General features: G+C 44.3%; 9 protein-coding genes and 1 pseudogene across 19 annotated transcripts; 6 read left to right on the forward strand and 4 right to left on the reverse strand.

Annotated features, from left to right (window-relative positions):
- Positions 1-85,106: 85,106 nt before the first annotated feature.
- LOC139551888 (uncharacterized) lies at positions 85,107-88,675 on the forward strand (annotated as a pseudogene).
- Positions 88,676-90,138: 1,463 nt separating this feature from the next.
- On the reverse strand, positions 90,139-113,411 carry LOC139552708 (serine/threonine-protein kinase 26-like). 2 transcript variants are annotated; one of them, XM_071364712.1, is made up of 11 exons: positions 112,946-113,411; positions 109,949-110,179; positions 94,276-94,332; positions 94,085-94,193; positions 93,555-93,712; positions 93,028-93,213; positions 92,768-92,916; positions 92,450-92,546; positions 92,306-92,368; positions 92,082-92,215; positions 90,139-91,789 (listed from the first exon to the last, which is right to left on the reverse strand). In XM_071364712.1, the coding sequence occupies exons 1-11, from the start codon at positions 112,994-112,996 to the stop codon at positions 91,774-91,776; spliced, it is 1,251 nt and encodes a 416-aa protein (XP_071220813.1). In that variant the 5' UTR covers positions 112,997-113,411; the 3' UTR covers positions 90,139-91,773. The 2 variants fall into 2 exon arrangements, with proteins under 2 accessions (XP_071220813.1, XP_071220814.1); XM_071364713.1 differs by having other exon boundaries at positions 91,442-91,643; positions 112,946-113,144.
- Positions 113,412-113,606: 195 nt separating this feature from the next.
- LOC139552706 (mitogen-activated protein kinase kinase kinase kinase 2-like) lies at positions 113,607-144,465 on the reverse strand. The gene is made up of 32 exons (XM_071364711.1): positions 144,249-144,465; positions 142,510-142,567; positions 141,881-141,971; positions 141,196-141,260; positions 140,798-140,853; positions 139,303-139,350; positions 139,045-139,087; positions 138,837-138,909; positions 138,616-138,747; positions 138,389-138,451; positions 138,200-138,281; positions 137,935-138,045; positions 137,700-137,778; positions 135,515-135,573; positions 135,359-135,405; positions 135,222-135,260; positions 134,972-135,005; positions 134,667-134,880; positions 134,395-134,501; positions 134,254-134,295; positions 123,560-123,644; positions 123,387-123,466; positions 123,227-123,287; positions 123,024-123,144; positions 122,343-122,401; positions 122,123-122,226; positions 115,626-115,800; positions 115,409-115,477; positions 115,158-115,244; positions 114,858-114,928; positions 114,701-114,756; positions 113,607-114,585 (listed from the first exon to the last, which is right to left on the reverse strand). The coding sequence occupies exons 1-32, from the start codon at positions 144,339-144,341 to the stop codon at positions 114,498-114,500; spliced, it is 2,592 nt and encodes an 863-aa protein (XP_071220812.1). The 5' UTR covers positions 144,342-144,465; the 3' UTR covers positions 113,607-114,497.
- Positions 144,466-144,941: 476 nt separating this feature from the next.
- On the forward strand, positions 144,942-161,653 carry LOC139552709 (reticulon-3-like). 2 transcript variants are annotated; one of them, XM_071364714.1, is made up of 7 exons: positions 144,942-145,261; positions 157,158-157,365; positions 157,502-157,640; positions 158,331-158,400; positions 160,082-160,128; positions 160,207-160,265; positions 160,525-161,653. In XM_071364714.1, the coding sequence occupies exons 1-7, from the start codon at positions 145,183-145,185 to the stop codon at positions 160,571-160,573; spliced, it is 651 nt and encodes a 216-aa protein (XP_071220815.1). In that variant the 5' UTR covers positions 144,942-145,182; the 3' UTR covers positions 160,574-161,653. The 2 variants fall into 2 exon arrangements, with proteins under 2 accessions (XP_071220815.1, XP_071220816.1); XM_071364715.1 differs by lacking the exon at positions 144,942-145,261 and adding an exon at positions 146,293-146,420.
- A 2,035-nt stretch (positions 161,654-163,688) lies between these two features.
- On the forward strand, positions 163,689-174,183 carry oatx (organic anion transporter X). The gene is made up of 10 exons (XM_071364717.1): positions 163,689-164,562; positions 164,831-164,934; positions 165,722-165,876; positions 166,369-166,537; positions 166,693-166,816; positions 167,125-167,240; positions 167,363-167,577; positions 167,715-167,823; positions 173,153-173,359; positions 173,436-174,183. Exons 1-10 carry the CDS (start codon positions 164,143-164,145, stop codon positions 173,551-173,553), a joined length of 1,737 nt encoding a protein of 578 aa, XP_071220818.1. The 5' UTR covers positions 163,689-164,142; the 3' UTR covers positions 173,554-174,183.
- Positions 174,184-174,446: 263 nt separating this feature from the next.
- LOC139552712 (arf-GAP with Rho-GAP domain, ANK repeat and PH domain-containing protein 1-like) lies at positions 174,447-197,693 on the forward strand. Of its 2 annotated transcripts, none has more exons than XM_071364726.1 (24): positions 174,447-174,614; positions 179,047-179,173; positions 179,265-179,308; positions 179,791-180,565; positions 180,746-180,847; positions 181,569-181,700; positions 181,854-181,914; positions 182,062-182,182; positions 182,281-182,441; positions 182,559-182,665; positions 182,904-183,103; positions 183,181-183,266; positions 184,774-184,956; positions 186,048-186,222; positions 186,518-186,586; positions 186,825-186,948; positions 187,071-187,170; positions 187,354-187,549; positions 187,678-187,723; positions 187,862-188,037; positions 188,168-188,377; positions 193,731-193,836; positions 193,932-194,079; positions 194,187-197,693. In XM_071364726.1, exons 2-24 carry the CDS (start codon positions 179,070-179,072, stop codon positions 194,238-194,240), a joined length of 3,480 nt encoding a protein of 1,159 aa, XP_071220827.1. In that variant the 5' UTR covers positions 174,447-174,614; positions 179,047-179,069; the 3' UTR covers positions 194,241-197,693. The 2 variants fall into 2 exon arrangements, with proteins under 2 accessions (XP_071220827.1, XP_071220826.1); XM_071364725.1 differs by having other exon boundaries at positions 179,070-179,173.
- Positions 197,694-197,731: 38 nt separating this feature from the next.
- Positions 197,732-208,360, reverse strand: ik (IK cytokine). Its single transcript, XM_071364727.1, has 19 exons — positions 208,079-208,360; positions 207,476-207,542; positions 207,138-207,236; positions 206,936-206,995; positions 206,629-206,796; positions 206,416-206,530; positions 205,693-205,763; positions 205,517-205,563; positions 205,253-205,416; positions 205,053-205,164; positions 204,890-204,938; positions 204,556-204,779; positions 204,361-204,436; positions 204,139-204,222; positions 203,959-204,016; positions 203,748-203,836; positions 203,463-203,571; positions 201,390-201,424; positions 197,732-197,947 (listed from the first exon to the last, which is right to left on the reverse strand). The coding sequence occupies exons 1-19, from the start codon at positions 208,107-208,109 to the stop codon at positions 197,920-197,922; spliced, it is 1,686 nt and encodes a 561-aa protein (XP_071220828.1). The 5' UTR covers positions 208,110-208,360; the 3' UTR covers positions 197,732-197,919.
- Positions 208,361-208,364: 4 nt separating this feature from the next.
- On the forward strand, positions 208,365-209,795 carry ndufa2 (NADH:ubiquinone oxidoreductase subunit A2). Its single transcript, XM_071364728.1, has 3 exons — positions 208,365-208,503; positions 209,098-209,204; positions 209,316-209,795. Exons 1-3 carry the CDS (start codon positions 208,400-208,402, stop codon positions 209,399-209,401), a joined length of 297 nt encoding a protein of 98 aa, XP_071220829.1. The 5' UTR covers positions 208,365-208,399; the 3' UTR covers positions 209,402-209,795.
- LOC139552711 (nucleolar and coiled-body phosphoprotein 1-like) lies at positions 209,790-224,991 on the reverse strand. Of its 7 annotated transcripts, XM_071364719.1 has the most exons (25): positions 224,732-224,989; positions 224,133-224,188; positions 223,677-223,792; positions 222,713-222,810; positions 222,305-222,433; positions 222,081-222,191; positions 221,877-221,999; positions 221,547-221,732; positions 220,900-221,040; positions 220,621-220,812; positions 219,505-219,693; positions 219,198-219,368; positions 218,941-219,078; positions 218,633-218,839; positions 218,266-218,511; positions 218,072-218,164; positions 214,749-214,856; positions 213,950-214,046; positions 213,628-213,822; positions 213,178-213,263; positions 212,757-213,021; positions 211,037-211,525; positions 210,846-210,946; positions 210,669-210,714; positions 209,790-210,585 (listed from the first exon to the last, which is right to left on the reverse strand). In XM_071364719.1, exons 1-24 carry the CDS (start codon positions 224,846-224,848, stop codon positions 210,688-210,690), a joined length of 3,681 nt encoding a protein of 1,226 aa, XP_071220820.1. In that variant the 5' UTR covers positions 224,849-224,989; the 3' UTR covers positions 209,790-210,585; positions 210,669-210,687. The 7 variants fall into 7 exon arrangements, with proteins under 7 accessions (XP_071220820.1, XP_071220823.1, XP_071220821.1 ...); XM_071364722.1 differs by lacking the exon at positions 210,669-210,714 and having other exon boundaries at positions 212,802-213,021; positions 224,732-224,991; XM_071364720.1 differs by lacking the exon at positions 210,669-210,714 and having other exon boundaries at positions 214,758-214,856; positions 224,732-224,990.
- A 4,070-nt stretch (positions 224,992-229,061) lies between these two features.
- Positions 229,062-242,292, forward strand: arsib (arylsulfatase family, member Ib). Of its 2 annotated transcripts, XM_071364731.1 has the most exons (3): positions 229,705-229,810; positions 230,844-231,052; positions 238,704-242,292. In XM_071364731.1, exons 2-3 carry the CDS (start codon positions 230,976-230,978, stop codon positions 240,115-240,117), a joined length of 1,491 nt encoding a protein of 496 aa, XP_071220832.1. In that variant the 5' UTR covers positions 229,705-229,810; positions 230,844-230,975; the 3' UTR covers positions 240,118-242,292. The 2 variants fall into 2 exon arrangements, with proteins under 2 accessions (XP_071220831.1, XP_071220832.1); XM_071364730.1 differs by lacking the exon at positions 230,844-231,052 and having other exon boundaries at positions 229,062-229,810.
- Positions 242,293-263,549: the final 21,257 nt, after the last annotated feature.

Raw genomic sequence — 263,549 nt, forward strand, 5'->3', positions numbered from 1 at the left:
TATGTTTGAGCTGATAGTGCAGGGGGCACTGCTCACAGTGGGCTTCCTACTAGGACAAAACGTCTCAGTGCTAACAGTATAACTCAGGTTCATCAGCACATGATTACTGATGACAATAGCTGTAGGATTGACAGATGCATTCATTCAGTTAAAGGAACATAAATTAGGTTACTTACATTATGACTGCCAACGCCCTGGGACAACGTACATTTGCAGCAGCACTACGACAACTAAGCGTCACAATGGTCGGGATTAACTGATAGCTCATTGTCTCAAAGCAGCCTTGAAATGCCAGACAGGATCCAGGATCCAAGATGAGAAGCAACTAAAGATAGTGAAATTTCTACAGCACCATGCCTGTGTAACAGTTTAACTTTAGACCGTCCCCTCGCCCCGACACGGGCGCGAACCAGGGACCCTCTGCACACATCAACAACAGTCACCCACGAAGCATCGTTACCCATCGCTCCACAAAGGCCGCGGCCCTTGCAGAGCAAGGGGAACCACTACTTCAAGGTCTCAAAGCGAGTGACGTAACCGCTTGAAACGCTATTAGCGCGCACCACCGCTAACTAGCTAGCCATTTCACATCCGTTACACCTGCTCAGCTCAAACAATATGCTGCTGCCCCAATTGTTGTACAGTACTTGAGACAAGTATGTTGTCTGGGTCTGGGATGCGTGTGGTCCCGACGTGACCATGCTATCCAATCCCTAGACAGCAGGGACACATATAATTAAATAGGCAAAAACCTGAACATCCCTCGTCTGTCACAAAGGTTGAATAAAACGATATTTTAACTTACCAATTGTCCGTGGAGTTGGTTCTTATATAGGGTGGAATTTGAGACAAAATATCCAAAGGAACGTATTATAAAACAGACTTTCCAAACATGGCTCTGTTGTAGACCCACTTCCTCTTTCCACTTTTATTTTGACATCAGGAAAGCAGTGAAGAAGTGGGTCTCCCACACACTAATCTCGGTTAACCCAGAACTAAAGTCTTCCGTAATGGGTCAGATGCTTGATTAAGTTCTGGGTCCATACGTGTTAAGACAAGAGATAGAATGAGGATCGGAACAGGAACGAAGAACTTCACTCTTTCTCTTTGCAAGGTATGGGCAAGTCTATGGGCCAAATGTCCCCACCCCTTTCCGAAATTCCGTAAAATCGTGATTTGTTCAATTACCAGTGATGAAAAACCCAAGCACGGGAACTAATTTTGCTTGTTATCTCACGCATCCTGTTGTATCGTGACAGACCAATGGTACCATCTATGTTTACCTACTCTGTCCACAAGAGATTAACAAAATACCAACATTTGGAAAGTCTGTTTAATAATATGTTCCTTCTGATATTTTGTCTCAAACACCAACGCTATATATGAACCAAACCCATGGAGAAAGTTCAAATATAATTTTATTCAGCATTTGTGACAGACAAGGGATGTTTAAGTTTTCGACTATGTAATAATATGTAGCTCTGCTGTCCAGGGATTGGATAGCATGGTTACGTCGGGTCTGGGATGCACGATGCATCTCAAGCTTTTGTGATAAGCAAGTGTAATTTAAAAAATGTATCATTCAAAACCATGCCTCACTTGAATGAAAAAATGACCATGAAAGATGATCTCTAATACTGTAGAATTAAACAATGGTTTCAGAAGTACCCTCAAGCCTGGTTCTTTTAGAAGGACCCTCAAGCCTCAAGCCTGGTTCTTTTAGAAGGACCCTCAAGCCTCAAGCCTGGTTCTTTTAGAAGGACCCTCAAGCCTCAAGCCTGGTTCTTTTAGAAGGACCCTCAAGCCTCAAGCCTGGTTCTTTTAGAAGGACCCTCAAGCCTCAAGCCTGGTTCTTTTAGAAGGACCCTCAAGCCTCAAGCCTGGTTCTTTTAGAAGGACCCTCAAGCCTCAAGCCTGGTTCTTTTAGAAGGACCCTCAAGCCTGGTTCTTTTAGAAGGACCCTCAAGCCTCAAGCCTGGTTCTTTTAGAAGGACCCTCAAGCCTGGTTCTTTTAGAAGGACCCTCAAGCCTCAAGCCTGGTTCTTTTAGAAGGACCCTCAAGCCTCAAGCCTGGTTCTTTTAGAAGGACCCTCAAGCCTCAAGCCTGGTTCTTTTAGAAGGACCCTCAAGCCTCAAGCCTGGTTCTTTTAGAAGGACCCTCAAGCCTCAAGCCTGGTTCTTTTAGAAGGACCCTCAAGCCTCAAGCCTGGTTCTTTTAGAAGGACCCTCAAGCCTCAAGCCTGGTTCTTTTTGAACTGCAGGGCTTTTAGAAGGACCCTCAAGCCTCAAGATTGGTTATTTTTTAACAGCAGGGCTTTTAGAAACCACTTAAAATCATAAAAGGCCACCAATGATAATGAATCCAAATGACCAAACTAATTCACTTGTGTAACTAAATGTATGCCAGGTGCAGCTTATATCATCAGGTTATTTGGTCCTTTCAATGCACACTAAACAAGGAAATCGACACGGTGTGTGCCCTCATTTAAACTTAATTTAAAGGGAAATTACAACCCTCATATGAACTATTTTAAATGCATCTTCCTCTTTCGAAACAACAGTCAATCCTTCATTACTTTTACAACCAGAACATCACTCAACAAGCAATCAGCCCGAGCCACTGATTTTTACAGCATACATTAACAGCACTGCAGGCTAAGCAGCAGTCAAGCACCGGATATTTGTGGAGATTACCTCTGTCAAAGCCCAAAGAAACATACAACTCATTCTGGCTGACTTGGTGAAGGGTCTAAAGAAAGAAAAGTATGAAGGTAATGATTTGACGCTGAAAAAAATTTCAGATTTGAATCTGAGTCCAGTCAACTTTTGTTCCTCGGCAGAAACGGATCATCTATGGAGAATCTGATGACAGTTTACATTCATACTCTGCCAGCAACATTAGTGATGCCAGCTGTTGGCAAATGTGGCCAGTGTGGTATACCATCTACAGTAGTAAACAAGGAGAATTTTGCACGGTTGCACCTATAGGTCACTTTTCATTGAACTGTTCATTACATTTGGTTGGCAGTCATGTGAATGGTTTGTGTCCAGAGTGGGTGGTTGATGAAACGGTGGAGCATGTGCTGCTGTCCTGTTGATAGTTTGTTGAAGAGAGGGAAAGATGGATGTGTAGGGATATTAGAGAGGGTTGCGAAGGTTAGTAGGGTATTTGGGGGATGGGGAGGGTTTGTTGGAAGTTAGTAGGGCTCTTTCTTATTGTTTTAGTAGTACAGGATTAGGAAGGAGGAGTTACGTTTTTGTGTTTGTTTTCATTTGTTTCTAATGTAATATGTAAACCGTGATTGACCACACACTCCAGCACAGTAAGTGGCGGTACGTACTGTTTGCGGAACGCCATTATAACGATGAAGAAGAAGAAGAGGCAGCAGCAGCAGAAGAAGAAGAAGACGAAGAAGAAGAATAATACCTTGTTTAGGAATACATCTACTTGGGCAAATAGTTTTTAGAACATCTGATTACATGGCAAGAATATGTAACATCTATTAGTATGACAGGATCTAGGCCCATTAATAGGGAAACAGTCAGGAGGCTGATGTAGGTTTGCTTGTTAGAAACAGGATAACAGTAAACACAATACACAAAAGGCTTCTTAGATCTTACTTCCACAATAAGAAAAGTGCTACCGTTCTTTCACAGACTTTACTAGTTGACTTTACAACTGACCAAAAGCACTGACAAACAATTTCAGGAATGACAGTTGGCCACTGCATTTACAAATAAACAGTTAAAGAAATGTAAATACAATATGTACTAAAAGACAATCACCTTAAATGTGGAATCCTTAAATTCAAACAATAACAAAGGGTCACCCTGCCTGTGTTTTGGTAAGAAGCTGAGGGATGGGCCTGGAGAAATGTGAGGGCAATGGAACATTTTACAGAAACACATTTACTTGAAGAACACTGCAAGGTTGGTAAAAGAATGACAGTTTGTGCGGTTCTGTTTCCAAACGTTGCATCTGCACTTCAAGTAAATGTGTTCTTGTAACATTTCCTGTGGAAATTGTTAAAAGTAGTCCTTGTACATAGAGTTGTACAATAACAACTATATAGCTCAGTGGTAAAAACACGAAACACACACAGCCTTCAGGGACACATGTTCTCATCTGTGCTGCTTTTATACATTGTACATGTTCCCAGGGTCCACTGGGAAACATGGACCAAACTAAGGCTGAATGCCAATGCGATAGTGATGGGCACTGATGGCAGGTAACATGGTTAGTATACCACTGAGGTGTTTCTCAATGCTGATGCATTGTCTCAGTTATGTTATCACCTAAAATCTCTCATCTCCTGCAGTATTAGGGGCTATTGGATGTAACTAGCTATATGTAACCCTGATAGAAACACCATCCCTTCGTCATCATTCTGTTATTTACTGTACGTTTGTCCCATGTGTAACTCTGTGTTGTTGTTTATGTTACACTGCTTTGCTTTATCTTGGCCAGGTCGCAGATGTAAATGAGAACTTGTTCTCAACTGGCATACCTGGTTAAATAAAGGTGAATAAATAAATAAATAAATAAATCATATTTTATTGGTCACATACACATGGTTAGCAGATGTTAATGTGAGTGTAGCGAGAAGCACAAGCATTTCACTACACTCACATTAACATCTGCTAACCATGTGTATGTGACCAATAAAATGTGATTTGATTTGATGATGAAGGGACGGTGTTTCTATTAGTTTACATTTCGCTAGTTACATCTTTACTAATATGATATTAATCATGTTTATGTTGATAAAATACATGGGATTCCTTTTACTTAATCAGGGTGTGTGTGTGTGTGTGTGATTTGTTGTTTAATGAGATTTGAGGCAAAGACCTCATGAGAGACTTTCCGTCTCATCTCCTGTCACATGATATCGTGCGCATATTGCTCAACATGGCTGCTGACAACCTACCATCCGAATTGTTATCATATTCGAGACAGATGAGAAACTATTATTGTTTTGCCAGTGGTGTGTACTTTCAATCATTTTCTTGAGAACGGTGCAGCTGAAATTGGAGATGGTTCAAGAATCTTGTCTTTCGTCCAGAAGGGCTGCTAGCATTAGCTAGCGGTAGTTGTTGACGTTAGCATAATGTTAGCTAGCTTGCTTGCTAACATATTAGTAGGGCATATCTAACAACGTGTACCATTTGAATATAAAACTAACGACAACAATTCATATAATTTTCTAAACGCGTAATATTTGTTTTACAACGTTTGGCTCACCATTTCGACATGGATAGCTAGCAAGATAGTGGCATGATCATCAGAATATTGATGTCAACAGGTGGAGGCTGGTGGGAGGAGATATAGGAGAACGGACCCAATGTGATGGCTGTAATGGAATAAATGGAATGGTATCAAACATATTAAAACCACATGTTTGACTCCATAGCCATTATAATCAGCCCATCCTCCTATAGCTCCTCCCACCAGCCTCCACGGATGTCAACATCTAATGTTAGATAGCTATCAGCTTTCATTATGAATTATCGCTATCATGTCCCTGTTTGATTGGAAGATGGGTAGCTAACTAACCCAAACAACCAACAGTTGCACATGGCACACAAGGTAAACACAGCCAAATAGCTAGCTAGCATTAAAGGCAAAGGCCACCCTCAGTTCAGAGAAGCATGCAGTGTCATTGTATTGCCAGCCTAGGCTACTGTTGGGTAGCGAAATGTAAAACTTATTTTAGCCAATTAAATGAACAACTGTCTGTCCAACCCCCACGTAGATGATCTAATCTACTTGTTAGAAATCCTAGCAAGACAATACAGGATAAGACATTTAATATTTCATTATCAGGTTCGTCAGAATATGAATTGTTTGAACTCATTTTCAGCCACAGATGAGTCTAATCAATGTGATGCCATCATACACAAAACATATGACCGTTTTGATGCCTATTGCTATAATTCAACACGATGATTGATTGTGTACAAATTGAATATCTCTGGCCCACTTCTGGTTTTGCTGGTGCAAAACTTTAAGCCAGCTGGTCCCCAGACTGTGGGTGACAAGACTGCACTGATGACCCAGTCTATTTCAGTGCAGGCAGTGTTCTGTGTCAAGGTTGGTCAGACAAGTGTGTTTTCCAGGTTCCCCAGCCTCTGCACACAAACCTAAGACAAACAATGTCTGTGGACAGGGAACAGTTGTTCATGAATATCATGGCCCCCTAATGACATGGTTTTTCCATCTGCTGGCCCTTTACCTGTGTGAGGCAGGGTGTTCCTGTTGGTTGCACCCCGTCAGTATCCAATTCACACACACCTCACGTACACCGTGGGTTGGCGCAGAGTGGCGCAGGGGACCTCAGGTCTGCGTGGATAATTCTCTGTTGGACATCTGTACATTTGGTGTCTGAAAGTTTCTTAAATGGAGTCAACTGTTGTGTTGCTGTCCTAATTCTCCTCTTTACAAATATTTGGCCCGTTTGTTTTTGCTGTTGTAATTGTCAACATTTTACCTATATATTTTTTTAATCAACATAGCATCCCTGGGCCATTGCTTCTCTTTTGTCCAGTCGTTAGTTTAATGTGAAATGGTATCATCAGAGGCAAATCGATTGTGTTCACGTTCCTGAGACAGCAGTGACTGAGATGCACAATTTACTTCCGATCTCACAGTGGAACTGGTCTTGTGCAGAGTCTTAATAGATATGCAATAAACCAAACAGGGCCGGTAACTCGCTGAGCCGTTCCCTGCTGTTGTGTTAATGTAACTATCCATCTTGGTGGGACCTCCACAGTCACTGCCAGGAAGGGCGTCCATTAGCAGGACATGTGATTGTGGAACAAAGCCAACAATCACCATCTTTACTAGTTGACACATCTCTGACTTGCACTTAGACTTCTTGCTTATTCGTCAGGTTTAAAAAACAAATTGTCTAGTGACACAACACAAAACAAAATGGCGTCACTGGTTTATCGTCACCTTGCATTGTATGCTGCTTGTAAAAAATTATATGGGTAGACTGGGTGAGAAAGAAAGACTATAAACTTTGAAGACCTCATAGTTAGACGAAATAGAATGGACCAAAGTTCATTTTAATCTGAATGTCCTAGAATCAGCAGCAACACTGACATACTGCTGAATAGGCTACGTCTGTACATTCGGGCCGGGACGATACCAGTATCGCGATACTCGTTAGCTAGTATCACAGCAAGGAAACAAAACACGTATATGATTTAACTTCTTTAGGGAAAGAGTGCTTATGTTAGAAACCAAATGTGTCGTCATCCAGAGTCACATTTATGTATTTTACAAGCTGTAGCACACAATATTTTACATACAGCAAAAGAGTTGTAGTGAGACTGCGTCGCGTTTAAATTTTTGCCATGGAAAAAATATCACGATACTGGTATCGTCCTGCCTCTACTGTACATTAATTTGCTTCTATATGGATGACATCACTATGATCAGTGAATTAATAGTTTTTTCTCACACTTCTTCTCATCTCTTCTATGTATCAAATCAAAACAATCTCTAAGGCTGCGTTTATACAGGCAACCTAATTCTAATCTTTTGCCCAATTATAGACAAAAGATCTGATCTGATTGGTCAAAAGTTAAATTACTGTAGTGGCACACTCAGAATTTGGCTGCCCGTGTAAATGCAGCCATAATGGCAACTAGGCTATGCCCTCAGATTGACTCCATTCCTGGACTATTCATTAAAAATGCGTAGCTTAATCTCTGTATGGCCACAGATGTGGTTCTGTGACTGACCTACGCGATAGCCTATAGGCCTAACCTGCGTGTGTGTACGTCTGTGTGCATCAGTGACAGAGGGACGAGGATGTACGGGGATGGTGTTACTGTTGACTGAAGTGCCTTCCCATGTTGCTCCCTGTTTGCTGCCAGCCTCTTCTGCCTTCCCAAGCTCTCTCAGCCAGACTATAAATAACACGTCAAATGACTTTCAAGGTGGAGAGAGAGAGAGAATCCATTTTGGAATGTTCTCTGAAATGAAGAGTGATTTATGATTTCATACAATTCCTGCTGAAAGCATTTCTGGCTTTGCTCGGTCATCAAAGTCCTGCCGGCCAGATCTATTATTTATGAGGTCTGTCTCTGTGTAATCAGTGCTTTGAGGCGGTTAGGTAATGTTTGTCTTTAGCAAATATGATGTGGGAAAAAATCTATACCAGACACGATAAATGGCATTAAAAGATGGCATCTGAGAATATTTACACTTTTTAAAGACACCTCAAGAATGGCCTGGTGGGTAGAGATGTACAACCATGTTGTTTTCCCCCACAGGGCACTTCATTGAGAAAGAGTTGGTTTTCTAGCTGTGTCCACTTTTCTTGTTCTCTTTGCTGTTGCAACATTGATAGGGGTGGCCACTGGATAGCTTTACTCCATGTTCGTGCATCGTCTTAGGCGATGCAACCACAGCCTACAGCTGTGTAAGTCTTCTGTAGTCTATAGGCCTAATGTAGAAATGGTGATAGTGATTGGACCGTGTAGGCTATGTGGAAGGTGTGCATAGGACAGTGTAAACCTCTGGCTTTCTGTTGGGGCTGGGAGATGCTCTCTGTTAAACAGTGTAAACCTCTGGCTTTCTGTTGGGGCTGGGAGATGCTCTCTGTTAAACAGTGTAAACCTCTGGCTTTCTGTTGGGGCTGGGAGATGCTCTCTGTTAAACAGTGTAAACCTCTGGCTTTCTGTTGGGGCTGGGAGATGCTCTCTGTTAAACAGTGTAAACCTCTGGCTTTCTGTTGGGGCTGGGAGATGCTCTCACAGGGAGAGGTGAGGAAGTGGTGCCATGTACTTGAGAATAAATCACTTTCCCATTGTGTGTGTGAGATGGGACGGTGCAAGGCCAGATGAGGAGGAAGAGGGATGGAGAGACCAGGCTGTCTTAGTGGCCTAATGGGGTTGTTTTCTGGGCTCTATCTGTGGCACTGCCTCTCAATCTCGCTTACCTAGCCCCTCTCTCTGGCTGCGTTTACACAGGCAGCCCAATTCAGATCTTTTTTCCCAATTATTGGCAGAAGATCTGATCTGATTGGCCAAAAGACCATTTTGTGGAAAACTATCAGAATTAGGCTGCCTGTGTAAACGCAGTCTCTGTGGCCAGACTTCTTCTGCCTCTGACTGGACATTTCACTTTTTGTCATCTCCAGGGAATAGAAACCTCTTTCACTTGTTTAGATGGACACCAGGTGGATGTTTCCTTGGTGTGCTCCTCATCAGAGGCTACTGCTTTCTCCCCCAGGGGGGAAAACGTAGTGCTATTCAAATGGAACTCATTTTATTTTAACCTTGTTCAACTGTCAACTTCAAATGGCCTAAGAGTATCATTCTAGACATTTATCTTCCATTGACAATAGAATAAGCAATACACTCAAAGAAATACTCATCACTAGTACCTGAATGAGCAGGTGCCGTTAAAACAGTGTGCTGCTTGTCAATGAGTTCAGGTTGAATTGGAAAGCATTACTCAAATTGAATAAACCATGCCATTCAGACAACAACCACATGGAGATAATGGATTGAAGAGTTGAATCTTGGGTCTGACAATGGGTCTACTGTCTCTGTTCATTTCCAGGCTTCTCTGAGTCTGTCATTTCAATTGCCTGCTCCCGTTTTGGAAAGAGGGTCTTGCATGTTGACTGGTGAGTCTGAGGGGGTGAGAGAACTGGGTGGGAGTGAAGGGGTGAGCGAGCTGGGAAGGGGTGAGGGAGCTGGGTAAGAGTGAGTCTGAGAGGGCGAGGGAGCTGGGAAGAGGTGAGGAAGCTTGGTAAGGGTGTGTCTGGGGGGGTGAGGGAGCTGGGAAGGGGTGAGGGAGCTGGGTAAGGGTTAGTCTGATGGGGTGAGAGAACTGGGTAAGGGTGAGTCTGAGGGGGTGAGGGAGCTGGGTAAGGGTGAAGGTGTGAGGGAGCTCGGTTAGGGTGAGTCCGAGGAAGCTGGGTCAGGGTGATTCTGAGGGGGTGAGAGAGCTGGGTCAGGGTGAGTCTGAGGGGGTGAGGAAGCTGGGTCGGGGTGAGTCTGAGGGGGTGAGGGAGCTGTGTTAGGTTATATTGGATTGCACTGGGGAGAGATGGTGCTCTGGTTAGGGGTTCATTCTGTGTGATAATGAATTTAGATACAAAATCCAAATAGCCTAAGCCAGGGCTCTCCAACCCTGTTCCTGGAGAGCTACCCTCCTGTAGTAGGTTTTAACTCCAACCCTGTTCCTGGAGAGCTACCCTCCTGTAGTAGGTTTTAACTCCAACCCTGTTCCTGGAGAGCTACCCTCCTGTAGGTTTTAACTCCAACCCTGTTCCTGGAGAGCTACCCTCCTGTAGTAGGTTTTAACTCCAACCCTGTTCCCGGATAGCTACTGTCCTGTAGGTTTTAACTCCAACCCTGTTCCTGGAGAGCTACCATCCTGTAGTAGGTTTTAACTCCAACCCTGTTCCTGGAGAGCTACCCTCCTGTAGTAGGTTTTAACTCCAACCCTGTTCCTGGATAGCTACCCTCCTGTAGGTTTTAACTCCAACCCCAGTTGTAACTAACCTGATTCAGCTTTTCAACCAGCTAATTATTAGAATCAGGTGTGCTAGAATAGTGTACTGCGTACTGGTGTTAATATTCTGTATACTTGTTCATTAAAATAGATTTCTTGATAAGTTAAATGTGCATGATTGTGTACAAGGTGTGAAAAATGACATGATCCCAATTCCTTCAATGCTCAATCCTACAGGAGAAAGTACTATGCTGGAAACTGGGCCAGTTTCAAATTCAGTGGACTGCTGTCCTGGATCGTGGAGTACAAAGTGAGTCTAGCTGTGTTCGTTCCTCTAGATGTAGCCCATCCTCACAAAGCATTACATGATCTCATTTAACCAATGTGACTAATTGGAGGTGTGAATATGTAATGGTCCGTCTGCTTTGACCTTTCACAAAACAATGTGTTAACGGTGATTGTCCTGAGGGTTATTGTGAGAGACTTTGTCATAAGGATGTGTGTCTGTGTCTGTGCATGTGTCTGTGCGTGTGTGCGTGTGCAAGTGTGTGTGCGTGTGTGTGTGTGTGTCTGCAAGTGTGTGTCTGTGCAAGAGTGTGTGTGTGTGTGTGTGTCTGTGTGTCTGTGTGTCTGTGTGTCTGTGTTAGTGTGTGTGTGTGTGCGTGCGTGCACACTTTATTGTTCTGTTATAATCTCCACCCGGCACAGCCAGAAGAGGACTGGCCACCCCTCATAGCCTGGTTCCTCTCTAGGTTTCTTCCTAGGTTTTGGCCTTTCTAGGGAGTTTTTCCTAGCCACCGTGCTTCTACACCTGCATTGCTTGCTGTTTGGGGTTTTAGGCTGGGTTCCTGTACAGCACTTTGAGATATCAGCTGATGTAAGAAGGGCTATATAAATACATTTGATTAGATTTGATTTGATTTGCTATATTGTGTGTCCGCTTGGATGTCACTTTGTCTGTAGCCTGTCTCCTGTTGTCAGCAGTTATGACTGTTGTCAGCAGGCAGGCCAGAGTTATGACTGTTGTCAGCAGGCAGGCCAGAGTTATGACTGTTGTCAGCAGGCAGGCCATAGTTATGACTGTTGTCAGCAGGCAGGCCATAGTTATGACTGTTGTCAGCAGGCAGGCCAGAGTTATGACTGTTGTCAGCAGGCAGGCCATAGTTATGAGGCTGTGCAGGAGGACTGGGAAGAGAAGCTGGAGGAGGGAGAGGAGGCCCTGGCCCTGAGCTCTGTGGTCTATCTCTAACCTACAGCTGTTCTGCTACGCCAGGTAGGTACCACTGAAGCTACGTGACAGGTCAACACACACACACGGGACAAACCTCTACCCTGCCTTTACTCTTTTCGTGTCATTTTCCATCAATCTCTTAGATGAGGGCTTCATTTAGAATAGAGGACTATAGAAATCTCCACCTACGGGAATTAGCCTACACAGCACTGTCAACAGCCATTCTAGTTGTGTCCACCACTACAAACCTGTTTAATGTCCTCATAACCAGCTGTGTGTTGTGTGGGCAGTGAAGAGCCTGAGGAGGTGAAGGAACTCCATCACTGAAGCTTGGTCCCTCCCTCAAACCCCAGACTCAGAGGGGGAGGTAGAGAGGTGTCTGGTAGAGAACAGCTCTGTGGAGGAGGAAAAGCCAGTGATGGTCAGTGATGAGGCATCTCCAGCCCCTGACCTGATGCTGGTGCAGAACAGACCCAACAGGAGGGAGAGGTGGCCCCCAGGCAGAACAGACCCAACAGGAGGGAGAGGTGGCCCCCAGGCAGAACAGACCCAACAGGAGGGAGAGGTGGCCCCCAGGCAGAAAACAGACCCAACAGGAAGGAGAGGTGGCCCCCAGGCAGAACAGACCCAACAGGAGGGAGAGGTGGCCCCCAGGCAGAACAGACCCAACAGGAGGGAGAGGTGGCCCCCAGGCAGAACAGACCCAACAGGAAGGAGAGGTGGCCCCCAGGCAGAACAGACCCAACAGGAGGGAGAGGTGGCCCCCAGGCAGAACAGACCCAACAGGAAGGAGAGGTGGCCCCCAGGCAGAACAGACCCAACAGGAGGGAGAGGTGGCCCCCAGGTAGAACAGACCCAACAGGAGGGAGAGGTGGCCCCCAGGCAGAACAGACCCAACAGGAGGGAGAGGTGGCACCCCAGACAGAGGAGACCCAGGGGGGGGGGGGACAGGAGCAGGCCAGCCCCTCTCCAGCTGAGAGCCAACCAGAGCCCAAGAAAAATATCACCTATACTAAGATCGTTAAGGAGGGACGGAGGTTCAACTTTGACCTCATGTCTAAGGTTGGTACGGTATATGGAGGTGTGAAACATTTATGATTCAATGACGGCGTGACTTGTGTGCAATGCTCCAAACTAACTGTGTAACTGTATTTTTCTGTGTAACCTAATGTTTGATTGACTGTAAGGCCACACTATTTTAAATAATACAGCGAGTATACACCGTGGCCAGTGTATTAGGTACACCCCCCCGTTCACCAAAATGGTGCGTTCCTACAGACGGTGAGTCATGTGGCCATGGCTTGCTATATAAAGCAGGCAGACAGGTATCGAGGCATTCAGTTACTGTTTGATTGAACATTAGAATGGGCCAAACGAGTGACCTAAGTGACTTTGAGCGTGGTATGATCGTCGGTGCCAGGCGCACCGGTTCCAGTATCTCAGAAACGGACGGCATCCTGGGCTTTTCACACACAACAGTGTTTAGGGTTTACAGAGAATGGTGTGACAAACAAAAACCATCCAGTCAGCGCCAGTCCTCTGGGGGACAACAGCTCCTTGATGAGAGGTGGAAGGACAACAGCTCCTTGATGAGAGGTGGAAGGACAACAGCTACTTGATGAGAGGTGGAAGGACAACAGCTCCTTGATGAGAGGTGGAAGGACAACAGCTCCTTGATGAGAGGTGGAAGGACAACAGCTCCTTGATGAGAGGTGGAAGGACAACAGCTCCTTGATGAGAGGTGGAAGGACAACAGCTCCTTGATGAGAGGTGGAAGGACAACAGCTCCTTGATGAGAGGTGGAAGGACAACAGCTCCTTGATGAGAGGTGGAAGGACAACAGCTCCTTGATGAGAGGTGGAAGGACAACAGCTCCTTGATGAGAGGTGGAAGGACAACAGCTCCTTGATGAGAGGTGGAAGGACAACAGCTCCTTGATGAGAGGTGGAAGGACAACAGCTCCTTGATGAGAGGTGGAAAGACAACAGCTCCTTGATGAGAGGTGGAAGGACAACAGCTCCTTGATGAGAGGTGGAAGGACAACAGCTCCTTGATGAGAGGTGGAAGGACAACAGCAAGAATCATGCAAGCTAACAGGCGGGCCACAAACAGGCAAATAACGGCGCAGTACCACAGTGGTGTGCAGAATGGCATCTCAGAACACACAACTAGTCGACCCCTGTCACGGTTGGGCTATTGCAGCAGACGACCACACCGGGTTCCACTCCTATCAGCTAAAAACAAGAAGTGGCTCCAGTGGGCAGGCGATCACCAACACTTGACAATTGAGAAGTGGAAAAACATTGCCTGGTCTGACGAATCCCGGTTCCTGTTGCATCATGCTGATGGCAGAGTCAGGATTTGGCATCAGCAGCAGGAATCCATGGCCCCATCCTGCCTGGTGTCAACGGTACAGGCTGGTGGCGATGGTGTACTGATGTGGGGAATGTTTTCCTGGCACACGTTAAGTCCCTTGAAACCAATTGAGCAACGTTTCCATGCCCCATAGAATTCAGATTGTTCCAGGGGCACTATTGTGACCGTCCCCAGCTCATGTTCTCTCGTGGCTCATTGGTGGACCTCCTCATCAAGTCCAACGTCAGCCGATATGCAGAGTTTAAAACTTTTTAGAGATAGGAGGCAGCATTTTCACTTTGGATGAATAGCGTGCGCAGAGTGAACTGCCTCCTACTCTGTTCCATATGCAAATATATGCATATTATTATTACTATTGGATAGAAAACACTCTGACGTTTCTAAAACTGTTTGAATGATGTCTGTGAGTATAACAGAACTCATATGGCAGGCAAAAACCTGAGAAAAAATCCAAACAGGAAGTGGGAATTCTGAGGCTGGTCGATTTTCAACTCATCGCCTATTGAAATCCCGGTGGGATATGGATCTGTTTGCACTTCTTACGGCTTCCACTAGATGTCAACAGTCTGTAGAACGTTGAATGTAGCTTCTACTGTGATGTTGAGCCAGATGGGAGCTGTTTGAGTCAGTGGTCTGGCAGAGAGCCACGTCCTGGTCACGCGCATTCAACATGATATCAACTTGCATTCCATTACTTCTATAGACACAAAGGAATTCTCCGGTTGGAACATTATTGAATATTTATGATAACAACATCCTAAAGATTGATTCTATACTTAGTTTGACAAGTTTATTCGACCTGTAATATAACTTTTTGAAGTTTTCGTCTGAACTTCGCCTGGACCTGCACGAGCGTTTGGATATGTGTACTAAACGTGCTAACAAAAGTAGCTACTTGGACATAAGTAATGGACATTATCGAACAAAACAACAATTTATTGTGGAACTAGGATTCCTGTGAGTGCATTCTGATGAAGATCATCAAAGGTTAGGGAATATTTATAATGTAATTTCGTATTTCTGTTGACTCCAACATGGCGGAGTTTCTATCTGAGCGCCGTCTCAGATTATTGCATGGTTTGCTTTTTCCGGAAAGTTTTTTTGAAATCTGACACAGCGGTTGCATTAAGAACAAGTGTATCTTTAATTCTATGTGAAACATGTATCTTTCATCAAAGTTTATGATTAGTATTTCTGTTATTTGATGTGGCTCTCTGCAATTTCTCCGGATATTTTGGAGGCATTTCTGAACATGGCGCAAATGTAAACTGAGATTTTTGGATATAAATATGCACATTATCGAACAAAACATACATGTATTGTGTAAGATGATGTCCTATGAGTGTCATCTGATAAAGATCATCAAAGGTTCGTGATTAATTTTATCTCTATTTCTGCTTTTTGTGACTCCTATGGGTTGGGAAAATGGCTGTGTGTTTTTTGGACTTGGCGGTGATCAAACATAATCATATGTTGTGTTTTCGCTGTAAAGCATTTTTTAAATCGGAGAAGATGGGTAGATTAACAAGATGTTTATCTTTCATTTGCTGTATTGGACTTGTTAATGTGTGAAAGTTACATATTTCAAAAAATATGAATTTCCCACGCTGCCTTTTCAGCGGAATGTTGTCGAGGGGTTCCGCTAGCGGAACGTGTGTCCTAGAAAGGTTAAAAACGTCACCCGCATCCTCACCTACCGCAACAGGAAAGTGGATCAGGTAGAGTGCACAACACACACACAGATGTTGAGCTGAGATACAAGATCTAACAGATTTCATTGACTTTCTGATTACTGTCAGATTAATGCTGTTGCACAAACAGCTTTCATCTCTGAAGAGAATATACACATGTTGTTCAGTAATGTCTCTACATTTCATTCATTGAGTGGTGGTTATGAACATCGGTTTTTAATTTGAGTACTTCAATCACTCTGCTCAAGATAGCTGTCCCATATTTGACCACACTCACTTGTCCCTGTCTGCCCCGTCACCCCTGTCATCCCCGTCACCCCCGTCCCCGCCCTGCTTTTTCATTTTCACACACCCTCACCATTCCATTCCCACTCATCCCCATTCTCTCTCTCTCTTTCTCTCTCACTCTTTCTCCCCCTATTTCTCTATCTTGTGCTCTTTCTCCCTCTGTCTCCTTTCTCCCTCTCTCTCCTTTCTCCCCCTCTCCCATTTATCTCCCCCCTCTCTCTCCTTTCTCGCACTCTCTCTCTCTCTCTCCTTTCTCCCTCCCCCTCTATCTCCCCCTTTCTCCCATTTCTCTCTCTCCCCCCCTTTCTCTCTCTACTCCTCTCTCTCCTTTCTCCCTCTCTCTCCTTTCTCACTCTCCTTTCTATCTCTCCTCCTCCCTCTCCCTCACTCTCTCTCTCTCCTCCTTTCTCTCTCCTTCTCCCTCCCTCTCTCTCTCTCTCTCACTCTCTTCTCCCTCTCTCCCTCTCTCTCCTCTCTCTCTCTCTCTCTCTCTCTCTCTCTCTCTCTCTCTCTCTCAATTCAATTCAATTCAATTCAATTGACTTTATTGACATGGCAAGTTATTATTACTTACATTGTCAAAGTATACATATCGAAAAATTTCAATAAAATATATATGTATATATATACACAAAATATATATATATTTATATATAAATAAATGGTGGGACTAACAGCAATAATAATAGTAGTAGTGGACATGGGATTACCATTAATAACAGCTACAACAACAATATTAATCAGAACAACAATACATTAAAGCAACAGTAGTAGACCAGTGTCAACATGACTGAGAAGGCACATGACCTGGTACGAAAGACAAAACAAAACTAAGCTAAATGGGAAATATTATCAACATTACTTTGCATTTTTCACTGGCTGTCCCTCAGGCTGTGGCAGGAGGACACATATTTGGCTGCCAAAACTGCACATTTTGGCTTTTCACCCAACAAATATTTGAATTTTTCTTCATCTTTTATAGTTTCAAATTCTTTGTATTGAATTATAATTTTGGGAAAGAAATATGCTCTTAGGTCTGAGTATTTGTCACAGTGTAGTAGGAAATGCACTTCTGTCTCTACCTCTCCCCTGGAGCAGAGTGAGCACAGCCTGTCCTCTCTGGGCAGCCAGGTTTGTCTGTGACGACCGGTCTCTATAGCCAGACTGTGCTCACTGAGTCTGTACCTAGTCAATGTTTTCCTCAGTTTTCTATCAGTCACAGTGGTCAGATAGTCTGCCACCATGTACTGTCTGTTTAGAGCCAAATAGCATTGAAGTTTACTTTGATTTTTTGTGGTGTCTTTCCAATAGGTTATATATTTTTCTTTTTGTTTTGTGATGATTTGGTTGGGCCAGATTTTCTGAGGGCTGTCCCAAGGCTCTATGGGGTTGGTTTGGGTTGGTGAACTGAGCCTCAGAACCAGCTGGCTGAGGGGACTCTTCTCTGGTTTCATCTCTTGACATTGTAGAGCTGTGTGATGGAATGTTTTAGGGTCACTTGTTTTTAGATGGTTGTAAAATTTGATGGCTCTTTTTTCTATTCGAATGAGGAGGGGATATTGGCCCAATTCTGCCCTACATGCGTTATTTGGAGTTTTTCTTTGTACTTGCAATACAGTCTTGCAAAACTCTGCATGCAATACTTCAATTGGATGTTTGTCCCATTTAGTAAATTCATTATTAGAGAGTGGACCCCATACTTCACTGCCATATAGAGCAATTGGTTCTATAACTGATTGAAAAATTTTGAGCCAGATTCTAATTGGAATTTCAATTTTGATGTTCCTTTTAATGGCATAGAATGCTCTTCTTGCTTTGTCTCTCAGCTCATTCACAGCCATGTGAAAGCTACCTGTGTTGCTGATATTTAGTCCTAGATATGTGTAGTTTTTGGTGTGTTCTAATAGAACTGTGTCCAAATAGAATTTATATTTGTCATCCTTATTTCCGGACCTTTTTTGGAATATCATTATATTTGTTTTTTTTAGGTTAACGGTCAGAGCCCAAGTCTGACAGAACCTGTGAAGATGATCTAGGTGTTGCTGTAACCCCTCTTTAGTGGGAGACAGCAGCACCAGGTCATCTGCGTACAGCAGACACTTGATTTCAGTGTTGTGTAGGGTGATACCAGGTGCTGTCGATTCTTCTAATGTTTTTGCCAATTCATTCATGTAGATGTTAAATAATGTTGGACTTATTGGGCAGCCCTGTTTCACTCCCCGCCCCTGAGAGAAGAAGTCTGTTTGCTTGTTGCCAATTTTAACCGCACATTTGTTTTTAGTGTACATTGATTTAATAAAATCATATGTTTTCCCTCCAATACCACTTTCTATTAGTTTATAAAAAAGACCTTCGTGCCAAATTGAATCAAATGCTTTCTTGAAATCTACAAAACACGAGTAGATTTTGCCTTTGTTTTGGTTAACTTGTTTATCAATTAGAGTGTGGAGGGTGTAAATGTGGTCTGTTGTACGATAATTTTTTAGAAATCCAATCTGGCTTCTGCTCAGGACGTTGTGTTCGTCAAGGAAATGTTGTAGTCTGCTATTTATAATACTGCAGAGAATTTTCCCCAAGTTGCTGTTAACGCATATTCCTCTGTAATTATTTGGGTCAAATTTGTCTCCATTTTTATAGATTGGTGTGATCAGTCCCTGGTTCCAAATATCGGGGAAAATACCTGCAGTGAGGATAATGTTGAAGAGTTTGAGTATAGCCAATTTGAATTTGTGGTCTGTATATTTGATCATTTCATTTAAAATCCCATCAGCACCACAGGCCTTTTTGGGTTGGAGATTGCATATTTTTTCCAATAATTCTTCTTCTGTAATTGGGGTATCCACAGGATTCTGATAGTCTTTGACTGCTAATTCAAGGATTTGTAATTTTTCTTGTATATCTTTTTGTTCTGGGCTCTTTGTTATATTGTTGTAGAGGTTTGCAAAGTGATTTCTCCACATATCCCCATTTTGGATAGCCAACTCCTCATGATGAGGTTTGTTTAATTTATTCCAATTCTCCCAGAAGTGGTTTGATTCTATGGATTCCTCAATTCCATCCAGCTGATTTCTAATGTGCTGTTCCTTTTTTGTTCTAAGGGTGCGTTTGTATTGCTTCAGTGTTTCCCCATATTGAAGGCGTATATTTTTGTTGTCTGGTTCTCTGTGTTTTTGATTAGATATATTTCTCAATGACTTTCTTAGATTTTTGCAATCATTATCAAACCATTTTTCATTATCTGTTATTTTTGGTTTGCTCTTATGCTTCTTTAGATTAGCCAAGGAGGCTAATTTGTCAAATATAAAGTTTATGTTCCTAACGGCCAAATTTACACCTTCATTGCTGAAGGAGAATGTTAAGGCTAAAAAGTTGTCCAGGAGAGATTGTATTTTTTGGCTACTAATTGCTTTTTGGTAGATGTCTGTACTGTTTGCACTCCATCTATAGGCTTGTTTAGTACCATGTAATTTATTGGGCCATGATGCTTCATGGTTGGGTTCTGCTCTTCTCAGATACACTGTGATTTTACTGTGGTCTGAGAGAGGTGTTAGTGGGCTGACTGTGAAGGCTCTGAGAGACTCTGGGTTTAGGTCGGTGAGGAAGTAGTCTACGGTGCTGCTGCCAAGGGATGAGCTGTAGGTGTACCTACCAAAAGAGTCTCCTCTCAGCCTGCCATTGACTATGTACAGACCCAGTGTTCGACAGAGCCTCAGGAGCTGTAATCCATTTTTGTTTTTCACTTTGTCATAGTTGTTTCTGTGGGGGTATGTGGGGAGGGAAAGGTTATTGCTTCCTGGTAGGTGTTTATCCCCATGACTGTTAATAGTGTCTTGTTCTTCTGCTATTCTAGCATTCAGGTCTCCACAGACCAGTACGTTGCCTTGGGCCTGAAAGTGACTAATCTCTCCCTCTAGAATGGAGAAGCTCTCTTCATTGAAGTAGGGTGACTCTGAGGGGGGAATGTATGTGGCACAGAGGAAGACGTTTTTATCTGTCAAGATAGCCTCCTTGTTGATTTTTAACCAGATAAAGAATTCTCCTGTTTTGATCAATTCGATTGAATTAATTAGTTCAGATTTATACCATATTAGCATTCCCCCTGAGTCTCTGCCCTGTTTGATTCCTTTTAATTTAGTGGATGGTATGATTATCTCCCTATAACCTAGTGGACAGCCAGTGGAAACATCACCTCTGCACCATGTTTCCTGTAGTACTACAATATCAACATCATCAATTTCTTTCAGGAAGTCTGGGTTTCTGCTCTTTAGCCCAAAAGCAGAGGACTTCAATCCTTGTATATTCCAACATGCAACGTAAAAAGACTTCATAACTTTTTTTTCTCTTTTCTTTACCTTTCAAAATGAGACAAACACTCACAATCCAAGAAGAACCATTAAAATAGGATTTTTCAATTAAAGTAAACTCTTATTTTGCAAATGTGATTTGTTTATCATTTAAGATAGAATTTGTGTCATGCCACTTGGGTGGATGTAGTGTGAGAATGGTGGAGTTCTTGTGCTCATCTTACCATGACCCTCGGCCCATCACATGTGAGCATAGTAGACTCAGCATTTGTTTAATGTCACTCATTTGGTTGGTGGGGGCTGAGCCAGTTGCTCCTCTCACAGCCTGTGCGTAGCTCTGCCTGCTGGGCTGTGGCTCCTCCAGGTGTGGGTCTGCGGTGGGGAGGAGGGGGGTGGTAGGCCTCATCTGGGTGGCTCTGAAGCTGGGCTGGGGTGGTCTGTGCTGCGCTGGCTGTGGTGGGCATTGAGGTTGGTGGTGCTGTGGTCGTGGCTGGGGGGTCCAGGGTGCTGGTCCGGGATGTTGTCTCGGTGATCTCGGCGGGGTGGAGATTGCTCCGCTGTTCCTGGGTGGAGAGGTCGGGCTGCGGTTTAGAGCGACGTCCTTGAGAGTCTTGGCAAGGATGGGGACTGTCTCCCTGTACAGGTGAACATGGTCATAGAGACAGTCCAGATCGAGGGTGGGATGGTGGGCCAGGTGTACATTGGGTCGCAGGGCACAGTCCCGGGATAGGCTGGCATTTATTCTTTGGATTGTGGCAGGGTGGAAGTCCCTCCTCTGTAGAAGGGTTGACACTATGATTCTTGAGTTGGGGAAGATTGCGGAGGCCTTCTCAATCACTCCCCGTAGTGAAGTCGCCACCCTCTCCTGCTGAGCACGCAGGTCGTTGCTTCCGGTATGTATGATTATGTGGCTTGGCGACCCGAGATGGTTCTTATCAAGCAGCTCCATGGCACTTTGCGTTGTTGGGCACCACACCTTTCTCGTTTTGTGTCTAGGGAAAAGTTTCTTCTCCTGAACATACTTCCCATTTGAGTCCATTAACAGGACGATGTCAGCCAGTGTTTCTTCTGGACTGGGGGGGGCAGAGGGGGGGCTGGTGGGTGTTGGAGCTGGGGTGTGGCTGGTCTGTGTGGGTGCCACTGTCAGTGGGAGGCTGTTCTGTGGGTTGGGGAGGAGGGGTGCAGCAGCCAGGGCTGGGGAAGTCTGGCTGGTTGAGCTGGGCTCCTCTGCTGTGTGAGGGCAGGTCATAGGGTGGTGATCTATCTGCTCCTGCAGCCTGTCCTCTGCTCTCTTTCTCTCCTGCAGCTCCTCTCTTAGTGCGGTCAGCTCCTTATTGCTGCTCTGCCTGTCTTTTTGGAGCTCTCTCACCTCCTTTGTTAGATCAGCCAGCTCTCTCTTGAGTCCGTCTCTCTCTTGCTGAACCTCTTTCAGCTGTGTTGCAAAGCTGCTGTCCTGCTCTGTCCTCACCTTGGTTAGGAGCTCCTCTAAGGTGTGGTTGTCTGGTTGCTGTTTGCTCACGCTCTCCCTGAGCAGGACCACCTCCCCCTCCAGTTTGGTGAACTCATCCCTCATGGCAGCCATGGTGGTGAGGAGTGCCTGAGCCTGCTCTGCACTGAGGGGGTCGCTCTCCTCCTGGGGCGTGTCCTCCACTATGGTGGAAAGAGAGGTGCTGGATGTGCCTTTTTGGGTGGGGAGGGTAGGGGTGAGGGTGGAGTTTGTGTTGTGGGAGGGCATGTCACTGGTGGTGTCCTTCTCTCTCTCCGCTCTCTCCTTAATGGTCTGAAAGTCTGTTTCAAACAGCCTGATGTTACCTTGCACCATGACAGTCCCAGTCTTGTAGAGGTTGATTGTTATCATGGTGCTGTCAGGGTCGTCTGTCTCTTTGATTTTCAGCTTCCACCCATTACAGATTCCCTCTTTCTTTATGCATGGGTAGTGAGAGCAGACTGCTGAGCGCCATGCATTTGGCTGGTCAGTGAGGAAGATGAGATTACTCACGTCACCGTTTTTGTAGAGGTCTGCAAAAAGGGTTTCTGGCCTCTTCTCTAGTAGTTTCTGTTTGAAAGCTTTCCTCATTGTGTCATTTTTGACCTTTTTTGGGTAGAGAATGGATTCTGCGCTGAGGGGGAGTGGGGACATGGTGTCTGTGCGCTCTGCTACTACCGCTACTGCTGCGCTGTTCTGCTGCCCCGTTGCCATGGCAACCGATTTGTTCGTCTGCTGTTCGCGCTACTTTCAAAAAAACAGCAAAAATAGTGAAAAATCCTCACACAAAAGACTGAAGATATGTTTACAGTTAGTCCGTGCTCCTTTTTGGTTTACTCACTCAGTTTGGTCGTTTGATGTAGTTGTATTAACTGACCTTGCTAGTTTTGTTCTAGCTCGTTTCTTATGGCTAGCTTGTTAGTCTGCTGGCTGGGTCTTTGTTGTGTAGCTAGCTAGCTAGACTCAAAACTTCTTAACTTGAGGCGCCAAGTTACTTTTTTTTCTATTCTGAATGTATAGAGTTGTTGTTCATCACTTCTTGTCTGGAATTCTTCTTCGATTAGAGTGTTTATCTCATTCTAAAAACCAAAAAAAATCAAATATATCAGGAGCTCATGTTGAGCATGACTCTCTCTCTCTCTCTCTCTCTCTCTCTCTCTCTCTCCTTTCTCTCCTTTCTCTCCCTCTCCTGCAGGTGCCCTGTTCCCGGGCTGGTGTGTTTGGCAGCAAGCAGCTGACGATGGTGGAGAAGAGGATGCTGATGAAGTTCCTCACTTTCTGTCTGGACTTTGAGCAGCAACCAGAGGAGTACCAGTCCTCTACCACCAGTCCTCTACCACCAGTCCTCTACCACCAGTCCAAAACCACCAGTCCTCTACCACCAGTCCTCTACCACCAGTCCAAAACCACCAGTCCTCTACCACCAGTCCAAAACCACCAGTCCAAAACCACCAGTCCTCTACCACCAGTCCAAAACCACCAGTCCTCTACCACCAGTCCACCAGTCCTCTACCACCAGTCCTCTACTCCCAGTCCTCTACCACCAGTCCTCTACCAAACAGTCCTCTACCCCCAGTCCAAAACCACCAGTCCAAAACCACCAGTCCTCTACCACCAGTCCACCAGTCCTCTACCACCAGTCCTCTACTCCCAGTCCTCTACCACCAGTCCTCTACCAAACAGTCCTCTACCCCCAGTCCTCTACCCCCAGTCCTCTACCCCCAGTCCTCTACCACCAGTCCTCTACCACCAGTCCTCTACCACCAGTCCAAAACCACCAGTCCTCTACCACCAGTCCTCTACCACCAGTCCAAAACCACCAGTCCTCTACCACCAGTCCAAAACCACCAGTCCAAAACCACCAGTCCTCTACCACCAGTCCAAAACCACCAGTCCTCTACCACCAGTCCACCAGTCCTCTACCACCAGTCCTCTACTCCCAGTCCTCTACCACCAGTCCTCTACCAAACAGTCCTCTACCCCCAGTCCTCTACCCCCAGTCCTCTACCCCCAGTCCTCTACCACCAGTCCTCTACCACCAGTCCTCTACCACCAGTCCTCTACCCCCAGTCCTCTACCACCAGTCCTCTACCCCCAGTCCTCTACCACCAGTCCTCTACCACCAGTCCTCTACCCCCAGTCCTCTACCACCAGTCCTTTCTCTCCCTATGCCAGTCCTCTACCACCAGTCCTCTACCCCCAGTCCTCTACCACCAGTCCTCTATCCCCAGTCCTCTACCACCAGTCCTCTACCACCAGTCCTCTATCCCCAGTCCTCTACCCCCAGTCCTCTACCACCAGTCCTCTACCACCAGTCCTCTACCACCAGTCCTCTACCACCAGTCCTTTCTCTCCCTGTGCCAGTCCTCTATCCAAAGTCCTCTACCCCCAGTCCTCTACCACCAGTCCTCTACCCCCAGTCCTCTACCACCAGTCCTTTCTCTCCCTGTCCCAGTCCTCTACCCCAGTCCTCTACCAGCAGTCCTCTTTCTCCCTGTCCCAGTCCTGCTATCCCCCCAGTCCTCCCTCTCCAGCCCTCTCTCTCTCTCGATCCTATCCTCTACCCCAACCTTCTACCCCCAGTCCTGTCTCTCCAGTCCTCTTTCTATCCCAGTCTTCTACACCCAGTCCTCTCTCTGTCTATCCCTGTCCTCTATCCCTCACTCTTTTACCTTGTCTCCCCTGGTATTCCCTGCTCTCCTCTCTCTCTCCAGATTTCTCTCCAGTGGTATTCCCTGCTCTCCTCTCTCTCTCCAGACTTCTCTCCAGTGGTATTCCCTGCTCTCCTCTCTCTCCAGACTTCTCTCCAGTGGTATTCCCTGCTCTCCTCTCTCTCCAGACTTCTCTCCAGTGGTATTCCCTGCTCTCCTCTCTCTCCAGACTTCTCTCCAGTGGTATTCCCTGCTCTCCTCTCTCTCTCCAGACTTCTCTCCAGTGGTATTCCCTGCTCTCCTCACTCTCTCCAGACTTCTCTCCAGTGGTATTCCCTGCTCTCCTCTCTCTCTCCAGACTTCTCTCCAGTGGTATTCCCTGCTCTCCTCTCTCTCTCCAGACTTCTCTCCAGTGGTATTCCCTGCTCTCCTCTCTCTCTCCAGACTTCTCTCCAGTGGTATTCCCTGCTCTCCTCTCTCTCTCCAGGCTTCTCTCCAGTGGTATTCCCTGCTCTCCTCTCTCTCTCCAGACTTCTCTCCAGTGGTATTCCCTGCTCTCCTCTCTCTCCAGACTTCTGTCCAGTGGTATTCCCTGCTCTCCTCTCTCTCCAGACTTCTCTCCAGTGGTATTCCCTGCTTTCCTCTCTCTCCAGACTTCTCTCCAGTGGTATTCCCTGCTCTCCTCTCTCTCTCCAGACTTCTCTCCAGTGGTATTCCCTGCTCTCCTCTCTCTCTCCAGACTTCTCTCCAGTGGTATTCCCTGCTCACCTCTCTCTCCAAACTTCTCTCCAGTGGTATTCCCTGCTCTCCTCTCTCTCTCCAGGCTTCTCTCCAGTGGTATTCCCTGCTAACCTCTCTCTCCAGACTTCTCTCCAGTGGTATTCCCTGCTCACCTCTCTCTCCAGACTTCTCTCCAGTGGTATTCCCTGCTCACCTCTCTCTCCAGACTTCTCTCCAGTGGTATTCCCTGCTCTCCTCTCTCTCTCCAGACTTCTCTCCAGTGGTATTCCCTGCTCTCCTCTCTCTCTCCAGACTTCTCTCCAGTGTTATTCCCTGCTCTCCTCTCTCTCTCCAGACTTCTCTCCAGTGGTATTCCCTGCTCTCCTCTCTCTCCAGACTTCTCTCCAGTGGTATTCCCTGCTCTCCTCTCTCTCTCCAGACTTCTCTCCAGTGGTATTCCCTGCTCACCTCTCTCTCCAGACTTCTCTCCAGTGGTATTCCCTGCTCACCTCTCTCTCCAGACTTCTCAGAGCTTCTCCTTCTGGGACATCCTACAGACCAAGAAGCTGACAGAGAACCTGCAGCATCTCTTCCTGTACTCCATCGCCATGGTGACCCCGGAGGTCTGCACGGGGGAGGGCCTGAGAGCAACGCAGCACTTCCTGTGTTGTCTGGGGCATTACAGCAACACGCCCTTCCTGTTCCCCCTCTACGGCCTGTGGGACATTCCTCAGTGCTTCTGCAGGTCAGTGGTTCCTTATGTCTGTGCTAAAGGTCCATTGCAGACGAATATACACTGACATAGACTGACCGGGTGAATCCAGGTTAAAGCTATGATCCCTTATTGATGTCACTTGTTAAATCCACTTCAATCAGTGTATATGACAAAAGATTTAAGTGCCTTTGAACTGGGTGTGTCAAGAACTGTAACACTGCTGGAATTTTCACGCTCAACAGTTTTCCATGTGTATCAAGAAAGGTCCACCACCCAAAGGACATCCAGTCAACTTTACACAACTGTGGGAAGCATTGGAGTCAACATGGGTCAGCATCCCTGTAGAATACTGTGTACACCTTGTAGAGTCCGTGCCCCCCATTTAACCTTTATATAAGAATTGAGTCTGTTCTGAGAGCAAAAGGGGCTATAACTCAATATTAGGAAGGTGTTCCTAATGTTTTGTACACTCAGTGTATATACAGTGCATTCGGAAAGTATTCAGGCCCCTTGACTTTTTCAACATTTTGTTGCGTTACAGCCTTGTTCTAAATGTATTAAATCATTTTTTTTCTTCATCAATCTACACATAAGACCCCATAATGACAAAGCAAAAACTGGTTTTAGAAATTTAGCTAATAAAAAAATAATAACAATAAATAAATATGACATTTACATAAGTATTCAGACCCTTTACTCAGTACTTTGTTGAAGCACCTTTGACAGCGATTACAGCCTTGAGTCTTCTTGGGTATGATGCTACAAGCTTGGCACACCTGTATTTGGGGAGTTTCTCACATTCTTCTCTGCATATCCTCTCAAGCTGTCAGGTTGGATGGGGAGTGTTCCTGCACAGCTTTTTTCAGGTCTCTCCAGAGATGTTCGATCGGGTTCAAGTCCGGGCTCTGGCTGGGCCACTCAAGGACATTCAGAGACTTGTCTCAAAGCCACTCCTGCGTTGTCATGGGAAACAGTGTTTAAACCCTTTACAATGAAGATCTGTGAAGTTATTTTGATTTTTCCGAATTATCTTTGAAAGACAGGGTCCTGAAAAAGGGACGTTTCTGTTCTTGCTGAGTTTATATATCTCAATCAAATAATTTATGGGTTACAATTAAGAACCTTACTGTGATTGTTTTTATTTGAAATGGTCAAAGATTGGTGAAGGATGGGGGGAGAGAGAGTGAGATGAAGGGAGATAGAGAGAGAGAGAGAGAGAGAGAGAGAGAGAGAGAGAGAGAGAGAGAGAGAGAGAGAGAGAGAGAGAGCAATTGTATGGGGGGAGAGAGAGGGCTAGAGGATGGGGGAGAGAGAGAGTGAGAGGATGAGAGAGAGAGAAAGCAATTGTATGGGGGGAGAGAGAGGGCTAGAGGATGGGGGAGAGAGAGAGTGAGAGGATGAGAGAGAGAGAGAGAGAGAGAGAGAGAGAGAGAGAGAGAGAGAGAGAGAGAGAGAGAGAGAGAGAGAGAGAGAGAGAGAGAGAGAGAGAGAGAGAGAGAGAGGAAGGGGGGGAGAGAGTGAGAGGATGAGAGAGAGAGAAAGAGAGAGAGAGAGAGGAGGGGGGAGAGAGACAGAGAGAGAGAGAGGATGGTAATACTACTGCAGGGGATAATGGCTCACAGCCAGACAATGCGAGAACAACTCCCCAAAGGCAGTGGATGCAGCTGGATATAGCCTTTTACACTTGCCCCGGGGTTGTGCATATGACTTTGGCTGCCTGCCTGCGTTTCCATTCTCTGACTGGGATATATCTACACCATGGAGGTGTCATGCGCTGAGTTGCATATATGACAGAGTTGTTTTCTACGGCGGAGCAGCCTGGAGATAGGTCATGTTCTATTGAACACGCTGTGCTGTCCAAGTCAGTGCCATGAAACCGATATACACTATATATAGAAAAGTATATGGACACCCCTTCAAATTAGTGGAGTCGGCTATTTCAGCCACACCCATTGCTGACCAGAGTATACAATTGAGCACATAGCTTTTCAATCGCCATAGACAAACATTGCCAGTAGAATGATCTTACTGAAGATCTCAGTGACTTTCAACCTGGTACCGTCATAGGATGCCGCCTTTCCAACGAGTCAGTTCGTCAAATTTCTGCCTTGTTAGAGCTGCCCCCAATCAACTGTAAGTGCTGTTATTGTGAAGTGGAAATGTCTTGGAGCAACAACGGCTCAGCCGTGAAGTGGTAGGCCACACAAGCTCACAGAACGGGACCGACGAGTGCTGAAGCGCGCAGCGTGTAAAAACCGTCTGTCATCGGTTGCAACACTCACTACCGAGTTCCAAACTGCATCAGGAAGCTACTTAAGCACAATAACTGCTCATCAAGAGCTTCATGAAATGGGTTTCCATGGCCGAGCAGCCGCACACAAGCCTAAGGTCGCATGCTCAATGCCAAGCGTCAGGCGGAGTGCTGTTAAGCTCGCCGCCATTGGAACCTGGAGCAGTGGAAATGCATTCTCAGAAGGGATGAATCACTCTTCCCCGGTCCCACGGACAAATCTGGGTTTGGCGGATGCCAGGAAAACGCTACCTGCCCGAATGCATAATGCAAACTGTAAAGTTTGGTGGAGGACGAATAATGGTTTGGGGCTGTTTTTCATGGTTCGGGGTAGGCCCCTTAGTTCCAGTTAAGGTAAATCTTAACGCTACAGCATACAATGACATACCTGATAATTCTGTGCTTCCAACTTTGTGGCAACAGTTTGGGGAAGGCCCTTTCCTGTTTCAGCATGACAATGCCTCCGTGCACAAAGCGAGGTCCATACAGGAATGGTTTGTCGAGATCGGTGTGGAATAACTTAACTGGCCTGCACAGAGCCTTGACCTCAACCCCATCGAACACCTTTAGGACAAATTGGAACGCCGACTGTGAGCCAGGCCTAATCGCCCAACATCAGTGCCCGACCTCACTAATGCTCTTGTGGCTGAATCAAAGCAAGTCCCCGCAGCAATGTTCCAACATCTAGTGGAAAGCCTTCCCAGAAGAGTGGAGGCTGTTATAGCAGCAAAGGGGGGACTAACTCCATATTAATGCCCATGATTTTGGAATGAGATGTTTGACAAGCAGGTGTCCATATACTTTTGGCCATGTAGGGTATCTGGGATGCAATCAATTTGCATCCAACTAAATTCATCCTAGAGAATGGCTGCACACCTCACATTTCAGGTGCGTATTAACAGACGTATACCACGGGTATGACAAAACATGTATTTTTACTGCTCTAATTACGTTGGTAACCAGTTTATAATAGCAATAAAGCTCTGGGGTTTGTGGTATATGGCCAATATACCACGGCTAAGGGCTGTATCTTGGCACTCTGCGTTGCGTCGTGCATAAGAACAGCCCTTAGCCGTGGTATATTAGCCATATACCACAGCCCATCGTACCTTATTGCTTAATTGTATTATAATAAACTATTCAGAAAAAAAGGATTTGCTATAATGATGTAGTAATTAATAGAAAGTGATGAATACATATTAAGAGTCTCCAAATGGAGCCTTAACGTCTTCCTCCTCATCTGTTTTTACCTTTGGGGGTAGATGTAGAGACATAAGTCTAATATGTAGGATACAGAGGTTGGATTAATCTTCTACCTGACTTTTAGAATTTGAATAAAGCTCCTCTGCTTGAGGCTCAGTCATTTGCATATTTGATTCCCACTCCTTCCTCTAATCTCCTTCTCTGACGTTCAGATAAGCAAGGTAAAGAGACGACACATGATCACACCTGTCTGTCACCATCTCTCTCTCGCTCTCTGGTGTTTTCCCATTCTGAATTTCCATGTCTTTATTTTGTTCTACCGGTGATGAAAAGGAATTGAGCTATTACTTTAATCTCCCTAGTTTTATATCTTAGATTAAAAACATCACAATGTCTCACCTTGACTTCAAACCTTGACTCTAGTCAGAAGGTCAGTTTTTTCTCAATGTCTCCTCCCAAATAGTGGAGGTAATTAAGGTTACAATAGTAGAAATGGAAGGAAGAAGAAAATGTTGGAGGTAGAGTGAGAGAGAAGAAACAAAAAATAGGTAGCGAGTCAGATGGAGAGGGAGAAAAAAATCTGAGCTAGAGAGTGGTGTTTGGAGGAGGGATCATCCATCAATGTGATACCTGCTTGCAGGTGATGGATGGATAGATGGCTGTGCAAACTCAATAATTCTCACTCTCTCAGGTTATTCACAGATCAGCGAGCAGCACTGCTAATAAAGTGATGAAATGCTTTTGTGTCCTCGCCTGGATTATTCCTCAAGTTTTGACAGGGAAGACTTTTTAATTTCTAAATAACCTTTGGCGCTTTGACTGCCGTAGTCCATATTCTGCCTATGCCCCTCGTACCGTTCCATGACTTGGGGATAGACCGTTATTCATTTACCCTGAAAAAGCATTTGGCCGTGACACGTTTTGATTTGCATGCAGCATTGCCACGCTCCAATCAGACAGCAGGCAGAATGAAACCGATTGAGAGGATGGGGAAAAGCATTAATTAATACAGATGATTGTTTGTCGAGCATTCTGTTTTTTTCTACTCATGGAGCAATAAACATAATTTAACCAACAGGATTTAATTATGTGCAGAAGGCCTCACCATGCGGCATGGCTCTTTGTTTTTCTTTTAATTATTGGCCAATCATTAGCCCCCCACTCTGACACCCAGCTCCCCAGATTACAGCAGAATTTGCCGGCAATGATCTTGACAGGTAAGCGGTCTGTGTACACATCGTAATTTAGTTTGTTTAGCGTGTTCTTGACATGGTGAGGATTTATTGTCCACAAACCCTCTGAAATCCTCCCAGGACCTTCTAAAACGTCCCACCTGTTTCTCCTTCTTGGAGGTGGAGAGAGAAAGCATGCATCTACAGAACCTGCAGCTTCTGTTCCACCAGGCTTTATAAGGGTTCAGTCAGGTCTTCAGTTCAACAGCCTTTTTAAGGGTCAGGGCTTAGTTCAACACTCTTAAAGGGTTGAGTCAGGGCTTAGTTCAACACTCTTAAAGGGTTGAGTCAGGGCTTAGTTCAATACTCTTAAAGAGTTGAGTCAGGGCTTAGTTCAACACTCTTAAAGGGTTGAGTCAGGGCTTAGTGCAACACTCTTAAAGTGTTGAGTCAGGGCTTAGTTCAACACTGGAACAATTACAGAGTTTCAGGAGAGTTTTAGGAGACTCAGTCAAGAGTTGTTTAAGAGGATGTTGTGCAAAAGTGAGCTTGAACCACATGGTATTTCTAAGCAGTGCTCCTCAATACATACACTTTAGACTTATCTCTAGACTGTAATGTAACAATCCATCTCTAGTGTTCCTCCATGTGAGGATGAAGAATGCACAACACCTGCTGTTCCTCCAGGCTTGTCAAAGCTCAAGCGAAACCTCCCAGACCTAACTGTCATGACTGAAACTGAGATGAGAATCTAGCAAACACGGCAGCATTCAGTACTTGGAGGTGGACACGTCCTGTGTAAACTTATAAATACATGCCCTGCCATCATCATAAGGCATGGGATTGAGTTGTCAAGAAAATTGTGTCTGGCAGCCTTTAAGGGACTCTCTGTTTTATTTATTTCTGCCTTGCTATCGCTAGAGCCTGCAGCTTATTTCTGCTTCTTGTTACATTACCTTTTAATTACAGAAATAACTAGTTGGAGGCAGTTGTTTTGTAAGAGGGGGGAGAGGAGGGTTGTCGAAGATTTATTTGGGATGTGACCTTCTCCACACTAGCTGCAGCTGTAATCAGTGGAATTAATAGCATAATCAAATTATACACAAACTCATAAATCATCGCCGAGCGCGCTGTCACGGAGTTCGGCTATTAATGGCCCCTATTGTTTTGCCACCGTATTAAAAAATCACGTCCCCTGATTCCCGCCTTGATAGGAACTGAAATGCCATTTAGAGGCTATAAAGACCGGGGGCTCAGAGGGGATTTTCACAACTGTTAATTTAGCAGCGATGCGGAGTGATGTCGCAGGAGCCAAAGGGGGGCGAGTGAGGGCCGGCCGCGCTTCAGCTGCGCTTTTTCAGCCGGAGGATGGCATCATTGGGACAGACAGCGGCCAGTTAATTAGAGTAATATCAGCTTAAACGTCTGTCAGTTAGGGTTAATGACATCAAAAGGGGTTCCCTGTCGTCTGAATGGGGTTCTGTAGAGGACATGACATGGGCCTGGATGATTGTCTGTGAGTTCTATTCTCTTTACTCTCTCTATGCGTTATTAAGATGCCGTGTCTGGTAATTAAACTAAAGGGGGCAGGTACAAACCGGTGGGGTCTGTGAGGTAGGCATGTCTGGGTCCCTCCTCTCCATTCCTCCCGCGGTTTCTCTAGACCTGCTCTCTCTCCAGTCTCTCAGATGGCAGAGCTCCTTGAAACCCCAGCCATCTCTGGCCGTTATTCACTCTGTTTTCAAAGAGCCCGTGCCAGGCTCATAGACCTGTTCTGTCTGTGTTATGCAGCTGTGTCTGCGTGGGAGCTTGGCTTAACCTGGCTAAACCCATGTATCCTTGAGTTTTGAAAAGTTGAACTTAACCAGGAAGCACAAATACAATGTTTTATAGTGATTGTAACCACATGAAGTGATTCCACTTTTTCTTTGAGGGAGATTTTTTTAAATTAGTATTTTGCAGTGAATTCATGTATGTTTATCTACACTGACTAGCCACTATCTAAACTCCCTTCTCTCTCCTCTGTGTACTGTTCTCAGTGCTGTTTTTGGAGGAATCTACTGTCTTCGCCACTCAGTTCGGTGTCTGGTTCTGGACAAGGCGTCCGGCAAGTGAGTATTCCATTGAGAATTTATCGTACACAGGGACATGGGTACACACACACACACGCACACAGACACAGACACACGCACACAGACACACACACACAGACACACACACAGACACACAGACACACATTCTCCCCCTCCTCCACAATAAAGAGGTGTGATAATGAAGCAGTAGAAGATATGGTTTGTGTTCAGGACTGAGATAACAAAAAGCTGCCCTGTTCTCTTCCTGCCCTCTAATCAGGAATCAACCTCAATTAGAAGTCATTTGTGTACGTGGTCTTCCAAAACAAGGAAAGAAGAGGGGGTCCAGAATATAGATACGAAAATTAATTTTCTGGGAGAAGGGAGCTCCAACCCCCCTGAAGCAGCCAAGCTCGGAAGACAAATCACGGGGCCTGCCACTTGGGCTGGCGCTGAGTGATGCTGCTTTTTCCTCCTGGCCTTACCTTCACTAATTGATTTTCATCTGAAGACAAAAAAGCCCTCTGTTACTGCCTCTTAAAAAATGAGAGTTCATCTCCAGTCTCCCTTGATTAATCTGCGCTGATAATGTGAGTCAGGCCCTACTAGAAAGCCCTTTAATGAGTTTCAAAGGTAGATTGTTGTCATAAACTAGGTTAGATTAGTTTTTTGGGAGGGCTCGATATTGAGATTCTTTCATCTTGGTGGTGGGTGACCCTAGGGGCCAGGAGTCTTGTGGTGGAACAGCAGTGTACTGATGAGTAGTACTGTATGCACTCTCTCTCTCTCTCTCTCTCTCTCTCTCTCTCTCTCTCTCTCTCTCTCTCTCTCTCTCTCTCTCTCTCTCTCTCTCTCTCTCTCTCTCTCTCTCTCTCTCTCTCTCTCTCTCTCTCTCTCTCTCTCTCTCTCTCTCTCTCTCTCTCTCTCTCTCTCTCTACTCTCTCTCTCTACTCTCTCTCTCTCTCTCTCTCTCTCTCTCTCTCTCTCTCTCTCTCTCTACTCTCTCTCTCTACTCTCTCTCTCTCTCTCTCTCTCTCTCTCTCTCAATTCAATTCAATTCAATTCAATTCAAGGGGCTTTATTGGCATGGGAAACGTGTTAACATTGCCAAAGCAAGTGAGGTAGATAATACACAAAAGTGAAATAAACAATACAAATTAACAGTAAACATTACACATACAGAAGTTTCAAAACAAGAAAGACATTACAAATGTCATATTATATATAGTGTTGTAACAATGTACAAATGGTTAAAGCACACAAGTTAAAATAAATAAGCATAAATATGGGTTGTATTTACAATGGTGTTTGTTCTTCACTGGTTGCCCTTTTCTTGTGGCAACAGGTCACAAATCTTGCTGCTGTGATGGCACACTGTGGAATTTCACCCAGTAGATATGGGAGTTTATCAAAATTGGATTTGTTTTCAAATTCTTTGTGGATCTGTGTAATCTGAGGGAAATATGTCTCTCTAATATGGTCATACATTGGGCAGGAGGTTAGGAAGTGCAGCTCAGTTTCCACCTCATTTTGTGGGCAGTGAGCACATAGCCTGTCTTCTCTTGAGAGCCATGTCTGCCTACGGCGGCCTTTCTCAATAGCAAGGCTATGCTCACTGAGTCTGTACATAGTCAAAGCTTTCCTTAAGTTTGGGTCAGTCACAGTGGTCAGGTATTCTGCCACTGTGTACTCTCTGTTTAGGGCCAAATAGCATTCTAGTTTGCTCTGTTTTTTTGTTAATTCTTTCCAATGTGTCAAGTAATTATCTTTTTGTTTTCTCATGATTTGGTTGGGTCTAATTGTGCTGTTTTCCTGGGGCTCTGTGGGGTGTGTTTGTGTTTGTGAACAGAGCCCTAGGACCAGCTTGCTTAGGGGACTCTTCTCCAGGTTCATCTCTCTGTAGGTGATGGCTTTGTTATGGAAGGTTTGGGAATCGCTTCCTTTTAGGTGGTTGTAGAATTTAACGGCTCTTTTCTGGATTTTGATAATTAGTGGGTATCGGCCTAATTCTGCTCTGCATGCATTATTTGGTGTTCTACGTTGTACACGGAGGATATTTTTGCAGAATTCTGCATGCAGAGTCTCAATTTGGTGTTTGTCCCATTTTGTGAAATCTTGGTTGGTGAGCGGACCCCAGACCTCACAACCATAAAGGGCAATGGGCTCTATGACTGATTCAAGTATTTTTAGCCAGATCCTAATTGGTATGTTGAAATTTATGTTCCTTTTGATGGCATAGAATGCCCTTCTTGCCTTGTCTCTCAGATCGTTCACAGCTCTGTGGAAGCTACCTGTGGTGCTGATGTTTAGGCCGAGGTATGTATAGTTTTTTTTTGTGTGCTCTAGGGCAACGGTGTCTAGATGGAATTTGTGGTCCTGGCGACTGGACCTTTTTTGGAACACCATTATTTTGGTCTTACTGAGATTTACTGTCAGGGCCCAGGTCTGACAGAATCTGTGCAGAAGATCTAGGTGCTGCTGTAGGCCCTCCTTGGTTGGTGACAGAAGCACCAGATCATCAGCAAACAGTAGACATTTGACTTCGGATTCTAGTAGGGTGAGACCGGGTGCTGCAGACTGTTCTAGTGCCCGCGCCAATTCGTTGATATATATGTTGAAGAGGGTGGGGCTTAAGCTGCATCCCTGTCTCACCCCACGACCCTGTGAGAAGAAATGTGTGTGTTTTTTGCCAATTTTAACCGCACACTTGTTGTTTGTGTACATGGATTTTATAATGTCGTATGTTTTACCCCCAACACCACTTTCCATCAATTTGTATAGCAGACCCTCATGCCAAATTGAGTCGAAGGCTTTTTTGAAATCAACAAAGCATGAGAAGACTTTGCCTTTGTTTTGGTTTGTTTGGTTGTCAATTAGGGTGTGTAGGGTGAATACATGGTCTGTTGTATGGTAATTTGGTAAAAAGCCAATTTGACATTTGCTCAGTACATTGTTTTCATTGAGGAAATGTACGAGTCTGCTGTTAATGATAATGCAGAGTATTTTCCCAAGGTTACTGTTGACGCATATTCCACGGTAGTTATTGGGGTCAAATTTGTCTCCACTTTTGTGGATTGGGGTGATCAGTCCTTGGTTCCAAATATTGGGGAAGATGCCAGAGCTAAGGACGATGTTAAAGAGTTTTAATATAGCCAATTGGAATTTGTTGTCTGTATATTTGATCATTTCATTAAGGATACCATCAACACCACAGGCCTTTTTGGGTTGGAGGGTTTTTATTTTGTCCTGTAACTCATTCAAGGTAATTGGAGAGTCCAGTGGGTTCTGGTAGTCTTTAATAGTTGATTCTAGGATTTGTATTTGATCATGTATATGTTTTTGCTCTTTATTCTTTGTTATAGAGCCAAAAAGATTGGAGAAGTGGTTTACCCATACATCTCCATTTTGGATAGATAATTCTTCGTGTTGTTGTTTGTTTAGTGTTTTCCAATTTTCCCAGAATTGGTTAGAGTCTATGGATTCTTCAATTACATTGAGCTGATTTCTGACGTGCTGTTCCTTCTTTTTCCGTAGTGTATTTCTGTATTGTTTTAGTGATTCACCATAGTGAAGGCGTAGACTCAGGTTTTCCGGGTCTCTATGTTTTTGGTTGGACAGGTTTCTCAATTTCTTTCTTAGATTTTTGCATTCTTTATCAAACCATTTGTCATTGTTGTTCATTTTCTTCGGTTTTCTATTTGAGATTTTTAGATTTGACACAGACACTGACTCAACTGTCCAGACGTTTCACTCTGACAGTCCCTCCTCTCTCTGACTTCTCCTGTCACTATCTATCCCTTGGTGTTAATGCACTTTGATCATAGTCTAATTCCACTAGGTACAAACGGGTTAAATCAAGGTTTGATGATGTGGAAAATGCATTGGATTTGAAAAGTAACCAACATAATCTGTTGTTTTGAGGGTACATTTTTAACCATAGGATTATGTCATCACGGTAACCAATTTTCAACAGACAAACCTTGTATAAATTACGTTGAATTTGTACTTTGAATCAACGTCAGATCTTCAACGTAATATCCACTATAAGAAAAAACTATAGGCTGGGCAGCACCTCCTACTGGAGAGTTGATCTATCTACAGCTGTCCTGTCCAGGGTTTTATCCAAGCCTAGCTTTAATATCATTCACTGTGTCACGTTCTGACCATAGTTCTTGTGTGTTTTACTTGTTTTAGTGTTGGTCAGGACGTGAGCTGGGTGGGCATTCTATGTTGTGTGTCTAGTTTGTCCATTTCTATGTATGCCTGATATGGTTCTCAATCAGAGGCAGGTGTTTGTCATTGTCTCTGATTGGGAACCATATTTAGGTGGCTTGTTTTGTGTTGGGGTTTGTGGGTGGTTGTTTCCTGTCTTTGTGTTCATTTCACCAGAGAGGACTGTTTCGGTTTGCCACATTTGTTATTTTGTATTTGTAAGTGTTCACAGTTATTCGTCTTAATTAAATCATGTTGAGCACAAATGACGCTGCGTCTTGGTCCGATCCCTGCTACACCACCTCTTCAGACGAAGAGGAGGAAGGCTGCCGTTACACACTGAATATATAACCAATGTGCTATCGTGAGAATGATTGTTGAGAAATCTTCACAATATAGAATCACTGTTGCTAAAGAAGTCATTCCAAAGGGTAGGTTAAACAGAGCAAATTAAATGTTACCAAATGTTATCAATCACACAGTATATAATCAATTATGGTATTTAGGCCTATATACAATAGCATTTGGAAGTCATCAACAGCTATTGTTTAAATTCAACTAAAAATAAACAGTACATATACTGTAGGCCTGCGGTTTCAAGCTTCAGTTGATTTCTAATGGAATCTACAAGTCAATAATAAATGTTGGATTCACGTTTCCAACTCGACCAAAAATCTAAGTTAAAGAATAATGAAACATCTAATCAAACTATTTAAAGTGCATTTAAGGTTTGATTTTATTTAGTCCTATTCTTTAAGTTAGATTTTTGGTTGAAATGGAGACGTGAATCGAACATATAAATAATTAATTTGTAGACAAACTGGAGTTAAAGCCAGCGTCAGTGGTACAGATGGAGCTATACAAGCAGAAGAAACATCTCCTTCAAATGTTGATATTTGGCTGCGTTAACAACCAAACACAATTCAATATCACTTTTGCAATACGGAAAATTGATCACTTGCACCATGTAATGCACCAGCATTGATCACTTGCACCATGTACTTTAATGTAATCTCAACTACAATCCAGGACATTTGGTTGTGCTATTAGATGCAGTACAGTGATAACACATTAAGTTGTTAAATAAATAAACAAAATACCTGACATTGTATCCCATTGGAATTTTGTTGTGCTTTAAGATGGTTGAAAGCATAGTAATAACACATTGGGAATTCAACAAACTATTGTCTGTTTTTTTGAGTGGGTGAAAATAGGTTGGAATCTCATTGATCAACAAATCTACCAAATATGACCCAATTCTCCACATTGAAATGACATAGTGTGCCCAGTGGGATGGTACTTATCATAGCCATCTCAACTGGAACTGAGTAGATGTAGTAAATAAACAACAGAGGGAGAACTTGACTACTTGTGACTGTAATGTAGGTCATGGCTGGAGTTAGTTTGGTTCACTACTCTGCCACAGTAAAGAGTTCCTTCCGGTTGAGATGTTGATCAAAGTCAGAACTATGCATGGCTGTGTACAAGGCTGTGTACAAGGCTGTGTACAAGGCTGTGTACAAGGCTGTGTACAAGGCTGTGACCCTGATTGCTATGGATAGGATCTGCATGTTTATGAACACTTTATAGTTATGATAAATAAAGCCTGCCCGGCTGTGGCCTTCTGGGTAGGGGGACAGTAATCATTAGAGCTACCATTAGTGGTTAGTTTGAGGTTTATTCCCAGATTATGTCTACAGGTGTGTAGATGACAGAGGATATAGATTAGTGTTGAAGCACATCCATTCACATTATCCACCCATCATTTCTACTTCTTCTATATAAACTGGGTGGTTCGAGCCCTGAATGCTGATTGGCTGAAAGCCGTGGTATGTTGGCCATATACCACACCCCCTCAGGCCTTATTGCTATTATATAACGCTTGTGAAGGTACTTCCAGAGTGTGCAGTATTTCTGTTTAAAAACCAGCGATCCCGTCTCCTATATCCCATATCTCACTCCATTGGTTTAGGATTGATTTGAACTGCCAGCCCCCACTGCCAAGCCCTCTCCTACTAAATACATCTTCAATTACATAAACAGTCCATCCTGCAGTCAATCTCTCCGAGGCGTGGACTATTCGGAGGGGTGTGGTTTGGAGTGGGGTGGGAGAGGGCGTTTTGGAGTGCAGCTTGACTTCTCCTTTATTGTGAAAGTCCATTTCAAGGATGTCACCCCAAGCCCATTCGTTTGGATAATGAGCCCTATAAAGCACATTTATAACTCTTGACATAACAAGCAGAGAGATTCCCCACCGTTTCCCCTCTGTCTGAGACGAACAAGGCAGGAAGGTCACACTGCTGCTGCTGCTCAGAGAGGTCTGGGGGTGCAGAGAGGACTTGGGGCTCAGAGAGGACTGGTGGCACAGAGAGGACTGGAGGCTCTGAAAGCACTGGGGGCTCAGGGAAGACTGGTGGCACAGAGAGGACTTGGTGCTCAGAGAGGACTAGGGGCGCAGAGTGGACTGGGGCACAGAGAAGACGGTGGCTCAGAGAGGACTGGGGTCACAGAGAGGACTAGGGGCGCAGAGGGGACTGGGGGCGCAGAGAGGACTGGGGGCTCAGGAAGACTGGGGGCACAGAGAGGACTAGGGGCGCAGAGGGGACTGGGGGCGCAGAGAGGACTGGGGGCTCAGGAAGACTGGGGGCACAGAGAGGACTGGGGGTGCAGAGAGGACTGGGGGCTCAGGAAGACTGGGGGCGCAGAGAGGACTGGAGGTGCAGAAAGGACTGGGGGCTCAGGAAGACTGGGGGCGCAGAGAGGACTGGGGGTGCAGAGGGGACTGGGGCACAGAGAGGACGGTGGCTCAGAGAGGACTGGGGGCTCAGGGAGGACTGGGGGCTCAGGAAGGACTGGGGTCACAGAGAGGACTAGGGGCGCAGAGGGGACTGGGGGCGCAGAGAGGACTGGGTGCTCAGGAAGACTGGGGGCACAGAGAGGACTAGGGGCGCAGAGAGGACTGGGGGTGCAGAGAGTACTGGGGGTGCAGAGAGGACTGGGGCACAGAGAGGACGGTGGCTCAGAGAGGACTGGGGGCTCAGGGAGGACAGAGGGCTCAGAGAGCCTCTACCCCCCCCCCCCCCCCCCCCCAGTTAACTCAGATGGCACCAATCTGGCTAATTGTGTGGGTTCTGTTTAGTGCTGGCATTGTTTTGGTAATAAAAGAGAAGGCATCCAGTTCTGGATTTTCTTATAAAGATGAATGAATCGGCCCAGGCCATTTGGATTTGTGTTTTGACGTTGGTGCATTGAGAAGCTGCCAAAACAATACTTCTCTTTTGTGCTGGACTATAGACTGTAATGTTCTTAGGCATAGATGTCAACTCCCTTTCCTGACGGAGGTCGTTATTTAAGCCTGTGTCATGAATCATACATACAGCTAAGTTTCGTAGGTGTTTGTTATAACAATGATGTTTTTATTAAGCAGTACCACTTTTTAATTGTATGTGTTTTTCAATGGATGTAAATGAAAACAGCAGCAACATATTTTCACTAGGCCTTCATTCACTTTTTCCTTGTTCCAGGTGCAAAACTGTGATTGACACTCATGGCCAGAGAATCAGTTGCAGTCACTTTGTGGTGGAGGATGAGGACATCGGGGCAGACCAGAGGAAGAACACCTATTCCAGGTGAGATTGGCTTCCAGTACTCCTCCTCATCACCTTCCCTTCATAGTCATTGATACTGCTCTCACTCACTGTTTCAGGCTTCATTTAGTGAGAACAGTGCATAGCCTACATAGAGGTGACATTTCTCCTTGGAGTCAACTTGAGAGGAGGGTCTCAGTGCCGATAAGAGGGATCTTTTCTCAGGTCTTTATGTTGTGGGACAGTTTCAGTGGCGTCATGGTGAAAGGGCTGATTATCCCAGACACACTCCACAGACCCGGCTGCAGGTGACTGGGCTCTGCTCTGCTCTGCCCACCACACCGCTCCTGCCTGTCTGCCTGCCTGCCTCCGTCAATGGTGCCCTTGACATTTACACCACTGACCCCAATTAGAGCATGACTAATGCTCTTAAAGACAGCAGCGCAGAATGACAGGCCCGGCTGGCCAGAACCAACCCAGCCACTGTTCTGTTGAAGCATGGCCCAGACTGGACTGTCTCACAGCCAAAATCTACCACAACAAAGAACAGAGAACAGAGAAAAAAGGAAAACAATGCAGTAATAATCTAATATTGGTGCTGCTGTTTTTCTTATGTCCTCCCTCCCCTTTCCTCTCTTTCATGCATCTTCTCATTTCACAGGCAGATATCCAGAGCGGTTCTCGTCAGTTCTGCCGTTGGATTCTGACAAGCAGGTAGTGAGTGTACTCTTCCTCTCCATATAGCTCATCCCCTGTTCCTCTCCATACGGCTCATCCCCTGTTCCTCTCCATACGGCTCATCCTCTGTTCTGTCCCATACGGCTCATCCCCTGTTCTGTCCCATACGGCTCATCCCCTGTTCCTCTCCATACGGCTCATCCCCTGGTCCTCTCCATATGGCTCATCCCCTGTTCTGTCCCATACGGCTCATCCCCTGTTCTGTCCCATACGGCTCATCCCCTGTTCTGTCCCATACGGATCATCCCCTGTTCCTCTCCATACGACTCATCCCCTGTTCCTCTCCATACGGCTCATCCCCTGTTCCTCTCCATACGGCTCATCCTCTGTTCTGTCCCATACGTCTCATCCTCTGTTCCTCTCCATACGGCTCATCCCCTGTTCCTCTCCATACGGCTCATCCTCTGTTCTGTCCCATACGTCTCATCCTCTGTTCCTCTCCATATGGCTCATCCCCTGTTCTGTCCCATACGGCTCATCCCCTGTTCTGTCCCATACGGATCATCCCCTGTTCCTCTCCATACGACTCATCCTCTGTTCCTCTCCATACGGCTCATCCCCTGTTCCTCTCCATACGGCTCATCCTCTGTTCTGTCCCATACGGCTCATCCCCTGTTCCTCTCCATACGGCTCATTCCCTGTTCCTCTCCATACGACTCATCCCCTGTTCCTCTCCATACGGCTCATCCCCTGTTCCTCTCCATACGACTCATCCCCTGTTCCTCTCCATACGTCTCATCCCCTGTTCCTCTCCATACGGCTCATCCCCTGTTCTGTCCCATACGGCTCATCCCCTGTTCCTCTCCATACGGCTCATCCTCTGTTCCTCTCCATACGGCTCATCCTCTGTTCCTCTCCATACGGCTCATCCTCTGTTCCTCTCCATACGGCTCATCCCCTGTTCCTCTCCAAACGTCTCATCCCCTGTTCCTCTCCATACGACTCATCCCCTGTTCTGTCCCATACGGCTCATCCCCTGTTCCTCTCCATAAGTCTCATCCCCTGTTCCTCTCCATACGACTCATCCCCTGTTCTGTCCCATACGGCTCATCCCCTGTTCTGTCCCATACGGCTCATCCCCTGTTCCTCTCCATACGGTTCATCCTCTGTTCCTCTCCATACGGCTCATCCCCTGTTCGGTCCCATACGGCTCATCCCTGTTCCTCTCCATAAGTCTCATCCCCTGTTCCTCTCCATACGACTCATCCCCTGTTCTGTCCCATACGGCTCATCCCCTGTTCTGTCCCATACGGCTCATCCCCTGTTCCTCTCCATACGGCTCATCCCCTGTTCCTCTCCATACGGCTCATCCCCTGTTCCTCTCCATACGGTTCATCCTCTGTTCCTCTCCATACGGCTCATCCCCTGTTCGGTCCCATACGGCTCATCCCTGTTCTGTCCCATAAGTCTCATCCCCTGTTCTGTCCCATGAGGCTCATCCCCGGTTCCTCTCCATACGGCTCATCCCCTGTTCCTCTCCATAAGGCTCATCCCCTGTTCCTCTCCATAAGTCTCATCCCTTGTTCCTCTCCATACGGCTCATCCCCTGTTCCTCTCCATAAGTCTCATCCCCTGTTCCTCTCCATAAGGCTCATCCCCTGTTCCTCTCCATACGGCTCATCCCCTGTCCCTCTCCATACGGATCATCCCCTGTTCCTCTCCATACGGCTCATCCCCTGTCCCTCTCCATACGGATCATCCCCTGTTCCTCTCCATACGTCTCATCCCCTGTTCCTCTCCATATGACTCATCCCCTGTTCCTCTCCATACGGCTCATCCCCTGTTCCTCACCATACGGCTCATCCCCTGTTCCTCTCCATACGGCTCATCCCCTGTTCCTCACCATACGGCTCATCCCCTGTTCCTCACCATACAGTGAGACTTTATGACATATTCAAAGGGCACACACATACATTTAAATTCAGATATCCAGTGTGGTTTAGCGGTATTCCTGCCAGGTCTGCACTTTAGCTACTCGTGTTGTTTTGCATTACATTCTATTCTATGCTCTATCACATTTGTATAGATTCTTGGTCCGCGTCCAAGAACAACAAAACATCCGAGCTGATTTGAGAGATCATTACAGTAGTCCTGACATGCAGCTGTCTACCATGGAGATTTAAAATCCATTGTGAAAAAACTAACCAGTTCAATGAAAGCTCCCTAATGCTGTTTGTTGTGACTGGTTTGGAATTTGATGAAATAATCTTACCGGCTGGAGAATGGGAATTGACATGCTAGCATTAGGTACGCTAATTTGAGTGCCAGTCTTCAATATGAATATGAAAAACATGGAATAATGGTTTAGAACACGCTGCTGGAACTCTGATCAATCCAATTCCCTAAAGTGTCTGCATAAAGAACATTTATCCATAGAATTTTCATCCCTCTTCGTGACACAAGTTTGGTTTCCCGGCTGAAATCCGTCTTTGAATATCACTCAGAAAGAAGACAGGGAAACCGTGTGTAATTTCTGCTCATTAGGTAGGAGGGAGAAGATGAAATTCATTTCTGTGTCTTGACACAGTGTGGAAATGGAATATTACATGACCGTGTGACAAAACGGAATTAAATATTCACTCTCTTTTTAATTAGCTGTTGGATGGTCCTGTGGAATGACAGTGTGGACCCAGGCAGATACAAAGGGAGATTGGCCCTGCTCTCCCTCTGTCCCCTGCTCTCTCCCAACATGGGATACACTGACTTTGCTTCCTTAAATTTGTCCACTTGATTAAAAAGGAGTGATCTCACTTCGGACTCAGCCAGAAGGACATTATAATAACATCCAGGGGATTCATATAAAAGGATTACAGGGATCCATTACTTAGATCTGAAGTTTGGTAATAGGATTTAGGATTGTCTGGCAGACTTCATCAGGTCTACGTGTGTAGGTGCTGTACTTCTCTCTGTCCGCCTGTCTGACTGTGACGAACTACCTGTCTATCAAACTACCCGTCTGTCTGACTGTCTGTCAAATGACCTGTCTGTCTGTCTGCCTGTCTGTCAAACTACCTGTCTGTCTGACTATCTGTCAAACTACCTGTCTGTCTGACTGTCTGTCAAATGACCTGTCTGTCTGACACTCTGTCAAACTACCTGTCTGTCTGTCTGTCTGTCTGTCTGTCTAACTAATTGTCTGACTGTCTAACTACCTGTCTGACTGTCTTACTACATAGCTGTCTGACGGACTGTCTAACTACCTGTCTGTCTGACTCTCTGTCTGACTGTCTGTCTTACTACCTGTCTGTCTGTCTAACTACCTGTCTGTCTGACTGTCTGTCTGTCAAGCTACCTGTCTAACTACATGTCTGTCTAACTACCTGTCTGTTGAACTACCTGTCTATCTGTCAGTCTTTCTAACTACCTGTCTGTCAAACTACATGGCTGTCTGACTGTCTGCCAAACTACCTGTCTGTCTGAGTGTCTGTCGAACTAATTGTCTGACTGTTTGTCTAACTACCTGTCTGTCAAACTATCTGTCTGTCTGACTGTCTGTCAAACTACCTGTCTGTCTGACTGTCTGTCAAACTACCTGTCTGTCTGGCTGTCTGTCTAACTACCGGTCTGTCTGACTAACTACCGTTTTGTCTGACTGCCTGCCTGTCTGTCAAACTATCTGTCTGTCTGTCTGTCTGTCTGTCTGTCTGTCTGTCTGTCTGTCTGTCTGTCTGTCTGTCTGTCTGTCTGTCTGTCTGTCTGTCTGTCAAACTACCTGTCTGCCTGCCTGCCTGCCTGCCTGCCTGCCTGTCTGTCTGTCTGTCTGTCTGTCTGTCTGTCTGTCTGTCTGTCTGTCTGTCTGTCTGTCTAACTACATGGTCTGTCTGACTGTCTGTCTAACTACCTGTCTGTCTGTCTGTCTGTATAACTACCTGTCTGTCTGTCTGTCTGTCTGTCTGTCTGTCTGTCTGTCTGTCTGTCTGTCTGTCTGTCTGTCTGTCTGTCTGTCTGTCTGTCTGTCTGACTGTCTGACTGTCTGTCTAACTACCTGTCTGTCTGAGTGTCTCTCTAACTACCTGTCTGTCTGTCTGTCTAACTGCCTGTCTGTCTGTATGTCTGTCTAACTGCCTGTCTGTCTGTCTGTCTAACTGCCTGCCTGCCTGACTGTCTGTCTAAATACCTGTCTGTCGGTCTGTCTAACTTGCTGTCTGTCTGCAGAACTTCTTGTCTTGTCTGTCTGTCTGTGTACTTTAGATCTCCCTGGTCACTGTGCCTCCCGTGGAGCCTGGCGGTCCAGTGGTGCCCCTCAGAGATCTGCTCTTCTACCATGACCTGCATGCCAGGCACCTGTGAGTCCAGCTGCACCTCGCCACCCACCGCCCAGGACAGGGGATAAGACGGAAGGAGAGCGGGGGTGAGGGGGTGGAAGTGGTATTAGACAGAGCCATTTACATAGAGGGCCGTTGTTTTAGAAATGTAATTCCACGATGCTTAGACGAGGCAGTGTTTCTGGCCGACCAGGTGACATCAGGGTTGTAAGGCAGACTAGAATTAATGGAAAAAATAAGACAGAAAACCAAGATTGAGGGAAGTAGGTCGGGTGAGTGAATGATAGTGTTCCTGAACCTTCCATCTCCTGTGTGTTTGTAGGGTTTTGGGTCAAACAATATATCCCCATTTTCCATTTGAATTGTGGCAACAGTGGCGACAGTGATGATGATGATTATATCGCTAACCGTATAGTTATTTATGAGTGTTATTGTTTTTAGCAATCCTGGTATTATTTCCCAGTCAGTCATCATACTTAGATAGATGAGCTATGGTGACGTCTGTCCAGTGGCCATCTCCATGGGGCTGGGGGGGGGACTCCTCAGAACTCCTCCACTCCCTCACTCTGGGGAATTTGTGCGTGTGGTGTGTGTGTGTGTGATGGATAGCTGGAGCGTCCCTTAAGTAATGTAGTTCTACCTGAGTGGATCAGTTGCAATCATGAGATGATGATGAGCTTGACAGGCGTGCGATACACACACATACACACACACACACACACACACACACACAAAAGGAGAGGGACATATTTAATTAATCTGCATTGAACAATGCTTGCAGAGTTTACAGTTTACAGATTATCCATTTATACTGATGAATATATACCAGACCAATTTCATCTCCAAGATGGCGTAGCAGTGCAGACGTGTTTTTGTTCGTCCTCTCGTGTACTTTTGTATCTTTTGTATTTTTTTGTATATATTTCAAGTTTATTTTCAATCTCTTTTCCATTTTAAATTAAACATACCTTCCTTTAACTTGCCTCACCCAATGTGAGGAAGCTAGCCATCAGGAGCTAACCAGCTAATTAGCTATTTAGTCATTGTTAGCCACTGCTAGCGGCCTTTACCTTCTGCACAGACACAAACCCTTTTTTTTAGCCTGGATAATACTTGCCGGCCTACCAATATCGGACTGTTTTTCCACTACAACGCCGGATTCCTGCCGTAACCCCTGGACCATTACACCTGATCTTCACAGCTAGCTAGCTGCCACCGAGTGACCCAGCGCTGCAGCTAGCCTTGAGCCAGGCCCACCTCCCGGCCTACTCAGTGTTCACCCGGACTCCACCCAAACACGGCTAGAATCCACTACTCCACCGGTTCCTTGCCGCTGCTACTGAGTGGCTATAGTGGATAATGCCCCTGCCCCAAAGCTAGCACCAGTTAGCCGCGAGCCAGGAGCATCTCCCGGCTAGCAAAATAAATTACTACAACAACAATACCTCTCTCGCCATCTGGCTTGGACCCCTTGTCGACACAGCGCCCCGTCGTACCACCTCAACTGGTCTGCAGACGAATACTCCATCAGCTGTGCCTGCAACCGGCCTCTGTCGGACGTCGGAGCAGACGCTTCTACTAGCCCCGGCCTGCTAACTTTAAACGCTGTGTCTCCTGCGTGCCAGCGTAGTAACGAACACCCCGCGGCTTCCCTGCTCCATCTATTGCTGTTCACTGGACCCTATGATCACTTGGCTAGATAGCTGATGCCTGCTGGACTGTTCATTAAGCACGGTACTCCATTCTGTTTATTTTTGTTTATCTGTCAGCCCCAGCCGTGAACTCAGGCCCTGTGTGTAGCTAACCGACCCTCTTTGCCCATTCATCGCCATTTTACCAGTTGTTGTTGTCTTAACTGATTAGCTGTTGTTGTCTTACCCGTTGTTGTCTTAGCTAGCTCTCCCAATCAACACATGTGGCTGCTTTACGCCTCGCTTTATGTCTCTCTCAAATGTCAATATGCCCTGTTTACTGTTGTTTAGGATAGTTATCATTGTTTTGTTGAGATTTCCATACCCAACTACAACATTTTCCGCCAAGATAGAACTGCCAAAGGGGGAGGAGTTGGAATCTACTGCAGAGATAGCCTGCAAAGTTCTGTCATACTTTCCAGGTCTATGCCCAAACAGTTTGAATTTCTAATTTTAAAAATTAATCTCTCCAGAAATAAGTCTCTCACTATTGCCGCCTGTTATAGACCCCCCTCAGTTCCCAGCTGTGCCCTGGACACCATATGTGAATTGATTGCCCCCCATCTATCTTCAGAGTTCGTTCTGTTAGGTGACCTAAACTGGGATGTGCTTAACACCCTGGCAGTCCTACAATCTAAGCTAGATGCCCTCAATTTCACACAAATCATCAAGGAACCCACCAGGTACAACCCTAAATCTGTAAATATGGGCACCCTCATAGATATTATCCTGACCAACTTGCCCTCCAAATACACCTCTGCTGTTTTCAATCAGGATCTCAGCGATCACTGCCTTATTGCCTGCATCCGCTATGGGTCCGCGGTCAAACGCCCACCCCAAACGCTCCCTAAAACACTTTTGTGAGCAGGCCTTTCTAATCGACCTGGCCCGGGTATCCTGGAAGGATATTGACCTCATCCCGTCAGTCGAGGATGCCTGGTCGTTCTTTAAAAGAAACTTCCTGGATCACGTGACCCCTGAACGAGATGGCCGCATGAACTAGGAGCTCCGCACAAGTAGTTTCCAATTCCTAATCTTACCTCCACTTCAAGTTTAAACTCATTTAGCTTTAGTCAAAAAGTCATGGCGGCTACAAAAGGCGACACTACAGGTGACATTTTTACCCGGACTCGAGCACTAGCGACGGAAAAAGCCTCCAAGAAGCAGCTAGCTTCAGAAAAAGCTAGCGCCATTAGCCAGGAGCAAGAGGACCCGTTCCCCCCCGAGGCCCAACGAAGGCCAACCTCGCACTCTGTCGAAGACATCTTTTCTGAGCTGAGATCCCAACGTACAGAACTCAACACTAAACTAGATGCCATTAACGCTCAGCTCAGTGCGATAGGGGGCAAGGTGACAATCCTGGAAAATGCTTTGCCTGACATAAACAACAAGATAACCATAAACGCGGGGCGCCTGGACGAGGCAGAGGGGCGAATCCTATCCACGGAAAACTTATTGACAGACGCCATGGAAACAATAGCATATGCTAAAAAAAAAATAGAGCAGCTGGAAGAGAAAACAGAGGACCTGGAAAACAGGGGGCGAAGGAATAATTGTGTTCTATTAAATCTGGGCGAAAAAGAAGAGGGAAACATGCCACTGATCCGCTACCTGCAAGACAAACTTCCCGAGTGGCTCCACCTGTCCACCGACAGACCCATAGAACTCGAGAGAGCTCACCGAGCACTGAGGCCCCCACCAGCAGCCAGACAACCACCGCGCCCAATCACCATACGTTTCTTGAGATTCACCGACAAGGAACGAGTCCTAGAGGCGGCGAAAACCAACACCATTACAGTGCGAAACGCCAAACTCACCTTACTCCAGGACCTGTCAGCTGGAATACGCCGAAAGCGCCGAGAGTTTGACGAGGTGAAGAAATGCTCCATTGACCGAGGCATCTTTAGGGGATTCAAATACCCAAACGAGCTCAGGATTCTTCACCAAGGAGCCCTGCGACACTTCAAAACTCCCGAAGAGGCAAAACGTTTTTTGAAAGACAACCCCGGTCAATGAGAAATGGACCAATGACTAAATGCGATTACTATTATTACTAAAGGAGGTAAGACAACATATAGCCGATATCCAAAGACCCACCCGCCCTGCTAAATGTCATTATAGCCGTCTAATCTATATTTATGTTCCTTTAGCTGAGAGGGATAGGCTCCATATTATAACCTAGGCCTACTATATGTAGGCTGGGCTATTGATTTTATTTTCTCCCATTTTTAATGTGGTCTGGACGGGGGCTACGTTGTCATTTACCCAATGCGGGGCGGAGAGGATGAGGCATTTCTTTGGTGGGGAGGGGGAGACGTTGTGCGTTGCTAACTGTTCCCGGTTTTTTGTTGTTGTTGTTGTTGGAACACAGAATTGTGACTGAGCGGGGAGGTAATAGATCCAACGGGATATGTCGAGTTGTTTGGGAACTCGGCTGGGGTGTTCAGAGACTGTTATTTTATGTAAACCATTTATTTTCCTTTTATGTGAACGCAGCTGTAACTACTATCCACCTTTACCCAGAGATGACTTGCACTAAAGTTCGATTACTGTTCGATGACGATGACTAGTACCTTAAATCTATTGACATGGAACTGCCATGGTCTAGGTCATGCAATAAAACGGAAAAAGATACTATGTGCTCTAAAAAAGGAAAAAGCAGACATCGCGCTATTGCAAGAGACACACCTCTGTGATGCTGAACATGCCAAACTCCGCAGAGCTTGGGTGGGACAGGTGTATTTCTCATCTTTCAAATCCAACAGTAGAGGCACAGCCATACTTATCCATAAGAATGTTCCATTCATAATTGACAAAAACATATCTGATCCGGAGGGGAGATTTATTTTGATAACTGGGTCACTGTATGGGCAACCAATTACTCTCTTAAACATATACGCCCCTAACACAGATACTCCTGCTTTTATGTCGAAAATGATAACCCTGTTCAATGAGCATTGTGTTTCCTTTGGCGTGTTGGCCGGAGATTTTAATTGTACCCTGAACCCAACCCTAGACAAATCATCTCAAGTCCCCACCACAAATCCTAGATCTGCAAAGATGTTGAACTCTCTTACTAAAGAGATGGGACTGATAGATATCTGAAGAGAGACTAATAGCTCATCTATGGACTATACATACTACTCTAATGTCCATAACACCTACTCCCGTATAGATTACATTTTTATCCCAAAGAGTTTCATAAATTCAGCCACGTGTAGAATCGGACCCATAGCGCTTTCGGATCACGCCTTTGTCCACCTCCGCTTTGACCTCTGCAAAAACATCCCGAGGTCAAAGAGCTGGAAATTCAACACCTCCATGCTATCAAACGAAGCATTCCATACATTGGTAACTACATGGATAGACAACTACACACAAGACAACAAAGATTCTCCTGTTTCTCCGGCCACAATGTGGGACGCTGCTAAAGCCACACTAAGAGGTCATCTAATTGCATATGCTTCCTCTAAGAAAAAAGCAATGGAAGCACACAGGCTAGATCTGGAGAGGGAGCTGGAACGCTGTGAAAAAGTACATAAACAATCCACAGACAGCACCTCCTGGAGTCAACTTAAAGCAGCCAAAGCCAAACTGAATTTGGACTATACTCGGGAGATTAAAAAAAAAGTTTTCTTTACTAAACAGAAATACCATGAGTATAGCAATAGGCCTAGTAGATTGCTTGCTTATCAATTAAAAAAAGAGCAGTCAGAGCGTACAATTATGGCTATCCGAACAGCAGAGGACGAGGTCACATATGACCCAAAAAAGATAAATTTAACTTTTCATGATTTTTACTGCAAACTATATACCTCTGAGAGAAAACACACGGAAGCAGAACTCCACTCCTTCCTAGAGGGAATCTCGCTACCTAAACTATCAGAGACTGACCAAGAAGATCTCAACTCCCCCTTCACTCCTGAGGAGATCCTGGAGGCAATTACCTCCATGCCACCTAACAAGTCCCCAGGCCCAGATGGATTCCCCAGAGAGTTCTACAAAGCTTTTTGGCCCCAGCTTAGCCCTATTTTCATGCCAATGCTGGAGGATTTTTGCAAAAACGGAGTTCTCCCAGACTCAATGCGCACAGCTCGCATTACAGTGTTGCTCAAAAAAGACAAGGACCCCCTATCCTGCTCCTCCTTCCGGCCCATAAGCTTGTTGGATTTCGACTACAAAATAATTACCAAATTGCTGGCCAAAAGACTAAACACTCTTCTTCCCAAAATAATAAAAGCGGACCAAACTGGATTTATTAGAGACAGATACTCTTCTGATAACATTCGCCGTCTTTTTGATATTATTGATCAAGTAAACGCACAGAAGACCCCTGTCCTGCTGGCTTCACTGGATGCTGAGAAGGCGTTCGACAGGATGGAGTGGAGCTTTTTGTTCTCAGTCTTAGAAAAGTTCAATATGGGCCCAAACTTTATTAAATGGATCAAATCACTATACTCTCATCCAAATGCCATGGTGACTACTAACGGACTGAACTCTGACAGATTCCCTTTGGGACGGGGCACAAGACAAGGGTGCTCGCTATCCCCCCTGCTCTACTTGTTGGGGGCGGAGCCTCTGGCAGAGTTGATAAGGAGCAATCCAAGTATTACAGGTGTTCCTGCAGGCGGCCTGCAGCACAAGATTTCGCTTTACGCGGATGATGTCTTGCTCTACATATCCAACCCTGAGAAATCCCTTCCTCCCATTTTAGACACAATTGCTCAGTATGGCACGTTTTCAGGTTATAAGATAAATTTTAACAAATCCACTGTCTGCCCTCTCAATATTACACTCACCAGTTCTATGAAGACACTATGCCCATTCCAATGGAAGACACAGGGGTTTCAATACCTTGGGATATTCATAACACCAGATCTGAATAGGCTTTTCAAGGAGAATTATCTTCCACTCCTGGATCGAATCAAAAACAACCTCCAAACCTGGATCTCCCTCCCAATTAGCTTAGTAGGAAGAATTAATGTAATCCGTATGAACATCCTCCCTAGACTGAACTATTTATTTCAGATGCTCCCATGCTATCTCCCAGCTTCCTTTTTCAAAACAATTAACCAAAGCATCACCAAATTTATATGGGGCAATAAAAAACCTAGGATCAAGCTCTCCACTCTATCGAAACCTGAATCTAAGGGCGGTCTTGCCCTTCCCTCCCTTCAATTGTACTACTGGTCTGCCCAAATCCGCAACATGCTAACATGGATCACAAACAGACAAGAGTCAACGTGGATCCAGATAGAAGCCCAATCCTGTGGTTCATTGCCACTAAGCTCAACTATATTCATTAATAACTTTAGTGAAGTGGGCAACATAGCCAAAACATTTGTGATTTACAGCACCCTACTAGCGTGGAGGGACTGTAAGAAATACCTGGGCATCTCCTCCCAAATATGCTCTCACTCGCCTATAGTAGGCAACCCAGACTTGCCAAAATCCCTGAGGGATGCCAACTTTAATCTTTGGCATACTCTAGGAATCAGGACCTTTTCAGACCTATTTCATCAGAAGACCACTACACTGAAATCCTTTCAAGAGCTCTGCAGTGAATTCAATGTGCCAAGATCCCATTTTTTAAAATATCTTCAAATTAGACATGTCATCTCCTCATTTACTTCCAAGAGGAGGTTTAGAACTCAGTTGAAACCCTTCTTGTCACAGCACAATCCATTAAAGGCAAAATATCCTATATCTATAGACTCCTTTCTGAGAAAGAAGGCTCCTCCTTTACTCCTTTGAAAATAATCTGGGAAAAGGACCTTGGTCTGACTATCAGTGATGAGTTATGGGCGAAGGTTTGCGACAGGGTATACTGCTCCTCTACTAATGTAAAAATGAAAGAATCGAATTACAAATTTTTGTACAAATTTTATTACACTCCCTTGAGACTCCATAAAATGAAAACAGACATTTCTCCTAACTGTAAAAGATGTACCTCTGAAAGTGGAACCTATATGCATGTATTTTGGAGCTCTAGAGAGATTGCCAGATTTTGGCAATCTATACATACTGCTGCACAGAAAATACTAGATGTACAGTTTGATATGACCCCGTGTCTCTATCTTCTTAATGCCCAGCAGGACTTTGTTCTTGATCCTGACAGAGAAAATTTGCTCATGACCATTACATACTTTGCTAAGAAATGTATCCTTCTATTGTGGGCCTCTAGTACCTCTCCTACATTTAAAATGTGGATTGACCAGATTGTTGACTTTCTCCCTCTTGAAAAGCTCACTTATGACCTCCACAAGAGACAGCCCAAGTTTGATAGACTCTGGTCTCCACTACTCCACTATATCTCAAATTGGACAGAGTGAATGGGGGGATCGGGGAGGTGAGCAGATGCGTGTTGTGTAAGGTGCTGTAAAATCTAAAAACTAATCATTGGCTCGTCATCTCAGCTAAGGCTGGAAATAGCAAATAAGAACCTTGATAGTGCTGCTGCAAGTTCTACATTTTAAATTTTGTTATAATTATTATTTGTGTGTATGTGTGTATGTATGTATATGTAGGTATGTATATATGTATATATATATATATATATATATATATAACATTTTTTTATTTTTTATTATTATTATTTTATTTTTATTTTAAGTCTGTCACATCTGTGAATGTGGAATGTGTTTGGTTGGTTGTTTGAAAACTTAATAAAACTTTAAATAAAAAATAAAAAAAAGAAACTTCCTCACCATCTTAAATAAGCATGCCCCTTTCAAAAAATGTAGAACTAAGAACAGATATAGCCCTTGGTTCACTCCAGACCTGACTGCCTTTGACCAGCACAAAAACATCCTGTGGCGGACTGCAATAGCATCAAATAGTCCCTGTGATATGCAACTGTTCAGGGAAGTCAGGAACCAATACACGCAGTCAGTCAGGAAAGCAAAGGACAGCTTTTTCAAACAGAAATTTGCATCCTGTAGCTCTAACTCCAAAAAGTTTTGGGACACAAAGCTGCCCACTGCACTGAGGCTAGGTAACACAGTCACCACCGATAAATCCATGATAATCGAAAATTTCAATAAGCATTTCTCTACGGCTGGCCATGCTTTCCTCCTGGCTACCCCAACCCCGGCCAACAGCTCCGCCCTCCCCGCAGCTACTTGCCCGATCCTCCCCAGCTTCTCCTTCCCCCAAATCCAGATAGCTGATGTTCTGAAAGAGCTGCAAAACCTGGACCCGTACAAATCAGCTGGGCTAGACAATCTGGACCCTCTCTTTCTAAAACTATCCGCCGCCATTGTTGCAACCCCTATTACCAGTCTGCTCAACCTATCTTTCGTGTCGTCCGAGATCCCTAAAGATTGTAAAGCTGGTCATCCTCCTCTTCAAAGGGGGTGACACTAGACCCAAATTGCTATAGACCTATATCCATCCTGCCCTACCTCTCTAAAGTCTTCGAAGCCTAGTTAATAAACAGATCACTGACCATTTTGAATCCCACCGTACCTTCTCCGCTGTGCAATCCGGTTTCCGAGCTGGTCACTGGTGCACCTCAGCTACGCTCAAGGTACTAAACGATATCATAACCGCCATCGATAAAAGACAGTACTGTGCCGCTGTCTTCATCGACCTGGCCAAGGCTTTCGACTCCGTCAATCACCGTATTCTTATCGGCAGACTCAATAGCCTTGGTTTCTCAAATGACTGCCTCGCCTGGTTCACCAACTACTTTGCAGACAGAGTTCAGTGTGTTAAATTGGAGGGCCTGTTGTAAGTTTGGAGGCGTGAGTGAAGGGGGCATTGGCAGTCTCTATGAGGGTACCACAGAGTTCAATTCTCGGACCGACTCTTTTCTCTGTATATATCAATGATGTCGCTCTTGCTGCGGGTGATTCCCTGATCCACCTCTATGCAGACGACACCATTCTGTATACATCTGGCCCTTCTTTGGACACTGTGTTATCTAACCTCCAAACGAGCTTCAATGCCATACAACACTCCTTCCGTGGCCTCCAACTGCTCTTAAACGCTACTAAAACCAAATGCATGCTTTTCAAACGTTCACTGCCTGCACCCGCCGGACTAGCGTCACTACCCTGGACGGTTCTGAGCTAGAATATGTGGACAACTACAAATACATAGGTGTCTGGCTAGACTGTTAACTCTACTTCCAGACTCATTTTAAACATCTCCAATCCAAAATCAAATCTAGAATCGGCTTTCTATTTCGCAACAATGCCCCCTTCACTCACGCCTCCAAACTTACCCTAGTAAAACTGACTATCCTACCGATCCACGACTTCGGCAATGTCATCTCCAAAATAGCTTCCAATACTCTACTCAACAAACTGGATGCAGTCTATCCCAGTGCAATCTGTTTTGTTACCAAAGCCCCTTATACCACCCACCACTGCGACCTGTATGCCCTTGTTGGCTGGCCCTCGCTACATATTCGTCGCCAGACCCACTGGCTCCAGGTCATCTATAAGTCTATGCTAGGTAAAGCTCCGCCTTATCTCAGCTCACTGGTCACAATAACAACACCCACCCACAGCACACGCTCCAGCAGGTATATCTCACTGGTCATCCCCAAAGCCAACACCTCCTTTGGCCGAATTTCCTTCCAGTTCTCTGCTGCCAATGACTGGAACGAATTGCAAAAATTGCTGAAGCTGGAGACTTATATTTCCCTCACTAACTTTAAACATCAGCTATCTGAGCAGCTAACCGATCGCTGCAGCTGTACATAGTCCATCTGTAAATAACCCACCCAATCTACCTACCTCATCCCCATACTGTTTTTATTTACTTTCTGCTCTTTTGCACACCAGTATCTCTACTTGCACATCATCATCTGCTCATTATTCACTCCAGTGTTCATCTGCTAAAATGTCATTACTTCGCTACCAAGGCCTATTTATTGCCTACCTCCTCATGCCATTTGCACACACTGTATATAGACTTTCTTGTGTTATTGAATGTACGCTTGTTTATTCCATGTGTAACTCTGTGTTGTTGTTTGTGTCGCACTGCTTTGCTTTGTCTTGGCCAGGTCGCAGTTGTAAATGAGAACTTGTTCTCAACTTGCTTACCTGGTTAAATGAAGGTGAAATAATATTTTTTTTTTTTTTAATCTGAGTGTCTTCCTCAATGGCACCTTGGCTTCCTAGGATTTGAACTAGCAACCCTATGGGAACAATGGGGTTGTGCAATTTCAAATAGAACATTGGCCACGAAATGAGCTGTCTTAACAGTAAAGAGTTCTCTCCCTGGGTACTTTAAAACTGAAAAGCCTGTAGACAGCACATATGCACAAGATACTCCAACACCTTCAGTCATTTTCCACAGAATAAGCATCAAGTGTCTTAGTCGACAGCCCTGCTGTACAACAGAGTGGTGTCTTTCCTCCAGACAGAGTGGTGTCTTTCCTCCAGACAGAGTGGTGTCTTTCCTCCAGACAGAGTGGTGTCTTTCCTCCAGACAGAGTGGTGTCTTTCCTCCAGACAGAGGAGTGTCTGTCCTCCAGACAGAGGAGTGTCTTTCCTCCAGACAGAGTGGTGTCTTTCCTCCAGACAGAGGAGTGTCTTTCCTCCAGACAGAGTGGTGTCTGTCCTCCAGACAGAGTGGTGTCTTTCCTCCAGACAGAGTGGTGTCTTTCCTCCTGACAGAGTGGTGTCTTTCCTCCTGACAGAGTACTGTCTGTCCTCCAGACAGAGTGGTGTCTTTCCTCCTGACAGAGTACTGTCTGTCCTCCAGACAGAGTGGTGTCTTTCCTCCCGACAGAGTGGTGTCTTTCCTCCAGACAGAGTGGTGTCTTTCCTCCAGACAGAGGAGTGTCTGTCCTCCAGACAGAGTGGTGTCTTTCCTCCAGACAGAGGAGTGTCTGTCCTCCAGACAGAGTGGTGTCTTTCCTCCAGACAGAGTGGTGTCTTTCCTCCAGACAGAGGAGTGTCTGTCCTCCAGACAGAGTGGTGTCTTTCCTCCAGACAGAGGAGTGTCTGTCCTCCAGACAGAGTGGTGTCTTTCCTCCAGACAGAGGAGTGTCTTTCCTCCAGACAGAGGAGTGTCTGTCCTCCCCATAGTGTCTGTCCTCCAGACAGAGGAGTGTCTGTCCTCCAGACAGAGGAGTGTCTGTCCTCCAGACAGAGTGGTGTCTTTCCTCCCGATAGAATAGTGTCTGTCCTCCAGACAGAGGAGTGTCTGTCCTCCAGACAGAGTGGTGTCTTTCCTCCCGATAGAATAGTGTCTGTCCTCCAGACAGAGGAGTGTCTGTCCTCCAGACAGAGTGGTGTCTTTCCTCCAGACAGAGGAGTGTCTGTCCTCCAGACAGAGTGGTGTCTTTCCTCCAGACAGAGGAGTGTCTGTCCTCCAGACAGAGGAGTGTCTGTCCTCCAGACAGAGGAGTGTCTTTCCTCCAGACAGAGGAGTGTCTGTCCTCCAGACAGAGGAGTGTCTGTCCTCCAGACAGAGGAGTGTCTGTCCTCCAGACAGAGTGGTGTCTTTCCTCCAGACAGAGGAGTGTCTGTCCTCCAGACAGAGTGGTGTCTTTCCTCCAGACAGAGGAGTGTCTGTCCTCCAGACAGAGTGGTGTCTTTCCTCCAGACAGAGGAGTGTCTGTCCTCCAGACAGAGGAGTGTCTGTCCTCCAGACAGAGGAGTGTCTTTCCTCCAGACAGAGGAGTGTCTGTCCTCCAGACAGAGGAGTGTCTGTCCTCCAGACAGAGTGGTGTCTTTCCTCCAGACAGAGGAGTGTCTGTCCTCCAGACAGAGTGGTGTCTTTCCTCCAGACAGAGGAGTGTCTGTCCTCCAGAAAGAGGAGTGTCTGTCCTCCAGACAGAGGAGTGTCTTTCCTCCAGACAGAGGAGTGTCTGTCCTCCAGACAGAGGAGTGTCTGTCCTCCAGACAGAGGAGTGTCTGTCCTCCAGACAGAGGAGTGTCTGTCCTCCAGACAGAGGAGTGTCTGTCCTCCAGACAGAGGAGTGTCTGTCCTCCAGACAGAGGAGTGTCTGTCCTCCAGACAGAGGAGTGTCTGTCCTCCAGACAGAGGAGTGTCTGTCCTCCAGACAGAGGAGTGTCTGTCCTCCAGACAGAGGAGAGTCTGTCCTCCCAATAGAATAGTGTCTGTCCTCCAGACAGAGTAGTGTCTGTCCTCTAGACAGAGCAGTGTCTGTCCTCCCGATAGAGTAGTGTCTGTCCTCCCGACAGAGTAGTGTCTGTCTTCCCAACAGAGTAGTGTCTGTCCTCTAGACAGAGCAGTGTCTGTCCTCCCGATAGAGTAGTGTCTGTCCTCCCGACAGAGTAGTGTCTGTCTTCCCAACAGAGTAGTGTCTGTCCTCCCGACAGAGTAGTGTCTGTCCTCATGATAGAGTAGTGTCTGTCCTCCAGACAGAGTAGTGTCTGTCCTCCCGACAGAGTAGTGTCTGTCCTCCCGATAGAGTAGTGTCTGTCCTCCCGACAGAGTAGTGTCTGTCCTCCAGACAGAGTAGTGTCTGTCCTCTAGACAGAGTAGTGTCTGTCCTCATGATAGAGTAGTGTCTGTCCTCCCGGTAGAGTAGTGTATGTCTTCCAGACAGAGTAGTGTCTGTCCTCCCGATAGAGTAGAGTCTGTCCTCCCGATAGAGTAGTGTCTGTCATCCCGGTAGAGTAGTGCCTGTACTCCCGATAGTGTCTGTCATCCCGGTAGAGTAGTGCCTGTACTCCCGATAGTGTCTGTCCTCCAAACAGAGTAGTGTCTGTCCTCCCGACAGAGTACTGTCTGTCCTCCCCATAGTGTCTGTCCTCCAAACAGAGTAGTGTCTGTCCTCCAGACAGAGTAGTGTCTGTCCTCCCGATAGAGTAGTGTCTGTCCTCCCTACAGAGTAGTGTCTGTCCTCTCGACAGAGTAGTGTCTGTCCTCCCGATAGAGTAGTGTCTGTCCTCCCGACAGAGTAGTGTCTGTCCTCCCGATAGAGTAGTGTCTGTCCTCCTGACAGAGTACTGTCTGTCCTCTCGACAGAGTAGTGTCTGTCCTCTAAACAGAGTAGTGTCTGTCCTCCAAACAGAGTAGTGTCTGTCATCCCGGTAGAGTAGTGTCTGTCCTCCTGACAGAGTAGTGTCTGTCCTCCCGATAGTGTCTGTCCTCCAAACAGAGTAGTGTCTGTCCTCCCGATAGAGTAGTGTCTGTCCTCCAAACAGAGTAGTGTCTGTCCTCCCGATAGAGTAGTGTCTGTCCTCCAGATTTAGTAGTGTCTGTCCTCCCAGTAGAGTAGTGTCTGTCCTCCCGACAGAGTAGTGTCTGTCCTCCTGACAGAGTACTGTCTGTCCTCTCGACAGAGTAGTGTCTGTCCTCTAGACAGAGTAGTGTCTGTCCTCCAAACAGAGTAGTGTCTGTCATCCCGGTAGAGTAGTGTCTGTCCTCCTGACAGAGTAGTGTCTGTCCTCCCGATAGTGTCTGTCCTCCAAACAGAGTAGTGTCTGTCCTCCCGATAGAGTAGTGTCTGTCCTCCAAACAGAGTAGTGTCTGTCCTCCCGATAGAGTAGTGTCTGTCCTCCAGATTTAGTAGTGTCTGTCCTCCCAGTAGAGTAGTGTCTGTCCTCCCGACAGAGTAGTGTCTGTCCTCCCGACAGAGTAGTGTCTGTCCTCCAGACAGAGTAGTGTCTGTCCTCCAGACAGAGTAGTGTCTGTCCTCCCGATAGAGTAGTGTCTGTCCTCTAGACAGAGTAGTGTCTGTTCTCCCGATAGAGTAGTGTCTGTTCTCCCGATAGAGTAGTATCTGTCCTCCCGACAGAGTAGTGTCTGTCATCTCGACAGAGCAGTGTCTGTCCTACCGATAGAATAGTGTCTGTCCTCCAAACAGAGTAGTGTCTGTCTTCCCGATATAGTGTCTGTCCTCTCGACAGAGTTGTGTCTGTCTTCCCGATAGAATAGTGTCCGTCCTCCCGACAGAGTAGTGTCTGTCCTCCAGATTTAGTAGTGTCTGTCCTCCCAGTAGAGTAGTGTCTGTCCTCCAGACAGAGTAGTGTCTGTCCTCCAGATAGAGTAGTATCTGTCCTCCCGATAGAGCAGTGTCTGTCCTCCCGATAGAGTAGTGTTGTCCTCCCGACAGAGTAGTGTCTGTCCTCCCGACAGAGTAGTGTCTGTCCTCCCAATAGAATAGTGTCTGTCCTCACGACAGAGTAGTGTCTGTCCTCCCGACAGAGTAGTGTCTGTCCTCCCAATAGAATAGTGTCTGTCCTCCCGATAGAGTAGTGTCTGTCCTCTAGACAGAGCAGAATCTGTCCTCCCGATAGAGTAGTGTCTGTCCTCCCGACAGAGTAGTGTCTGTCCTCCCGACAGAGCAGAATCTGTCCTCCCAATAGAATAGTGTCTGTCCTCCCGATAGAGTAGTGTCTGTCCTCTAGACAGAGTAGTGTCTGTCCTCCCAACAGAGTAGTGTCTGTCCTCCCAACAGAGTAGTGTCTGTCCTCTAGACAGAGTAGTGTCTGTCCTCCCGACAGAGTGGTGTCTTTCCTCCCGATAGAGTAGTGTTGTCCTCCCGACAGAGTAGTGTCTGTCCTCCCGATAGTGTAGTGTCTGTCCTCCCGATAGAATAGTGTCTGTCCTCCCGACAGAGTAGTGTCTGTCCTCTAGACAGAGTAGTGTCTGTCCTCCCGATAGAATAGTGTCTGTCCTCCCGACAGAGTAGTGTCTGTTGTCCCGACAGAGTGGTGTCTGTCCTCCCGACAGAGTAGTGTCTGTCCTCTAGACAGAGTAGTGTCTGTTGTCCCGACAGAGTAGTGTCTGTCCTCCCGACAGAGTAGTGTCTGTCCTCCCGATAGAATAGTGCCTGTCCTCCCGACAGAGTAGTGTCTGTCCTCTAGACAGAGTAGTGTCTGTCCTCTAGACAGAGTAGTGTCTGTCCTCCCGATAGAATAGTGTCTGTCCTCCCGATAGAATAGTGTCTGTCCTCCCGACAGAGTAGTGTCTGTCCTCTAGACAGAGTAGTGTCTGTCCTCTAGACAGAGTAGTGTCTGTCCTCCCGATAGTGTAGTGTCTGTTGTCCCGACAGAGTGGTGTCTGTCCTCCCGACAGAGTAGTGTCTGTCCTCCCGACAGAGTAGTGTCTGTCCTCCCGATAGAATAGTGTCTGTCCTCCCGACAGAGTAGTGTCCCAGTGTGAGGAGAGCTGCATCTTGGAGCACTGATGTTCCCTATGTCCATGGACCCTATGGCAATGACGCACAGCGTATCCCACTGGGGAGGACCTGTATCTGCCACCTCCCCTCCCAGGCCAGCACGGGACAGTTAGGAGCTATCGGGTTCCCTTTGAATCCTCACACCTGCCACCATTAACATGGTGTTCAGAGTACCGCCCTCCAGGAGGGGAGCTGAACCCCCTCTGAGGTCCAACATCATGCATCCAGAGCCCAGCTCCCTCCAACCCACCCTCTCTGGCCACTTCTCATGGAATAGTCCCTGCCATGCTGCGGAGGAGAAACCCTCATCGGCAGTGTGTTAAGGAACAGGTTGTTAGGAAACTGACTGTGGAGGGTAATTAGACAATGTTCCATCTCTTTAGGGAAGGTTCGTCTCACTCTCTACAGGACAGATGGAAAATGGGCTGATGTAGTCATGGAGAACATTTGCTAATGAGGAGAAGATGATATTCTGCTTGGCTAATAACACAGGGTTGTATGTGTGTGTACATGCACCTGACGTGTTCCTCCTGCTCTGCCTCTGCCCAAGAAGACTTGGCTCCTGTGGTGTCCAGGCTGTTCTACACAGCACCTAGTCCTGGAGAGGAACCTACGGAAGGTACACTAGGAAACTCTCATCTGACCCCCCTTTTCACCGTCAAATATCTAACCTTACCTCTCTCTTGATTGATTTCCATATCATCACCTTCACTGTCAATACTTGATACAAAATAATGTGCGTTTTTAAGTACCTCATAATATCCTTTCTTAAAGAAGAGAGATCTGGCTGGTATGTAGTTGGCTGAGGCTGCACTGACATTTATCGGGGTTGCATGGAGACATTATCAGTAATAACAATGATTGATATTGATGGCTGCATGCCAGACTGGCATCAGGCTGTTGTCCCATTGATTCCCATTACCTTCTGTCAGGCTCTGCTTGGTTCCTTGATAGTAAGTTAGCACATGACCTCAGATGGAACCTCCTTATTACAAGAAATGATGGAAATACTGTTTCAACATGTCTCTGTGGAGATGTTTTAGCTATATCCTTAAGGGTTCATTCCTTGTTGTGAAGATGCTGTTATGCAGGTGAATGAGGACCCAAAAGCGACGTAATAGAAACAGAGTCTTTATTCCAGTATCAAACAAACAATGATTCTCCTGGATATATCAAAGGTAAATCCAAAACAGGAAACTGAAATCCTCTCGTCAGTAGAGAGGAACGACAGGAGACGCGACCACAGACTGCAGGTCGCTTCAGGAAGGCACAGGCCGTAGCTGACATAGACACCTGCTCACACGCAGCATCTGAAGAAGGCAAAAACACGACAGGGCGGAACAAGGACACAGGAACAGCAAACATCAAACAAGAATCCGACAAGGACAGAAGCGGAAAACAGAGGGAGAAATAGGGACTCTAATCAGAGGGCAAAATAGGGGACAGGTGTGAAAGAGTAAATGAGGTCGTAAGGAGAATGAGAAACAGCTGGGAGCAGGAACGGAACGATAGAGAGAGAGAGCGGGAGAGGGAGAGAGGGAGGAGGAGAGAGAGAGAGAGAAAGAGGAAAAGAACCTAATAAGACCAGCAGAGGGAAGCACAGGGACAAGACATGATGATCAAAGACAAAACATGACAGTACCCCCCCACTCACCGAGCGCCTCCTGGCGCACTCGAGGAGGAACCCTGGCGGCAACGAAGGAAATCATCAATCAACGAACGGTCCAGCACGTCCCGAGATGGAACCCAACTCCTCTCCTCAGGACCGTAACCCTCCCAATCCACTAAGTACTGGTGACCACGTCCCCGAGAACGCATGTCCATGATCTTCCGTACCTTGTAAATAGGAGCGCCCTCGACAAGGACGGGGGGGGGGGAGGGAAGACGAACGGGGGCGCGAAGAAAAGGCTTGACACAAGAGACATGGAAGACAGGGTGGACGCGACGAAGATGTCGCGGAAGAAGCAGTCGCACAGCGACAGGATTGACGACCTGAGAGACACGGAACGGACCAATGAACCGCGGAGTCAACTTGCGAGAAGCTGTCGTAAGGGGAAGGTTACGAGTGGAAAGCCACACTCTCTGACCGCAACAATACCTAGGACTCTTAATCCTACGTTTATTGGCGGCTCTCACAGTCTGCGCCCTGTAACGGCAAAGTGCAGACCTGACCCTCCTCCAGGTGCGCTCACAACGTTGGACAAAAGCCTGAGCGGAGGGAACGCTGGACTCGGCGAGCTGGGACGAGAACAGAGGAGGCTGGTACCCAAGACTACTCTGAAACGGAGATAGCCCGGTAGCAGACGAAGGAAGCGAGTTGTGAGCGTACTCAGCCCAGGGGAGCTGTTCTGCCCAAGACGCAGGGTTTCGAAACGAAAGGCTGCGTAATATGCGACCAATCGACTGATTGGCCCTTTCTGCTTGACCGTTAGACTGGGGATGAAACCCGGAAGAGAGACTGACGGAAGCACCAATCAAACGACAGAACTCCCTCCAAAACTGTGACGTGAATTGCGGACCTCTGTCTGAAACGGCGTCTAACGGGAGGCCATGAATTCTGAACACATTCTCAATGATGATTTGTGCCGTCTCCTTAGCGGAAGGAAGCTTAGCGAGGGGAATGAAATGTGCCGCCTTAGAGAACCTATCGATAACCGTAAGAATCACAGTCTTCCCCGCAGACGAAGGCAGACCGGTAATAAAGTCTAAGGCGATGTGAGACCATGGTCGAGAAGGAATGGGAAGCGGTCTGAGACGACCGGCAGGAGGAGAGTTACCTGACTTAGTCTGCGCGCAGTCCGAACAAGCAGCCACGAAACGGCGCGTGTCCCGCTCCTGAGTAGGCCACCAAAACCGCTGGCGAATAGAAGCAAGCGTACCCCGAACGCCGGGGTGGCCAGCTAACTTGGCAGAGTGAGCCCACTGAAGAACAGCCAGACGAGTAGAGACAGGAACGAACAGAAGGTTACTAGGACAAGCGCGCGGCGACGCAGTGTGAGTGAGTGCTTGCTTTACCTGTCTCTCAATTCCCCAGACAGTCAACCCGACAACACGCCCTTCAGGGAGAATCCCCTCGGGGTCGGTAGAAGCCACAGAAGAACTAAAGAGACGGGATAAGGCATCAGGCTTGGTGTTCTTATTTCCCGGACGATAGGAAATCACGAACTCGAAACGAGCGAAAAACAACGCCCAACGAGCTTGACGTGCATTAAGTCGTTTGGCAGAACGGATGTACTCAAGGTTCTTATGGTCAGTCCAAACGACAAAAGGGACGGTCGCCCCCTCCAACCACTGTCGCCATTCGCCTATGGCTAAGCGGATGGCGAGCAGTTCGCGGTTACCCACATCATAGTTGCGTTCCGATGGCGACAGGCGATGAGAAAAGTAAGCGCAAGGATGGACCTTATCGTCAGACTGGAAGCGCTGAGACAGAATGGCTCCCACGCCCACCTCTGAAGCGTCAACCTCGACAATGAATTGTTTAGTGACGTCAGGAGTAACAAGGATAGGGGCGGATGTAAAACGCTTCTTGAGGAGATCAAAAGCTCCCTGGGCGGAACCGGACCACTTAAAGCAAGTCTTGACAGAAGTCAGAGCTGTGAGAGGGGCAGCCACTTGACCGAAATTACGAATGAAACGCCGATAGAAATTAGCGAAACCGAGAAAGCGCTGCAACTCGACACGTGACTTAGGAACGGGCCAATCGCTGACAGCCTGGACCTTAGCGGGATCCATCTGAATGCCTTCAGCGGAAATAACAGAACCGAGAAATGTGACAGAGGAGACATGAAAGGCGCACTTCTCAGCCTTCACGTAGAGACAATTCTCTAAAAGGCGCTGGAGTACACGTCGAACGTGCTGAACATGAATCTCGAGTGACGGTGAAAAAATCAGGATATCGTCAAGGTAAACGAAAACAAAAATGTTCAGCATGTCTCTCAGTACATCATTAACTAATGCCTGAAAGACAGCTGGAGCATTAGCGAGACCGAACGGCAGAACCCGGTATTCAAAATGCCCTAACGGAGTGTTAAACGCCGTTTTCCACTCGTCCCCCTCTCTGATGCGTACGAGATGGTAAGCGTTACGAAGGTCCAACTTAGTAAAGCACCTGGCTCCCTGCAAAATCTCGAAGGCTGACGACATAAGGGGAAGCGGATAACGATTCTTAACCGTTATGTCATTCAGCCCTCGATAATCCACGCAGGGGCGCAGAGTACCGTCCTTCTTCTTAACAAAGAAAAACCCCGCTCCGGCGGGAGAGGAAGAAGGCACCACGGTACCGGCGTCGAGAGAAACAGACAGATAATCCTCGAGAGCCTTACGTTCGGGAGCCGACAGAGAGTATAGTCTACCCCGAGGGGGAGTGGTCCCCGGAAGGAGATCAATACAACAATCATACGACCGGTGAGGAGGAAGGGAGCTGGCTCTGGACCGACTGAAGACCGTGCGCAGATCATGATATTCCTCCGGCACTCCTGTCAAATCACCAGGTTCCTCCTGAGTAGAGGGGACAGAAGACACAGGAGGGATAGCAGACATTAAACACTTCACATGACAAGAAACGTTCCAGGATAGGATAGAATTGCTAGACCAATTAATAGAAGGATTATGACATACTAGCCAGGGATGACCCAAAACAACAGGTGTAAAAGGTGAACGAAAAATCAAAAAGGAAATGGTCTCACTGTGGTTACCAGATACTGTGAGGGTTAAAGGTAGTGTCTCACATCTGATACTGGGGAGAAGACTACCATCTAAGGCGAACATGGGCGTGGGCTTCCCTAACTGTCTGAGAGGAATGTCATGTTTCCGAGCCCATGCTTCGTCCATAAAACAACCCTCAGCCCCAGAGTCTATCAAGGCACTGCAGGAAGCAGCCGAACCGGTCCAGCGTAGATGGACCGACAAGGTAGTACAGGATCTTGATGGAGAGACCTGAGTAGTAGCGCTCACCAGTAGCCCTCCGCTTACTGATGAGCTCTGGCTTTTACTGGACATGACATGACAAAATGTCCAGCAGAACCGCAATAGAGGCAAAGGCGGTTGGTGATTCTCCGTTCCCTCTCCTTAGTCGAGATGCGAATACCTCCCAGCTGCATGGGCTCAGTCTCTGAGCCGGTGGGAGGAGATGGTTGAGATGCGGAGAGGGGAAACACCGTTAACGCGAGCTCTCTTCCACGAGCTCGGTGACGAAGATCTACCCGTCGTTCTATGCGGATGGCGAGTGCAATCAAAGAGTCCACGCTGGAAGGAACCTCCCGGGAGAGAATCTCATCCTTAACCTCAGCGTGGAGTCCCTCCAGAAAACGAGCGAGCAACGCCGGCTCGTTCCAGTCACTGGATGCAGCAAGAGTGCGAAACTCTATAGAGTAATCCGTTATGGATCGATCACCTTGACATAGGGAAGCCAGGGCCCTGGAAGCCTCCTTCCCAAAAACTGAACGATCAAAAACCCGTATCATCTCCTCTTTAAAGTTCTGATAAACGTTAGAACACTCAGCCCTTGCCTCCCAGATAGCTGTGCCCCACTCCCGAGCCCGACCAGTAAGGAGTGATATGACGTAAGCGATCCGAGCTCTCTCTCTTGAGTATGTGTTGGGCTGGAGAGAGAACACAATATCACACTGGGTGAGAAAGGAGCGACACTCAGTGGGCTGCCCAGAGTAACATGGTGGGTTCTTAACCCTAGGTTCCGGAGACTCGGAAGACCAGGAAGTAGCTGGTGGCACGAGACGAAGACTCTGAAACTGTCCTGAGAGATCGGAGACCTGAGCGGACAGGGTCTCAACGGCATGACGAGCAGCAGACAATTCCTGCTCGTGTCTGCCGAGCATTGCTCCCTGGATCTCGACGGCAGTGTTGCGAGAATCCGTAGTCGCTGGGTCCATTCTTGGTCGGATTCTTCTGTTATGCAGGTGAATGAGGACCCAAAAGCGACGTAATAGAAACAGAGTCTTTATTCCAGTATCAAACAAACAATGATTCTCCTGGTTATATCAAAGGTAAATCCAAAACAGGAAACTGAAATCCTCTCGTCAGTAGAGAGGAACGACAGGAGACGCGACCACAGACTGCAGGTCGCTTCAGGAAGGCACAGGCCGTAGCTGACATAGACACCTGCTCACACGCAGCATCTGAAGAAGGCAAAAACACGACAGGGCGGAACAAGGACACAGGAACAGCAAACATCAAACAAGAATCCGACAAGGACAGAAGCGGAAAACAGAGGGAGAAATAGGGACTCTAATCAGAGGGCAAAATAGGGGACAGGTGTGAAAGAGTAAATGAGGTCGTAAGGAGAATGAGAAACAGCTGGGAGCAGGAACGGAACGATAGAGAGAGAGAGCGGGAGAGGGAGAGAGGGAGGAGGAGAGAGAGAGAGAGAAAGAGGAAAAGAACCTAATAAGACCAGCAGAGGGAAGCACAGGGACAAGACATGATGATCAAAGACAAAACATGACAGATGCATTGTTTTGGTCAACGTTGTCATTTTTTCCCCCCTAGCTTTTGGACCAGTTTAATTTCACCTACAGAACAGAGCAGAGCAGAACAGAAGGGTAAAAGTCCACATGCCACATCCATACAAGGAATTTGGTTCCAATGAGACACAATATTTCTTTAGCAAGACATTATATGGAAATCTGTAACGTTTGATTAGCTCCATTTAGCCTGCACTCAAAATGTATGTTTCCATCACCTCATGGGGAACCCATTTGCTTCTAGAACCCATACATTTTGCCATATTGAATGTGTTTTGCTATTTTGGATTTGAAACCTTTAATGTCTAAATGCAGCTATATCTAATATATTGGAGTAGTCAGTTGTTTTACTGAGGCAGGGATCTCTTTGGCAGGTTAAGGCTTTTCTCAAGCCAGAGGCAGCTCCATTCGGACCCAAACCAACACAGAGGTCCACAATCGCCTCTTGAAGCCATTTCATTGTTTTACTACTGTTTCTTTCCAGCTGTGAGACGTCATCATGAAAGTGACAGACATGATTGAGATCCCTCTCATTTTCTCCTCTTTCTCTTTCCCCCACCACAACTATTTTTCTGTCTCATCGTCTCTCTCCATCTTTCTCTGATATATCTCTTTCCCCCACCACAACTCTTTCTGTTCCCCTTTTCTTTTTTCTCTTTCACCCCATCTCTGTTACTCTGTGTGTGCGTGTGCGTGTGTGTGTGTGTGTGTGTGTGTGTGTGTGTGTGTGTGTGTGTGTGTGTGTGTGTGTGTGTGTGTGTGTGTGTGTGTGTGTGTGTGTGTGTGTGTGTGTGTGTGTGTGTGTGTGTGTGTGTGTGTGTGTGTGTGTGTGTGTGTGTGTTGGTAGGCGAGGTGGTCAGGTAGTAGGCCAGCGCAGTGTAGTGTGGGGCCGTGCTCTGTGACGCCACCCTTTTTATCACAGGAAGGGGGTAGTAGTATTTTAATTAAAATGTCAGGACAAATACTGTGAGAGTTATTGAGGATGAATCACTAGATAAGGAGAGCAGTGGGCCAGAACAGGTCAAAGAGACAAAGTCACCTGGCTGACTGGCTGAAGGCTCTTCATTCATCCACTGGGTAGGAGATGTGGTGGGGGATTGGAAAGGGACAGGGGGCTCAGCAGAGGCTCTGGAGGGGTTGAGGGTGCTAGGCGTTAGGGGCTGGAGCAGTCAGTGGAAGGTCCACATATACACTACCGGTCAAAAGTTTTAGAACACCTACTCATTCAAGGGTTTTTCTTTATTTTTACTATTTTATACATTGTAGAATAATAGTGAAGTCATCAAAACATTGAAAAAACACATATGGAGTCATGTAGTAACCAAAAAAGTGTTAGCCTCTCTTGGGTACGTGAGACGTTAGCCTCCCACCTCTTCAACAGCCAGTGAAACTGCTGGGCGCCGAATTCAAATACAGAAATACTCATTATAAAAATTCAGAAAACAAAACATATTTTACATAGGTTTAAAGATTAACTTCTTGTGAATCCAACCACGGTGTCAGATTTTTAAAATGCTTTACGGCGAAAGCATACCTTACGATTATTTAAGAACATAGCCCAGCAGACAAATCATTACAAACAGTAACCAGCCAAGTAGAAGAGTTACACAAGTCAGAAATAGAGATAAAATTAATCCCTTACCTTTGATGATCTTCATATGGGTGCACTCAGCAGACATTCATTTACTCAATAAATGTTTATTTTGTTCGATAAAGTCTCTTTATATCCAAAAACCTCAGTTTTGTTCGTACGTTTTCTTCAGTAATCCACAGGCTCAAACGCAGTCAAAACAGGCAGACAAAAAATCCAAATTGTATCCGTAAAGTTCATAGAAACATGTCAAACGATGTTTATATTCAATCCTCAGGTTGTTTTTAGCCTAAATAATCGATAATATTTCAATCGGACAATAACGTCGTCAATATAAAATGTTAACAAGAAAGGCACTCTCTCGGGCGAGCGCATGAAAAAGCTCTGTGACACTTTAGGGTCCACTCATTCAGACTGCTCTTACATCCTCATTTTTCAGAATACAAGCCTGAAACAATTTCTAAAGACTATTGACATCTAGTGGAAGGCATAGGAACTGCAATTTGAGTCCTAAGTCAATGGATACTGTAATGGCATTGAATAGAAAACTACAAAACCAAAAAGAAAACTACTTCCCGAATGGATTTTTCTCAGGTTTTCGCCTGCCAAATCAGTTCTGTTATACTCACAGACTATTTTAACAGTTTTGGAAACTTTAGAGTGTTTTCCATCCAAATCTACCAGTTATATGCATATCATATCTTCTGGGCCCGAGAAGCAGGAAGTTTAATTTGGGCATGCTTTTCATCCAAAATTCCAAATGCTGCCCCCTACCCTAGAGAAGTTAAACAAATCAAAATATATTTTATATTTGAGATTCTTCAAATAGCCACTCTTTGCCTTGATGACAGCTTTGCACACTTTTGGCATTGTCTCAACCATATTCCCCTGGAATGCTTTTCCAACATTCTTGAAGGAGTTCCCACATAAGCTGAGAACTTTTCTGCTTTTCCTTCACTCTGCGGTCTGACTCATCCCAAACCATCTCAATTGGATTGAGGGCAGGATTGTGGAGACCAGGTCATCTGATGCAGCACTCCATCACTCTCCTTCTTGGTCAAATAACCCTTACACAGCCTCGAGGTGTGTTGGGTCATTGTCCTGTTGAAAAATAAATGATAGTCCCACTAAGCCCAAACCAGATGGGATGGTGTATCGCTGCAGAGTGCTGTGGTAGCCATGATGGTTAAGTTCTAAATAAATCACAGACAGTGTCACCAACAAAGCACCCCCACACCATCACACCTCCTCCTCCATGCTTTACGGTGGGAAATCCACATGCGGAGATCATCCATTCACCCACCTCACGTCTCACAAAGGCACGTCGGTTGGAACCAAAATCTCCAATTTGGACTCCAGACCATCGGTCTAATGTCCATTGCTCGTGTTTATTGGCCCAAGCAAGTATTTTCTTCTTATTGGCGTCCTTTAGTAGTGGTTTCTTTGCAGAAATTCGACCATATAGGCCTGATTCACACTGTCTCTGAACAGTTGATGTTGAGACGTGTCTGTTACTTTGTGAACTCTGTGAAGCATTTATTTGAGCTGCAATTTCTGAGGCTGGTAACTCTAATTAACTTATTTTCTGCAGCAGAGGTAACTCTGGGTCTTCCATTCCTGTGGCGGTCCTCATGAGAGCGCTTGATGGTTTTTGAGACTGCACTTGAAGAAATCTTCAAAGTTCTTGAAATGTTCCGTATTGACTGACCTTCATGTCTTAAAGTAATGATGGACTGTCGTTTCTCTTTGCAAAACTGTCATCAAGGTAAGGGGTGGCTATCTGAAGAATCTCAAATATTAAATATTTTTTGATTTGTTTAACACTTTTTTGATTACTATATGATTCCATACGTGTTATTTCATAGATTTTATGTATTTTGGACTTTCAAGAAGCAAAGTGGTACTTGCTACATCATCATGATGATGGTGATGATGATAATGATCATGTAAAAAGTCATATGATTCTTGAATAATTTATGTTATAAATGCCTCATGAGCTTAGTTCAACTGTCGTACCCCATCAGAACCCAAAATATAACCTTGTTTCACTGCAATGTTTGTAAACAAAAAAAATGGAAACAAACACTGTTTAGCCTCAAAACATGGTTAGAACTATAATTTTGATATCATGGATGGTCTGTCCTTGCATCCATATCGCTGTCTGAGTTTGAGTGGTTACATTTCTCTTGCTTTTTAACCGAAAAGGGTGGGGAGTGCGATTTGTTATTGTTTCAACTCCTGATTGCCACTTTAAGAATGATTGCCAGAAGAGAGTGTTGGTGTGTAGATGTGTGTTGTGGTGTAGGGTGGCAGGCCGCCCAGGCAGAGAGCTGGCTGATATTTGGGGTTGTGGAGCTAGAAGGCACAGATCAATGCTAATCTGACGTTTCTCACATCTGTGATGGGGCTGTGCATGTGTGTGTGTGTGTGCGCGTGTGTGAGTGAAAAACTAGGCAATGATGTCTAACAAGGTGTGTATCTGGTCAGGTGTGTGTTGGTGTGTATCTGGTCAGTAGTGTGTTGGTGTGTGTTGGTGTGTATTTGGTCAGGTGTGTGTTGGTGTGTATTTGGTCAGGTGTGTGTTGGTGTGTATCTGGTCAGTAGTGTGTTGGTGTGTATCTGATCAGTAGTGTGTTGGTGTGTATCTGGTCAGGTGTGTGTTGGTGTGTATTTGGTCAGGTGTGTGTTGGTGTGTATCTGGTCAGGTGTGTGTTGGTGTGTATCTGATCAGTAGTGTGTTGGTGTGTATCTGGTCAGGTGTGTGTTGGTGTGTATCTGTTCAGGTGTGTGTTGGTGTGTATTTGGTCAGGTGTGTGTTGGTGTGTATTTGGTTAGTAGTGTGTTGGTGTGTATCTGGTTAGTAGTGTGTTGGTGTGTATCTGGTCAGGTGTGTGTTGGTGTGTATCTGGTCAGGTGTGTGTTGGTGTGTATCTGGTTAGTAGTGTGTTGGTGTGTATCTGGTCAGGTGTGTGTTGGTGTGTATTTGGTCAGGTGTGTGTTGGTGTATATCTGGTCAGTAGTGTGTTGGTGTGTACCTGGTTAGTAGTGTGTTGGTGTGTATTTGGTCAGGTGTGTGTTGGTGTGTATTTGGTCAGGTGTGTGTTGGTGTGTATCTGGTCAAGTGTGTGTTGGTGTGTATCTGGTCAGTAGTGTGTTGGTGTGTATCTGGTTAGTAGTGTGTTGGTGTGTATCTGGTTAGTAGTGTGTTGGTGTGTATTTGGTCAGGTGTGTGTTGGTGTGTATTTGGTCAGGTGTGTGTTGGTGTGTATCTGGTTAGTAGTGTGTTGGTGTGTATTTGGTCAGGTGTGTGTTGGTGTGTATTTGGTCAGGTGTGTGTTGGTGTGTATCTGGTCAGGTGTGTGTTGGTGTGTATCTGGTCAGTAGTGTGTTGGTGTGTATCTGGTTAGTAGTGTGTTGGTGTGTATCTGGTTAGTAGTGTGTTGGTGTGTATTTGGTCAGGTGTGTGTTGGTGTGTATTTGGTCAGGTGTGTGTTGGTGTGTATCTGGTTAGTAGTGTGTTGGTGTGTATTTGGTCAGGTGTGTGTTGCTGTGTATCTGGTCAGTAGTGTGTTGGTGTGTATCTGGTCAGGTGTGTGTTGGTGTGTATTTGGTCAGTAGTGTGTTGGTGTGTATCTGGTTAGTAGTGTGTTGGTGTGTATTTGGTCAGGTGTGTGTTGGTGTGTATCTGGTCAGTAGTGTGTTGGTGTGTATCTGGTCAGTAGTGTGTTGGTGTGTATCTGGTCAGGTGTGTGTTGCTGTGTATCTGGTCAGTAGTGTGTTGGTGTGTATCTGGTCAGGTGTGTGTTGGTGTGTATTTGGTCAGTAGTGTGTTGGTGTGTATCTGGTTAGTAGTGTGTTGGTGTGTATTTGGTCAGGTGTGTGTTGGTGTGTATCTGGTCAGTAGTGTGTTGGTGTGTATCTGGTCAGGTGTGTGTTGGTGTGTATTTGGTCACGTGTGTGTTGGTGTGTATTTGGTCAGGTGTGTGTTGGTGTGTATCTGGTCAAGAGTGTGTTGGTGTGTATCTGGTCAGGTGTGTTGGTGTGTATTTGGTCAGGTGTGTGTTGGTGTGTATCTGGTCAGTAGTGTGTTGGTGTGTATCTGGTCAGTAGTGTGTTGGTGTGTATCTGGTCAGGTGTGTGTTGGTGTGTATCTGGTCAGGAGTGTGTTGGTGTGTATCTGGTCAGGTGTGTTGGTGTGTATTTGGTCAGGTGTGTGTTGGTGTGTATCTGGTCAGTAGTGTGTTGGTGTGTATCTGGTCAGGTGTGTGTTGGTGTGTATCTGGTCAGGTGTGTGTTGGTGTGTATCTGGTCAGGTGTGTGTTGGTGTGTATCTGGTTAGTAGTGTGTTGGTGTGTATCTGGTCAGGTGTGTGTTGGTGTGTATCTGGTCAGGTGTGTGTTGGTGTGTATCTGGTCAGGTGTGTGTTGGTGTGTATGTGGTCAGTAGTGTGTTGGTGTGTATCTGGTCAGGTGTGTGTTGGTGTGTATCTGGTCAGTAGTGTGTTGGTGTGTATCTGGTCAGTAGTGTGTTGGTGTGTATCTGGTCAGTAGTGTGTTGGTGTGTATCTGGTCAGTAGTGTGTTGGTGTGTATCTGGTCAGGTGTGTGTTGGTGTGTATCTGGTTAGTAGTGTGTTGGTGTGTATCTGGTCAGGTGTGTGTTGGTGTGTATCTGGTCAGGTGTGTGTATTTGGTCAGGTGTGTGCATGTGTATGCGTGGACAGACAGAGGGGTGAAGGGGACAGTGTATTTTGAAGTTGGGAGATCTTTTGAAGCGACATCACGTTGATGGTACCACACCTCTGCTACTCTCCTATTGAACTAAATCACTCTGCTACCCACGGCAGGAAAATAACACCTATTATAATTGTTTGACATTTTGGTAATGCCAAACTGACATTTCAGACTGACACCTTTTTCTCTCTCTTTCTTTGGGTACCTTTTTTTGGATCCCAGGCTTTTTAAAGGGTAATGATATATATTGACGGTTTTACACTCTGAAAACGTGCAGCCTTCTGACAGCTCCAAATCATCCTCTCTTGTTTTTTTCGACCGCTTTAAGTCTCACTCACGGCCCGATCAAAGAGTGTCAAGGAACACTTTCCGTGTGCCTTGTCGGCAAACCAAAAGTCACCCCATTTACAGAAATCATAGTTCCTTACAAATAAGCTGTGTTGAAAGGAATCTGTGAAGTTCCTTTTCTCTCCTCCCACACTGACAAAAATATTCTTACAAAACAAAATTGACACAATTATGGCTGAGTATTTCTACACGAAAATATGAATTGCATTAATGATTAATTATTGTTTGGTAGCTCACTGTCACAGATACCATGCTGTCTCGTACTTCAGGGTTTTGTTTCAATGGCAGACAAGAGCTGCATATGTATAGCAGTAATATACACTACAACGCCTTCTAGGAAGGCTTTCCACTAGAGGTTGGAACATTGCTGCTGGGACTCGCTTCCAATGCAGTCACAAGAGCATTAGTGTGGTGGGCACATATGTTGGGCGATTAGGCTTGGCTTGCAGTCGGGGTTCCAATTCATCCAAAAGGTGTTCGATGGGGTTGAGGTCAGGGGTCTGTGCAGGCCAGTCAAGTTCTTCTACACCGATCTCGACAAACCATTTCTATATGGATCTCGCTTTGTGCACGGGGGAATTGTCATGCTGAAACAGGAAAGGACCTTCCCCAAACTGTTGCCACAAAGTTGGAAGCACAGAATCGTCTAGAGTGTCATTGTATGCTGTAGCATTAAGATTTCCCTTCATTGGAACTAAGGGGCCTAGCCCGAAACATGAAAAAAAGCCCCAGACCATTATTTCTCCTCCACCAAACTTTACAGCTAGCACTATGCATTCAGGCAGGTAGCATTTTGGCGTCCTCAAAACCCAGAGTTGTTTGTCAGACTGCCAGGTGGTGAAGCGTGATTCATCACTACAGAGAACGCGTTTCAGTTACTGACTGTTACTTTTGATTTTGACCCGCCCTTTGTTCAGGGACACATTATTCCATTTCTGTTAGTCACATCTGTGGAACTTGTTCAGTTTATGTCCCAGTTGTTGAATCTTGTTATGTTCATACAAATATTTACACATGTTAAGTTTGCTGAAAATAAACACAGTTGACAGTGAGAGGACGTTTCTTTTTTTGCTAAGTTTAGAAACATAATTGAATATTGTACATAATAAACTCAGCAAAAAAAAGAAACGTCCTCTCACTGTCAACTGCGTTTATTTTCAGCAAACTTAACATGTGTAAATATTTGTATGAACATAACAAGATTATTCTTTTTTTAATACATTTGCAAAAGTTTCTAAAAATCGGTTTTCGCTTTGTCATTATGGGGTATTGTGTGTAGATTGCTGAGGATTTGTATTTATTCAATCCATTTTAGAATAAGGCTGTGATGTAACAAAAAGTCAAGGGGTCTAAATACTTTCCGAAGGCACTTTATATATATACATCCAGTGTCTGTGTTCTTTTGCCCATCTTAATCTTTTCTTTTTATTGGCCAGTCTGAGATATGGCTTTTTCTTTGCAACTCTGCCTAGAAGGCCAGCATCCCGGAGTCGCCTCTTCACTGTTGATGCTGAGACTGGTGTTTTGCGGGTACTATTTAATGAAGCTGCCAGTTGAGGACTTGTGAGGTGTCTGTTTCTTAAACTAGACACTCTAATGGACTTGTCCTCTTGCTCAGTTGTGCACCAGGGCCTCCCACTCCTCTTTCTATTCTGGTTAGAGACAGTTTGTGCTGTTCTGTGAAGGGAGTAGTACACAGCGTTGTACGAGATCTTCAGTTTCTTGCCAATTTCTCGCATGGAATCGCCTTCATTTCTCAGAACAAGAATAGACTGACGAGTTTCAGAAGAAAGTTCTTTGTTTCTGGCCATTTTGAGCCTGTAATCGAACTCACAAATGCTGATGCTCCAGATCTCAACTAGTCATAAAGAAGGCCAGTTTTATTGCTTCTTTAATCAGAACAACAGTTTTCAGCTGTGCTAACATAATTGCTAAAGGGTTTTCTAATGATCAATTAGCCTTTTAAAATGATAAACTTAGCTAACACAACGTGCCATTGGAACACAGGAGTGATGGTTGCTGATAATGGGCCTCTGTACGCCTATGCCGATATTCCATTCAAAATCTGCAGTTTCCAGCTACAATAGTCATTTACAACATTAACAATGTCTGCACTGTATTTCTGATCAATTTGATGTTATTTTAATGGACATAAAATGTGATATTCTTTCAAAAACAAGGACATTTCTAAGTGAGCCCAACATTTTGAACGGTAGTGTATATGTGTGTGTATATATGTATAAAAATATGTAGATAGATACCTACTGTCTGTACATTGGCATGCACAGCATATGAATGGAGTCTGAGCAGTATATAGGTAGAAGACTACTGTATTGCTCCTCTCACCTGAGGTTGGTGTAAAGCTTCCAATGAGTGGGGGAAGGCTGTTTCAGCTCTGCTTTGGGGATATGATTGGTTTTAATGGGTTCGGCCCCCTTTTCTTGACGTGTCTTTTATTTATATTTGTCCCAGTTTTGCCATCTGCTACTCATGACATCTATTGCAGCAGCCTGTTCTTTGTAAAAGCCATTGCATTATGATAAATGTGTGTATATATGGTGAAGTGACTGAAGAAATCATTGCCTTGTACTTTTTGCACTGTCGTGGATGTTGGTTTAGTTTGAGTTTTGCTCAGCCAGAGTGTCTGATGCTGTTTTGTTTCTCTCGTGTATATGTCTGGAATGGTTTTGGGAGTGTTTAGGGATTACAGTAACGCTTACAGGAATCATGAGGCACCTCATCCTCAATTTGAACCCCTCCCAAAACACTGGGACAGGGATAGCCTCGCAATTCAACCTGTATGTTTTTTTTTTACAAGCTCTGCTGTGCATCAAAAACCCATGTCTGTTTTTAATATGTTTTAGTATTCTAACTCTGTTCTCTCATATTTTGTGTTGCTGTCACTATCTTTTTAGTAAGGTTGACAACATTAATGTGCTACTGGAAAAGTTCTGTTTTTATTTTACAATGTAATTTACATTGAAATTGGAGATGAGTTTCCAACCGAAGAGGAAGAGGAGAATTCACCGAACAGAAGCAGCCGCAGCAGAGAGAAAGCTCCAATGACACGCTCTGTGGCGTCGACAGGTGTGAATCAATTTCCATTGGAAAAATCAGATACAACTGTCACAATGTGTGGTGACAGCAGCTGTCGGCAGGGCACAGCACAGTCTCACATTAGCAAGGTGTTCCTGCTTCCAGAACAAACAAAGCTCCCAGTTTACCTGGAAAGAAAGGGAGGTGAGAACCAAGGGTTTGATGACATTTGTTTTGCGGTGGTGTGACGGAACAGATGGCTCATTACGCCTGTGAATGCACAGTCTCTCCTCGCTCTGCTCACAGGGCTTTGTTTTGCCATAATTTGATCTCCGCTCTGTTGAGAGTATTTACAGATTGAAGGGGGATGAATTACTATAAAACACATGGCTGGGTCATTAAGAGCTGGCAAGGATACTCTTATTGGAGGAGAGAATAAAACTCAACCACTTCATGGAGGGGTATCAAGCTACATATATACAGTAGTGGTATTTTTCCCATGGTAGATGTTCTGTTATGGTTAGTTTAGTGTCGCATACAGTACCAGTCGAAGGTTTGGACACACCTACTCATTTTTACTACTTGCACACGCTTGGCATTCTCTCAACCAGCTTCACCTGGATTGCTTTTCCAACAGTCTTGAAAGAGTTCCCACATATGCTGAGCATTTGTTGGCTACTTTTCCTTCACTCTGCGATCCAACTCATTCCAAAACATCTCAATTGGATTGAGGTCGGATGGTTGTGGAGGCCAGGTCATCTGATGCAGCACTCCATCACTCTCCTTCATGGTCAAATAGCCCTTACACAGTCTGGAGGTGTGTTGGGTCATTGTCCCGTTGGGGAAAAAATTATAGTCTTCCTTTCCTGTGGTGGTCCTCATGAGAGCCAGTTTCATCATAGCTCTTGATTGTTTTTGCGACCCCGCTTGAAGAAGCGTTCAAAGTTCTTGAAATGTTCCTGATTGACTGACCTTCATGTCTTAAAGTAATAAGATGGACTGTCGTTTCTCTTTGCTTATTTGAGCTGTTTTTGCCATAATATGGACTTGGTCTTTTACCAAATTGTCACGCCCTGACCTTAGAGATCCTTTTTCTGTCTCTATTTGGTTTGGTCAGGGTGTGATTTGGGGTGGGTATTCTATGTTCTTTCGTTCTATTATTTGTATTTCTATGTTTTGGCCGGGTAGGGTTCTCAATCAGGGACAGCTGTCTGTCGTTGTCTCTGATTGAGAACCATACTTATTGAGCCCTTTGTCCCACCTGTCTTTGTGGGAAGTTGTCTTTGTTTGTTGGCACTATAGCCTTTAGCTTCACGTTTTTTTGGATTGTTTATTGTTTTTGTCGGCATCATATAAATAAAGTAATATGTACGCTCACCACACTGCACCTTGGTCCTCTTCATTCAACGGCCGTGACACAAATAGGGCTATCTTCTCTATGCCACCCCTACCTTGTCACAACACATCTGATTGGCTCGAATACATTAAGAAGGAAAGAAATTCCACAAATTAACTTTTAACAAGGCACACCTGTTAATTGTAATGCATTCCATTTGACTACCTCATGAATCTGGTTAAGATAATGCCAAGAGTGTGCAAAACTGTCATCAAGGCAAAGTGTGGCTACTTTGAAGAATCGCAAATATAAAATATTTGTTTAGCATTTCTGTGATTACTACATGATTCCATTTGTGTTATTTCATAGTTTTGATGTCTTCACTATTTTTCTACACTGTAGAAAAAAGTAAAAATAAAGAAAAACCCTTGAATGAGTAGGTGTGTCCAAACTTTTGACTGGTACTGTATATCTGACTATTCCTGAAGACTATTCATGGCTGTTGTGCTGTATGTCTGGGCCTGAAGGCACCACTGTCTCAGTAACATCAACAAGCACTCTGCACTGCCAGACCCTCATCAGTTCGGCCAGTCACAGACCTTTTAGAACGTCAAATCAAACTGACATATCCTTCCACTTCAATATCGCCTGTATTTCTTGGATATTTTCTTTATTTAGTGTCACTTACCATTTAGTGTTTGTTGAATCATTGTTCTTGTTTTTTTAATTTTTCTCCACTGTGACCCAGTTTAAGCTTATTGCCAATGGTATCATTGGAAATCCATGTTCTGCATGGAGAGTCATGACATTAAAATGCAAAAGGGTAAAGAGAGCTACAGGCTAGACACCTAGTGGGTGATTTGACTCAACTAGCGGGGCAGATTTGACTCACCTAGCGGGACAGATTTGACTCACCTAGCGGGGCAGATTTGACTCACCTAGCGGGGCAGATTTGACTCATCTAGCGGGGTAGATTTGACTCACCTAGCGGGCAGATTTGACTCACCTAGCAGGCAGATTTGACTCACCTAGCGGGGCAGATTTGACTCACCTAGCGGGGCAGATTTGACTCACCTAGCGGGGCAGATTTGACTCACCTAGCGGGGTAGATTTGACTCACCTAGCGGGGCAGATTTGACTCACCTAGCGGGGCAGATTTCACTCACCTAGCGGGGCGGATTTGACTCACCTAGCGGGGCGGATTTGACTCACCTAGCGGGCAGATTTGACTCACCTAGCGGGGCAGATTTGACTCACCTAGCGGGGCAGATTTGACTCACCTAGCGGGGCAGATTTGACTCACCTAGCGGGGCAGATTTCACTCACCTAGCAGGGAAGATTTCACTCACCTAGCGGGGCAGATTTCACTCACCTAGCGGGGCAGATTTCACTCACCTAGCGGGGCAGATTTCACTCACCTAGCGGGGCAGATTTCACACACTTTGTGGGGGTCAGATTCGCAGACTGCAGAGTGTGTGAGCTCGTATATGCACAGTAGATGCTTGTTATAGTCAAGGTTTTTCTGTAGATTTCTTCAGAGATGATCTCATTTACTTCAGGCATCCATTTCAGTTGACTTCAGTATAAGAGTTCCCTAGTAATTCAAACATTGTAAACTTGTTGCAAACATAGTCATTACTGAACACTGAAATCAGTGAAATTACTAGATAAAAGCCCTGTACAGTAAGTAATTAATTATCTTTCAATGGCTTATTTATATTGACCGATATGGTTCGATCAAGTGAATGATCTCATTTGAAATATTAAACATCCTTGGCCATTCTGCCTATGGAAAAATACAACAGGTTATATGCTACTTTCCAATAAAACTTTGTATAGAAGAGATGATAGCCCTTTCCAGCTCACTATCATAAGTGAAGCTGGCAGTCATGTTGCATGCACTTGGTGACATCTAGTGGCAGTCCACAGTACTGGTTCTCTATTTTGAGGATTTTACCAGTGACCTCCTGACCTTGCATGCCTCAGCAATCACACCATGTGTGTGTGTGTGTGCACAAACACGTTTAACGTGTGCCACCCGTTTCAACAGACCACAACTCGCGTGACTCTTTCCTTGGATCCCTTTAACCCGTGTAGCATTCTATTTGGAGCTATAGCTGGAGATGTTAGTGGGAAAGGCTGTCATCCAAGGATAGAAAGGATGGTACCCCTCTTCACAGTGGCTTTTACAAGATGTTACCTGGACTTTAGTGAGGATGTATCATTGAGGAGATGATGAAATCCACAGAAGAGAAAAAGGTTGGTAACACATTTTGTTGAATAGCTTGAGGGGAGTCCAAAACGTTTCCATGATTCCATCCAACTTACATTTAAGTTATTCAGTCATATTTTGACACAACACAAACATACTTTTATAATCTATTCTCCTTGACAAAGTGTTTGTAAGAGGGGCCGGACTTTGAACATTTTAGCAGTTCTGCTATTTTGTGTCAATGTGTGGACATGAGCTGAACTGAACTCCAGCCAGAATGATCATTGTGCTCAAAAAACAAAGAGTACATTCAAACTGCAGGTCATCTTCTTGGATGGCAGTGATAAGAGATTTGATCGGGTGATTGTGGAGGCCACGTCATCTGATGCAGCACTCCATCACTCTCCTTCATGGTCAAATAGCCCTTACACAGCCTGGAGATGTGTTGGGTCATTGTCTTGTTGAAAAACAAATGATAGTCCCACTAAGCCCAAACCAAATGGGATGGTGTATCGATGCAGAATGCTGTGGTAGCCATGATGGTTAAGTGTGCCTTGAATTGTAAATAAATCACAGACAGTGTCACCAGCAAAGCATCCCCACACCATCACACCATCTCCTCCATGCTTCACAGTGGGAACCGCACATGCGGAGATCACCTAGTCTGCATCTCACAAAGACACGGCGGTTGGAACCAAAAATCTCACATTTGGACTCATCAGACCAAAGGGCAGAATTCACCAGTCTAATGTCCATTGCTCATGTTTCTTGGCCCAAGCAAGCCTCTTCTTATTATTGGTGTCCTTTAGTAGTGGTTCCTTTGCAGCAATTCAACCATGAAGGCCTGATTCACGCAGTCTCCTATGAATAGTTGATGTTGAGATGTGTCTGTTACTTGAACTCTGTGAAGCATTTATTTGGGCTGCAATTTCTGAGGCTGGTAACTCTAATGAACTTATCCTCTGCAGCAGAGGTAGCTTTGGGTCTTCCATTCCTGTAGTGGTCCTCATGAGTGCCAGTTTCAACATAGCGCTTGTTGGTTTTTGAGACTGCACTTGAAGAAACATTCAGAATTCTTGAAATGTTCCTGATTGACTGACCTTTATGTCTTAAAGTAATGATGGACTGTCGTTTCTCTTTGCTTATTTGAGCTGTTCTTGCCATAATATGGACTTGCTATTTTACCAAATAGTGCTATCTTCTTGTGGACTTCAATGAACAACACATCAGCTGTATGTGACCAGGTGAAAAAACCTTTCCAAGCCAAACCCATGTCATAACCGCTACACACAGCCTACATCGTTGTCCCCATATTAGCTACAGTAACATCATAGTCAGCATAGCTAATAGAACTAACGTGTTAGTAAACCCGCTACAATCATGCAGTAACGTTACAGTGTACAGTCAGTAAGCAGTTTAGCACTTAGACTGGCAATAACTTACCTTTACTTGGAAGAATTCCAGTGTTGTGTTGGATAGTCATAGCCAGCTAGCTAACATAGCATCCCTCTGTTTGAGCAGGGTGTTTGAGTAGGCTAAACTAGCTAGCTGCATTTGCTAGCTAAGTAAGTGAAACTGGAGAAGAAAAAAAATGGACGGAAGCTAGCTGTCTTCCGGCTACACCATGGTGCTACCCTACTGTGTGCTGTTCAGGCTACTGTAGACCATTAGAAAACAGGGTATTGTAATCAATTATTTGGAGACGTGAATATATTTAGTATAGTTTTATCTAAACATGATAACTTTTTAAAAATGTTTTACAATTTAAAAAAAATGAAATTCACTGAGGAGGATGTTCCTCCCCTCTGAGGAGTCTCCACTGATTTACACATACAGTTTACCAAAAGGCAGTAATTGGGACTTTATGTATTTGTAAATCTAAATGCCTCAGCTTATTGTAAACACAAGTATATTCAGATGTTATCATTCTTGTTATAATTAAATGGGTTAGTCTTACTCCCACTGTATTCTGTTGGCAATTAATCTGCCTCCTTTTTAAGACCCCATTATCCGTGTTGACCACATGCAGTAGTTCTCCTTTCAAGCCATTGGGCATTTTGTGCATCTATGTGACGAGTGAAGGGACAATAAGTGAAAAAAAAAAAAAGAGGATGAGGCCTATAGAGGGACGAGAATGACTGCAGTGCTGCTTAGAGGAGACAGGGGTTTGAAGTATAGAATGACTGCAGGCCTGCTTAGAGAAGACAGGTGTTTGAAGTATAGAATGACTGCAGGCCTGCTTAGAGGAGACAGGTGTTTGAAGTATAGAATGACTGCAGGCCTGCTTAGAGGAGACAGGGGTTTGAAGTATAGAATGACTGCAGGGCTGCTTAGAGGAGACAGGAGTTTGAAGTATAGAATGACTGCAGGGCTGCTTAGAGGAGACAGGGGTTTGAAGTATAGAATGACTGCAGGCCTGCTTAGAGGAGACAGGGGTTTGAAGTATAGAATGACTGCAGGGCTGCTTAGAGGAGACAGGGGTTTGAAGTATTAGAGGGTAGTTACCATCCTTGTTAGTTGGGTACATCTGGTTATATTCTAACATGCTGATTTATTTCCTCAGATATGACCCGTATTATATCTCTCTCTGTGTGTGTGTGGCCAGCCCTCACGTAAGGACACGGTAGAGCTAGCCCTGGCCAGCCTTGATGGGTGTAAGGCCTTCTGGAAGACGTGGGTAAAGAGCCATGCCTTCTTCCATCTCTCTGAGGAGCCCAAGTCCTGACACAAGACCCTCCTCTACAGTAAAGGCTCCTGCATTAGACACAGGTCAGCACTACATACATAGGTACGGGGGAATTCACTCATTTGTCAAGAGGGATCTGTGCAACGATTTTACCGTTTACTCAGTTTGATAACACTGTGCTACCTCTTTCTCTAGTGGTAGGACCCAGAAACAACTGTTGGACTGTGTCAGGAGAGGAAGAACCTGCCTTTTGAAACGTGACAACACTTATTGGTGCGGTTTCCCCAAACACAGAGTAAGCCTAGTCCTGGACTAAAAGGCAAGCTGAATGGAGAATCTCCACTGAAAATGCTTTTTAGTCCAGAGAAACAATTCTTAATCAATTCTTAGACCTACTGTGAAATAAATCTTTACATTGCTTGAATACGGTTAAGTAAAGCAATAACCAAACCCTTTTAAACATCTACGTTCCAGGAAGTTGTACACGTCCCACTATGACAACAGGCAGCGCAGGTCTTCTTCACCTGCCGTCCTCACTGATGTCTCCAAACAGGTACCTTCTCACAGCCAAACAAGTACAATAGGAGATTTCCTGTGAGCCAATTCCAATGGCTCACTTCTGCATTTTTCTGGTCAGTTTGTTTTGATAACGCAAGTTTGTAGTATGAGGTAAGGTTGCAGTATGACCACATATCCTAAGGCATACAATATGGAGATGAACAATGTCTGCACTGTCATCATTGTTGACACTGCATGCCAGACATACGGGAGCCTACAGTAACACGTGTTTCCCAGGTGTATGAACCGACCTCTTTCCCCATGATGCGGCCGGGCACACCTCCTCCTCTGGGGCCAAGTCAGGACCCACAGCGCTACAGGGGCCCAAGTGGGTCAATTGAAAGTGTGGGTTCACAGCTCCTTTCCAGATGTGTTGGTCATTACTGAGACATGGTTAAGAAAATTGAGAAGAGCGTGGGGCCTAGGATCGAGTCTTGGGGTACACCCTTGGTGACAGGCAGTGGCTGAGACAGCAGATGTTCTGATTTTATACACTGCACTCTTTAAGAAAGGTAGTTAGCAAACCAGGCCAAAGACTCCTCAGAGACACCAATACTCTTTAGCCGGCCCACAAGAATGGAATGGTCTACCGTATCAAAAGCTTTGGCCAAGTCAATAAAAATAGCAGGACAACATTTCTTAGATCAAGGGCAATGGTGACATCATTGAGGACCTTTAAGGTTGCAGTGACACATCCATAACCTGAGCGGAAACCAGTTGATTATTGACAAGTTTTACCAACACTTTGGATAAACAGGGCAAAATAGAAATAGGTCTATAACAGTTAGGATCAGCATGATCTCCCCCTTTAAATAAAGAACGAACCGTGGCTGCTTTACAAGCAATGGGAACCTCCCCAGAAAGGAGAGACAGGTTAAAAAGGTAAGATATAGGCTTGGCGATGATAGGGGCAGCAACCTTAAAGAAGAAAGGGTCTAAACCATCTCACTCAGATGTTTTTTGGGGGGCAAGTTTCAGGAGCTCCTTCAGCACCTCAGACTCAGTGACCGCCTGCAGGGAGAAACTTTGTAGCGGGGCAGGGGAAAAAGAGGGAGGAGCATCGGGGCTAGTCACATTAGAAGGGGTTGGACATGAGGAAATGTTGGACGGGCAAGGAGGCATGTCTGAGTCAAATAGGAATCCTGACTTAATGAAGTGGTGATTAAAAAGCTCAGCCATGTGTTTCTTGTCAGTAACAACCACATCATCAACTTTAAGGGGACATGTGCAGCTGTGAGGAGAGTGTTTATTCTCCAGGTCTTTAACCATTTTCCAGAACTTCTTGGGGTTAGACCCACAGAGAGAGAACTGCTCCTTAAAGTAACTAACTTTGGCCTTCCGGATAGCCTGAGTGCACTTATTTCTCATTTGCCTGAACGATAGCCAGTCAGCCTGAGTATGCGTGTGCCGAGCCTTTCGCCAAATGCAATTCTTGAGGTGGAGTAACTCTGCAAGATCCCGGTCGAACCAGGGGCTGAACCTGTTTTTAATTCTCATTTTCTTTATGGGAGCGTGTTTTAACAAATCACTGAAAATATCAAAAAAGAATGTCCAAGCATCTTCGACAGAGGGGATCAAGCTGATTGTCTACCAATTTACAGAGGCCAGTTCATGAAGGAAAGCTTGCTCATTATAGGTTTTTAGCAAGTGTCTATGACAAATCAGGAGAGGTTGTTTCACTGAGCAGCCATTACGAACACAGGCTGTAAAACAGTGATCACTAACGTCATTACAGAAAACACCAGACTGATACCTATCAGGATTATTTGTGAGGATAACATCGAGGAATTGATGGAAAAAATTATGTAAAAATGTATCACTAGCCACTTTAAACAATGCCACTTAATATAATGTTTACATACCCTACATTACTCATCTCATATGTATATACTGTACTGTATATCCTCTACTGCATCTTGCCATCTTTATGTAATACATGTATCACTAGCCACTTTAAACTATGCCACTTTATGTTTACATACCCTACATTACTCATCTCATATGTATAGACTGTACACTATACCATCTATTGCATCTTGCCTATGCCGTTCTGTACCATCACTCATTCATATATCTTTATGTACATATTCTTTATCCCTTACACTTGTGTGTATAAGGTAGTAGTTGTGGAATTGTTAGGTTAGATTACTTGTTGGTTATTACTGCATTGTCGGAACTAGAAGCACAAGCATTTCGCTACACTCGCATTAACATCTGCTAACCATGTGTATGTGACAAATAAAATTTGATTTGAGGAGAGTAGCCTTTTCTGGGTGTTTGGAGTCATACCTTGTGGGATTGGTAATAATCTGAGAAAGATTTAGGGAGTCCCATTTGCTGTAGGATTTGGTCAGGTGGTTTAAGCATGTCCCAGTTCAGGTCACCTAGCAGGACAAATTCAGACTTAGTGTAAGGGACCAGGAGAGAGCTTAGGGCAGGTAGGGTACAGGCCGGTGCTGATGGAGGACAATAAAACCCAGCAACAATCAACGAAGAGCTATTTGAAAGTGTAATGCTTAAAACCAGCAAATCAAATTGGGGACAGACTTGGTGGAGACAACCAAGCACTGAAGGTGATCCTTGGTAGATTGCCACTCCCCCACCTTTGGAAGATCTGTCTTGCCGAAGAAGGTTATAACCAGAAAGGCTCATCACTGCATTCTATACTCTTCTGTAAACTGGTCATCTCTGTATACCCGTCGCAAGACCAATTAGTTGATGCTTATTTATAAAACCCTCTAAGGCCTCACTCCCCCCTATCTGAGATATCTATTGCAGCCCTCATCCTCCACATACAACACCCAGTCTCATTCTGTTCAAGGTCCCCAAAGCACACACATCCCTGGGTTGCACGTCTTTTCAGTTCACTGCAGCTAGAGACTGGAACGAGCTGCAACAAACACTCAAACTGGACAGTTTTATCTCAATCTCTTTTATATATATATATATTTTTTTTTAAATACATTTTATCCCCTTTTCTCCCCAATTTTCGTGGTATCCAATCGCTAGTAATTACTATCTTGTCTCATCGCTACAACTCCCGTACGGGCTTGGGAGAGACGAAGGTCGAAAGCCATGCGTCCTCCGAAGCACAACCCAACCAAGCCGCACTGCTTCTTAGCACAGCGCGCCTCCAACCCGGAAGCCAGCCGCACCAATGTGTCGGAGGAAACACCGTGCACTCGCCACCCTCGGTTAACGCACTCTGCGCCCAGCCCGCCACAGGAGTCGCTGGAGCGAATCTTTATTCAAAGATTCAATCATGGACACTCTACTTACAGTTGTGGCTGCTTTGTGTGATGTATTGTTGTCTCTACCTTCTGGCCCTTTGTGCTGTTGTCTGCGCCCAAGAATGTTTGTACCATGTTGTGTTGCTGCCATGCTGTTGTTGTCGTAGGTCTCTCTTTATGTAGTGTTGTGTTGTCTCTCTTGTCGTGATGTGTTTTGTCCTATATTTTAATTTAAAACATTTTTATTTTTAATCCCAGCCCCCATCCCCGCAGGAGGCCTTTTGCCTTTTGGTAGGCCGTCATTGTAAATAAGAATTTGTTAACTGACATGCCTAGTAAAAAATAAAAAATAACTCCGGCCCAGACAGAGCTTCATCCGCAGCAGCAATGTGGCTGAGGGGCATCAGAGGGGACGACTTATAGCCAACACACAGCAGCTGGTCCTGCTTTACCCATGCCTGGAGCTGCACCCCGTCAAGCCCCTCTGCCCAGGCCTACATGTCCGGCTGCTCCTCTTTCTCCTTGGACTACTCTCCAGCCCCACTCCCTCGGTCCTGCTACGCCGCCCGGCCCGCTCTGCATGTCACCCTCCTGGACGACTTCATCGACTGCTCCAGTTTTTCCAGCCCGTCCTCGTTGACTCCCTGTCTGAGGCACCAGCACCATCGCTACAACGGGCCTCCGCTGCTTCCAGGCCTGGCCATTGCTCCGGGGCTGTTTGCTGCCACTCTGGCTGGTCGGAGGGAGTTTGACAGAGAAGAGACGGCAGCCCACTTCAGTGATGACTCCAGCAACGAGACAGGCCTGCCCAAGTGCTCCTGGAGCCAGTCTGATATGAAGGTCCTCCGGCCCTCCACCAGCAGAGTTCCACCCTTTAGGTCACTACCCCCACCTATCCCGACACGTGCCTGCACACCCACCACACCTCCCTTTTACCTGGTCCTCCATGGCTGAGCAGCCCACCTCCTTATGTGCGCTGGGAGCAGGACAGGGAGTGGAGAGTTCCGCCTCAGTAACTCCAACATTGTGTTCCCATACTACTGCCCAGGCCTGGGGAATCTGGTGCTCTCCGGCTCAGATGTGTATTTCATCTGGTAGTCTGCAGCTGGACGAGGAAGACTCCTTCAACTTAAGCGACCCTGAAGGCATTGCAGCTACAAAGCTGCCATGAGCCAATCAGAGCATCAGTACTCTAATTGGAACAACCCCCTTGTTATCCCTAGGCAACGTGTTTTTCTTCATAATATCCAATTGGCAGTTGGGGGGGGCATGTGGCCACAATGGGAGGTCTTGACCCATTAAATCTAAGGGTTTTTGTGAGTTGTTCTAACAGGCTGTGAACGTTGTGGTCACATCTGAAGATGACATGAAAGACACTCCAAACTGAAGGACGCCTTGAAGAAACCCTGTCAGACATAACATTTTGGGGAAAAGAATTGACATGAACAAATGGTATAATTTGCAACAATTCCATGTTGTAGCACATAGGATGAGGAGTACTGGGATGAAAGCTAAATAGCTCTGCTTCCCTGACTCTCACCATCTCAGCACAGGATTTGGATAGCCCCTGTACAGGTCTAACCTCACCAACAGCCTGTTATGGAATCAAACTGTTGGAATAATTCCTGAGAGTTTCCGCATAGACGTTGGTTCCAAAAACTGCAAGGATTGTGGAAGAAAAAATGACTTATTTTTGTGAATTACTTAGCTGCACAGGAAAAGTGTACTGTCTACAGATACAAATGTGAATACTAGACTTGTCCACCATAGCTGTTGAATGTCAAAGACATTGATGCAACAGCATGGGATATTAGGTGAGGACATCTCCAATAAGAATCCTTATTGTAAACAGACATAGTACATGTACCACATCAAAATAAATAAAAAATAAACGAATGATTTCTCACAACCCACGTCCAAATTACTGGCAAGCTTGCTTAAACCCGTTGGCGCGCGTTGGAGCTAAAAAAAAATAAAAATACAAAAACGACATACATGAAGTCCCGAAGCATCCCACTGTTGTGGTTATATTACTTGTAGATATTTCCTCAGCGAAGGAAAGCAGTTCCGTGCAGGTGTCCTCAAGATCCACAGCTATCAATGCAGACAGTACTCCTTAGCAGCAACAGATATCCCATGGAAACAAGTCTTTAATCTTCCACAAGCAATTCTCTCCAAGTCTCGCACGATGCTAGGCTAACTTCGAGCTGTCAAATACATCCACGATGTGAGACAGTAGCTTCAGTCTCTACGAAGTCTTTAACAAAATAATACTCTCCTATACAATAAAATCACTATTACCCTTCAAAACTCAGATATGGGTTTTGTTCTATTTTTAGTCTTCTTTCATAGTTTTCTTCACCAACACTGATATCTCTCCATCTTTCTTCAACTTCTCTTTCCCAGGCATCCTGTTAAGCTGTGGCCAATGGGAGAGTTGACCTGGTTAACAAACTACCTTATAGGTCAAAACTTAAAATCAACCTATTCACATGTACATTAAATAAATATTTATTCAAAAGAAATGCATTAACGACATTACAATTCAGGAGCAATTCGATCACCTTTTAAATCTAAAACCAATTAATTATAACAATTAAACTTACTTGGTTTTAACAAGGGTATTACATCAATAAAACACAGGAATTCATAATTTAAATATTTATTTTTTAAGACCAAACCAAAATGAATTTAACGATTGAAGCAAAGACTATCCAATATATACATTTGACAGCTTCCTGTAAAGCTAAGTCAACACGGTTTCCATTATAAAGTTAAGATACAGAAATATATAAACAAAACAAAAAAATCGTAGTTTTGCCATCTGCATGTCATTTGAGGAAATATAAAAATATGCAATGATCAAATACCTTATTGCTTTTAAAAACTTGAAACACTCTGGCAAAATGTATTATTACCATTTAATGCATTTGATGATACATGACCACAATTAAATAGAGAATATCACTGCAATTCTTAAGTTTAAATAGAGAATATCACTACAATTCTTAAGTTTTAGGCACTGTTGGATGTTAAAGTTGGCATACTTCCACCAAAAGGGGCAGTGTCATCACCACACCAAAGATGGCACCCTTTTGTATGCATTTGAGCTTGGCTGATAAAATTCCCAATAAAGTCTTTATTTGGGATTTGTTCAAAGATACACGACTCCCTAGTAGAGTACTCAAGGACTCATACCAATGTTTCAAACATTACACGTCCACAATACCGACATTGCCATTTCACTTGAGCACTCGTCAAGTATTATTTGGTAGAGGGAGAGTATATTGTCTTTAAGACAGAAAAGTACCCCGTCTCCCTTGAGATCTAGTCTGAAACAGGGAAATAACTAGCAAGCATATTTAGAAAAAGCTCCACCCCCTTCAAAGTGTGTGCAGTGCATATTTCCTTCAGAAGCAGATCTCCGAAGGTACCAATAGGATTGCCCCTTACAGAGCTAAGATCCCATAAGATAGATATGATTTGTATCTTTTGGAATGAGAGGGCGTGATACATTTTTTGCGCAGCAAAGTCCTCCACCTATTTCCTATACAATCTTTCCCCAATGCCCAAACAAGTGACCCCTTTCCAAATTGTCACAAACAGAAGATTTGATTCTATGGACATTCACTGGTATGAGTCTTTCCTCAACACCATGGCTTGCTCTCAGCAGAGAGGTACTGAACTCCTGTGGTTTGACTAGATATGCAGTTCTCCAAACAGCAGGTTTCTAAATGCTACAAGTGACATGATGAAGATGGTAAGCCAGACATCAGAAACAAGTGCAGTACACTGAACATCTAAAATATAGCTACTTAAACATCTTTAGTAGCAGTAAAAAATACATTCAAATATCTTTAAGTAGCTATGTCTTATACTCAGCAGAAGATTGATGTTGCAACCTTAGAGTTTTTCTTTTTGTCTCAGACGTAAAATAGTACAAAACTAAAATACTATTGACTACCATAACAGTAACAGGCTCTGCTTTGGGCACTAGCTTGAGCCTACTTTTAAAGGGATTAAATAAAATAGCATAACAAAACATATTTCAACAAATATACATTTAAAAAATATCCTTTTGGTTATAAGATCAGTGAGTGTGCACAGCAGGAGTCCTCCCTCTTTCCCTGCATCCATTGGTCCTGGGGGAGCTGATCAGAGGAGAGGCATGGAGGATGATGGGAAAAGGAATGGGGGATGATGGGAAAAGGCATAGAGGCTGATGATGCACTCTGGAGGCGTGGTCCTCATCAAGCGTCTAAACCTGCCCTCCACATGCCACTAACTGACAGACAATCTGATGGGAAAGTTCACAGGAAGAACACAGTTGAAGGCCACCTGCTCCAAGTTATAACATGTCATCTCCACAGCTCCCAACCACTCCTAGTCTATGGCACTATTCTGCAATGGCCGCACCCCTCCTGTCCCCTAACTCACCTCCTGTCCCCTAACTCACCTCCTGTCCCCTAACTCACCTCCTGTCCCCTAACTCACCTCCTGTCCCCTAACTCACCTCCTGTCCCCTAACTCACCTCCTGTCCCCTAACTCACCTCCTGTCCCCTAACTCACCTCCTGTCCCCTAACTCACCTCTGGAACTTGTCGACGATGCGGTTGACCATCTTGTCTGTGACTCCGGGGCAGATGTCCTCAGCCAGGTGGATGCTTTTCTCCAAGTCCTCCATCACTCCCTTCATCTCTCCATCCCTGCGCTGCAGCTTCAGCTAGGAGGGGTGGAAACAGACAACAATAGAGGATTTACTCATCGTTACAACTTAAAAAAGAGTGCGGATGTAGAGTTCACCCTTCCCTACCTCAGTGAATACTGGGGCAATCAGTGTGGTCAAGCTGGTAGATTTCTTCAGGAGGTCTTGGTCCTGTCATCAAATGGAGAGCAGAGGTGAAGATTATAGACACACAACATTCTCCTCCTAATCCTCCCACAGAGGCAAACTCACCGTTCCATTGGACACCTTCTTAGGGTCTTTCTTCTTGCGAACTGTAGTAAAGGACCAGCCTGGCTGGGAGGAGTTGTTCTCCTTGTTACTGGACTCCCTGGAAACATACCGACACACACACACACACACACACACACACACACACACACACACACACACACACACACACACACACACACACACACACACACACACACACACAGACAGTAGGAAAGATCATCTACAGGTTTAATTTTACTCTAGTTCAGACAGGGTCTTCGATCACATTTTTACCAACTGTCAGTCAGTGCTACATTGTTTAGAGCCTTCTCTACTCACGAGTCAGAGTCATCAGAGCTGGAGTCTCCATCACTGTGTCCCTCGGCCTTCCAGCGTTTCAACCGGTCTATCAGCTCAGTGAGGTAGGACGTCCTCTTGGCATTCTTCACTATGAACTTGTGCTTCAGAAGCTCCTTAGCTGTTGGCCTCTATACAGAGGGACAATCAGCCCACAATTAAAGGCAGGCTTACCAAGAACAACCAAATGGAATACCACTCAATAACGCAAAATGGGGTGGGAGCTGGGGCGTTTTACTTACAAATGAAGGGTCTTTGTTGAGGCAGGAGTCTATAAAATCTTTGAAGGTCTTGGAGAAATCTCCGCTGAGTGTGGGCGGGGTGTTCTTTGGTATGAGGAAGAGGACCCGCATGGGGTGCATGTCTGAGTTGGGAGGCTCACCCTTGGCCAGCTCGATGGCAGTGATGCCCAGAGACCAGATATCAGCCTGGAGGAGGGAGTGTGTGTTAGGTAGTCATTATGTGGGAGTAAGAATGCAGTATTTGGCAGCATCATTATGTTGTAGAAAAGTACTGAGTTCAACTTAAGTGTCTTCCACTAAACACAAGCCCATTCTTCTCTCGTCCCCTGGATAAGCAGTCCCAGCCTCTCACGATGACCCCAATCTATTTCCCCTAATAGTATAACCAATAGTTAGCTTAGTGCATTATCATTCCTTTATGAGCTTACAGCTGCGTTAATGTCTCCAAGTCGATGTCTGTATGAATCATTTATATCTGTAGGACACTATTTAGGAAGAAACTAAAGACAGAACAGAAAGCTGGTAACCTTGTGGTCGTAGGCAGACTGTTGGATGACCTCGGGGGCCATCCAGAAGGGCGTTCCCACAAACGTCTCCCGCTTGATCTGGGTGTCTGTCAGCTGGCCCGCCACACCAAAGTCTGCCAGTTTCACCTCGCCACACTCTGACAGAAGAACGTTGGCCGCTGCCAAACCACACACAGTCATGATGTCAACAGCAATTACTGACATTAATACACAACACACTACTGGCACAAAAGGTGAGACAACCTGATATATTAAAGCTGAGATCCAGGATTAGGTGAAACTTCGCCACAGGTGCATCTTATGGGTTTTTAAACTGGGCAGTTCGATTCTGAATCGTGGTCAAAATATGTGGACATTCTGCTGTTCTATCGTGCAATGATGTCTGATGGAGGGGGGGGGGACATGTTCATTGTTTTAAGTAATATCTTTGTTGTTTCAATATGGAAAACGGACAAGGCAGCTTTAACCCTGTACTGCTGCAGCTCGCCTCTGTCCGAGATATCCTACACGCTGGACGTGATGACACGCACCTTTGATATCTCTGTGGATCTTCCTCTCGGAGTGGAGGTAGTCCAGGCCCTTCAAGATCTCCTTCAGCATGGTGGCAATCTGGAACTCATCAAAGGGCCCTGCTCGCAGCTACACACAAAACACAGTGAACACACCCAGTAGACAAATCCACCAACATACATTGTACATGTTGACATATTGTATCTCTTACCAGGTCCAGAGCTGAGCCACCACCAAGGTACTCCATAATGATCCATAGTTTACTGCCCTGTACAGAGAGAGAGACTCATTAGACATTCTAATATCAACCTGTTCTAGGGGATACACGTCTGTAAACACGTTGTTCCATGCAGAATGTCTTACGTGGCTTAGGATGGTCTAGAGGTCTAGGCAGTTGCCTCTGGTACACAATGTACCGCTGCAGTATGGGTTTGAATCCAGCCCACGCCATCTCTACCTCTCTATTCAATAAACATAAAATGACTTAAAGGGATAAACCACCCCCAGAAATAAAAACCAGGAAACTTCTGTCAATTTGGTGAAAGCTTATCAGTTGGTAAACTAAAAATGCCCATTATATATTTTTTATTTTACCTTTATTTAACTAGGCAAGTCAGTTAAGAACAAATTCTTATTTTCAATGACGGCTTAGGAACAGTGGTTTAAGTGCCTTGTTCAGGGGCAGAATGACAGATTTTTACCTTGTCAGCTCGGGGATTCGATCTTGCAACCTTTCGGTTACTAGTCCAACGCTCTAACCACTAGGCTACCTGCCGCTAAGTGATCAGTCTGAAAATCAGGATATTGTATAGGAACGTGTCATAGCCATATGATACTCATCACTGGACATAGTGTTGTATCCCATATCACAACGTTTAAAACAATTACCTGCATTCCAGATCGCCATATTAGCCAATAACTTAGATGGTATGGGCATACTGTCTCGAACACATCCACCCGTTTACGACCTGACTAAATATATATTTTGTTTAGATGTGCTCAACCTAAACATTGTACCAAATGATTCAACTCAGTTTCTCCTTCCAAGTACCATGTATCAATGAACCCTGTGTGTCTATGGGAAACGTGGGAAAAGGGATGCAGTTGCCATAGCAACATACTCTGCACCAATGACTGTATATACACATGAAGCTCTGGGCAGACACGAACTGCAAGTTGAACTCTGAGATGACTCCTAAATTACTAGTGCAGTTTATCTAGCTAGCTACTTCACATGCTGATATTAACTATGGTATTGTGTGTAGCTACGTTAGCTAGCCAGTCAGCCCAGAAAAAGCATTGCGGGATTCGTAGTCGACTTGAGCTGCAACAGATTTTCATGTTGCTACCAACTTTGCTATAACAAAATAGTTCACCAAACTAGAAGTCTTCCGACTAGCTTGGAAAGATACTGCACGGTACTATCATAGAGCACTCACTGCTGTTCGATCATCCTATTTTTCCAACTTAATTGAGGAAAATAAGAACAATCCGAAATTTATTTTTGATACCGTCGCAAAGCTAACTAAAAAGCAGCATTCCCCAAGAGAGGATGGCTTTCACTTCGGCAGTGATAAATGAATGTACTTCTTTGACGAAAAGATCATTAGAAAGCAAATTACGGACTCCTCTTTAAATCTGCGTATTCCTCCAAAGCTCAGTTGTCCTGAGTCTGCACAACTCTGCCAGGACCTAGGATCAAGGGAGACACTCAGGTTTTTTAGTACTATATCTCTTGACACATTGATGAAAATAGTCCTGGCCTCTAAACCTTCAAGCTGCATACTGGACCCTATTCCAACTAAACTACTGAAAGAGCTGCTTCCTGTGCTTGGCCCTTATGTTGAACACAAACGGCTCCCTATCCACAAAAAGTGGCAGTAATAAAGCCTCTCTTGAAAAAGCCAAACCTTGACCCAGAAAATATAAAAAAAACTATTGGCCTATATCGAATCCCCCATTCCTCTCAAAAATGTTAGAAAAAGCTGTTTCGCAGCAACTCACTGCCTTTCTGAAGACAATGTATACGAAACGTTTCAGTCTGGTTTTAGACCCCATCATAGCACTGACTGCACTTGTGAAGGTGGTAAATTACATTTTAATGGCGTCAGACCGAGGCTCTGCATCTGTCCTCATGCTCCTAGACCTTAGTGCTGCTTTTGATACCATTAAATCACCACATTCTTTTGGAGAGATTGGAAACCGAAATTGGTCTACATGGACAAGTTCTGGCCTGGTTTAGATCTTATCTGTCAGAAAGATATCAGTTTGTCTCTGTGGATGGTTTGTCCTCCGAAATTTACAGTTGATTTGTCAGTGTTCCTCAAGGCTCCGTTTTAGGACCACTATTGTTTTCACCTCTTGGTGACGTCATTTGGAAACAATGTTAACTATCACTGCTATGCGGATGACACAGCTGTATATTTCGATGAAACATGGTGAAGCTCCAAAATTGCCCCCCCTGGAAGTCTGTGTTTCAGACATAAGGAAGAGGAAGGCGGCAAATGTTCTACTTTTAAACTCAGACAAAACAGAGATGCTTGTTCTAGGTCCCAAGAAACAAGCATCTGTTGAATCTGACAATGAATATTGATGGTTGTACAGGCGTCTCAAATAAAACTGTTAACCTGTTGAGGACAGAGGGCGCTATTTTCACTTTGGGGGGAAATCGTGCCCAATTTAAACGGCCTCGTACTCTATTCTTGCTCGTACAATATGCATATTATTATTACTATTGGATAGAAAACTCTCTCTAGTTTCTAAAACCGTTTGAATTATATCTGTGAGTAAAACAGAACTCATTTTGCAGCAAACTTCCTGACAGGAAGTGGAAAATCTGAAATCGATGCTCTGTTCTAGGGCCTGCCTATAAATGTCCTTGATATTTATTAGTATACATGCACTTCATACGCCTTCCACTAGATGTCAACAGGCAGTGAGAGAAGAAATGGAGTGTATAACATCTGAGGTCGAATAAAAGCTCTTGGCATGACGTGACCCCAATTTCCTGTTTTCTGGAACGCGCGAGAAGTGACCTGGTATTGCCTTCTGTAAAGCTGTCGTTATAGACGACTAATATCTCTGGCTTTGATTTTATTTGATACATGTGACAATATCATCGTAAAGTATGTTTTTTCAATATAGTTTTATTAGATTATTGAATTTTTTTCGGGACGTTAGGCGTGTTGCTTTGCGTATGTTCAGGAAGGAGAGCTTCGCGCCACTTTGCTAGCTTTCCGTGCTAATTGACTGGAGAAGAGGACATTCTAAATCCAAACAACGATTGTTCTGGACAAAGGACCCCTTGTACAACATTCTGATGGAAGATCATCAAAAGTAGGACCCATTTTATGATGCTATTTCATATATCTGTCGAACATGTGTACTAGTAGTTAGCGCCCAGATTTTGGGCACGCTCTCGCTATAACATAAGCTGGATGTCGTAATGAAGTTATTTTTAGAATTCTAACACGGCGATTGCATTAAGAACTAGTGTATCTATCATTTCCTATACAACATGTATTTTTTAGTCATGTTTATGAATAGTTATTTGGTCAGAATAGGTGAGTTTTAGAAAAATATCCGCACATTCTGGGAAAAAGATGCTACGTTAGCACAATGTATAACCACTGATTTCAGCTCTAAATATGCACATTTTCGAACAAAACATAAGTGTATGTATAACCTGATGTTATAGGACTGTCATCTGATGAAGCTTATCAAGGTTAGTCAAAAATTATATATCTTTTGCTGGTTTATTCGCTATCGCTAACGTGCCTATTGCTATCGCTAACGTGCCTTGATGAATGAATGCGGTAGTGTGGTAGGCTATTGTAGTAAGCTAATATAATGCTATAGTGTGTTTTCGCTGTAAAACACTTTAAAAAAAAATCGGAAATATTGGCTGGATTCACAAGATGTTTGTCTTTAATTTGCTGTACACCATCGATTTTTCAGAAATGTTTTATGACGAGTATTTAGGTATTTCACGTTGGTCTCTATAATTACTCTGGCTGCTTCGGTGCTATTTTTGATGGTAGCTGTGATGGTAGCTGCAATGTAAAACTGATTTATACCTCAAATATGCAAATTTTTCAAACAAAACATAGATTTATTGTGTAACATGTTATAGGACTGTCATCTGATGAAGTTGTTTCTTGGTTAGTTTGGTTGGATCTTGGTTAGTTATGTTGGTTTTGTGCATGCTACCTGTGCTGTGAAAAATGTCTGTCCTTTTTTGTATTTGGTGGTGAGCTAACATAAATATACGTGGTGTTTTCGCTGTAAAACATTTTAAAAATCGGACATGTTGGCTGGATTCACAAGATGTGTATCTTTCATTTGCTGTATTGGACTTGTTAATGTGTGAAAGTTAAATATTTCTCCCCCAAAAAATGAATTTCACGCTCTGCCTTTTCAGTGGAATGTGGGAGGAGTTCCGCTAGCGGAACCCCAGGGCCAGACAGGTTAAGGACCTCGTCGTTACTCTGGACCCTGATCGCTCTTTTGACGAACAAATCATGACTGTTTCGAGGACCGCTTTTTTCCATCTACGTAACATAGGAAAAAATTAGAAATGTCCAAAAATGATGCAGAAAAATGTATCCATGCTTTCTTTTGTCACTTCTAGGTCAGACTACTGCAATGTACTACTTTCCGGGCTACCTGGATAAAGCACTAAATAAACTTCAGTTAGTGCTAAACACGGCTGCTAGAATCTTGACTAGAACCCCAAAATTTGATCATATTACTCCAGTGCTAGCCTCTCTACACTCGTTTCCTGTTAAGGCAAGGCCTGATTTCAAGCTTTTACTGCTAACCTACAAAGCATTACATGGGCTTGCTCCTACCCATCTTCCCGATTTGGTCCTGCAGTACATACCTACACGTACGCTACGGTCACAAGACGCAGGCCACCTTACTGTCCGTTGAATTTCTAAGCAAACAGCTGGAGGCAGGGCTTTCTCCTATAGAGCTCCATTTTTATGGAATGGTCTGCTCATTCATGTGAGAGACGCAGACTCGGTCTCGACCTTTTAAGTCTTTATTGAAGACTCATCTCTTCAGTAGGTCCCATGATTGAGTGTAGTCTGGCCGAGGGGTGTGAAGGTGAACGGAAAGGCGCTGGAGGAACGAACCGCCCTTGCTGTCTCTGCCTGGCCGGTTCCCCTCTCGCCACTGGGATTCTCTGCCTCTAACCCTATTACAAGTGCTGAGTCACTGGCTTACTGGTGCTCTTCCATGCCATCCCATCCCTAGGAGGGGTGCGTCACTTGTGGGTTGAGTCACTGACGTGATCTTCCTGTCCTGGTTGGCGCCCCCCCTTGGGTTGTGCCGTGGGGGAGGAGATCTTCGTGGGCTATACTCAGCCATGTCTCAGGATAGTAAGTTGGTGGTTGAAGATATCCCTCTAGGGGCTGTGCTTTGGCAAAGTGGGTGGGATTATATCCTGACTGTTTGGCCCTGTCCGGGGGTATCGTCGGACTGGGTCACAGTGTCTCCAACCCCTCCTGTCTCAGCCTCCAGTATTTATAATGCAATTTGTGTGTCGGGGGGCTAGTGTCAGTCGGTTATATCTGGAGTATTTCTCCTGTCTTATCCGGTGCCCTGTGTGAATTTAAGTATGCTCTCTAATTCTCTCTCTCTCATTCTCGGAGGACATGAACCCTAGGACCATGCCTCAGGACTACCTGGCCTGATGACTCCTTGCTGTCCCCAGTCCACCTGGTCGTGCTGCTGCTCCAGTTTCAAACTGTTCTGCCTGCGGCTATGGAACCCTGACCTGTTCACCAGACACCCAACCTGTCCCAGACCTGCTGTTTTCAACTCTCTTGAGACAGCAGGAGCGGTAGAGATACTCTGAATGATCGGCTATGAAATGCCAACGGACATTTACTCCTGAGATGCTGACCAGTTGCGCCCTCGACAACCACTATGATGATTATTATTATTTGACCCTGCTGGTCATCTATGAACATTTTAACATCTTGGCCATGTTCTGTTATAATCGCCACAGCAAGAGGACTGGCCACCCCTCATAGCCTGGTTCCTCTAGGTTTCTTCCTAGGTTCTGGCCTTTCTAGGGAGTTTTTCCTAGCCACCGTGCTTCTACACCTGCATTGCTTGCTGTTTGGGGTTTTAGGCTGGGTTTCTGTACAGCACTTTTATATCAGCTGATGTAAGAAGGGATTCATAAATAAATTGGATTGATTCAGTGTTATTTAACACCATTAAATCGTAGGAATTAGTGGCTTGGGGATGTTATTATTTAACGTGCAAATAGAAATAACCTGTGGCAACCTCACCAATGCCCTCTACCGAAGCCCAGAATCCCTGCCATGGAACTGATAAAACCCCCTCCCAAAAATTATGAAAAGGAAGTTTGTTCTGAAGTGTCTGTCCTAAATCTGAAAGATCGGGAAACATTTGTTTATTTTCCAACATGCATTTAACCCCATATTTTTTGCACCAAACAGTCTCCGTATAAACAGTACCAATCAACTTTGGACTTTATTTTTACTATTTTTTACATTGTAGAATAATAGTGAAGACATCAAAACTATTACATAACACATATGGAATCATGTAGTTACCCCCCCAAAAATATACAATTTTTTTTTATTTTTTTCTTTGAGATTCTTCAAAGTAACCACCCTTTGCCTTGACTGATTTGCACACTCTGCATTCCCTCAACCAGCTTCACCTGGAATGCTTTTCCAACAGTCTTGAAGGAGTTCACACATATTTATTTTACCTTTATTTAACGAGGTAGGCAAGTTGAGAACAAGTTCTCATTTACAATTGCGACCTGGCCAAGATTAAGCAAAGCAGTTCGACACATACAACAACACAGAGTTACACATGGAGTAAAACAAACATACAGTCAATAATACAGTAGAAAAATAAGTCTATATACACAATGTGAGCAAATGAGGTGAGATAAGGGAAGTAAAGACAAAAAAAGGCCATGGTGGCGAAGAAAAATACAATATAGCAAGTAAAACACTGGAATGGTAGATTTGCAGTGGAAGAATGTGCAAAGCAGAAATATAAATAATGGGGTGCAAAGGAGCAAAATAAATAAATACACTAGGGGAAGAGGTAGTTGTTTGGGCTAAATTATAGATGGGCTATGTACAGGTGCAGTGATCTGTGAGCTGCTCTGACAGCTGGTGCTTAAAGCTAGTGAAGGAGATAAGTGTTTCCAGTTTGAGATTTTTGTAGTTCGTTCCAGTCATTGGCAGTAGAGAACTGGAAGGAGAGGCGGCCAAAGGAGGAATTGGTTTTGGGGGTGACCAGAGAGATATACCTGCTGGAGCGCGTGCTACAGGTGGGTGCTGCTATGGTGACCAGCGAGCTGAGATAAGGGGGGACTTTACCTAGCAGGGTCTTGTAGATGACCTGGAACCAGTGGATTTGGCGACGAGTATGAAGCGAGGGCCAGCCAACGAGAGCGTACAGGTCGCAGTGGTGGGTAGTATATGGGGCTTTGGTGACAAAACGGATGGCACTGTGATAGACTGCATCCAATTTATTGAGTAGGGTATTGGAGGCTATTTTGTGAATGACATCGCCGAAGTCGAGGATCGGTAGGATGGTTTTACGAAGGTATGTTTGGCAGCATGAGTGAAGGATGCTTTGTTGTGAAATAGGAAGCCAGTTCTAGATTTAACTTTGGAATGGAGATGTTTAATGTGAGTCTGGAAGGAGAGTTTACAGTCTAACATGCCACCTAAGAATTTGTAGTTGTCCACATATTCTAAGTCAGAACCATCCAGAGTAGTGATGCTGGGCGGGCAGGTGCAGGCAGCGATCGGTTGAATAGCATGCATTTAGTTTTACTTGTATTTAAGAGCAGTTGGAGGCCACGGAAGGAGAGTTGTATGGCATTGAAGCTCGTCTGGAGGGTTGTTAACACAGTGTCCAAAGATGGGCAAGAAGTATACAGAATGGTGTTGTCTGCGTGTCGTCAAATGCCAAGCACTTGTTGGCTGCTTTTCCTTCACTCATCCCAAACCATCTCAATAAGGTTGAGGTCGGGTGATTGTGTCTGATGCACAAGTCATCTGATGCAGCACAAAACCACTCTTTGGTCAAATAGCCCTTATACAGCCTGAAGGTGTGTTTTGGGTCATTGTCCTGTTGGGGGAAAAAAGCTAGTCTCGCTAAGCGCAAACCAGATGGGATGGCGTATCGCTGCAGAATGCTGTGGTACCCATGCTAGTTAAGTGCATCTTCAATTCTAAATAAATCACTGACAGTGTCACCAGCAAAGCACCCCCACACCATCACACCTCCATGCTTCACAGTAGGAACCACACATGCAGAGATAATCCGTTCACCTACTCCGTGTCTCTCAAAGACACAGCGGTTGGAACCAAAAATCTCACATTTGGACTCAGACCAAAAGGACAGATTTCCACCAGTCTAATGTCCATTGCTCATGTTTCTTGGCCCAAGCAAGTCTTCTTATTGGTGTCCTTTAGTAGTGGTTTATTTGCAGAAATTCGACCACGAAGGCCTGATTCACACAGTCTCCTCTGAACAGTTGATGTCGAGATGTGTCTGTTACTTGAACTCTGAAGCATTTATTTGGGCTGCAATTTCTGAGGCTGGTAACTTTAATGAACTCTGGGTGTTCCTTTACTGTGGCGGTCCTCGTGAGAGCCAGTTTCATCATCGAGCTTGGTTTTTGCGATTGAACCTGAAGAAATGTTCAAAGTTCTTGAAATGTTCCAGGTTAACTGACCTTCAAATCTTAAAGTACTGATGTACTTTCATTTCTCTTTACTTATTTGAGCTGTTCTTGCCATAAAATGGACTTGGTCTTTTACCAAATAGCGATATCTTCTGTATACCACCACTACCTTGTCACAACACAACTGATTGGCTCAAATGCATTAAGGAAAGAAATTCCACAAATTAACTTAAGGGACACCTGTTAATTGAAATGCATTCCAGGTGACTACCTCCTGAAGCTGGTTGAGAGAATGCCAAGAGTGTGCAAAGCTGTCAAGGCAGAGGGTGGCTACTCAAATATAAAAAATATTTTGATTTGTTTAACACTTTTTTGGTTACTACATGATTCCATGCGATATTTCATAGTTTTGATGTCTTCACTATTATTCTACAATTTAGAAAAAAAATAAAAACCCTGGAATGAGTAGGTGTCCAAACTTTTGACTGGTACTGTACATCCTAAGTGATTTCAATTTCCACACAGGGTTGCATGATATGGGTAAGGCCTAAGCCTTATTTTTAACCAAATGTTGCAATCACCATTTTACTAGCGATTTAGAGCAACTGTTGGAATCATGGAAATAGAATGATATGTCGAATTATATAGTTAGAGAATATAATAGTGGGCACTTTGAATACATTGTTTGACATGACAACGAATGAAAATGCCAGGGAAGAGTGTTGACAAGTGTTTTCTAGTGGACCCTATAATCTTTGGCTACATACATTCATTCTTTGCGTATTCTTCTGATTTAGAAGATACTGTTGCACAAACTGATTTGCTGATTTAGGTCTACACCATCACTGGTATTATAGGCTGTATAGCTAATTACTTTTGCTCTGACTCAGTACCTTTATTAGCTATATAGCGTCTAATGCTAATCGCTAGTTAGCTGGCTAACAAGATTTAGGCACAACTTGCTAAGATTTTTTGTTGTTGCTGTTTGCAGATGTAAAAAACACAAAGGAAGTGTAATTAGTGGATTTATATTAAGCAAAAACAGGATCGTTTTCACCAACATTGTTGCATGTGCAGCATTGAGCATGCAGACTGAACGCAAGCGTCTCATGGCCGAGGAACAACAAGAGCAAGTCTGTCTTGCTGAGATTAAGCTTGTGGTTGGCCGACATCCAAGCGGAGATATATGCCAGACACGCAGCAATGCGTGTCAGTTGGGGGGGGGGGGGGGTAGTTGACTGTCATCGGCACAACAATGATAGGAGAGACCATGTGAGGATATGATGGAACCGAGTAACTTGGTGTATAGAGAGCAGATGACCTAGAACCGAGCCCTGGTGGACACCAGTAGTGAGTACATGGTGCAGACACAGATCCTCTCCATGTCACATGGAAGAAGCAGCCTGCCAGGTAGGATGCAATCCAAGAGTGTGCAGTGCCTGAGACAACCAGCCCTAAGAGGGTGGAGCCGAGGATCTGATGGTTCACGGTGTCAAAGGAAGCGACTAGATCTAGGAGGATGAGAACAGAGGAGTGAGAGTCAGCTTTGGTGCGGAGAGCCTTCGCGGAGAGCATTCTCAGTTGAATGACCCGTCTTGAAACCTGACTGGTTAGGGTCAAGAAGATCATTCTGAGAGAGATAACGAGAAAGTTAATCAGGAAAGAAAATGAGATACAGGTCTATAGTTTTTGACGTCAGATGTGTCGAGTTGGTTTCCCGGAAGGGAGCGAGGGGATGCAGCCAGTGGTCAGGGATGAGTTAATGAGGAATGGGAAAAGGTCTCCTGAGATGGTCTGGAGAAGGCAGGATGGGGTCGAGCGGGCAGGTTGTCGGGCTGCAGACCTCACTAGACGCAATAATTAATCTGGAGAGCGAGGGGAGAAAGAGGTCAAGGTGTAGAGTAGTTCTGTGTGAGAGTGGGACCAGTGCAGATCTTGGTGGTAATAGAAAATATTCAAACTGGGTGAATGAGGAGCGGATGTCATCAACTTTTTAAAAGTGGTTGACAAAGTTGCCCGCAGAAGGAGGGAGGAGGTAGAACAGAATTTCCTAGGGTTAGAGGCAGAAGCTTGAAATTTAGAGTGGTAGAAAGCGGCTTCAGAAGCTGATACAGAGGAAGAAAAGGTAGAAAGGCGTGAAATGATGATAGGTCTTCCAAAAAGTTTTGTTTCCCTCCGTTTTCACTCAGCTGCCTGCAGTCCTGTAAGCTTGCAATGAGTCATTCTGCCACAGTGCCGAGCTGGCTGGGAGGAAAGGGGACAGTGCAAGTGATAGGATGCGGAAAAGGAAGAGAGTAAGGTTGAAGAGGCAGAATGAGGAGACAGGAGGGAAATTAGGATTTAGCAGAAGGGAGAGATGATAGGACATAAGAGGAGAAAGTAGATTGCGAAGGCGGATGACCATCTGGGTAGGGGTTGAGTAGTTAGAGTTGGAGGAAAGGGAGACAGAAAAGGAAACAAAGTAGGGATCAAATATCTGGAGGGGGTTGCAGTGAGATTAGTAGGCGAACAACCTCTAGCGTATTGCCTGCCTTGTGATTTGGAAAGGGTGAGTTCAAAAATAAATTAGTCGAAGGCAGACGTCGGGAGGTTGAAGTCGCTAAGTACAAAGAGCGGTGAGCCGTTGTCAAGAAATTAGCTCATCAAGGTGTCAAGCTTCTTGAGTAACTCAGGGGCAACTGGTGGGTGAGATGACAATGTTAAGCTTGAGTAGACAAGTTAGTGGCAGTATGGAATTCAAATGAGGAGATGGACAGGTGAGAGGGAGAAATGAGTAGCCATGCACCACCACCGCAACAACCAGATGCTCTCGGACTGTGAGATAAAACTGAGTCAGATGGAGAGAGCAGCAGTGTTTTCTGGGGTGATCCATGTCTCCATCAGGGCCAAAAAAGTCAATGGACCGAAGGGCAGCATATGCCAAGATGAACTCTGCGTTCTTTACCGCAGATCGGCAGTTCCAAACACTGCCAGAGACCCTTTATTCCACATGGGTTTTGTGCGGAGTACACTAAATTAGAAGGTTTACAGTCAAGGGGTGGGGAGCGTCTGTAAAGCCTACAGGGAGAGGAGTGAACAGGTATAGAAAACACACAGTTGTCAAAGCTGCAAAAGAGCAAAATGAGGTCATCAGAAAATAACTAGCTAAGATAGTCAAGTGAGAGCGTGGTGTGGCGCCTTCCTCACGTTACTTCCTCACGTTCCTTCCTCAAACTACTCGGCAGAACCATCTTTGTTTTGAGGATGGTCTTAGTTTTGCAGATGAGACCGCCACTGACACGACTGCCGCTTACAGCTGCCGCTGAGAAACCAGGGGAGACTGAAGTAGAGGAGAAGAAACCACTCCCCCTCCAATACAGCCACTGATTAACAAAATAAGTCACAAATTGCCCTGCCCCTTGATCTTGATTCACGTGTCAACAATCTGCAATTCATGAGCAGTCAGCAGTTCAAACACCAAGTAGGCTACTGGGAAGACAGGCACCACTTAAAGTAAATGGCCCTAGCTATCAAAAAGACAGTACTGAACAACAGATACGTATCACTCCTGGAGATATCAGGAGTCCTCTAGCTATAAAATGAAGCATACAGGGGTGAGTCACATCTTCCTCTCCTAGAAATACAGGTATTGTAACATTTCAAGGCCCTGGTGTATTTAACCAGAGGTGAGTCACATCTCCCTCTTCTAGAAATCCAGGTGTGGCGGTCGGTGCTGTTTAAGATTAGGGAGGACGATTTACTTTTTGATGAGCATGGCATTCTACTACAGTATGTTGGATGACTGTCATTCATTTTCCATACACCCAGCTCAATGTAACATCGATAAGTTTAGGGTACTACATGAGTATCAAATTTCCCGCCATCGCCGTAATGCCCTCAACAAATAAAATCAAAAAGTGGCCGTTATGCCCTTGGGCTGAATATAATAATTATAATTATCTTCTCCCAGCTGCCAATCGCTGTGCTCCGAAGCAACACTCATGGCTCTCTTAGATATCTCACTTCTTATTAGCCAATGCCAGTCACGTGATTGAGTTCTTCTCACAGGCATTGCAACTCCGAAGCAGGCGACAAGTGAAGCCAAAGCAGGCGACAAGTGAAGCCAAAGCAGGCGACAAGTGAAGCCAAAGCAGGCGACAAGTGAAGCCAAAGCAGGCGACAAGTGAAGCCAAAGCAGGCGACAAGTGAAGCCAAAGCAGGCGACAAGTGAAGCCAGACAATAGGGATGCAAAGGCACGTGTCCTTCTAGATTTCCGATACGCATATTGAAGATGTTAGAAAAACTGTCCCATGACTGTCAACCAACAAGATGAGTAAAGAACAGCAAAAAGCACTAGCCTGTGTCAATCTACTATCCCACATAGCACAAAAAAGGTTCTATTGATCAGCTTGTCCTTTGTGTGAGAAACAAATATTGGGACAGTTGTGAGATGTGATAGATCCCTAATTAATACAACCACTGTACATAAAAAAAAATACAATAACATTTTAAAAAGCAATGAGGCTGATCCAGTTCAATCTTGGTTTCATCAGACCAGAGACTCTTGTTTCTCTGGGTCTGAGAGTCTTTAGGTGTCTTTTGACCAACTCCAAGCAGGCTGTCATGTGCCTTTTACTGAGGAGTGGCTTCAGTCTGGCCACTCTACCAAAAAGCCTGATTGGTGGAGTGCTGCAGAGAAGGTTGTCCTTCTGGAAGGCTCGCCCATCTCCACAGAGGAACTCTGGAGCTCTGTCAGAGTGACCATCGGGTTCTTGGTCACCTTCCTGACCAAGGCCCTTCTCCCCAGATTGCTCAGTTTGGCCAGGCAGCCACCTCTAGAAAGAGCCTTAGTGGTTTCAAACTTCTTCCTTTTAAGAACGATGGAGGCCACTGTGTTCTTGGGGACCTTCAATGCTGCAGAAATTTTTTGGTACCCTTCCCCAGATCTGTGCCTTGACACAATCCTGTCTCGGAGCTCTACGGACAATTCCTTCGACCTCATGGCTTGGTTATTCCTCTGACATGCACGGTCAACATTGGGCCCTTATATAGACAGGTGTGTGCCTGTCCAATCAATTGAATTTACCACAGGCAGACTCCAATCAAGCTGTAGAAACATCTCAAGGATGATCAATGGAAAAAGGATGCACCTGAGCTCAATTTCAAGTCTCATAGCAAAGGGTCTGAATACATACGTAAATAATAAAACAATTATACATTTGCAACAATTTCTAAAAACCTGTTTTCGCTTTGTCATTATGGGGAATTGTGTGTAGATAGATAAAGTTTGGTTTTTTTCATCCATTTTAGAGGCTGTAATGTAACAAATGTGGAAAAAGTGAAGGCATCTGAATACTTTCCAAATGCACTGTATGTAATTAAAAGTCTCCTTAAAGTCTGGCTAAATTTTCTGGTGCCTCCCTCACGTAAGCATCGGTCTGGACATGACAGGCTGTAGCCAACACAGGCTATCACCTACACTTCAACATGTAGGCTAATTATTTATGGACATTTACATATGCTTTTCTTAACAGAATAACTACTATTTTTCAAATCAAATTAATTGGCTATTTTTTGTTAATGGCCTTGGTGCCCTAGCAGATGGGCACCTCTAGAAGGCCAAATCCACTTGTTCCCCCCCCCCCCCTCCAAAAAACCCCACTAAATGCCAGGCCTGCCTATACACGAGGGTGCTACATCCTAGCCTACAAATTAATGTTTATAAAAATAGGCCGAGACACAAGTTGGAGTAATCAAGGTGACAGACATTGGCACATTCAATACCGCCTTGCACACTCTTGCCTGCATTTAGCAGATCTAGAATGTAATCACTAGTCCAAACAAGTTTATTTTGGACAAATTCAGGTGGATACATTCATTCCATTCAAGAAATGTTTTGCAACAGAATTAGTGGAATACACCCAATCACACACAGTTCACTTTCCTAGTAGTCATACAAACAGCATCATCACATCTACCTGCTCTCCTCTCACATTTTTCCTTTGCACAACACAACAGCTGTCTGACCAGGCGAACAAACCTCTATAAGCCAAACCTTCATACCATAACCGCTACACAGCCTACATTGTCACCGTCATAGTCAAAATAGCTACTAGAACTAACAAGTTAGTAATCCCACAATCTAATCTATGAGTACAATCACGCAGTAGTGTACAACAAGCAGTTACACAAGCGGGCCCTGGTGGCAACACATTTATAAAACCGAAAGCTTATATGGACTTAATGATTTGGAAAAGTTGGAGTGTTGGATAGCATTAGCCAGCTAGCTAACAAATATCATTCCTCTGAGTCAGGTTGTTTGTTGAGTAGGCTAAATTTGCTGCATTAGCTAGCACAGTGTGAAAATGAAACGGCTGCTGCTCCTCAATTTAAGGAATTTGTTAAAAACTATTGTCTCGCTCTCTCTGAGTCTACTACTCACCAAATTGTATGCACTGCAGTGCTACAGTAGCTAGGTGTAGCTTATGCTTTCAGTACTAGATTAATTCTCTGATCCTTTGATTGGATGGACAACATGTCAGTTCATGCTGCAAGAGCTCTGATAGGTTGGAGGACGTCCTCCGGAAGTTGTCATAATTACTGTGTAAGTCTATGGAAGGGTGTGAGAACCATGAGCCTCCTAGGTTTTATATTGAAGTCTATGTACCCAGAGGAGGATGTAAAATAACTGTCCTCTGGCTACACCATTGCGCTACCCTACAGAGTGCTGTTGAGGCTACTGTAGACCATTGTACAACAGTGTGTTTTAAATCAGTTATTTGGTGACAATATATTTAGAATTGTTTTATTTAAAAAAATATTTTTATGAAAGCCTCCACTGAGTTATTGTAACATTTCAAGGCCATTGTGTATTTAACCAGGGGTAAGTCACATCTGCCTCTTCTAGAAATACAGGTATTCGGGTAAAATAGTAAAAGAGGGGTCTTCTGATAAGTGACACTGTATTTCTATGGTACAGACTGATCCATTATCATTTTGAAGGAACAGACGTTAACACCTCCTGTTGAATTGCAGCTGATTTACACTCCCAGCTGTAAGTGTAATATTGTCCGAGGTCTCCAAGTATGAGGCAACATTCCACCTAGCAACAGCAAGCTGTATGCTAGAGTCTGTGGGGCCTACGCTTTGTTAAATGCTTGTGTTCAGGTATTTGTCAATCAATTCCTAGTAAGCAGTGTGTGTTACCTTGAGGTAGGAGCCGTAGTACTTGGTGACGTAGGGGCTGTCACACTGGCTGAGTACGGTGATCTCCTGCTGGATGTCCTCCATCTCATCCTCAGCTTCCTCCAGGTCTATGGTCTTGATAGCCACCACCTTCTGGGTGCGGTTATCGATGCCCTTGAATACCTCGCCAAAGGAGCCCTTCCCAATACGCTCCAGCTTGGTGAACAGCTCCTCAGGGTCCGTTCGGCTGTTCTGAAGGTCAAGAGACGAGGACATACAAGTTATGTAGCTAGTTTATACTGTTGGATCAGGTACAAAAAAATACATTTTATTGATAGGCCATTACATAAAACTGATGATCAACTATTTTATTTTAAAAAACACCCAATTAGGAAAATACATATAAATCTGCATAAATCTGAGAGTGCTGCCTTGAGAACACTGGGAATAGGTGAGAGAGTGCTGCCTTGAGAACACTGGGAATAGGTGAGAGAGTGCTGCCTTGAGAACACTGGGAATAGGTGAGAGAGTGCTGCCTTGAGAACACTGGGAATAGGTGAGAGAGTGCTGCCTTGAGAACACTGGGAATAGGTGAGAGAGTGCTGCCTTGAGAACACTGGGAGTAGGTGAGAGAGTGCTGCCTTGAGAACACTGGGAATAGGTGAGAGAGTGCTGCCTTGAGAACACTGGGAATAGGTGAGAGAGTGCTGCCTTGAGAACACTGGGAATAGGTGAGAGAGTGCTGCCTTGAGAACACTGGGAATAGGTGAGAGAGTGCTGCCTTGAGAACACTGGGAATAGGTGAGAGAGTGCTGCCTTGAGAACACTGGGAATAGGTGAGAGAGTGCTGCCTTGAGAACACTGGGAATAGGTGAGAGAGTGCTGCCTTGAGAACACTGGGAATAGGTGAGAGTGCTGCATTGAGAACACTGGGAATAGGTGAGAGAGTGCTGCCTTGAGAACACTGGGAATAGGTGAGAGTGCTGCCTTGAGAACACTGGGAAGTAGACGTGTTTTGATATCATCATGACACCATCACGACCCCTCTACCTCACCTGACAGGAAGAATGAGGTTCCAGTTCCAGAAGGCAGACTTAGTGCATTTATTCATCTGTATAGAGAGTGGAAGAAGTCAGAGGCATCAGCCTTGATCTCGCCCTGCCCTGACTATTAATAGCACTGCCTGGCACAGAGGCAGGGCTAGAGGACTTCCTTGTCTTTCAACACCTTTGGGCGTGTGGTGCTCCAGTGTGACAGCACTACCTAGAATGGCACCAGTGTCCGTGTCTGGGTGAGCAGAGCCCGGCTCATGGCGTCACAGAGGGCCAGAGCAGCGATAGGAGGCTGTATCATGGCTGCCCCCTTGTCTCACGCATCAACTTTTTTTATATTCAAAACTAAAAGCTGAAGAGAATAGGCCCCTATGCACATTGTGGAGAGAATATGCAGCATGCTAAACATTTAGCCTAACATACACACGTGCACAAACAGTCGGGCCGTTTCAATTTTCCTGCACTGTTGACAACTAGCCTAGCTCCACCTCAGGTGTTACCCACAGGAAGCCAGGGTGATGACAAGAGGGTAAGGAATACTTCATCTCAGGCCACACCCTCTACAAGCTTACAGAACAACACTTCAACATGACCAATGCTACTGGTCATAGTTGGCAGTATCATACCAGTTTCACAAGACATTAAGGCTTGTGGCCTGATTTAGCGTTAGACTTTGGACTCCGGGTAGGCCTAATGACCAGGCTACATGAGAAAACAACAGGAAATCATAAGGGTGAGCAGAGCTGCTGATCTCCCTGGAGACAGACAGTTGGATAGGAATTAATTTGCTGGTGTGGGGGCTGTGCTTTGGCAAAGTGCAGGCCCTGTCCGGGGGTATAGTCACAGGGCCACAGTGTGCCCTGACCCCCGTCTCAGCCTCCAGTATCTATGCTGCAATAGTCTATGTGCTGGGGGTCTAGGGTCAGTCTGTCCTATCTGGTGAATTTATCTGGTCTTATCTGGTCTCCTGTGTAAACTTAAGTATGCTCCCTCTAATTCTCCCATCGCTCCCCCCTCCCAGAGAACCTGAGCCCTAGGGCCATGCCTCAGGACTACCTGGCCGTCCCTGTCCCACCTGGTCGTGTTGCTGCTCCAGTTTCAACTGTTTTGCCTGTGGCTATGGAACCCTGACATGCTGCTGCGCCAGTTTCAACTGTAGTCTTATAGCTCCACACACACACACACAATTTCTCATGGAGCAATCTTCCCTCTGATGTTCACATCAATGACAGACGGACCCAAATAATGTCGCTAACGTTATTGCACTGAAAGGTTCTCACCCATGTCAGATTACAGGCTGTAAATGGAGAGCAGCAGTTGTAGCTAGTGGTTTAGGCCTATTTCAAGTCACACATCTAGAGAACGGTGACCTTATGGCCGCCTAAACAATGACATAAATTTGCCAAGGCAAGGAATACACAAAATATAATTTCAAGCGACCAGAGGTTAACACCTGTGCCTTTATGAAACGTCACCTACCAATTAGCCAACTAACATTTCCTTGATTACCAAGATGACCAACGCCACCCTCAAAATATATAGCTAAAGATCTCTGGTGCTTCTTCTCTAGACAACTAACGTTAACTAGATACTAAACAAGGCAAGCAGATAGTCCACGCAAGCTAAGCTAACGTTAGGTCATTTAGCTCACCTGTTACACAATGTCAGACATTTGTCATTCCTTCCACTGAACTGTCGTTGAATACCTGCGGTCCTGAGTGCTAATAAAGGTAGCAAGCTGACTTTGATTTGTTTGTTTCATAATGCCCCTCAAACGATCTAGCAATCCAACAACTGAGACAGCTAGTTACAAAATGTAACGTTAGTTCTAAAGTTACACTTAACTATCAACGCCTTGAAAGTTAGCTAACGTTTGCTAACTAGCTTCACAGCTAGCCGCAAGTTAGCTAAATGGTTTCGTTGCTAAATGGTTTCGTTGTAGAAAAAGTTGGAGGCCTCCACTTACCTGCATCCCAGGCACTTGCACCGCACCCGGTGACTGGGCCATCTTCCGCATCCAAAGGAATAACAGAAAGCCAACCAATTAAATAATAGTTTTAGCTAGCTAGACTAGCTAGCTAACGTAGTTTTCTTTTTGTTATTCGCTAGTTAGACGTAGCAACCTTTTTTTCCTTTGGAAAAACAACGTAACCTCAGATAGGAGCTAGTTACCAATATCTTGACTTAGCTAGCGAGCTAGCTGCTATTAAGTCGTCGTAGCTAGCTACTTCAAAACAACAGTCGACTATTTCGTTCCATGATAACAATCGATCTAGATGTAAAAAATATATAATTAATAGTTGTAAAGCAATGTCTTAGATGTTACGACAGGCTATTCATCTGTGGATTTAGCGAGTACAAACGCACTCCAAAAGACAGAGCAGTCGACGACTTGTCAGAGTCAAACCTGCGTTGATGTGGCTGAAGTTATCAGCAGTTGGGTGGAGCCGAATACTGAATGTACAGAGAGACACATGCGTCACTGTTTCTGTCACCTTTTTTGGGGTTGTCAAAGTAACTCTACAACTTCTCTTTCTACTGGACAAAACAATTGACTATATTTAAACATATGGACAAAAAAGAAGAAACATATGGATATGAATGATTTGTTTCTGCTTGACAGGGAATCCATCTGGTCAGTTTTATTATTTTGAGTATAGCAGCCAGCTTCACAGCACAACAAATCTAATAGGCCTCTATAAATCACATATTGTTGACATTTGATACTGTTAATTAGAACACTGAAAAAACAATTGCTGTCACTGTTATGTTTTCCATATTTATTCTCTATCAGCCACAGGAGGTTGGTGGAACCATAATCTGGGAAAACGGGCTTGTGTTAATGACTGGAGCGGAATCAGTAGAATGGTATCAAACACATCAAACACATGGTTTCCAGGTGTTTAATGTCCTTCATTTGCTCCGTTCCAGTCACTATTATGAGCCATTCTTCCCTCAGCAGCCTCCTGTGCATCAATCCATGGTGAATAAGTGTTTTTCACAGCATATAACTTCTTCTCAGGTAGCCTACACACAGAGCTGCTACTACATTATACCATTGCTTTCCACCTCACACCATGGACACTGTGTCCTCTACTTTTCTTCCCTTCAGTACTGACACCACAGCCCTATGGGAAGTATTGTCCAGACTGGTACTGGTTTACTGCAGACTTAGACAGTCTTGAGATACAGTTGGGGGGGAAAAACTCTCCCAGTCACAACCAGTCAGATGATTAATGCCTTGCCAAGATATTTATGTAGCCTAGACCAATGGTAATGTTAAGAACCACTGATATTCACAGGTCCATTTGGCACATGGATGTGAAGAGAGCCTGAGGAGACCCACTCCAATCACAGCTCAGACAGTTCCTGCAGTGTCTCTTCTGCAAACAACTCGCCATTGTAAGCAGCTTTGCTCCTTGTTCCATCCTTATTGACTTTGCGCTTGTACTTTTAGGAGTAGCAGGAGACTGCTGTGTACTTCCTCGAGACAGAATGTCCTCCATTATCTGATTTCTTCAGTAGCTACTCTCATGACCTGTCAGGATGTACAAGTTGCTTAAGGCTGATGGATTGTCCGTGGGAGTACTCTGCAAGATAATGTCCCTGAGGAATGAAAGCATATGTTAATGTGCAACACATTTTTTATTTTGCTTCAATGATTTGACAGAAATGTTTTGTTATCAAATTGCTATCGAACTCCTATAATTAAGAGACATGCCTTGAGGTTCCCAAGACTCTGAATATTCGACTTTCATCCGTGATCTCTTGTGTAACCTATGAAAAATATCACAGATGTCACAACATAATTTTATTGTCAATAGGAGTCTGACAATACCAAAAAGCTGGCCTGGCATGAAAAACTTGTTCTGCCTTACCTCATCACTATGTAGGCTTCTACCTTTAAGCCCATGCTTCCAGAAGGCCAGAACACTGTCCTGCAAACATACTGCAAAGAACAATTTAGTCACCTCCAATCCAGTTGAGGCTGCTGAGGGGAGGATGGCTCATAGTAATGGCTGGAAAGGAGTCAATGGAATGGTCTCAATCACATGTTTGATACCATTCCATTGACTCCATTCCAGCCATTATGAGCCACCCCCCCTCAGCAGCCTCCTCTGCTCCAATCCAGACACCAAGCTAAATGATTAGAATGCAGAACGCATCTATTCCCTTACCAAGAGTCTCAATGGAAAAGTCAAAGGTCAACTTTGAGGTCATCCCTTTGCTTGGGCTGCCATCCAGGTTCACAATGTTCACAGTATCTGCAAAGGTACAATGGAAAAACAGTCACAATTCAATCATTGCTTTTTTTCTTTCATTCAAGGGTCTTTATCGCTCTGAATAGAACACTAGCACATCCAATGTTCCTGACCAAATGATACTGAAAGAAAACTATTGAAAAAAAAAAAAAAAAGAACGAACTCACTCTCCAGACCGATCAGGACTGTGTCTCTGTCCAGCTGGGTTACCTGCATCACCTTCATAGATCGACTATCTGTGAAAACATCACAAACAATAGCATCACAGCTTGTACACTGCTGGTGTTTGTCTAGATTAAAACTACATTAAAATATCCAATTAGTGATGGAGGGTGATGAGCATAATAATAATACTAATAATGACATCGATTCCATCTACAGTACCTGACTGGGCTCTTGGTGTGTCATTCAGGTGGATGATGTCAAAGTGGACCCGCTCACAGGTCTTGACAGGGGTCTGTAGCCTACTCACACCTACACACACCTGTGGCAGCTCATCAGTCTCCAGGATAAGCAGCTCAAAGATGGGGAGGGTTTCTGGGAGACTCACAGCTATGTACTGAGAGGGGAAGGAGAGAGTGGGACGGACATCGTCGGAATGCTTTGCGATGCTTTTCTATATACAGTAACAGTCAAGATTTTGGACACCCCTACTCATTCAAGGGTTTTTCTTTATTTTTACATTATAGAATAATAGTGAAGACATCAAAACTTTGAAAAAACACATATGGAATCCTGTAGTAACCAAAAAAAAGTGTTAAACAAATCCAAAAAAATATTTTTCAAAGTAGCCACCCTTTGCCTTGATGAAAGGTTTACACACTGTCATGACGTGGCCCTTTTTGGGTGGGTGTATGCAGTAGAGGGAGAGAGAACGGAGAGAACAAAGGACTTCACTTGGCCAAATTCCTAAATCCCCAAAATGGGAGAATTAAACGATATTTCTACTTTTGAGAATAGTCCGTGGACACTTAAGGGACAGTTATGACGAGTGTGTTTCATTTGGTGATCTCATGAAGGACAGGACACACACATAACAGTATCTCCTAAAGTGTACATTTCCCAGCTGTCAGGTTTAGATCTAAATATTGTGAAATGTATGTGATTAAACATGAAACTATTTGTGAAATTATGTAATGTGATATTAACCTTTAAAATGAGAGAATTGTCTTCCATGTAAAGTTGAACTAGTCAATGGCCACGCCCCCGTTAGGCCAGCCATTACATCAGGCGTCATGGAACCGCCCTTTTCTACTGAAATGTATAAAACCACCTGTGGCGAAATTTACATTTCATGCCAAAGAGACCCACGGTAAGCTGGACGTCTTGAATGGTTAAGACCAAAACATGCCGGGTGACGCTGGTGTCTGAAGTGGTTTAAACTACAACTCTACCAAAAGGACAAGACTATATCACGTGGAGCATTGGCTACACGGCTGGAAATGGTTAAACTATGAGACTATCGATCCCCACAGACTAAGAGCAAATCTTAGACGTATATTTACTAGTCTGCAGCTAGAAATTACGTAAACCTAGAACAAGATTACCAACTACCGCCAAAGCATCTATCTATGAGAACATTTCCGAATGGTACTCTGAAGTATCCATTCTAACCACCTACAACCACAAAAGACTTTGACTTCAATGAAAGTCAACCAGAGACTCTACAGGATGATCGAGGATTCCAACAGAGAAGACAACAACAACATATGGGCGTAAATATATATACAGTTGAAGTCAGAAGTTTACATACACCTTAGCCAAATACATTTAAACTCAGTTTCACAATTCCTGACATTAATCCAAGTAAAAATGTAATCTTAGGTCAGTTAGGATCACCACTTTATTTTAAGAAAGTGAAATGTCAGAATAATAGTAGAGAGAATGATTTCAGCTTTTATTTCTTTCATCACATTCCCAGTGGGTCAGAAGTTTACATTCACTCAATTAGTATTTGGTAGCATTGCCCTTAAATTGTTTAACTTGGGTCAAACGTCTCAGGTAGCCTTCCACAAGCTTCCCACAATAAGTTGGGTGAATTTTGGCACATTCCTCCTGACAGAGCTGGTGTAACTGAGTCAGGTTTGTAGGCCTCCTTGCTCGCACACGCTTTTTCAGTTCTGCCCACAAATTTTCTATAGGATTGAGGTCAGGGCTTTGTGATGGCCACTCTAATACCTTGAATTTGTTGTCCTTAGGCCATTTTGCCACAACTTTGGAAGTATGCTTGGGGTCATTGTCCATTTGGAAGACCCATTTGCGACCAAGCTTTAACTTCCTGACTGATGTCTTGAGATGTTGCTTCAATTTATCCACCTAATTTTCCTCCCTCATTATGCCATCTATTTTGTGAAGTGCACCAGTCCCTCCTGCAGCAACACACCCCCACAACATGATGCTTGCCACCCCCGTGCTTCACGGTTGGGATGGTGTTCTTCGGCTTGCAAGCATCCCCCTTCTCCTCCAAACATAACGAGGGTCATTATGGCCAATGAGTTCTATTTTTGTTTCATCAGACCAGAGGACATTAATCCAAAAAGTACGATCTTTGTCCCCATGTGCAGTTGCAAACCGTAGTCTGGCTTTTTTATGGCGGTTTTTGAGCAGTGGTTTCTTCCTTGCTCAGCGGGCTTTCACGTTATGTCGATATTGGACTCGTTTTACTGTGGATATAGATACTTGTGTACTCGTTTCCTCCAGCATCTTCACAAGGTCCTTTTCTGTTGTTCTGGGATTGATTTGCACTTTTTGCACCAAAGTACACTGCTCAAAAAAATAAAGGGAACACTAAAATAACACATCCTAGATCTGAATGAATGAAATATTCTTATTAAATACTTTTTTCTTTACATAGTTGAATGTGCTGACAACAAAATCACACAAAAATTATCAATGGAAATCAAATTTATCAACCCATGGAGGTCTGGATTTGGAGTCACACTCAAAATTAAAGTGGAAAACCACACTACAGGCTGATCCAACTTTGATATAAATGTCCTTAAAACAAGTCAAAATGAGGCTCAGTAGTGTGTGTGTCCTCCACGTGCCTGTATGACCTCCCTACAACGCCTGGGCATGCTCCTGATGAGGTGGCGGATGGTCTCCTGAGGGATCTCCTCCCAGACCTGTACTAAAGCATCCGCCAACTCCTGGATAGTCTGTGGTGCAACGTGGCGTTGGTGGATGGAGCGAGACATGATGTCCCAGATGTGCTCAATTGGATTCAGGTCTGGGGAACGGGCGGGCCAGTCCATAGCATCAATGCCTTCCTCTTGCAGGAACTGCTGACACACTCCAGCCACATGAGGTCTAGCATTATCTTGCATTAGGAGGAACCCAGGGCCAACCGCACCAGCATATGGTCTCACAAGGGGTCTGAGGATCTCATCTCGGTACCTAATGGCAGTCAGGCTACCTCTGGCGAGCACATGGAGGGCTGTGCGGCCCCCCAAAGAAATGCCACCCCACACCATGACTGACCCACCGCCAAACCGGTCATGCTGGAGGATGTTGCAGGCAGCAGAACGTTCTCCACGGCGTCTCCAGACTCTGTCACGTCTGTCACATGTGCTCAGTGTGAACCTGCTTTCATCTGTGAAGAGCACAGGGCGCCAGTGGCGAATTTGCCAATCTTGGTGTTCTCTGGTAAATGCCAAACGTCCTGCACGGTGTTGGGCTGTAAGCACAACCCCCACCTGTGGACGTCGGGCCCTCATACCACCCTCATGGAGTCTGTTTCTGACCGTTTGAGCAGACACGTGCACATTTGTGGCCTGCTGGAGGTCATTTTGCAGGGCTCTGGCAGTGCTCCTCCTTGCACAAAGGCGGAGGTAGCGGTCCTGCTGCTGGGTTGTTGCCCTCCTACGGCCTCCTCCACGTCTCCTGATGTACTGGCCTGTTTCCTGGTAGTGCCTCCATGCTCTGGACACTACGCTGACAGACACAGCAAAACTTCTTGCCACAGCTCGCATTGATGTGCCATCCTGGATGAGCTGCACTACCTGAGCCACTTGTGTGGGTTGTGGACTCCATCTCAAGGTACCACTAGAGTGAAAGCACCGCCAGCATTCAAAAGTGACCAAAACATCAGCCAGGAAGCATAGGAACTGAGAAGTGGTCTGTGGTCACCACCTGCAGAACCACTCCTTTATTGGGGGTGTCTTGCTAATTGCCTATAATTTCCACCTGTTGTCTATTCCATTTGCACAACAGCATGTGCAATTTATTGTCAATCAGTGTTGCTTCCTAAGTGGACAGTTTGATTTCATAGAAGTGTGATTGACTTGGAGTTACATTGTGTTGTTTAAGTGTTCCCTTTATTTTTTTGAGCAGTGTACATTCATCTCTAGGAGACAGAACGCGTCTGCATCCTGAGCGGTATGATGGCTGCATGGTCCCATGGTGTTTATACTTGCGTACCATTGTTTGTACAGATGAACGGGTACCTTCAGGCATTTGGAAATTGCTCCCAAGGATGAACCAGACTTGTGAAGGTCTACAATTTTCTTTCTGAGGTCTTGGCTGTTTTGTTTTGTTTTTCCCATGATGTCAAGCAAGAAGGCACTGAGTTTGAAGGTAGGCCTTGAAATACATCCACAGGTACACCTCCAATTGACTCAAATGATGTCAATTAGCCTATCAAAAGCTTTTAAAGCCATGACATAATGTTCTGGAATTTTACAAGCTGTTTAAAGGCACAGTCAACTTAGTGTATGTAAACTTCTGACCCACAGGAATTGTGATACCGTGAATTATAAGTGGAATAATCTGACTGTAAACAATTGTTGGAAAAAGTACTTGTCATGCACAAAAGTGGATGTCCTAACCGACTTGCCAAAACTACAGTTTGTCAACAAGAAATTTGTGGAGTGGTTTAAAAACTAGTTTTAATGACTCCAACCTAAGTATGTAAACTTCCGACTTCAACTGTACATTGCAATTATTCTCGAATGAGCGGCAGTTCATGTACAAAGGATTAGCATTTCAATGAATATAATTAGACTGTGTGTAGTGAATCCATTTGTCTTTCCTGCTCTCAGTCCCACCCCTTTCTTTTTGTCTACCAAGCTGTCATAGCCCGCTAAGGATTTTTTCTTTGTTTCATGTAGCAACCCAATGTATGAACTAATTGTGTGTTTTCCTGTATTTCTGTGATTTGATTAGTTAGTAAATAAATAATTAAGCCAATTTGTATATCGCTGATTCATAATTTAAGCTATGGTTCGTGCAGATAACCAGGAATTTTACGACGTTTGGAATGAGACTAACGGAAGGTAAAGATTAACAATCATTAAAAGAAGACTGTACTCGATAAGATATGAAAATATCTGAAGAGTCGATTCGGGAAATAGAGACACAAACCTTTTCCCGTGGTGCCCCGACTTCTGGCTTAATTAAAGTTTACATGATTAGTTTCATCACATAATAATAATAATAATAATTACACAGAGAATTTATTTGATAAAATAAGTCTTTACATTTAATGATAGTAAAGACACGACAACACTCTTGGCATTCTCTCAACCAGCTTCACCTGGATTGCTTTTCCAACAGTCTTGAAGGAGTTCCCATATATGCTGAGCACTTCTTGGCTGCTTTTCCTTCACTCTGCGGTCCAACTCATCCCAAACCATCTCAATTGGTTTGAGGTTGGGTGATTGTGGAGGCCATGTCATCTGATGCAGCACTCCATCACTCTCCTTCTTGGTCAAATAGCCCTTACAAAACCTGGAGGTGTGTTGGGTTATTGTCCTGTTGAAAAACAAATGAAACTCCCACTAAGCGCAAACCAGATGGGATGGCGTATTGCTGCAGAATGCTGTGGTAGCCATGACGGTTTAGTGTGCTATGAATTCTAAAATAAAAATCACAGACAGTGTCACCAGCAAAGCACCCCCACACCTCCTCCTCCATGATTCACGGTGGGAACCACACATGCGGAGATCCTCCGTTGACCTACTCTGCATCTCAAAGACACGGCGGTTGAAACCAAAAATCTCACATTTGGACTCATCAAACCAAAGGACAGATTTCCACCGGTTTAATGTACATTGCTCGTGGTTCTTAGCCCAAGCAAGTCTCTTCTTTTTATTGGTTTCCTGTAGTAGTGGTTTCTTTGCAGCAATTTCGACCATGAAGACCTGATTCACATATTCTACTCTGAACAGTTGCTGTTGAGATGCGTTTCTGTTACTTGAACTCTGTGAAGCATTTATTTGGGCTGCAATTTCTGAGGCTGGTAACTCTAATGAACTTCTTCTCTGCAGCAGATGTAACTCCGGGTCTTCCTTTCCTGTGGCGGTCCTCATGAGAGCCAGTTTCATCATAGTGCTTGATGGTTTTTGCGACTGCACTTGAAACTTTCAAAGTTCTTCATTTTTTGGATTGACTGACCTTCATGTCTTAAAGTAATGATGGACTGTTTTTTCTCTTTGCTTATTTGAGCTGTTCTGGCCATAATATGGACTTGGTCTTTTACCAAATAGGGCTATCTTCTGTTTACAACCCCTACATGGTCACAACACAACTGATTGGCTCTAATGCATTAAGAAGGAAAGAAATTCTACAAATGAACAAGGCACACCTGTTAATTGAAATGCATTCCAGGTGACTACTTCATGAAGCTGGTTGAGAGAATGCCAAGAGTGTGCAAAGCTGTCAAAGGCAAATGGTGGCTACTTTGAAGAATCTCAAATATAAAAAATATTTTGATTTGTTTAACACTTTTTTGGTTACTACATGATTCCATATGTGTTATAGAAATATAAAAATAGTCAAATAAAGAAAAACCCTGGAATGTGTAGGTGTCAACTTTTAACTGGTACTGTATATATAAAAAAAGCTATGCTAACATTGTATATATGTGCATTGGGATCACACACCTTGAGTTGCATGAACTTCTGAAGAGGCTCATACCATAGAAGTAGGACAAGGCCAGTTGGTACAACAGCACACAAAAATGTGCTGTCAGTGTACGGGTTATGCACTGAGAAGCATCGATAAGGCAGAAGGGAGACAGAAAGAGAAGGAGAGAGAGATGTCGTCTTAGTCAGATACTGTGCAGTACACCTCCATTTTAGACGAAAATAACATGTTTCTTACCAACACTGCAGCGTCGACAGCCTTTGGTGTCTGATATCTTCCCAGACACAGAAAACTTTCTAAAACAGAGAACACATTAACATGACATTTTTTTGGTACAATTTCCAGGATGATTTCCCTTCCTCTCATGTTAGTATCAGTGAAAAGCAACAGTGCTCTGGTATTTTACAATGATGTATATAAACCCTGGATTGCTGATGTTATGTATTGGCCATTGAGAGGATCTGAAGCCACCTGTTGGTTATATTGGCACTTCCAGTAGGAGCAGTCCTCCATAGGAATGAATGAAATTCTACTGTATTCCAATTAAATGTTTCAAGGTCCAAATTCCATGTATTTAGTATGTTCTTGTTGTACTGGAGGCAATAAATTTAAAAAAACTACACTAAGGAAAATGTTTGTATATATTTTTCATTTTCTATTTTTATGTTTGGCTCACATAATATAATTTAAAAGTATGCATTGAAGTGTCTGTAATGGAATAAATGTGGCAAACACAAATGTAGACATTGATAAATGGATTTCTATAGCTTCCAAAATATTTTTGTGAACATTGGGAGAATGCCAAGATGGAGTCACAGTGGCTTCAAAACAGCACCCCCTATTAGTTATCTAGTGTATATATAAACCATTGGTATTTTCACTACAGCCGCCTTCTGACCAGTGGTGGAGTGTCCCTACCTTGAGTTGATCCTCTCAGTGAGGCGGTGGGCGTTGATGTACAGGTGGCCCTGCCTCTTCTGCAGGTGTCTACGGTCAAACAGGGTAGTCAGCCTCTGGGAGCACAGCTGGGATGATTTCCCTACGGAGCACAAAGACAGTCAACACACACATCTAGATAGAACATACGTTTTAAGGTGTTGTGGAGACACGGAGGGCCCTACCTGAGATAGACATTAGCACGTTGTTCATGACATACAGCCAGCTGCACCTCTGGGGTAATAACTGAAAAAATATATACATAATAATACATTACCAAAAAAATGACAGGTAGAGCAACACTGCTTTTTGTGTTAAACCAATTGTACAATTGATGGTAGCTACCTTCTCCATGGTGTCCTCATGGAGCTCGTTGAGGTTCAAGGTGTAGATGCCCTCCTCCGTCCCCAGGATGAGGTGTTGATCTGAGGGAGGAAAGTCAGACATTATCCCTGAGATCTGACTGGTTTGATAGAAGCTCCATTTACCTATTGTTTGTCTTTATAACCTGTGCGTACCTTTAGTCTTTGGCAGGACCCATGTGACAGCACAGTGAATCTTCAATGGACAGCCATTAAACACCTTGGAAAAACAAGCCCCCATCTGGAAAAGATTGTGTGGGTCAAAGTGCATCATTTCAGTCCCGCTATGACCTCGGCAGAGTTATCAGACAAGAAAAAGGAAGTATAGAAATAAGGTGGAATCATACTACACAGGCTCCAATGCACGCCGAATGTGGTAGGGGAGTCTATTACAGTCTATTACGGAATACAAAGGAAGACCCAACCGTGATCTGCCCAACAATGACACTCTACCAGACCAACTCAATGCATTTTATGCACGCTTTGACAACGACAACATCGTGCTGGGTGTGAGGGCCGTCACCGACCCAGAAGACTGGGTGAACTCGCTCTCCAATGCCGACGTGAGAAAGGTCTTTAAATCAGGTCAACACCCACAAGGCCGCGGGTCCCGAGGTTATTCCTGGGCACATTCTCAGAGCATGCGCAGAACAGCTGGCAGGCATATTCACGGTAATTTTCAACCTCTCCTTGTCCCAGTCTGTTAATCCCCACATGTTTTAAAATGACCACCATCATTCCTGTCCTCAAGAACTCTAAGACTTCCTGCCACAATGACTACCACCCTGTAGCACTCACTTCTGTGGTCATGAAGTGCTTTGAGAGGCCGGTTATAGCACACATTAACTCCACCATCCCAGACACCGTAGATCCACTCCAATTTGCATACTGCCCCAACAGAGCCATAGACGATGCAATCTCAATTGTCTCCACACTGCCCTCACCCACCTAAACAAGAGGAAAACCTGTGAGAATGCTGTTCATTGACTACAGCTCAGAGTTAAACCCCATTGTCCCCTCCAAGCTCCTCACCAAGCTTAGGACTTTGGGTCTGAACAACCTCCCTCTGCAACTGGATCATCAACTTCCTGATGGGCCGACCACAGGTGGTGACGGTAGACAACATCACCTCCGCCACGCTGACCCTCAACACAGGGGGTCACAGGGGTGTGTGCTTAGTCCCCTCCTTTACTGCCTGTTCACCCACGACTGCGTGGCCACGCACGACTCTAACACCATCATCAAGTTTGCTGACGACATGACGGTAGTAGGCCTGATCACCAGCGACAATAAAATCAGCCTACAGGGAGGAGGTCAGTGACCTGTCAGTGTGGTGCCAGAACAACAACCTCCCACTCAAAATCAGGAAGACTAAGGAGCTGATCATGGGTTGGCGAGCAGGCCCCCATCCACATCGATGGGGCTGCAGTGGAGCAGGTCGAGAGCTTCAAGTTCCTCGGTGTTCAAATCACTAAAGATTTAAAATGGTCCAAACACGCGCACAGAACACGCAACAGCGCCTCATCCCCCTCAGGAGGTTGAAAAAGTTTGGCATGGGCCCTCAAATAGTTCTACAGCTGTACCATTGAGAGCATCTTGACTGGCTGCATCACCACGTGGTATGGCAATAGCACTGCCCTCGATTACATGGCGCTACAGTGGGTGGTGCAGACAGCACAGTGCATCCCCGGGGCCGAACAACCTGCCATCCAGGACATCTATATCAGGGGGTGTGGTAGGAATGCCCGGAGAATTGTTAGATTCCAACCACCCAAGCCATAGACTATTCTCTCTGCTTACACACGGCAGGCGGTACCAGTGCATCAAGTCTGACACCAACAGGCTCTTGAACAACTTCTATCCCCAAGCAATAAGACTGATAAAAAGCTACACAGACTGTCTCTATGCACACTCACAGGGCCCTACACACTCTGTCACTCCAACACACACACGAACACTCACACCATCATTTGCTCACTCACACATAATATGCACAGACATTTATACTGACTCTAAACACCCACTCAGATGGAAGCTGCTGCTACTCTGTTTATCTTATATCCTAGTCCCCTTACCCCATATGTATTTATTATGGATCCCCATTCAGCTACTCTTCCTGGGTTCCAGCAGAATTAAGGCAGTTATTCACAACACACTAAGTGTGTGCCCTCAGGCCCATACTCCACTACCACATATCTACAACACAAAATCTATGTATACGTGTGTGCATAGTGCATATGTTATCGTGTGTGTATGCATGTGTCTGTGCCTCTGTGTTACTTCACAGTCCCCGCTGTTCTATAAGCTGTATTTTTACCTGCTTTTTAAATATGATTCTACTGCTTGCATCAGTTACCTGATGTGAAATAGAGTTCCATGTAGTCATGGCGCTATGTAGTACTGTGCGCCTTCCATAGTCTGTTCTGGACTTAGGGACTGTGAAGAGACCTCTGGTGGCATGTCTTGTGGGGTATGCATGTGTGCTAGTATTTTAAAATAGACAGCTTGGTACCTTCAGCTGATGCAATCTCTCTTCCACTTTGAGCCATAAGAGACTGACATGCATGTCATTAATGTTATCTCTCCGTGTACTTTTAAGGGCCAGCCGTGCTGCCCTGTTCTGAGTCAACTGCAATTTTCCCAAGTACTTCTTTGTGGCACCTGACCACACGACTGAACAGTAGTCCAGGTGCGATATGCATTGTTGATAGTGTTGTTAAGAATGCAGAGCAGCGCTTTATTATTGATAGACTTCTCCCCATCTTAGCTACTGATGTATCAATATGTTTTGACCATGACAGTTTACAATCCAGGGTAACTCCAAGCAGTTAGTCACCTCAACTTTCTCAATTTCAACATTATTCATTACGAGATGTAGTTGAGGTTTAGGTTTAGTGAATGATTTGTCCCAAATACAATGCTTTCAGTTTTGGAAATATTTAGGACTAACTTATTCCTTGCTACCCATTCCGAAACAAACTGCAGCTCTTTGAGGAAAAAATCATGATCATTAGAAAGCAAATTACGGACTCCTCTTTAAATCTGCATATTCCTCCAGGGCTTAGCTGTCCTGGATCTGCACAGCTCTGCCAGGGCCTGGGATCGGGAGAGACACTTAAGTGTTTTAGTACTATATCTCTTGACACAATGATGAAAATAATCATGGCCTCTAAACCTTCTAGCTGCATACTGGATCCTATTCCTACTAAACTACTGAAAGAGCTGCTTCCTGTGCTTGGCCCTCATATGTTGAACATAATAAACGGCTCTCTATCCACCGGATGTGTACCAAACTCACTAAAAGTGGCAGTAATAAAGCCTCTCTTGAAAAAGCCAAACCTTGACCCGGAAAATATAAAAAACTATCGGCCTATATCGAATCTTCCATTCCTCTCAAAAATTTTAGAAAAAGCTGTTGCGCAGCAACTCACTGCCTTCCTGAAGACAAACAATGTATACGAAATGCTTCAGTCTGGTTTTAGACCCCATCATAGCACTGAGACTGCACTTGTGAAGGTGGTAAATGACCTTTTAATGGCGTCAGACCGAGGCTCTGCATCTGTCCTCGTGCTACAAGACCTTAGTGCTGCCTTTGACACCATCGATCACCACATTCTTTTGGAGAGACTGGAAACCCAAATTGGTCTACACGTACAAGTTCTGGCCTGGTTTAGATCTTACCTGTCGGAAAGATATCAGTTTGTCTCTGTGAATGGTTTGTCCTCTGACAAATCAACTGTACATTTCGGTGTTCCACAAGGTTCCGTTTTAGGACCACTATTGTTTTCACTATATATTTTACCTCTTGGGGATGTTATTCGAAAACATAATGTTAACTTTCACTGCTATGCGGATGACACACAGCTGTACATTTCAATGAAACATGGTGAAGCCCCAAAATTGCCCTCGCTAGAAGCCTGTGTTTCAGACATAAGGAAGTGGATGGCTGCAAACTTTCTACTTTTAAACTCGGACAAAACAGAGATGCTTGTTCTAGGTCCCAAGAAACAAAGAGATCTTCTGTTAAATCTGACAATTAATCTTGATGGTTGTAAAGTCGTCTCAAATAAAACTGTGAAGGACCTCGGCGTTACTCTTGACCCTGATCTCTCTTTTGACGAACATATCAAGACTGTTTCAAGGACAGCTTTTTTCCATCTACGTAACATTGTAAAAATCAGACATTTTCTGTCCAAAAATGATGCAGAAAAATTAATCCATGCATTTGTTACTTCTAGGTTAGACTACTGCAATGCTCTACTTTCCGGCTACCCGGATAAAGCACTAAATAAACTTCAGTTAGTGCTAAATACGGCTGCTAGAATCCTGACTAGAACCAAGAAATTTGATCATACTACTCCAGTGCTAGCTTCCCTACACTGGCTTCCTGTTAAGGCAAGGGCTGATTTCAAGGTTTTACTGTTAACCTATAAAGCGTTACATGGGCTTGCTCCTACCTATCTTTCCGAGTTGGTCCTGCCGTACATACCTATACGTACGCTACGGTCACAAGACGCAGGCCTCCTAATTGTCCCTAGAATTTCTAAGCAAACAGCGGGAGGCAGGGCTTTCTCCTATAGATCTCAATTTTTATGGAACGGTCTGCCTACCCATGTGAGAGACGCAGACTCGGTCTCAACCTTTAAGTCTTTACTGAAGACTTATCTCTTCAGTAGGTCATATGATTGAGTGTAGTCTGGCCCAGGAGTGTGAAGGTGAACGGAAAGGCTCTGGAGCAACGAACCGCCCTTGCTGTCTCTGCCTGGCCGGTTCCCCTCTCTCCACTGGGATTCTCTGCCTCTAACCCTATTACAGGGTTAGAGGCCTTGTCTCAGGATTGTAAGTTGGTGGTTGAAGATATCCCTCTAGTGGTGTGGGGGCTGTGCTTCGGCAAAGTGGGTGGGGTTATATCCTTCCTGTTTGGCCCTGTCCGGGGGTTTCTTCTGATGGGGCCACAGTGTCTCCTGACCCCTCCTGTCTCAGCCTCCAGTATTTATGCTGCAGTAGTTTGTGTCGGGGGGCTAGGGTCAGTTGGTTATACCTGGAGTACTTCTCCTATCTTATCCAGTGTCCTGTGTGAATTTAAGTATGCTCTCTCTAATTCTCTCGTTCTCTCTTTCTTTCTTCTCTCTCGGAGAACCTGAGCCCTAGGACCATACGTCACGGCAAACCGGGCATGATGACTCCTTGCTGTCCCCAGTCCGCCTGGCCTTGCTGCTATTCCAGTTTCAACTGTTCTGCCTGCGGTTATGGAACCCCTACCTGTCCCAGACCTGCTGTTTTCAACTCTTAATGATCGGCTATGAAAAGCCAACTGACATTTATTCCTGATTATTATTTGACCATGCTTGTCATTTATGAACATTTTGAAAATCTTGGCTCTCTCTAATTCTCTCCTTCTTTCTCTCTCTCGGGGGACCTGAACCCTAGGACCATACGTCAGGACTACCGGGCATGATGACTCCTTGCTGTCCCCAGTCCACCTGGCCTTGCTGCTATTCCAGTTTCAACTGTTCTGCCTGCGGTTATGGAACCGCCACCTGTCCCAGACCTGCTATTTTCAACTCTTAATGATCGGCTATGAAAAGCCAACTGAAAATTATTCATGATTATTATTTGACCATGCTTGTCACTTATGAACATTTTGAACATCTTGGCATAGTTCTGTTATAATCTCCACCCGGCACAGCCAGAAGAGGACTGGCCACCCCTCATAGCCTGGTTCCTCTCTAGGTTTCTTCCTAGGCTTTCTAGGGAGTTTTACCTAGCCACCGTGCTTCTACACCTGCATTGCTTGCTGTTTGGGGTTTTAGGCTGGGTTTCTGTACAGCACTTCGAGATATTAGCTGATGTACGAAGGGCTATATAAAATACACTTGATTTGATTTGTTAAGTGTTGCAGTCATTTCAGTCGCTGTAGTAGCTGACGTGTATAGTGTTGAGTCATCCGCATACATAGACACACTGGCCTTACTCAAAGCCAGTGTCATGTTGTTAGTAAAGATTGAAAAAAGCAAGGGGCCTAAATAGCTACCCTGGGGAATTCCTGCTTCTACCTGGATTATGTTTGAGAGGCTTCCATTAAAGAACACCCTCTGTGATCTGTTAGACAAGCAACTCTTTATCCACATTATAGCAGGGGATATGAAGCGATAACACACCAGATTTTTCCAGCAGCAGACTGATCAATAATGTCAAAAGCTGCACTGAAGTCTAACAAGACAGCCTCCACAATCATTTTATCATCAATTTCTCTCAGCCAATCATCAGTCATTTGTGTAAGTGCTGTGCTTGTTGAGTGTCCTTTATATGCGTGCTGAAAGGCCTGAGGGCAGACACTTTCTATCAGGCTTAAATTGAAGATGTGGCAAATAGGAGTGGCAATATCATCCACTATTATCCTCAGTAATTTTCCATCCAGATTGTCAGACCCCAATGGCTTGTCATTGTTGATAGACAATAATTTCTTCACCTCTTCCACACTGACTTTAAGGAATTCAAAAGTACAATTCTTGTCTTTCATAATTTGGTCAGATATACTTGGACGTGTAGTGTTAGGGCTTGTTGCTGGCATGTCATCCCTAAATTTGCTTATCTTGCCAATGAAAAGGTAAATAAAGTAGTTGGCAATATCAGTGGTTCTTGTGATAAATGAGCCATGTGATTCAATGAATGATGGAGCCGAGTTCGCTTTTTTTCCCCAAAATGTAATTTAAGGTGCTCCAAAGCTTTTTACTATCATTCTTTATATAATTTATCATTGTTTCATAGTATAGATTATTTTTCTTTAGCTGTGTCACATGATTTATTAATTTGTTAGTTTGCAAATCAGTTGGGCTGCCAGACATATGCCATACCTTTTGCCTCATCCCTCTTAACCATAAAATTGTTCAATTCCACATCAATCCCTGCTCAATATGCCTTAACCAACCATGTTGTTCCACCTCCTACATATGCGATGACATCACCTGGTTTAAACGTCTCTAGAGACTATATCTCTCTCATCATTACTCAATGCCTAGGTTTACCTCCAATGTACTCACATCCTACCTTACCTTTCTTTGTCTGTACACTCTGCCTTGAATCTATGCTATCGTGCCCAGAAACCTGCTCCTTTTACTCTCTGTTCCGAACGTGCTAGACGGCCAGTTCGTATAGCCTTTAGCCATACCCTTATCCTACTTCTCCTCTGGTGATGTAGAGGTTAATCCAGGTCCTGCAGTGCCTAGCTCCATTCCCACTCCCCAGGAGCTCTCATTTGTTGACTTCTGTAACCGTAAAAGCCTTGGTTTCATGCATGTTAACATTAGAAGCCTACTCCCTAAGTTTGTTTTACTCTGCCAGCCCGGATATCTTAGCAGTGTCTGAATCCTGGCTTAGGAAAACCACCAAGAACCCTGAAATCTCCATCCCTAACTATAACATTTTCCGCCAAGATAGAACTGCCAAAGGGGGCAGTGTTGCAATCTACTGCAAAGATAGCCTGCAGAGTTCTGTTTTACTATCCAGGTCTGTACCAAAACAATTCGAGCTTCTACTTCTAAAAATTCACCTTTCCAGGAACAAGTCTCTCACCATGGCCGCTTGCTATAGACCACCCTTTGCCTCCAGCTGTGCCCTCAACACCATATGTGAATTGATTGCCCCCCATCTATCTTCTGAGCGTGTGCTACTAGATGACCTAAACTGGAACATGCTTAACACCCCGGCCAACCTACAATCTAAGCTTGATGCCCTCAATCTCACACAAATTATCAATGAACCTACCAGGTACAACCCCAAATCCGTAAACACGGGCACCCTCATAGATATCATCCTAACTAACTCACCCTCCAAATACACCTCTGCTGTTTTCAATCAAGATCTCAGCGATCACTGCCTCATTGCCTGCATCCGTAATGGGTCTGCGATCAAACGACCACCCCTCATCACTGTCAAACGCTCCCTAAAACACTTCTGCGAGCAGGCCTTTCTAATCGACCTGGCCGGGGTATCCTGGAATGACATTGACCTCATCCCGTCAGTAGAGGATGCCTGGTTATACTTTAAAAAAGTGCCTTCCTCACCATCTTAAATAAGCATGCTCCATTCAAAAAATGTAGAACTAGGAATAGATATAGCTCTTGGTTCACTCCAGACCTGTCTACCATTGACCAGCACAAAAACATCTTGTGGCGTTCTGCATTAGCATCGAATAGCCCCTGTGATATGCAACTTTTCAGGGAAGTTAGGAACAAATATAGACAGGCAGTTAGGAAAGCTAAGGCTAGCTTTTTCAAACAGAAATGTGCATCCTGTAGTACAAACTCCAAAAAGTTCTGGGACACTGTAAAGTCCATGGAGAATAAGAACACCTCCTCCCAGCTGCCCACTGCTCTGAGGATAGGAAACACTGTTACCACCGATGAATCCACTATAATTGAGAATTTCAATAAGTATTTCTCTACGGCTGGCCATGCTTTCCACCTGGCTACCCCTAACCCAGTCGGTCAACTGCCCGGCACCCTCCACAGCAACCCGCCCAAGCCCCCACCATTTCTCCTTCACCCAAATCCAGATAGCTGATGTTCTGAAAGAGCTGCAAAATCTGGACCCCTACAAATCAGCCGGGCTAGACAATCTGGACCCTCTCTTTCTAAAATGATCTGCCCGAAATTGTTGCAACCCCTATTACTAGCCTGTTGAACCTCTCTTTCGTATCGTCTGAGATTCGCAAAGATTGGAAAGCTGCCGCGGTCATCCCCCTCTTCAAAGGGGGTGACACTCTAGACCCAAACTGCTACAGACCTATATCTATCCTAAGGTCTTCGAGAGCCAAGTTAACAAACAGATTACCGACCATTTCGAATCCCACCGTACCTTCTCCGCTATGCAATCTGCTTTCAGAGCTGGTCATGGGTGCACCTCAGCCACGCTCAAGGTCCTAAACGATATCATAACCGCCATCGATAAGAGACATTACTGTGCAGCCGTATTCATCGACCTGGCTAAGGCTTTCGACTCTGTCAATCACAACATTCTTATTGGCAGACTCAACAGCCTTGGTTTCTCAAGTGATTGCCTCGCCTGGTTTACCAACTACTTCTCTGATAGAGTTCAGTGTGTCAAATCGGAGGGTCTGTTGTCCGTACCTCTGGCAGTCTCTATGGGGGTGCCACAGGGTTCAATTCTTGGGCCGACTCTCTTCTTTGTATACATCAATGATGTCGCTCTTGCTGCTGGTGATTCTCTGATCCACCTCTACGCAGACGACACCATTTTGTATACTTCTGGCACCTCTTTGGACACTGTGTTAACTAACCTCCAGACGAGCTGCAATGCCATACAACTCTCCTTCCGTGGCCTCCATCTGCTCTTAAATGCATGCTATTCAATCGATCTCTGGACGGTTCTGACTTTGGTATTTGTAGTTGTCCACGTATTCTAGGTGTCTGGTTAGACTGTAAACTCTCCTCCCAGACTCACATTAAGCATCTCCAATCCAAAATTAAATCTATAATCGGCTTCCTATATTGCAACAAAGCATCCTTCACTCATCCTGCCAAACATACGCTCGTAAAACTGACCATCCTACCGATCCTCGACTTCGAGCGATGTCATCTATAAAATAACCTCCAACACTCTACTCAACAAATTGTTTGCAGTCTATCACAGTGCCATCCGTTTTGTCACCAAAGCCCCATACACTACCCACCACTGCGACCTGTACGCTCTCGTTGGTTGGCCCTCGCTTCATACTCGTCGCCAAACCCACTGGCTACAGGTCATCTACAAGTCTCTGCTAGGTAAAGCCCCGCCTTATTTCAGCTCACTGGTCACCATAGCAGCATCCACTCGTAGCACGCGTTCGAGCAGGTTTATCTTTCTGGTCACCCCCAAAGCCAATTCCTCCTTTGGCAGCAGAGAACTGGAAGGCGGCCAATGACTGGATCGAACTGCAAAATCACTGAAGCTGGAGACTCATACCTCCCTCACTAGCTTTAGGCACCAGCTGTCAGAGCAGCTCACAGATCACTGCACCTGTACATAGCCCATCTGTAAACAGGCCATCTACCTCATCCCCATACTGTATTTATTTATTTATTTATCTTGCTCCTTTGCACCCCAGTATCTCTACTTGCACATTCATCTTCTTCACATCTACCATTCCAGTGTTTAATTGCAATTACTTCGCCACCATGGCCTATTTATTGCCTTAACTCCCTTACCTTACCTCATTTGCACTCACTGTATATTGACTTTTTGTTTTATTTTTTCTACTGTATTATTGACTGTATGTTTTGTTTATTCCATGTGTAACTCTGTGGTGTCGTATGTGTCGAACTGCTTTGCTTTATCTTGGCCAGGTCGCAGTTGTAAATGAGAACTTGTTCTCAACTAGCCTACCTGGTTAAATAAAGGTGAAATAAAAGGAGATTTAACAGTTTTTAGTTATTTTCTTAATGGGTACGTGCTAATCGGTAACTGGAATAAGCAATTTTATAAATGTGTCAGGTGCAACGTCTGGTTGCTCCTCATTACACACCACAGACCAGCAAATATTCTTTACATCTTCAACATATGAATCACTACAAAAAACTTATTGTATGACCTCTTATACACAATATTAGGTTCAGGATCCCTGCACATTGTAAATATGGTTTTGGCACTGACCCTGTATATAGTATGCTTACTTACTTATTGTGTTTTTATGTCTCATGTTTTTTCCTAGTATTAAATTGTTATTGATTATTGCATTTTGGGGTTTTGAGTTTGCAAGAAAGGCGTTTCACTGTACTTTTGCACATGACATTAAAACTAAACACGTATTTTATTTTTTGGTGGCTGTATATCCAGACATCTTGACTTACATGGACTTTGGGTGTGGGTGGAAGTCCATGGCAATCACCTCTCTGAAGAAAAAACAAATTCCACAATAGATAATCTGTCATCATGTGTGCACAAAATATTAAATGAAAAGTGCTGTCAGTGACTTGTTGATAGTGTCTCACCGAGTCCTCAGTTTTCCTCCTCAGTGTGCTCCATTCTGGAGACAGTGGGGGCCCCAGGGCCATGTAGGGTGTCTCTCCCGGCCAACGTCCCTCTGGCTCACTGCCCTCTGCAGGAACACACAGACCCATCAGTGCGGTATAGCGTCTCAGGATTATGGGTTAATTGGTCATGCAGATAGTATACATGAAAAGCAGTTGATTTCACTACTTGTTACGCGATGATGTCATAGATTGTTTTAGAGTTCCTGTATGTGTCGTGTGCGGTGCTGTACCTTCAAACGAGAAGTTGGAGGAAAGGGAGAGGTCAGAGAAGATGGTGGAGTTGAAGAAAGAGGGTTCAGCCAGAGCGGAGTCTGTGACTGGAGGTGTGACAGTGGGAGGAGTTGAGTCAGCGGATGGGGAGATGGTATGCCTTAATGCAGGGCTGAGGACCGCACTCCGCTTCACGGTACCACTTTTATCCATATCCTCATCTTCAGGAGAGTGCTGCAACAGATGAACACAGACACTGGTGTGGTTCCAAAGAAACATTGTTGAGTGCCTGAGAGGCTGATGATAGTCTGTAGTTCTCTCTCACCTCAGCAGAGGGCGCTCTCTTTATGGTTAACCTCCTGCAAGGAATATCAAACAGACACAAATATACTATGTTATGGGAATTAAACATGTCTAATGGTGTGAAAGTGCAGTATTGTTTTACTTGGTATGTTTGTTTGTAATGGAAATTATATTTTGTTCTTTTTTTCCTTCGTGTGTTATTGCCTTCGACACAATGCAGTAGGTAGGTAAGTGCTATAAAGAGATGTATATGGAATGTCTTATAGCCTCACCTTTCAAGTAACGCTTCCTCAACACACTCCAGTAGACTTCTGCACCTCAAATGTAGAGTAGATTCAGTTATTGTTGCTTTCATTAGTGATTTATTACGGCTGACGTCACATAGGAAGTGTGAGAAATAAGGGCTTACGGTGAGTTCTTCTCATCTCCTGTAATGCTCCATTCGTCATACGATCCCTGTTGGGGAAAATATGTTCACGTACTGACAATGTGACAAATAAATGAATTGTTTTTCTATGTTCAACATGCTGTTTGTAGAACATAGAGGTTAGACACAGATCCTCACCAGGTCAGGAGAGAGCTCAGTCTGATTCCTCATGGGAGGCCCACATTTCAGCAGATCAACTGGAAAACAAACATATACAATTATGATCCAGAATAACACATGTAAAATAAACCCAGCAACAAAGAAACGTCGCTTTTTCAGGACCCTGTCTTCCAAAGATAATTCGTAAAAATCCAAATGAATTCACAGATATTCATTGTAAAGGGTTTAAACACTGTTTCCCATGCTTGTTCAATGAACCATAAACAATTAATGAACATGCACCTGTGGAACGGTCGTTAAGACACTAACAGCTTACAGACGGTAGGCAATTAAGGTCACAGTTATGAAAATGTAGGACACTAAAGAGGCCTTTCTACTGACAATGAAAAACACCAAAAGAAAGATGCCCAGGGTTCCTGCTCATCTGCGTGTACGTGCATTAGGCATGCTGCAAGGAAGCATGAGGAATGCAGATGTGGCCAGGGCAATAAACTGCAATGTCCATACTGTGAGATGCCTAAGACAACGCTACAGGGAGACAGGACGGACAGCTGATCGTCCTCGCAGTGGCAGACCATGTGTAACAACACCTGCACAGGATCGGTATACCCGAACACCACACCTGCGGGACAGGTACAGGATGGCAACAACAACTGCCCGAGTTACACCAGGAATGCCCAATGCCTCCATCAGTGCTCAGACTCTCAGCCTATTGCGGACAGAGGCTGGACTGAGGGCTTGTAGGCCTGTTGTAAGGCAACAACGTTGCCTATGGGCACAAACCCACCGTTGCTGGACCAGACAGGCTTGGCAAAAAGTGCTCTTCACTGACGAGTCGTGGTTTTGTCTCACCAGCGGTGATGGTCGGACTCGCATTTATCATCAAAGGAATGAGCGTTACACCGAGGCCTGTACTCTGGAGCGGGATAGATTTGGAGTGGAGGGTCCGTCATGGTCTGGGGCGGTGTGTCACAGCATCATCGAACTGAGCTTGTTGCCATTGCAGGCAATCTCAATGCTGTGCGTTACAGGGAAGACATCCTACTCCCTCATGTGGTACCCTTCCTGCAGGCTCATCCTGACATGACCCTCCAGCATGACAATGCCACCAGCCAAACTGCTCGTTCTGTGCGTGATTTCCTGCAAGACATGAATATCAGTGTTCTGCCATGGCCAGCGAAGTGCCCGGATCTCAATCCCATCGAGCACGTCTGGGACCTATTGGATCAGAGGGTGAGGGCTAGGGCCATTCCCCCCAGAAATGTCTGGGAACTTGCAGGTGCCTTGGTGGAAGAGTGGGGTAACATCTCACAGCAAGAACTGGCAAATCTGGTGCAGTCCATGAGGAGGAGATGCACTGCAGCACTTAATACAGCTGGTGGCCACACCAGATACTGACTGTTACTTTTGATTTTGACCCCCCCTTTGTTCAGGGACACATTATTCCATTTCTGTTAGTCACATGTCTGTGGAACTTGTTCAGTTTATGTCTCAGTTGCGTAAATATTTGTATGAACATAACAAGATTCAGCATGTTAAGTTTGCTGAAAATAAACACAGTTGACAGTGAGAGGACGTTTCTATTTTTGCTGAGTTTATGAAATAAACTCTGTAGTAGATAATCATTACCATCATCATCATCATCATCATTATCATCATAATCATATATTTTTGTTATGACAATGATATGAGATACCGGTAAACAAAACACACTTGTTCTCACACTACTCTCTTTCATTTTCTGTAAATAGATGCTTAGTCTTGGTGTCAGTGACTATCCCCTCTTGTCCTACTGACCTTGGCTGTTTGCCCCTGCATGCTGTAATGTAATGCTACATTGGCCATAACAATGGCTCATCAGTAACAGAGTCCTTGAGGAGCTGTACTTAGAGGGCAAGGATCTGAGAGGCTATACAGATGCCGTATCTTAATTTGAGTAGGTGAGTTTGCTACTTCAGGAAAACAATCCTGCAGCAACAGGATGTTAGTTATTATGTGGAATATAATTAAATAGAAATTTTTGTAGAGGTTGATACATTTCTCTTGAGGGAAAATCAATTCTGAAATTTCTAAGCGCAAATTACAAACTTCAGAAGCCTTTTTGAACCTCAAATAAACTCCCTGTTTTACATTTCCTGCATTGCAGGAATGTTCTCCTGGAACAGGGGGATCAAATTAAGATCCTACATCTGTAGTTACTCACACTGCTCCTCAGACGGAGTCCTTTGGACCGGCAGGTGTTTCGCTAAGGAATGGATCTTATCAGGGAATGCACTGCATGTCTGCAAACCCACACAACAACATACACAGCACATAGAGATCATTAGTGACATACTCATCCTACTAGTATAGTAATCCACATCATATATTGTTGTGCCCATGCATACATTTCAGGAAAGAAAAGGTGAGGATAGGATAGGGGAGGGGGACAAGCTCACGTCAAGATCACTCTCATCCATAGTGTGTGTGTTTTGCAGAACAGGGTTGCTGGCCATGTCCAGCAGTTCAATGGCCAGGGTCCTGGTCAGCAGCTGACTCACAAAGGGGTGCTGAGGAGAAAACGTAGATAATGTGGGGAGTGTCTGTCACCCGAAGAACTACAGAACAGTTTTTCCACTAGGGACATGAATTCACCAGTTTTTTAATTAACGTTGATGCCATCTTGTTGCGCTCCTCTAAAAGGATGGAACTCTGAGGTAGTACCTGTAACAGTTTCTCCGAACTGGGCCTCTTGCGAGGGTTCTTGGTGAGGGATATTTTCACAAAGCTGTGAAAGTCTGCAGACCTAAACAGATAGTTATTGGTTATTACCACATCGGCTCCTAGACACTCACAGTATATACTTTCGGTTCTGTAGCTCATATGACTTTTTAACTATAAAGTAACTTATACCATTTGGTCTTGTCCTTTAGTTTGGGTGGCTGGAAGCTGCTCTTTGACATCATCATCAAGGCTCTGGAAGAAAACAACAAAATCGTATGTACTTAACCTGTTGATGAAACATGATGCCGTGATAATTATCAAATTCTGATCTGTTAATATGACTGGATAGATGAAACTAGATTTAATCTGTATACTGATAACAATGAGAGGTGACATCCCAGCAACGGCACCCTCACCTCATGGGGTGCAGGTCAAACATGGGAGGCTGAAGCTCTGCCAGCTCGATAGCAGTGATGCCCACTGCCCAGATGTCACATAGCTGGTTGTAGCCACCTTTCTTCTCCACTGCTGCAACCTCAGGTGCCATCCTAGAAGAGCAAAGCTGCCCGTGGATAACTATGGTAAACCATGATCAATGGCCTTGTTTTGGTAACATGGATGAACTTAGATCACTCACCAGTAAGGCGTGCCTATGAATGACTTCCTCTTGGCAACAGAGGCGTTGATTTCAGCTGCAACGCCAAAATCCGCTGGGCAAAAAAGATGCCGTGAGAGAGTTGGAGAAAAAGTATTTTAGTAAATCTGTTTTTAAGTGTGTCTATGGGAGAGGCAGAGAGGATGTGTGAGAGTGAGTGACAGTGTGAGGGTGGTTGACAGTCACTGACCCAGTTTGACATCTCCTCGCTCTGTCAGAAGAACGTTTGCCCCCTGTGAAAAACGCACAGTGACACAATGAGTGCACCGTCTCATGCTCTCTCATGAGGACCGTCCACAGCTCCGAATAGACACACACACATCTACACTTAAAATATTCGAAGTATGAAGGAGTAGTTCCAACGCGCCACACCAAAATGATTCAATTCAGATGAGGGTTAGAGTAAATTGTTTACATGTTTTATATCCAACAGGATTCTATACATTACCTTTATGTCTCTATGCATTTTCCCAGTCTCATGTAAGTGATGGAGTCCCTGCAAACACAGAAAACCCAATAACACTGCACTGAAAAAAATGAATGTTCTTAATTAAAATGGAAATAAATGGAGAACTCTTGCCTGATAAAGAGCCTTTGATTTAGTTTTAGTTCTTGACATGGCATCTATGAGTCTTTAGAATTCTAAAAGGTTCTTGAAATGTATGGAAGCCTGCAGATGTGTTCCTTTCATAGCACACAGCTAATTTGGCCGTCTTAACTAAAGGTGATTTTTCAGTGTAACATTTCTAGTGTTGATTTAAAAGTGTATTTAACACTGTAAAGAATTAAAGTACCACTCACTGGTGTAAAAAACATTCAGTGTTGGTGTTAATAACTAGAGTTGAACTAAAACCACGCCCATAATTATTATATTTCCCAGAATGCTCTATTGCAGGTTGGTTTTTAGAATTGTTTGTTTCAATATCTATGTTTTTGCATGCACATTGATTGATTAATTGAATCTCATGCTACTCAAATATATAACATACATTTTTCTAAACTATTCCAATCTGTTACTTGGACTTACTGCATCAGTTAGTGTTGCAGTTAAGATGTTTAAGGTAGTCTCATACCTTAAATCGTCTCAACCCTGGTAGTCATTCTGAATGCAGGTTGCATGTGAATAAAAATTCTAAAATGTTGGATATCCCCACTCTGGCTGGATTCCAATAGGAATTACACGTCACTTTGCAAGCCAGCTTAATGTAATTTAAGAGGCTTGATGTGGCCTGTAAACTATGAGTTTCAGGCCACTGTATTAGGGTAAAACTAGGCCCTTAAAAAGAAGTCCTTATGAAATATGTATTGTTTTGTCACTTTGTGAAGGCCACAGGACTATGGATGAATGAATGCAACAACCATGTCTCTCTCAGTAGCAAACACAGTCATGGGTGGTACTGGTAACTCTAAAATTCATTCAAAAGGCACTCTGAGAAATATGCAAATAAAGCTTAAAATACTACAGCAGGGCTATTCAATTCCAGTCCTGGAGGGCCGAAACATTTCTGGTTTGGATTTTTGAATGGTTCTTCGGAGACCCTAAAATAGTTACCCTATGGCTCTCAAACTCAACTCTGGACCTCAAAGCCAGTTCCACTGCTTTTTCCCCCCACTGTTCCCCTCTAATCAGGGACTGATTTAGTCCTGGGACACCAGGTGGGTGCAATTAATTATCAGGTAGAACAGAAAACCAGCAGGCTCCGGACCTCGTAGGGTAAGAGTTGAATACCCATGCCCTATGGCATTGCTCTCAAGAACCTTATTTGGTTCCAACTTGCACCTATATTTTTTAGACTGTGGCACTGTACCTCAGAGCAACAGTCAAGCATGATGTTTATGAATTTAGAATGTAAATAATGTTACATCCAAAAGGAAAGTTTCACAATAGAAAATGGTTGAACGCCTCAGCCAATGAATAAAGCTGCATATAATTTCATGCTTACCTGTAGTGTTTCCCTGCACACATATGCAATCTGCCTCTCATTCAGGGGGCCAGTAACTATTGAAACATAAAAATGTTGTATGTCAGGGCCATCATTTAAAAAAATGAATGATGTACACAGTAGTAACTGATATCATTTATTTTAAGGGATAGATCAGCTTTAATATTGCGGATTCCATCAATGTAATTGTCTGCATCATTTCCAATCCCCCATATATTTGGGGTAAATATATATTTTTTACATTATTTCCTGGTTGAATCTTTACTTGAACACTGGATGATGCCATTCATATACACCAGAGCCATGTATTTATATATGATTTGGAGAAAATTAATACATGGCTCTGATACACTATCTTTTTTTTGGGGGGGGGGGGGGGTGACTTGTTCTCCAACTACCATGATAAATGTCCTGCAGGGAACCTCCTCCGCAGTACTCCATGCAGATCCACAGCTTGTTATTTCTACCAAAGAAAGAGGCATACCGTTAAAGGACAGTGGTGTAAAGTACTTAAGTAAAAATACTTTAAAGTAATACTTAAGTCGTTTTTTGGGGTATTTTTTTTTACAACTTTTACTTCACTACATTCCTAAAGATAATAATGTACGTTTTACTCCATTTTCCCTTACACCCAAAAGTACTTGTTACATTTTGAATGATTAGCAGGACAGGAAAATGGTCCAATTCACACACTTATCAAGGGAACAACCCTGGTCATCCCTACTGCCTCTGATTTGGCAGACTCACTAAACACAAATGTTTTGTTTGTAAATGATGTCTGAGTGTTTGAGTGTGCCCCTGGCTATCCATAAATAAACCACCTAGTTTGATTAGTATAAGGAATTTGAAATTATTTATACTTTTACTTTTGATACTTAAGTATATTTAAAACCAAATACTTTTAGACTTTTACTCAAGTAGTATTTTACTGGGTGACTTTCACTTTTAATTGAGTCATTTTCTATTAAGGTACAGTACCTTTACTCAAGTATGACAATTGGGTACTTTTCCCACCACTATTAAAGGAATACCTCATTGCATTTCATATCAAGTTTCAAGGTAATGTTTGATTGCAGACCAAACCTGAGGTAGCTGCCGAAATAGGCCACAATGTTCTTGTGAGTGCATTCTTTAATCATGGTAATCTCCTGCTGGATAGATAAGATGTCATCACCTGAAGAGAGAGACGAGAAAAGACTCATTCAAATTCTGGAATATCACTACTTCACCACAATGTGATTAAAGGTCCAATGCAGACATTTTTATCTCAAAATCATATCATTTCTGGGTAACAATTAAGTACCTTACTGTGATTTTTGACCATTTTAATTGAAAAACAATAATCAAAAATAGCTTCTTCGCAAAGATAATTTTTCAAGCAAGAATTAAGCTAGGACTGTCTGGGAGTGGTCTGAGTGGGGAAGGGAAAACTGAAAACTAGCTGTTATTGGCAGATAGGTTTGGAGCCCTCTTTCATGTTGGTGTATTAACTAACGTATCGCCTGGTGATGTCACCAGGCAGGCCAAAACTCAATCCCATCAAAACAAGCAGAAATTTCAGACAGTCCTTTCAAACAACTCTATAAAAGGGCATAATCATAATTTTCACACTATTATTCCAAACTCATAGTGTGTAAATATATATTAAACACAGGAGAATCACTGGGCCTTTAAGATAAAAACACAATCACATTTTGGGATAAATATCCTACCAGGATCTAGTTTTACAACTTTGATTGCAGAGATCACGGATGTCTTGATGTTTCGTGCCTATAGAGAAGACAAAGTACAAAAAAAGTTTGATTTTTTTTCTGATCATATGACATTGTGATTTCACTTCTTGCTGTGAACCTTATAGGTAGTGACATGACCTTTGAAGTCATGAGTGTCACAGGATCTCTACAGTGTCACAGTTCTACAATGGGAAAAGGAATAGTAGCCTACCACGCATCACTAGTTAAAAGATTTCCAGATATATTATCCTATTTGTGGGCCTTGTGCTCACACTTTCTTTTTCTGAGAAAACTTGGGTGATAAAGGAAAGAACACCCTCACTGTATGGCTACAGCACAGGAGGTTGGTGGCACCTTAATTGGGGAGGACGAGCTTGTGGTAATGGCTGGAGCGGAATATGTGGAATGGTATCAAAAACATGGTTTCTATGTGTTTGATGCCATTTCATTAGCTCTGTTCCAGCCATTATTATGAGCTGTCCTTCCCTCTGCAGCCTCCACTGATCTACAGATCATGATGCCATTCCATTAGCTTCGTTAAGATATTATCATACGCCGTCCTCTCCTATGCAGCTTCCACTGGTCTACAGATCATACAGACAACAATGCTTATGTTACCAAGCAAAGCAGCAAACAGCCACCCGGGAACAATGAGGCTTGTGTCAGTCACCGATAGAAGAACTGCTACTTTTGAAAAAAAGACATCTGTTACGGAACGGTACTCACTTCCTGTTTTGTTTCTGTAGTAAAAGATTTCCGGAGATGTAAGGCATGTATCATATTGCAGCAGAACTTTTACCTCATCGGCTATTATTGCAAATGTCTGATCAAGATCACTTACCAAACAGGACCTAGGCAACCAATCCTTCCCTAATTTCATAATGATCTACTCATTTTATTTTTTCAATGAGAAAAAGTACATTCATTACAGAACTCTCTCCAATACTTTACAAGGGTGTCTTGGGTGTCATGTGCTATGACAGTGAAGCTGCAGTGAAAATACTATATTTGCTGGCCATTCCATATATTATGCTATAGGTCAGGGTACTGGCTTCGTGTGTACAGCGAGTTTCTCACGGATGACACTTCTTCCTGTCTCAACTCATTGTTAGTTTCCTGTTACCAACTGCTCCCTTCTAGTCACCATCTCAGCTAACCATACTGTAAGATTCAACAGTGGAGTACATTTCATAATTTGATGTGCTGGACCTTTTTCAACAAATGACCACGTAGACCTAGAGAAAAGGCTTTTTCAGCATTTCAATGAGCCTTGTTTTGACATAAGTCATTCTGATGTTAAACTCTGTGCACATGACAACCAAACAATCAATACAGTTATGGAGAGAGACCATGCAGCCTGCCTCCATGCACAAATTGATGACACCACTGGATGGTGAAATATCACTTTTCTGGCAACATTATATCAGGAAAAATTTACCTTTTTTTTTTATCACAAAACAATTTATATCACTCTTGATTAATAAAACCATCACATTCTGTTTTTAAACGTTGACTGCAACCCGTCGACAGAACAGACTAGGGATATTAATAACCATTTAATCAAACAGGTGTGTCTGCTCAGGTATACCAATACAGCCATATCAAAACAATCTTATAATTCGGGGGGTGGATACAAATCCTGTAGCCTACGAAGGAGACATAGTTTTCACTAAAGGACTGCAAAATATCAGAGCATGGTTTATTTCAAATAGGCCTACCTTAAATACGTCTCCGTATGTACCACTACCGATTCGGTGAATCATCTCGTAGTCCTCCAATGGGTTTGAGTAGGAAACACCAATTGCATCCATCGCAGCACTGTATGTCTCGACTAGTGCCTTCTAGCCACTAATTATATGATTCCTATCCAGATGTCTGCACTTCCTCTGCAACAAACCATCAGAAGCAAAAGCTGAAATAAAAATGGCAGCTATACAGCCTTGTGATGCTCAGAGAACGGCAGCCTACCAGTGCCATGACATTTTTGTAAATAATAAGGCATTGTTGTTGCCCGTGAATGAAAAACAGAATCTACATTCTGGGTTTTTCAGTGACACAAACCCTTGTCAAAAAAAATTGTAATTGGTCCCCATTTCGGTTATTGTTTAAATTATATAATATATTTTCTTTCTATTTCAGTAAAAAAATATTTGTGATAATAATCCTCTCGTTCGCACGCACACGCACACGCACACACACACAAAAGGGTAGGTAGTAAACCCTGGGAATATACTTGGGAGAGCCCCTGGGGTTCTTGAGGTGATTGGTTGATTGACTGGATGATTATTAAGGTTATTTTATGGATATAGGAAAAACGAACTCAGGAATTTTTTTAACAATAATTTATAAAAGAGTAGCATAATTAAGCCACTGTATAAATATGCGGTATAAGGTAATGAATGATACTGACTAGACCATATTGAGACCACACCTTTATAGCCAAGCCCCCCCTTCGTGGTGAAGGCACGTCCGTCGTTGTGCTCCGAAACATCATTTTCAAGGCATCAAACGGGATTGAGGAGTCAATTTAGCGTCAGTCATCTATTAAAAATTCGAAAGAATTTGGAACAAAACATTTTAGCTAGCTACGCACTTCGATTTTACAACGTTTATTTTGATTGTCTCGTTGTCTGGGTAGAAATCATCACAAAAATGGCAGATCCGATGACACAGTCTGGCCAGATCTCGTCCTCTCTGAACGCTTCATCGACAAAAGAATCCCCATATTCCGGTAGGATTTTTTTTTGTTGAATTGTTTTATTTTGAATGCAAACATTTTGACCGTAATAGCTCGAGCTCAGCTCAACCACACTCGTATGCAATTCATGTTCAAACAATTGATGGCGTGGGGGGGTTACGTGTGTGTGAATGCTAACGGTGACCCAGACAGTTAGCGATTGGATTACATGTTGAACAGGACTCATGTTGGCTAACGTTAGCTAGTTATTGGTTTATTATATTCTAGGTAACGTTAGTCTCTATGTTGGTTAGCAGTGTTGCGAACTGCCCATACCATAAAGCAATTGTTTGGATAATTTGGTAGCTAGTAAAGGCCGAAGACCAGAGAAAGCCTTTTGTATTTTTGAGTAGTTCCGTAGCCCACAATAGGTCGTTTGTTCACCCAGTTGATCTCTGACCAATGTTATGTAGCTATGGCATTGTCAGTTTAGTGACATACCAAGGATCCCAGATAGCAACGACCGCGAGCACATGGCCCTATTTGAATGCTTTTAAAATGGTTCTAATCACCCTGACAATGATTGGACCAAGGAAGGCATGGTTACCATCCCTTTGCCTTCATTAATCAAACCAACCTTGTCAGCTTAGTGGTTTCGTCAAGGAACTGTAAGTGGTGAGCCAAGAAACGTGATGTTTTTTGTAAATACGGTAAAACCTCCCTATGACAATCTTTCTGGCACCTTCAATTCTTGCACATTTTTCTCATTAGTAAATTTCAACACTGTACTCTAGGCAAATTTGCTGAACTCCTAAACGTGGACCAATCAGAACTCCTGTACATGCCCCTCGTTGTGAAGGTGGCCAATGTCCTGCTTTTATCTAAATGCTGAGCTGATGACTGAAATAAGATAAATATTAGCCTCTATGCCTTTTCCCATCATCCCCCATGCCACTCCTCTGATCAGCTCGAGTGCACCTGAAATATGCAGCATGCAATTTGACTTGATCGCTTAGCCAATTTATTGGAAGCTAGCCAGTGTTACAGGGGAGCGGCTATATGGACAGGCCTGGTGCCCAAATGGATGGCGTAGGTCATGCAGCTGAGTGTGGCGACGAATGGATTCGGTTCAGTCGGTCGTTCTGATCCGCCCTTCCAGCTAGAATGCTGGCTACTAGCAACAGCAGCAGCATGGCACTACTTACGTGTAAAAGTAAGTGATGTTTATTTTGATGGGCGAGGGAGAAATACCTTGTAGTATTGGTCACAATCTCATATTTGTTCCAACCCACTTGATTTTGTTTTTAGTAAGATAGCAGCCTACACGAGAAATAACTTGTAATATTGGTAGTAACCATCTGGATGTCACTGATAGTCTACTGCTCACTGGGGATAGTTTGCGCTGCAACATATGGGGCACAGTGTCTTTCGCTCCGCATTAAGGAGAGGGAAGTAGCTAAGATGGTGTAGCCCGATAGCCGTCATCCTGGCCTGAAAGCACTTTTTGTAGTACATTAGGTGAAAATCACAACTACGGGATTAACGTCTAGTTTAAACTTTTTTGTAAAACTATTATTCCTGTACAAATTTAATGATTCTGTACAGTCCCAACTTCGGCAGAGAAGTTTCAAATTCATGCTGAAGTTTCTAGGCACAGGCATAACTAACTAACTAGCTGGGAAGGGGTCATCGGGAGGACTGACTGAACCGAATTCATTCTCCTCCACTCCTCTTGCTACAAACGTCATCATTCTGGGCACCAGGCATGTCCATATAGTCTCTCCCATGTTACAGTTTGACTAGCCTAGCCAGCTATTGTAAAAGTCAATTTGGCATATACATGCATATACATTTGAACAAAGATCATCACATTCTAGTGTTTCACCACTTATGGAGTACGGAGACAAATGGTAAATGTGTTGCTCAGTATTTGAAGGATAGTGTAAATTTAGGTAGCTTACATTAAATATAGTGTAACCTACCAATCAATGGCGAGAGAGTGCTGTGGGGGCAGAAATCATACAATGTTGCAGACCAGAAATAAACGCTTTACCATCTATGCCAAAAGCCATCAACGCATGCTTCAGAATCCAGTCATCACAGCCGGCCTTGACTGGGAGTCCCATAGGGCGGCGCACAACTGGCCCAGCGTCGTCCAGGTTTGGCCGGGGTAGGCCGTCCATTGTAAATAAGAATTTGTTCTTAACTGACTTGCCTAGTTAAATAAAGGTTACACACACCACACTGACCAATGTTTTGTTGTCATTTATGCATGTCCCCATTATCAGTAAAACATAATCAAAACCTATTTCTTTTACTTACTTGCTGTTTTGTTCAGTCGTTTCGTTCTCAACCACGATTTCTCATACTATGGAATGCCGTTTGGGTCTTTGCGTGTCAAATAACACTATTTGGCCAATCAGGACCTGAATATGACTGCTCGTCACACAATAATTTAAAACGTTCATTAATGTTTTACGTAGTTATTCCACTTTTATTCCACTATCAGTCGTATGTCATATGTCACAACGAGTCATTACGTATGCTATGATGCTGGTAAAGTTGTCTCGTGAACCTACAGTGCTGGTCATAAAAAAGCTAGCTAGCTCGTGGATGCAAACAATGTTCTTCCCCAAAAACATTGCAAAATGACATCGGTTTCAGTAGCTATAGCTAGGTGTCATCAGAAATAACCCTCATGTATAAGACGGGTTTTATTTGATTAATGGTGGTCGGACCATCTATGTGACGCTAGCCACAATAAGGATTAGCCACAATAGTGGATTTTGCGGTTTGCCTTCAAAATAAAAGAATGTCATTGACAGTGATGCGAATGAATACAAATAGTAGGATTATGCCATAATTGAATAGATCATGGTAAATGAGGTTGGAATGTTATATAAGATCAACAAAAGACAATTTTGTTAATTTGACAATCTGTTGCAACCACACTGGATGTATTATACTTTAGAATTGCATTGGGGACATACTTATTTCACTGTACATACATTGTGGATCAATAACATGGGGTGTCAGTGTACTCAATGACACCCAGAGAACATTAGCGTCGTAGCTCTTATTGCGGGACTCTGAAACAACTGTGAATTGAGCCACATTTATTGTCAACCTGTGTATTGAACACTATTCCAGAGGAAAAACAATACTGGCTGGATGTTTTGGAGCCTGATAACTCTGAGGGCTTTGGGAAAAAATGTACCCCATTTCATTGATCCCCAATCCTTAGGTAAAGCTGTACAGTGCAATTTGAATGTCAATACACAAAATAGGCTTACTGGGGAGGTGATTTCACACAGTCACAGTCCCGCGATAAGAGCTACAACGCTAATATTTGTGTAAACTCTGAACAATTGTGGTCTGTGGGTGTCGCCGAGTAGACTGATACCCCATTTTATTGCTTCGCATTCCAACCTTGATTTAACATTGGTCTAAATTTGGCATGATTCCACCAATTGTAACCTTCTGCATCACTTTCAAAGAGGTCCTTTTATTTTGAAGGCAAACGGCAAATTCCACTATTGTGGCTAGCTTCACAACACATAACCCGGTCCGGTCAAGCCTCACTAGACAGATGAAGCTAGCTGGCTGCCTATAATGTTAACTTTGGGCAACAGGGTTAAGTAGCTGGCTAGCTATTTATTTTCATGAACTGAAGTTCAATTTCAATCGGTGAACAAGTGGCTACCTAGCTAATACTTACATACAACGATTCCTAAATCATTGCTAAGAATAATGAAAATGACTGCAGTTTCTACTGGTCATTGTTTTCAGGCTTGTTGTATTGGTGCTAGCTAGGTACCAAACTTAAGCTAGCTACCCCAGAAGTTGCGGTCAAATAAATAATGTAAACACATTGTTCGTGGCTGGTGTTTGCAGAATTTTTTTGTACAGCTTTGACGGTGCTACGGATAGTGGTGGTGGCGCTTGCACGTGCAAATTCAGAACACGCAACATTCTAGAAAATAACTGTTATTTGACGTATCTTTTTTTAACATGCAAAGACCCAAGCAGTGTTCCATAGTATGTCGTGAAGCTAATAGCAGTGATGCCATTACTGTTTAACTCCGGTAGGGCAACATGTGTACTGGTGCTCATCCAGTCGGCGAAAGCCAACGTCACCCACGACAGAGAACGGTGGATTGTCAAGGTCAATGAATTCCATATATCTTGGCGTTAATGGATTTCGCCTTTGGGTTGTCTTGCTGAAATTCTTACTCTTTGAAATAACTGCTCGATCCACACAGCAGATATTGTAGGCTAGGTTAGTAATGCTGTGTTGCATGTGTAGCGCCAAATTTTACGTGGCGTCATTACGTCATGTACTTATGTTATATAGGTATGCACGTCAGCTTTGACATCGGTTTTGCACATCGGCGTTAAACTAGACATCGGGCATATACCGATGTTTTTGACATTTTTTTGCTTTAATTGGCCGATTCTGATATCATGCATCCCTAGTCTCAATGTCTAATAGTGACGGCAGGGCTAGTTCAAACTGCAGTAGGATGGTTCTTCTCACAAGTGAGCGAATCTGCTTGGTGAATAGCACTTAGTTGATCTCTGGGAACAGGACACATGAGAGGAGAGTTAAATAGATCATAGAGACAAGCATTAATCACACAAATCATCAGAGCAAAGGATTGTAGTTTGACATGAGAGGAGAGTTAAATAGATCATAGAGACAAGCATTAATCACACAAATCATCAGAGCAAAGGATTGTAGTTTGACATGAGAGGAGAGTTAAATAGATCATAGAGACAAGCATTAATCACACAAATCATCAGAGCAAAGGATTGTAGTTTGACATGAGAGGAGAGTTAAATAGATCATAGAGACAAGCATTAATCACACAAATCATCAGAGCAAAGGATTGTAGTTTGACATGAGAGGAGAGTTAAATAGATCATAGAGACAAGCATTAATCACACAAATCATCAGAGCAAAGGATTGTAGTTTGACATGAGAGGAGAGTTAAATAGATCATAGAGACAAGCATTAATCACACAAATCATCAGAGCAAAGGATTGTAGTTTGACATGAGAGGAGAGTTAAATAGATCATAGAGACAAGCATTAATCACACAAATCATCAGAGCAAAGGATTGTAGTTTGACATGAGAGGAGAGTTAAATAGATCATAGAGACAAGCATTAATCACACAAATCATCAGAGCAAAGGATTGTAGTTTGACATGAGAGGAGAGTTAAATAGATCATAGAGACAAGCATTAATCACACAAATCATCAGAGCAAAGGATTGTAGTTTGACATGAGAGGAGAGTTAAATAGATCATAGAGACAAGCATTAATCACACAAATCATCAGAGCAAAGGATTGTAGTTTGACATGAGAGGAGAGTTAAATAGATCATAGAGACAAGCATTAATCACACAAATCATCAGAGCAAAGGATTGTAGTTTGACATGAGAGGAGAGTTAAATAGATCATAGAGACAAGCATTAATCACACAAATCATCAGAGCAAAGGATTGTAGTTTGAGCCAGAAATGAACATCCTGTCAGTCTAAAACAAACAAAACTACAACCAGGCTACTAGAATCAGGAGAGGCAGGGTGCTCTGCATCCTACTGCAACTAGGCCTATTGACAGGGATAATTTGGCAGTTCTTATTTGTCAGTATGAATGAAATTAGTGAGTCGTGTAACGACCCTGGGTTTATAAGCCCAGAAATCGACACTGCCGTTCGAGCATGCTTTTGCAGCACAGTCGATAGCGCGCCGGAACTCGGGCTCGAAGGTCGAGGGTTCGAGACCTGCTCCCTGCCTGTTTCATTAGTATCATGTTTATATAACTAAATAGATCACAAATATAGAAGACTTTAGCTAATGAGCTGTGTTTATGTACTTAGGTTCGGAGAACATGATTGGCAGATGTGATCAGCAGAGATAGTACACACGTTTTGCTTGGTTTACTGGTTAGTACTTGGCAGTGTTTGCCTGTCCAGCTAGTGACATAAAAGTATTAGGGAAAAAATTGCTAGAATTGACATTGCCAATGAAACTGAAATAAATATAGGGTAAGCATACCTATTAAGCCACTTCGAACTTTAGATTCAAATAGATGTCATGTTTCTGCTGTTCAAATGTTTCAATTGGTTGTTATATCATGACAGTTTCTATTCTAAGCCAATCGGATGTTTTATTTTTATGTGTAAGTTCCCGCAAGTGGCCAATTTCATAGCTGCAAAGAAACTTTGTTGTTGAGGTGACCCTCAAACACATTTTCCAGATTTTTTTTGTTTGTACCTTCTCAGATAAATTTCACATACAGAATGATCAATTAAGTGATGAATGTAGTGATATATGCACATGATTGTGTATTTCATAGGCATTAATACATTTTCCGTGCCTATTAAATATATATTTTTTTTTTCATGATAGCTCTCATGCCTGCATGTCAGTTGCAAAATAACTAACTACTACAAGATGATAGATTTCAGGCTTTCAAAGCTAATATTTTTGAATATATTTTGTCTTATTTTACAGTTAAATGAACCTTGCATTGTTATACATAGATTACGTTTTTATAAATTTGACTTTTATCACCGGTGGTCTTAAAGGGTACAGTAGCACAAAAGCACTCTCTCTATACAGAATGGAAATAAAGTGTTGAGCATATTGAACAATTCTTAACTTTGCATAATATTGTAGTCGTCAGTGTATATTTATGCCCCAAACCATTGGTTTCCAAATATTTTATGAGTAGTCTTTGTTCTGTCTTTTCACCATAAATCACTGTTCCCATTTAAGCCCGGTGTGTTCCCATTTAAGCCCGGTATGCTTTGAAACACAAGGACATTGTGATATCCCTAATATTCAATGATCATTCGCATAAATAGTTTAACTTCAAAGGGCTCGTTTACAAGGTTTCGCGCATGTTCGTTCATCCACCCACAATATATAGTAGAAAGAGGAGGAAGGGAAGCGCTACTAAGGTACACTATAGTACATTTTGGTAGATAGAAGGTGCTCTTTGTAAAAGGGGTAAATTGGTCATCAAAAAGAAAGGAGGACCAAGGCACTCTTCATATAATTAATTAAAATGCCTTTATTAGTATGGCATGTTCGATAGAAACAAAGTTTTAAAAATCTGTCGTGTTTCGGCTGCATGGCCTTCGCCAGGGAGTACAAAAAAATAATACAATGTCCTCTTTTGAACAGCTTTTCCAATTAGCCCTAATTAGGAGTGGTTACAAAATTGATTGGACACACCTAGTAAGCAATACTATACACATTAAAAAGTGAAATACTGTAGCTATGTTATCATAAAAATACAACTCCAAGCTAGAAGTATCAGGACACTTAGAAAGGTAGTTCTAACCTTAAATATGACTGGGAGAAGTGTCAAGAATAAGAAAGCAATATATTCCATAGTACACTAGAATACAGCAAAACATGAACAACAGTCTAAACATAGCTGAGGGCAATTGAGCAAAATGTCCACTAGATGACAGCAAATGGACCTATCACAACCCTACAGGAAAGGTGAGAAATCCATATCTTCATTTAAACCAGGGTATTTAGTGGCCTGTAGTTTGTAAATCCCAAAACTTTCCCTTTGGTTTAACTGTTTAAGACGGTCCCCGGTTAGAACTACCTTTCTAAGTGTCCTGATACTTCTAGCTTGGAGTTGTATTTTTATGATAACATAGCTACAGTATTTCACTTTTTAATGTGTATAGTATTGCTTACTAGGTGTGTCCAATCAATTTTGTAACCACTCCCTCTTCTAATTAGGGCCTTGACAACAAGCTCAGTCCGATGATGCTGTGACACACCGCCCCAGACCACGACGGACCCTCCACCTCCCAATTGATCCCTCCAGAATACAGGCCTCGGTGTAACGCTCATTCCTTCGACACTAAATGTGAATTCGACCATCACCCCTGGTGAGACAACCTGCGACTCGTCAGCGAAGAGCACTTTTTACCAGTCCTGTCTGGTCCAGCGATGGTGGGTTTGTGCCCATAGGCAACATTGTTGCCGGTGATGTCTGGTGAGGACCTGCCTTACAACAGGCCTTACAAGCCCTCAGTCCAGCTTCTCTCAGCCTATTGCGGACAGTCTGAGCACTGATGGAGGGACTGTGTGTTCCTGGTGTAACTCGGGCAGTTGATGTTGCCATCCTGTACCTGTCCCGCAGGTGTGATGTTCGGATGTACCGATGCTGTGTAAGTGTTACACGTGGTCTGCCACTGCGAGGACGATCAGCTGATCGTCCGTCTCAGGCGTCTCACAGTACGGACATTGCAATTTTTTTGCCCTGGCCACATCTGCAGTCATGCCTCCTTGCAGCATTCCTAAGGCATGTTCATGCAGATTAGCAGGGACCCTGGGCATCTTTCTTTTGGTGTTTATCAGAGTCTGTAGAAAGGCCTCTTTAGTGTCCTAAGTTTTCATAACTGTGACCTTAATTGCCTACAGTCTAAGGTGTTAGTGTCTTAATGACCGTTCCACGGGTGCATGTTCATTAATTGTTTGTGGGTCATTGAACAAGCATGGGAAACAGTGTTTAAACCATTTACAATGAAGATCTGTGAAGGTATTTGGATTTTTTATGAATTTTCTTTGACAAACAGCATCCTGAAAAGGGACTTTTTTTTTTTTTTTGCTGAGTTTATTTACCATATCATATGGAGGACATAAACCTTTTACCTTGTCATAAGTAGACATAATTGCAAATTATTAAATCCTTCCAATAGAAATTAAAAACTATTTAGTTACGAATTGAACTTTTAATTGAGTTGACTCTTCACATGGGATGACTTCACTGAACAACAATAGAAAGGGAATATTGAATGATGATCCATCGTATCTCCCAAAAACGTTTTCAACATACATTGTTAAATGATAGTCTAGAAACTAAAGCTTTGGTTGTCTCCCTCTCAGGCTTCCATGTCTTCTCCCTGGACTTCCTCAATGTCCACACCTCTTGAACATCAGACTTTGAGGCCTCATCTTCACTCACTTTCCAACCTTGTTGAGGATGGCTCGTTGTCAGGCTCAAAAAGCCTCACATTTGCCCAGATTGCCACCAATTTTTCAACCCTTGTATTGGTCAGGCTGTTGCGTGCTTTTGTGTGTGTGTTCCCAAACAAGGACCAGTTGCGCTCTAAGGCAGCAATGTTGGTGGGATTTCTAGGATGATGGAGGCAACGGGGGAAAGAGCCTCAGATCCACAAAGTCTCTTCCACCAGGTGGCTGATGAGAGATGTTGACACGACTGCCTTATTGCATCTCCATCCCAAAGCCTTTGCTTGGAAGTGTACTTCGCCAGACTGCCAAGAACCTTGCCCTCATCCGGGCCAAGGTGGCGAGACACGGTAGTTATAACACCATAGGCCTTTTTTAGCTCCGCACCAGACAGGATGCTCTTGCTAGCATACTTGGGGTCCAACATGTACACTGCGGCATGTATGGTCTTCAGGCAGATGTCTTCATGCTTTTGTTATGTATTTCAGAACTGCAGTTTCCTCTGCTGGGAGCAACAGTGAAGTGGGCAGGGCAGTACGGATTTCTTCTCTTACATCTGCAAGCAATCTGAACATCAGACAGGGTGGCATTGTCTCCCTCAATCCGTGCCATGGCTACTGCTATAGGTTTCAGGCTGCTTACCACGCTCTCCCGAAATGCATAATCCAGGAGGATCCTCTTGATGCGGCTGTCCATATCAGCAGACTGATATGGCCATTTCTTGGAGAGACTCCTTCCCCTCCAGGAGACTGTCAAACATGATAACACCAGTGAGGGTAGGACTCCTCCGCTTTAGACAATGCTGCGAACATGAAGGCTGCTTGGTCTGTCACCAGTGCAAATATCTTCTGTGGTCTTAGGTCATTGCAGATGAGCTGAAGGCAGTCATCAATGTAGAGACCGGTGTGTCTGTCCCTTGTGTCTGCTCTTGTAAAATACAAGATTTTGTTAATTATTCCTTGCCCATGAACATTCGACCACCCATCAGAGTTGATTGCAATACAGTCTGCTTTCTCTATGATTTGCTTGACCTTCACTTGAACTCTGTTGAATCCAGCAAATTAGTAGATAAAGCATGTCTGGTTGGAAGGGTATATGCTGGGTGAAGAACATTCAGAAATCTCTTCCAATACACATTGCCTGTGAGCATCAGAGGTGAACCAGTTGCATACACAGCTCGAGCAAGACGTTCATCAGCATTTCTCTGACTACGTTTTTCCATTGAGTCCAAAAAACGTCTTATTCCAGGAGGACCATGAGCTGTTGCTATCAATAAGGTGTCTGATTCATCATTTTCACCTCGAATAGAAGTAGAGGGACTTTTTGTCAGCGGTTGTGAGCGCTGAGGGAACTTAATGCACTTGGCCAGATGATTCTGCATCTTTGTTGCATTCCTCACAGGATTTGGCACAGGATTTGCAAATGTACACAGCTTTTCCTTCTTCATTAGCTGCAGTGAAATGTCTCCACATATCAGATAGTGGCATTTTCATGTGAAGATGAGAAAACAATGAGTAAAAAAATACAATTCCATGTACAGATAAATATTTAAGCAGTTAGATTAAACAACTCCTTTTGTAAGATAAATGTTTTAAAATGAAACGTATGGAAACGGGTGAATTAACCGTCCTCGGTTAGCAGGCTCAAGCAAGCTAAAACCCACATGGTAGCAAAAACTAACTAGCAGAAATTGTTAGCAAGTTAGAAATGATTTAAACACACTTTGCTGTATTTACTAGTTAACAAAAAATCATGTGTGTCATATAAAATATATTCACCCCACCCAGTATTGTAATCAAAACTTACCAGAAAGCATGTAGTCCTTGGCTCAGACAGTGTAATAGTGTGGGCTTAATAGCATCTCATTAGTGTGCAAGATCTAGAGAATCAGCTGTACATGTGATGGAAGAATGCACTGTGCATGCAGAGGGTTGCAATTCCATTGAATTGGGGATAGTTTAACCAGAATATGCCACAAGACCTAGAATTGCCTTGTGTATCCCACAAAAAAAGCTTCACTGTTATACGCTGACTTGTTTGAGTTCAGAAATTCCAGGGATTAACTTCCCATGGAAAATCTCTGGGGAAAGTCTGGAAATTTACCAGATAGTTTCTGACCCTTTGCAACCCTAGTGGAAACACACCAGTGGTGGGACAATGTGTTTATTTTCTTAATGTGGATTCTAGAATATTCACATGGAAACCTAGCTATTGATGTAGTCTAGTGCTTCCTGAACTGGCATCAAGTTAACAGATGAGGGGCCATTTGTGTCGAAGCACGTGTTTTTGGCACCATTCCTAACAACTTGACACTAGACTACAAAAACCCTGGCTGCAGGCTACAGCCCATTGGGAAAGTGTGAACAACTCCTGAATTAGGACAGCTATGAATGAAATGAAGGTCCCCACTGAATTTCACTAGATATGAGACCGTCGACTAGATTACCAATTTTTCAGGATAATGATAACCATTTGCCACCAGTTGCGCTCACCTGAAAACGGAGGGAAATTATTTTTCAGTGTTGATTGTGGACTGTGCTATGGAGAATTAGACTAACATGACCAAATAATGGAGCACTGTCAATTGTTCCAGTTCCTCAAGGAGAAAAGGAGTTGAACATGTCTTCCATTCCATTATTTTGAACCCTGAGAAAATGCATTTTAGATTTGGCTATGTCTGAGATCTGTGTGTTGTAACATGGATAATCCTCACAGCCATGACTCAGTCAACTAGGATGAACTGCATGTTGGCAGTGGCATTATCATTGTCATACCTGAGATCATATGAGGGAAATTGGGAACTTTATGCTCTCAGGTTTCTCATCTCAACTTTCCTTCATTATTAGGATTTATAAATGACATCTGTGATCATCTGACAGTCAGGTTTGGCTTGAGAATTAATTGTCTCTCCCCTGTTCCATCCTATTTGTTCCTCATCTAGTGATGGAGCTGGTGTACTGGCGGGACCCCAAGAAGTCTGCGGTGGCCTTTGGCATGTCCCTGCTGGTCCTTCTGTCCCTGGCCACCTTCAGTGTCATCAGTGTGTTGTCCTACCTGCTGCTTGCCCTGCTCTGTGTCACAATCACCTTCCGCATCTACAAGTCTGTCATTCAGGCAGTGCAGAAGTCTGGAGAGGGCCACCCCTTCAAGTATGACAGCTCAGCTTGGGATATGTTGGAACATGGATATATCATTAGAACTGAGTCTACTTATATTGAACTTGACCCCTTGGAGTCATTGTCTGATTTGATTGTTAGGTGATGACTGATGTTTTTGCTCCCACAGGGGTCTGATGGCGCAGGACCTAACTGTTCAGCCTGAGACTTTCCGTAAATATGTGGATGTGTTTCTGACCTATGTGAACCGAGCCGTTAAACAGGTCAGACACTTGCTGCTGGTGGAGGACCTGGTGGACTCACTCAAGGTAATGTTCATCAGGCTGTAAGCTACTGCAGTTTTGGAGATTTCCAATGCTATGGTCTTCAATTGGATCTAAATGATTCATTCTAGAAGTGCTTGATGTAGAATCTTCTGTCAGGCATGTATAGCAAGGGGAGTCATTTTGTGAGTCTCACCAGTTTCATCTACTGGGCTGAATGGTAATGCTCTTGGGACAAAATTAGGGTTTATGTTGACTGGTTGGAAAATTGACTTACGGTGCTTAGAATTGTAAAAATAAAAAGTAGTGTTTTGCACACCTTAAGAGCTGCTGGTCTATATAAACTGTGGTCAGTTGTCTTTGGAGATGTTTCTTCACAACACTGAAGTCGGTCTCTTATGTATTGTTACGCCTGACTAAGAAAGCCTGAAAAGTTGTCATGTGGTGGCAGAGAAAGAAATGCCTGGCAGATGTTCAAATGAGGGATTAAGAGTTTATCAGATGAAGGAAGGAGTGGATTACACAGCTGAAGGCAGCTAGTGTGTTTTTCCAACAGTAAGTTCCTATAGAGGCTAAACATTGTGGGACACTCATATCAAACACAGTCAATGTTCAAGTAAGATAATAATTCAATTGATCTATAGTGGCCAAGGAAAATGTTGTCCTTATTAATGTCATGACATTTATCCTTAAGGTGTGGTAGTTTTCTGAAATGTTCTGGTCCCTCTGTTGCAGCTGGCTGGTTTTATGTGGCTGATGACGTATGTGGGAGCTGTCTTTAATGGTATCACAATCCTCATACTGGGTAAGAATCACACACTGTCCAGTCTTCCATTTGTCTAATGCTCACAAATAAGTGTTCTGCACCCGGTCACGTAGACACTTGATGTTCTAATAATGCACATATGCTTTTTTTTAACGATCCTTTAGGAACCTAGACTTCTCATTAAATGTCATGTTTTTTAATAACTATTGGGGCTGTGTAGGTTGTCCTGTGTCAGGGATGGGCAACTGGCTGCACTCAGATTAATAAACAACAAAATTCACTCACCGTTTTTATTATTTACTCTGTCGGGCTTTCAACTTACTGTTGCAAGGTAGAATACACAAGGTGGAAATGTGCTTGTGCATCTGTGTTTTTTCTCTTATGTCAGTCACTGATAGTCACTCAATTAGCCCATTGTCAGCTAAACATTTTTAGATTGGTAAATTATTCTAGCGGTCAGCTATCTAAACTTGTTATCATGGTCGAATTACTGTCTGGGGGCCCCCCCCATTTGATTGTGTGTTAAAGGAATTTCATTCCTATGTTTATCAACCAATTCAATTAAAACACTCTGCCCATAAATAAGAATTTGTAAGATAATTATCAGCATTAAATGGACAGAAACCAGTCTTAAAATCAATCAATCAATAGCGTTTATTCTCGAGAGTACTGAATCATAGTACAATTTACATCAGGTTATATAATAAAGATGATGTCATAGGTTTTAATGTCCATCCTCCTCTAGAATACAATGGCAGTATAGTTAGCGTTCTCATTACTGTCTGCCACCTGTTAAACTATCTGCAACCAACCCAAGGTCTTTCCCCTCCCTGGGTAGAGACAGAATGTCCTGTAAGGAACACAGCATTCCAGCCTGTCTGAAGATAACTCCATTCTTTCTAATAAGGAACGCATTATGATTATGATAAGTTTCATTCATACAGTAACATCTAAGTCAAATGTATACATATTTTAGTCATTAAACACAAAAATCCCATTAAAAAAAAATTCCCCGTGTTATTGTCTCATTCAGGTATCATATTTAAAAACTGCAATAATTTGTCTCCACCCCATGGCAAAATGCATAGACTTGCTTTAAAATGGCAACATTTTCTCCACCCCATGGCAAAATGCATAGACTTGCTTTAAAATGGCAACATTTTCTCTCCACCCCATGGCAAAATGCATAGACTTGCTTTAAAATAGCAACATTTTCTCTTCACCCCATGGCAGAATGTCTAGAATTGCACAAAGTTAACTCAAACATTTCTCTCTGCTGTCAAGAGGGAGGGGTTCCTAAAAAATGTTGCTCGAATTGTGGGGGTGTGTGCGCATGTGGGTACTCAGACCCGCGAACAACCGCGGCCCCTCATGAGTTCAGATTTTTTTGGGGCACCCCATCAAAGTTGCCCATCCCTGGTCTATGGTCTTGTATTGTACAGCTCTGTACTTCTGCCTGCATAATTGCTCATTGTGGGGAGCAATCAGACTTACATTTACTCTAAAGATGGGAGGGGACAAGGTCTAAATGATGTACAGTAGACATGGTTTAAATTGCCTTGAGAGGTACAGTAACATACTGCTCTGTAAACAGGTTCATAGTATTCAATGAATACTGTAGCTTTGTTGAAATAGCATGTTAGAGTTGTCCCATGCTATCTGGATACCTCCAGAGATACAAATGTGCCTAACCAGAGTCCACTCTGTTTCTCATTGACAGCTGATGTCCTCTTATTCAGCACGCCTCCGGTTTATGACAAAAATAAAGTAAGAATGAACGTTTTTACATACAGTTACTAATGTTTGTTATGAACATGTGTTGGTTAACAATTTGTTCTCTTTCAGACCCAGATTGATAAATACATTGAACTGATTCGCACCAGAGTTGAAGTCACACTTGCAAAGTAAGGGCACCTCTTTTTCTAACCATCAATATGTGGAGGAGGTGAAATCACAGACCACCATGTTCTGGTTTTTGGCAATAGAATTTCTACATGGCAGGAGCACACATATCAGTAGCTTCGTCTTGGTTAAACCATCCTAAAGGATTTGTCTTCCCAGGTGCAGTGTGGCCTCTAATGTAGCGGTATTTAGATGCAGTGTGACCTCTAATGTAGCAGAGTATATACATGTGAGAAGTACAGCATTATTTCCCCTTTTCAGGCTTCAAGATAAACTTCCAGGGGCACTGAAGCGTACCAAAGCGGAGTGATTGTCCATGACCCCTATTCAACAACTGCTCTCTCCCTAATTCTGCAACTCCAGTCCTACCCTTTCAAATGCATTCCCAGCGTCAAACCTGTGGCCAAGTCATCGCTCAATATTCAATGTACCGTAACTAACTTGCATAGGGTGCAATGCTTGTATTTGTTGTTGGAGTCAGCCACATTCTGAATAACTCAATCTGTAGTTGTTACATCCATTTTGTGACTTATAAATTAATCATATGTACCCATTAATTATTGAAGAATATAATGTATAAATGCCTCATAAGCTTAGTTCAATTGTCGTACCCCATCAGAACCTGAAATATAAACTTGTTTTACTCCAATGTTTGTAAACAAAGTAAATGGAAACTAACACTATATAGTCTCAAAGCATTGGTAGAACTATCATTTTATATCATGGATTGTTTCTCCTTGCATCCATATCGCTGTCTATGACTTTTTGACAGTGGTTACATTTCTCCAACCCCATATCTCATATTTTTAACGAAACGGTGGAAAGCGCTTTGTTTCAACTACTGATTGGGGCTTTAACAGATGATTCCTGATTGAGCCAGGGGGGTTTAAATCAGAACTTTTAATTATTTAAAGGATACAGAATGGTGTATAGCATTTTTTTAAGCAAATGTTTGTACACTAATCTGGGTGGTTTGTTTTTGAGGGAAAAGTAATTTGTTGGTGTGGTTTGTAAATTGACATAAAATAAAGATGTTTTATTTTATTTATGAAAGAACTCAAAGCTGGGATCCAGATTAGGTGAAACTGCACCACTGGTTGCCCCAGGTGCATCTGTTATGGGTTTTTAAACTGGGCAGAGGAGCATTCTGAGTCGTGATAATAAAAAAACAAGTGACATTCTGCTGTTCTATCATGTGTGCGATGATGTCTGATGGGGGGGGAAATGATCATTGTTTGACGTAATGTCTTTGTTTGGAGGGAGGGGGCACGCAACCTTTTCAGCATCATCTCAGTTCATCCTAAACACACTTGTTTGCTATCTGCACTGCACTGAGTATTTTGCAAGCAAGTCCTCAAACTTGAAATAAAAATGAAAGAAACCGTCGCAACAAGCTGTCACGACTCATTTATCCTGTTTTGTCAGTTTGTGTGAGCTGGTAAAACCAACAGAATTAGTGTATCGGTGTAAAGGATCACACATGATGCAATAGGAGGATTAGATAAGAAAAGGTTGCTTGTATAAGTAGGCTACGTATTTGCCTCCGATTATTGAATGAAAAATCCAAAAGCATTTTTCCATGACTCTCAACCCTGAGAAGATGGGTTTGAGTATGACGATGGCACTACATTACTCTGCTAAGTAACGCGGAGGATATAGTGCCATCTGGCTTACACATACTGTATCAAGATCTTTCAGTTGAGTGTACATTAAAGTAGTAATGTTAGGAGCTAGGGGAAAGAAACTAGTATGGAATGTACTGTTCCTCCAAGCCAATGACTAGGTGGTCATGAACCCAAATGTCAAATTAATGTGCTTATGTCACAGAGAATGTAATGTGTGTCTCGTACTGACAGTGTGTGTAATATTTTAAACCATGACATCCATTTTGCGGCACACAAAGGCAATGTATAACCAGGGAGTGACTCATCAGCCAAGTCTCTATTTTTGTTGTTATGAATGAGATCCGCTGAGATAGGCTGTTCTCTCATCCCATTTTATTTTCATCCCCAGCTATTTGTAATTTGTGGGGGGAACAGGGAAACATATTTCTGTTATGTAGTTAGGCTCCAGTTCGCTTTCTGAACAGTAGATTGAAGCAATGAGGGGGAAAAAGCAACAATTTTGGTTTTGAACATCGAGTGAATGACTGACTGAAATTGCTTGAGCCACAACTAGATGAAATGTGGTTGGTACTTCCAATCTAGAAGTCATCCCGTAAGAGTTATTAGTTTAATATAATATGCCATTTAGCAGACACTTTATCCAAAGAGACTCTGATGCACAAACACATATGGTGATGAAAGGGCCCCTCTAGGTGGCCGAGGGAATATGTTGCTGATAACTCATTTCCTATAATTCTACACATTTTTCCTTGTGGCTAAAACAATAATAAAATTTTAATGCTAATTTCATGAAATTCGACATATTTTGCCATAGTTTATGCCAGGTTCTTTACATAACATCAGTGGGGGGGGGGCCCTGGGCATGAGCCTGATGGGTAATCTGACCCTGGATGATGAGGGGGGTCAATCAGTGATGAATCAGTGATGAATGGGGGAGATGATATAACTCATATAATTGGCCAATAGACGATACGAGAGAGGGAAGGATCCGGATGTAGCTATAGGCCACAGAGTAAAGTGTCTTATGTTGTCAATGATTCCTCAGCCCTGTGAGCTTTTAACAGTCACAGGACCCCTGTTGTCAATATTTGATTGGCCAGTTAATGCAACAAAAAAAAGTTTAATTTGGTGGGTGCTTATTTGTACTATTTCACACATGTGCAAGTGTGAATTGGAAATGTATTTTTTCCATATCCCAACTCTCCCTGAGAAACACTTGGAGAATGAGGTCACGGCCAGGGTCTGCCATTATAGCGGCGACCCCGGAGTAATTAGGGTTAAGTACCTTGCTCAAGGGCGTCCCTTGTTTATGTACAATTGGGTGCAGCCACTTTATAGCCGTCTATGTACACAAGCAGTGGGTCTGTAGCATGGGTTGGCCCCCTTGGATATCTCAAAGGAAGATACAGTATATGATGCCTGTGTGTACATATTCTAAAACCTTTCCATGAACTCTATGCCTGAATCTGAGGAATCCGTAATCTTAATGTTACACCAACGTCACCAATAGGCTAATTTGAGATGAACTAGGGCTGAATTGAAAATTTAACATGCTAAAACAACGCCTTTGAGTGGCATAGCTGGATTATTATGTCAATGAGTTTCTCTCTGAGCCCTTGCATGTCATTACAAGCCCTTGCTGTGAAATTCTATTATAAAGGCTTTGCTTTTGTGTTTTTTTTGTTGTTGTTGCTTTTTTGCTTTGCTTTTGTGTAACCCGATTACGTGGCATTCATTAGTTTTGAAGGAGAGTCTAGATTAGAACTCCAATATGGGGATAACAATATTATTCAACATCACCGTTATTATTCACGTCTATGTCACACTGTTTCTATAGACCTATAGGCTTTTTGGGACACATGCAAATTCACAGAATCTCATGCAGTCACGTTCCCTCAAGGAATACAACTGACCTCGATCTGAGATCTGTTGTCTAACAACCATTAACATCCTAGTTAAGACTTGTGAGGTTCCCGTAGTGTTGTAAAACGTGTGCAGGAGTAGCAGGTGAAACTTCAGAGAGGTATAAAATTAACTACTGCGCTGAGCAGCGGATTTGGAGCCGGTGGCCACCACATCACAACCACTTGGCCCTTTGGAGTTGTCTTGTAGGACAATAACGGCACTCAATCATTTCCCAATAACTGTTCGAATAACTTTTTTTTATAACTTTTGCAAGCCTTGTTCTTAGACTTTGCTACAGCAGTTTAAAGGCTACTAACACTAGCCTACTGTTCCTCTCAGAATCGGCGTTATGGGTTTTGCGGACCTCTTGAATGACGTTGGCGGGTTCGGGCGTTTCCAATGGATCCATGTTACCTTGTTGTCTATCCCTGGTCTACTGATGGCAAGCCAGAATCTGTTGAATAATTTCACGGCTGGTATGCCTGGACATCACTGTACCATACCCAATAGGACTTCTATTGCCAGTAGTCAAAACATGTCTCTATCAGAAGTGGATGACAGAGAGCTCCTTCGCGCCTTTATCCCGATGGATGCCAGTGGGACCAAATTGTCCAAGTGTACAAGGTATGTCGAGGCGCAGTGGCAGCTTCTTGAAAGCAACGTAAGCGTCATTGGACATCAGGCTAACTTTTCACAGCTTGAGACAGAGATATGTCTGGATGGCTGGACCTATGACAAAACAGAATTTCTGTCCACAGTTGTCTCAGAGGTAAGTGGAGCTGTCCATGCGCATTCTTTAAGTACTGGGTTATAAATTAGTAGGTGTAATAATATAAAATAATAAAGTACATGTGCTTCTCCTGCGAAACACATCATGATGCATGATTTATGAATTAACGTGTATATTATTATTAGTATCATTCAATAGGTCTAATAATTCACTAACAGTGGCCCTTAAGACGTTGCTGGATGTCAAGGCAAAGAATGTGATATTACAATCCTGCCTATAAGAAAAGGTTTGTGATCTTGTTTTCCAGTGGGACTTGGTCTGTACCCTCCGTCCTATGAAACAGATGAGCCAGACTATTTATATGGGTGGGGTCCTGGCAGGGGCTATCATATTTGGAGGGCTGTCAGACAGGTGAGCAGCGTCCTGTCACAGACACGGAATACCTTATAGCGTCATTGTATTCAACATTTTCATCACGGCAAAGGAATTCAACAATTCAATCATCATACTGTCCTATAGAACATCACGTTATCGTTGTAGAGGTTGTACAGAGGAACTGCATTTACCCGATGAAGGATTGTGGTCAATGTGATACAAATGGATGCAGGTGTACATTATGAATAGGTAACCTAGAGCTAAATCAGTACTGTAAATAGATGTCTGACATTACTAATTAAGATGTAGCCTACTGTATCCATTGCCAGGACATCATTGACTCTTTAACAGAAAAAATCAACTGTTGGCTTGAACCCTGATCTTCTTTGTGCTTGGACAGAATAGAGCCCAGCTGGTTGAAAGTACAGGATTAAAATTCTCCACATATCAGACTTTTATCTTATTATTTTTACACACTTAAAACTTTTAGTAATTTCACAGAAGCAAAATTTTCCCTGTGTGTGTGTGTGTGTGTGTGTGTGTGTGTGTGTGTGTGTGTGTGTGTGTGTGTGTGTGTGTGTGTGTGTGTGTGTGTGTGTGTGTGTGTGTGTGTGTGTGTGTGTGTGTGTGTGTGTGCGCGCGCGCATTTGTGCACACCTGTGTGTCCATGTAATTTACTTCACAGTAGGGAACATTCCCTCCTCAATGATTTAGTAGGGCTTGAGTTTGGTGCTTAGTTGCCACCAACAACAACAATGCATTGTGTTCTTGTGACTTTTGAGCAAGTGTTGCTGTGGTTTCCCCTATTTGTTTCCCCCTCTAGATTTGGGCGAAAGGCCTTGATGATCTGGTCCTATTTTCAGCTAGCCACGCTGGGCACCTGTACAGCCTTCTCACCTTCCTTCATGACCTACTGTATCTTACGCTTCATGACAGGCATGGCAGTATCTGGGGTGATCCTCAACACAGTCTCTCTCAGTGAGTCTCCCTACAACCCCACCTATAGCCCATACATCTAGAGACTTACATTTGAGTCATTTAGCAGACGCTCTTATCCAGAGCGACTTACAGGAGCAATTATGGTTAAGTGACTTGCTCAAGGGCACATCGGCAGATTTTTCACCATTCAAACCAGCGACCTTTCTGTTACTGTCCCAATGCTCTTAACCGCTAGCCTACATGCTGCTTAGATGCTCTACACTTTTTTGGTGTGATGTGTGAAAGTTGGCACACTATCAGGTCATGCAGCATAAGGAAATTGTTACTGTCTTTTAAGCATAAGGAAATTGTTACTGTCTTTTAAGTCTTTCAAGGGGGAAATTGATTACCTTTTGCCAGAGGTGGGTCCAGGAATGAAAACCCTGGGGAAATCCAGTTCAGATTAATCAGATGATTTTACATTGGAAAGTTCCCATTTCCACCCACTGCCTGTCGCAAGACAACAGAGTCATAACAGACTTCTGTCCACAGAGGTGGAATGGATTCCCACCAAGTCCCGCACTCTGGTGGGCACCCTCTCGTCCTTCTTCTTCACCTTCGGCCAGATGGTCCTGGCGGGCATCGCCCACAGCCTCAGGGACTGGCGCAAGCTGCAGGTGGCTGTCTGCGCTCCCTTCTTCCTCTTCTTCCTCTATAGCTGGTGAGCGTACCATTTTACTGCACCACTATACAGGGACTTATCCATATCATGAATGAACAATTCAGGATGTCTCATCTTTTGATTGATGGGTGAATGGCAGTCTTTGAAAGGTTTCCAGAGACAATGTCTCTTGTGTTTTCCTAACTGGTCCTAAGGTGGTACTCTGAGTCTGCCCGCTGGCTAGTGCTAAATCGCAGGTCTGACGAGGCCCTGAAACACATCCACCGTGTGGCCAGGATCAACCGCAAACCTGATATGGTAGAGAAGATCACCCTGGAGGTGAGAGAGCTGGCTGGGGTACAACGAAGGATACAGGCATATTGAGAGGTTCCTGGAATGGTGAGGTGATCTTGGAGCTCAGAGAAGGATTATGACCTGCGTGTGTGTGTGTGTGTGTGTGTGTGTGTGTGTGTGTGTGTGTGTGTGTGTGTGTGTGTGTGTGTGTGTGTGTGTGTGTGTGTGTGTGTGTGTGTGTGTGTGTGTGTGTGTGTGTGTCTGTCTGTGAATGTGTGCATGCGGCTATGTGTGTGTGTGTGTGTGGCAATGTGTGTGTGCGTGTTTGTGCATGTACATGTGTGTGATTACAGGTTCTGGAATGTCACATGCACAAAGAGGTCCAGTCGAGTAAGACCACCCACACAGCATACGATTTGATACGCACCACAGTGATGAGAAGAATATCTCTCTGTCTTATGGTTGTTTGGTAAGGTTCATTGTTTGGTAAAGTGCATTGTTTGGTAAGGTTCATTTGTCATTCCAGTTACCTTTGTGCCTATTCTTATCTACAAAACCTTCCAGTGATCCGATTGACCTCTCAACCTACAGGTTCTCTACCAGTTTTGCCTACTACGGCCTAGCAATGGACCTGCAGAAGTTTGGGATGAACATCTACCTGATCCAGATCATCTTTGGGCTGGTGGACTTCCCCGCCAAGCTGGTGGCTCTGGGGAGTCTTACCTTTCTTGGTCGGAGGATCACTCAGGGAACATGTCTCCTCATGTCTGCCCTGATGATATTCGCCAACATCTTCGTCCCCACAGGTTAGATTGTCACACAACTTTGTGTTGGCTACTGTGCTCGCGTCTAATTAAATGCCATTGGTCTTGTCTCTGATAATCTAATTGAGAACAGTTATTGACAAGGATTGGCAATGACAACCCCTTTGATCCCAACACAGACATGCAGTCTATTAGGACTACTCTGGCTTGTCTGGGGAAGGCCTTCACCTCTGCATCCTTCACCTGTATTTATCTGTTTACTGGAGAGCTTTACCCCACCGTCATCAGGTACCACTTCATTAGACAACACCGTCATCAGGTACCACTTCATTAGACAACACCGTCATCAGGTACCACTTCATTAGACAACACCGTCATCAGGTACCACTTCATTAGACAACACCGTCATCAGGTACCACTTCATTAGACAACACCGTCATCAGGTACCACTTCATTAGATAACACCGTCATCAGGTACCACTTCATTAGACAACACCGTCATCAGGTACCACTTCATTAGACAATACCGTCATCAGGTACCACTTCATTAGACAACACCGTCATCAGGTACCACTTCATTAGACAACACCGTCATCAGGTACCACTTCATTAGACAACACCGTCATCAGGTACCACTTCATTAGACAATACCGCCATCAGGTACCACTTCATTAGACAACACCGTCATCAGGTACCACTTCATTAGACAACACCGTCATCAGGTACCACTTCATTAGACAACACCGTCATCAGGTACCACTTCATTAGACAACACCGTCATCAGGTACCACTTCATTAGACAACACCGTCATCAGGTACCACTTCATTAGACAACACCGTCATCAGGTACCACTTCATTAGACAACACCGTCATCAGGTACCACTTCATTAGACAACACCGTCATCAGGTACCACTTCATTAGACAACACCGTCATCAGGTACCACTTCATTAGACAACACCGTCATCAGGAACCACTTCATTAGACAACACCGTCATCAGGTACCACTTCATTAGATAACACCGTCATCAGGTACCAATTCATTAGACAACACCGTCATCAGGTACCACTTCATTAGACAACACCGTCATCAGGTACCACTTCATTAGACAACACCGTCATCAGGTACCACTTCATTAGACAACACCGTCATCAGGTACCACTTCATTAGACAACACTGTCATCAGGTACCACTTCATTAGACAACACTGTCATCAGGTACCACTTCATTAGGGGGATATTCAAAGCAGACATGAAATATCCCTTTGAGCATGATGAAGTTATTAAATGCACTTTGGATGGTGTATCAATATACCCAGTCACTACAAAGATACAGGCGTCCTTCCTAACTCTGCCAGAGAGGAAGGAAATCGCTCAGGGATTGAGGCCAATGGTGACACCATGAGGCCAATGGTGACTTTAAAACAGTTACAGAGTTTAATGGCTGTTAGGAGAAGACTGAGGATGGATCAACAACATTGTAGTTGCTCCACAATACTAACCTAATTGACATAGTGAAAAGAAGGAAGCCTGAACGGAATAACAAATATTCCAAAACATGCATTCTGTTTGCAACACTAAAGTAAAGGCAAAATCCTAGAGGAAAACCTTGATCAGTTTGCTTTCCACTAGACACAAGGAGATTAATTCACCTTTCAGCGGGACAATAACCTAAAACACAAGGCCACATCTACACTGGAGTTGCTTACCAAGAAGACAGTGAATGTTCCTGAGTGGCTGAGTTACAATTTTGACTTAAATAGGCTTGAAAATCTATGGCAAGACCTGAAAATGGTTGTCTAGCAATGATCAACAACCAACTTGACAGAGCTCAAATCAAATCAAATCAAATCAAATCAAATTTTATTAGTCACATACACATGGTTAGCAGATGTTAATGCGAGTGTAGCGAAATGCTTGTGCTTCTAGTTCCGACAATGCAGTAATAACCAACAAGTAATCTAACCTAACAATTCCACAACTACTACCTTACACACACACAAGTGTAAAGGGATAAAGAATATGTACATAAAGATATATGAATGAGTGGTGGTACAGAACGGCATGGCAGATACAGTAGATGGTATAGAGTACGGTATATACATATGAGATGAGTACTGTAGGGTATGTAAACATAAAGTGGCATAGTTTAAAGTGGCTAGTGGTACATGTATTACATAAAGATGGCAAGATGCAGTAGATGATATAGAGTACAGTATATACATATACATATGAGATGGGTAATGTAGGGTATGTAAACATTATATTAAGTGGCATTGTTTAAAGTGGCTAGTGGTACATTTTTACATAATTTCCATCAATTCCCATTTTTAAAGTGGCTGGAGTTGAGTCAGTATGTTGGCAGCGGCCGCTAAATGTTAGTGGTGGCTGTTTAACAGTCTGATGGCCTTGAGATAGAAGCTGTTTTTCAGTCTCTCGGTCCCTGCTTTGATGCACCTGTACTGACCTCGCCTTCTGGATGATAGCGGGGTGAACAGGCAGTGGCTTGGGTGGTTGTTGTCCTTGATGATCTTTATGGCCTTCCTGTGACATCGGGTGGTGTAGGTGTCCTGGAGGGCAGGTAGTTTGCCCCCGGTGATGCGTTCTGCAGACCTCACTACCCTCTGGAGAGCCTTACGGTTGTGGGCGGAGCAGTTGCCGTACCAGGCGGTGATACAGCCCGACAGGATGCTCTCGATTGTGCATCTGTAGAAGTTTGTGAGTGCTTTTGGTGACAAGCCGAATTTCTTCAGCCTCCTGAGGTTGAAGAGGCGCTGCTGCGCCTTCTTCACAACGCTGTCTGTGTGGGTGGACCAATTCAGTTTGTCCGTGATGTGTACACCGAGGAACTTAAAACTTTCCACCTTCTCCACTACTGACCCGTCGATGTGGATAGGGGGGTGCTCCCTCTGCTGTTTCCTGAAGTCCACAATCATCTCCTTTGTTTTGTTGACGTTGAGTGTGAGGTTATTTTCCTGACACCACACTCCGAGGGCCCTCACCTCCTCCCTGTAGGCCGTCTCGTCGTTGTTGGTAATCAAGCCTACCACTGTAGTGTCATCCGCAAACTTGATGATTGAGTTGGAGGCGTGCATGGCCACGCAGTCGTGGGTGAACAGGGAGTACAGGAGAGGGCTCAGAACGCACCCTTGTGGGGCCCCAGTGTTGAGGATCAGCGGGGTGGAGATGTTGTTACCTACCCTCACCACCTGGGGGCGGCCCGTCAGGAAGTCCAGGACCCAGTTGCACAGGGCGGGGTCGAGACCCAGGGTCTCGAGCTTGATGACGAGTTTGGAGGGTACTATGGTGTTAAATGCTGAGCTGTAATCGATGAACAGCATTCTCACATGGGTATTCCTCTTGTCCAGATGGGTTAGGGCAGTGTGCAGTGTGGTTGCGATTGCGTCGTCTGTGGACCTATTGGGTCGGTAAGCAAATTGGAGTGGGTCTAGGGTGTCCGGTAGGGTGGAGGTGATATGGTCCTTGACTAGTCTCTCAAAGCACTTCATGATGACGGAAGTGAGTGCTACGGGGCGGTAGTCGTTTAGCTCAGTTACCTTAGCTTTCTTGGGAACAGGAACAATGGTGGCCCTCTTGAAGCATGTGGGAACAGCAGACTGGGATAAGGATTGATTGAATATGTCCGTAAACACACCAGCCAGCTGGTCTGCGCATGCTCTGAGGACGCGGCTGGGAATGCCGTCTGGGCCTGCAGCCTTGCGAGGGTTAACACGTTTAAATGTTTTACTCACCTCGGCTGCAGTGAAGGAGAGCCCGCAGGTTTTGGTAGGGGGCCGTGTCAGTGGCACTGTATTGTCCTCAAAGCGGGCAAAAAAGTTGTTTAGCCTGTCTGGGAGCAAGACATCCTGGTCCGCGACGGGGCTGGTTTTCTTTTTGTAATCCGTGATTGACTGTAGACCCTGCCACATACCTCTTGTGTCTGAGCTGTTGAATTGCGACTCGATTTTGTCTCTGTATTGGGACTTAGCCTGTTTGATTGCCTTGCGGAGAGAATAGCTACACTGTTTGTATTCGGTCATGCTTCCGGTCACCTTGCCCTGGTTAAAAGCAGTGGTTCGCGCTTTCAGTTTCACGCGAATGCTGCCGTCAATCCACGGTTTCTGGTTTGGGAATGTTTTAATCGTTGCTGTGGGTACGACATCGTCAATGCACTTCCTAATGAACTCGCTCACCGAATCAGCATATTCGTCAATATTGTTGTTGGACGCGATGCGGAACATATTCCAATCCGCGTGATCGAAGCAGTCTTGAAGCGTGGATTCAGATTGGTCGGACCAGCGTTGAACAGACCTGAGCGCGGGAGCTTGTTGTTTGAGTTTCTGTTTGTAGGCTGGAATCAACAAAATGGAGTCGTGGTCAGCTTTTCCGAAAGGGGGGCGGGGGAGGGCCTTATATGCGTCGCGGAAATTAGTATAACAATGATCTAGGGTTTTTCCAGCCCTGGTAGCACAATCGATATGCTGATAGAATTTAGGGAGTTTTGTTTTTAGATTAGCCTTGTTAAAATCCCCAGCTACGATGAATGCAGCCTCAGGGTGTGTGGTTTCCAGTTTACAAAGAGTCAGATAAAGTTCGTTCAGGGCCATCGATGTGTCTGCTTGGGGGGGAATATATACGGCTGTGATTATGATTGAAGAGAATTCCCTTGGTAGATAATGCGGTCGACATTTGATTGTGAGGAGTTCTAGATCAGGTGAACAGAATGACTTGAGTTCCTGTGTGTTGTTATGATGATCACACCACTTCTCGTTAATCATAAGGCATACCCCCCCGCCCCTCTTCTTACCGGAAAGATGTTTGTTTCTGTCGGCGCGATGCATGAAGAAACCAGCTGGCTGCACCGACTCCGTTAGCGTCCCTTGAGTTAGCCATGTTTCCGTGAAGCAGAGCACGTTGCAATCCCTGATGTCTCTCTGGAATGCTACCCGTGCTCGGATTTCATCAACCTTATTGTCAAGAGACTGGACATTGGCGAGTAGTATGCTAGGGAGTGGAGCGCGATGTGCCCGTCTCCGAAGCCTGACCACGAGACCGCCTCGTTTGCCCCTTTTTCGGCGTCGCACAGGGTCGCCGGCTGGGATCAGATCCATTGTATTGGGTGGAAGGCAAAACACTGGATCCGTTTCGGGAAAGTCATATTCCTGGTAGGAACGATGATGAGTTGACGTTAATCGTATATTCAGTAGTTCCTCCCGACTGTATGTAATGAAACCTAAGATTACCTGGGGTACCGATGTAAGAAATAACACATAAAAAAACAAAATACTGCATATTTTCCAAGGAACGCGAAGCGAGGCGGCCATCTCTTTTCGGCGCCGGAAGCTCTTTTGCTTAAATCATTTCAAAAATATCAAAATGGGCAAGCGTTGCACAATCCAGGTGTGCAAAGCTCTTAGAGACTTACCCAGAAAGACTCACAGCTGTAATCGCTGCCAAAGGTGATTCTAACATGTATTGACTCAGGGGTGTGAAAACTTAGGTAAATTATGTATTTCTGTGTTTAATTTGCAATTTCCCAACTTCTCCGCATCCTCCTCCCCCTCTCTCCTCCTCTTCCGAATCCTCCTCCCCCTCTCTCCTCCACCTCCCCCTGCAGACAGACAGGAATGGGATTTACCTCCACCATGGCCAGGGTGGGCTCCATGGCAGCGCCCGCTGTGCTGATCCTGGAAGAGATGCTGCCCGCTCTGCCCAGTATGATCTATGGAGGTGCTGCGGTGGTGGCTGGCATCATCGCCTTCTTCCTCCCTGAAACCCTCAACATCCCTCTTCCTGACACCATCGAGGATGTGGAGGAGAAATGGTAAGGTTGTGAGGCTGTGACTCTGCATATCATTTACCTCTGACATGTTTTGAAATATGATGAAAATGCTTTCCAGGGCTAATGAGAAGCTGGATGCAGAGAAACTGGCTAAAAAGGAGGCAGTGTCTCTTCGGGAGATGAAGAAGGGAGCAGTTGAGGGGGATGGGGAAATCACGGGACTCAATGCTCTGTGAGAAACAATCTGATCAGAATAATGTAGAAGAGGTGGTAGGATTTTACTGTGTCGGTAAACGCTAGCAAACTGTATACGCTGGGTAGCAAATTAAAGACAGATGCATTCAACTGTTTAGAGAACTAGATTATTTAATTGAATCCAAAATGGAAACAGATTAGAACCGAAAAGTTGATTGTGGTATGCAGGAGATACTGGTTTTTCTTTGCTAAGCCATCATTGTTCAATTTGTCTTTGTCTGATTGATGTATGGTTTCTTTGGCACAAGGTTGAAATGATCAACAGTGATCCTGTTGACAACTGCTGCCAATCTCATATAATTTTACAGTTTGTCTCAATTGTAACCAAAATACTTGGAAACCTTCACTTGTATATTCACTGTATGTGATTTGTTTTTGTTACCTACATTTTTTATTCAAAATGTAGATAGATAATAAATTAGACACTTTTACATGATATTTTATGACTTCAACATGCAGTTTATGGTGATTGTTTTTATGACATTTGCAACATTTGTGGAACTATTTTTGATTGGTCATTATAGAACAAGATTTAGAACTTGAAATGTGTTGGCTGTCTAGGGGCGTTATTGTAGCTTCATCAAAAATAAACAGTAGGCCTATGTGGTTCAGCAGTTGTTGTCTTGACATTTTGTTTTGTGCAGCTCTTAAAAGGTAGAAAGAAGCCAGTAGTCCCCAAGGGACAATATTCAATTAATGTGTTCGTGCGCACTGAACATGCCCAAGTACATGCTAAATAGGTATGGTTAATTGAGCTATTTATTGACTCATGAATAAGTTACAATGATTGAACTTTGATGTTATCTATGTGCTAATACTCGTTTAGTAACCCTGCCCAGCTGCTGACCTTGCTCAGCCACCGAACAGGTAATACAGGTGAGACCGCGCTGTACAGATTTTACCCGCATAGGCTACACACTGTCGTCGTCGACAGAAAGCAAAACAGCCACCACAAACCTCTTCAGTATCAGGAAGGTAACCTTTCCAGTTCTCTTTTGAACGGAACATCGCATTTGAACAAGAACAGAAGAGTAACGATAAGGTAAGATTTTAATTAGGCCTACCAAATCATTTATGTAACATTTAATTTAGGATTTTCTCAACACCGTTGAGTTATACAGAAATATAGCCTTTCATTTTCAGTCCTAGTTATGTCACGTGCTCGAAACAAATGCAGTAGCCTACGGTGTTTGTCACCTTTGAACAGAACAGCATGAATGTACCCGTAACTGTGATTCAGAGCTTATAAGCTTTAAACGACTGTAGTTGAGAGCAACATTTCCAACACGAACTATTAACGCATAGTCAGACACAGTTTTTCCCCCCATCAAATAATCATAACAATATTTTAATGTATTTACAAAACTGGAACGCAAAGTTTTTGTAGGCCATGTGAAATGTTAAAATAAACAGCAACCATAGCCTGCCTACCTATACACTTTGAGTAGAAAAAGGCAATGAAATGACCTCCAGAATCTGTCTCGGTAGGCCTACACGTCAATCCAAGACATTATTAAAAGTAATAACGTGATAATAGTTGCTGTAACATTTAGGATTCGGTTATTTCAGCCACACCCGTTGCTGACAGGTGTATACAATCGAGCACACAGCCATGCAATCGCCATAGACAAACATTGGCAGTAGAATGGCCGTACTGACGAGCTCAGTGACTTTCAATGTGGCACAATCATAGGATGACACCTTTCCAACAAGTCAGTTCATCAAATTTCTGCCTTGCTAAAGCTGCCCTGGTCAACTGTACGTGCTGTTATTGAGCAGTGGAATCATCTAGGAGCAACAACTCAGCCCATAAGTGATAGGCCACACAAGCTCACAGAGCGGGACCGCCGAGTGCTGAAGTGCGTAAAATCGTCTGTCCACAACACTCACTACCGAGTTCCAAACTGCCTCTGAAAGCAATGTCAGCACAATAACTGTTCCTCAGGAGCTTCATGAAATGGGTTTCCATGGCCGAGCAGCTGCACACAAGCCTAAGATCACCATGCGCAATGCCAAGTGTCTGCTGGAGTGGTGTAAAGCTCACCGCTATTGGACTCTGGAGCAGTGGAAAGCGTTCTCTGGAGTGATGAATCAGGCTTCACCATCTGGCAGTCTGATGGACGTATCTGGGTTTGGCGGATGCCAGGAGAGTGCTACCTGCCACAATGCATAGTGCCAACTGTAAAGTTTGGTGGAGAAGGAATAATGGTCTGGGGCTGTTTTTCATGGATCTGGCTAGGGCCCTTAGTTCCAGTGAAAGGAAATCTTAACGCTACAGCATACAATGACATTCTAGACGATTCTGTGCTTCCAACTTTGTGGCAACAGTTTGAGGAAGGCCCTTTCCTGTTTCAGCATGACAATACCCCAGTGCACAAAGCGAGGTCAATACAGAAATGGGTTGTCAAGATCGGTGTGTAAGAACTTGACTGGCCTGCACAGAGCCCTGACCTCAACTCCATCGAACACCTTTGGGATAAATTGGAATGCCGAATGCAAGCCAGGCCTAATCGCCCAACATCAGTGCCCGACCTCACTAATGCTCTTGTGGCTGAATGGAAGCAAGTCCACGCAGCAATGTTCCAACATCTAGTGGAAAGCCTTCCCAGAAGAGTGGAGGCTGTTATAGCAGCAAAGGGGGATCAACTCTATATTAATGTCCATGATTTTGCAATGAGATGTTCAACGAGCAGGTGCCCATATACTTTTGGTCATGTAGTGTATATAAATGAATGAGGGTCATGTAGTGTATATAAATGAATGAGGGTCATGTAGTGTATATAAACTAATGAGGGTCATGTAGTGTATATAAACTAATGAGGGTCATGTAGTGTATATAAACTAATGAGGGTCATGTAGTGTATATAAACTAATGAGGGTCATGTAGTGTATATAAACTAATGAGGGTCATGTAGTGTATATAAAAGAATGAGGGTCATGTAGTGTATATAAACTAATGAGGGTCATGTAGTGTATATAAACTAATGAGGGTCATGTAGTGTATATAAACTAATGAGGGTCATGTAGTGTATATAAACGAATGAGGGTCATGTAGTGTATATAAACGAATGAGGGTCATGTAGTGTGTATAAACTAATGAGGGTCATGTAGTGTATATAAACTAATGAGGGTCATGTAGTGTATATAAACTAATGAGGGTCATGTAGTGTATATAAACTAATGAGGGTCATGTAGTGTATATAAACTAATGAGGGTCATGTAGTGTATATAAACTAATGAGGGTCATGTAGTGTATATAAACTAATGAGGGTCATGTAGTGTATATAAACTAATGAGGGTCATGTAGTGTATATAAACTAATGAGGGTCATGTAGTGTATATAAACTAATGAGGGTCATGTAGTGTATATAAACTAATGAGGGTCATGTAGTGTATATAAACTAATGAGGGTCATGTAGTGTATATAAACTAATGAGGGTCATGTAGTGTATATAAACTAATGAGGGTCATGTACAGTGCATTCGGAAAGTATTCAGACCCCTTTACTTTTTTCACTTTTTAAGTTAGTCTTAATCTAAAATGGATAAAATAAATGTTCCCCCTTGTCAATCTGCACACAATACTCCATAATGACAAAGCAAAAACAGGATTACAAAAAATAACCTAAATATCATATTTACATAAGTATTCGGACCCTTTACTCAGTACTTTGTTGAAGCACCTTAAGCAGCGATTACAGCCTCGAGTCTTCTTGGGTAGGATGCTACAAGCTTGGCACACTTGTATTTTGGGAGTTTCTCCCATTCTTCTCTTCAGATCCTCTAAAACTCTGTCAGGTTGTATGGGGAGCGTCGCTGCACAGCTATTTTCTGGTCTCTCCAGAGATGTTCGATCGGGTTCAAGTCCTGGCACTAGTTGGGCCACTCAAGGACATTCAGAGACTTGACCCGAAGCCACTCCTGCGTTGTTTTGGCTGTGTGCTAAGTGTCGTTGTACTGTTGGAAGGGAGCCGTCGCCCCAGTCTGAGGCCCTGAGCGTTCTGGAGCAGGTATTCATCAAGGATCTCTCTGTACTTTGCTCTGTTCATCTTTCCCTCGATCCTGACTAGTCTCCCAGTCCCTTCCGCTGAAAAACATCCCCACATCATGATGCTGCTTCACCGTAGAGTAGGTGCCAGGTTTCCTCCAGACGTCACGTATGGCATTCAGGCCAAAGATTTCAATCTTAGTTTCATCAGACCAGAGAATCTTGTTTCTGATGGAATGAGAGTCTTTAGGTGTCTTTTGGCAAACTCTAAGCGGGCTGTCATGTGCCTTTTACTGAGGAGTGGCTTCCGTCTGGCCACTCTACCATAAAGGCCTAATTGGTGGAGTGCTGCATAGATGGCTGTCCTTCTGGAAGGTTCTCCCACCCCCACAGACGAACTCTGGAGCTCTGTCAGAGTGACCATCGGGTTCTTGGTCGCCTCCCTGACCAAGGCCCTTCTCCCCCGATTGCTCAGTTTGGCCAGGCGGCCAGCTCTAGGAAGAGTGTTGGTGGTTCCAAATTTCTTCCATTTTATAATGATGAAGGCCACTGTGTTCTTGGGGACCTTCAATGCTGCAGAACATTTTTAGTACCCTTTCCCAAGTCTGTGCCTCGACACACTCCTGTCTCGGAGCTCTACGGACAATTCCTTCGACCTCATGGTTTTTGCTCTGACATGCAGTGTCAACTGTGGGACCTTATAGACAGGTGTGTGTGCCTTCCCAAATCATGTCCAATCAATTGAATTTACAACAGGTGGACTCCAATCAAGTTGTAGAAACATCTCAAGGATGATCAATGGAAACACGATGTTCCTGAGCTTAATTTTGAGTCCCATAGCAAAGAGTCTGAATACTTATGTAAATAAGGTATTTCAGTTTGTTTTTTTATATACATTTGCAAAATTTTCTAAACCTGTTTTCACTTTGTCATGGGGTATCAGTGGTGTAAAGTACTTAGGTAAAAATAAGTTCTACTTAAGTCGTTTTTTGGAGTATCACTACTTGACAACTTTTACTTTAAATTCACTGCGTTTCTCAATAAAATATTGCACTTTTTACTCCATACATTTTCCCTTACACCCAAAGTACTCATTATATTTTGAATGCTTAGCAGTACAGGAAAATTGTCACGCACTTATCAAGAGAACACGTGGTCATTCATACTGCCTCTGATCTGGCGGACTCACTAAACACAATGCATCTTTTATAAATAATGTCTGAGTGTTGGAATGTGCCCCTGGCTATCCGGACATCGGACATTTTTATAACAAGACAAATGGTGCCGTCTTCTTTGCTTAATATAAGTAATTTTAAATTATTTATACTTTTACTTGTGATACTTAAGTATATTTAAAACCATATACTTTTAGACTTTTACTCAAGTAGTATTTTACTGGCTGACTTTCACTTTTACTTGAGTAACTTTCAAATCTACATGTCTGGGGGGAAAAAAAGTTATTTCAGACATGTGTTTGTGACCTACAGTAATATCTCCTACTGTGAAATAGATGTCTGCCCCCCTCGGTCCAGACATGCCTGTGCCAGTACCTAAACCACGGACACGCTACAAGCGGGCTGGAGGGAGCCCACAGATCCAGCTCTCTTCTGATCGGTGAGTGATCCTCGTGATGTCCACTTGTTTTACCAAACACCTGACACGTTCTTGGGGATTCTAATTCTTTGTTTTTACACTTGTCTTCAAGGGATTTGATACATGATACACCTGATACAGGAAGTCATAGCAAAGGTAGGCCCTTGTGCTCATCATGATAACAGTTACATATTTTATAATGATAAAGATAGGGATCAGATGAGTTTTGTTAGAACTATGACTGTACTTGTGTAATGACAGGCCATATTTGATTGGCTCAGACACAGTGTTCCAGCTAAACAGCTTACCTTTCAACATCTCACCAATTAACAATATTTTATCATGCTAAACAAGATTTGTTCCGTGCCATTCATTAAAGAGTTACTCAAGGTCAATGAGGTCAAGGAAGTGAATACTATGTGATACTGAGCTTGAGTCCTAACTTCCAGTAAAGCAGTCCTACAGCTAAACATAGCTGCAGTGTACTGTCACAATAGCAACACAAGAATAACTGGTTTTTACTCCTAAACATAAACGCTTGTGATTCAGTGACAGACTTCTGAAATACTTCCTGCTTTCATTTGTCACCAAACAACACAGCATCTTTTACTGTACACCATTTTATCTTGGGTTCACAGGTATTCCACCCGCAAATGATTTGCTGGCAGAAAAGGAAGACAACCATGCCATTATCCTAAATAAGCCTGCCATTACCAGCCCAGCGGAGCAGAATCCAAGCCAGTGTAACTTCCTTCTCTTCAGATCTGATTCTGGAGTGACTCCATCTTGCCCAGTACTGGACAGTAATGAGCCAGATGGACTCCTTGACAGATCTGTCTGGTTGTCCTTCTCTCCACACAGTCCGGCTGCAGATACTGACCCCTACGTCAGTCCTGCTGCAGATACTGACCCCTACGTCAGTCTGGCTGCGGAAACTGACCCCTACGTCAGTCCTGCTGCGGATACTGACCCCTACGTCAGTCCGGCTGCGCATACTGACCCCTACGTCAGTCCTGCTGCGGATACTGACCCCTACGTCAGTCCGGCTGCGCATACTAACCCCTACGTCAGTCCTGCTGCGGATACTGACCCCTACGTCAGTCCGGCTGCGGATACTAACCCCTACGTCAGTCCTGCTGCGGATACTGACCCCTACGTCAGTCCTGCTGCGGATACTGACCCCTATGTCAGTCCGGCTGCGGATACTGACCCCTACGTCAGTCCGGCTGCGCATACTGACCCCTACGTCAGTCCGGCTGCGAATACCCCCCCTTACTTCAGTCCGGCTGCGGATACTGACCCCTACGTCACTGACGTAGCTGACTGGGAAAAATGCCCTGGATCTGGATCTGAATCGTCCAATGATGACGATGCCGTTCCTGAAGAAATAAAGATCCCGTCCCACATGAACAAGTGAGTATCAAATAAGAGGTGCAAAAGCAGAGGCCACAAAACAGTATAGGCCATGGATAAAGGCAGGGAAGAAAATGTATATCAATGTATGTAACTACATGTATCAAGCTACAGGTCACACGAAACAAATTGGTGGTAGAAATGTTGAATGGCTTTGTCATTCTTCTATGCCTCTTCCAGTGTGGCGTCAGGGCATGTTTGTATTGGTGTTGTCCCCAGCGGGAAACCTCCTGTGGAAAAGGAGTCTATGCAGACCAGACCTCTCAAACAGAAGATCCCACGGTACGTCACAGCACCCCGTCACATCAAACAGACAGACAGGAAGTTAACAGATGGCCTTCATGGGGAGTTCAATTAGAGTAAAATGATACCTAATCAACTGAGATTTTAACATAGTCACTTACCAATATTGATACAATTTCAATGGGTTTTCAATATTATTACATGGTTTTAAGGGTGTGATAGAATTTAAAACCAATTGAAGTGGTCATTTCGGGTGTGCCTCCAATGGCAGAGCGTAGCACTTGCAACGCCAGGGTTGTGGGTTTGATTCCCACAGTGGGACCAGTATGTAAATGTATGCTCTCACTTACTGTAAGTCGCTCTGGATAAGAGTGTCTGCTAAATGACTGTAATGTAAATGTAAAAATGTGTTGCCGGATCAAACATGAAACAGTAGCTATTTGATTTTGAGAGTGATATACTTGTTTGTCTAATCACCTGTGAACTCTACAAGCCCCTTTGTTTACCTATTCAGATCACTGTATTACACATGCCTATACTTCCTGCTTCTTCCCCACTAAAAATGTTTTCACCTGCATAGCAGTGCTCTGTGCAAGACATGAAGTGTGTTATGCAATAGGTGTCTTGTAATTTACCCATGAGATACTGTACAAGCAGTGGGTCTGTATTAAATGTGTAGTATATTTGTTCAAGATAGCTGCCAGTTAATTAAATATTTGTCATGTTTCTTTGAGATAACCTCTTCTCTCTTTGTCCACAGTGCGGCCACCATCCGTGTCAGCAGGAGAAAACAGGCAGCAGCGAGCGGTGGTGCTACCCAGGCAGCAGAGTCCTCTCGTAGGGAGAATGTGGTGTCCCGATCCAGCTGGCTGGATGTATGGAAGGGCCGCAGGTAATGTGAGACACTGTGGGATATATGTTCTGTTGCTGTTCAACAACATCTTACTGAAATCACATTCTCTGATATGACATTTCAGATTATTTTCCAAATGTCATTGCCTAATTTCTATGTATTTGAAAATTGAGATACTTTTGGTTCCTGAAGGCACAATGTTCTGTGGGCCACCCTGGATGGACCGTTGGTATCACTTTGGAAGAAACGCACAGTGAGTGAATCACTAGCACCACCATGGTCCAATGGACCCTTTCTTTTGACTAGAACTAAGGCATAACGTTGTTGTATCATTATTGTCTCTCCCAGGCTATGCCAGTGATCTGTATCTTACACTATTCCCTCTTTTTCTGGGCCGCAGGACAAGTTCACAGACCTAGTGTTCCATGTGTCAAGCATCACCAATGTCTGCAAGCAGGACAAAGGACGCTTCTCCCTTTACTTCTGCAAGAAGCACTTTGAGTTCATGGCGCACAACAAAGGTGAGCTGCTGATGGATATTAACCCTCTTTCTGGTTCCTACTGTTTTTGTGCTTTGCCCTGTGCCTGAGCATCTCTCCACCCCTCTCCCCGGTCCCAGCGGTGCAGGAGGGCTGGGTGACGTCCCTCCTGTCCTCTCGTGGATGGGACCCTCCAGCCCCTCCGGAGCAGCATGGAGCCCTGACCATGAAAGACCCTCGCAGCAACAGAGTGTATGCTGCCATCTGTGGACACAACCTATGGATCTACAACAATAAAGAGGTGAGGAAGGGAACAGGGCTCTGCTGAGCGCCATCACTATGTGATTGTTTTGACAGTTCGGGAGGACATGTTGAGTGTATTTTGTGTCATTCAGTTCATGTTATTTGTGCCATGCAGGACTTCCAGTTGGGGGTTGGGCTGACCTATGTGTCCATGAACGTGGCTTCAGTGAAGCAGACTGGCCGTCATAACTTCAGCCTCATCACACCGTACAAAACCTTCAAGTGAGTGTCCGTCTCTTTCTCTCTCACTGTCACTTTCTGATTAGCCCCAACCCCAGGCCCAGTCTACAGTGCTGCTCTCAACCAGCAGAGGACAGTGTAGTTCATCTGGTTTTTGTTAGGATCCCTTCCTAACTTGTGTTATTACACAATTGCTCTTCTATCAGATTATCCCAGTATCTGGCCCGTGTATGTGAGCGCCTTGCTTTACAACTGAGAAACACAGTCTTTGTATCTCTAGTTTCTCCACAGACTCGTCGAAGGAGCTGGCTGTGTGGCTGGGGAGTCTGAACCAGGTGATCCTCAGTGCCCTGTCATGCAGCGAGGTGGCCCACCGACTCTGGGCCAGCCCATGGAACAAAGTGTGTGCCGACTGTGGCAGTGCCAACCCCGAGTGGGCCTCAGTTAACCTGCTGGTGGTCGTCTGTGAGGCCTGTGCAGGTGAGCTGGGACTGTGGTGATACTCAGGATGTGTACGCACTGCTCTATATGACCTATGTCCCTATTGTTTCTCTAAGGTCAGCATCGCTCTTTGGGCATCCATGTCTCCAAAGTCAGAAGCCTGAAGTTGGACAGTAAAGTGTGGACCGAACCTCTGATTCTGGTGAGATGACCTTCGCTGTAACAGTGGTGCAGAAAGTATTCAGACCCCTTGAGTTTTCCACATTTTGTTACGTTACAGCCTTATTCTTCATAAATCTACACACAATACCCCATAATGACAAAGCAAAAACGTTTTTTAAATATTTTTTGCAAATATCACATTTACATAGGAATTCAGACCTTTTACTCAGTACTTTGTTGAAGCACCTTTGGCAGCGATTACAGCCTCGTCTTCCAGAGATGTTCGATTGGGTTCAAGTCCGGGCTCTGGCTGGGCCACTCAAGGGCATTCAGAGACTTGTCCCAAAGCCACTCCTGTGTTGTCTTGGCTGTGTGCTTAGGGTTGTTGTCCTGTTGGAAGGTGAACCTTCACCCCAGTCTGAGTTCCTGGGCGCTCTGGAGCAGGTATTCATCAAGGATCTCTCTGTACTTTGCTCCGTTCATCTTTCCCTCGATCCTGACTAGTGTCCCAGTTCCTGCCTCTGAAAAACATCCCCACAGCATGATGCTGCCACCACCATGCTTCACCGTAGGGAGGGTGCCAGGTTTCCTCCAGACGTCAGTCATTCAGGGCAAAGATTTAAATCTTGGTTTCATCAGACCAGAGAATCTTGTTTTTCATGGTCTGAGTCAATTAGGTGCCTTTTGGCAAACTCCAAGCGGGCTGTCATGTGCCTTTCACTGAGGAGTGGCTTTTGTCTGATCACTCTACCATAAAGGCCTGATTAGTGGAGTGCTGCAGACATGGTTGTCCTTCTGGAAGGTTCTCCTATCTCCACAGATTAACTCTGAAGCTCTGTCAGAGTGACCATCGGGTTCTTGGTCACCTACCTGACCAAGGCCCTTCTCCCCCAATTGCTCAGTTTGGCCTGGTGGCCAGCTCTAGGAAGAGTGTTGGTGGTTCCAAACTTCTTCCATTTAATAATGATGGAGGCCACTGTGTTATTGGGGACCTTCAATGCTGCATACATGTTTTGGTACCTTTCCCCAGATCTGTGCCTCGACACAATCCTGTCTCGAAGCTCTACGGACAATTTCTTCGACTTCATGCCTTGGTTTTTGCTCTGACATGCACTGTCAACTGTGGGACCTTATAAAGACAGGTGTGTGCCTTTCCAAATCATGTCCAATCAGTTGAATTTACCACAGGTGGACTCCAATCAAGTTGTAGAAACATCTCAAGGATGATCAATGGAAACAGGTTGCACCTGACCTCAATTTCAAGTCTCATAGCAAAAGGTCTGAATACTTATGTAAATAAGATACATCTGTTTTTAATTTTAGTTACTTTTCAACAATTTATTATTACTCTTTTTTTGCTTATGGGGTATTGTGTATAGATTGATGAGGGGAAAACATATTTAATTATTTTTAGAATAAGGCTATAACATAACAAAATGTGGTAAAAGGGAAGGTGTCTGAATACTTGTATGTTTAACCAAATACAGAAGTAAAGTAATGTGAAAATAAGCACTGCTAATAACTGATGTGTTCTCTTTCCTCCATAGCTATTTGTCCATTATGGGAACAAAGCAGCCAATAATGTATGGAGTCACAACGTACCGGGTGCAGAGCAGATCCTGCCAGACTCCTCTGTGGATCAGAGGGGGGACTTCATCAGGGCCAAGTACACCAAGGGCCGATACAGATTCACCCATCCTCTAGCCTCCAGCCAGAGACTGCTCAACCAGGTCAGCCAACGCCCCAGCCCTAACCACAGCCCCAACCCCAGTCCCAACCCCAGTCTCAGCCCCAACCCCAGTCTCAGCCCTAACCCCAGTCTCAGGCCTAACCACAGCCCCAACCCCAGTCCCAACCCCAGTCTCAGCCCCAACCCCAGTCTCAGCCCTAACCACAGCCCCAACCCCAGTCCCAACCCCAGTCTCAGCCCCAGTCTCAGCCCCAACCCCAGTCTCAACCCCAGGTCTCAGCCCCTGCCCCAACCCCAGGTTTCATTCCCTGCCCCAGCCTCAACCCCAACCCCAGTCTCAGCCCTAACCCCAACCCCAGTCTCAGCCCTAACCCCAGCCTCAGCCCTAACCCCACCCAAACCCCAACCCCAGTCTCAGCCCTAACCCCAGCCTCAGCCCTCCCCAACCCCAACCCCAGTCTCAGCCCCAACCCCAGTCTCAGCCCTAACCACAGCCCCAACCCCAGTCCCAACCCCAGTCTCAGCCCCAGTCTCAGCCCCAACCCCAGTCCCAACCCCAGGTCTCAGCCCCTGCCCCAACCCCAGGTTTCATTCCCTGCCCCAGCCTCAACCCCAACCCCAGTCTCAGCCCTAACCCCAACCCCAGTCTCAGCCCTAACCCCAGTCTCAGCCCCAACCCCAGTCCCAACCCCAGGTCTCAGCCCCTGCCCCAACCCCAGGTCTCAGCTCCTGCCCCAACCCCAGGGCTCAGCCCCAACCCCAGCCCCAGCCCTAACCCCAGTCTCAGCCCCAACCCCAGTCCCAGCCTCAACCCCAGTCCCAGCCTCAACCCCAGCCTCAGCCCCAACCCCAGTCCCAGTCCCAGCCTCAGCCCCAACCCCAGCGTCAGCCCCTTTCTCAGACTACACTGCTGCTCTCAACCAGCAGAGGACAGTGTAGTTCATCTGGTTTTTGTTCAGATCCCTTCCAAAATTGTGTTATTACATGTATGCATCCTATTCTGATTCCTATCAATCCTCAAAGATAGGAAAATACACCTAAATATCCCAGGGTCTGTACAGGACAGACTGTGCTGAAGGATATGTGTTATTGGTTGTTACGACATCATCCCCCCCACCCTGTGTCCTCCAGAGGCTGTGCGAGGTGGTGTGTGGCCCTAATGTCCCAGAGACCATGTCATTGCTGTGCTCGGGGGCCCGGGTCCTGTGCCACTCAGGGGACTCTCAGTGCCCCACGCCCATCTCCCTGGCAGAGCGGGCTGGACAGGCCATGCAGACGGAGCTGCTCAGACACAACGAGTACACAGGTACTAACATCAGGGGTCCTCTAAGATCCACAGATACTGACATCAAAGATCCACAGATACTGACATCAAAGATCCACAGATACTGACATAAAAGATCCACAGATACTGACATCAAAGATCCACAGATACTGACATCTAAGATCCACAGATACTGACATCAAAGATCCACAGCGCTGCTGTTGTTTTGTCTTTGCATAGTCTCAACTTGTCACTTTCATGATATCAGTCAGTACATCAAAATGTCTGTCTTGTTCATCATGCTTTCAAATATCTGTTTGTTTTTCTCTTTGGACAGATGCCCCTGCCTATGTTCATCAGGTGCCCAGCAGAGACCCTGCGACCTCTGACCCTCCTTCTGCTGCAGGTACCCTTATACTATGGGCATATCACAATAGCCTAAAAGCCTATTGTTTGATTTAAAAGACGACTTCTTAATGGGAGTAAAACTGTGTGTGTGTGTGTGTGTGTGTGTGTGTGTGTGTGTGTGTGTGTGTGTGTGTGTGTGTGTGTGTGTGTGTGTGTGTGTGTGTGTGTGTGTGTGTGTGTGTGTGTGTGTGTGTGTGTGTGTGTGTGTGTGTGTGTGTGTGTGTGTGCGTGCGCAGGAGAGGAGGAGCTCCATGGGAAGTTGGAGGAGGACCGCTTCTTGTTCTCCCAGGAGAATGACTCTGCAGCCTGTGATGTTCTGGACCTGAGGGAGGTCGTCTCCATTTTCCACAGCTCCAACGGGTACTGCAACCTTATGACGTTAACATTGTGGGAGACATTTCATATCCATTTTTAAGATATTATATGTTTTAATACGGTTTATAAGATATAAGGGTGATTGTTGATTTCCTCCTCCCCCACAGATCGACTCATGAGTTTGAAATGGTGACTCTGACGGACCAGTTGGTGTGCTATGCTGACACCGAAGAGGATCTACTGAATCACCTGCTTCATATTCTCAGGGTAATACAATAACAGCTGTGTTTATCAATCTGGGAGTATTAAGGACTGTAGGTAGTGTTCCATACGCTGGATGATAATAGAGGCCTTTGTGTCAACTTTCCTGAGCAGAGAGTAGGCCTACAGATAACACAGACAGATATAGTAATGTGGGTTAAAACGAATCGTATGTTCTCCCCCTACCAGGTGGTGTTGCCCGGGCCCATAGATGAGGAGGAGCTGGACGGGGTGTTTGCTGTGTCCCGGGTGTCTCTGAGGGAGGGAGGAGGCCTGCAGCACACTGAGGTCTGGGCAGTGCTCCGTGGAGGTCAGGTCCTCGTCTATCCTACTGACCAGCAGCGCCACAGAGAGAGGCTAACACTCAACCCTGAGACTCAATACAGTGAGTCACACCTTCCCTCACCTCATTGTCTGCATGTTTACACAACATGATTTTTCTCTACATGCCTTGTGTAGAGGAGCAGAAGTATCATGATAAGGTAATATGACGGTGTTCTTTTCTGCCCACAGAGATAGATTCCTCTGAGAACACCATAGAGCTGGTCACTGGAGAGAGGTCAGCACTACAGGAACACTTTGTTATAACAAGTTGCATTCCATCGTACTTGATGTCATAGCAATGGTTCCCAAACGTATTTCAGCATCTGTCATTCAAAGGATGGTGTCCAATGCATCTATCTCTTCTTCCTGCTAGAACCATGTCCATGCAGTTTGAACGAGACCACAGCTGTCAGTCCTGGCACAGCCTACTGAAACGGGCAGTGACCACAAAGAGGAAGCAGCGCCCATCACTGTACCAGCTGCCACCCAACGCCATTGGCAATGTGCCCCCTGCCATTGAGAGGTGTATCTCACACATCACACAATATGGTGAGTGTCAGCTACAAGCCATTTGAGACTGGAACAAGTATTGTAGTGATCTGGATAACCAGTGTCCGGCAGGAACATGAATTCTCACAACTGGTTAATCTGCTCTGCTCCTCTTCCGTCTCCCTCCCAGGCCTGAAGGTGGATGGGCTGTACCGGCGCTGTGGCTTGGCCACTAAGGTCAGCAGTCTGGTGGAAGCCCTCAGCAGATCACCTAAAACTGCCCCTCTGGAGAAAGATGAACAGGGTCTCCTCGACGCTGCAGGGGCCCTGAAGCAGTATGTCCGCCAGCAGGTGGTGCTCATCCCTCAGACACAAAGGGAACTGTGGGTCAAGGCTGCAGGTACTGTCCTTTGCATCTTAAACAACCCCAGGAAGAATGTATTTCCTTGATTCCTCGCGTCCTCTCTTCTCGCCCTCTTCTCAAAACCCATTGGATGAGGTCGGAGTTCCCTCCCCTCTGACCTTCTCATTCATATTTTATATGTTGTATAATATTTATTTTCTTCATTTTTAATTTATTTATTTTTTACCAGTTACAAACTTACATACAGTTGAAGTCGGAAGTTTACATACACCTTAGCCAAATACATTTAAACTCAGTTTTTCACAATTCCTGACATTTAATCTTCGTAAAACTTCCCTGTTTCTGGTCAGTTAGGATCACCACTTTATTTTAAGAATGTGAAATGTCAGAATAATAGTAGAGAGAATTATTTATTTCAGCTTTTATTTCTTCCATCACATTCCCAGTGGGTCAGAAGTGTACATACTCAATTAGTATTTGGTAGCATTGCCTTTAAATTGTTTAGCTTGGATCAAACATTTTGGGTAGCCTTCCACAAGCTTCCCACAAAAAGTTGGGTGAATTGTGGCCCATTCCTCCTGACAGAGCTGGTGTAACTGAGTCGGGTTTGTAGGCCTACTTGCTCGCACACGCTTTTTCAGTTCTGCCGACAAATGTTCTATAGGATTGGGGTTAGGGCTTTGTGATTGCCACTCCATTACCTTGACTTTGTTGTCCTTAAGCCATTTTGCCACAACTTTGGAAGTATGCTTGGGGTCATTGTCCATTTGGAAGACCAATTTGCGACCAAGCTTTAACTTCCTGACTGATGTCTTGAGATGTTGCTTCAATTTATCCACCTAATTTTCCTTCCTCATGAAGCCATCTATTTTGTGAAGTGCACCAGTCCCTCCTGCAGCAAAGCACCCCCACAACATGATGCTGCCACCCCCGTCCTTCACGGTTGGGATGGTGTTCTTCGGCTTGCAAGCGTCCCGCTTTTTCCTCCAAGCATAACAATGGTCATTATGGCCAAACAGCTCTATTTTTGTTCAATCAGACCAGAGGACATTTCTCCAAAAAGTACAATCTTTGTCCCCATGTGCAGTTGCAAACCGTAGTCTGGCTTTTTTTATGGCGGTTTTGGAGTAGTGGCTTCGTTCTTGCTGAGCGGCCTTTCAGGATATGTCAATATAGGACTCGTTTTACTGTGGATATAGATACTTTTGTACCTGTTTCCTCCAGCTTCTTCACATGGTCCTTTGCTGTTGTTCTGGGATTGATTTGCACTTTTCGCACCAAAGTACGTTCATCTCTAGGAGACAGAACGCGTCTTCTTCCTGAGCGGAATGACGGCTGCGTGGTCCCATGGTGTTTATACTTGCGTACTATTGTTTGTACAGATGAACGTGGAAATTGCTCCCAAGGATGAACCAGACTTTTGGAGGTCTACAATTTTTTTCTGAGGTCTTGGCTGATTTATTTTGATTTTCTATGATGTCAAGCAAAGAAGGACTGAATTTGAAGGTAGGCCTTGAAATACATCCACAGGTACACCTCCAATTGACTCAAATTATGTCAATTAGCCTATCAGAAGCTTCTAAAGCCATGACATAATTTTCTGGAATTTTCCAAGCTGTTTAAAGGCAGTCAACTTAGTGTATGTAAACTTCTGACCCACTGGAATTGTGATTAAGTGAAATAATCTGTCTGTAAACAATTGTTGGAAAAGTTACTTGTGTCATGCACAAAGTTAATGTCCTAACCGACTTGACAAAACTATAGTTTGTTAACAAGAAATTTGTGGAGTGATTGAAAAACGAGTTTTAATGACTCCAACCTAAGTGTATGTAAACTTCCAACTTCATCTGTACATCTGAACAACAACTTACAGACGTACACAAACAATGACTACATCTCACCTGCCCAGACCCACATGTTCACACCCCCATCCCCAGTGCCTTCATTATTGTTTGCCACCAGTGGAGGAAAGGGAGGGCCATCCTTCTCCAGTGAATTTCATAATAATAAAAATAGTGAAACGTTTAAAAAGTTATCCTTTTTAGATACAACAGCCTCAACAGCACTCTGTAGGGTAGCACCATGGCGTATCCGGAGAACCGCTAGCGTCCGTTCTCCTCTGGGTACATTAACTTCAATACAAAACTCATGGTTATTACCCTCTTTCATAGACTTACACAGTAATTATGATCACTTACGGAGGACATCCTCCAACCTATCAGAGCTCTTGTAGCATGAACTGACATGTTGTCAATCCAATCAAAGGATCAGAGAAGGAATCTAGTATTGAAAGCATAAGCTGCAGCTAGCTAACACTGTGGTGCGTAGTTGACTCAAAGAGAGAGAAAGACAATAGTTTTTAACAAATTAATTTATTGTGGGAGAGGGAGAGAGAGTGAGAGATCTAGTTATATTTCATATAGCACTTGCACTTTCTTAGCTAGCAAATACAGCTAGCTAGTTTAGCCTACTTAGCTAACAGGGTATGATTATCCACGACACTGGAACTCTTCCATGTCAAGGTAAGCTTTTAGTTTTACTAATTTAATGCCACCGGGGCCTTCCGGTGTAACTGCTAAACTTACTGACTGTACACTTTACTGCATGACTGTAGCAGGTTTACTAACTTGTTAGTTCTAGTAGATATTTTTTTTAAATTTTTTATTTAACCTTTATTTAACCAGGTAGGCTAGTTGAGAACAAGTTCTCATTTATAATTGCGACCTGGCCAAGATAAAGCATAGCAATTCAACACATACAACAACACAGAGTTACACATGGAATAAACAATACATACAGTCAATAATACAGTAGGGAAAAAAAGTCTATATACAATGTGAGCAAATGAGGTGAGATAAGGGAGGCAAAGGCAAAAAAAAAGGCCATGGTGGCGCACTAAATACAATATAGCAAGTAAAACACTGGAATGGTAGATTTGCAGTGGAAGAATGTGCAAAGTAGAAATAGAAATAATGGGGTGCAAAGGAGCAAAACAAATAAATACAGTAGGGGAAGAGGTAGTTGTTTGGGCTAAATTATAGATAGGCTATGTACAGGTGCAGTAATCTGTGAGCTGCTCTGACAGCTGGTGCTTAAAGCTAGTGAGGGAGATAAGTGTTTCCAGCTTCAGAGGTTTTTGCAGTTCGTTCCAGTCATTGGCAGCAGAGAACTGGAAGGAAAGACGACCAAAGGAGGAATTGGCTTTGGGGATGACCAGTGAGATATACCTGCTGGAGCGCGTGCTACGAGTGGGTGCTGCTATGGTGAGCAGTGAGCTGAGATAAGGCGGGGCTTTACCTAGCAGTGACTTGTAGATAACCTGTAGCCAGTGGGTTTGGCGACAAGTATGAAGCGAGGGCCATATATTTTGACATATGTTGACTATGACATTACTTTAGCTAATATGGTGACAATGATCTAGGGATTAGTGGTTATGATATGAAGGTTTGGCTTGAAAAGTTTTTTTTTGCCTGGTCACAGACAGCTGATGTGTTGTGCATTGAAGTCCACAAATTAATGGAAAAGGTAAGAGGAGAGCGTGTAGATCCAAGGAGAATAGAACAAGCTATGAGTGTAAACTGTGGTCAAGGCATGTATTCATTCCACCGATTCTGTTGAAAAACGTTTTTCATAAACGGAAGCAAACAGAACGAAGCGGGGATAAACATACCTAAATTTGTCCAATAGAAACACTCGCTTGCAACTGTTGAACTAATGATTACACCCTAGATCAGCTAGATGCAGGCAAGAGTGTGCAAGGCGGTATTGAATGTGTCACTGTCTCCACGTGTCATTGTCTGTCAACTCAAATTTTCTCTCGACCTGTGTGCACTTACGTTGTAAACTTTCATTCATAGGCTAGGTTGTAGCAACATCATGATGTGTATAAGGAAAATTAGAGAATCATGCCTAAAACTATCGACGTTACATTGAACTGGGTGAATGGAATATGAATGACAGTCATCCAATATGCTGTAATAGAAATAAGGCCAAAAATCTTAAACGGCACCGAACACCACTGTTTGCCACATGGCCTTAAGTTGTACCAATTTGTTTTTCTCAGTCACCCATACTATTTCAATAATAAATCATTAGATTTTTCCATTGTGTTAATGATGGCGGATGGATTTCCATGTTTTTAGTATACATTTTTTCAAGATGAGTGATGAGAAGAGAATCGTCCAGCCCATTGGGTATCTCACCACACCCCCATATGCCATGTCTTGAAATATGCAGACAGACAGATTAAATGTACGTTTACATTGTAATACTTATGACAGCCAACTTTCTAGCTGCCTGTACCTTTTGGTACATTCCCAGAAGGCATGGATTATTGAGTCATTGTTAGTTTTACACTTAAGACATGACTCTGCCGTTGTGCTGTATAATTTTTTTATTTTGTCTCTTCTAAAAATAGAGACCTTCTCATTAAATGGGTTTTGAAAAAACAGCGAGGAGAGAGGGATGCAAGAATGGAAGTCAATGTGAGATTCTTCCCGGTCTCTCCAGTCGGACAAGTAACATTGGATTGTCAACATTGCAGCCGACTTTAAAGGCGAGTCGAGAATGACTGTTTTACAAATCAACTTGCGTCATAAATAATTACTCAATATTATTTGTAGATCAGTCAGTTGGTCACAATTTACCCATGATACATCTCGGCTTTGATGCTCACGAACACGACCAATGGCACAGTTTAGGGTCACTATGGACCGGTGGAGGCTGCTGAGGGGAGGACGGCTCATAATAGTGGGTGGAACGGCGCAAAGTGAATGGCATCAAACGCATTGAAACCGTGTGTTTGATGTATTTGTTACCATTCCACTCATTTCCGCTCCAGCCATTACCACAAGCCCCTGCTCCCATTTAAGGTGCAACCCAACCTCCTGTGGTATGGACATATTTCATATATGAAACTCAGTCAGGCTTTCAACTTACTGTTGAGATATTTAAAAATGTTGTACTGCATTGGAAGTTTCTCTTCTTATGTCAATCACTGACAGCTTTCTAAACCTTGTAGTGATCATGTCCAGATTACATGCCAAGTTGAATTTTTTTTTTAATGTAATGTTTGAGTCACTCAGACATATGAACACGCAACATAAGACCTGGCAAAATGTGTCGAATTTCAGGAAATTAGCTTCTAAACTGCACTATTTTCTCTCCGCTAACAAGAGGGGTGTGAACAATTTGGGGTCACGAGGTAGGGGGTTTGTTACTATGTCGATTTTAAATTACAATATCCATCCAGATCTTTGCACCTAAGAAATTTGTGTGACTGGATCTTCTCCAATAGTATTGGAGTAACCCTGATCTAGATGAACAAGTGGTTCAATACAAGCTGTACTTTGAGTAATGTGGTTCTCATTCATTGCCTTTGTCACCATAGCCCACACTGAAGAGACCCTTAGACTGGCTACCTACCGCAGACTCCTGAAGAAGATGCCCCCTGACAACAGAATCACACTCAACGCCCTGTGTGGACACTTCTACATGTAAGAACAACACATGATCAATGATTGTAAGATTTTAACAGGGCAACAAAAGGATCCTGCATGACTAATGCTCATCGTTGCCAACCCCTTTCTAGAGTTCAGCTGTACAGTGTAGAGAACCGTATGACAGCTCAGAACCTGGCGCTGGTGTTTGTCCCAACACTGTTCCAGGAGCTGGCCATGAACACAAACATGGTGCGCCTCACCATGGAACTCATCATACACCACACACTCATCTTCCTGGTAAGACACTAAACTTCATCTCTTCTGTTGGGTCATGGAACATATGAAGCAGTGGACAGTGTATGAGACTAACCTTTATGCCTAACACCATGTATTGTATTCTACAGGGTAAAGAACAAGAGTCTGACATGGAGAGTGAAGAACTCATAACAAAATTATAGAAAAAATCACATGTGTATATTTGGCTGTCAAAGAAAGCTTATATTGGAAATATATATTTGGTTACATAGTGCCCCTAGTTACATAGTGTAGTCGTTTTCACAACTTCTTTGAACTACTCACTTAGGCCACGGACTGGATTAAACGTCTTTATTCTGCTACATTCAACTTGGGTTTATTGTAATTTAGGTGATGGTAAATAATAACAAACCAAGCTCAAAGTGTATGTTGTTACAGTGCCTTCAGAAAGTATTCACACTCCTGGACACAGTTTGTTGCGTTACAGCCGGAATTTAAAATAGATTGAATTGAGATTTGTTGTCCACTTTGACATTTAAAAAAAAAAAAATTATGTGTAAAACATTTAAAGCTGAAATGTCTTGAGTCAATAAGTATTCAACCCCTCTGTTATGGCAAGCCTAAATATACTGAACAAAAATATAAACGCAACATGCAACAATTCAAAGAAATCAGTCAATTGAAATGAATTCATTAGGCCATAATCTATGGATTTCACATGACTGGGAATACAGATATGCATCTGTTGGTCACAGATACCTTAAAAAAAAGGTAGGGGCATGGATCAGAAAAACAGTTAGTATCTGGTGTGACCACCATTTACCTCATGCAGCGTGACACATCTCCTTCACATAGAGGTGATCAGGCTGTTGATTGTGGTCTGTGGAATGTTGTCCCACTCCTCTTCAATGGTTGTGCGAAGTTGCTGGATATTGAAGGGAACTGGAACACGCTGTCGTACACGTCGATCCAGAGCATCCAAAACATTCTCAATGGGTGACATGTCTGGTGAGTATGTAGGCCATGGAAGAACTGGGACATTTTCAGCTTCCATGAATTGTGTACAGATCCTTGCGACATGGGGCCTGCATTATCATGCTGATAACAAGCTGAGTTTACAGAGAATGCAGACTGTCTTTTTTTTTTAAAGCAAACCAACGCCTGTTCTTAATCAGGAAATTAAAGGGGTTTGGGGTCAGCCAGGATGTTCTGGAGAGGGTGTACAGCAGCTTGGTGGAGTGCCCTCATGTTCAATATGACAGTAATGATGGTAATCTGAGCATGAGGAGCAAAAGCAAACTGACCAGAATAGTAAACAGTCAGCAAAGTAATTGGTCGACCACAGGCACATTTGAGCATTCTATTCCACAAGGCAACCAAAACGACGGCACTGGTTGCCGTTGGCGACCCCTCCCACCCTCAGTTCGAGAGGCTTCCCTCGGGCCGGCGCTTCAGAATGCCCATGAAGAACATGTTCAAACATTCATTCGTTCCTTGTGCTGTTGGACTACTAAATGCAAAGTAAATTGTATCGGTGTATGTACTTACCTACCTAGTGCAGTTGGGACAGTGGTCGTTGTGAGTGAATGTATTAATGTCCTCTATGTTGTTAGTCCATCATGTTGCATACAATGACTGGTTTAAATGTGTATGATGTGAGAATGTATGTGATTATTTTAATGGAAGGTGATGTCAAAGAAAAATGTCCATCCTGGATGGATTTTATTCTATTCCAAACATGAGGTGATGGTGGCAGATGAATGGCACGACAATGGATCTCGTCACGGTATTTCTGCTTTCAAAATGCCATCGATAAAATGCCATTGTGTTTGTTGTCCGTAGCTTATGCCTGCCCATACCCCCACCTCCACCATGGGGTTCACTAAGTTGACATCAGCAAACCGCTTGCCCACACGACGCCATACACGTGGTCTGCGGTTGTGAGGCCGGTTGGGCATAATTTTTTTAAACAACGTTGGAGGCAGCTTATGGTAGAGGAATGAACATTACATTCTCTGGAAACAGCTCTGGTGGACATTCCTGCAGTCTGCATGCCAATTGCACGCTGCCTCAAAGCTTGAGACATCTGGTATTGTGTTGTGACAAAACTGCACATTTTAGAGTGGCCTTTTTGTCCCCAGCACCTGTGTAATGATCATGCCACACCTGACAGGTAGATGGGTTATCTTGGCAAAGTAGAAATGCTCACTAACAGGGATATAACAAATCTGTATACAACATTTTGGAGAATAAGTATTCTGTGCGTATGGAACATTTATGGTATATATTATTTCAGCTCATGAAACATGGGACCAACACTTTTTACATGTTGCGTTTATATTTTTGTTCAGCATAAGTTCAGGAGTTCAAATGTAGTTAACAAGTCATAAGTTGCATGGACTCTGTGCAATAGTGTTTAACAATGACTACCTCATGTCTGTACCCCACACACAGATCATTGTAAGGCCCCTCAGTCAAGCAGTGAATTTCATACACAGATTCAACCACAAAGACCAGGGAGATTTTCCAATTCCTCACAAAGGGCACCTATATGTATAAACATTTAAAAAGCAGACATGTCCTTTTGAGCACAGTGAAGTTAATTACACTTTGGATGGTGTATCAATACACCGTCACTACAAAGATACAGGCATCCTTCATGACTCAGATGAAGGAAACCGCTCAGGGATTTTACCATGAGGCCAAAAGGTGACTTTTTAAAACAGTTTGAGTTTAAAGGCTGTGATAAACTGATGGAGCAACAGGGTTGTAGTTACTCCACAATACTAACCCAACTGACAAGAGTGAAAAGGAAGCCTGTACAGAATTAAAATATTCCAAAACATGCATCCTTTTTGCAACAAGGCACTAAAGTAATACTGCAATAAATGTGGCAATGAACAAGTGAATTTATGTTTGGGGCTAATCCAATACCTTACAGAGCATCTCACTCCATATTTTCAAGGATAGTGGTGGCTGCATCATGGTTATGGGTACGCGTGTAATCGTTAAGGACTGGGGAGTTAAGATACAAAAAGTAAACGGAATGGATATAAGCACAAGCAAAATCCTAGAAGAAAACCTGGTTCAGTCTGCTTTCCACCAGACACTGGGAGATTCACCTTTCAGCAGGACAATAACCTAAAACACAAAGCCAAATCTACACTGGAGTTGCTTACCAAGACAGTGAATGTCCCTGAGTGGCTGAAGTAGTTGACTTAAATCTGCTTGTAAGTTTATGGGAAGACCTGAAAAAGGTTGTCTAACAATGATCATCAACCAATTGGACAGCACTTAAAGAATTTTGGGGGGGAAAAAATAAAAAAATTGGCAAACGTTGGACAATCCAGGTGTGGAAAGCTCTTCAGAAACTTCCCAGAAAGACTCACAGCTGTAATCGCTGCCAAAGCTGATTTTAACATCTATTGACTCAGGGGGTTGAATATTTATCATCTAATCAAGATGTTTAATTAAATTCTTACAAATGTTAGAATTTTTCTTCCACTTTGACAAGAGTATTTTGTGTAGATTGTGAACAAACAAAAAAATCTATTGTAATCCACTTTAACAAAATGTGGGAAAAGTAAAGTGATTGTCGTATTATGACATTTCTTAGAAATGAAATGACAAAGCAATAAACTTTTTTTTCAATGTTATTTATTGGATGTTACCTAATAGAGACATTGACAGTTTGTGTAAAAGCTGCATAACATTGTGCTCCAATTCTCATTCATGGTTACATTTCCATGGTTACATGTCCAAGACAAAAGATAAAGTAATCAATACACAATCTAGTATTCCACAAAATACAAACAGGATTTTTAGCATACAATATATTGCAAGATTTTCAACATGTTCCAAATTATGCAAGATGGGAGAGCATTAATACTTTGGCCTCTTCGGCTTCTCCCTGAAAAAAGGAGTAAAATGAATATAGAGCAATGGGAATTTAACATCATATTTGACAATCTACCATTTATGTTTGAGAATATTTTAGGCAGCATCTTGCATGATGCAGTATTTCTGGAGTGGAGAGATGAGGCAGTTGTACTTGAGACATTTTCCTCCTTTCGGAGTGTGAGCAGAATGTAGGTCACCACTGTACAGCACAGTGAGCGGCTCTGACAAGTCTCTCAGATACCACCGCCATCTTCCCATCATATACTGTCTGCTCTCAGTCCTCTCCCGCTACCATCTGCTCTCAGTCCTCTCCCGCTACCATCTTACCGTCTGCTCTCAGTCCTCTCCCGCTACCATCTGTCTGCTCTCAGTCCTCTCCCACCACCATCTGTCTGCTCTCAGTCCTCTCCCATCTGTCTGCTCTCAGTCCTCTCCCATCTGTCTGCTCTCAGTCCTCTCCCATCTGTCTGCTCTCAGTCCTCTCCCATCTGTCTGCTCTCAGTCCTCTCCCATCTGTCTGCTCTCAGTCCTCTCCCATCTGTCTGCTCTCAGTCCTCTCCCATCTGTCTGCTCTCAGTCCTCTCCCATCTGTCTGCTCTCAGTCCTCTCCCATCTGTCTGCTCTCAGTCCTCTCCCATCTGTCTGCTCTCAGTCCTCTCCCACCACCATCTGTCTGCTCTCAGTCCTCTCCCACCTCCATCTGTCCGTCTGATCTCAGTCCTCTCCCACCTCCATCTGCTCTCAGTCCTCTCCCGCTACCATCTGTCCGTCTGCTCTCAGTCCTCTCCCGCTACCATCTGTCCGTCTGCTCTCAGTCCTCTCCCGCTACCATCTGTCCGTCTGCTCTCTGTCCTCTCCCGCTACCATCTGTCCGTCTGCTCTCAGTCCTCTCCCGCCACCATCTGTCCGTCTGCTCTCAGTCCTCTCCCGCCACCATCTGTCCGTCTGCTCTCAGTCCTCTCCCGCCACCATCTGTCCGTCTGCTCTCAGTCCTCTCCCGCTACCATCTTACCGTCTGCTCTCAGTCCTCTCCCGCTACCATCTGTCTGCTCTCAGTCCTCTCCCGCTACCATCTGTCTGCTCTCAGTCCTCTCCCATCTGTCTGCTCTCAGTCCTCTCCCATCTGTCTGCTCTCAGTCCTCTCCCATCTGTCTGCTCTCAGTCCTCTCCCATCTGTCTGCTCTCAGTCCTCTCCCATCTGTCTGCTCTCAGTCCTCTCCCATCTGTCTGCTCTCAGTCCTCTCCCATCTGTCTGCTCTCAGTCCTCTCCCATCTGTCTGCTCTCAGTCCTCTCCCATCTGTCTGCTCTCAGTCCTCTCCCACCACCATCTGTCTGCTCTCAGTCCTCTCCCGCTACCATCTGTCCGTCTGCTCTCAGTCCTCTCCCGCTACCATCTGTCCGTCTGCTCTCAGTCCTCTCCCGCTACCATCTGTCCGTCTGCTCTCTGTCCTCTCCCGCTACCATCTGTCCGTCTGCTCTCAGTCCTCTCCCGCCACCATCTGTCCGTCTGCTCTCAGTCCTCTCCCGCCACCATCTGTCCGTCTGCTCTCAGTCCTCTCCCGCCACCATCTGTCCGTCTGCTCTCAGTCCTCTCCCGCTACCATCTTACCGTCTGCTCTCAGTCCTCTCCCGCTACCATCTGTCTGCTCTCAGTCCTCTCCCGCTACCATCTGTCTGCTCTCAGTCCTCTCCCATCTGTCTGCTCTCAGTCCTCTCCCATCTGTCTGCTCTCAGTCCTCTCCCATCTGTCTGCTCTCAGTCCTCTCCCATCTGTCTGCTCTCAGTCCTCTCCCATCTGTCTGCTCTCAGTCCTCTCCCATCTGTCTGCTCTCAGTCCTCTCCCATCTGTCTGCTCTCAGTCCTCTCCCACCACCATCTGTCTGCTCTCAGTCCTCTCCCACCACCATCTGTCTGCTCTCAGTCCTCTCCCACCACCATCTGTCTGCTCTCAGTCCTCTCCCGCTACCATCTGTCCGTCTGCTCTCAGTCCTCTCCCGCTACCATCTGTCCGTCTGCTCTCAGTCCTCTCCCGCTACCATCTTACCGTCTGCTCTCAGTCCTCTCCCGCTACCATCTGTCCGTCTGCTCTCAGTCCTCTCCCGCTACCATCTGTCCGTCTGCTCTCAGTCCTCTCCCGCTACCATCTGTCCGTCTGCTCTCAGTCCTCTCCCGCTACCATCTGTCCGTCTGCTCTCAGTCCTCTCCCGCCTCCATCTGTCCGTCTGCTCTGTCCTCTCCCGCTACCATCTGTCCGTCTGCTCTCAGTCCTCTCCCGCTACCATCTGTCCGTCTGCTCTCAGTCCTCTCCCGCTACCATCTGTCCGTCTGCTCTCAGTCCTCTCCCGCCACCATCTGTCCGTCTGCTCTCAGTCCTCTCCTATCTGTCTGCTCTCAGTCCTCTCCCGCTACCATCTTACCGTCTGCTCTCAGTCCTCTCCCGCTACCATCTTACCGTCTGCTCTCAGTCCTCTCCCGCCACCATCTATCTGCTCTCAGTCCTCTCCCGCCACCATCTGTCTGCTCTCAGTCCTCTCCCATCTGTCTGCTCTCAGTCCTCTCCCACCACCATCTGTCTGCTCTCAGTCCTCTCCCACCACCATCTATCTGCTCTCAGTCCTCTCCCACCACCATCTGTCTGCTCTCAGTCCTCTCCCATCACCATCTTACCGTCTGCTCTCAGTCCTCTCCCGCTACCATCTTACCGTCTGCTCTCAGTCCTCTCCCGCTACCATCTTACCGTCTGCTCTCAGTCCTCTCCCGCTACCATCTTACCGTCTGCTCTCAGTCCTCTCCCATCTGTCTGCTCTCAGTCCTCTCCCGCTACCATCTTACCGTCTGCTCTCAGTCCTCTCCCGCTACCATCTTACCGTCTGCTCTCAGTCCTCTCCCGCCACCATCTATCTGCTCTCAGTCCTCTCCCGCCACCATCTGTCTGCTCTCAGTCCTCTCCCGCCACCATCTGTCTGCTCTCAGTCCTCTCCCACCACCATCTGTCTGCTCTCAGTCCTCTCCCACCACCATCTATCTGCTCTCAGTCCTCTCCCACCACCATCTATCTGCTCTCAGTCCTCTCCCACCACCATCTGTCTGCTCTCAGTCCTCTCCCATCTGTCTGCTCTCAGTCCTCTCCCATCTGTCTGCTCTCAGTCCTCTCCCATCTGTCTGCTCTCAGTCCTCTCCCATCTGTCTGCTCTCAGTCCTCTCCCATCTGTCTGCTCGCAGTCCTCTCCCATCTGTCTGCTCTCAGTCCTCTCCCATCTGTCTGCTCTCAGTCCTCTCCCATCTGTCTGCTCTCAGTCCTCTCCCACCACCATCTGTCTGCTCTCAGTCCTCTCCCACCACCATCTTACCGTCTGTCTGCTCTCAGTTCTCTCCCACTACCATCTTACAGTCTGTGCTGAGTCATGTACTGGATGTCAGATGAAAAACAGACTGAAGGAAATGTACTCACCCATCTGCCTCAGCCTTCTTCCTCTTCTCAATGATCTGTGACAGACAAAACACATGATTAATAAGACACCCTTTTCTGGTTTATGTCTCAGTATACCCTGATATCTGTCACAACCCTGTTAACAACAGAGCCATTAAACTACCCACTCACAACCCTGTTAACAACAGAGCCATTAAACCACCCACTCACAACCCTGTTAACAACAGAGCCATTAAACCACCCACTCACAACCCTGTTAACAACAGAGCCATTAAACCGTCCACCCACAACCCTGTTAACAACAGAGCCATTAAACCTCCCACTCACAACCCTGTTAACAACAGAGCCATTAAACCACCCACTCACAACCCTGTTAACAGAGCCATTAAACCACCCATTCACAACCCTGTTAACAACAGAGCCATTAAACCGCCCACTCACAACCCTGTTAACAACAGAGCCATTAAACCGCCCACTCACAACCCTGTTAACAACAGAGCCATTAAACCGCCCACTCACAACCCTGTTAACAACAGAGCCATTAAACCGCCCACTCACAACCCTGTTAACAACAGAGCCATTAAACCGCCCACTCACAACCCTGTTAACAACAGAGCCATTAAACCGCCCACTCACAACCCTGTTAACAACAGAGCCATTAAACCGCCCACTCACAACCCTGTTAACAACAGAGCCATTAAACCGCCCACTCACAACCCTGTTAACAGAGCCATTAAACCGCCCACTCACAACCCTGTTAACAACAGAGCCATTAAACCACCCACTCACAACCCTGTTAACAACAGAGCCATTAAACCACCCACTCACAACCCTGTTAACAACAGAGCCATTAAACCGCCCACTCACAACCCTGTTAACAGAGCCATTAAACCACCCACTCACAACCCTGTTAACAGAGCCATTAAACCACCCACTCACAACCCTGTTAACAGAGCCATTAAACCACCCACTCACAACCCTGTTAACAGAGCCATTAAACCGCCCACTCACAACCCTGTTAACAACAGAGCCATTAAACCGCCCACTCACAACCCTGTTAACAGAGCCATTAAACCGCCCACTCACAACCCTGTTAACAGAGCCATTAAACCGCCCACTCACGACCCTGTTAACAGAGCCATTAAACCACCCACTCACAACCCTGTTAACAAGAGCCATTAAACCACCCACTCACAACCCTGTTAACAGAGCCATTAAACCGCCCACTCACAACCCTGTTAACAACAGAGCCATTAAACCGCCCACTCACAACCCTGTTAACAGAGCCATTAAACCACCCACTCACAACCCTGTTAACAACAGAGCCATTAAACCGCCCACTCACAACCCTGTTAACAACAGAGCCATTAAACCACCCACTCACAACCCTGTTAACAAGAGCCATTAAACCTCCCACTCACAACCCTGTTAACAACAGAGCCATTAAACCACCCACTCACAACCCTGTTAACAGAGCCATTAAACCACCCACTCACAACCCTGTTAACAGAGCCATTAAACCACCCACTCACAACCCTGTTAACAACAGAGCCATTAAACCACCCACCCACAACCCTGTTAACAGAGCCATTAAACCACCCACTCACAACCCTGTTAACAGAGCCATTAAACCACCCACTCACAACCCTGTTAACAACAGAGCCATTAAACCGCCCACTCACAACCCTGTTAACAGAGCCATTAAACCACCCACTCACAACCCTGTTAACAACAGAGCCATTAAACCGCCCACTCACAACCCTGTTAACAACAGAGCCATTAAACCACCCACTCACAACCCTGTTAACAAGAGCCATTAAACCTCCCACTCACAACCCTGTTAACAACAGAGCCATTAAACCACCCACTCACAACCCTGTTAACAGAGCCATTAAACCACCCACTCACAACCCTGTTAACAGAGCCATTAAACCACCCACTCACAACCCTGTTAACAACAGAGCCATTAAACCACCCACCCACAACCCTGTTAACAGAGCCATTAAACCACCCACTCACAACCCTGTTAACAGAGCCATTAAACCACCCACTCACAACCCTGTTAACAACAGAGCCATTAAACCGCCCACTCACAGCACTGATCTTCTTCCACTGCCTGTCCAGCTCTGCCTTCTCATTGGTCTCCTTGAAGCGGCGAGTCTTCCTCCCCTCAGACATCTTGATGCCATACTGGAAAGCAGCCCTGAAAGGACGAACACAGTTTGTCTGCAATTAATATTAAATGACTTGGCCCGATTAAAAGCCTTTCATAGAAATGGCAGGGAATCCAATGATGTTTCTATCACTGTGTCCTGTAATGAATGTATGAAACAAGGGATTCCAGGTTCATTGTTGAGACAAAGCTCTAAGATAACATACTTTGGCAGAGCCTCCTTGTTGTTCATGTATTCACTGTATTCATCCTGAGTGTCAAAGTCCCAGCGACCCAGAGGACCCTTCTTGTTACCCTACAGAGGTCAGAGACAAAACGGAGGTCAAAACGGTGTCAACCACACCACAACACACAACTGACCATCAACCCAAAGGTCCATCTAGGAGGGGACTAAGGATTAAAAGATGAAGCACCAACCTGGTCCATCTTGGTGTAGTCCACCTCTTCATCACTGTCCACAGCCAAGTCGTCCATACTGAGAACAGAGAGAGACAACGCCCATATCACACAGGTACACCCACTACAGCAAATTACCTGGTATATTAAGCCCAGTGTCCACCCTACAGTGATGTGACATGGATGAATCTGGGGACTCACGTAGCTGGGTAACACTCAGCATAGCTGTTGGACATGCCAAAGAAGTCCCCGAGCTTCTCCTCTTTACGGCCACGCGACCCAGCAGTAGCTCGCAGTTAAGGAGGTCAGCGGACTAAACATTTCCCCTCTATCAGTCTAAATACTGGGAATGAAGACATTGTCAAGTCTAGCTATGTAAGCCAAGATAATGTGGCTCTCTGGCCCAAACAGAGAAAAGGATATGTTTCTCCTGGCCACTGGGGAGTTGCTGCAAACTTCTCATTGATCAGCTTGATCTGGTCCTTCACTGATCCTGGACCTGTATGGTCCGAAGAGGATAGACAGACCAGAGGTCAGAATGTGTAGTTGGGTTGAATGGGGATCAATACTAGATTTTAAAAAGAGCATGTTATTTGTATGCTATGGTTGATGAATTACCCGTCTCAATCTCCATGGTATCATCGTCATCTGCTCTGGGCTTCTCAAAGTAGCTGTGGCGTCTCTTTTCTTCCTCCTTGTCCCTCTCTCTGTCCCGCTCCCTCTCTCTGTCCCGCTCCCTCTCTCTGTCCCGCTCCTTCTCCTTCTCCCGGTAGCGTTCCTTCTCCTTGTCCCGGATGGCCTTGGAGGTAGATGGGGCGTAGTCCCCGATGTCATCAAAGATGCTGTTAGGATGGAGAAAGGAATGGTTTGAGTTCAATGGGGACAACAGATCTTCAAAGAAACAGAACGTGATTAAATGAAAACAGCCTTTATGGAGAGCCACAACACTGACCTTGCGTCTGCCTCCGGTCCTGGAACTTTCTTCTCATCAATTTTCACCCCTGTAAGAAGAAACCAATGGAAATCATTTAAATGTGAACTGTAGATAAACAAACGGATGCCATGAAAAACGGGGTAGGAATCAGTATCCAGTTGTGAACCAATCAAAGACCAACCTCCTTTTTCCTTCTTCTTCATCTTCTTGTTGCGGGTCCCTTGTCGCAGGTAGGACAGGATCTGGGTCAGCTTGCTGATGACAATGTCGTTGGTGGTGAGAGTTGTCTGAGCCTGAAGAGAGAAAAGTTACACATACCTCTACATAAACCATGACTGTAATAGACATTCTATGTTATTGTGGTCTGCAGTGCAGTCGGACCTCCATGGTGGGGCAGTCGGCCTTGCTGCGGATCAGTGTGGTGGGGATGTCGGTGTCTGCGTACTCATCCTCCAGGTCCACTACGTATGCCATACGGCCGGGCAGGAACAGCTCATTCCTCTCAAACTGGCGGCCCTTGAACATGATCCGGTAGATATTCCTTCCTGAGGGTGGAGCAGAGAGACCGTCAACACCACCAACCAACTGGAGTGATTTACCTTTACATGGGCTCAAATTCCAGTAGATAATATGACTATTACTTACCTAGACGTGTCTTGAACTCTATTTTCTCCTCTGGTTCAATCTCTTTCCTGGAGGAAAGAATACAGGTTCATTTCTCTGGAATGAGGACACTGGAGAACTCGTTCAGGAAGAAAATAACATGTTCTATGCTATGAGAAAATAATGATGAAGAGTGGGGAAAATATCAATATACATACTTGACTTCCTTTGTTACTTTTTCAATCATATCCTCCTCCTCCTTCTCCTTGCTGGTGATCTCAGCACGCACCTGCAAGTAAACAAGCATTATATCCATGACAACTATTTCCCGTAGGTCGACACAGTCCCTACTCTGCTGCAGTTGTTCCATAATATGGCACAGCAGAGGACGTTTTCTTCACCTCTGGGTGTACACTGCAGGAGTGATAGAACAGGGTGACCTACTTGGTATTTTCACTCTTTTTAGTGAGGGAGGGAGCAATGACAGTGTGTCCCATTGGAACAGCCAAGGAATTAGCATACCGCAGCTTCAGCATACTTCAAACCAGATATCTTCTACAATATAGATGGCATTCTATAGCTACTACATGACTGTGTTACTGATCATCTGAGCTCAAGCATCTTCGGATTCCTTCATTTTAGGTTAGAATGCTATTCTTTCCCCCCCTTTTTCTAAAACATGACTCCAGTTTTATTGACAGGTCCAGGTTAGACATGTAGATAGGGGAAACAGTAAGAGGGATAAAGCTCAGGGAGTGAGTGGTGGAAAGGGAATCAAACCACAGCCCTTAGGGGCATATTGGTCAGGGGGCAGCAGAACTATCACTAGACCAGCCCCCCGGAACTTAAACCGCTATTCTAATGGCAAAGACCAAGAATCTGGGCGGGCAGCTTCTGTTTATTAATGAACCTTAGCATCATGAAAAGGACAGTAGACTGACCTTCTGCAAAAGGGCAAAATCCAATCCTTTCACCAAGTGAGTGTGTTCCATGTCACCACCCAAGAACTTAGACTCCTGGATCATCTGCCGCCTCTTCTCAGCTGCTGAATTATCCCTGTCAACACAATACATCACCATGGACATTCATACAGAACACGTCCATACACCACCACTCCCGGTGGGGAGTAGACAGTAGCATTATGGGAAACTCACGCCTCGGCTGTGGGCCCCACTGCTCTGTAATTGGCTGTTGTGCTGATGAGTTCTGTCTCCTCGTAGTCCTTGTTGACGCCATCACGACGCTCCCGGGCACGGTCACGGTACTTCTCAGCTAGCTCCCGCTCCCTCTCCACTTCCTGCTGACGCAGCTTGGCGTAATAACTGATAGGGGTAGCAGAGGGCAAAGGTCAGCTGGTGACAGCTGAGAGACCTCAGGCAGTGTGACAACAAACATTCAGTTTAATCAAATAATAAGAGAAACAGTTATTATAGACTCTGCCACCCTTAATGAAAGAATCACCTTTTCTTCTTCCGTCTACGGGCTGCAGGATCATCCTCTTCGCTGTAGTCCCGGGGCATCCTGTAAAAAAAGCAAATTCAGTTCTACAAGTGTTGATTCAAAAGACTGTGTACTTGGACTTAACAATCCCCAAATCTGCCATTTCATTAATATATTCATGATCCAACGGACTACTCTATGGTACTGTAAATCCATCACTCACTCATGATGTCTGGAGGATTTGGAGGATGGGGGAGCTGATGAAGGCGTGGCACGAGGGGTCATCAAAAGTTTACGGAAGTCCTCATTTGTCAGCTTGGACCTGGAAAACAAAGGGGGGGGGTTGAGCCACACAGTATGTGTAGTCTAACATAGTCTTGGAAGACTTTCAGACCATTCGTACTCATCCAAAATGTACAGCGAAACAATCAAAACATATCTCAGACATATTCAATAAGTGTCATCACACTGGGTCCTCTGTTCTCATGACCCAAAAGTTGATGTGGTGACCAAATGTGTTGTCATGCAAATATTGTAAACGGCAACAAAAGCCTCACTTACTGAAGTGCTGACCGGTGGTCCTCCACCTCATGCCCATCCGGAGCCAGAGGGTTGGAGAACGACTCCGCTGTAAAATAAAGACGTTACTACCTGCAGACGCCATTTTTCCGGGGAGAACTAGCAACTGTGTCAATTGGTGAGCGCTTCACTTCGACTGCATCGAATGAGGTTAACTTGTACTAAATAATTAATACGTGGTTGATGCCACTGCAGTAAAACACCAATTAGCTAAGAGTTCACGAATGGCTATCAAAATAGACATATTGAGCAGATACATATAAAATGAGGTAATTGAGGGGTTACTTTTTCTTTGCAAGATGACCAAACAGTGGCTACTCAGGCTATTTAACAGTAGCTAGTTAGTTAGCAAGCTATGATAGGTAGCTAACAAACACCCCTAGCTAGTTAGTTACGGTTGTCTTTTGAGTCTGGAAATATGAATCCATATAGCTATATACATTGCTAATGCAACGTATAAACGTAATATTCAGTAACGTTAGCTGCACAAATGGCGAAAGTTATCGTTAGCTAACATTAGCTATCTTTGTTAGTTGGCTAGCTAGCTGACGTTAGCACACACAATGCCAAATAAATTCAACTTACTCTCTCGTTCTCCTCGTTCTCGTTCCGGCATGTTGAAAGAAGTTGGTCTCACTCAAGTAAAACAAAAAGTTTGTGATCAACTATTGCTAGATTTATAATCCTAGCTATGTTGTTGATGGTGATGTGTGCTGCTGTGAAAACGGAAATGACAGTCAACATTCGATTGGTATGGTCTTGATTTGCGGCGCAAACGTTACGTTAACCTTAAACGTGGAATGTAATTGGGTGAATTCTCGAATTTTACAAAGCTTCTTGAATGTGATTTGTTGATATAGAGAGTGGGTGGGTTCAGGAACATTAATCTAAAGCTGGTGAACCATCATGGCCGCTTCCGTAGTAAGAGGTATTGGCTCTAACCTTGCTAAAAACCTTCGAGAGATTCGTCTACATTTGTGCCAGACATCGCCTGCGAGTCAAGGAGCAAGGTAATATTTTTAATTTGACAACAGTCATATTTTCATGAAATCGAAATAGTTAGCTACCTTGTCTTCGCTAGCGGTCACAAAGCTGTCCTCGTAGCTAGCACAATCTACTGCCAGACGCCTAGTGGATACTCGCATTTCTCATTAGCAGAAGTGACTTTTCGTAGCAGGGTAGGAGAACTTACGCAGCAGGTTATGATAATTAAATAACGTTAGGGTTAGCTAAAATGCTAAACTTGTCCCCGACTCGAAAATACAGTATCTCGTTGCAACCAGTTCTGCCCTGAAAACAGTCTTGTTTCCACTAGTCGATTCTGCCTGCCAGACATGCTACATGTAAACATACAGTAGTTAACGAACAATCTTAATTGAATATAGAATAAACTCATCTGAAATAATTTTTAGATCACGCATATGTATCTAACTACAGCTCTACAACATCGTTTCTATTATGTATCTTAATATTCAACATTTACTAATACGATAAATAGTAAACCCTTGTTTATTAGCTAGCTATTTCAGTGTTATGAACTCGTATAGTAAAAAAATATTGTACAAGTTATTTCACTTGATTATTTATTATTCCATGTTCTCCAGGGATTTTGTGGAACAGCACTATGTGGAACTGAAGAAGGCAAACCCCACATTCCCCATCCTCATCAGGGAGTGCTCAGGTGTTCAGCCTAAGCTTTGGGCAAGATCTGGTGAGAACATTGTTTCAGTAGCTAGGCGACTCACATCTGTCACCGCTGTATGTCAAATGCAATGTTTATGGCCATGCATTCATTTGGTTCTTTCATGTACCTGTATTGCAGATTTTGGTAAGGAGAGCAGTGTGGCCCTTGACAACATGAATGCTGACCAAGTGGCTAAGGTGCTGGAGACAGTTGTGACATCATAAGCATGACCAACTCCGCTCCCCCGAGGACACCTTTCCAACTGAGATGGAGTGTGGATTGTAAAGGACTTGTATCACATAAAGCTCTATTGCTGTTCTAATAAATCTGAGTACTAACTTGTGATATGCTGCTGCATTGATATGTTTGTTAATTGTTTGTGTTCATATGAACTACATTCCATTCATAGGCATGTGCATATATTGGTAAGTCTATTGTTAAAAACTACTGTCAAACTCACAGAAGGCTAGCACTGTTCAATGTTCCCAATTATGGTCTGAGAGAATTGACCAGTCAGCATTTGACTGAAAGATACAAGTGGCTGGCAACAATATGATTTTATATTCATGCTATATAAATTCACAATAAGATTTTATGAATAAAGAAACCAGATTAAGAGATTAAACCATTTTTATTGATAACAATGAACAATCAGAAATGACAAATGGAAGAAAAGTTTGTGACAGAAACTGGTTTGTAAACATGGGAGTTCAGCAAATTCTGAGTCAGTCAGATCAGCTATCCTCCTCTGGTCCTCCAGAACCTTCCTCTGCATAGGTGTATGGGTCTAAAATAAGTGCTAAAACACAAGGCTATGGGCTCAGCAATAGGATTTGTGAGGTGCATAGTATAGTATTTGGAGTGACATTTGCTACAAGTGTTCCCAGAGTCCTAACAATCCCTTACACACAATTATGTGGAAGTGTTCACAGCTTAAAGAACAGAAATTAAAACCCACAACATGCAAGAGTACTACACCCTACAACATTATCTAGACAGCAATGCTAGACCAAGGACATATTAATGCCCAACGATTGTTTTATCATTAATTAAGACTTGGCAAATACACTGAAGGTGGGTTTACGTTCCATCAGGCTGTGCAAATGTGTTAATTTCTGTGTCCCGTTTATTCAACACTTCAAATAGAATGGTATGAGTATTTTGCCTTTTTCATGTCAATACATGCCTGGTTTAGCAAGCTTATAGAATATATGGTTAAAACATAGATTGTGTTGTTAGTAACACAATACAGATGTTCCCCTAAAATACATGTGTAGAACCTTAAGTACATGTACAGGCCAGAACTCCAGTTTCCCCTTTTGGTTGAAACCTCAGGCACCAGTGTGATTGTCTTCTGATTGACGTCAGCAGCTCCACTTCATTCCCTGGAGAAGAAATCCACCATCTCCTGCAAAGTAACATTAGATTTGAGAAATTATGTAAATCATTTTGGGCTTTGGGAAAATTACAAAATATATGATGTACATGTACCTGAAATTTCACCATTGGATTATTTCTTTTTGGAGGACTTATTTTTCTTAAGAAAAAGAAAAAAGGAAATATCAGTGCTATTATAACTATTTTATGCATCCAAATAACACTATTTGCATAATTCATAATTTTCTATTGATATGCACCTATGCCCCAGATAGTGTTTCTGTCCCATACCTTAGTCACTTCTGTGTTAGGCAAAGGTCCTGTTGAGGCTTTTACCGGTGTTTTCAATGCAGTTTTCATTTTCCCCTTTTTCTCTGTCAGCTTGTTTTTCTCTGTAGAACCCAATCATAATGGAAACACACAACAAATTAACTTAATACTTAGAGAAGCAACCTTTCTTGTTTGTCCCGTATTGCACTTACTCTTTTTGTTTTTTGGGGTCTCTGGTGTCAGGTTCGGTTCAGGAGTTGAGATTGCAGAGTCTTTCACAGTGTTTTCAGCTTTAGCAGCCTTCTTCTTTCTCTTCTTTATTTCAATGCCTGGAGTTGTATTTTCCTTCACAGCGCTCCCTTTCTCTGCGACTTTCTTCTTCTTTTTGGGAGTCTCTAGCTCTTCCGGCTCAGCGGTGGGAGGAAGAGGCCTCTTAGCAGCTGTGGTCTTTGGAGTTTCCTTGGTCTGGTTGTTGGTTGGTGGTGTCAGGGTGGCTGCTGTGTTTTTCTTGCTCTTTTTTATTTTTTTATTTTTTGGGACGAAGTCTGTTTTTTCGTCCTCTTCCGGTGACTCCCTCTCGGCCTTCGCCACTCTTCTTTTCTTCACCCTCTTTCTTTTCCTTTTCTTGAGGGACTTTGCTGACAGAACAAGAGTGGTGGAGCCAGACTCTGAAGCCAGGGTGGTATCCACCTTGGAATCGTCTGTAAAACGGAGAAAATCAATGTAACAGAAATGTTGACTATAGATGATGGTTACAGGTTACATTCAGTTATTTAGCAGGTAATAAAAAGCAATCCCTAGCCCTACCCTTTGCCTAGTAGTGGCTAAGGGTTGTTTATGGTCCAGGTCTAATGATCATTAGCTTTCTCTTGTGCCTCTTTCTCTCAGGGCTCTTCAACCCTGTTCCTGGAGAGCTACCCTCCTGTAGTTTTTAACTCCAACCCTGTTCCTGGAGATCTACCCTCCTGTAGTTTTTAACCCCAACCCTGTTCCTGGAGATCTATCCTCCTGTAGGTTTTAACCCCAACCCTGTTCCTGGAGATCTACCCTCCTGTAGGTTTTAACCCCAACCCTGTTCCTGGAGATCTACCCTCCTGTAGGTTAACGCCAACCCTGTTCCTGGAGATCTACCCTCCTGTAGGTTTTAACCCCAACCCTGTTCCTGGAGATCTACCCTCCTGTAGGTTAACGCCAACCCTGTTCCTGGAGATCTACCCTCCTGTAGGTTTTAACTCCAACCCTGTTCCTGGAGAGCTACCCTCCTGTAGGTTTTAACTTCAACCCTGTTCCTGGAGATCTACCCTCCTGTAGGTTTTAACTCCAACCCTGTTCCTGGAGATCTACCCTCCTGTAGTTTTTAACTCCAACCCTGTTCCTGGAGATCTACCCTCCTGTAGTTTTTAACTCCAACCCTGTTCCTGGAGATCTACCCTCCTGTAGTTTTTAACTCCAACCCTGTTCCTGGAGATCTACTCTCCTGTAGGTTTTAACTCCAACCCTGTTCCTGGAGAGCTACCCTCCTGTAGGTTTTAACTCCAACCCTGTTCCTGGAGATCTACCCTCCTGTAGGTTTTAACCCCAACCCTGTTCCTGGAGATCTACCCTCCTGTAGGTTTTAACGCCAACCCTGTTCCTGGAGATCTACCCTCCTGTAGGTTTTAACTCCAACCCTGTTCCTGGAGAGCTACCCTCCTGTAGGTTTTAACTCCAACCCTGTTCCTGGAGAGCTACCCTCCTGTAGGTTTTAACTTCAACCCCAGTTGTTACTAACCTGATTCAGCTTATCAATCAGCTAATTATTAGAATCAGGTGTGCTACATTAGGGTTAGAGTTAAAACCTACAGGACAGTAACCTTCCAGGAACAGGGTTGAAGTTAACCTACAGGACGGTAGCTCTCCGGAAACAGGGTTAGAGAGCTCTGGATAGTGTACCTGATGGAGTCAGCTCCAACCGCTTTGTGTCCAGACTGGACTCACCACCATCCTCCTCTACTGCAGGCTGCACATTCTCTTCAACCTCCCTCTTCTTCTTCTTCTTATTCATCTTCTTCTTCTTGGGAGTTGCGTCCGTTGTCTCTTTACTCCTCTTCCTCTTTGATCCAGGTGTTGGGGTATCAGTGGGTGGTTCCTCTGTGGGTGGTTCCTCTGTCTCTGTGGGGATTGTCTCAGCAACTGTCTCAATGGTCACTTTTTCAGGCTACATGGTGACGAAAAACAGAGGGGCAACAACAATAGAATATTATTTAGATCAAAGCAAAACCTTCAATCAAAGCATTTGGTCACTTTGATTCATATCAGCCGTGCACAGGGTGTCTCACAGACACATGGTTACATCATTGATTACTTTACTTACCTCCAAGTCTTCAGATGCTGAATTGGGGATAACTGGGTCAACACACTCCTTTGATTCCTCTTCTAAAGCAGTTCTGATCTCAGCAGCTAAAGATTTAAAAATACATTTCATAAGACTGCTAATTTACTTGTTTGACTGTATTCTGCTTGTTGTTCTCCCTCTCAGTTATTTCATTGCAAGATGGTAAGTCATATCTTTTTGAATTTTTTCCCAAACTTTATGAACGCTTTATGAACAGTGTTTCTGTTTTGACTGTCCTCTCTCTGTGTTTCACTTTCGTTGAACACTCATTTTTACTTAGCTTATGTTCCTGTCCTTTGTTAATTTTGATACTGTATTATGATGTGTGGTCTGTATCTTTTCTGGCCTCAGCTATAAAGTGATCCAAGTTGTCAGTGGAGTCCACGTATGGTTCTTCTAGACCAGGTGGGGAGAAATGGCTAGTCTTACCCGTAACAGGGGCTTCTGATGGGAGTTCAGGGGTGTCACTCTTGTCCTCTGATGTTGTAGAGGTCACTATCTGATCCTCTGTCTTGGGCTTCTCTGAAGAAGTGTCTGTCTTTAGGACCTTCTGGGGACTCTCTGGGACCTCCTCCTCATTTGCACTCTCTGGCCCAGAGGCAGGGGGTGTGTCCACCTCAGGGACTGTCATGGAAAGGAGGAGGTCATAGATAGCCACAGACACAGAACTAACCAAAATGCAACTACACCAAGCAAAATGAACAGCACCAGAAAACAACACATGACATGAGTGAGGTCTGGGCTGGTGTACCTTCAGGAGGAGATCCTTCAATATCGGTTGGATCATCACTGCTATTGTCCTCAGCTGCTGCTTCAGTTTTAGGTATGACTGGAGCAGCTTCAACTTCCTGTCAAGGCATGAAGTGCAAATATGAATAAAGAACCCATATGGTGTTGGTGGAAAAATGAACAATTAGCAGTCCGGAAAGAATGTCCATGACATCCCTACATCACCTGTACTGTACATACCCGTTGGACTGTGTTCCATAACATCCCTACATCACCTGTACTGTACATACCCGTTGGACTGTGTTCCATGACATCCCTACATCACCCGTACCGTACATACCCGTTGGACTGTGTTCCATGACATCCCTACATCACCCGTACATACCCGTTGGACTGTGTTCCATAACATCCCTACATCACCCGTACTGTACATACCCGTTGGACTGTGTTCCATGACATCCCTACATCACCCGTACCGTACATTCCCGTTGGACTGTGTTCCATAACATCCCTACATCACCCGTACTGTACATACCCGTTGGACTGTGTTCCATGATATCCCTACATCACCCGTACTGTACATACCCGTTGGACTGTGTTCCATGACATCCCTACATCACCCATACTGTACATACCCGTTGGACTGTGTTCCATAACATCCCTACATCACCCGTACATACCCGTTGGACTGTGTTCCATAACATCCCTACATCACCCGTACTGTACATACCCGTTGGACTGTGTTCCATGACATCCCTACATCACCCGTACCGTACATTCCCGTTGGACTGTGTTCCATAACATCCCTACATCACCCGTACCGTATGTACCTCTGCTGGACTGTGTTCCTCTGTACCTCCCTCCTTGCCAGCAGGAGGCGTTGCCTGGGTTTGAGTGACAGCTGTCTCAGATGGTGTGGATTCTGGTTTCTGGTCACATACGTCAGATTCATAAGCACAGATAAAATACAAGGTCAATTTAATCTATGCAAGTTGAAGTTTATATAATAAATGCCATTGCCAAACATTTTCACTTTGATATGCACACTAATTATCAGTTTAATTTAGGGCTGACCCCAATTAGTTGATCGGTCGATTGTTTGGCTGTTGGCCGACCGAGATTGTTTAGTCGAGCAGTAACAAATATATACAGTACCAGTCAAAAGTTTGGACACACCTACTCATTCCATGGTTTTTCTGTATTTTGTACTATTTTCTACATTGTAGACAAGTAGTGGAGACATCAAAACTATGAAATAACACATATGGAATCATGTAGTAAACAAGTGCCAAACAAATCAAAATATATTTTATATTTGAGATTTTTCAATGTAGCCACCCTTTGCCTTGATGACTGCTTTGCACACTCTTTGCATTCTCTCAACCAACTTCATGAGGTAGTCACCTGGAATGCATTTCAATTAACAAGTGTGTCTTGTTAAAAGTTCATTTGTTGAATTTCTTTCCTTCTTAATGCGTTTGAGCCAATCAGTTATGTTGTGACCAGGTAGGGGTTGTAAACAGAAGATAGCCATATTTGGTAAAAGACCAAGTCCATATTATGGCAAGAACAGCTCAAATAAGCAAAGAGAAACGACAGTCCATCATTACTTTAAGACATGAAGGTCAGTCAATCCAAAAAATGAAGAACTTTGAAAGTTTCTTCAAGTGCAGTCGCAAAAACCATCAACGCTATGATGAAACTGTCTCTCATGAGGACCGCCACAGGAAAGGAAGACACAGAGTTACCTCTTCTGCAGAGGATACGTTCATTCAGTTACCAGCCTCAGAAATTGCTGCCCAAATAAATGCTTCACAGAGTTCAAGTAACAGACACATCTCAACATCAACTGTTCAGAGGAGACTGCGTGAATCAGGCCTTCATGGTCGAATTGCTGCAAAGAAACCCCTACTAAAGGACACCAATAAGAGGAAGAGACTTGATTTGGCCAAGAAACACAAGCAATGGACATTAGACCGGTGGAAATCTGTCCTTTGGTCTGATTCCAAATTTGAGATGTTTGGTTCCAACCAACGTGTCTTTGTGAGACGCAGAGTAGGTGAACGGATGATCTCTGCATGTGTGGTTCCCACCGTGAAGCATGGAGGAGGAGGTGTGATGGTGCTTTGCTGGTGACACTGTCAGTGATTTATTTAGAAATCAAGGTACACTTAACCAGCATGGCTACCACAGTGTTCTGCTGCGATATGCCATAACATCTGGTTTGCGCTCAGTGGGACTATACATTTTTTTTCAGGACAATGACCCAACACACCTCCAGGCTGTGTAAGGGCTATTTGACTAAAGAGAGTGATGGAGTGCTGCATCAGATGACCTGGCCTCCACAATCACCCGACCATAACCCAATTGAGATAGTTTGGGATGAGTTGGACCGCAGAGTGAAGGAAAAGCCGCCAACAAGTGTTCAGCATATGTGGGAACTCCTTCAAGACTGTTGGAAAAGCATTTCAAGTGAAGCTGGTTGAGAGAATGCAACAAGTGTGCAAAGCTGTCGTCAAGGCAAAGGGTGGCTACTTTGAAGAATCTAAAATATATTTAGATTTGTTTAACATTTTTTTGGTTACTACATAATTCCATGTGTTATTTCATAGTTTTAATGTCTTCACTATTATTCTTCAATGTAAAAAATAAAGAAAAATCCTTGAATGAGTAGGTGTGTCCAAACATTTGTCTGGTACTGTATATCACCAGTAGTACATTTACCTTTAACTCCTATAATTTATAATCTACAATGTTTGTTACTTTGTTTATGGTAATTATTTTTAATGCATTCAATATTATTATTCCAGTCTTCCCGTTGTCATTGTCGGAGTGGACACATTGTTAACAGAGTGCACAACCTATGCTACACTTGTGAGAAACTAGTTTTGGTTTATTTCATTCCATTTACGAGTTTTGTCAATTTAGTCATTGTCTTTTATTTGGAGCGCTCCTGTCCATGTTGAGTAAAGACGCGCACAAATAGAAGTAGGCGATAGGCTACCTGAATAATCTTCCCAGTTCTCTCCCTTTTGATAACCACTTAGCGTGAAAGCAGAAAATGTCATGCTCTGAGCCAGTTGAAACGTCATAAAATAGGCCTACCTGATTACTTCTTATCAGTGTTTGACTTGGACTGAAATATGTTCCGGTACTCATTTTGGATGCTGGTACCGTTTATATTTAGGTGCAGGAGCTCCACAATACTTTTGAGCTAATATTCTATAAGAGGAACAGGAGCTCAAGCAGTAGAACATTTGAAGTGCCGGGACTCAGCTCCGGTGAGCTCCTGTCCAAGTCAACCACTGCTTCTTATCCATTGTGAAAATAGCCTACAGCTGTGTCTGTCCTGAGCTCACTGGCGGGGAAACTGAGGGCCCAGAATATTTGATACAATGTTGCAAGTTGGCTAGTGCAAGCTTCAGGGCTGGACCCAACTTAATAGTTGATACATTGATTCAAGTTTGTTGCAGACAGGCCATGTGTAGCCAATGTGATTTATAGGATATTTATTTTTATCAGGATAATTTCTACCTACAAGCTGAAGTTTTTATTTGTTGGCTTTATGTAGACACATTTTACATAGTTGGCAAAGGCAATAGAAGTTACTTTTTAGGTTTGTATCATTTTCATTTAGATTTGGATAGAATTTTTATTAACCACATGACAATGATTTTCAGATATGAAGCCGTTATTATAAATTAAATTTAACTGTTTCACGACAATGTGCATATGAAAACCATAACTGCCACGCAGATGGGTAGGATTGGTAAGATAAATTTGCATTGCACATGAAAAAGGTTTCTAACTCCTCATGTAGCCTATTACCGGCAACTTCAGGAGAGTAATGGCAGAACCTGTGAAAGCCAGCAGGAGAGGGAGGAAAATAGTGGAGTCAGGTTTTTCTCTTCTGGTTATCTAGACCTCTGGCGCCATCATAAGGCATTTGTCTTATTTCATCAAACCGTAAGCTTTAAGCCTCAGACAAGCTCAATGCATAAAGTACATTTTATTAAAACACATAGGGTGTGTCTATATATGGAAAAATACACCATTTTCTTTTATACCAGATGACTTTCGGTCGACAAAGATTTTTTTTAGTCCGGGACAGCCCTAGTTAAATTTGATGGGCTATGAGACTGACCGATGGTGTTTCTTCATCCTCACTGTCTGAGGAATCTTTGTCCTCCTCCTGTACCGGAGTTGAAGGTTTGGCTACGGTGATAGCAGTGACCTTCTGTAGAAACAAAAACAAATAAACACAATGTAGGTACAACTGCAGACGCCAAAACATCACCAAAAGCACATTACAACAGGTTAATAACATGTGTGACTTACTTTAGCTGGCTTGCCCTCCTCAGAGTCAGACTCATCACTGTCCGAGCTGTCGGCCTTCTTAGCTGCAGCAGGGGCCTTGGGTGTGGTTTTAGCCGGGCTGGGGGTGGGCTTGGCAGGGGCCTGCTTGGCTGGAGCCTCATCCTCACTGTCAGAGGAGTCTGAGCTGTCAGTCTCCATCTTAGCAGCTGCAGCTGGGGTCTTAGGAGTGGCTTTGGCCTTGCTTGGGGTTGAGGCTGGGGTGGTTTTCTGCTTGGTAGTAGATTCAGGTTTAAGAAAGTTCTAGGATTATACACCAATTTATCCTCAGTATTATCACAGGATTAACACAACACTATCAAATCATATATTTCTGGCATATGATACAGACCTTTACAGGAGCCTCCTCCTCACTGTCTGAGTCTGAGCTGTCACTGTCAGAGCTCTGTGCTTTCTTCCCTGCAGCAGGAGTCTTGGCAGCAGGAGTCTTGGGAGCAGCTTTAGCCTGACTGGGGGTGACTACACTGGGTTTCACTGAGGCTGCTGGGCGCACCTTGGCTGTTTTCACAGGAGCAGCTTTGGGTGTCAGTGCAGGTTTCTGGAACAAATAATTATATCAGAAATAAAACCAACTCAATATTTGTTTTTCTTATTGACAAGGGGAAGTGGTTTAATGACTATTTCTCAAGTGTGACATACCTTGACAGTAAACTCCTCTTCACTGTCTGAGGTGTCACTGTCTGAACTCTCTGCTTTACTGGGAGCTGTGGGGTTGGCTGGAGTCTTACTGGGAGCTGAGGCCTTACTGGAAGCTGCCTCTATGACTTTAACAGGAGTCTGAAACACAAATCCACACAGACCAGTGTCAATAAACAACATTATAGTTGTACATTTGAGACATGATTCCACAGAAAAAAAGCTGTTTGCATGTTCTAATAGTGCAAATATTATTTCACCTGTGTGAAAGAAATGTCATCCTCACTGCTGTCACTCTCTGAGCTCTCTGCTGGTTTTGAGGGAGTGATAGCTAGTTTGCTGGACTTCACTGGTTCTGGTGATTTCACTGCTACAGCCTTGACTGGAGCAGCTGCCCCCGGCTTGGTCTTAGGGAGAGAGCAGATGCAGATCTGGAGACTATCACAGAAGTAATGACTTATGGTGTTTATGGTCTACTGCACTTCCTATGTCTACATTGACCTACAGTAGATCATGTTGTGAGTTGTACAGTAAATGGGATCTTTTTAGTAGGATTATTATACAAACCTTAGGAGCCTCCTCCTCACTGTCTGAGTCTGAGCTGTCACTGTCAGAGCTCTGTGCTTTCTTCTCTGCAGCAGGAGTCTTGGGAGCAGCTTTAGCCTGACTGGGGGTGACTACACTGGGCTTTATTGGGGCTGCTGGGATCGCCTTGGCTTGTTTCAAAGCAGCAGCTTTCAGGGTCTGTGTTGATTTCTGAAACAAAAAATTATATCAAGGTATTATATCAGGAATAAAACCAACTCAATATTTGTTTTTATTAGTGACAAGAAATGGTTTAATTACTATACTGAACAAAAATATGAACGCAACATGCAACAATTTCAAAGATTTTACTGAGTTACAGTTCATAAAAGGAAATCCATCAAGTGAAATCAATTGATTAAGCCCTAATCTATGGATTTAACATGACTGGGCAGTGGTGCAGCCATGGGTGGGCCTTGGAGGGCATAGGCCAATCCACTTGGCAGGCAGGCCCACCCACTGGGGAGCTAGGCCAATCAGAATTCATTTTTCCACACAAAAGGGCTTTTACAGACAGAAATACTCCTCAGCACCCCACCCTCCTCAGACAATCCGGCAGGTGAAGAAGCCGGTTGTGGAGGTCCTGGGCTGGCGTGGTTACACATGGTCTGCCGCTGTGAGGCCGGTTGGATGTACTGCCAAATTCTCCAAAATGACGTTTGAGGCAGCTTATGGTAGAGAAATTAACATAAAATTCTCTGGAAACAGCTCTGGTGAACATTCCTGCAATCAGCCTACCAATTGCACGCTCCCTCAACTTGAGACATGTGCGGCATTGATTTGTGTGACAAAACTGCACATTTTAAAGTGGCCTTTTATTGTCACCAGCACAAGGTGCACCTGTGTAATAATCATGCTGTTTACTCAGCATCTTGATGTGCCACACCAGTTAGGTGGGTGGATTATCCTGGCTGGCAAAGGAGAAATGCTCACTAACAGGGATATAAACAAATTTGTGCACAAAATTAGAGAGAAATAAGCTTTTAGTGCGTATGGAACATTTCTGGGATCTTTTATTTCAGCTCATGAAACATGGGACCAACACTTTACATGTTGCATTTATCTTTTTATTCAGTGTATTTCTCAGGTATGACTTACCTTTATAAATAACTCATCTTCACTGTTTGAGTCGGAGCTGTCGCTGTCAGAGCTCTGTGCTTTCTTCTCTGGAGCAGGAGTCTTGGGAGCAGCTTTAGCCTGACTGGGGGTGACTACATTGGGCTTCACTGGTGCTGCTGGGCACGCCTTGGCTGGTTTCACAGGAGCAGCTTTCGGTGTCTGTGTTGATTTCTGAAACAAAAAAATGATATCAAGCTTTTCAAGCAAATTAACTTGCTATAGGACAGGGTGGAATGATATTAGTCAGTTGTGACCTACCTTTACAGGAGCCTCCTCCTCAGTGTCATCATTGTCACTGTCTGAGCTGTTTGTTGGTTTTTTAATAGGGGTGGATTTCACTGCTTCTGCCTTGACCAGAGTTGCAGCCACAGGCTTGGCTTTGGGTGTCGCCACAGGTTTCTGGAACAGAGACAAATGAAACATGGCATGAGAACCATGTTTCCTGGTCGGTGTCACAGACAGTCACTCGAAGCTGAGTGCCACTATAGAGCTTGTCAGGCTAGAGCCAAGGGGATTGACCCTGTCCAAACAGAGTTACAGGACCATGGATCACTGCTTCAGCACAAAGACAGAGGAGCAGTACCGCCCTGGCAAATACAAACTGTCCACGGGGGTGTTAGCTGTGAATTTAGAGGACTATAATAATATCTATGCCAATGTCCACACACATCATTACAGTGACTGGACGACAGATATGGTTGTCTGTGTATCTCTACTGTTAAAGTTGATTCATAAAAAATACTGTACAATGGGTCAAAGGAAGTTCAGGAAGTCACCAATCATTGTGCTCCGAGTTTTTAAAATTATTATATGACTGTCCAGCTTGTATGTTATAGAATATATTTCAGACACAAGCTTAAATTTGTGTGAGAGCATTACTGTAGTCAGGTATCATTAGGATTCACCTTTTTAGGAGCCTCCTCCTCAGTGTCCGAGTCCGAGCTGTCGCTGTCAGAGCTCTGTGCTTTCTTCTCTGCAGCAGGAGTCTTGGGAGCAGCTTTAGCCTGACTGGGGGTGACTACACTGGTCTTCACTGGGGCTGCTGGGTGCGCCTTGGCTGATTTCACAAGAGCAGCTTTAGATGTTAGTTTCTAAAAACACAGAGGAGAGAAGATGGAAAGACAAATGCATGGCAGTCAGGCGTTGTTGAATAACCATGCTAGTACCTAGGAGTAACCATTACCAGCCCAATAATTGAGCTGAAATTAATTTACAACGATTCAGGTGTGACATACCTTGACAGTAACCTCCTCTTCACTGTCTGAGGTGTCACTGTCTGAACTCTCTGCTTTACTGGGAGCTGTGGGGTTGGCTGGAGTCTTACTGGGAGCTGAGGCCTTACTGGGTATGACAACAGTCTGAAATACACAGAGTAAACATTTTATAAATCTGAATTTCACAGAATGTAGTTATAACACAATTGTCGTAAGACCCCTCACCTGTGATGGAGGAATCTCATTCTCACTGTCTGATTTGCTGTTACTGTCTACATGTTTTGAGGGCGTGGTGGTAGGGACAGCTGAAGAGGCCTTTGGGGTGACAGTAGCTTCCTGGAAGAGAGGTAAGCATTCAGACACATGGGATACACAGTCAATTTCATACAATGTATATACCTCATTTATCAAGAAAGCCTTTATCCTCCAAATGGAACACCATGTTTCACCTGTGTGAGGGGAATCTCCTCTTTGCTCTCAGAGTCACTGTCTGAGCTCTCTGCTGGTTTTAAAGGGGTGACCGCTGGTACAGGGGCTGATGTTTCCACTGTCCCGTTACTGACTGGAGTAGATGGCAACTTCGATAATGACACAGAAATCGGAATGTCAGTAGTCAGCAACTACATCAAATGGAGCTAAATAACTATAAATACTGTATTATATCTGTGTTATGATTGTTTTAAGTATGCTAGAAAAATTAAACAATGTTCAATTTGCTAATCCAAACCTGTTCAAGTCCCCAAAAGGCTGTATTGTCTTGACATAAATCTCTACAACACATATAATATATATATATATATATATAGCTCTGGTGCCAAGGCCCAACCCAAATCACAGCTCCTCCTCCATCTACCCACCTCATCCTGTGGGACCGGCTCCTCATTCTCTGGGGTTGCAGCCTGGGGGGTTTCTGCATCCGCAGCCTGGGGTGTGTGGGGGGCAGGAGGTAGAGAATCTGAAAAACATCTGAGTAATGAGGAATTCTGAATTTACATGGTTGATCACGTGCAGCTATGAATGCCAGATGGGGCGGTAGGTAGCACAGCGGCTAAGGAGTTGGGCCTGTAGCTGAAGGGTGGCCAATTCGAATTCCGGGCCAGGGTGCTGGAAAAGGGGGGAATTGATCTGGCAACTGGAGGGCTGCTATGTTCACATCCTGAAAACATTCCCCTACCGTTGGGCAGCTTGACCCATGTAGCTTTACGATAGTGCTTGTCTCAATTATGTGTGCCCTCTGAGAAGGAGGTTGAGAACGGAGCAGAAGACACATTTTCATTGTTCGCCGTAACATGGACAATAAAGTTTTATTGTATCAAGTCTATCTTCTCCGTGGAACAGTTTAATGCTGTTTTTTGGTTGATTAAGGGTTTGTGAATTTGATACACTGTGAACATTATATTTAATATAGGGCAGGAGGTAGCCTACTGTAACGGCTGTCGTAGTCGTTCTCCTCCTCAGACGAGGAGGAGCATGGATCGGACCAAGATGCGGATTGGTAAGTATTCATATTTTAATGGGAAAACAACAAACACTACAAAATACAACAACCAACAAACGTGACTAACCTGAAACAGTCCTGTGTGGCCCAAACACTGACACAGGAACAAACACCCACAAAACACAGGTGAAACCCAGGCTGCCTAAGTATGATTCTCAATCAGGGACAACGATTGACAGCTGTCTCTGATTGAGAATCATACCAGGCCGAACACAAAATCCCAACATAGAAAATCAAATCTAGACCAACCCACCCAACTCACGCCCTGACCAACTAAAACAAATACAAAACAAAGGAAAACAGGTCAGGAACGTGACACCTACCAATTGGTTTTGAGTCCACATCTTCTTCTTTGGTTGATGGATCGGCCTTAATCTTCTTCAGGGTGGTGGAATCCACTTCAGGCTCTTGTTTTGGATTTTGTCCGATTTCTGAGACCCTGAAAATGTGTTATAGCAGCAGTACATAACAAATGATTTACCTTAAAATGCCATAACATGTTTACATTTAAGTCATTTAGTAGATGCTCTTATCCTTAGTGTCTTACAGGAGCAACTAGGGTTAAGTGCCTTGCTCAAGGGCACATTGGCAGATTTCTTTTCACCTAGACAAGCTCAGGGTTCAAAACAGCGACCTTTCAGTTACTGGCCCAACGCTCTTAACCACTGGGCTACCTGCCGCCCAAAGGCACATAGTACATTATGTTATATAAGCACTGCATAATGACAATATGTGCCTGAGGCAAACTAAACTAATATGACATATTATACTATACTTACTTGGTCCAACTTGTGTAGATGTCATGTAAAGAGGTGATATCTCCTGGTGTTTCCATCTGTAGGTCACCAAAAGCATAAATGCATAGGGCAGAATGATGTTGAGTATTTTATATTAAATGCGTCTATATACATTCTGCAAAAAGTATTAAAGACAACTGAATACATATACAATTGCTTTAAATACATTTATTCATCTGAAAAACAAGTAGACGAAGATCATTTCGCAACAACGACCATGGTGCGCATTTCACAAAATGTACAGTGCCACCATTCATGGCCCCAACGTGTGTTCAACTGTTACATAATGTTCTACATCAGTTATGGCTGACTAAATCCAAGGTAGAGATTCAGAAAGACGCACCATTCAAAGGGAAGGTCAATTGCAAACATTATTTGCATAAACGTAGGTTTATTCAGATACAAAATATTGAAAATAATTAAAGCAAATCTCACCTAATATTAAATTACACGACTTCAATCCTGGATAACCACACATACTTCAAAATGGTCAAATACACTATGTGCTAATATAGGTTTAATGAGAAGTCGAAACGAAAAAAAAGAAAGAAAAAAAAGATTTGGATAGTATCAAAACATACCTGAGTTACATGTTTTTTCAGCACGTTTGCAGCCTTCTGGTAACCATTCTCCTTTAAATGCTGATAAATCAAATAAAGCAGGGCACTATTTGATGCATTCGGGTCCTTTGAAGTCATCGTTTTAAGGTAGAACGACTAGCACAATCAAAATAATCAATAAAAGGGCTTTAATCTACTGATTAAGAGCTCTTCATCCTCACTGTCTGCAGGAATTTGCCATGTATTTACAGCGACTACGCCCCCTTCGATGTGCATGATGGGACATGTAGTGTAATGCACCTGAGTCTTTTAATTGGTCCAGCATTTCTCACTGATTTGACACTACCTTGTTGCCACTTAAAATGTGTTGTTATCATCTCACAATGATCTAACAATTCCATACATAGAGAGACGTAACATATTATAAGCCTTATAATAGGATTATTATAAAGGCTCATGCATGCTTATAACAAGCCACAAAGCATTATACCCGCAGCGTCATCAATGATGTCAGGACCATGTGAGTGACATGTGTCCTGGGGATTCAGAACCATTGCATTTGAGAGTCAAATTCTTACAAAATGATCAGAAATACATCACATAGTACACAATACAAGGGTGTGATCCCCTCTTAAATCTGTATAACAAACTTAACGTAGGTTTGTGATCCACCCCGTAAAACCTTTTGGCATTTTTATGACCCACCAAATAAATACAATCCTTTTGATTTGTCCCAATCCACCTGTGGGTCTCAAACCATCGTTTGTAAACTCATGTCGCGTTCAAAACCACTGGGAACTCCAAAAAGTACGAGATCAAATCATGACGTCAGTGATCTTTAGGTCGGAAAGTCGGAGCTCTAGAAAGAGGGCCAAATTCCAGAGTTGGATGACCGTTCACTACGATTTTCCCATTCGCTGCTCGTTTTTTCCGAGTTACCGGTTGTTTTGAACGTGGATCGTGGCAGAGTAACGTAGGACTGTGCCGTCATAAACCTATTTATTGGTTTTCAATTCATCAACATACCACACGATGGCATCTAACACCCTGTAACTCTCCCAGAAATTAAACTACAAAAGGCTGTGCAAATGAATATAGGAAAATATCTGAAACAGATTATTCTACCAAAATGGCATGATGTTGGGTGTCAGTTAAAGTAGGAGAGGGGACATTTCAAAACGGGCGGCAGGTAGCCTAGTGGTTAGAACGTTGGGCCAGTAACCGTAAAGTTGCTGGATCTAATCCCCGAGTTGACAAGGTAAAAATCTGTCGTTCTGAACAGTTAACACACTGTTCCCCGGTAGGCTGTCATTGTAAATAAGAATTTGTTCTTTACTGACTTAAATAAAATAAAATGGGCACAAGACCAAACACACGACTGAAAATGACTGTTTCAAAAGCTGAAACTGAGAAGATAATGTTACAGTACAAAGTAGCCTGTGTTATTTATCAGTATAATATTAAATAATTGTGCTGCATTAACAAGAAACCCACACAGAAATCCATTCAGTTTGTGCTGAGGGAACCAACAAGAACAGCTAGTCACACAGTACACATTTTCTAATCTGATGTCATACCTCGCTCTGGTAGAGAATAGATATGGCCTAAATCACCCCAACCAAACAACAGACTCTTCCTGTTCAAACCAATGAGCACAAGACGTAGAAAAGACGTATTGTGCTCACTGGGATGGGAGTAGTATCGATATTATCGATATCGATATTATCAGGGAGGCAACTTTAGAAGTGGGGGGGACATATACTTATTATAATTTATTTGTGTTGATCCAGTCGGATAACACTTCTAACAGCCTACCCGAGCGCTCGGAGGCGTCCGCATGGTCCTAAAGCACACTCTTGCCTCGTTTTTTTTAAATCACATTCCAATTAAAGAACTGGGGGGGGGCAAAATGCAATTTTTGTGAAAGTTGTGCCGCTGGATATTATTGTCAATGCACCACTAATAACATACTGGCTATTTTACTTTCTGTATGAATATCATGACAAAACTGTCAGATATGCTGTAACAGATGTGTGACTTCTAATGAGTAGTTTAGGCATAAGAAATGTGATTGCTAACCACATGAGCATAGTCTTGTGATGGGACATGACACGTTTGCCTGTTGCCCTCCACCTCTAACCCTAACCCTTCCTCTGGCCTGACCACTTTAACAGTTATACTAAAAGTAGGAACATGTTCAAACATGAATTATAATTGTCAGCCATTCACTAAGAATTGTATTGGATTTCAAAGACCTTTTGACTTATTGTTGCGTTCTTGTCATTATGTCATACCCATTACTACCTCATAGATCCAGCAGAAGGGACAGGTCAGAAGTCACGTATGTGGACCAGTTTAGGAGCGACACCAGACTGGAGTAGCAGGAGATTGTCTGCAATGGGCCGGCAGCTCTGGAAGACCCACTTGTCACCACGTCAACACCAGACAATGACTACAGTGACTATTCCATTGAATTAGACTTGTGAAAAGCTAACTCTACATTTTTGTAACTTAGCAGATGCTCTTATCCAGAGTGACTTACATGAGCAAATCAACAGATTTTCCACCTAGTCAGCTCAAGGATTCGAACCATTTACCTTTCAGTTACTGGCCCAACACTCTTAATCACTAGTCACCTACTCTAGTAAAGGGGAAATGAATGCCCATTGACAACTCTCCTGTTGGCTGTTATTTTGCGCCAAGGGATGGTAGAGAGGAGAAAGGAAGAAACTCTTCCCCCTGCAAAGACAATCTTACATGGGTTTACAGAGGAACTTCTGTCATTAAACCTGTTTCAATCAGTGTAGACGCAATGTTCCATGGAAACCTTATTTAATGCCAGAACAAATCCTAGGAATGGTTTGGTATTATTGCAGTCTACTAAAGACTAACACCCTGCTTGCTTACTGCAAGCGTTACTAATACACGCCCTCTCAAAGCAGCTCTCCATTGAGGAAGTTTGCACATGCATCTACTGTCCATATCCTGTGGCCTAATACACCCGCACCACCACAGAGAACAATGAATCCATCAATTCAATAGAAAATGAATGTTTGTTGGAATTTTCCCCTTCACAAAGATGTACAGTTTTGAAGTTATTAAAGCTGTCTCCTTATAAATACCTATTTCCTTTGTAGTGTGGGAGGATAGGACTTTCAAGGACAGAAGGCAAGCAGAAAGTTTCAATAACGGAACTATGAAAGGCAGCTCTTATGAACTGAGGTTGACGCACTTCCCTCTCCAGTGGACTGGAGAGAGAAAAGCAATGTTCAGTGGTGGAATGGTACAGAGCGGTATAACAACCTGCACTGTCCGTCTCCCAATGCCCAGGTGCACCATAAATATCCAGCTGCACCTTCCTCTGCTCTGGGAATTGTAACGAGGTTATTCTAGTCTTGGCAAACAGGCGTTAATAATGTAAACAGTTGCAGGCATAGCTTTTAGTCAGGCAACATTGGTAGATTCTTGACACTGATACAAAAACATTGTGCTAAGACCACTTTTTGGTGGTGGTATAGCCGTGAAGCAGCAAAAGTATAAATTGCTGTGCGTGGAGAGAATAAACCTTTGGTACATTGTAGTTGCACTGTACTGCTAATATTGTGCCCAGGGGTATAGAGGGAAGAGCTTGTTAGGGTGTGCTTTTGATTTGACAGGGTGAAACGTTCCATGTGAACACACAAGTATGAACAGTGCAGGTTCCTCTGAAGCGGACAGGTAAATCTGATGCTTCATCAACCTTATGTCTACCTTCTCTGTCAAGCTACACCCTATCCTAAGGCATGACGTCTATAATGGGATATATCAGGTATTGCTAGATTACTGTACACATAGAATGATGATGAGGGGTCCATTGTTTCATGACTCTGCTCTCTAAGGGGTATGGTCTGTGATCTTGCAACCTTTATAATGTAGCAGTAGCCACACCATAGTCCTAATTGTAGGTTGACTGAAGCCTACTGTACATAGCTACTCCCATTCTAACTTTGATACTATAGTTATAATCATGTCATTAAATATAGGATACCTCAGAATAATCATTCTATGAGTACACTAAAGGTTATGGTCTGCAAGGGGTATAAGGTCTTACAACCTTTGAAATGTAGAAGGCCTGGGTTAATAGCATTGGCATACTTGAACGCAACATAGGCCTAATTATAGTAGGTCGACTTTGATAATAAAGTTTTTCTACCCATAATCTGAGATTTTAGATGTACGGTCTATGCGTGGTCCCTTGAATAACTTGTTGCATAGTAAAATGAATGGGATGCTCTTTTTTCAATGCAATGGAGTCAACTTTCCTTGAGATGAGGCGCACGGGGCTTGCATTGTACCAGAGGCGGAGGGATGGGTCTATGAAGGGTCTTGTTTCCAATTCTGTGCTGAGACGCGGGCGGAGTAACAGCAACCACTGAGGAGGATCAGTGGAAAATGTATAGATAGGCTAACCGTAAAGAAATATGAAACCATACTTGGCCGGTCCGTGTTTAGTGGGGAATGGTTATGAGACTGGAGGCGATGCAACGTTCTAATGTGCAGGAGTAGCGTTCAAAGTTTAGAGCCCAAGTTTACAGAACAGAAGCTTGGACATTGTAAGCGCTGGACGGTCATGACGAATGAGAATCTGTGGCGATAACAAGGTTTCATCTGTTTCCACTCTGCATCCTTGGATCAATTACGCGCGTGTGTATTCGTTTAATTTCAAGAATGTGTGCGATACAGAGTGCGAGGAGTACTATAGTGCGAGGACCGTAACGACTCTAATGTCCAATTACAATCTAAAGTGGTAAAAATGCACGCAGCTACCAGCCTCTCAATGGTCAGTTTTCTAAGTTTTGGCTACCTATCCATGGAATGGACCAAGCCGAATAAAGTGGAGGAGCACACTCAAAACGATGCCTCTATTACGTTTGAGCCCAAACAACCACCACACATCATATTCATACTGACGGATGACCAAGGCTTCAATGACATAGGTTATCACAACCCGGACATTCGTACTCCAACTCTAGACAAACTTGCCTCCGAAGGGGTAAAGCTGGAGAATTACTACGTTCAACCTATCTGCACTCCGTCACGCAGTCAGCTGATCACGGGCAGGTAAACATAAACCTATACCTAACGTAGCAGACGTAAAAATAACCTAGTATAACCTCAGTTTGCGTCAGCATCTGGCTACCATTTTTTAGCACTTCCTAAAGCCGACTGGTTGAAGGCAATATGTCGATATGCACTTAAGCAAGTCACGTAAACAGCGTCGCTCTGGATAAGAGATTCTGCAGAATTAAGAACATTTTAGTTTTTCTCTTGATCACAACGTTACACTTATTGTTTTATGAAGGCTACATTTTTATCTGTAATTACGGTGTACATCCAGGTGAGGAATTACAATGTAGTTTCCTAATTATACACCTATTTATTGATAAACTACATAAAGTTGTGATGCATCACATCATGATCAAGATGCAGGGTGCGTTTAGAGATAAATATGCGCATGTTACAATGCATTCCATTATTAGCCAAGTGGTGTTCGCCATAGGGCCTCAGAGTCAGAACAGTACAATGCCCTTACTCACGTAGAGTACCTAGAAATGTCTCCCCCAGACCTGGAAACAACTGTTGGTATGTAAAAGGTTTGCACTAATGAGCTGTCCATAGGGATCTTCATCCAGTGTAACACAGAACCACAGCAACATTTACTGGAATACTCCTGCTGGCAGCTATAGTCAGTCATAACAGATGACTTAGCCATAACAGATGACTTAGGTGTGCTTCTACACCTGCATTGCTTGCTGTTTGGGGTTTTAGGCTGGGTTTCTGTACAGCACTTCGAGATATTAGCTGATGTACGAAGGGCTATATAAAATAAACTTGATTGATTGATTGATGATCATTCATAAGTCAATAGGAATTGTCAGTAAATGTTAACATGGGAAACAGGGTAAACCCTGGCTGTCCTGTAAGTCTCAGAAAACCATTACACAGACATTGAACGGGGTTTGAATACATATACAATAGAGGTGAGGGATACGTACATATTCCACATAGTCATGCACTTAGTGTACTTTACCAGGAAAGAGCTGTAAATTGTTGGGGAAGATAAATGCTGTAGATAACTCGCTTTCTACCACAGGTACATGAGCAGAAACATCTGTTGTTGAGATGGACTGTGGAGAGCTGCAGGGCGAGAGGCCAGTATTGTGAAACAACGGTTGAGGGCTGCTTCATCTGCTCAAGCAAGCAGAGACCGGATAAACACAACCATATGAGCGCCAGCGTAGGAAGAGAATTGAAAATGAACGACACAACGCTTGGATGGAGTCCTTGTCTCTTCAGAGTAATGTACCTAAAACACACATTATGTTACCTCTATTGAAGTACTCAGAGAAGGTTGTACTTATTGATATGCCTTAACGTCTTTTAAAGTTCACAGTCTTATCGAGAAAATGTAGGGTTGCAAAATATTTTGGGGTGAGAATGAATTACTAGGAATCTCAGTTGTGGCGTTTGCTTGAAGTACTTTTCAGGAGTGGTGATGTTGGCATATCACACAGCTGCTGCTGGGCTGCAGCCTGAACAACAGCTGTGGGGCCATCAGAGCACTGTGTGTGTGTGTTATGAGGTCGGTTGGTAGCCTGTCACTAGGGGAACAGTTCAACCTAGATCTGGATCTCCAGAGCGTTTGAAAGGAGAGTGTAATTAGCTGTTGTCTCCCTGGCAACATCCAGGTAATGAACAAGAGCAAGAGGAGGTGATGAAGAGACAGTAGCAACACACTTGTTTTTTAGGCTGAGGAGTGAGGACATGACACACGATCTTACTGAAAGAGAATAATAGCGTAATAGCCATCCACCCGACATCTAGAAACAGGCCCATTTACGGTTAGAGATGGGAGTGAGGGAGGTAGGTAGGGAGGTAAGGAGATAGGGAGGGAGGGAATAGAGCCGTGGAATGTATCTGTGTAGGCGTGTGTATATCTGCACTGCGTCACCCTTTACATCAACTCTCAGTAGACCCTATCACCACATGCTCATTCAGACCCAGTGTGGGTCGAAGGAGGAAGGGGCTCATTCAGAATCAGTGTGGGTCGTAGGAGGAAGGGGCTCATTCAGAATCACTGTGGGTTGTAGGAGGAAGGGGCTCATTTAGACCCAGTGTGGGTTGTAGGAGGAAGGGGCTCATTCAGACCCAGTGTGTGTCAAAGGAGGAAGAGGCTCATTCAGACCCAGTGTGTGTCGAAGGAGGAAGAGGCTCATTCAGACCCAGTGTGTGTCAAAGGAGGAAGAGGCTCATTCAGACCCAGTGTGTGTCGAAGGAGGAAGAGGCTCATTCAAACCCAGTGTGTGTCAAAGGAGGAAGAGGCTCATTCAGACCCAGTGTGTGTCAAAGGAGGAAGAGGCTCATTCAGACCCAGTGTGTGTCGAAGGAGGAAGAGGCTCATTCAGACCCAGTGTGTGTCAAAGGAGGAAGAGGCTCATTCAGACCCAGTGTGGGTCAAAGGAGGAAGAGGCTCATTCAGACCCAGTGTGGGTCAAAGGAAGAAGAGGCTCATTCAGACCCAGTGTGGGTCAAAGGAGGAAGAGGCTCATTCAGACCCAGTGTGTGTCGAAGGAGGAAGAGGCTCATTCAGACCCAGTGTGTGTCAAAGGAGGAAGAGGCTCATTCAGACCCAGTGTGTGTCGAAGGAGGAAGAGGCTCATTCAAACCCAGTGTGTGTCAAAGGAGGAAGAGGCTCATTCAGACCCAGTGTGTGTCAAAGGAGGAAGAGGCTCATTCAGACCCAGTGTGTGTCGAAGGAGGAAGAGGCTCATTCAGACCCAGTGTGGGTCAAAGGAGGAAGAGGCTCATTCAGACCCAGTGTGTGTCAAAGGAGGAAGGGGCTCATTCAGACTCAGTGTGGGTCGAAGGAGGAAGAGGCTCATTCAGACCCAGTGTGTGTCAAAGGAGGAAGAGGCTCATTCAGACCCAGTGTGGGTTGTAGGAGGAAGGGGCTCATTCAGACTCAGTGTGGGTTGTAGGAGGAAGAGGCTCATTCAGACCCAGTGTGGGTCAAAGGAGGAAGAGGCTCATTCAGACCCAGTGTGTGTCGAAGGAGGAAGAGGCTCATTCAGACCCAGTGTGTGTCAAAGGAGGAAGAGGCTCATTCAGACCCAGTGTGTGTCGAAGGAGGAAGAGGCTCATTCAAACCCAGTGTGTGTCAAAGGAGGAAGAGGCTCATTCAGACCCAGTGTGTGTCAAAGGAGGAAGAGGCTCATTCAGACCCAGTGTGTGTCGAAGGAGGAAGAGGCTCATTCAGACCCAGTGTGGGTCAAAGGAGGAAGAGGCTCATTCAGACCCAGTGTGGGTCAAAGGAGGAAGAGGCTCATTCAGACCCAGTGTGGGTTGTAGGAGGAAGGGGCTCATTCAGACTCAGTGTGGGTTGTTGGAGGAAGGGGCTCATTCAGACCCAGTGTGTGTCAAAGGAGGAAGGGGCTCATTCAGACTCAGTGTGGGTCGAAGGAGGAAGAGGCTCATTCAGACCCAGTGTGTGTCAAAGGAGGAAGAGGCTCATTCAGACCCAGTGTGGGTTGTAGGAGGAAGGGGCTCATTCAGACTTAGTGTGGGTTGTAGGAGGAAGGGGCTCATTCAGACCCAGTGTGGGTTGTAGGAGGAAGAGGCTCATTCAGACTCAGTGTGGGTTGTAGGAGGAAGGGGCTCATTCAGACTCAGTGTGGGTTGTAGGAGGAAGGGACTCATTCAGACCCAGTGTGGGTTGTAGGAGGAAGGGGCTCATTCAGACCCAGTGTGGGTCAAAGGAGGAAGAGGCTCATTCAGACCCAGTGTGGGTCAAAGGAGGAAGAGGCTCATTCAGACTCAGTGTGGGTCGAAGGAGGAAGGGGCTCATTCAGACTCAGTGTGGGTTGTAGGAGGAAGGGGCTCATTTAGACCCAGTGTGGGTTGTAGGAGGAAGGGGCTCATTCAGACCCAGTGTGGGTCGAAGGAGGAAGAGGCTCATTCAGACTCAGTGTGGGTTGTAGGAGGAAGGGGCTCATTCAGACTCAGTGTGGGTTGTAGGAGGAAGGGGCTCATTTAGACCCAGTGTGGGTTGTAGGAGGAAGGGGCCCATTCAGACCCAGTGTGGCTTGTAGGAGGAAGGGGCTCATTCAGACTCAGTGTGGGTTGTAGGAGGAAGGGGCTCATTCAGACTCAGTGTGTGTCAAAGGAGGAAGAGGCTCATTCAGACCCAGTGTGGGTTGTAGGAGGAAGGGGCTCATTCAGACTCAGTGTGGGTTGTAGGAGGAAGGGGCTCATTCAGACCCAGTGTGTGTCAAAGGAGGAAGAGGCTCATTCAGACCCAGTGTGGGTCAAAGGAGGAAGAGGCTCATTCAGACCCAGTGTGGGTCAAAGGAAGAAGAGGCTCATTCAGACCCAGTGTGGGTCAAAGGAGGAAGAGGCTCATTCAGACCCAGTGTGTGTCGAAGGAGGAAGAGGCTCATTCAGACCCAGTGTGTGTCAAAGGAGGAAGAGGCTCATTCAGACCCAGTGTGTGTCGAAGGAGGAAGAGGCTCATTCAAACCCAGTGTGTGTCAAAGGAGGAAGAGGCTCATTCAGACCCAGTGTGTGTCAAAGGAGGAAGAGGCTCATTCAGACCCAGTGTGTGTCGAAGGAGGAAGAGGCTCATTCAGACCCAGTGTGTGTCAAAGGAGGAAGAGGCTCATTCAGACCCAGTGTGGGTCAAAGGAGGAAGAGGCTCATTCAGACCCAGTGTGGGTCAAAGGAGGAAGAGGCTCATTCAGACCCAGTGTGGGTTGTAGGAGGAAGGGGCTCATTCAGACTCAGTGTGGGTTGTAGGAGGAAGGGGCTCATTCAGACCCAGTGTGTGTCAAAGGAGGAAGGGGCTCATTCAGACTCAGTGTGGGTCGAAGGAGGAAGAGGCTCATTCAGACCCAGTGTGTGTCAAAGGAGGAAGAGGCTCATTCAGACCCAGTGTGGGTTGTAGGAGGAAGGGGCTCATTCAGACTCAGTGTGGGTTGTAGGAGGAAGAGGCTCATTCAGACCCAGTGTGGGTCAAAGGAGGAAGAGGCTCATTCAGACCCAGTGTGTGTCGAAGGAGGAAGAGGCTCATTCAGACCCAGTGTGTGTCAAAGGAGGAAGGGGCTCATTCAGACTCAGTGTGGGTCGAAGGAGGAAGAGGCTCATTCAGACCCAGTGTGTGTCAAAGGAGGAAGAGGCTCATTCAGACCCAGTGTGGGTTGTAGGAGGAAGGGGCTCATTCAGACTCAGTGTGGGTTGTAGGAGGAAGGGGCTCATTCAGACCCAGTGTGGGTTGTAGGAGGAAGAGGCTCATTCAGACTCAGTGTGGGTTGTAGGAGGAAGGGGCTCATTCAGACTCAGTGTGGGTTGTAGGAGGAAGGGACTCATTCAGACCCAGTGTGGGTTGTAGGAGGAAGGGGCTCATTCAGACCCAGTGTGGGTCAAAGGAGGAAGAGGCTCATTCAGACCCAGTGTGGGTCAAAGGAGGAAGAGGCTCATTCAGACTCAGTGTGGGTCGAAGGAGGAAGGGGCTCATTCAGACTCAGTGTGGGTTGTAGGAGGAAGGGGCTCATTTAGACCCAGTGTGGGTTGTAGGAGGAAGGGGCTCATTCAGACCCAGTGTGGGTCGAAGGAGGAAGAGGCTCATTCAGACTCAGTGTGGGTTGTAGGAGGAAGGGGCTCATTCAGACTCAGTGTGGGTTGTAGGAGGAAGGGGCTCATTTAGACCCAGTGTGGGTTGTAGGAGGAAGGGGCCCATTCAGACCCAGTGTGGCTTGTAGGAGGAAGGGGCTCATTCAGACTCAGTGTGGGTTGTAGGAGGAAGGGGCTCATTCAGACTCAGTGTGTGTCAAAGGAGGAAGAGGCTCATTCAGACCCAGTGTGGGTTGTAGGAGGAAGGGGCTCATTCAGACTCAGTGTGGGTTGTAGGAGGAAGGGGCTCATTCAGACCCAGTGTGTGTCAAAGGAGGAAGAGGCTCATTCAGACCCAGTGTGGGTCAAAGGAGGAAGAGGCTCATTCAGACCCAGTGTGGGTCAAAGGAAGAAGAGGCTCATTCAGACCCAGTGTGGGTCAAAGGAGGAAGAGGCTCATTCAGACCCAGTGTGTGTCGAAGGAGGAAGAGGCTCATTCAGACCCAGTGTGTGTCAAAGGAGGAAGAGGCTCATTCAGACCCAGTGTGTGTCGAAGGAGGAAGAGGCTCATTCAAACCCAGTGTGTGTCAAAGGAGGAAGAGGCTCATTCAGACCCAGTGTGTGTCAAAGGAGGAAGAGGCTCATTCAGACCCAGTGTGTGTCGAAGGAGGAAGAGGCTCATTCAGACCCAGTGTGTGTCAAAGGAGGAAGAGGCTCATTCAGACCCAGTGTGGGTCAAAGGAGGAAGAGGCTCATTCAGACCCAGTGTGGGTCAAAGGAGGAAGAGGCTCATTCAGACCCAGTGTGGGTTGTAGGAGGAAGGGGCTCATTCAGACTCAGTGTGGGTTGTAGGAGGAAGGGGCTCATTCAGACCCAGTGTGTGTCAAAGGAGGAAGGGGCTCATTCAGACTCAGTGTGGGTCGAAGGAGGAAGAGGCTCATTCAGACCCAGTGTGTGTCAAAGGAGGAAGAGGCTCATTCAGACCCAGTGTGGGTTGTAGGAGGAAGGGGCTCATTCAGACTCAGTGTGGGTTGTAGGAGGAAGAGGCTCATTCAGACCCAGTGTGGGTCAAAGGAGGAAGAGGCTCATTCAGACCCAGTGTGTGTCGAAGGAGGAAGAGGCTCATTCAGACCCAGTGTGTGTCAAAGGAGGAAGAGGCTCATTCAGACCCAGTGTGTGTCGAAGGAGGAAGAGGCTCATTCAAACCCAGTGTGTGTCAAAGGAGGAAGAGGCTCATTCAGACCCAGTGTGTGTCAAAGGAGGAAGAGGCTCATTCAGACCCAGTGTGTGTCGAAGGAGGAAGAGGCTCATTCAGACCCAGTGTGGGTCAAAGGAGGAAGAGGCTCATTCAGACCCAGTGTGGGTCAAAGGAGGAAGAGGCTCATTCAGACCCAGTGTGGGTTGTAGGAGGAAGGGGCTCATTCAGACTCAGTGTGGGTTGTTGGAGGAAGGGGCTCATTCAGACCCAGTGTGTGTCAAAGGAGGAAGGGGCTCATTCAGACTCAGTGTGGGTCGAAGGAGGAAGAGGCTCATTCAGACCCAGTGTGTGTCAAAGGAGGAAGAGGCTCATTCAGACCCAGTGTGGGTTGTAGGAGGAAGGGGCTCATTCAGACTCAGTGTGGGTTGTAGGAGGAAGGGGCTCATTCAGACCCAGTGTGGGTTGTAGGAGGAAGAGGCTCATTCAGACTCAGTGTGGGTTGTAGGAGGAAGGGGCTCATTCAGACTCAGTGTGGGTTGTAGGAGGAAGGGACTCATTCAGACCCAGTGTGGGTTGTAGGAGGAAGGGGCTCATTCAGACCCAGTGTGGGTCAAAGGAGGAAGAGGCTCATTCAGACCCAGTGTGGGTCAAAGGAGGAAGAGGCTCATTCAGACTCAGTGTGGGTCGAAGGAGGAAGGGGCTCATTCAGACTCAGTGTGGGTTGTAGGAGGAAGGGGCTCATTTAGACCCAGTGTGGGTTGTAGGAGGAAGGGGCTCATTCAGACCCAGTGTGGGTCGAAGGAGGAAGAGGCTCATTCAGACTCAGTGTGGGTTGTAGGAGGAAGGGGCTCATTCAGACTTAGTGTGGGTTGTAGGAGGAAGGGGCTCATTTAGACCCAGTGTGGGTTGTAGGAGGAAGGGGCCCATTCAGACCCAGTGTGGCTTGTAGGAGGAAGGGGCTCATTCAGACTCAGTGTGGGTTGTAGGAGGAAGGGGCTCATTCAGACTCAGTGTGTGTCAAAGGAGGAAGAGGCTCATTCAGACCCAGTGTGGGTTGTAGGAGGAAGGGGCTCATTCAGACTCAGTGTGGGTTGTAGGAGGAAGGGGCTCATTCAGACTCAGTGTGGGTTGTAGGAGGAAGGCGCTCATTCATACTCAGTTTGGGTCGTGCGAGGAATGGGATGATTCAGACTCAGTGTGGATTGCAGGAGGAAGGGGATCATTCAGACCCTGGGAAGGGGCTTGCCTGAAGGAAGTGGAGTGTGTCTGCATGCTTACTGCAGTGCAGACCACCCAAATATCAGACCATGCAAAGAACCTTGGCAGCCAGTCAACAGTTATACAGGGACACGGTGCAAGTGTTTTAACGTGGTATAATGTAACTGAAGTACTACACGCTACTAAAAATAGGTAAATGTTCAAGGTTCATGAAAAATGCTATATTTTTTATGTAGAATGGTTTGGTATTTCTGTTAGTGGCCGCAGCGCAGACATCGTAGTGTTCATTATGTAGTTCAGTAGGGGGCTATACTTGTTCTTCATATTTCTGCAACATTCCTTTTCTCACCTGTAACACTCTTATTAAAAAAGGTGCTAAAAGGGTTCTTTGACTGTACCCATAGGAGAACCCTTTGAAGAATATTTTTTGGTTCCAGGTAGAACCCTTTTGTTTCCTGGTAGAACCCTTTTGGTTCTAGGTAGAACTCTTTTGGGTTCCATGCAGAACCTTTTCCACAGAGGTTGTCATATAGGAACAGCCAAAGAATCCTTTTGAACTCCTTTTTTTCAACTCCTTTTTTTCCCTCGCAAAGTATGCCAGTAATACCCTTCTCCTTCCATTAAAGCAGACTCCTGGCAGAAAACAAATGCTTATGTTTAGATGAGTGGTTCCTTAAAGACTAATTAACTTCATTACTTGCCTTTTATGGCTTGAAAGCTGTAGTCAGGCTGTAAAACAAGCTTTGTCAACCACACTGTAATTAAATGGTTGGTAGAGCACAAACTACTTATCTGTAATGACAGAGTATCTTCAATAAGGGTTTTCTCAGCATCATGACTATATTTTGGAATCAGTTCCAGCTGAACGTGATTTGTACATAATCAATGAAGATGATTAAGATTTGCTATTGGATATTATTTCTCTTTACACAGATACCAGATCCACACAGGCCTTCAGCATTCCATCATCCGGCCTCGACAGCCCAACTGCCTCCCCCTGGACATGACCACGCTCCCACAGCGGCTGCAGGAAGCAGGGTACGCTACTCACATGGTAGGCAAATGGCATCTTGGCTTCTACAGGAAGGAGTGTCTGCCCACGCGCCGAGGCTTCCACAGCTACTTTGGCTCTCTGACGGGCAGTGTGGACTACTACACGTATGGTTCCTGTGACGGACCAGGCCTGTGTGGCTACGACCTCCACGAGGGGGAGACTGTGGCCTGGGGCCGTGGAGGCAAGTTCTCCACCCACCTCTACACGCAGAGGGTACGCAAGATCCTGTCCACTCATGACCCATCCCGCCAGCCCCTCTTCATGTTCCTCTCTCTCCAGGCAGTCCACACGCCCCTTCAGTCACCCAAGGCCTACATCTACCCCTACCGCGGGATGGGGAACGTAGCCAGAAGGAAGTACGCAGCCTTGGTGTCCATCGTAGACGAGGCTGTACGTAATGTTACCTACGCTCTGCGTAAGTACGACTACTATCGCAACAGTGTGCTCATCTTCTCCACTGACAACGGTGCCCAGCCGTTCACTGGGGGGAGTAACTGGCCCCTACGGGGGCGTAAGGGGACCTACTGGGAGGGAGGGGTCCGTGGGGTGGGCTTCGTACACAGCCCACTGCTGCGTAACAAGCGGAGGGTCTCCAAGGCCCTCATGCACATCACTGACTGGTATCCAACCCTGGTGGGTCTGGCTGGGGGTAACGTGTCACTGACTGAGGGTCTGGATGGCTACAATATGTGGCCAACCATCAGTGAAGGCAAAGAGTCTCCACGCCTGGAGATACTCCATAACATTGATCCGCTCCATCGGCGCACTGGCCTGCCCCCATCTGGTTCTGGGCAGGAGGCCCAGCATTTGTGGGACACCGCGGTCCAGGCTGCCATCCGGGTGGGGGACTGGAAGCTGCTAACAGGGGACCCGGGCCATGGAGACTGGGTCCCACCACAGGTACTGGCCAACTTCCCCGGCAGCTGGTGGACCCTGGAGCGGACCACTGGAGGAACAGGGAAGTCTGTGTGGCTCTTTAACATCACAGTAGACCCCTATGAACGCAGTGACCTGGCGCTGCAGAGGCCTGATGTGGTCAAACAGCTGTTAGCACGTCTGGCCTACTACAACCGCACTGCCGTCCCGGTCCGGTTCCCAACTGACGACCCCCGGGCCAACCCAGACCGCAACGGGGGGGCCTGGGTACCTTGGGTCGGGGGGGACGAAGACGAGCAGAAATGGAACGGGGTCTACAAAAAGGGGAGGAATAAAAGGAAGAAGAAATGCAAGCTGGGTAAACTGAGATCCTTTTTCAAGAAACTGAATACAAGGATAATGTCCAATAGAATATGAGCTGGGAAAGTGAATGACACTCAGTCACATGTAGCCTTTAACAGGGTTGGGTAGGCTACTTTCTAAATGTAATCCGTTACTCCCCAATCCTGCCTATACATTTAACACTGCAACAATATTCTGAGCCAGCAATATCCGTTTTCATACCTGTGTGTGCGTGTGATAAAGGGAAATGATATTTACTATTGTGCATCTCTTTGTCTGTGGCTTTAGATGTTTTTGGATGTAAGACTATTGGGTTCTATGGTATTTGTTAAATGTTCCATTACATCTATATGTAGTGTGTAGCTAAGTGAATTGAACATGCTGCATGTATACTTTGACCTAATCAATTGTGGGTTAATGGACTACTAATTAACTGACCTGTTTTGGGAATGTTTTTGAGAATGTCTAAGAAATGAAACAACTTCTTATTTTTTTGTTGATAACCACAGAAAGTAACATCAGATTTTTCTTTACTTCTTTGTGGTAACCACAGAAACGACCCACTGGGCAAAAACTGGTTGAATCAATGTTGTTTCCACGTCATTTCAACCCCCCAAAAATCGATGTGATGATGTTGATTCAACGTAGAAAACTCATTGGATTCACAATAAGTCATCAACGTAAGGGCATTTAGTCTTTTTTACACCCAACCTTTAACCTAAATCCAATGACATGGTGACATTTTTTGTTGAATTCACATTTGTTGACAACTCAATCCTGATAACCACAGGATCTAACATCATATTCCTCTATATTTCTTTGTAATAACCACAGGATCTAACATCATATTCCTCTATATTTCTTTGTGATAACCACAGATCTAACATCATATTCCTCTATATTTCTTTGTGATAACCACAGGATCTAACATCATATTCCTCTATATTTCTTTGTGATAACCACAGATCTAACATCATATTCCTCTATATTTCTTTGTGATAACCACAGAAACTAACATCATATTCCTGTCATGACGTTGGCCTGATGGGGGAGGTTTATGACCCGCATAAATACCTTCCCCCTTTTTCCTCTCTGTACTCTACCGAGTTGACTCTAGTAAAGCCTTTGTTAACATTGAGAGAGAGTCTGGTGACATCAAAAGATGGGAAATGGAACCATATTTCTGTAATCCAACCAGTTGAAAATATGCGTTGGGACTTAATGAATATGATGTCAGTTCAGTTGGCGTCTGAGACATTATTACTGATGATAGGACGACATAAACTGTATCTTGGAAAATCTACACATTCAGGTTATCAGATGCACATGGAATTGTTGTGCAATTTAAATGTTTAAATATGAAACTCTTTGTGAAAAGATGAAATGTAATTTTTAGCTTCTTAATGAGAGAACCGTTTGTCAGAAGAACACCACTCTGCTCACTCAGAGGCCCCGCCCAAGTGAACAGACAAGGGTTGTAAACTATGAAACACGCCCTTCTTTCACCACTATATAAACCCGTTGACGAAAATGTAACTTCCTGTTCCAAGGATGCGCAGACTTGAGGTCCCCACGTTGAAAGGACAAAGACCACCTACAGACATAAGCCAACCTCAGCAAGAACCTAACAAAATTAGCATCGAATTTCAATGTGAAGGTGACGACCTACACGCCGAAAGGATGAATTTCGACTATACCAGCCAGAATATAGCATGAGCTTAAAAGTATGGCAACTTGGTATGAACTTTTAACTCTTATTCACTGAAGAAGTGATACCTCCTAGCCGTTGCGTTAGCACAACAACTGTAGACGTGGGCTAGGAGAGGACGGACAGAGTATCCATTCTACCACGCTCCAGTTCACCACTAGACATTCTTCAGAGGAGCAGAGATCCATGCTGGACCAACCCGGCCGTCTATCTGCGACCAATCTACCGAAGCGCAGCTCAGAGTAAATATTTATTGCATTTTCCTTTTTCAAATGGGCGGTTATTTAGAATGCATAAGATTCTGTATTTACGATAGAGTAGCTGCCTACGTCCCGTTAGAGACATAACTTCTCCCCTTGTTCCTCAGTCTTCCCGCTCTTTCATTCAAAACCCAACCCCCTTTCTTTGTGTAACCAGCTGTCATATCTGTTCTGTCCGCTAGGGACGTTTTCCTTTATGACATCATTTGTAATCAATGTATGATACATTCTGTGTAGATGTAATTCTGTGTGATTATTTAGTCAATAAATAATTAAACCAAATTTTGTATTGCTGATTCAACTTGTTAGCCAGGGTTCGTGAAGATAACCAAGAATTTACAACTTTCAGATGAGACTAAATAAGGTGACAATTAAATATTGACTGCTATTGATGTAAAAGATGACTAGGTCTTGAAGAGTTTATTCGGAAGATAACAGCTCTTTAAACATTCTTTCGTGGTGCCCCGACTTTCTAGTTAATTACAGTTACCTGATTAGCTTAATCAGGTAATATTAATTACAGAGAAATAATTTTATAGAATAGCATGTCATATCACTTAATCCGGCATAGCCAAAGACACGACATTCCTCTATATTTCTTTGTGATACCTAAAGAAACTAACATCATATTCCTCTATATTTCTATGTGATAACCACAGAAACTAACATCGTATTTCTCTATATTTCTTTGTGATAACCACATAAACTAACATCATATTCCTCTATATTTCTTTGTGATAACCACAGCTAGGGTCTACTCTAGAGTTCCCCAACTGGTGCCAAACTTGGCCCGCAGGGGATTTTATTTGGCACCCCAAGTATTCTGAGACCAAAATATATATCATTTATTTCTAATTTTGTTATCTATCTTTTTTCTTTTTTTTTTACTGTTGGACATAAAATACTGTAAAAACACCAGAAAATCAGCTCCAATTGGTTTTCATTATGGAAATCTGTTCCAAAGTATTCCAACGCATAATAGAGAGATATATGTGATCGTATACAAACGTAACCAAGGTTTGAAATGTAAATGTTTTAGTCAAATATTATATCTGTTTGGGCCAATTGCAGTCAATTAGCAGTCTAAAAATGATTTGTAATTATGTTCCAACCCCCTGACTCTCCACTCAAAAAAAAAACGTCCCACGGCTGAATCTAGTTGATTCTAGTTGATTCAGCCTACTCCCTCTACACACTGTAAATAATGTATTCACCAACACACGATAGTCTTAGACTCTGCTCTCCCTCTTCAGATTTCCTTCAACACTGCATGACATAAGCTTTCAGGAAGCACTCCAAGAAAACTACTCTACTAGTAAGTCAAAGTATTACAGTGGCTTTCAAAATCACTCAAGATTCTAAGAGGAGCAGCTGCAGAGAGACTCATCATCTCAAAAAAGAGTTCATGATATCTCGGAATCTGAGGCATCCAAGAAAAACAAAATGTCCAGGAAAAATGCTTGGACCATTATCTCTTAACTGTTCAGTAAGCAGATGTTAGTCTCCATAAGGGAACTATGGAGAGGGCAGACGATCTCTGGAATAGAAGATGAAGAGATGACAGAAGATCTCTGTCCAGCTGTGTGTGTGTGTGAGAGAGGGGGTAACTTGGAGGGGGAGAAAGATAGAGATAGGACAAGTGCATTTATTAAAGCATCTAATGCATCTAAAGTGAACCAAGGCTGACTCACTGGCCATTACTACTGTCTGATTAATGACATGGACAGATCTTAATGCACATGATTTTGTCTTTTCACAGTAATGTGAATCTCTCATAGAGATGACTCTACATAGAGTTAATGGGAGATATTGCCATTTTAGGCCATTTACTCCCCATTCTACTTAGCCATGGAGTTTATTGCACTGTCTATTTTGTGCTACCTGAAGAGCTTTTACTATGTGAGCTACAATCCTCCTGTGACCTTTACCAGAATAAAAAGGAGCATTGACAAGTGTAAATGTACTTTTTTAAACTTCAGTTTATTTAGTAAATATTTTCTTAACTATTCTTTTTCTTAAAACTGCATTTTTGGTTAAGGGCTTGTAAGTAAGCATTTCACTGTAAGGTCTCCACCTGTTGTATTCGGCGCATGTGACAAATACAATTTGATTTGGTTTGAATATAAAAGACAGCTAAGAGAAATGTATGGATGTTGTCAAGGAAGATTTACAGAATTCATTTGTTTCTATTAGTGAGCTCTCAGAAAAGAAGCTTGTCAGAGTTGACACAATGCAGTTGTCATGCAGCAGATGATTGTGTTGAGTGACTCATGATTTCTTTACATGTTATAAGGGCCGTTCTTATCACTGTGGTTCGCTCCTTATGGCCGAGACACATTTTTGTCACACTTTATTTGGATAGTCCCATACAAAACATTAGGAACACCTTCCTAATATTAAATTGCCCCCCCCCCCCTTTTGTCCACAGAACCACCTCAATTTGTCAGGGCATGGACTCTACAAGGTGTCGGAAGCGTTCCACAGGGATGCTGGCCCATGTTCACTCCAATGCTTTGGCTGGATGTTCTTTGGGTGGGGGACCATCCTTGATACACACAGGAAACTGTTGAGTGTGGAAAAACCCAGCAGTGTTGCAGTTCTTGACACAAACCAGTGCGCTTGGCACCTACTACCATACCCCCTTCAAAGGCACTTCAATATTTTGTCTTTCCCATTCACCCTCTGAATGGCACACAAACACAATCCATGTCTCAAGGCTTAAAAATACTTCTTTAACCTGTCTCCTCCCCGTCATCTACAGTGGATTTAACAAGTGACATCTATAAGGGATCATAGCTTTCACCTGAATTCACCTGGTCAGTCTTTGTCTTGGAAAGAGCAGGTGTTCCTGTTGATAAGCAACTGCTTGCTAAGGTTACAGTTAGGGTTAGGGTAGGGTTTAGAATAAGGGTTAAAGGTTAGGGCTAGGGGAAGGGTTAAAGGTTAGGGTTAGGGTTAAAGGGCCAATGCAGCTGTTTTTATATCGAATTGTAACGTGTATGCTGGGAGTCGGGAAGTAAGTTCAGGGAGTGTATTTAATAAATGAACATAGAACAAAACAAGAAATACGGGTAGCGTACAGACATGAACACTGGAACAGAAACAATAACACATGGGGAAAGAACCAAAGGGAGTGACATAGGGAAGCTAATCAGGCAGGTGATTGAGTCCAGGTGAGTCTGATGAGGCTCTGATGCGCGTAACGATGGCGACTGGTGTGCGTAATAATGAGCACCCTGACGACCTTGAGCACCGGAGAGTACGTGACACAAATCATTTCTGGTTAACAATAACTACCTTACTGTAATAGTTGTACATTAAAATTGACACATAGCTATTCAGCTAAATAAATTCTCAAGCAAGAATTTAGCTAGGACTGTCTGGGAGTGGTCTGAGTGGGGAGGGGGAAACTGAATACTAGCTGTTATTGGCAGAAAGGTTTGGAACTCTCTTTGTTATTGGTCTATTAACCAATTCACCGCCTGGTGATGTCCCCAGACAAGCCGAAACTCCCGTCCTTGTAAACCTGCTGATTAGATGGTCATGTGTAGATTGTATTTTCAACCAGCAGCTATCAGGAAATAACACTGATACAATATTTTCACACTTTTACCGTGTTAGTTCCATCAGCTGTTGTACAATATGATACAAAACACAGGAACATTTGAATTTTGACTAAACTGGGCCTTTAAGTTTAGGGTTAGGATGTGTGTTAAGGTTAGGGTTAGGGCTAGGGTTAGTAGATAGTTGAAATGTTGTTGACAGTTAATCACCATATACTGACCATCTAAACCATCTATTACATCTAAACCATCTACTATTTGGACTTTCCAAATAAAGTGTTACCCAGATTTCTTTCAGATGTGAAATATTGTGTCCAGTGCTAGCGACATTTCAGGCAACAACATGTTTTTCACCACTAGCTTGGCCTTTGAACTCCCTGCCAGTTCTCTTCCAGAGCTTGATTCTATGGTGCAGCTGCCTGTATCCCTGGCTGTACTCACGGACCCTGCAGACAAACTCAACCCAAAGTCTCCTAATCCAATCCATTACTCCGTATAGTACTGGCATGCCTCAGCCTCATCTCATGTTACCATGACTACTGCCAAAGAATGTTCTCTGCTCACTAGACTGAAGTCTGGGTTTGGACCATCAATGTCAGTCACATCAACCCCTGTTGTTACCTGATCTCTGTCTCCGTCTCTCTCTCTCTCTCTCTCTCTCTCTCTCTCTCTCTCTCTCTCTCTCTCTCTCTCTCTCTCTCTCTCTCTCTCTCTCTCTCTCTCTCTCTCTCTCTCTCTCTCTCTCTCTCTCTCTCTCTCTCTCTCTCTCTCTCTCTCTCTCTCTCTCTCTCTCTCTCTCTCTCTCTCAGGGTATAGTCATATCATGGAGCCTGGGGGATAGTTTTATCATGGAGCCTGGGGGATAGTCATATCATGGAGCCTGGGGTACAGTCATATCATGGAGCCTGGGGAATAGTCATATCATGGAGCCTGGGGTATAATCATATCATGGAGCCTGGGGAATAGTCATATCATGGAGCCTGGGGTATAATCATATCATGGAGCCTGGGGGATAGTCATATCATGGAGCCTAGGGGATAGTCATATCATGGAGCCTGGGGGATAGTCATATCATGGAGCCTGGGGTACAGTCATATCATGGAGCCTGGGGGATAGTCATATCATGGAGCCTGGGGATAGTCATATCATGGAGGCTAGGGGATAGTCATATCATTCTGGTTTGTTTATTCCTTCCAGGATGGTTATATGAGTCACCCTCAATGAGCCCACACTCTTTGTAGCTTATGTCCTTTCTTCTATCTTAACCCCTCTGATTTTATTCCAGGCCTTTCCGTTGCCAGCCCAACACTCTTAATAGCTAGGCTACCTGCCGCCCTGATCTGAAGACAATGCTTCATGTTGGCTCATGGAGGTTTATTGGCTTCAATTCATTACTCATGATGTCAATTTGAGTGTACGGGGAATATTGCCTTGCTCATACATTTCCATCATGTCATACTATACATATGACACATACTGTATTTGGTTTCCCAGATAGATCTTGTGATCTTAAGGTGTTTCCATTTAAATTCCAATTTGTGATCAATTAATTAGGCCTAGGGCAACCTGTGATCCAATTAGATGTGTGAGAATCATTCATTCTTCAGTGCCTCAGTATTTGCTGAACCATTATTCAATGTAAATTCAACACATTGATGTGAGTGTCATACCACCTGTCAACACTTGGGGACAGTCATTATCCTGTGTCATATCCCACTCCATTAGTGCCTTGGGTCCTCAACAGGGGCAATTATAATGTTTGGTGACGTAATGCACCTTGGAAGCCCCTCTTTTCATCACATGTGGCAAATTAGCAGCTCTGTGAGATGCCTGAATAGATGTGTTCACATCACATTATCAAGAAACATCAACATGAGCAGGTTGTTCTGATTGAGGCGATTGGCCGCCTGCCAGAAACCAACAGGGGATTGGGATTTCCAGATGAGGATCAACACTGACCAGCCTGTCTCTATCCATCTCTGGGTTAACTCTGTCCCTGGCTGCAGAGATATGTCCCATAGACTGGGTCTGACTTCATCCATAGACTGGGTCTGACAGCATCCATAGACTGGGACTGCCTTCATCCATAGACTGGGTCTGACAGCGCCCATAGACTGGGACTGCCTTCATCCATAGACTGGGACTGCCTTCATCCATAGAATGGGTCTGACTTCATCCATAGACTGGGACTGCCTTCATCCATAGACTGGGTCTGACAGCATCCATAGACTGGGACTGCCTTCATCCATAGACTGGGTCTGACAGCGCCCATAGACTGGGACTGCCTTCATCCATAGACTGGGACTGACAGCATCCATAGACTGGGACTGCCTTCATCCATAGACTGGGTCTGACAGCGCCCATAGACTGGGACTGCCTTCATCCATAGACTGGGACTGCCTTCATCCATAGAATGGGTCTGACTTCATCCATAGACTGGGACTGCCTTCATCCATAGACTGGGACTGCCTTCATCCATAGACTGGGACTGCCTTCATCCATAGAATGGGTCTGACTTCATCCATAGACTGGGACTGCCTTCATCCATAGACTGGGTCTGACTTCATCCATAGACTGGGTCTGACTTCATTCATATAGTGAGTCTGACTTCATCCATTGAATGTGGCTCCTGTTGGCTCAGGCTTCCCCAGGTATGTGGGTGTGTGTGTGTTTGTGTGTTTGTGTGTGTGTTATTCCAGGGAGACCTGCTGGACATTTTAGATTATATATATGTTGATCCAAACCCTTTCCATTCTCTACAGTTTTCTCATTTATTACTCAGTTTATACAACATTCTTGTCCTAACCAAGTCATTTTCGCAGGTGTCAGTGAAGGAGGAGATTGATGCCTAAGAGTCTGTTGTTGAGATTGTAAAGCATGATACTCTATTCCACCATCTTGTTCATTATTGAAATATAATGTTTTACTAATGATGCTCATGTTATGGACTGTAGTTGTTTCAGCTCCCACACAGGAAGGCACTTATGGAAGTCTCTCTAGATGGGAGCATTTGCAAATTGACTGAAATCTAAATGTATAGGGAAAGAAGGCCTGTCCCCCCCCCCCAAGTCACCCCCCCCCCCCCCCTTCTCTATCACTCTGCTTTCTGAGGAGATGCACTCGCAGCCAGCAGACCGTGAAAGCTCAGCCTTGTCCAGGCTTGACAGCAACAAAGCCATGTGGCCAATACGTGGCCTGTAATAGAAGTGAATCACAAAGCCCTGAGCCGGGATGATACCCCTAAGGGTAGACCAGGCGATCTGCTGGAGTGGCTTTGAGTTACTTTGAGTGGCATTGAGTTACTGACTCAAAGCCACAAGAGGGTAGAACATATTTCCAACGTTGCTTGTTTAGCAGGAGCGTCAGTATACTGTATTTCTATTGGAAGTATGGAAGAGGGGGAAGGGCTGTGATGAAATCTTAATGAATCTCCCAACTGTGTCAGAGACAGACTGTATACGTCAACAAGGAGGAATGACTTAGTCAAGCTTTTTGTTTTTCCCAGTGGGGTGTACAGGTTCACAATGGGCTGAGTGGGTTAGTGGCTGAATGTGTTGTGATTGACAAAGGGGCTATGCAGAAATCAACAGTGACAAAGACCTTAAATATCTTCTTCATGAATAATTAGGATATATTCCCTTTAGGCTATATGTGACATGGTTTCCACTAGACTAGTATCTGGTCATTGACCATGGCATGTAGTGCATTAACCTGCAGGCTATACAGCCTGGTCTCATAGACTAGACGTAACATGGTACATGTAAATACGGGACTCTCAAATTAGTATGATATAATACGTTTGGTATGGTTATATAAGATAGAAGGATAATTACTTTTCAAATACTTACTACTTTTGAGTTACTTTTCAATTACTTAGCATGTTAGCTAACCATTCCCCTAACCCTAACCCTTTTAGCTAACCCTTCCCCTAACCCTTTAACTTAACTCCTAAACTTAACCTTAACCCCTAACCCCTAGCCTAGCTAACGTTATCCAGATAGCTAACATTAGCACCTAGCTAGAATTCGTAACATATCATACGTTTTTCAAATTCGTAGCATATTGTACATTTTTCAAATTCGGGAACATGTTGGACATCCACAAGTTAATGCATACCATACGAAACATAGCATATCATACTAAATGGAGTGTCTTGGATTTATGTACAGAATAATACAAAAATCTCTGAGACCAGGTTGGGCTATAAAGTGTAGATGATTCCTCCATGAAGCAGAGCTGACTGTGATGATAACATGAGTAGGTGGGTGAGTGTGGATTCTGACTTAACCTTCATTGTGAGGGCTTACAGTTGGTTATTTTCATAATAATAACATAATAGTACATCAGAGAAATATTTTCCGACTGGAGAAATTAGAGATATTAATGATTCCTTAATCAAAAGTTAAATGACTGATACCTTAATGTCTTTGGGGCTTGCTTGGTTGCTTGATTAGTTATATTAGTGGATTGAAGTGGATGTATATGTAATCTTACACTTTGCTAAGTATATGTGTGTATGCACATATGTTTACGTGTTTGTGCTCATGTATGTGCTTGTCCATATGTGTGCACTGTTTGAACGCCACCGTGTTAAGCTGCCTCCTGTCTGTCTGTCTGTCTGTCTGTCTGTCTGTCTGTCTGTCTGTCTGTCTGTCTGTCTGTCTGTCTGTCTGTCTGTCTGTCTGTCTGTCTGTCTGTCTGTCTGTCTGTCTGTCTGTCTGTCTGTCTGTCTGTCTGTCTGTCTGTCTGTCTGTCTGTGAAGTGTGCGCTTGGAGAGGAGGGGGATGCAGTTGCCATGGCAATGGGGCTGTGTATTCAGGAGTGCAGGCAGAGCTGCGATTGGAGGAACCAGGCGAAGCGGGCGGGCGAAATGTTGGAGTAAAACTGACAGCCAGCATTGCCCCCCTTCACTTCCTCTCCGTAGATCAGGATAGTGATAGAGAAGCTCGGCTCTCATCAAGGCTTCCAACCATCCTCTATCTATTGCTTCCAATCGCTTCCGCTCCAAAAAGCACTCGACTAAAGGTCCACCTGAAACCCTCCACCTCAGATCATGACCACCACCATCTGCACCCGCTTCACTGAGGAATTCCAGATGTTTGAGGAACTGGGCAAGTAAGTTCCACAAGACATTTTTCATTTTTTTTACTCATACAAAGGTGGTATTTGGCATTGCATTTGGGGCCTGTGTAACAATGAAAGATTACCTCTTTGTACAGTTTGAGTCAGAGGCATTTGTTCTCAGCAAGTGATGGAGTATTGATTAAATATTTGGTGTCAGAACTGACTAACATTACTCTTCTAAAGAAATCCCTTTATGGTAGGAGACCGGAAAGGTCTTTTAGCTGAGGAAATATAACTTCGATGAGAGAAGGGAAGAGTAAAGAGAATGATCAGGTGGGAATGAACTGGTGGGATCAGGTGGGAATGAACTGGTGGGATCAGGTGGGAATGAACTGGTGGGATCAGGTGGGAATGAACTGGTGGGATCAGGTGGTAATGAACTGGTGGGATCAGGTGGGAATGAACTGGTGGGATCAGGTGGGAATGAACTGGTGGGATCAGGTGGGAATGAACTGGTGGGATCAGGTGGGAATGAACTGGTGGGATCAGGTGGGAATGAACTGGTGGGATCAGGTGGGAATGAACTGGTGGGATCAGGTGGGAATGAACTGGTGGGATCAGGTGGGAATGAACAGGTGGGAGTGCCAACTTATTTCTGACATTTCTCATCTGATAATTATTTCAGGAGTCTTGAGTCACATAACATTTTCCTAAATGGAGTGCATTTTGAGAGAGTAGTATCATCACTTAGAAGACATAACGGATCTGCCGTAAGTGGCCACCTCTTCACACAGGAAGCTGGAGGATGTCTCTCAATGTCATATAGGACCCTAGGTCGAGACAGAGATTCAGCCTGGTGGAAGAAAGCGAGAAGACTCGACTTTAATATTGGATATCGGTGCTCGGTGGTTCACATTCATCCTCTAGGTGGTAACACACATACACACACATACACAAAACACACACAAAACACACACATGCCTTCCCACACAAAACACACACTATCCTTCTTTTCCAATATCTTCTGCTAACTTGACAGCTCAATTATTTTGATTGTCTGACAGTTATCAAAGATTTCACACCAGGTAAAATAATATTGAATGGTTCTCTACCAATCTACATAAATGGAAAAGAGGACATATTGAATTAGCTTATTATATATACATTCTGTTAATATATAATATGCAATTTAGCAGACACTTTTATGCGTGCATACATTTTATGTTATGCGTGGATACATTTTACATATGGGTGGTCTTGGGAATGGAACCCGCTACACTGGCATTACAAGCACAACGCTCTACAAACTGAGCTACAAAGGACCTGTTTATTGTTAGTTCACAATTTGAAAAAGTCCTCAGGGGTCTAGGAGTTTAACATTTTAAAGTATGTTGGATTGAAATACTTGATGGTGCTACATGAAATACTTGATGGTGCTACATGAAATACTTGATGGTGCTACATCGAACCCCCTTGTTTATAGCATTATGCTGTATCTGGTTGTATGCAGTATGTATGCTAAGGAACCTGGCTGTATAATATGTATGCTGAGGAACCTGGCTGTATAGTATGTATGCTATGGAACCTGGCTGTATAATATGTATGCTGAGGAACCTGGCTGTATAGTATGTATGCAGAGGAACCTGGCTGTAAGCAGTATGTAGTGTATGCTGAGGAACCTGGCTGTATAGTATGTATGCAAAGGAACCTGGCTGTATGCAGTATGTAGTGTATGTAGAGAAACCTGGCTGTATAGTATGTATGCAGAGGAACCTGGATGTATTGTATGTATGCTGAGGAACCTGGCTGGCTGCAGTATGTATGCAGAGGAACCTGGCTGTATAGTATGTAGGCAGAGGAACCTGGCTGTCTGCAGTATGTATGCTAAGGAACCTGGCTGTATAATATGTATGCTGAGGAACCTGGCTGTATGCAGTATGTTTGTTGAGGAACCTGGATGTATAGTATGTATGCAGAGGAACCTGGCTGTATGCAGTATGTTTGTTGAGGAACCTGGCTGTATAGTATGTATGCAGAGGAACCTGGCTGTATGCAGTATGTTTGTTGAGGAACCTGGCTGTATAGTATGTATGCAGAGGAACCTGGATGTATAGTATGTATGCAGAGGAACCTGGCTGTATAGTATGTATGCAGAGGAACCTGGCTGTATGCAGTATGTATGCAGAGGAACCTGGCTGTATAGTATGTATGCAGAGGAACCTGGCTGTATGCAGTATGTATGCAGAGGAACCTGGCTGTATAGTATGTATGCAGAGGAACCTGGCTGAGGAACCTGGCTGTATAGTATGTATGCAGAGGAACCTGGATGTATAGTATGTATGCTGAGGAACCTGGATGTATAGTATGTATGCAGAGGAACCTGGATGTATAGTATGTATGCTGAGGAACCTGGCTGTCTGCAGTATGTATGCAGAGGAACCTGGCTGTATAGTATGTAGGCTGAGGAACCTGAATGTATGTGTATGTAGTGTATGCTGAGGAACCTGGCTGTATAGTATTTATGCAGATAAACCTGGCTGTATAGTATGTATGCTGAGGAACCTGGCTGTATGCAGTATGTAGTGTATGCTGAGGAACCTGGCTGTATAGTATGTATGCAGATGAACCTGGCTGTATAGTATGTATGCAGAGGAACCTGGCTATATGCAGTATGTAGTGTATGCAGAGAAACCTGGCTGTATAGTATGTATGCTGAGGAACCTGGCTGTCTGCAGTATGTATGCAGAGGAACCTGGCTGTATAGTATGTAGGCTGAGGAACCTGGATGTATGTGTATGTAGTGTATGCTGAGGAACCTGGCTGTATAGTATTTATGCAGATAAACCTGGCTGTATAGTATGTATGCTGAGGAACCTGGCTGTATGCAGTATGTAGTGTATGCTGAGGAACCTGGCTGTATAATATGTATGCAGATGAACCTGGATCTTTAGTATTTATGCAGATGAACCTGGATGTATAGTATATATGCTGAGGAACCTGGCTGTATAGTATGTATGCAGAGGAACCTGGCTGTATAGTATGTATGCTGAGGAACCTGGCTGTATAGTATGTATGCAGAGGAACTTGGCTGTATAGTATGTATGCAGAGGAACCTGGCTGTATAGTATGTATGCTGAGGAACTTGGCTGTATAGTATGTATGCAGAGGAACCTGGCTGTATAGTATGTATGCTGAGGAACCTGGCTGTATAGTATGTATGCAGAGGAACCTGGCTGTATAGTATGTATGCTGAGGAACCTGGCTGTATAGTATGTATGCTGAGGAACCTGGCTGTATAGTATCTATGCTGAGGAACCTGGCTGTATGCAGTATGTATGCTGAGGAACCTGGCTGTATAGTATGTATGCTGAGGAACCTGGCTGTATAGTATGTATGCTGAGGAACCTGGCTGTATAGTATGTATGCTGAGGAACCTGGCTGTATGCAGTATGTATGCAGAGGAACCTGGATGTATAGTATGTATGCTGAGGAACCTGGCTGTATAGTATGTATGCTGAGGAACCTGGCTGTATAGTATCTATGCTGAGGAACCTGGCTGTATGCAGTATGTATGCTGAGGAACCTGGCTGTATAGTATGTATGCTGAGGAACCTGGCTGTATAGTATGTATGCTGAGGAACCTGGCTGTATGCAGTATGTAAGCTGAGGAACACAGAATGCTCAACCATTTGAGAGTTGTGACACATCTAGAGTAAGGGTCTCCAGATCCCCACTGGCCCCCACCCTCACAGCTTTTCTCTCTCTCTCTCTCTCTCTCTCTCTCTCTCTCTCTCTCTCTCTCGCTCTCTCTCTCTCTCTCTCTCTCTCTCTCTCTCTCTCTCTCTCTCTCTCTCTCTCTCTCTCTCTCTCACACACACACACACACACACACACACACACACGCACACACACACACACACACACACACACACACACACACACACACACACACACACACACACACACACACACACACACACACACACACACACACACACACACACGTCAAGCAGCCAAAACCGCTTACATAATTTAATTTGGGGGTGGCAATCCAATAGTTTGACATGGACACATTTCATAATGACATATATATTTTTATATATTATATATTTTTTCTCCTACAGTTGATGGTTGTACTGAGCTCACAACATGTCTGATGAATGACCAGAGCTGACATTTAGGATCAGAACTGAGATCTGTTAAGACAGTGACAATAATTATTAAGGCACTGACAGATGATGAGGATCTTTTCAACTACGGCCTTGTCTTTTTTCACTGATGAGTACTGACAGTAGCACTGAGGAGAAACATGATGCATGATGTTACAGTGACCAGGGAGAAGCCCGATCTGAATCCATTAAGCAGCACACAATCAAGTTCATGTGTCATTTCGAGACTCACAAGTAATTCCTAACGCAGTAACTCAACTGTTGAATGAAAGAGGCGGCAGGTTTGGTTTGGAACAGAAGCTTGGGCTAGCACTGACCTCATGTCTCTGTGTTGAGTTTGAAATAAAAGACCGGAAAGGTCTTTTAGCTGAGGAAATATAACTTCGATGAGAGAAGGGAAGAGTAAAGAGAATGATCAGGTGGGAATGAACTGGTGGGATCAGGTGGGAATGAACTGGTGGGATCAGGTGGGAATGAACTGGTGGGATCAGGTGGGAATGAACTGGTGGGATCAGGTGGTAATGAACTGGTGGGATCAGGTGGGAATGAACTGGTGGGATCAGGTGGGAATGAACTGGTGGGATCAGGTGGGAATGAACTGGTGGGATCAGGTGGGAATGAACTGGTGGGATCAGGTGGGAATGAACTGGTGGGATCAGGTGGGAATGAACTGGTGGGATCAGGTGGGAATGAACTGGTGGGATCAGGTGGGAATGAACAGGTGGGAGTGCCAACTTATTTCTGACATTTCTCATCTGATAATTATTTCAGGAGTCTTGAGTCACATAACATTTTCCTAAATGGAGTGCATTTTGAGAGAGTAGTATCATCACTTAGAAGACATAACGGATCTGCCGTAAGTGGCCACCTCTTCACACAGGAAGCTGGAGGATGTCTCTCAATGTCATATAGGACCCTAGGTCGAGACAGAGATTCAGCCTGGTGGAAGAAAGCGAGAAGACTCGACTTTAATATTGGATATCGGTGCTCGGTGGTTCACATTCATCCTCTAGGTGGTAACACACATACACACACATACACAAAACACACACAAAACACACACATGCCTTCCCACACAAAACACACACTATCCTTCTTTTCCAATATCTTCTGCTAACTTGACAGCTCAATTATTTTGATTGTCTGACAGTTATCAAAGATTTCACACCATGTAAAATAATATTGAATGGTTCTCTACCAATCTACATAAATGGAAAAGAGGACATATTGAATTAGCTTATTATATATACATTCTGTTAATATATAATATGCAATTTAGCAGACACTTTTATGCGTGCATACATTTTATGTTATGCGTGGATACATTTTACATATGGGTGGTCTTGGGAATGGAACCCGCTACACTGGCATTACAAGCACAACGCTCTACAAACTGAGCTACAAAGGACCTGTTTATTGTTAGTTCACAATTTGAAAAAGTCCTCAGGGGTCTAGGAGTTTAACATTTTAAAGTATGTTGGATTGAAATACTTGATGGTGCTACATGAAATACTTGATGGTGCTACATGAAATACTTGATGGTGCTACATCGAACCCCCTTGTTTATAGCATTATGCTGTATCTGGTTGTATGCAGTATGTATGCTAAGGAACCTGGCTGTATAATATGTATGCTGAGGAACCTGGCTGTATAGTATGTATGCTATGGAACCTGGCTGTATAATATGTATGCTGAGGAACCTGGCTGTATAGTATGTATGCAGAGGAACCTGGCTGTAAGCAGTATGTAGTGTATGCTGAGGAACCTGGCTGTATAGTATGTATGCAAAGGAACCTGGCTGTATGCAGTATGTAGTGTATGTAGAGAAACCTGGCTGTATAGTATGTATGCAGAGGAACCTGGATGTATTGTATGTATGCTGAGGAACCTGGCTGGCTGCAGTATGTATGCAGAGGAACCTGGCTGTATAGTATGTAGGCAGAGGAACCTGGCTGTCTGCAGTATGTATGCTAAGGAACCTGGCTGTATAATATGTATGCTGAGGAACCTGGCTGTATGCAGTATGTTTGTTGAGGAACCTGGATGTATAGTATGTATGCAGAGGAACCTGGCTGTATGCAGTATGTTTGTTGAGGAACCTGGCTGTATAGTATGTATGCAGAGGAACCTGGCTGTATGCAGTATGTTTGTTGAGGAACCTGGCTGTATAGTATGTATGCAGAGGAACCTGGATGTATAGTATGTATGCAGAGGAACCTGGCTGTATAGTATGTATGCAGAGGAACCTGGCTGTATGCAGTATGTATGCAGAGGAACCTGGCTGTATAGTATGTATGCAGAGGAACCTGGCTGTATGCAGTATGTATGCAGAGGAACCTGGCTGTATAGTATGTATGCAGAGGAACCTGGCTGAGGAACCTGGCTGTATAGTATGTATGCAGAGGAACCTGGATGTATAGTATGTATGCTGAGGAACCTGGATGTATAGTATGTATGCAGAGGAACCTGGATGTATAGTATGTATGCTGAGGAACCTGGCTGTCTGCAGTATGTATGCAGAGGAACCTGGCTGTATAGTATGTAGGCTGAGGAACCTGGATGTATGTGTATGTAGTGTATGCTGAGGAACCTGGCTGTATAGTATTTATGCAGATAAACCTGGCTGTATAGTATGTATGCTGAGGAACCTGGCTGTATGCAGTATGTAGTGTATGCTGAGGAACCTGGCTGTATAGTATGTATGCAGATGAACCTGGCTGTATAGTATGTATGCAGAGGAACCTGGCTATATGCAGTATGTAGTGTATGCAGAGAAACCTGGCTGTATAGTATGTATGCTGAGGAACCTGGCTGTCTGCAGTATGTATGCAGAGGAACCTGGCTGTATAGTATGTAGGCTGAGGAACCTGGATGTATGCGTATGTAGTGTATGCTGAGGAACCTGGCTGTATAATATGTATGCAGATGAACCTGGATCTTTAGTATTTATGCAGATGAACCTGGATGTATAGTATATATGCTGAGGAACCTGGCTGTATAGTATGTATGCAGAGGAACCTGGCTGTATAGTATGTATGCTGAGGAACCTGGCTGTATAGTATGTATGCAGAGGAACTTGGCTGTATAGTATGTATGCAGAGGAACCTGGCTGTATAGTATGTATGCTGAGGAACTTGGCTGTATAGTATGTATGCAGAGGAACCTGGCTGTATAGTATGTATGCTGAGGAACCTGGCTGTATAGTATGTATGCAGAGGAACCTGGCTGTATAGTACGTATGCTGAGGAACCTGGCTGTATAGTATGTATGCTGAGGAACCTGGCTGTATAGTATCTATGCTGAGGAACCTGGCTGTATGCAGTATGTATGCTGAGGAACCTGGCTGTATAGTATGTATGCTGAGGAACCTGGCTGTATAGTATGTATGCTGAGGAACCTGGCTGTATAGTATGTATGCTGAGGAACCTGGCTGTATGCAGTATGTATGCAGAGGAACCTGGATGTATAGTATGTATGCTGAGGAACCTGGCTGTATAGTATGTATGCTGAGGAACCTGGCTGTATAGTATCTATGCTGAGGAACCTGGCTGTATGCAGTATGTATGCTGAGGAACCTGGCTGTATAGTATGTATGCTGAGGAACCTGGCTGTATAGTATGTATGCTGAGGAACCTGGCTGTATGCAGTATGTAAGCTGAGGAACCTGGCTGTATAGTATGTATGCTGAGGAACCTGGCTGTATAGTATGTATGCTGAGGAACCTGGCTGTATGCAGTATGTAAGCTGAGGAACACAGAATGCTCAACCATTTGAGAGTTGTGACACATCTAGAGTAAGGGTCTCCAGATCCCCACTGGCCCCCACCCTCACAGCTTTTCTCTCTCTCTCTCTCTCTCTCTCTCTCTCTCTCTCTCTCTCTCTCGCTCTCTCTCTCTCTCTCTCTCTCTCTCTCTCTCTCTCTCTCTCTCTCTCTCTCTCTCTCACACACACACACACACACACACACACACACACACACACACACACACACACACACACACACACACACACACACACACACACACACACACACACACACACACACACACACACACACACACACACACACACACACACGTCAAGCAGCCAAAACCGCTTACATAATTTAATTTGGGGGTGGCAATCCAATAGTTTGACATGGACACATTTCATAATGACATATATATTTTTATATATTATATATTTTTTCTCCTACAGTTGATGGTTGTACTGAGCTCACAACATGTCTGATGAATGACCAGAGCTGACATTTAGGATCAGAACTGAGATCTGTTAAGACAGTGACAATAATTATTAAGGCACTGACAGATGATGAGGATCTTTTCAACTACGGCCTTGTCTTTTTTCACTGATGAGTACTGACAGTAGCACTGAGGAGAAACATGATGCATGATGTTACAGTGACCAGGGAGAAGCCCGATCTGAATCCATTAAGCAGCACACAATCAAGTTCATGTGTCATTTCGAGACTCACAAGTAATTCCTAACGCAGTAACTCAACTGTTGAATGAAAGAGGCGGCAGGTTTGGTTTGGAACAGAAGCTTGGGCTAGCACTGACCTCATGTCTCTGTGTTGAGTTTGAAATAAAAGACCGGAAAGGTCTTTTAGCTGAGGAAATATAACTTCGATGAGAGAAGGGAAGAGTAAAGAGAATGATCAGGTGGGAATGAACTGGTGGGATCAGGTGGGAATGAACTGGTGGGATCAGGTGGGAATGAACTGGTGGGATCAGGTGGGAATGAACTGGTGGGATCAGGTGGTAATGAACTGGTGGGATCAGGTGGGAATGAACTGGTGGGATCAGGTGGGAATGAACTGGTGGGATCAGGTGGGAATGAACTGGTGGGATCAGGTGGGAATGAACTGGTGGGATCAGGTGGGAATGAACTGGTGGGATCAGGTGGGAATGAACTGGTGGGATCAGGTGGGAATGAACTGGTGGGATCAGGTGGGAATGAACAGGTGGGAGTGCCAACTTATTTCTGACATTTCTCATCTGATAATTATTTCAGGAGTCTTGAGTCACATAACATTTTCCTAAATGGAGTGCATTTTGAGAGAGTAGTATCATCACTTAGAAGACATAACGGATCTGCCGTAAGTGGCCACCTCTTCACACAGGAAGCTGGAGGATGTCTCTCAATGTCATATAGGACCCTAGGTCGAGACAGAGATTCAGCCTGGTGGAAGAAAGCGAGAAGACTCGACTTTAATATTGGATATCGGTGCTCGGTGGTTCACATTCATCCTCTAGGTGGTAACACACATACACACACATACACAAAACACACACAAAACACACACATGCCTTCCCACACAAAACACACACTATCCTTCTTTTCCAATATCTTCTGCTAACTTGACAGCTCAATTATTTTGATTGTCTGACAGTTATCAAAGATTTCACACCATGTAAAATAATATTGAATGGTTCTCTACCAATCTACATAAATGGAAAAGAGGACATATTGAATTAGCTTATTATATATACATTCTGTTAATATATAATATGCAATTTAGCAGACACTTTTATGCGTGCATACATTTTATGTTATGCGTGGATACATTTTACATATGGGTGGTCTTGGGAATGGAACCCGCTACACTGGCATTACAAGCACAACGCTCTACAAACTGAGCTACAAAGGACCTGTTTATTGTTAGTTCACAATTTGAAAAAGTCCTCAGGGGTCTAGGAGTTTAACATTTTAAAGTATGTTGGATTGAAATACTTGATGGTGCTACATGAAATACTTGATGGTGCTACATGAAATACTTGATGGTGCTACATCGAACCCCCTTGTTTATAGCATTATGCTGTATCTGGTTGTATGCAGTATGTATGCTAAGGAACCTGGCTGTATAATATGTATGCTGAGGAACCTGGCTGTATAGTATGTATGCTATGGAACCTGGCTGTATAATATGTATGCTGAGGAACCTGGCTGTATAGTATGTATGCAGAGGAACCTGGCTGTAAGCAGTATGTAGTGTATGCTGAGGAACCTGGCTGTATAGTATGTATGCAAAGGAACCTGGCTGTATGCAGTATGTAGTGTATGTAGAGAAACCTGGCTGTATAGTATGTATGCAGAGGAACCTGGATGTATTGTATGTATGCTGAGGAACCTGGCTGGCTGCAGTATGTATGCAGAGGAACCTGGCTGTATAGTATGTAGGCAGAGGAACCTGGCTGTCTGCAGTATGTATGCTAAGGAACCTGGCTGTATAATATGTATGCTGAGGAACCTGGCTGTATGCAGTATGTTTGTTGAGGAACCTGGATGTATAGTATGTATGCAGAGGAACCTGGCTGTATGCAGTATGTTTGTTGAGGAACCTGGCTGTATAGTATGTATGCAGAGGAACCTGGCTGTATGCAGTATGTTTGTTGAGGAACCTGGCTGTATAGTATGTATGCAGAGGAACCTGGATGTATAGTATGTATGCAGAGGAACCTGGCTGTATAGTATGTATGCAGAGGAACCTGGCTGTATGCAGTATGTATGCAGAGGAACCTGGCTGTATAGTATGTATGCAGAGGAACCTGGCTGTATGCAGTATGTATGCAGAGGAACCTGGCTGTATAGTATGTATGCAGAGGAACCTGGCTGAGGAACCTGGCTGTATAGTATGTATGCAGAGGAACCTGGATGTATAGTATGTATGCTGAGGAACCTGGATGTATAGTATGTATGCAGAGGAACCTGGATGTATAGTATGTATGCTGAGGAACCTGGCTGTCTGCAGTATGTATGCAGAGGAACCTGGCTGTATAGTATGTAGGCTGAGGAACCTGGATGTATGTGTATGTAGTGTATGCTGAGGAACCTGGCTGTATAGTATTTATGCAGATAAACCTGGCTGTATAGTATGTATGCTGAGGAACCTGGCTGTATGCAGTATGTAGTGTATGCTGAGGAACCTGGCTGTATAGTATGTATGCAGATGAACCTGGCTGTATAGTATGTATGCAGAGGAACCTGGCTATATGCAGTATGTAGTGTATGCAGAGAAACCTGGCTGTATAGTATGTATGCTGAGGAACCTGGCTGTCTGCAGTATGTATGCAGAGGAACCTGGCTGTATAGTATGTAGGCTGAGGAACCTGGATGTATGCGTATGTAGTGTATGCTGAGGAACCTGGCTGTATAATATGTATGCAGATGAACCTGGATCTTTAGTATTTATGCAGATGAACCTGGATGTATAGTATATATGCTGAGGAACCTGGCTGTATAGTATGTATGCAGAGGAACCTGGCTGTATAGTATGTATGCTGAGGAACCTGGCTGTATAGTATGTATGCAGAGGAACTTGGCTGTATAGTATGTATGCAGAGGAACCTGGCTGTATAGTATGTATGCTGAGGAACTTGGCTGTATAGTATGTATGCAGAGGAACCTGGCTGTATAGTATGTATGCTGAGGAACCTGGCTGTATAGTATGTATGCAGAGGAACCTGGCTGTATAGTATGTATGCTGAGGAACCTGGCTGTATAGTATGTATGCTGAGGAACCTGGCTGTATAGTATCTATGCTGAGGAACCTGGCTGTATGCAGTATGTATGCTGAGGAACCTGGCTGTATAGTATGTATGCTGAGGAACCTGGCTGTATAGTATGTATGCTGAGGAACCTGGCTGTATAGTATGTATGCTGAGGAACCTGGCTGTATGCAGTATGTATGCAGAGGAACCTGGATGTATAGTATGTATGCTGAGGAACCTGGCTGTATAGTATGTATGCTGAGGAACCTGGCTGTATAGTATCTATGCTGAGGAACCTGGCTGTATGCAGTATGTATGCTGAGGAACCTGGCTGTATAGTATGTATGCTGAGGAACCTGGCTGTATAGTATGTATGCTGAGGAACCTGGCTGTATAGTATGTATGCTGAGGAACCTGGCTGTATGCAGTATGTAAGCTGAGGAACACAGAATGCTCAACCATTTGAGAGTTGTGACACATCTAGAGTAAGGGTCTCCAGATCCCCACTGGCCCCCACCCTCACAGCTTTTCTCTCTCTCTCTCTCTCTCTCTCTCTCGCTCGCTCTCTCTCTCTCTCTCTCTCTCTCTCTCTCTCTCTCTCTCTCTCTCTCTCTCTCTCTCTCTCTCTCTCTCTCTCTCTCTCTCTCACACCCACACACACACACACACACACACACACACACACACACACACACACACACACACACACACACACACACACACACACACACACACACACACACACACACACACACACGTCAAGCAGCCAAAACCGCTTACATAATTTAATTTGGGGGTGGCAATCCAATAGTTTGACATGGACACATTTCATAATGACATATATATTTTTATATATTATATATTTTTTCTCCTACAGTTGATGGTTGTACTGAGCTCACAACATGTCTGATGAATGACCAGAGCTGACATTTAGGATCAGAACTGAGATCTGTTAAGACAGTGACAATAATTATTAAGGCACTGACAGATGATGAGGATCTTTTCAACTACGGCCTTGTCTTTTTTCACTGATGAGTACTGACAGTAGCACTGAGGAGAAACATGATGCATGATGTTACAGTGACCAGGGAGAAGCCCGATCTGAATCCATTAAGCAGCACACAATCAAGTTCATGTGTCATTTCGAGACTCACAAGTAATTCCTAACGCAGTAACTCAACTGTTGAATGAAAGAGGCGGCAGGTTTGGTTTGGAACAGAAGCTTGGGCTAGCACTGACCTCATGTCTCTGTG

The sequence above is a fragment of the Salvelinus alpinus genome, chromosome 24, assembly GCF_045679555.1.
Source record: "Salvelinus alpinus chromosome 24, SLU_Salpinus.1, whole genome shotgun sequence".
Classification (NCBI taxonomy): domain Eukaryota; kingdom Metazoa; phylum Chordata; class Actinopteri; order Salmoniformes; family Salmonidae; genus Salvelinus; species Salvelinus alpinus.

Bases quoted from the DNA above. Each gene is read 5' to 3' on its own strand.
- LOC139552708 (XM_071364713.1), bottom strand. From the start codon at position 112,996: ATGCGGAAGATGGCCCAGTCACCGGGTGCGGTGCAAGTGCCTGGGATG. The intron at 93,713-94,084 runs GTGCGTGTCATC...GTGGTTTGGCAG, and splicing joins GATCCACAGAGATATCAAAG to CGGCCAACGTTCTTCTGTCA. The intron at 91,644-92,081 runs GTGAGTTAGGGG...TCCTCTGATCAG, and splicing joins ATCGTCGACAAGTTCCAGAG to CTCCCCCAGGACCAATGGAT.
- LOC139552706 (XM_071364711.1), bottom strand. From the start codon at position 144,341: ATGGATGCAATTGGTGTTTCCTACTCAAACCCATTGGAGGACTACGAG. The intron at 138,748-138,836 runs GTGAGTGATCTA...TTGCTCTTCTAG, and splicing joins TTCATAGGCACGCCTTACTG to GATGGCACCTGAGGTTGCAG. The intron at 134,502-134,666 runs GTACAGCACCGC...GTGTTCCTGCAG, and splicing joins CTCCAACTTCTCGTTTGAAG to AGGGCAGTGAGCCAGAGGGA.
- LOC139552709 (XM_071364714.1), top strand. From the start codon at position 145,183: ATGGCAGATCCGATGACACAGTCTGGCCAGATCTCGTCCTCTCTGAAC. The intron at 145,262-157,157 runs GTAGGATTTTTT...TTCCTCATCTAG, and splicing joins AAAAGAATCCCCATATTCCG to TGATGGAGCTGGTGTACTGG. The intron at 160,266-160,524 runs GTAAGGGCACCT...TCCCCTTTTCAG, and splicing joins GTTGAAGTCACACTTGCAAA to GCTTCAAGATAAACTTCCAG.
- oatx (XM_071364717.1), top strand. From the start codon at position 164,143: ATGGGTTTTGCGGACCTCTTGAATGACGTTGGCGGGTTCGGGCGTTTC. The intron at 167,578-167,714 runs GTTAGATTGTCA...ATCCCAACACAG, and splicing joins CAACATCTTCGTCCCCACAG to ACATGCAGTCTATTAGGACT. The intron at 173,360-173,435 runs GTAAGGTTGTGA...AATGCTTTCCAG, and splicing joins GAGGATGTGGAGGAGAAATG to GGCTAATGAGAAGCTGGATG.
- LOC139552712 (XM_071364726.1), top strand. From the start codon at position 179,070: ATGTCTGCCCCCCTCGGTCCAGACATGCCTGTGCCAGTACCTAAACCA. The intron at 184,957-186,047 runs GTCAGCCAACGC...TGTGTCCTCCAG, and splicing joins GCCAGAGACTGCTCAACCAG to AGGCTGTGCGAGGTGGTGTG. The intron at 194,080-194,186 runs GTAAGACACTAA...TGTATTCTACAG, and splicing joins ACCACACACTCATCTTCCTG to GGTAAAGAACAAGAGTCTGA.
- ik (XM_071364727.1), bottom strand. From the start codon at position 208,109: ATGCCGGAACGAGAACGAGGAGAACGAGAGA. The intron at 207,237-207,475 runs GTAAGTGAGGCT...TTTGTTTTCCAG, and splicing joins GACCACCGGTCAGCACTTCA to GTCCAAGCTGACAAATGAGG. The intron at 204,223-204,360 runs ATATCCTTTTCT...ACTGCGAGCTAC, and splicing joins CCCCAGTGGCCAGGAGAAAC to TGCTGGGTCGCGTGGCCGTA.
- ndufa2 (XM_071364728.1), top strand. From the start codon at position 208,400: ATGGCCGCTTCCGTAGTAAGAGGTATTGGCTCTAACCTTGCTAAAAAC. The intron at 208,504-209,097 runs GTAATATTTTTA...CATGTTCTCCAG, and splicing joins CCTGCGAGTCAAGGAGCAAG to GGATTTTGTGGAACAGCACT. The intron at 209,205-209,315 runs GTGAGAACATTG...CCTGTATTGCAG, and splicing joins TAAGCTTTGGGCAAGATCTG to ATTTTGGTAAGGAGAGCAGT.
- LOC139552711 (XM_071364718.1), bottom strand. From the start codon at position 224,848: ATGACTTCAAAGGACCCGAATGCATCAAATAGTGCCCTGCTTTATTTG. The intron at 219,079-219,197 runs GTGAAATAATAT...TTTGTGTTTCAG, and splicing joins ATGACATTTCTTTCACACAG to ACTCCTGTTAAAGTCATAGA. The intron at 218,840-218,940 runs GTATGTCACACT...TATTTGTTCCAG, and splicing joins AAGAGGAGTTTACTGTCAAG to AAACCTGCACTGACACCCAA.
- arsib (XM_071364730.1), top strand. From the start codon at position 229,503: ATGCACGCAGCTACCAGCCTCTCAATGGTCAGTTTTCTAAGTTTTGGC. The intron at 229,811-238,703 runs GTAAACATAAAC...CTCTTTACACAG, and splicing joins AGTCAGCTGATCACGGGCAG to ATACCAGATCCACACAGGCC.